At 44.8% G+C, this 288,358-nt stretch overlaps 5 protein-coding genes and 2 long non-coding RNA genes across 10 annotated transcripts; 4 read left to right on the forward strand and 3 right to left on the reverse strand.

Moving 5' to 3' along the window:
• The first annotated feature begins 3,743 nt into the window (after positions 1-3,743).
• Positions 3,744-61,098, forward strand: TRIM62 (tripartite motif containing 62). The gene is made up of 5 exons (XM_020983386.2): positions 3,744-4,410; positions 34,027-34,122; positions 47,635-47,891; positions 49,580-49,695; positions 58,804-61,098. The coding sequence occupies exons 1-5, from the start codon at positions 4,003-4,005 to the stop codon at positions 59,352-59,354; spliced, it is 1,428 nt and encodes a 475-aa protein (XP_020839045.1). The 5' UTR covers positions 3,744-4,002; the 3' UTR covers positions 59,355-61,098.
• Positions 52,630-70,195, reverse strand: LOC110206208 (uncharacterized). Of its 2 annotated transcripts, none has more exons than XR_002323835.2 (4): positions 69,901-70,195; positions 64,116-64,200; positions 56,448-56,530; positions 52,630-54,002 (listed from the first exon to the last, which is right to left on the reverse strand). It is a non-coding gene; the product is annotated as an uncharacterized LOC110206208 (long non-coding RNA). The 2 variants fall into 2 exon arrangements; XR_002323836.2 differs by lacking the exon at positions 69,901-70,195 and adding an exon at positions 64,422-64,721.
• LOC110206207 (uncharacterized) lies at positions 66,540-76,957 on the forward strand. The gene is made up of 4 exons (XR_002323834.2): positions 66,540-66,656; positions 69,092-69,202; positions 71,432-71,571; positions 73,859-76,957. It is a non-coding gene; the product is annotated as an uncharacterized LOC110206207 (long non-coding RNA).
• Positions 76,958-92,953: 15,996 nt separating this feature from the next.
• SERINC2 (serine incorporator 2) lies at positions 92,954-117,820 on the reverse strand. Of its 2 annotated transcripts, none has more exons than XM_020983384.1 (10): positions 117,674-117,820; positions 105,554-105,711; positions 104,763-104,950; positions 101,560-101,639; positions 100,765-100,902; positions 98,457-98,626; positions 98,085-98,175; positions 97,804-97,942; positions 95,016-95,219; positions 92,954-93,839 (listed from the first exon to the last, which is right to left on the reverse strand). In XM_020983384.1, the coding sequence occupies exons 2-10, from the start codon at positions 105,587-105,589 to the stop codon at positions 93,701-93,703; spliced, it is 1,185 nt and encodes a 394-aa protein (XP_020839043.1). In that variant the 5' UTR covers positions 105,590-105,711; positions 117,674-117,820; the 3' UTR covers positions 92,954-93,700. The 2 variants fall into 2 exon arrangements, with proteins under 2 accessions (XP_020839043.1, XP_020839042.1); XM_020983383.1 differs by having other exon boundaries at positions 105,554-105,715.
• A 41,098-nt stretch (positions 117,821-158,918) lies between these two features.
• ZCCHC17 (zinc finger CCHC-type containing 17) lies at positions 158,919-218,800 on the reverse strand. Of its 2 annotated transcripts, none has more exons than XM_020983381.2 (7): positions 218,667-218,800; positions 214,310-214,367; positions 207,327-207,427; positions 205,246-205,337; positions 202,198-202,298; positions 197,014-197,168; positions 158,919-159,991 (listed from the first exon to the last, which is right to left on the reverse strand). In XM_020983381.2, exons 1-7 carry the CDS (start codon positions 218,730-218,732, stop codon positions 159,923-159,925), a joined length of 642 nt encoding a protein of 213 aa, XP_020839040.1. In that variant the 5' UTR covers positions 218,733-218,800; the 3' UTR covers positions 158,919-159,922. The 2 variants fall into 2 exon arrangements, with proteins under 2 accessions (XP_020839040.1, XP_020839038.1); XM_020983379.2 differs by lacking the exon at positions 158,919-159,991 and adding an exon at positions 185,225-185,891.
• FABP3 (fatty acid binding protein 3) lies at positions 173,438-183,747 on the forward strand. The gene is made up of 4 exons (XM_020983382.2): positions 173,438-173,881; positions 179,237-179,409; positions 181,278-181,379; positions 183,445-183,747. Exons 1-4 carry the CDS (start codon positions 173,809-173,811, stop codon positions 183,499-183,501), a joined length of 405 nt encoding a protein of 134 aa, XP_020839041.1. The 5' UTR covers positions 173,438-173,808; the 3' UTR covers positions 183,502-183,747.
• A 14,455-nt stretch (positions 218,801-233,255) lies between the features above and the next one.
• On the forward strand, positions 233,256-279,390 carry SNRNP40 (small nuclear ribonucleoprotein U5 subunit 40). The gene is made up of 10 exons (XM_020983378.2): positions 233,256-233,470; positions 239,620-239,749; positions 243,410-243,503; positions 249,796-249,961; positions 259,760-259,882; positions 267,880-268,000; positions 270,599-270,681; positions 272,766-272,827; positions 277,658-277,761; positions 278,873-279,390. Exons 1-10 carry the CDS (start codon positions 233,318-233,320, stop codon positions 278,920-278,922), a joined length of 1,086 nt encoding a protein of 361 aa, XP_020839037.1. The 5' UTR covers positions 233,256-233,317; the 3' UTR covers positions 278,923-279,390.
• The last annotated feature ends 8,968 nt before the right edge of the window (positions 279,391-288,358 follow it).

Consider the following 288,358-nt stretch of genomic DNA (forward strand, 5'->3'; position numbering starts at 1 on the left):
AGCTCCTTTTGAATTCTAATATTCTGGATCTGGAATTAAATGGCTCTAAACTCTCATCTGAAGCAGCTTATGAAAAGGTATAAAGGAGTTGAAAATTTTCATTTCTTCTTGGTCATTCCCATAACCCACAGTCATCAGGTCCTGCCAATTCTTTCTTCCAAAGATCCTTTCCACCATCCCTTCCTTTTCATTAACCTAGTCCAGGCCCCTTATCTTATAACTGGATTATTTCAATAGCCTCTAGAGTCTCAGATTTGGAAGGGACCTCAGAGGCATCGTGTTAGTCCATCCTTTCCCCAACCTTAATTCCATCTATAATATCCTGGAGAACTGTAACTGGTCATCTACCCCACCCCCCCTTATTGTGAGGATCAAATGAGATACTATTTATAAAGCACTTAGCACAAGTGCCTGGAACAAAGTAGGTGCTTAATAAATCCTTGTTCCTCTCCCTCCCCCCCTTAAAGATCTCCAATGTCAGAGAAAGGAATACCTCCTAAGGCAGCACATATCCCTTGTGCTCTGCTCTTGAAATGGGGAAATGTTACCATACATTATGTTCACCGGACATCCGTTGCTCCTTGATCTGCCCTCGGGGCCAAGCAGAAGACATCTAAATTCTCTTCTTGATCACAGCCCTTCAAATCCTTGGACACGGCTATCATGACCCCACTAAGTCTTCCTTTACTCAGATTAAAAGTGTCCAGTTCCTTCATCGCCCTTCTTAAACTATAGTACCTAAAACTGACCATAAGTTTCCAAATGATCTGACCAAGATAGGGGTACAGTAAGACTCTCTTTTCTCTTGCTCTGGAAGCCATGTTTTTATTAAAGCAACATGTTTGTATTAGGTTTCTGGGAAACCAGATCATTACTGATGGCTTACATTGAGCTTGAAATTCACTCTGACTCCCAGATCTTTTTTGCTTCTCCCTAGTTGACTGGACTGCAAATGTAGCAATTTACATTCATCTCAACTCAAATTTATCTTAGATTCTATATATCATTTGGGATTCTTATTCTGTCATCTAAAGAGTTCTACGTCCCTCCCTGCTGCATCACCTGGATATTTACTGCTATCGATGCCTTTAGGATATTGAATAGATCAGGGTCGAGGAGAGACTCTTAAGAAATTCCATTACAGGCAAACCACCTCCCCCTCCTCCCAGGTTAACACGGCCCACTTTTTATGATTCTTAGAGATCTGTTCATCCGACTAATATTATCATTCAGCCACTGTCAAGGATATGATAGACTTGTCAAACTGCAGAATTAACAGAATGCCCCAATCTGTTAATCTAGTATATTCAAAGGATCTAGGGAATTCTCCATGTGAAAACTCCCTCTAGCAGTGCAGATCTCCACCCATCTATGACTTAGTAGATAAGAGCAGGGGAGTTGCCTGAGACACATAGAAATTAAATAACCTGTCTAGAGTCAAGCAGTTAGTAATTGTCAAGGACAGGTTCTGAACCCAGGTGTTTCTGACTGACTCCATGTCAAGCACTCTTTCGGCTACAAAATGCTGCCTTAGTCTATCCTACAAAAAAGGAAGTGAGACTTCCGGAATGTCTATTTTTTTTTAATTAACCCATGCTGTCTCATGGTGAACACTGTTTCCTTTTTAAGACACCAAAATTGTCAAGAATTCAAATCAAGTAAATGCACTAGTGGGGGCTCATGAACTAGTTCCAGAAATGTAGTATCTTGAACCTGGGATGGTCATCTCTCAGAAGATCTACCTCGTACATCCTAGTAGGGATAAACTGGAGGGGGTGCTACAACAATAAACTTTTCCCCCATCAAGGACAGTAGATTCCCTACATTTCACCTCCAGCATCACGATTCTAGACTTGCTTATAGTAGAGATAGAAAAGGCACTAAAGAAAACAAAGACAGGAAGGAGTAGCTCAATTTAATCAAGAATGCAGAGAGGCCATCCACATTAAGACATGAGAAGTGATGTCATTGTGAGGCCATTGAGAAGATTCCAAAATCATGGGAAAAAATCTAGGATTTTATGAGTACTAAAAAAAAAGTCAGTTGGCCAATCAACAAGCATTTATTAAGCACCTACTAAGTACCAGGCACTGTGCTAAGCACTGGGGGATACAAAGAGAGGCAAAAGACTAGTCCCTGTCTGCAAGGAGCTCATAGTCTAATAAAATAAAGGTTAACCAAAAGAATGACCAGTTAGCGACCTATATGCTTGTTTTCTTATTCACATACAATTTTTATAAGAATAGTCTTCACATGCAGTGAGGACACGATGGGCAAAGTGTCGGTAGGGAACAAGTAGGCATTCACAAGCAACAATTTCCAGAGGTGGGTAACCTTCGTCCTCCAGGCCTCATGTGGCCCTCTGGGTCCTCAAGTGTGGCCCTTTGACTGAATCCAAACTTCACAGAACAAATCCCCTTAATAAAATGATTTGTTTTGTAAAACTTGGACTCAGTCAAAAGACCAAACTCAAGGGCCTAGAAGGCCATATGTGGCCCCACCCTTGTATATCTTTACCGTCATACCACTGACTGAAAGATGTGGAGGATAGAAGTTTCCACCATGTTAATTGTTTGTTGATTTTTTTTAAAGCATTTCATTTAGTAAAGAAAAACCACATCTTAAAGGTTCTCTTCCCCCAAGATGTCTTCCATGCTAACATCAAACTTGCTTGAGATTCCTTGAAAGATATAATAGAAAGAACCTTGCTTAGTGATCCTCCCAGCATTTACATCAGGGGAGCACAAAACAGGCAAATGTGATAGTCAGCAGTGTTTACCATTATGATGGAGGAGACCTAGCACAGAGTCCGAGTTAAAAAGAGAATTTCTATGGAATGTGCTATTCTCTAGATGTTTTGTTGGCAGACGATATCCACCCGTTGCATCAAGTCCCAAATCATTGCAGAGCCTCCTAGAAGAGCTATGTAACCACCCACTTTCAAGACTACCTTCACCATCCATTCATGGAAGACCAACTGGATGAAGAATGCCTATTGTCCAGATTATGATATACAGTTAGATGGGCTGCCTATAGAGCTTGCCCATCAGAAGATGGATGGATGGATAGATGGGTGGGTGAGTAGATAGAAAGACAGGTAGATAGACAGACAGTGTATATGAATGAGATGGGTACAGAATTTAATAGGAAGAGACTGGGCAGGATTGCCACTGGGAAACTGTAAAGGTCTTGGACTTGGAGTCAGAAGACCTAGTTTCAAATTCTGGTTCTCCTCTTTACTACGTGTGACCTTTCAGGACCTCAGTTTCCTCAACTGTAAAATGAGTGGGAGGGAAGTCTTTGGACATGATCCCTAACCATCACTCCAAATCCTACAGCCTTTTGGAACAGGGGGCGCTCTGCGCTAAGAACATCTGGGTAAGGGGCAAGTGGCCAAAGAGCTCTCCCTCGAAAGACTGCAACGTCTGCCTCTGCCATTTGAGTCAGTTCAGTGAAAAAAGGCTGGCAGGGAGGGCACGCGAATCAGGGGCCCCGGGTTCGAATCCTGTTTCTGAGAATAATGTAATCTTGTGGCCTTGGACAAGTTCCTCCCCCTCTCCAGCCCTTAGATCCCCTTGTTGTAAAATGCTCCCTAAGGTCCCTTCAAGGCTACGCTAAGCTTATGAATGGAAGAAGCCAGCGTCTGGCTGGCTGGGGCTTGGAGCAGCTGCCTCGCATCGTCCCTCCCCCGTCGGGGCGGAGCTCGGCTCTCCAGGCTCCGCCCGGGACGGACCAGCCGGCCGCCGCCGTCTCCGCTCCCCCAGCGCCGCCTGTTCCGGGTTGGGCTGCTCCCCTGGGTCCTGAGCGCAGCCGGAGGGAGTCGGGGCCGGGGACGCGGAGCCAGACGGTGGGGAAGGAGACCGGGGCCGGTGGCGGCAGGCTGCACCTGGGCGCGCCCCCTCCTCCCGCGTTCCCTCTTCCGTCCCTTCCCCGGGTGAGTGGGTGCCCCTGGCCGGCCCTGCCGGGGCAGGGGGCGGCCGGCATCCCGGGCGCACTGCAGCCATGGCGTGCAGCCTGAAGGACGAGCTGCTGTGCTCCATCTGCCTGAGCATCTACCAGGACCCGGTGAGCCTGGGCTGCGAGCACTACTTCTGCCGCCGCTGCATCACCGAGCACTGGGTGCGGCAGGAGGCCCAGGGCGCCCGCGACTGCCCCGAGTGCCGGCGCACGTTCGCCGAGCCGGCGCTAGCTCCCAGCCTCAAGCTGGCCAACATCGTGGAGCGCTACAGCGCCTTCCCGCTGGACGCCATCCTGAGCGCCCGGCGCGCCGCGCTGCCCTGCCAGGCCCACGAGAAGGTGAAGCTCTTCTGCCTCACCGACCGCGCGCTCGTCTGCTTCTTCTGCGACGAGCCTGCCCTGCACGAGCAGCACCAGGTCACGGGCATCGACGACGCCTTCGACGAGCTGCAGGTGCGCGGGGGAGGGGGCCGGCGCCAGGGGGTGCCCCCGGAGCCGGGGCGCTTGAGGAAGAAACCTGCGCGGGGGTGGGGAGGCAGTGAAGGCTGGCCCCTTCCTTTTACATAGGGGGAAACTGAGGCTCAGAGTGGAGAGAGGGATGTGCCCAAGGTCACCGGCTGGAGGATGAGGATGAGGAGGAGGTACCAGGTTCGCGAACTTAGAGCGAAAAGGGACCTTAGCAGGATCTAGGCCGGCCCCCTCATTTTACAGATGGGGAAACTGAGGTTCAAAATGGGGAAGGGATTTGCCCAAGATTACTACTTACTTACATAGTAGTTAGAAGTGGACTGGGGGGGCGGGGCAGGGACGGGGATGGTGGTGGACAGGAACCTAGGGGCTGTAACTGAGATCATAGGATTTAGAGCTAGAAGGGATTTTGACAATCATTTAGGCCAGTACACACACCCCTCTGTGCCCCGCTCCCCCATTGTGTGGATGGAAAGCCTGAAGCCCAGAGAGGCTAAGTGACTTAGTCAGCTTGGTCAAAATCACATGAGGTTTGTAAGGAGCAGAACAGCCAGAGATTCATCAACAGATCCTGTGACCCCAAATCCAGGAGGCCCTTTCCACTTACAGCAGACCACCTTCTTTCTAACATGGGCCTTTTGCCCCTCCTTCACCCCCCCACCCCCATCTGGCATCCATACCCAGTTCTCCTCTGACCCTGACCCCAGGGCTCTTTGCACATTACACCAGTCTGTATTCCATCTGAGTCTCTTGCCCCTATCCCCATCTGGCACCTGCACCTTAGCCTGGAGGATGGCAGGAGCTAGCCTTCCTGCCCTACTGAACTTGGGAATGGGCCTGAACGTACTGCAGTCTCTTGCTCAGGGGGACTCTCTGACATGACCCCCTTTCCTCCATTCCTTTCTTCTGCCTGAGAGCCCAGAGCCAAAGCTGTCTGTCAGAGGATGTCACCAGGCTGGCTTCTCACAAAAGGGCTGAGCGATCAGGCCGGAGGGATGGTGACCCAAACACGATGCCATCTTTGGAGCTCACACTCTTGCTCCCCATCAAGGATGGCATCATGCCCCCTACCCTTACCAACTGCAGAGTCCTGTAACAAGAGAATAAAGCCCCATCTGTGCCCAGTGGGGCATGAGCTCCACATTCACAGAATGCTAGCATTGACAGGGACTTGAGAAGCCAGCCATTCCAACCTACCCATTTTACCAATAAAGAAGCTGATGTCCAGAGCAGTAAAAGGGGCTTGCCAAAGTTACAGGGCTCCTTGGTGGCAGTGCCTGGCCTAGACCTGGCCCACCTGGTGGTGGTCCAGTGCCTCTACTGTCCCACCTAATGCTGAGTGACCCTGGACAAAGTCCTGCTTCCAGAGAGTCCATTTCCCTCCCTTTCATGGGACTGTGAGTCATTATCTAAAAGCATTGCTTGCATACTGGTGGTATTTTTCACTCAAAAATAGTTAACAGTTGAGACTTAGAGAGATGGTGTGGTGCAGTGGATAGTATTTTACCTAGAATCCGTGTAATAATGGATGCAAGGCATTTTACAAAGCATAAAGCTCCCTATAAATATCATATTAACAAGTATTGTCCTAGTTGTTTTAAAATCTCCAAAAGATTTTATACCCTATTATCTCATTTGAGCTTCACAGCTGCCCTTTGAGGAAAATACTGTAGGCCTTATTCTCCCCATTTGCAGATGAGGAAACTGAGGCTCAGAAAAATGCAGAGCCTCGTCTGTATTCACACCACTGGGAAGTGTCATTGGTGGGATTTGAACCCAGACCTTCTCTACTTCAAGTCCAAGACTATATACATCATGCTGCTTCTCACAAAATATTAGATATAAAATTATGCATCAAAAATATGAATACGCAATCATTTTCCCTCCTTTCATAATGCCTGGCAGTAGGCACTTTTAGAAAAATTCAATTTGATTTTATTTTCAGTACCAAATTCTCTCCCTCCCCCGTCCCCTTCCTCACCCATTGAGAGGGACTTAGTAGTCCCTTAATAAATGCTGCTTGTTGATTGGCCCCTTCCTCCTTTATTCCAAGGATAGTCCAGACCCCATGGACCAAATGTATTGACAGGACCCATAAAGTCTCCTGTGGCTAAATGAATTGGAGGAAATGCTGGCTTAGAGGGACCTGTGCCCCATTCTCTGATGGGGGGCGGGGAATGTTAGCAAAACGGCTTCAGTGCATCCCTGAAGGCGTTGTTTAATGGCCTTCCTTGAGAACTGGGAGAGAATTGGAACTACCCTGGGCCTCTGGTGCTTGCTGTACCTGCAGACTCCCTTGGCCCTCTGAGAACTCGGCTTCCCAGCCTGCCCGACACCCCAGTTGGCCCTTTCTTCTCCAGATAAAGCTGCCCTGCCCTCTCTCCCTTGCCTGGCGCCTCCAAAGCACCTGGCTTGGCCAAGAGGTGGTGGGAGAAACATCTCCCTCGCCCAAGGCCGATAAAAGTGTGATGGGTGTGAGGCGTGGGCACATCTCCCTCACCTGCCTCTTGTTCCTGACTGGGGTGGAGACCAAAAAGCCACATCCTGCCCTCATTAGCTATTTATGAGAAGAACTGGCTTATTGTTAGGAAGTAAAACTGATCCCTTCCCTGGGCAGGAGGCAGGAGTTGGGCCTCACTCCCACTAGCTCCTCCTTCGCTCCCTCCCTCTCCCCTCCCTTCCTCCCTCCCCAGGCAGCAGCTGCTCTTCTAGACTCCCTTTTAGAGGTGTCTGGGAAATGATCTTTATAATAGCTAGCAGATGCCCCGAGCCAGGCACGGGGTGACGGGGGAGCCGAAGGATCACAGGTTTAGAGAGGGCAGGGCCCTCAGAGGTCATCCAGTCCAAGGGTTCTCAACCCAGGATAAGTGAACTTTTAAAAAATACATATTTTTAACTATTTCAACACAATCGGTTCTTATTATAATCCTATGTATTTTGTCTTATACATTTAAAAACATTATTTTAGGAAGAGATCTACAGTGGATAGAACTCCAGCCCTGGAGTCAGGAGGACCTGAGTTCAAATGTGGCCTTTGACACTTGACACTTAGTAGCTGTGTGACCCTGGGCAAGTTACTTAGCCCCAATTATCTAAGAAAAAGGGGGGACCCGTAGGCTTCACTAGACTGACAAGTGAGGGAGGAGGGGGAGTTATGACACACAGAAAAGAGTCAAGAACCCCCTCAGTCTACAAAAGGGGAAACTGAGACCTAGGATGTGCAGCACCGGGAGTCGGAAAACCTAGACTCCTTCGAAACGCTAGCAGTGCAGCCCTAGACAAGTAACTTTATTCTCTCTGAGCTTCAGTTTCCTCAGCTTTAATGTGAGGCTCATAATATTTGTACTACCTGTATCAGAAGAGATGATCCAGTCACATGAGGAGTCACTAGCCTACATGCCCATCGGGATACTTGGAATGTGGATGGAATGAAAGGAAGACCCCCAGCAAGTTAGATGGACCCCTTGAAGCGCACTTATGGGAAGGCATGGATAAAAGACATACTGAATGGGCAGGTAGGGGTGCACGGCCATCTGCACTGTTGAGGGGACTGCCTACGTGCATGAGTTCCAGGGTCTGACAGAACATGGGAGGATGGGGGCACTCACCTCCCAGGGTGATGGAAAGGAAGGTACCTTAGAGACTTTTAAAGCAAGATGTGAACTGCCTTAACCCAAACTCTCGGAGTCCTGCTACCTGATGGAGGAGAGGGCAAGGAGCTAGCCTTACCACTGGCACATCTGTGGGAACATTTACTTCCAGATCAGCTTACCAGGGAATTCAGCGACAACGTGCAGCCAATTGGGGAAGTGTATCCTAACACGAGAGGCTGTGGTGTGATCTGGGTTTGGTTTTCCTGGTGGATCAGGGCAACAGTGAGCACAGAAAGGGGAGGACATCTTCCCATTCACGTTCAAGAATACCTGACGTGCCCCCATTGGGTGAGCTCCATGAGTTCTCTAGATCAGTTTGGTCTCTTTCAAATGAAGACATGATTGATTTCCCTGACGTCAGTCTCAGAGGTTCAGGATGTGGCCCGGAACGTTATCCTTTCCTTCATTATCCCACTGCCCAATCAGGCTGTTGGCCAGCCCAAGCCCAATAATGAGAGACAAGGTATTGGCTCTGTGCTGGAGTGTATCTGGACCTGGGATTTCATCAGTGTAAAGAACTCTCGATCTGAAAACTCCCTCTGAAGATACAGATCAGAGACCTATCTGGAGCCTGTAGTTTTAGAGCGTTGCCAGAGATAATGAACAAACATTTGTTATGAGCTTAGAATGTACAAAGTGATGTCACGTTAGGTGCTGGGGGAGATAGAAAGGCAAAAGAGAAATGGTTGCTTGTAAGGAGGTTGTAGTTTGAAAAATTGTGATTTGCCTAGAGTCCCAAGGCAGGTATATCGCAAAGGTAGAATTTGAATTCAGGTTCTCCACTCTGAGGCTAGCTCTCTCTCTCTCCACATTGCCTCTCAGACACTGGGGTTACAGACATACTCACACAGGAAAAACAGGCCATTAACCTCAAGGAGCTTCCAATCCACCATGTTATATTCATAGGACCATAGATTTAGTTGGGAAGAACCTTAGAGGTCACCAAGTCTAACCCCCTCATTTTGTACAGGAGGAGATTGAGGTACAGAGAGATCGAGTCACATAGCTAATAAGTATCTGAAGCAGGATTTGAACCCAAGTCTTCCTGATTTCAAGCTCAGGCATGCACTATACCATGCCGCCTCTTAGTTAAGGCTGCCATATTTTTTTTTTGAGTGAGGCAATCAGGGTTAAGTGACTTGCCCAGGGTCACACAGTTAGAACGTGTCAAGTGTCTGAGGGCAGATTTGAACTCAGGTCCTTCTGACACCCGAGGCCAGAGCTCTATCCACTGCGCCACCTAGCTGCCCCAAGGCTGGCCATATTTTAGGAGGGATATTAACAACAACCTCAACACCATCCAGAAGAAGGTGAGGGATCTGGACTCCATATCCCATGAAGAAGCATTAAAGGAACTGAGGATGAAGAAGAGAAGACTGGGTGGGGAGGGGTGTGAAAGGAACCTGAGTACCTCAAATAGCTCAAGAGCTATGATGTGGAAGAGGGATTGGAATTATTCTCTGGCCCCATCATGCAGAACTAAGAGCAAGAAGAGGTGCTACAGGGTGGCAGAGCTGAGGAAGAACTTGCTAATAATCAGAGATGTCCAGCAACGGAGCAAGGGGCTTCATGAGGTAGTCAGGTCCATGTCGTTGGCAGTATTCAAGCAAAGTCTACGCGGCCATCTTTCAGAGCTACGATAGAGAAGATCCAATACCACATGGGAGTTTGAGCTAGATGACCTCTAGTCCCTTCCAACTCTGAAAGCCTCTGGATTTGGTGAACAAGGGTGTACCCCCCGCCTCCACCCTCTTGGTCATTATTCAGTTTTGTGGTGTTTGTTGTTTCCATTATAATTATCGCATCCATTGTGGATGTGGTTTTCCTTCTGCTTCTTTGACTCTTCATTAGCTCCTGCCCTTCTGCCCATTCTTCTCTGAATTCTTCATATACAGTCATGCTCTATTGAATTTTAACCTGATCTCAAAAAGTCATTTCCCACCTCCACCCCACCCGTCTTCATTCAAACTGACCCACTCAGGACCTTCTCCAGCTACAGTGTCCAGATTTATGCAGCATTTCTGAGTGTGGAAATTCGGGCCAGGGATCAGGACTGTGTTCTGGACTCCAGTCCCTTTGTCCCTAGCCTGGCAGAACCTCGCACTCAGAACCAGGGGCCCTTGTAGATCCAGAGGCAGCTAGATGGCAGAATGGATGGAGCACAGGGCCCCACAGTCAGGAAGACCCAAGTTCAAATGTGACTTCAGACACTTACTAGTGGTGTGGCCCTGGGGAAGTCAGTTAATCGCTGTGTGCCTCAGTTTCCTCATCTGTGAAATGGGAATAATAACACCTCTCTCCCAGCATTGTAGTGAGAATAAAATGAAATATTTGTGAAAGTACTTTACAAATCTAAATGTGTTCTATAAATGCTAGTTGTTAATATCATCGTCATCATCATCCGAGTCTAGGGGTAGTGGTAGAGGATAACAGAGGACAGTAAGTAACGGCAGGGTATGTTGTGTCAAGGGAGCAGGCCTGGGAGTGAGGACACTTTAGTCTGATACCAGTTATGCTACCAATTTGCAATGTGACGTTGAGCCACTGACTTTACTCTGGACCTTTCTTCACTTGGAAAATGAAGGGGTTGGACTAAATGCTTTCTTTTATTAAAAATATATTGATATCTTTTGTTTTTACATCACTGGTTCTCTTCCCTCTCAGAGAGCCTTCCCTTATATCAAAGAACAAAAAAGAGAGGGCAAAAAGTTCAGAACTGGAAGTAACTCATCAATAGAGCCTACATCATATGCAGGATTTTACATCCATAGGCCCCTTCCTCTGCAAAGCAGCAGGGAGGGGTGCCTTCTCATAGCTCTTCTTTGGAGCCAAGATTGGTTACTGTGATTTTACAACATTCATTTAGATTGTTTTGTTTTTCTTTTTCTCATTTATGTGGTTGGAGTCATTGTGTGTGTGTGTGTGTGTGTGTGTGTGTGTGTGTGTGTGTGTGTGTGTGTGTGTTTGTTTCCTGGTTCTGTTGACTTCACTTTGCATCAGTTCCTAGAAATCTTCCAAAGTTTCTCTGCATTCCTCATATTTATTGTTTCTTATGGCAGAGTAATGTTTCATTCACATACTACAGTCTGTCTCACCAGTCCCCGTTTGATGAGAGTTGGCCTTGTTTCCTGTCCTTTGCTCCTACAAAAAGGGCTGCTATAAATATTTCGGTTTGTACAGAACCTTTCTTTTCATTGCTGACCTCTTCGAGTGGTCCTCCGAGCAGTGAGATCTCTGGACCAAAGGATTTGGACATACTTTCTGATACTGTCTGAGGTTCCCTTTGGTTCTGACATCCTGCGTTACTTGGTTTTCCTCCTTTGTGACACAGAGGAGAAGGCTGGTGGGTTGCCTGAGGTCATGGTGGCCAGACAGAGGTTTATCCACCCAGTGGGCCCTTGATCTCCAACCTGGGATAGTAATGGGTACTTACCGCCTACTCCTCTCCAGGGACCAAAGCTGCCACTTTGCTTCCTGCCTGAAGACAGTGTCAGAAGCCCGAGGGAGTCCCCAAACACACCCCCAAATCCTGCTGGGCAGTGCCTGGCTCTTGTCGAGGAGACAGACAGACACTGAAGGCAGATTTCGTGCCAGGTGCTTCCGATGTGCCTTTGGTGGGGGCAGGGAGGAATGAAGGCAAGGTTCCTGTGCTAACACTCACATATGGAGGTGGGAAAGGAAGCTGGCTGGTATGAAAGCCAGGGCCCTAATTGGCAGATGACAGGCTGTTGTTCTTTCTGGGCTCCACTCACTCGGGCCACCACCCTAGGTCAGGCCTAATCACCTCTCACCTGGACTATTGCAACAGTCTTGTCCTTGGACTCCCAGCTTCCAGTTTCTTCCCTCTCGAACCTGTCCTCCACGTAGCTGTCAAAATGATCTCTTGCGCCCATAAGTCTGATCACGCCACTCCCTGACTCCAAAACATTCAGTGGCTGTCGCCACTAGAATGAAATACGAACTCTTTAAATAGACATTTTCAAATCTTTCACAATCTGGCTCCAGCCTGCTTTCCAGGCATAATTATTGTATAGTCTTTCCCTTCATACAATCTGTGTGTTCTCCAGACTCAGCACTTCCTCACCAGCCTCTGCACAGGCTGTCTGCCATGCCTAGAATACACTCCCTCCTCATCTCCACCTCTTACGGTCCCTAGCTTCCTTCAAGCCTCAGCTCATGTGGGAAGTCTTTCCTGTTTCTCTGACTTGTTTGGGGTCCCTCTTGCCTCCTCAAATTATTGTATGTATATTTCTCAGTTTACATGCTAATTCCCTGTAGTAGAATGTCAACTCCTCGGGGGTAGGAACTGGTTTTTCATTTTGTCTTTGTACCCATATTACCCAGCCGAGTAGCTTGTATGTGTTATTGTTCAGTCATTTTTCAGTTGTGTCCGACTCTCCATGACCCCGTTTGGGGTTTTCTTGGCAAGGATACTGGACTGGTTCGCCATTTCCTTCTCCAGCTCATTTTACAGATGAGGAAACTGAGGCAAACAGGGTGAAGTGACTCGCCCAGGATCACACAGCTAAAAAGTGTCTGAGGCCAGATTTGAATTCAAGAAGATGAGTCTCCCTGACTCCAAGCCCAGTGTGCTGTTCACCGTGCCACCTAGCTGTCCTGACTTGCATGTAGTTAACTCTTAATAAATGTTTATTGTAATGTATTATTTGTATCTCCTGCACTTAGAGCTGTGGTGGCTCCTTGAGGGCAGAGATTGGTTTGGTTTTTGCCTTCACTTGCCCAGCACAGAGCCCAGTGTCTGGTATACATTGCATTTAATCAATACTTACTGCACTGACTTGGATTCCAGGCCCCAAGAATACGTTGCTTATTCGGGGGCCAGAACAGAAATGACAACAAACCCGTCAGTGCCTCCTGCATGCTCCCTGTGCTTTGCAATGGGAAAAGGGGGAAGGGAACGTGTATTTAGTAAGTGCCTACTATGTGCCAGGCACAGAGGTAAAGACCAGCCTTTCCCCCTTGTCTCTGCCCTCAAGAAGCTTGAAGTGTAGGTATGAGGTGGGGAATGTTGAGGCTGAAAAGGGAGATTTGGAATGAACCTCTGGGAAAATTTGAGGAGAGAAAGATGACTTTGGGGGTGACGGGAAGGATGGGACAGGGCAATGAGGAATGGTTTCAGGAAGAAGATGGCGACTAAGCTGAACATTGAGGGACAAGAAGGATTATGAAAGGGAGGGATGAGGAGGGAGCATATTCCAAGTACATGCAGATACAAAAGAACAGAGATAAGAGATGTGGGTAGCCTATTATGTGTAAAGGGGAACTGTGTGAACCAAGGCTGGCAGAACAGGGAGAGCCAAGCTGAGGGGGCTGTATTTTATCCATGAAGCATAGGGAGTCACTGAAGGTTTGTGCGTATAGCAGGGTTGTGTTCAGCCTATGTCTTAGGTCAGAGGTTGACCTGGGGTCCACAAACTCCCAAGAGAGGCTGTGGAGAAACCTCAGGGGGTCCATGAACTTGTTTTTATAAAATATTTTGATAACTGTATTTCAGTATAATTGGTTTCTTTTTAAACCTATGGGTTTTTATTTTATGCATTTAAAAACCTTGTTCTGAGAAGGGGTCTTTGGGTTCCACCGGGCCTCCAGAGAGGTGCAGGACAAGGAACGGTTAAGCGCTCCTACCTTAGATGATTTTGGCAGACGTAGGAAGGCTGACTAGGTAAGGGGAGCTAAGAAGCCAGGAGGACGGTCACGAGGCTATTGGACTAATCCAGGCCAGAGGCCTCTGGAGCCTGAACTGGGGATCACACTTCTACTCTGCTCCAAAGGACAGAACAAGGAGCCATGCTGGGAAGTCTCAGAGGCAGATTGAGCCTCAATCCAAAGGCCCAAGCGGAAGGGGCTATCCCTTGTGAGCGGCCCTCAAGAGCTGGTTGGATGGCCCCTTGGCAGATGAATTGTGGAAGGGATTCCAGGCCATGTGTGGGGTGGGCCAACAGCTCCTTAGTGATTTCCCCCCTCAGACTCTGTTGAGAGTGAAGAGAAGGGGAAAGATAGAAGAGATAATACTGAGGTGAAATGGCCTGGGCCCTCTCAGGTGTCAGACACAATGAGGCTGAACTCGGTGTCCATTTTAGTCTCGGGTTAGGACAGGAGACGGTCAGTAAGCATTTGTTAAGTGCCCATTATGTGCCAGGCACTGTGTTAAGCACTGGGGTGACAAAGAAAGGCAATAATAGCAACAACAATAATAATAAGACAGCTTCTGTCTTAAGCTCACGCTCTAATGGGAGAGATGACCAGCAAACACTTATGTCCAGACAAGCCACATGCAGGATAAATTGGAGATAAACAACAGAGGGAAGGCATTAGCATTAAGGAAGATCAGGAGACACCAATGAAATCCAGAACAGGGCAGCCAAGATCATAATATCCCTACATTTAGAGCTGAGAGATCTGTGAGGTCAACTAATCCAATTCCCTAGGGTTTGTCTCTAGGACATTGAGGTGGGCAGCTAGGTGGTGCAGTGGATAGAGTGCCGGGCCTGGAGTCAGGAAGACCTGAGTTCAAATCCAGCCTCAGACACTTACTAGCTGTGTAACCCTTTTTGCCTCAGTTTTGTCATCTGTCAAATGAGCTGGTGAAGGAAATGGCAAATCACTCCAGTTTCTTTGCCAAGAAAACCATAAATGGGGTCACAAAGAGTCAGACACAACTGAAAACAACTGAACAGCAGCATCGAGGTGGCACAGTGGACAGAGCCCTGGCATTTTAGCCAAGAAGACTTGAATTCAATCCTGTCTCAGACACTTACTAGCTGTGTGCCTCTGGGCAAGTTGCTTAACTTCAGTTTGCCTCAGTTTCCTCATCTGTAAGATGGAGATAATAACAGTATCTACCTCCCAGGTTCGTTGTAAGGATCAAATGAGATATTTATAAAGCACTTTGCAAACCTCAAAGTAAATGATACCTATTATTAACAGATGAGGCAGTTGAGGTCCAGAGAAGAAGAACAATTTGCCCAAAGTCACATCAGTAGAAAGTGGCAGAGCCTATATTCAATTTCAGGCCCTTTGATTCCAGACCCACCCTCCTTTCGATGCGCCTCGGTGCCTTCCAAGATGACACATTTGCATGTCATTTTATGGCCCTTAATGTCTTATACACATCTTTTTGTTTGGGCCTCACAGCGGTCCCATGAAGCATGTAGAACGAGAATTATTGTCTGTTTTTTAACATTTGAGGAAATTGACCCTCAAGAAAGTTCACTGTCTTACCCAACATCGCCCAGCATGTAAGGGGCATGAACTAATTGTTGAACCCAGTCTGAAAGAGATGAGTTTAGGTAAACACAGGGAACCTACTTGATGGAAGGCTTTAAAAATCTGGCTGAAGCATTAAATTGGGTCTGGTAGGTGATGGGAAATCACAGCATGTTAGTAAGTAGGGATATTTGAGAGAGATTTTTCTAACTGCCATGTATGCAAGATAGACCCAAATAGGAGAGGAACAGGAGATGAGGCAGGCATTTCCAGTATAAGTGGTCATGAGTGGGCTGTATTATAGGGGGAGGAACCCTGGTCTGGGAGTCAGGACACCCGGGTTCTTTGCCACTGTTTCTCTCTGTGTGACTCTCCCTCCTGCTCCCCTTTTCCTCTCCCTCTCCCTCTCTCTCTCCCCCTCCTTTCTCTCTATAAAATGAAGGTTAAGATTTGATTCTCTAAGGTTCCTTCCAACCCTATTCTTTGACCTGAGGATGTGGAACCAACAGACTTGGAAAGAATCAGTGACTACCTGGAGATGGCAAGTATAGGAGCAAGAGGAAAGAGTCAGAGGTTGTGAGCCCTGGGGACAAACAGATGGCAGTACCGTAGACAGTAAGATCAGGAGCTGAGAAAAGGAGCTTGCTTGAGAGAAGGAGAGGAAGAAAAGGAAATTAGTTCAGTTTTGGATGTAGACTATGGCTGGAAGGAACTTTAGAGGTCATTTGGGCCCATCCCCTCATTTTACAGGTGAAGAGACCTAGACAGAGGAAGTGACTTACCCAGGGTTTTGTGTGACCAGAAGAGAGTCAGGAGTTGAACCCATGACCTTTGCCTCACAATCCATCACGACACTGCCTCCCTTTCTTGAGTTTCAGATTTTCATCACCGGAAGGTGGGTCATGAGATGATTTTATTTCAGCTATAGCACATCCTAGAGACAGTGAGAGGCTTCATTTTCAGACAACTGATCTTGGTCTCAGTGTAAGCACAAATTTCCCAATGATTAGAGCTTTATGTCTTAAAGATTACCTGCCTATATTCTAGACTTGGGCAACTTTAGAAGTCTGAGACTTTGAGTTGCCACATGAGGTGAAGAAGTTTTTTTTCCCCCAGGAGCTCCCTAAAGCATTGTCCAGAGCCTTAAAAATATTAAAACCCCAAACAGCAACTCATAAACAGCATCCCTCTCCTGAGGTGCAGGAAGCTAGTGACCATGATGGCGTGGGCCGTGGCGCCAATGAAATCACAGATCTTCAAAGTGCTGGGGTTTCAGATGTCCCTGGGCCAGAGAGGGCTGTCGAGCAGACAGACAGGAAAGGATGATGTTTCAGAAGTCCAATGAGGAAGCTATTTCAAGAAGCTTCGTTCCCTGACTCCCTGCTATAGGCAGCCTCTCTCCTGAGGTCATTCATACACACACACACACACACACACACACACACACACACACACTCACTCACACACTCTGTCTCTGTCTCTGTGTGTGTGTCTCTCTCTCTGTGTGTGTCTCTGTGTGTGTGTGTGTGTGTGTGTGTGTGTGTGTCTCTCTCTCTCTCTCTCTCTCTCTCACTCTCTCTCTCTCTCTGTCTGTCTCTCTCTCTCTTTCTCTCACCCACCCACCACTGTAGCACTGATGACCCTGGATCTTTAGATTGGGAGCCATGACTAGCTGTGAACTATTGAGTTCAGGAATCAGGCTTGGTTTCCCTGGGCAAAGCCACAGCCCTGCCAGAGCAGCAGAGCAGGGGCATAGAGAGGAAGAACCCTTTTGCCTGTCCTCCCTGTATGGGTGTTCCCCTCATTTCTACTTCCTGGACCCCCTAGTTCATTTTAAGACTCAGCTCAATCACCATCTGTTATGTGAGCCCTTTCCTTATATCCCCCTCACCACTGGGAGTGCTCTCCCCCAAATTATTTTTATATTTTCTGTTTGCTTATTTTTGCATATATTATTTTCCTTCAGTAAAATGTAAGCTCCTTGAGGGCAAGGATTGTTCCATTTTTGTCTTTCTATCCCTAGTACCTAGCACATAGTAGGTACTTGGTAAGGTTTTGGTCATAGCATGTTAGATTTTAAGCTGGAAGGGGCCTTGGCATCTAATCTCCTTACTTTATAGCTGATGAAACTGAGACTTAGAAAGCTCAAGTCATTTGTCCAAGGTCACCTAGGTAGCAAGTGACCGAGCTGGGATCTGAAGCCAGGTTCTCTGACTCCAAATCAATCAATCAATCAATCAGTAAACCTGTATTAAACACCTGCTATGTGCCAGCCACTGTGTTAAGCGCTGGGGATACAAAAATAAACAAAACATAATCTTTGCCCTCAAGGAACTTACAATGAAATAGGAGAGACAACATGCAAACAAATAGATGGACAGATGGATGGATAGACAGGCAGAGATATATATATAGATATAGACATATCTATATATATGGTAAATAAACACCTATTAAGTGTCTACTATGTGGCAAGCACCAGGGATACAAAAAGAGGCAAGAGACAATCCTCGGCCTCAAGGAGCTTCCAATGTAATAGAGGACACAAGATGCAAACAAATATATACAAAGCAAGCTACATGCAGAATCAGTTGGAGAGGGAATACACTGGAATTCTTGTATAATGCAAATGAGTGTGACAAATGAATTGTGTGCCTCCACAGAGATAAGGCCTGATGTCTCTCAGAGTATCAGAACTGCCCTCCCTGCATCCTCCTTTCCTTATCTCCTCCTTTCAACCCCCTTGCTCCCTGACCATACCTACAGCTGGTCCAGCCCTGTTTCTGACAGGGATTCCAAGGGTCTGAGATAAACCTTGGTTATTCTCTTTATCAGACTCTAAGGAGAGACTCACTCCAATGTTCCATCCTTATTCTGTAGATTTGTCACCCCAAAATTTATCTGAACTGATTCCTGTTTCTAGTCTGGATTAATTGGATATTATTGGATATAATTTGGTTCCCTAAGTTCAGTCTTCAGATCCTAAAGTACCCCCTTCACTCAGGCATAGCTGGCTGGCTCCCCTTGGAATCCAAGCTGGACGCTTTGTTGAATTGGATTTCTCTGCAACGTGATTTTTCTTCCTCCATTCTTCTTCAGTGTTTGTTTTTTCTCAAGTGTCCGTAAATAAGAGTATCTCTAACTTCTGCCTTGTCTCAGACACAGGTATGTGTCTGAAGCCTAGAGAAAAAAGAAGGCTCAGGGAGGCGTGAGAATATCTCCAAATATCTGAAAAGCTGTCATGGGGAAGAGGGATTAGGCTTGTTTTGCTTGGCCCCAGATGGCAGAATGAGGGCTAGTGGATGGAAGTTACAGAGAGGCAGGTTTGGGCCCAATAAAAGAAAACATTTCCTCCCAGTGAAAGCTGTCCCAAAATGGAAGACGCTGCCTCTAGGGGAGATGCTTTTGGTGTTGCTGGAGGTCTTGTGGCTACTCGTTGAGAATATTTGGAGGACTCCCACATTACACGGGAGCTGATCTCGGCAGTCCCTTTCCATTCTGGGCATCTCTGACTCAGTAGTATGGCCCCAGAGTGCCTGGCAGTTGTAAGAGAATGTCTCCCATCTTATCTTCTTAAAAGAAGGCTGGGATCCACCGTCCTCTGTTTGTCAGTTGCTCTGAGGATAAGACAGCATTCCAGTCTGGGACTGTTTGTCCAAGGCTAACTGACTCGTGGGAAGCTGGTGCCTGGAGAGCGAAGAGCTCTAAAGTGTTCCTAAGCCTTGAGTGGTCTTCTACCCTCCACAGTCTGAGCCTTCCAAGGGTCTCAGAATGGTTCTCCTGCCTGTCTACTAAGTATTCTAGGCCCACTCCTGGCCCTTTGTCTTTAGTTCTGTCCATTTTCAATACAATAGATATTTAATATGCCTAGTGTGTGCAAGACACTGAATTTTGCTGCAGCAAAGAGGCTGCAGGTTTGAGATTAGATCTGTCTCTGCTGTTTACAGTCTGGTTTTCCCTCCTTTCTTAAGAATATCAGTGCCTGTTTACATGTAATTGGGAAAAAATAAAATATTATTTAAAAAAAGAGAATATCCATGCCTGGCTTACAGTCTTACTCTCCCCTCAAGCCCTGCCTGATTCACAGTGATGTTCCCTTGAACACCCTGGCCTCCCACTTCCTTATTCTCTTCAATTCCTGTGATTTTCACCTTCCTTCCACCACAGCCGTACACGGGGGTGGTCACATCCTTAATGTCACCGTTACTAACAAGCAATCTACCTTCATCATCAAGAATTCTGAAGTTCCTTTATTAGACTATAACCTTCTAGCATCCCATCTCTCCCTATGCCTTATTCCTTACAAACCTATTATTTTCATCTTCACATGACCTTGGGTCCCTCTACCCTCTGCGTTTCTTCAGGCCATCATCCCTGTTCCGATTTCACTCTCTTCCCTTCCTAGACTTGATCCTGAAATTAACCAGTTCAATGTTACACTCTTCTTTATTCTCAAATCCCCTTGTCCTACCACCACTCTCATGCCCGGCCAAACCCTAATGCTAGATTACTCCCACCATGTGCCTCTTCTACTCCAACTCATGTGATACGGAACAGAACTAAAGGAAGTCACAGAAGTGTGCTAACGGGGTCTACGACATATATCTAATCTTAACTGGGACCTTACTGCATTGCAGGGATCCTCCCTCATTGAGTCTCTGTCACACTCCCTACAGTGGCTGTTCCAAACCTTCTCTTCCATCCTCAACTTACTACATGACTCCCTGACCCTACCCCTCTCAGGACAACAAAGGCCATTCACCATGATCTTTCTTTTCTCCCCTTCTCTTCATCTCAAAACTCCTGAATATCATCCCCATTCTCCCCTCCTTTCCTCTAGGTTTTGAGAAAGAGGAGACCCTTCTCTTTGCCAAAGCAAACACCTCTACGTGGGCCCTTTGTTCCATTTTGCTGCCTTCTCCATCAGTATGCTCCCCCTGTTGTTATAAAAATAGCTAACATTTATTTTTTGAATTTTTTCCCCAGTTACATGTAAAAACATTTTTAATATTTTTTTTTTTACATTTTGGGTTCCAAATTCTCTCCTTCTCTCCTACCTCCCATCCCCCCTCATTGGAAAAGCAAGCAATTTCATATAGGTTATACATGTGCGGTCATGCAAAATATATTTCTGTTAGTCATGTTGTGAAAGAAAACACAGACCCAAAAAAAAAAACCCAAGAAAAATAAAGTGAAAAATCGTATGCTTTAGTCTGCATTCAGACTCCATCAGTTCTTTCTCTGAAAGTGGATAGCACTTTTTGTCATGAGTCCTTTGGAATTATCTTGGATCATTGCATTGCTGAAAAGTTCATATGTCTTTCCAGGTTATTCTGAAATCATCCTGCTCATCATTTCTTATAGCACAATACTATTCCATCACAATCATATACCATAACTTGTTCAGTCATTCTCCAATGGGTGGGCATCCCCTCAATTTTCAATTCTTTGCTACCACAAAAAAAGCTGAATAGCATTTATATAGCACTAAGCATTTTATATATGCTATCTCATTTGACACTCACAACAACTCTGAGAGGTGAGTACTATTCTTTTCTGTTTTACAGATGAGGAAAATGAGGCAGACAGAGGTTAAGTGATTTACCCAGGGTCACATAGCAGGGAGGTGGCCAAGGCAGGATTTGACCACAGATCTTTCTGACTCTGTGTCCTGCGCCTATCCACTGTGCTGCCTTTTTGTCTAATCTTCCATCTCTCCTATGTACTGGTTCCTTCCCTGTTACCTAAAAACATGCTCAAGTTTTCCTGTCCTTTAAAAAAATCTAGAACCTACCATCCCTCCCCAAGCCATTGTCCTATCTTTTCCCTCTTTATCTCAGCCAAACTAAGAAATAGTCTCTTTATTTTGGGGGGAGGCAATCAGAGTTAAGTGACTTTACCAGGGTCACACAGCTAGTAAGTGTTTGAGGCCAAATTTGAAACAGGTCCTCCTGACCCCAAGGCCAGTGTTCTATCTGCTGCCTGGAAATAGCCTCTTAATTGACCTTCTTGCCTTCCTGACCACATCACTCCCCTGCTCGTTAAACTTCTCTAGCTCCCTATTTACCTCTAGAATCAAATGCAGACTCCTTTGCTGGCATGTAAAGCCTTTTATAAGCCAGCTCCGACCTGCATTCCCAACCTTATGATACATTTTTCCCCCCCTTACAAACTCTAATCTAGCCAAATTGTCCCAGCTGCTGTTCCTTACACCACACTCCATCACCTATCTGCTTGCTATCTGTTATGTTTGTGGTGCACTCTCTCTTCCCCTCTGCCTCTTAGGCTGGCTAGTTTCTTTTGAAGTTAAATTCAGATACCATCTCCTACATGAGACTTTTCCTGATCCTCCCCTAGGTTCTAGTTCCTCCCTCTCCCCCTCCTAAAATGACCTCGTATTGATGTTGTACATACTTGTATTGTTCTCTCCAGCAGAATGCAAGCTTCTTGAGGGCAGGGTTTGTTTCATTTTTTTCCTCGGTATCCTGCAGTGCCTAACTTAATTCCCTGCGCTGTGAGATCTACCCAGATAAATAGAATACAAAGTAATATAGGAAAGGAGCAAGTGTATAGGCTAGGAGCAAACCAAGCGTTATTTTGTTACCACCGTTAAGAAGACAGAATTCTGAGCTGTTAGAGCAGGTAGGTAGGTAGGAGCTGCTGCCAGGAACACTAAGGAGAACACCATTTTTCTCTCCAGTTCTAAGGCTGCCAGCTCGAAGACAGAGGTAGAACTTCTGGGCTGGTCATCCCTAAACTGGCCCATATGCTACAAATGTAAAGCTTCACATGCTGAAAGGGGATAAAGCTGAAGAGTCCAGCAAGCCTCATTATAGTAGACCGTGAGCGCTCTGGGGTCTGGCTTTGCTACTGTGTCATGATTAATGTTCCCCTGTGTCAGCTGTTTTTGGCCAAATTATACCAATAGACTGAGCTGTGATCAGACTGGATCCCAAGGTTCTAGAATCTCAGCATTATTAAGGACTGTTCAGCCCATACCTGAATGGCAATCCTCTTTTCAGCATACTTGACAAATCTTCATCCTGCTTCCACTTGAAGACCTCCAGCAATGTAGATCTGTCTCCCCTCTAAGACTTTCCCCTCTAATATGCCTCTTATCATTAGGAGGTTTTTCTTTATACTGACTCCAGATCTGCTTCTCTGCATCCTCCACTCATTGATCCTCATGATGGACTTTCCAGAATTTGGAGAGCTATCAGGTTCCTCATCCTCCCCCCAAGTCTTTTTTTCCCCATGTGTACCACCCCCAATTTCTTCAACTGACCTGTGAATGGCACTGTCTCTAGCTCCTACTTTTCTGATTATCTTCCTCTACATCTATTAAAGTTTGTCCATCTCCTAAATATGGGGCCCCGAACTGAAGGCACACTTCTGATGTGATTTGACCAGGACAGAAGCTAATGGGACTATCACCTCCCTTATATTGGATATATAAGGGAGTCTTTGTTAACATAAATTAAATTCCAGCTAGAGTGTTATGTGTTGTTGTTTGTTTATTTCTGGGGGTTTTTTTTGGGGGGTGCAATGGGATTAAGTGACTTGCCCAGGGTCACACAGCTAATATGTGTTATGTGTCTGAGGCCGGATTTGAACGCAGGTCCTCCTGAATCCAGGGCTGGTGCCCTATCCACTGCGCCACCTAGCTGCCCCTATTTGTTTACTTTTTGCTGCCATATTATACTGTTGACTCACTGAACTTGTGGTCCATTACAAGCCATACATCTTTTTTATTTGAACTATTGTTGATTCAAGATTCATATATCCTGTACTTGTGCAATTACTTTTTTGAACTCAAATGTAAGTCTTTACATTTATTTCTATTAAACTTCACCTTATATTCATCCTATTCTTCTAGCTTTGTGTCATCTGGAAGTTTGACAAGCATGCCAAAAATTCATCTCTTCATCCAAATGATTAATAAAGTTGTTGAATAGAATGGGGCCAAGGACAGGTCCCCGGGGCATTCCACTAGAAACCTCCCTCCATGTTGACATCACCCTCTTCTTGACTATTCCTCAGGTCTGGTAATTCAACCATTTCTGAATCTACCAAATGGTAGCATTGTCCCACCCACATTTCTCCATCTTGTTCTCAAGAATGGAATGAGAGACTTGGTCATATGCTTAGTTGAAATCCAGGGAAACTGCCTATATCATTCCATTGACCTACTCCCTGCTGACACTCTACTAATGGTGTCAAAAAAAGAAAATGAGATTAGTCTGGCATGATCTGTTCTTGATGAAGCCATGTTGGCTCTTAGTGACCACCACGTCCTTTCCTAAGTGCTTACAAACTAGCTCTTGAATTATATATCCCAGCCTTTGCCAGGAATCAAAATCAGGCTCACTGACTCTACTTGGACTTGTTCTTGTTCTGAAAATTGGAACATTTGTCTTTTTTCAGGCCTCAGGACACGTTTCCCATTCTCCATGATTTATCAAAGATCACTGGCCAATAGTTGGCAAACTTATGTGTGCCTAAGAATTAACGTGTCTGTCCCCCCATTAAAATGGGAGCTCTTTGAGAGCAGAGACTGTTGTCTTTCTTTGTGTCTCTGGAGCTTAGCAAGGTGCATGCACGTAGTAAGTAGTTAATAAATGCTTGTTGACTGACTGACAATGATAATCACATCTGCCATTTTTTTCCTACTGAGAAATGCAGTTTTCTTTGGTGATCTGAACATATAGCTGACGCCTAGGTGCTCTCTTCCTAGCGCCTTGCTCTACTGGGAGTTGAAGTCTAAAGATAATTTCCCCTGTTAAAGAATGCAAAAGTAAGCCAAAAGTTGAATTGCATATATTATCAGACTTGGTTGACATGTTAGTTTTGCTGAACTGGTTTCTTATTTTTCTCTTTTTAATGTTTTGTTACAAGGAATGGCTCCCTGACAGGGGAGGAGAGAAGGATATATTTGGGAAGGAAGGCGATATAAAAACAAAAAAAAATTAAAGAAAAAGAAAAATAAGAGGTGAATAGTTCTACTTCCTTCCCCCTAGTTGTCTTCATCCCCTCTTCTACCCTGAGTGTCAATTTTATCCCTTTTTTTAACTTGATTCTTCCCCTGGCCCCACCCTTCCTAAGCAGCTTTTAAGAAATACTTTTCATTATATCTTGCACTTATCACAGGTCTTAGCTTAGTCGGAGCTTTAGCTCTCCTGATACTCCTTAGAGGACTATGTGTCTCTCTTGTATTCTCTCCCCCACTTTTAGATTTTGCTTTCATCTTCTATCCATGCCTTTAAAAAAAAAATCTGTTGGTGGGTAAGTCCTCTCTGCATCCATGCCACTCTATTTTGATGTCTCCCCTTTCTCTTTTCTTCATTAGAAGAACCTACGTAAGGCTTCAGAGTTTCATTCTTTTTTTTTTTATTAATTTATTTTCATTTATCAAGAATCACTTCCATATGCTTTTGACTTTAAAATTTTTCTCCCCCTTCCTCCCCACCACTTTCCCCAAGATGGCACACAATCTGATATAGGCTATACATATACATTCCTATTGAACATATTTTCACATTAGTGAAGTTGTAAGTAAAAATTAGAACCAACAGCAGGAACCACCAGAAAGAGGAAACAAAACTCAACAGAAGAGAAAAAAATAGCAAATAGTATGCTTCCATCTACATTCAAACTCCATAGTTCTTTCTTTGGATGTGGATAGCATTTTACATCATGAGGCCTTTGGAGATGTCTTAGATCCTTGTATTGCTGAGAAGGGTTAAGTTTATCAATATTAGTCATCGCACAACGTGGCTGTTACTGTGTACAACGTTTTCCTGGTTCTGCTCACTTCACTCAGCATCAGTTCATACAAGTCTTTCCAGGTTTTTCTGAAGTCAGCCTGTCCATCATTTCTCATAGTATTCCATTACATTCATATACCATAACTTGTTTAGCCATTCCCCCATTGATGGGCATCCTCTCAACTTCCAATTCTTTGCCACCACAAAAAGAGCTGTTATAAATATTTTTGTACATGTGGGACCTTTTCTCATTTGTGTGATCTCTTTGGGATACAGCCCTAGAAGTGCTATTGCTGGGTCAAAGGGTGTGTGCAATTTTATAGCCCTTTGGGCATAGTTCCAAATTGCTCTCCAGAATGGTTGGATCATTTCACAACTCGGAGTTTCATTCTTGAGAGCATCCCCTCTCTCTTGGGCTGATGTCCACTATAGGATTTTAGACCATTATCTTCTCTCTCACCTCTGTGTAATATATCCTCCCTAAATCCAGGGTGTGCATCAGACTATAATGTGGAAACTAGCTCACCCTATTGCTTCAGAATCTCTTACAAAATAAACAGTTATCCTTGTCATCCCCCACTTTTTAAAAATGGAAATGATCATTAAGACAAGTTAAGAATTTGTCCTTTGCTCAGCTTTTGGCTCAGGTAGATGTATGAAGAGGTGAAGTCCCTATTACTGCTGTACCATGTCTCCTTGATGGGTCTATGAACTGTTTCCTGAAATTCACATCTACTTCCTCCCTTCTGTTAGGCAGTTGGTATGATACTCCCACCATAATATCATTTCTCCATACCCTCCATTGATAAATTTCTTTTTCTTTTCTTTTTGAAGGCAAGGTCTCTCTATTTTTCCCACATGCAGGGGACATATAGGAGCTACTCACTGGCTCTATTCTACTCTGATTGGCAGAGAAGCTTTGACCTACTCATTTCCTACCTGGGCCATTTCATCTGTCCTTGAACAAGTCCCATGGCCCTTTCTCTCCCAGGGGCGTGGCTTTAGCCCTACTTCAGCTCAGAACTCCCGAGCTCAGGCAGTCCACCAGCCTCAGCCACCCTGGTAGCTGGGATTACAGGACTGTGCCATCAAGCTTTGCCATTGATATTTTCTAAAATGCCTTCCACTGTGTTTCTTCCCACCGATTCCTAGATTTCTCCACATAATTATATGCAGTTTCCCAAAAGTCTTTTGACTAAGACTCTGTGTGTGTATACACATACATGCCTTATTCAACAAAACAGAATAGATTTTAAAAGGGAAGCTGAATTTCACCGTATATAAGAAGCTGTATAGAAACACAGCAGCAATTGGGGTTAAGTGACTTGCCCAGAGTCACACAGCTAGTAACTGTCTGAGGCTGGAATTGAACTCAGGTGCTCCTGACACCGGGCCTAGAGCTCTATCCACTGCACCACCTAGCTATCCCAGCTTTTTTTTTCTTTTCTTCAATAAATTTGTATTGCTATCCTTTGTTCAGGCATCACCTTTACTTGCCACTGTATTTCTCCCTCCCCCCACCCCCACCAAAGAGCCATCCCATATAATAAAGAATTATATTACTGTAAGAGAGACATAGCATGGGGGTTAGAGAGCTGACCAGAAAGTCCTAGGTTCAGGTCCTGTCTCTTACATATACTAGCCTTGCAGCCCTGGGTAAGTCACATAAAATCTCAGTGTCAGGGAGCAGCCAGGTGGCACAGTGGATAGAGCACTGGCCCTGGAGTCAGGAGGACCTGAGTTCAAATCCAACATCAGACAAATAACACTCACTAGCTGTGTGACCCTGGACAAGTCACTTAACCCCAACTGCCACACCAAAAAACCCCAAAAAAACAAAAACAAAAATCTCAGTGTCTCAGAGAAAACTGTCCCAAACTCTGACCTGCATCAGGAGAGGGATTTTCCTCAGCTTGAGGTTCCCTGTACTGAGAAAGTCCCAGGGCTGGTCCCTGTCCTTTTTGCTTCTTATATATAGGGCAATTCTACAGCTTTAAAAAATATATATTGTTTGTTTTGAATAAGGCAAACTTTTCCGAAGTTCTCATCCTGACATCTGCCCATTCCCTTCTAGTTTCAGTAATAACTGTGGAGTCAGTTTTGACCTTCTTGCATTAAGGTCTCTAGTTTACCCAAACTTTGCACATATACAGGGGTTGAGCCAGGTGACTTTTGAGGCCCCTTCCAGCTTGACATCAGGGCAGCTAGGTGGCTCAGTGCACAGAGCACCAGGCCTGGAGTCAAGACAACCTGAGTTCAAATCCAGCCTCAGACACTTACTAGCTATGTGACCCTGGGCAAGTCACTTAACCCTGTTTGCCTCAGTTTCCTCATCTGTAAAATGAACTGGAGAAGGAAATGGGAAACCACTGTAGTATCTCTGCCAGTAAAACCCTCAGTGGAATCACGAAGAGTTGGACACGACTGAAACATCTGAACAACAGCCAGCTCTACATCTCCCATCCCTCAGATCACGAGTTACATTGTTTCCCTCCCTATATATCAGCCCCTCTAAATTAACGGTCTTCACCACAGATAATAGGAGACAGCAAAATATAATTAATAGAGTGCTGGACTTAGAGTCAAGAGGACCTGGGTTCCAACCCTGCCTCCATCCTTACTAGCTGTGTGACCCTGGGCAATTTATGTTACCTCTCTGAGCCTCAGTTTCCTTACCTGTGAAGTGGGTTTAAAATAATAACTAGACTATCTACCTCATTGGTTTATTATGAAAATCAAATGAAAGATTATATGTAAGGTGTTTAATAAGCTTTAAAGCATTTTGTAGATGTTAAATATTGTTATTAGAAAACAGAAAAATCATTCTTATCTTGTTCAACAGAATTCAGTTAGAAAGGCTCCTGGGACAAGTCACCATCTTGCTATAATTTTGTAAAGTTAATATTCTGCAGTCTCTTACACAGGTAGATAAAATAATGCTTTTTCTGAAGTCAAATATTGTTTATTATTATTATTAAATGGTTATGATTAGCCTCCCATTGCATTTACCTAAACCCCAACTTGTTTACTGGCCTAACGACTCTGAGTTACCAACAGACCTGCTCAGCCTCGGGCATTGTGGCCCTCCCCCTCCTCCCCCACCGTGCTCCCCCCAGGAATCAAGGTCCCCACTGGGCATCCAGCGTCCATCCTCTGTGCCATCCCCAATCCCTGGAAGGCCTCAGCTAGCTCTGCTTTTGAAATCCTACCCAGAGTTCAAGCCCAGCTTGGATGTTGTCTTTTCCGAAAGCCTCCCCATGTCTCCTCCCATTACTCCCAGTTAAAAATGGTATTCTTTCTTCTGACCTTCCAAGAACTTTGTCTCATTTTACGTTCTTCTAGCTCAGGAGTTCTTAACCATTTTTGTGTATCCTGGACTCTGTGGATCTAATAAGATGATGTTTTAAAGTGCCCAGTGCAGTGCCTGGCACATGATAGTTCTTGTCTCCTCCCCCCCCACCTGGAAAAGTCTGGTAAAACCCATCTCATCATCAAGTGTTTAAATACACTGAATAAAATACATAGGATTATAAAAGTAACCAATTGCACTGAAATATAGTAATCAAAAAATATATATTTTTAAATGAGTTCATGGACCTCTGGTTAGGAACCCTTGTTCTAGGTCAGCCTAGCATAGTAGAGAAAGCCCTAGACTTGGAATCAGGAAGACCTCAGTTTGAATGCTGCTTCAGACACTTACTGGCTGTGTGACCCTGGGCAAGTCACTTAATCACTGTTTGCCTCAGTTTCCTCATCTGTCAAATGAGGATAATACTAACACCCACCTCCCAGGGTTTTTGTGAGGATTAAAGGAGATGGTATATGTGAAATACTTTGCAAACCTTTGGGTGCCATCTCTCTAAATGCTAACCATTCTTATTCTATTCCTTACTATGTTTCTTCTGCGTTATTGTCAGTTGGTCAGTCGATAAGCATTTATTAAGTACCTACGATGTGCCAGGCACCACGTTAAGTGTCAGGGATACAAAAAGTCAAACAAGAGCTTCTGTCCTCACAGAGTCACATGCTAACAGGAGAAACAAGCCAACAGATATATACAACTAATCTATTTCTAGGATAAAAAGGTAGCAATTAAGAGAGGAAAGGCACTAAAATTAAGAGGGGTTGGGAAAGGCTTCCTGTAGAAGATGAGATTTTAGTTGAGACTTGGAGGAAGCCAGAAGGCAGAGATGAGAAAGGAGAACATTTCAGGCATGGAAAACAGCCAGAAGGGCAGCTAGATGGTGCAGTGGATAGAGAACCGGCTCTGAAGTCAGGAGGACCTGAGTTCAAATGCAGCCTCAGACCAAACACTTGACTGTGTGAACTTGGGCAAGTCATTTAACCCCAATTGCCTAAAAAAAAGAAAAAGAAAAAGGAAGACAGCCAGAGAAAATGCCCAGACCTAAGAGATGGAGGATCTTGTTTGTGGAACAGTCAGGAGGCGAGTGTCACTGGATCAAAAAGTACTTGTCAGGGAGGAAAGCGTAAGAAGACTAAAAAGGTAGGGGGATGCTGGGTTAGGAAGGGCTTTGAACAATAGAGGATTTTGTATTTGATCCTGGAAGGGATAAATAAACTAGAGTTTATTGAGTAGAGGGTGTGTGTGTGTGTGTGTGTGTGTGTGTGTGTGTGTGTGTGTGTGTGTGAAAGAGAAAGAGAGAGAGATGATTGGATCTGTGCTTTAGGAAAATCACTTTAGTGGCTGAATGGACTAGAGTGGGGAAAGAGCTGAGGCAGGTGGATGCCCCCAGAAGGTTATTGTAGTAGTCCAGGTGTGAGGTGATGGGGGCCTGCTCCAGGGTGGTGGCAGGGTCAGAGGAGAGAAGGGGGCATATTTGAGAGATTTTACAAAGATGAAATTGAAAGTCCTTGGCAACATATTGGATATGGGGGGGGGCATTGAGAGATAATGAGAAGTCAAGGATGATACATATAGGCTGCAAACCTGGGAACGTGGGAGGATCATGGTGCTCTCAACAGTGAGAGGAAAATTAGGAACAAGGAAGGCTTAGGGAGAAAGATGAGTTCAGTTTTGGACATGTTGAGTTTAAGATGTCTACTGGACATCTAGTTAGTCTGAAAGGCAGCTGGAGATGGGAGATTGGAGGACAGCAGAGAGGTTAGGGCAAGATAGGTAGACTTGAGAATCATTAGCGTAGAGATAATAGTTAAATCCGTAGGAATTGAGGAGATCACCAAGTGAAATAGTATAGAAGGAGAAAAGGAGAAAGTCCAGGACAGAGCCCCGCAGGACACCTGGATGAGGGTCAAGCAAAGGAGACTGAAGAGCATTCAGGTAGGTCTGAGAAGAGACAGGAGAGACTTATGTCCTAAAAACCTAGAGAGATGAGAGCATAAAAGAGAAGAGGGTAGTAAACAGTGTCCAAGGATGACAAGAAGTCAAGGAGAGTGAGGATTGAGAAAAAGGCCATTGGATTTAGTAATTAGGAGATCATCAGTAATTTTGGAGAGAGCAGTGTTAGTGGAGGTTGGAAGCTGCATCTGTAAGGATTTAAGAAGAGAGTGAGAGGAGAGAAAGTGGAGGCATCTGTTGTAGATGGCCTCTTCAACTAGTTTAGCCACAAAGGGAAGACAAGATAGAGGATGATAGTAAGAATGAAAGGATCAAGTGAGGATTTTTTGAGGATGGAGAAGACATGGGCATATTTGTAGGCTATTGGGAAGGAAGCAGTAGACAGGGAGAGAATGGAGAATGAGCAGTCTGTTGGAAGAGACAGGATGGAATGGGATCACTTGAACAGGTTAAGGGATTTGCCTTGATGTGGAATAGGGCCACCTCTTTATGTAAAACAGGAGTGAAGGAAAATATAGTAGCAAAAAGTATCTGAGTGATATGAGATGAGGAAGAGGGGAGAAAAGAAGTCCATAGCAAATGTGCTAATTATTTTCTGTAAAATAAGAGACAGGGTTCTCGACTGAAAAGGTGGGGGCAGAGGGAGACAGGGAAGGTTTGAGGAGGAATGAAAAGGTTTAGAAAGAGGTACTATGGAGATGAGGACAGTGAGTTGATAAGGGAGGTGTGACAGGATTGCTTAGCAGCAGTGAGGGCCCAGTTGAGGTTATGTAATACAGATCTATAGTGGACCTAATCAGAACAGTTGTATGATTTTCTACACCTTTGTTCAGCAGCACATGTGTAAGAGCTAAGATAATGAATGATGGGAGTGATCAGAGGTTAAGACTTGGCCAGGCACAATCAGCAATAGATTGAGGAGGCTAGGGACTCAGGGTAGACAATGTAGAATTAAATTGGTTCACCAAGGAATCAGGATTGGGAAAATAGGAAAAGAAGTGGCTTGTGTAAGGGAGTGGCCTGGGGGAGAACTGAGGGGTCAAGGGATTAAGGGTCTTGATGTAGACAAAGAGTAGGCTTTGGTAAGAGAAGACAGAAGGAGAAGTAGTCTGGATTGTGGTCAGATAATGGGATTTCAGAATTCTTGAACTTAGAGACGGTGATTTGTGGGTGATGGTAAGATCAAGAGGATCTTTGTGTGTGGCTGAGGTGGGATGGAGGAGTAGGTCCTGGGAAGTGAGTAGGATTAAGTGGTTTGAAGGAGAGTCAATATGTATGTTGAAGTCCTCTAGTATGAGGGCAGGAGTTGGGGAAGAGAGAAAGATTCTGAGTCATGTACTAAATTCGTTGAGGAAAGATGAGGAGTGACCTAGGGGGTCTGTGTCAACAACAGCCACCAGGATTTTGATTGGGTGGAAGATGTGCATAATTTGAACCTCAAAGGTTTTGGAAAAGTTACTGAGTGGTGGAGGCAGGGGCAATGGGGAGCAAAGAATATTCCAGCTCCCCTGTTTCGACCAGTGAGCTGAGGAGAATGACTGATGGTGCAGACAATACTCGAAAGGGGGGCCTAGGACTGCATATTTGCACATTGTACCTACCACTAGATTTTTGTTAGCTTTGTGAGGCATTTTTGCATCTACACCAGCACCTAGAGCAGGACTGTGCATGTAGAATAAACAGTGAATGAATGAATGAAGGGAATACCCCAGGCTAGTTCATCTACTCAGCCCTCCTTCCTGGCCCTGTCCTGTAATACTCATTGGATTGGATTGCAGTGGAAAGGGTCATGGTCTTCTAGTTCTAGAGCTGGAAGGAACTGCAGAGGCTGTCTAGTGCAGCCCCCTTATTTTGCAGTTGAGGAAACTGAGGCCCAGAGAGGTTCAGTGACTTGTTTAAGCTCACCAGACGTGGGATTTGAACTCAAGTCCTCTGACTCCAAAGCTTTTTCCATTATGCTATTTTGCCTGGATACTACTGTATATTGGTACCAGTTCTCTAAGGGAGAGAGTAAAGGAAGTAGGAGAACTGATTGATTGTTAAATTGTTACATTTTCAGGGTGAGCATTTACAAAACCTTGGAAATGGGCAGATGCTACAAATCAGGGCTTGGTTTGTTGTTTTGTTGATTGTCTAGACTTCAAATGATGGGGAAAATTTAATAATGCACAATAAACTTTAAAGTCTGTCATTTTGGGGGAGGGACTGTTTTTTCAGAGAGCCAATTGTTAAGCATCTGCCTGCATGGCACCCTGGAGGAGCCCCCCTGCCATAACCTGGCTCCTTCCTATCTTTCCAGTCTTCTTACACTTCTCTCCCTGTGCTCTGTGATCTGTCGACCCTGGTCGACTTACTGTTCCTCGCACAAGACTCCCCATCTCCTGACTCCAGCATTCTCTCTGGCTGTCCCCCATGCCTGGAATGCTCTTCTTTCTCATCCCTACCTTCCCTGGATTCTTTCAAAGCCCAGCCAAGGTCCAGCCTTCGATAGGAAACCCTTCCCAATCCCCCTTCTGAGATTATCTCCTACTTAACATACATATATGTATATACACCCCTTGTTTATCCATAGTTGTTTGCATGTTCTCTCCCATATTACTCTGGGCACAGACTGTCTTTACCTTTCTTTGTATCCCTGACACTTAGCACAACTCCAGGCACATAAACATTTATTGCTGTTCATTTGCTTCAGTCATGGCTGACTCTTCATGACCCCATTTGGGGTTTTCTTAGTAGAGATACTGGAGTGGTTTGCCGTTTCCTTCTCCAGCTCATTTTACAGATGAGTAACCTGAGGCAATCAGGGTTAAGTGACTTACCCAGGGTCACACAGCTAATAAACATCCCAGGCTGGATTTGAATGCAAGAAGATAAGTCTTCCTGATTCCTAGTCCAGCACTCTATCTGCCATACCACCAAACTACATAATGTAGTAGGAATAAATGCTTGTTGACTTGACTGAAGATGTGTATAACATTCTGTGGCTCCCTACTACCTCTAGGTGGGGAAATATTAACCTTATTGTCATCCTTCCTGGTCAGATCTTGTCTGTATTACCATGTTTGATTTTACCTTCTACTTTTTAGTAAGATGGGAGTAAATTTGAGCATTTTCAGAAGTGGGAGACCAGAATGAGAAAAGGACGAGGGACAATGCTGTATTTGGATCAGTTTATCCTGGAGAAAAGAAGAGTTAGAGACAGGCATCTGTCTTCAGGTATTTGAAGGGCTTTCCCATGGAAGGATTACCCTTTTTCTACTCGGCCCCAGAGGTCAGGATGAGGAACAGTGGTGGGGAAGAGACAGAAAGGCACATTTCTGCTTCCTAACCATGAGGGCTGACCTGCAGTAGGCAGTGGTTTTCTCCTGGGTGGAGGTTTTGTAGCCAAGGCCCTGATGGCCGTTTGTCAGGGATCTCCTAATGTTCAGCTACAGTTTCCATGAGATGATCTCTGAGGTCCCTTCCAGCTCTGAGATGTTAACATTCTGTGAGTCTGTGGAGCCTGAGCTTTGACGGGCCAACAGCTTCCTTCCCAGCTGCTGGGTGCCTGGTAGGCAGCTGAAGCCCCTCAGGCCCTTCCCAGCATGGAATCTGGTCCTTTCTGTCTGAGGCCTCACTCCTGTGCTCTTATCTGTTTTAGAGGGAATTAAAGGAGCAGCTTCAGGCCTTGCAGGACAGTGAACGGGAACACACAGAGGCCCTGCAGCTCCTCAAGCGCCAACTGGCTGAGACAAAGGTGAGCCCCGGGTCTGAGGGGCAGGGGAGGGGGAGGGCTGGTACCTCGGTGCCCTTTACCCGCAGAGCCTGATGAAGCACAGGCAGCCCCAGGGCCAAGGTGACAACTTCACCCGAGCCCCAACTCTTCCATCTGGCTTTGGGGGCAGGAGAGCATGGAGCCCCCTGCACACCTGAGGCCTGAGGCAGTGCTAGGAGGCGTTGGGGGGGTCGGGGTGGGGAGGGCAGGTGTCCCCTCCCAGTGTGCTGAAGCCAGGTCCATCTGTACCTCTGTGTGTCTGGAGCAGACACAGAGGGATTGGACCAGAGACAATAGACACGTCCACCAGCTGCTTCTCTCCCCTCTCCCTTGGGATCAAAGTCGGGGCGGGGGGAGTGGAGTTCAGTGTCTCTTCTGTGGGCCTGCCTTGTCAGCATCTCCCCCCATTACCATGAGCTGCTGTATCAGAGGCGTTCTATGGCAGGAATGTCAGGCCCCAAGCCTGTAAGATGACTCTTGGAACCTGGAGGCTTTGTTACTGACTGACCTGGACCTTGAGACCACCTAGTAGGGTTGGGAAATAAAAAGGCCTGTTCTCCCCTTTCCCCAGCCCCTTTCCTCTGCCCTCCCATTCTCTCTCCCCATGTGTTTCTTTTATCCTTGCCCAGTTTCCTGTTCCCCCACCTCTTCCTCCCTTCCCCCCACTTTTTTGTCCATCTGCCAGGCCTTCTTGTGGGCCCATGGGGTCTCAGAGCCCCTCACCATTTCCCCCAGCCCTACTTCCTGCCTCAGCCTTGGTGTTTATATAAGAAATGCCTCTTTTTTTTCCTGCAGACACTTTGGAGGTCATATTTCACCTAGCAGCCAACTGTGCATTCCTGCGGCAATCACACACACCACACACACACACCACACACACACACACACACACACACACACACACACACGATTCATCACTGTAATAATCTTCCACTATAGTCCCCCTCCAACAGCTCATGGTGCTATAGAGGCCGACCCTAATCTCGCAAAGGCTTTGTCAATGGAGCCCACATTCTGGAGGTGCTAACAGGCCATAAGGGCTAGTGGGGAGGGTCCGGCAGTGGTCTGGGGATCCCTTGCCTAGTGGCCAGCCTGGGGGATTGGGTAATATTTATCAGTAAAAGGTTAACCTTCAGTCTCCCAACTGAATTCCTCCTCATCCCATCAGGGGATGGCTTTTTTCAGTTTTTATTGAATAGCTCTGGTGTCCCTCAGCTCTGGGCTATGAGCTTCTCCCCTGAAGGAGGTTACAGTCTCTTTGAGACAAGACAAGAAAGAAAGAATTCACAAAAGCCGGGCAGAGTAGACCATTTCCACTGAATGGAACCCAAAGGAGTAGTGACCCAGAGTCACGGACAAGCAAGCTGAGCAGTGCACAAGCCTCTTTTTCTGTTCTTCTTCATACACCGAAGTGTTCATCATTGTTAAGTTCATGGGAAGAAAGAAAGCAAAGGAAGGTCTCGGTTTGGAATTAGGAGAGGCCTGGATTCGAATCCCAGCTTTAGTACTTAGTAGCTGTGTGTCTGTGGGCGAGTCACTCTGTGTAAGCCTCAGTTTCTTCTTCGGTGAGAATGGGAATAATCATACCTAGTGATTAGGAGAGGTGACGTTGCAGAATAGATAAAGGGGCCACCTTGGAGTTGAGAAGAGCTGAGTTCAAATTCTATCTAAGCCACCACTTTGTGACATTTCACAAGCAAGGTAATCTCTCAGGGTCCCTGGACAACTCATTCTCCAAGACTCTGTTGCCAGATGAATCGGCAACCTGCATGGGGAAGGGAGTTCCCACACCTGGACTTCCCTACACTGAGGTAAGCACAGGTCTGGGCCTGCTCCCTCCCCTTCCCCCATCCCAGCCGAAAAAAATGATTGTGAGGCTCAGATGAAGCCTTTAAGAGCTATGAAAATGGGTGCCGGTATTGAGTGTTCAGGAGCCCAGGATGGTCCCCCTGGAGCCCCTGCCGCATGAAAGGAGTTGTGCCAGGGTCTGTAGCAGGATGGTGCCCCAGATGATATCCAGACATCTCACTGCCCCGATTCCCCCTTTTGTCTAGCAGTTCTGGGTGACTTCTGTGGCCTGGCTGGGGCTGCGACCGCTGGGCCGGCGCCACCCAGGGAGAAGCAGGCTGGATGGGCCACCGATGCCAAGAGCCGCTAATTACTGTCTGTCTCTCCTGACTCACCAGCCTTCAGGGAGCGGGAGTTTCTTCTCCTCGCCAGTCCCTTCAGTAACGCACACTGGCAGTGCTTAGCGGGGCTGCTTAGCACTCACGCCCCAGTGCTCTTTTGAGAGAGGGCTTTGAAAAGAGCTTCGATTCAGCCTGTCAGTTCTTTACAGGCAGCCGTGTCGGGCCTGGAATAGGCCTTAATTGAGCCTTTGTTCAGCATACAGTAGGCTTCCCCCCAACCCCCCCAGCTTTGCCGGTGGGATGTCAGCACTGAGTGAGGCAGTCTCTGCCCAGAGGAACTCCCGGTCCAGGGCACGCACAACCGGAGGGGAGGAAGCTGCCGGGCCTCGGGGTCCCAGGTCTCATCCAGCGCCCTTCAAGGGTGGCTGGTGAGCAGGGCTAGAGGCTCTGAGCATAGAGGTCGAGGCAGGCTTCTGAAGGAACAGCCGAGAGAGCACGAGGGCCCTTCCTGCCCTGCAGGGGGGTCTCTGCACCACCCCAGGTCCTTAGATTTGCTCTCTGGAAGGAGGCAGAGCATCGACCTTGGTTGCCTGGGTTCTGCTATCTCCTCTAGGGCAGAACAAGTGGAAGGAAGGATGCCTCTGGGAGAGAGACTGCAGAAGCAAAACTGGTGAAACTTGGGAGATTTAGAGATAAGAATGACTTCATAGACCATCTGGTCCATCCCCTTCCTCTGTAAGGGGAGGGGTCAGAGGCTCAGAGGGGGCGTGATTTACCTCAGGTCACACAGCAAATAAGGAATAGCCAGAATTAGAGCCCTTTGGCTCCAAAGCTAGAGCCATTTCTGCCTGTATTACACCCACTTGGCACCAACTGTATAAAAATTGGAGGAGGAGGAGGAAGGAGGAATTAACTTGGAAGTTTGGAGCTTGGGGGGGAAGGCATGAGGGACGGTGGTGCCTACAGTAGAATGTTCAGTAGGAAAGGCAGTTTTCCAGAGGGGAGAAGTTCCATTTTAGACATGTTACATTTGGGGGCAGTTGCAAAAGGGAACTTGGTAGAGTGCTGGGTCTGGAGTCAGGAAGACTCATTTTCCTGAGTTCAAATCTGGCCTCAGGCCTTACTAAAACTGTGTGTCATTTCACCCTGATTGCCTCAGTTTCCTCATCTGGAAAATGAGCTGGAGAAAGAAATGGCAAACCACTCCAGTATATTTGCCAAGAAAACCCCATGTGGGGTCAGGAAGAGTCAGACAGGAGTGAAACAACAAAATCATATGCTCTGAGCTTCTCACGGGGCTTGGCATCTACTAAGTGCTTAATAAATGCTTCTTCACATCCATTCGTTCATCATCCTCTTGGTCCTCTTGAGTCTGCATGGTTGTTGACTGGATATGAGTTCTCTAGTCTTTCAGAGTTGTTTTTCTTTACATAGTTGTAGTCATTATATAAATTGTTCTCTTGGTTCTGCTCATTTTGTTCTGCATCAGTTCATCTAAGTCTTCCCAGGTTTCTCTGAAACTGAAGCTTTCATCATTTCTTACCTAGACAGCTAGGTGGTGCAGTGGGCAAGAGTGCTGAGTGTGGAGCCAGGGAGACCTGAATGCAACTTCTGCCTCAGCCGCTTACTAGCTCTGTGACCCTAGGCAAGTCATTAACTTCTCAGCCTTGGTTTCCTCATTGCTAAAATAGGAAAAACAACAGCACCCACCTGCCGGGGTTGTGGTGAGGAGCAAACCCTGTACAGCACTTTGCAAACCTTAAAGTACTCTATAAATGCTAGCCAGAAGCTATTATTACAGCATAACCCTATTCTGTTCCATTCATGTACCATATTTTGTTCAACCATTCCTAGTTGATGGACACCCCCTGTGTTTCCATTTCATTATCTCAACGAAAAGAGCTGCTATGAATATTTTCATACACCAACTGTCTTGCTACTTCATGGTAGACTGAAATATCCCCCTCTGCTCCCCAAACTCCTCTAATTAACTCCTCAGCTGCTCTACAATAGCAAGAGTGCCATGGGAGCTGGGTGCTTCAGTGCTCCCTACCCCCCAGCTCCTTAGCATCCTCCTCTCCTGAGACCCGAGATACACGTTCCCCCTTGGCTTCCAGGATGTTCCCTCGGCTCTCCTCCTACCTCCCTGACTGCTCCTACTCTGTCTTTGCTGATTCTCAGCAGCCTAGAATTGGAAGGAACTTCAGAGGCCATCTAGTGCAACTGAAACAAGAATCCTTTGGACAATATCCCCAGTGAGTGGTCATCCAGTTTTTGCTCCTCCAGTGAGGATAAGGGACAGCTAGGTGGCACAGTGGACAGAGCACTAGACCTGGAGGCAGGAAGACTCCTCTTCCTGAGTTCAAATCTGACCTCAGACACGTCATAGCTGTGTGACCCTGGGCAAGTCACTAAACCTTATTTGCCTCAGTTTTCTCATCTGTAATAATGAGCTAGAGAAGGAAATGGCAAACTACTCCAGCATCTCTGCCAAGAAAATCCCAAATGGAGTCATGGAGAATCGGACATGACTGAAAACGACTGAACAGTAGCAAACCAGTGAAGCTGCTCCATGGGGCAGTCCATCCCACATTTGGACAGCTTTATTAGGGAGTTGTTCCCCTACATCGAATCTACGTCTGCCTACCTGCAGCTTCCAGCCATGGCTGCTAGTTCGGCCCTCGAGGGCCTGTCAGAACAGACTAATCCCTTTTCCGCAGGGCAGCCCTCCGACTACTTGAAGCCAGCTCTCAGGGTTCCACCAAAGTCTTCATCTTCTTCCTGTCCCCTAATCATGGGTGTCTCCTCTGGCTTTGAATTGACCCTGATCCTCTTCTCTCCCTCCTCTCTCTTTTCTTCCTTGTTGATCTCACCCACTCCCGTGGCTTCAGTAACCATCACTACTTGGGTGGCTTCCAAATTACTGTCTCCAGCCCCAGTGCTCCAGTCTCATGTTGCCAGTTGCCTGCTTGACTTCTCCGTCTGCATGGCCTTCCAGTGCCTAAAACTTATCATGTCCAAAACTGAGCTCCTCATTCTAACCATAACCTCCTTCCACATCTTCAGACCTCACACATCTTATTTACTTTATACAGTGTCATTTTTCAGTATAGATGTATGTGTTATATCCATTATTATACAGAGCTTTATGAATACAGGGATTGTCTTACCTAATTTCTTCCAATGCTTAGCACAATGCTCTGTACACAGTAGGTGCTTACTAACTGCATTGAATTGAATTTGATTAACATGTATTTAGTACCTACTATGTACAAGAGTCTTATGGCATCTCTTTTTCCATTTTCTGCCACACTTCTAGAAATGGTCACATATACTCTCTGCCTCTACTTCCTCTCAGCCCATTCATTCCACTCTGTCCCCCAGTGGCCTCATGCCAGAACCCTGCTTACCTAGAGACCACTAGGGAGTGTCAGAGGGTGGAGCCCACCAGCCTGGTGTGACCCCTTTACCTCCCAACAACTCCACCCTGAACCCTGCCTAGGCAGATCCCACTGGGCTCCTCCCTTCCTAACAGTTTACCCAGGGACTTGGGGCCTGCCCTACAGAAGACTACTGCTGTGTTGACTCCCCCAGTTAGAATGTTACCTCTTTGAAAGCAGGGACCAGAGATTCACTTCTCAATTTGTATCCCCAGTACTTAGCACAATTCTTGGCATGGAGTTTTTAATAAACAGTTTTTCATTCTATTCCATTGAAGAGTACTTCTCAAGAAAGCCTGGGAGCCATGTGGCAAAATTCCCATGCTCCAGGGCCTAAAATACGGCTCTTAGAGGTAATCCAGCCTGCTTTGACCGTGGCCCCAGGAGACATGGAGTCTCAAACCTCATTGGATCAGAAGAGAGCCAGGGGATGGGAGGAGGGAGCAGCCCAGGACAACAGCAGAACTGTGAAGGGCCTTACAGGTAGAGGGCAGGCATTATGGGCCAGGGCAGAACAGCATTAGCTTATTTTGGGGCACCTTCTCTGTGCTGGGTGCCAAGGAGACAAGAGTAGCTGACCTGGGCTCTGCGTTCAATGAGCTCATTGTCTCCTTGGAGAGACAAGCCTGGCACAGGTGAAACATTTAATGAGACAATTAATAGCAGTTTTCATTCATCTCCTGTGGACTCCCTGTCATATTCCCCATAGCAGATGTTCCTTATCTTCTTTCCCCTCCAGTCGTGAACACCTCCCCTCCCTCCTTCCCCACTTCACCCCCCCCAACTCCTACTCCCACCAGATAAAGAATGAGGCAGTCTAAAGTGGCCTGGGGTACAGTAGGATGAGCCCTAAATTCAAAGGCAGGAGAGCTGTATTTAAATCCTGGCTCTGCCACTTACTAGCTGTAGGACACCATGGAGTAAGTGAGGCACTTAGTGCCTCAGTTTCCTCACCTGTAAAATGGGAGTGATAATACAGTACTTACCCCTCCCCACCCCATCCTAAATGAGATAATGTAAGTTTAAAACTTGTTATGTAAGTGTTAACTTATTTATATAGACACTCCCCCCAAGGATTCAAATCCCTCGTCTTCACTTGGCCTTTCATCCTCCCCCCCAATCTCAGAGGATGATGCAGCCTTCCTCTTTACTAAGTCTAAACTCCCTGTAATGAATGGAGACAGTGTCTCTGTGACTTTGGGGATGTTTTCTTACTTTCTAAATCTATTTTTATTTATTTATTTATTTTTAATTTTTTTTGCTAGGCAATGGGGTTAAGTGACTTGCCCAGGGTCACACAGCTAGTAAGTGTTATGTGTCTGAGGCCAGATCTGAACTCAGGTCCTCCTGAATCCAGGGAGGTGCTCTATCCATTGCGCCACCTAGCTGCCCCCTTCTAAATTTATTTGTAACCCCTGAGGACCGTTAGTCAAACTCCTCTTGCCTCTTCCTCCTTGCCCAAAGGAGGTAGCCATAATTAGCTAGTTAGTCCTCACCAAGAATCATCGATTTAGAGCTAGAAGGAATCTTAGACATCATTTAGTCCACCCTCTTCCTCATTTTACAGATAAGGAAACTGAGGACCAGAGTGGTCCATTGACTTGCCCAATGGCCAAGAGGCAGTAAGGAGCAAAACCAGGATTCAAACCCACGTCCTTCTAATTCCCAATCCATTATTATACCATCTCTCATGAGTCTGTAAGTGGAGACCAAGCCTCAACCAGGTTTGGAGGTGATGACTCCTGACTGGCTGAGAACTTGGCATGGATTATAAAGCTACGAATAGGATCCAGAGAGGCAGCCGGGAAGGTGGTAGCATTGGGTGGAGCCAACCCTTGGACAGAGGGGATTCCTAGGTCCCAGACTGGTGGGAGGCCAGAAGGGGGTGTGCATGGTGCCTAGTGTGTCTGTCCCTGAGAAAAAGATCACCTACAGCATGATGCAAGGACTCAACCCCAGGCAGGCTGGGGGCTTGGAAGCTGCCTAATTCATACTGGATTGACTTCTCAGTATGCACTTATCTGGTACTCTCTACTTCTATTTCTCCACTGACTCCTCTTCCAAATTCTGGCAATGGCAAACTCAGTGTCATGAGAGGACATGGCAGAAGGTGGGAAATGGAAAAGAAGGAATAGATACTCAAATCAGGCCATCCAGATATTAGGATGGGGTGGGGCACGGGGCAGAATTTAACTTGCTTGGGGAGGGGAAGTCAGTGCAGGCAATGAGGAGCTCGGAGAGCTAGGTCATAGCTTCTGAGATCAGGAATTATTTAGAATTCTTTGAAAAGAACTCAGTACCTAGGGAAGATTGCTTCCCTTAGGACAGATCTGTTTATCATCTGAGGCCCTGGGGAATGGAGGGGCTGGCCTAAGGATTCTTCAAAACCCTTTACTTGTATCCTTCAAGAAAGATAATGATAATGTTAATAACAGTAGCTAGCATTTATGTGGGGCAACTCGGTAGCACAGTGGTCAGAGCGGCAGACCTGGAGTCAGGAGGACCGGAGTTCAAATCCAGCCTCAGATGCTTACTAGTATGTGACCCTAGTCAAGTTACTTCACACTGTTTGTCTCAGTTTCCCCATCTGTAAAATGAGCTAGAGAAGGAAATGGCACCATGAAAACCCCAAATGGGGTCATGAAAAATCAGATAAGACTGAAAAAAATGACTGAAAGCATTTATGTAATGCTTTAAGGTTTGCAAATGTGTATGTTAACTTATTTGAGCCTCATGAACAACCTGGCGAAGTAGGTACTGTTATCCCCATTTTACAGATGAGAAAACTGAGGTTGATTCATGTTAAATGACTTGCCCAGAGTTGCATCACTATTAAGTGCCTGAGGCAGGATTTGAACTCAGGTATTCCTGACTCCCATATCCAGCACTCTAGCTGCTGAATCACCCAGGTAACTTATGTAGCCTCAATCTATCCTCTTCCATCTTCTCCTTCTTGCATCAGTCATTTCCCCTGCTCCCCTCCATCTTCATCCTTTCCCTTTCTCTCCAGCCTACAAATGGTATTCAGACTCTCCCTAGCCTAAAGAATTTTCCCTTAACCCTGCTACTCCCTTAAACTGTCATTCATTCTCTTTTCCCATTTGCTGCCAAATTTCTAGAAATGGCCATATACCCTCTCTGCCACCACTTCCTGCCAGCCCACTCACTCCTCAGGTTCTTGTAATCTGGCTCCTATCCCCACCACTCTAAAGGAAATGCTTTCTCCAAGGTCATCGGTGAGCTCCTGATTCCCCAGTCAAGTGGCGCTTTCTCCTTAATCTCTTTATCGTGAATAATATTATTAATGACAGCTCCCATTTACATGGGACTTCAAGGTTTACAAAGTTGGTTGACTTGCTTTGTAGAGAGTATCAGTTTCCTTCTCCCCTAATCTTACATTAGAGGAAACTGAGTCAGAGAGATGTTTTGTGAAAGCCCACCGATACCAAGAGGCCAAGCCTGGATCCCACCCCAGGCTTTGATTCCAGGATCAGTACTCTTCTCATCATACCATGCTGCCTTCTGTTGCCAAGCACAGAGAAACAGGGAAGACTCGCCAGAACAGGTGGCATTGGAGTTGGGTTGTTATTGCCAGGATAAACTCCACTCAGCCTGACATTTAAAGCCCTCCATAATCTGGCTCCCACCTACCTTCCCAGGCTTATTGCATGTCATTCCCTTTTCCAGCCAGATTTCCCCACTCGCCATTTCCCATTCAGGACATTCCAACTCCTACTTCCATGACTGTGCAGGATGCCCCTCTGGAAGGCATACCCTCTGCCCCTCAGCCTTTGCAAGATGAATTAGAGAGAGAGATGGCGGAGATGGAATTGGGCACAGGGTTTGGAACTGACTAGATGGGAGAGGTTGTGGAGAAAGAAGAACCGAAGATTAAACCCAGAGTTTGAACATGAGAAACTGAGTAAATGGGGCTGCCAGAGACAGATGTTGAAATCCCTTACAAGCTTCTTGTCCCTTTGGCCCTAGACTGGCTAGAAGGTTAAAGCTGAATATGTCTCTGTTGGCCCTAAGTCTATAGGACAGGATGCCATCGTGTCCCACCAAGAGGGCTGTGAGGCAAAGGGGCAGAGGAGTTATTCATTTCTGGCCTGAAACAAAAAGGGGTCTTCAACGCAGAAGGTAGGCAGGGATTTTTGGGTGCTAGATTATGTTTCCATTGGTGTAGGGAACTCACTCATCAAGCAATTTTTAACCAGCTCTTATGTGCAAAGTACCATGCTGTGCACTACAGATACAAAGACACGAATGAAAATGAAACAATCCTTGCCCACATGGAGCTTACATTCTACTGAGGAGAAACAACTTGTAGAAAGAAAAAGAAATATACATAAGATACTGCAGAGATACAAAGTGACTTTCAGGACAGCCAGTCTTCAAAGCTAGGGGGATCAGGATGGGCTCCTGAAGGGTGTGTGGCTTCAGAAATAAGCAACCCTGACACTTAGGAGTCAAGGTATAGATGATGATTCTTCAAAGGAGGCTGAGGAGCAGACAAGGAGTAATAATAAATAGTAGTAACTAGCATTTGCTATAAGGTGTGAAAAGCACCCTGCATACATTATCCTATGTGAACCTCACAAGACCACGGTGAGATGAGTGTTATTACTATCCCCATTTTGCAGAGGAGGAAACCGAGAGAGATTAAGGGACTCACACAGGCTCACACAGCTATCAGATCTTTCTGATTCCAACTCTATCACTCTCTCCACTGCACCACCTAGCTCCCTCGGGTAAAAAATCAGTAAAGAGGGGGCAGCTAGGTGGCACAGTAGATAGAGCACCAGCCTGGATTCAGAAGGACCTGAGTTCAAATTCGGCCTCAGACACATAATACTTACTAGCTGTGTGACCCATTGCCCAACCAAAAAAACCAAACAAAACAAAAATCAGGAAAGAGCAATATTATAAAATCTCAGGGAGGAGAGAGTATCCCTGTTGTTTAAAGAACTACAGGGAATTCAAGTAGGGTGTAGAATGAGAAAAGACTGTTGGATTTAGCAGTGGAGGCGAGTATTTTGAGTTAAATGATAGGACTTAGGGTCACATGACCACTGAGGGCTCTGGTACTAAAATCCTGGCCTCCTAGTATGGAAATTCTCTCCATTGGTTATAGGTTGGCCACTCATGTATAATGAAGCCTTAGAGAGTTGCATTGGCAGACACTCAGTGGTTAAGTAAGTTGCCCAGGATATCCAGTATGGGTCAGATGTGGACTCCAGCACAGCTCTTCTTGCCTCCAAAGCCAGCCCTCCATCCGTTACCCCATGCTACAGAGATAGCTCCTGACTGAGGAGGTGATGACCCACCTAAAGCCATCACCAGTCCAGCCGGGCGTCCATACTGCCCAGTCTTGGATTAGAGGATGCTCAGGAGAGAGAAAGCATCGGGAACTCTTGAACCAAGCTGGATTCCGTGACCTGAGAACACAGAATGTCTGAGCTAGAAGGAACCTGGGAATGTAGAATGCTAGGTGGGATGGCCTTCCAGCATAAAATGTTAGAGCTGGAAGAAGCCTTCGGTTAGGGAAGCATGGGATTTAGTGCTAGAAGGGACCTTAGAGATCTTTTAATCCATATTTTACAGCTTCATTATATAAATAAGGGAAACAGAAAATGTAGCTGGAAGAGACCTTTGAAGCTAGAATGTTCCAACTGGAGGGGGCCTTAGAGACCATCTAAGCCAGGAGTTCTTAACCTGGGGTCCTTTACCTTTTGAAAAAAAAATTCTGAAAATTGTGTTTCAACATAATTGGCTTCCTTGGTAACGTTATCTATTTTATTTTATGCACTGAAAACTATTATTCTGTCCATGGGCTTCACCAGAGGGGACCATGACATAAAAAGGGTTAAGAACTGCTAACCTAATCCAACTTCTTCTTTTACAATCAATCAAGTATGTATTAAGCATTTTCTATGTGCCAAGCATGGTGCTAGGCACTGGAGACACAAATATAAACAATGAAACAATCCCCGAAAGGTGAATCTCATAAATGAGACTGAGACCCAGGAAAGGTAAAATCGCCTTCTGCCTTGTTGCCTAGCATATAATTAATAAGGGCCAATGGTTTTTTTTAGGTTTTCTAGAGATGTGTTCAGGTTCAGCCATTCCTTTAGAAGCAACCTAATATAGACAGCTAGGTGGCTCAATGAACAGAGCACTAGGCCTGGATAGGAAGACCTGAGTTTAAATACGGCCTCAGACTCTTATTAGCTGAATGACCCTGGGCAAGTCACTTCACCTTGTTTGCCTCAGTTTCTTCAACTGTAAAATGAGCTGGAGAAGGAAATGGCAAACCACCTCAGTATCTTTGCCAAGAAAACCCCAAATGGGCTCACGGAGAGTCAGACACGACTGAAACAACTGAACAATATAAATTTAGAGTAGAAGACTGAGGATTCAAATCCTGACTGTTACTAGCTAATATAATCCTGGACAAGTAAATCATTTCATTGCTCTGAGCCTCAGTTTCCTCATCTGTAAAATGAGGATGATGGCATGACAATACCTACCTTACCAAGTTGTTGGGAGGTTCAGATGAGATAAAAGATGTAAAGTGCTCTACACAAAGTTGAAAGCACTATATATGTTTAATGTTATTATTTATCGTGGATTTATCCATCTCAGCAGATGCCCAAGGGAAAATCAAAATCATTGCCCCCTCTCTGCCACCTCCAGGTAAATGGACTTTCCCAAGTTTGGGGTGACACCACCCTCTAGTGTTGGCTCTTTAGGGAAGAAAAATCTCATCTCCCCTGAGGGAGATTCTTCCTGGCCTTGGGCTGCCAGGGGCCGGGAAGTCAGGCATCAAAAGCAACCCTAGTGGAAGAGGCCCAGTAAGAACTTGCTTCATCTGCTGTCTCCTTCAGCTTCTCATATCTGAAATCTCCAGTGGCTCCCTACTGCTACCAGAACAGAACACATGTTCCTCAGCTCGGCCTTCTCTAATTTGGCTCCAACCTATCGTTCTGGGTTTATTTCACATTATCCACTTTGAAACACTCTTTTGTTGTTGTTCGGTTATTTCAGTGGTCTCCAACTCTTCATGACACCATTCAGGGTTTTCTTGGCAGATGTACTGGAATGGTTTGCCATTTCCTTCTCCAGCTCATTTTACAAATGAGGAAACTAAGGCAATCAGGGTGAAGTGACATAGCTAGTAAGTATCTGAGACTGAATTTGAACTCAGGTCTTCCTAACTCCAGGCCTGGCGCTCTATCCACTGCACCACCTAGCAACCTTTCTACATTCTGGCAAAAAGTAGACTACTTCTTGTTCCTCAGGCTCAACCTGCCATTGCCCACCTCTGTGTATTTGCCGTGCTGCTCTCCTGCCTCAATTGTACTCCTTGCTGTTAGCCTTTCAGACTTCTTCTCTTCCTCCATGGCTCCGCTCAGGGGCCATGAAGCTGCCATGATATCCTCCCTCACCCTCTCTGCTGATAATGTTCTTTCCCTTCTTGTATATCCCTTTGTCTGTTCTTACTTCCCGCCGCCCCCCATCACTCCCCACCCTCTGTGCCAGTCCTTGTACATGGTACATCCAGCAGGGCTATATTGTATCCCTCATGCCTAACAATGTGCAATGCTCATGGTAGGTGCACTAAGTTGAATCGAATTATCCCTTGCATTTATATAACACATTAAACTTTACAAATACCTTTGAATCTCATATTTCACCTGGTCCTCTGTGAGATAGGTCAAATAAGGAAGTATTATCCTCATTTTGCAAAAATGAAAACTCAGGGAGTGGAAGATGATTGCCCAAGGTCATAGAGCTGGTTAGTGAGAGAGCCAGGGCAGCACGCAGGTCCCTGGGTTCCCACCCCTATGCTTTTGTCCACTGGTATCCCAGTGCCGCCACCTTGTACTCCACACCCTGCCTCACACTGTGTGTGTTCTCTGCAGTCTTCCACCAAGAGCCTGCGGGCCACCATTGGGGAGGCCTTTGAGCGCTTGCACCGGCTGCTACGTGAGCGCCAAAAGGCCATGTTGGAGGAGCTGGAGGCAGACACGGCCCGCACCCTGACGGACATCGAGCAGAAGATACAGCGCTATAGTCAGCAACTGCGCAGGGTCCAGGAGGGCAGCCAGATCCTTCAGGAGCGGCTGGCTGAGGCAGACCGGCACGCCTTCCTGGCCGGGGTCTCCTCACTGTCCGAGCGGTATGTGGCGGGGACAGTAGAAGTCTATCCAGGGAGGGGCCATTCCTCCATGCATCCACCCTGGCTGGATCTTCCTCCTTCCCTCCAGTGGCTGCCGGGAGCCGATTCTGACCCTAAACTACAGGTGATAAGGGATTGCTCCTCCTCAGTCTGGGCACACTGAGGGAAGCGGTAGGTGACTGTGATCTTCACTCAGATAAAAGTGCATCGTAAAGCTCTGTACAGATGTAAAGTACAGATGGCATCATTTCTTTTTTAAATTTGTACAGATCCGTTTTATTTTTCCATTCCCTTCACTTTCAAATATATCTCTCCTCCTCCCCTTCTCAAAGGATTAAAAAGAAAGACGGGGAATAGAGCCATCAGGGAAATTAAAGAACGCATCGAGCATCACGTGCCAGGAGGCAGCTAGAGAGTCGAGGACTGACCTCGGAGGCAGGGAGATCTGAGCTCTGCTCCCATCACAGTCATTCATTGGCTGCGTAGCCCAGGGCACCTCACTGCACATCCCAGCCTCAGTGTCCTTAGCTATAAAATGGGGGTGATAATAGCGCCTAGCTGAAGGGAGGGAGGCCATATCCTACGTGGTTAAAGACTGTGAGCGGCAGGATAAATCCATCTGGTGGAGACCCGGGGAGGCGTGAGGGAGGAAGGCAAAGCAGACAGCTAAGAACAGGCCTGCTTCCGCCCTTGGGCTGGGAACAGGGCACACAGCCTACATAAAAGCGGTCCGCTCTCTCTGGACGTATGCCTCAGTTTTATGATAAAGGCCCTCGGTAGGCATTGAGGGCTGACATTCGTTCAGTTCTTCAAGTTTTCCAGAGCAATAGGTAAATAGTACTCGCCCTATTTTATAGATGAGGAAACTGAGGCCCAGAGAAGGTAAGAAAGTTACCCACAGTTTTTAGTGGCAGAGCTGGGACTTGCATGCAGGCCACCCAATTCCCAAACCAGGCTGGCAGTTTAGAATGAGCAATTTGGGTGGGAGGTATGACTGAGTAGGGACAGAAGCCATTTTAGCAAGAACGGGCCACCATACTGGCCTTCCAAGTCCTCTCCTAACAAGGTAGCTCTCCTCCCTGGCTCCATTCTGTCCCTGAGAGTTCCTCAGTGACCTGGTCTTTTGAAAGGACCATTGTCCTTGTTAATCATTAGCCAGTGAGGACCGACATTCATAGTAGGAACTGGTGGCTAAAATACTGTGGCTGGTTGGCCTCCATCTAGGGCCATCTAAGTGACTGAGCCAGGGAAGGGAGGGCAAGGTAAAGATAGAGCTTAGGTTGACAGGAAGAATCAGGGCAGTGGCCTGAAGCCTGCCACCGTGCCAGGAATTCCACCATTCTATCACCGTTCCATCTAGGAGAGTAAAAATGCCCTCTGAGAAGAAGGTACACATGAAACCGATATGAGCTATTAACACCTCCATGTCAGTTAATCAATCTAGTTAGCCAATCACCAAACAAAACCCAAAGGGGATGGGACAAGAGACAAATGCATTTTTGATAGAGATGGGGGAGAACAAGATCTACACCATGGCAGTGAGGTTAGGCCCCATGAAAGCTTAGCCTCTTCCTTCTTCCTCTCCTCCATCTCTGTTCTGTATCCGTTCCATCTTGAGTGGGGCAGTGCTGCAAATGCCTGGGAATAAATGGGAAGCTAGCCCCTAATCCAGAACACTCTCCTTCCAGGCTCAAAGGCAAGATTCATGAAACAAACCTGACCTATGAAGACTTCCCCACCTCCAAGTACACAGGCCCCTTGCAGTATACCATCTGGAAGTCTCTCTTTCAGGATATCCACCCTGGTAAGGTGCTGTTCAGCTCTCTTGGGGATCTAAGGGTACAGCCTCTCCTGGGGAGACAGTATTGTTTCCTGGCTCCCTGCATGGGCCAGGGGGATTTGGGGCACAGTTTAGATGGAGAGGTGGGAATGGCACAGCAGCATCATCGTTAGTGGTGAAATTACTCTCCAAGGAGCGTCATCAACTTAGGCCTATAAGGAGATGGGCAGATACAGACCTTCAGTCATAGACTTTCAGTGCTATAAGGGGCCTTGGAACCTAGAATATCAGAACCAGGAAGAACCTTAGAACTCAGAATGTCAGAGCCAGGAGGGACCTTAGAACATGGAATGTCAGAGCTGAGACGGCTCTTAGAACCCAGAATGTAAGAGCCTGCAGGGCCCCTAGAACCCAGAACATCAAGACTGGAAGGGACCTTAGAACATGGAATGTCAGAGCTGAGAGGGGTCTTAGAACCCAGAATGTAAGAGCCTGCAGGGCCCTTGGAACCCAGAATATCCAGACTGGAAGGGACCTTAGAACATAGAATGTCAGAACATTGAATTTCAAAGATGGAAGGGACCTAAGAACACTGCATGTCAGAAATGGTGAGAATCTTAGAATCCAGAATGTCACAAATGGTAGGGACCTTAGCACACAGCATGACACAGCTAAAAGAAACTTTATAAACTATATTCCAAGCCCCTTGTTTTCCAGAGAAACAAACTAAGGTTCATTCATCCAAGAGACACTCACTGAAGATTATGGCATGACTGCCATGTGCAGAAATGAACATTATTGTAAAATACAACTGGAAAGAGGGGCGCCCTGGGAGCTCAGGGTTTCTGTGGCTCCCCTCAGAAAGCTCTCCTGGGCTGCCTAGACTCACCACCTTCCTTTCTTTCTCTTCTGCCGCCGGCTTTGTCCAGACCTTCCCCCTCCTTGCCTACCACAGTAGGATCCCAGAAGGTCTCAGATCTCTCCCGAGCTCCCATCCGCTTTATGATTGTAGACGTGTCAGGTGCAATGATCTTCCTCGGGCTCCTTGCTCAAGGCAGTTATCCTCCCTGGAGTCAAGAAGAGGCCGGGTTTGAGTCTTGCTTTTGTGTGACTCACAAGTTAGTCGCTCCCTGTCTCCTCGGTTTCCCTGTCTGTAAAATGAAGACAGTAATACCTCACTGGGTCATTACGAGGCTTCAGTGAGTGATACACAGAAAAGGGCTTTGTAATCTTTGAGGTTCTATATAAATGTCACGTCAACAAGCAAATCTTCATCAAGCACTTGCTATATACCAGTCAGCTCTTACCGGCTCTCACCTACTTGCTCAGGAGCCAACGGTGGCACCCTAATCCAGACCCCTCTGCCCACCATTCCAGGCCTTCTCTTACTTGTTGGGCTCAGCTCTCTTAAATCTTCTTGCTATGGCCAGTCTAGGCCTCTGGTCACAGAAGCCTCCTTTCCACACCATTTCTTTGCAGGTATTCCTCGGAAAAGACCCAAGAGATGCCCTTCCCTCTCCTTCCTGTGAATTCCTGTTCCCCCCTCCCTTCTTCAGACTCATCTATTCTAGGAAGCCTTCCCTGATTATCCCCATCTCACACTGATTCCTCATTTACCCTCCAGTCCCTTGGCACTACTTGAATTATTTTAATTGGCTTTTGTTTGCATGTTGCTTTGCAAGTGTTTACTTATGTGTGAGAGACATTTCCCCAAGTAGCATGTAAGCTATCCAGGAACTGAGCCTTGTGTTTCTAGAGTGAGACTGGAGAGGAAGCCTGGATGCCGGAGCTGCTGCAGAGGAAGGTTCCGTCTCCTCCCCTTTCTTGGGCCCCTGAGGGAGGGGTCCCAGTGTGTCTGAGAGAATAAGCTAGCAGCCCCTTCTCTGGCCCACATGCGCCCCTTCTGAGTCTTTTGCTTCCATTCCCTGTTGCAGCCGCCAGTCACCTAAATCTCCTTAGTCTCGCTGCTGAAACTGTTGGACTCCAGTCCAATCCAGTGAGCATCTACTGATCACCTGGTATTTGCGTGCCAGCCACTGGGGATTAAAAGGCAAAAATGAAGCTTTTCTGGCATTTAATGAGTTTCTGTCCTATTAGGGCTGGGGGAGAAAGGGCACACAGGGAACATACTGCATTTAACCAGATAAGTATAGATGTGATAATTTCAGGAGAGGGCATCAAGGAAATCGGAAAGCCCTTCCCTTCTCAGAAGGCATCACACAAGCCAAACTTTGAAGGAAGCTAAGGATTCTAAGAGATGTACACGAGGAGGGAAGAACAGTTCTAGGCACCGGAGCAGGGCCAGCTTTGCAAAGGCTTGTCTGCCATGCCGAGTCTGGGGATGGATTTCAGCTGGTCAATTACTGCTGCTGAGCTCCTTTTAGGGGATTGAATAGTGAAAGGCTACAGTGAACAAAAAACCAAGGTTCGATTCCTCATTCAACTAGCTTCATTTCTATGTGATCTTGAACAAGTTCCTTCTGGTTCTCGTTTTCCTCCTTCGTAAAATGGCAGGGTTGATCTAGATCAGAGTCTCTTAACTGGGGCTCTCCAGATGCCCCACGGGTCTGTGGATAGATTTCAATTCTGTGGACTTGGGGGAGAAATCACATCTTTATTTTCACTATCCTTTGGCTTTCTTTGTAATGTTATGCATTTTATTCTGTGCATTTAAAAACATGATTCTGAGAAGGGAGGGGTCTGCAGGCATCACCTAACACTGCCCCAGGGGCCTGGGACACAGAAGAGTGAAGGACCCCTAGACTATATTGTCTCTTCCAGCTTCAGTAGTCTGTGCCTCTAAGCCATAAGGGAGGTAATGAAGTAGCAGAAATGGCCCAGGTTCAGAGTCCAAGGATCAGGATTATGGCTTAAAGCTGGAATCATCTAGACCAACCCCCACATTTTCTGGATGAAGATTCTGAGGGCTCAGAGAAGTTAAATGAGTTGCCCGAGATCTCACCAGGCAGTCAATAAACATTTATTAAATGCCTGCCGTGTGCCAAGGACTGTATTAAGTGCTAGGGATACAAAAAGAAGCAAAAGATAGTCCCTGCCCTCAAGGAGCTTACAATCTAATGGAGCCATGGATTGTAAGTGACAGAGCCAGGATTTATAAGCAGATCACAGGATCATAGATTTAGAGGTAAAAGGGATCTTAGCACCCATGTAGTCCAACCTCTCCCTCATTTTACAGATGAGGAAACTGAGGCTCAGAGATCATAAGTGATTTGCCCAGGGTCACACAGCTATTAACTATTGGAACTCAGATCTTCTTGACTCCAATTCCAGTACTCTATCCACCATGTTTCATTGCCTCCCATTGGTGGGGAGGACAAAAATGAAGTTCATTATAAGTGAGAGTCCAGAAAGGATGGCAAAGAAGTAGAAAATGATACCACAGATTCAGGTGAGATCTGGGAACAAACAATAATAACAGCCAACATTTCCACAGCACTTACAACGTGCCAGGCACTGTGCTGTGTATCCAGCACTTGGGAAAAAATACCGGAACCCATAACCACAGGAATAGGGTTTCTTTCTAAAGCCTGACTATTATATACCCAATAGAGACAGCTAATAAATAGAATGTTCACCCTGTGAAGCCTTTTCAGGATCCTCCCCTCCCAAGTGGGAAATTATCTTTTGACAGTCCAACAGTAAGCATGAAAGTCTGCAGAATTGAAGTGTTCACAGAATCCTGGAATCTCAGAGTTGGAAGGACCTTAGAGGTTGTCAGATGAAACCCACAGTTGGGCTTGAATGCTGAGAAGCTAGTTGGACATTGAGAAGTTGGATGGACTTTGAGCTTACTGGGGATGATAGCAGGAGACTGGATGGAGAGGAAACATGAGCCAGGATCTGAAGCCATCAGGGACAGTGGAAGGGTCATAGAGAGTGGTCAATGACAGTGGAGAAGGGGGGCCTAAGTTACTTGGTGGGAACCTTGAAAGAGGAGCATTTTAGGGTCTTTGGTGATTGTCTTTCATGCTCAGAGAGAACCAAAATGACATCACAACATTGGGGTCGAGGTATAGTGTGTCTGACTGACCAGACCAACATGAGCTCAGAATGTTCTACCATGGGTCAGACACAAACAGTCCACATGAACATTTGCACATCTAAATTTGCACATCTCACATGGTTTTTTTTTTGAGCTACTGCAATTCTGCTTTGCTCATAGAGCACAGCACCTTCTTTCATGTGGGCATGCCATGCTGGGTGGTCCTGTGCCAGTGTCTCCCATGTCTCACAAGAGGAGCTTGAGAGTGTCCTTATATCGCTTCTTCTTATCTCCATGTTGGTGTCATAAGAATGGTTTGGAAGTAGCCCTGGGAAGGAAGAAGTAGGCTGAGCTTAGCACCTCCAGCAATCAGCACAGTGCCTGGTGATTAATAAATGTCTGTCTCCTTGACTTGATTGAACTCTCCTCCTGCTGAGCCAGCAATGTGGGAGGTGGCAGAGGATGTGTTATCATCCAGTAAGCCCCTATATTTCCTAACCTAATACTCACTCTCTCTCTCTCTCTCTCTCTCTCTCTCTCTCTCTCTCTCTCTCTCTCTCTCTCTCTCTCTCTCTCTCTCTCTCTCTCTTCCCCCTCGTCATTCCTCTCTGCTGCCCCACTTTGCCTATTAAAATGCTGACATGCCAGGGAATCTCGGGGTCAGACAAAGTTCCATCCACTTCAAGGGATGCTTCCGTTTCCCATCCTGCCTCCAACTCAGCAAGCCCGGGAACAAAGAGCATTTAGTCCCTTTCTGAACTGTCTCTGGGGGCCCGGCCTTCATCGGCTCCGGGCAAGCATTCCTCAGCAGCTTGGAATGCTGCAGAAAAGTCCGATTTTGTCCCACAGGATGTGGGGAGCCTGGAAAGCATTTTCTGGTGACTAGAAGCTTTTCCAACTGCAAACAATCTCTGAGCCCATGGCCCTCTGGAGAGGCCACATCCAGGGCCCCTGAAGACTATCCCGAGGAGTGCTGACATATTAAAGGCACATCGCAGGTGCCTAATAAATGCCTGTCAACTTGTAATTCTTTTTTAGAAATCATATAGTCATCTCAGGAACAGACATGTTACTGAGGCAGATTTTTTTTTTTAGTTAAGGGGGCTGGTAAACAGTGAAGGCATGTAAGCATCAGCCTAGCTACTGTGGAATACTGCACTGATCTGGGGAAATGTGGGCCACAGGGCACAGTTGTCAACTCTGGTCTGTCACCTCTGACACAGAAACAGCCCTTTTCTTACGTGGGGGGGGGTGACTCCTAATGGCAGTGATAACACTGCCACCTTACCTTTGTATATAGTCAGTCTCCAAGAAACACAAAAACATATTGCAGCTTCTAACCCATGAATCTTCACCTTAACTCATGGAAAAAAAAGAGCTGAAGCAAGGATTCTTCTAAAAATAAAAAGCTGAGGCCCAGGAAAACTGGGGACTGTGTCTTTTTTGTTAGGCTTCACTCTCCCTGATGTGCTGGGGGTGGTATAGCAAGGAGGATATTATTACAAACGTGTTCGTCTGATGGGTTTTGTCCTTCACTGAACTACAGCACACGTCCACAGCATGAGAAGAGAAAACGGCAGATTAGAGAATTGTGTTTCTGCTTATACTTTTGTTGATTAGGCTAACCATTTTAATGCTGCCTTTGCCCTTGATGAGTATTCTCAGACCAAGAAAGAATGTTCACCAAAGCTACTTTTTGGTGTGAAATGCAAAACTCATGAAAATCAAATTTACTTTGTAATATAAGCACTTTAATTTAGTAAATCGGTCATGGTCAAAGGAATGAATGACTGAAAGCATTCATTAAGTATTTACTGTGTGCCAGGAAGAAACTTATTTAAACCAATGGCTACCTGTGGTAAGTAGACATGCAAGTGGAGATCTATCTAATTCTAGTAAGGACTATTATAGACGTTAGTTGCAATTTGGTACTTAGCCATGACATATACCTTGTGTTTTAGGATGCAGCAATCAGTTCTTGACTATCTGTGTCAATGAAGAGCGGTGTAATTATTAATAATAATAATTGTGTTTATATAAAGCTTTAAGGTTTGCAAAGCACTTCACATATGTTATTTCATTTCATCCTCACAGCACCTCTGTGTAGTAGATGCTATTATCATCATCCCTATTTTACAGATGAGGAAACTGAGGCAGACAGAAGTTAGGTGACTTGCCCAAGGTCACACTGCTAGTAAGTGTCAGGGGCCAGATTTGAACTCATGAAGATGAGTCTTCCTGACTCCAGGCCCAGTGCTACTATGCACCACAGCCACCAAATCTGACCCTTTTGAAATGGAAGCTGAGTCCAGGCTTTTTGTTGTGGTTTGTTTTTTAAGAAGCAGAGCCATGGCTCCAACCCAAGTGAGTGAAATTCCATCATGCCCCAGGGAGCACCCCACAGTTTGGCAGCAGGGCCTCTGGTGCCAGCCCCGCTGGCTTTCCCATCAAAGCCTTGCCCTCCCCCCCCCATCTCACTCACTGCTCTTTCCCCATGTGTACTGAGAATGGAATGCATCCCCTCTGAGATCCATGTCAAGCCCTGGTCTGAACAAAGCTCACTAACAACCCGGGTCACCTTGAACAAGTCACTCCCCTTCCCTGGGCCTCAGATTCATCTGTAAACTACAGGGGGTTGGATTGGATGACTTCTGCATTCCCTTCCATTTCCAATCTATGGATCTGTCTCTCCTTATTTGATTAAAAAAAATTGTGTCATTGGAAGTTTTCATTTTTACATCCCATTAATTTATACACATGCTCTCTTTATTACCATCTCATTCTTCTTGTAATGAAGAATCCAGCAAAACCAACAACAGCATATGCAACATTCCATATCCATAGGCCGCCACTTCTCTGCCAAAAGAAGGGAGAGGCATCTTTATCTCTTCTCCAGAGCCAAGATTGGTCATCAAAATGACCATTTGCCTTCATTCAAGTTTCATTTCTTTACATTATTATAGTCATTGTCAAATTAACTCAATAAGCATTTATTAAGCACCCATTATGGCACCATGCTAAGTGCTGGGGATACAAAGAAAGGCAAAAAAGCAATCCCTGCCCTCAGGGAGCTCACAGTTTAATGAGGGAGAGACAACATGTAAACAACTATGTATTATGAGATATGTTCAGGATAAATTGGAGATAATCTCAGAGAGAAGGCATTAGCATGAAGGGGGATCAGGAAAGACTTTTCCTAGAAGGTGGGATTTTAGCTGGGGACTTGAAGGAAGCCAGGAGGAGGGAGAGCATTCCAGGCCCAGAGGACGGCCAGAGAGAATGCAGAGTGAAGGAATGAAACGTCTTCTGTGAGAAACAGCAAGGAACATCACTAGATCAAATTGTCCGTTGGAGGGGAATAAAGTATAAGAGGACTGGAAAGGTAGGAGGGGGCCAGGTTATAAATTGCTTTAAAAGCCAAACACAGGAGTTTGCATTTGATCCCGGAAGTGACAGGGGACCACTGGAGTGTATTGAAAAAGGGGATGACATGGCCAGACCTGTGTTTTAGGAAAATCAATTTGACAGCTGAATGGAAAATGGACTAGAGTGGGGAGATTGACCAGGCTGTCAGACTAGTCCAGACATGAGGGGAAAAGGGACCCTTTCCTGGGTGGTGGCCATGTCAGAGGAAAGAGGAGGGCATACAAGAGTGATAGGTAAAATTGATAGGACTTGGCAATGGATTGTGTAGGAGGGTAAGAGATAATGAGGAGTCAGGTATAACACCTAGGTTGTTAGTCTGGGTGACTGAGAGGATGGTGGTACCCTCTGCAATGACAGCATGTTAAGACGAGGAGAATTAGGGTGGGGAGAAATAATGAGTTCAGTTTTAGGTGAGTTGAGTTTAAGATCAAACAGTCAACGTTTATTAAAGCTTACTGTGTTCCAGGCACTGGGGATACAAAAAGAATCCCAAGATAGCCTCTGTCCTCAAAGAGCTTATAATCTGTGGGACATGCAGTTTGAGATTCCCAATAGGCAGTTGGAGATGCAAGACTGGAGAGAGGTTAAGGCTGGATAAGTAGATGGAAGAATCATCAGCATAGAGATGATAATTGAATCTACAGGAGCTGATAAGATCATTAAGCAAAATAGTATGAAGGGAGAAGAGAGCCCAGGACAGAGCTTGGTCTGAATGGAAATCTAGCAAAGGGGACTGAGAAGGAGTAGCCAGAGAAGAAGAAGGAGAAAGAACCAGGAGAGAGCTGTATTTCAAAAACCTAGAGAAGAGAGCATCAAAGGAAGAAGGTGATACCATCTACAGGGTCAGAATCTACAGAGAGGTCAAGGAGAACGTGGATAGAGGAAAAGTCATTAGATCTGGGCATGAAGAGATCTTTGGTCTTTGTAAAGAGGGGTTTCAGGTGGATGATGAGGTTGGAAGCCAGACTGTTGAGTTAAGAGAGAAGGGGGAGAGGAAGAGGAAGTGGAGGTACCCTCTCCAGGAATTTAGCCACAAAAAGGAAAGATGTAAGACAGTGTGGGGGAGGCGAATGGGTGGGCCAAGTGAGGGATGCATGTGTTGCTCTTCCGGTTTCGCTTGTGTTGCTTGTACCCTCAATCCGTATTTTCTCACATTTCTCTGAATTCTTCACATTTATTATCTCTTGTGGCACAATAATATTCTACTGCATTCACATGCCATAGTTTGAGTTTGTTCAGCCATTCCCTATTTAATGGACGCCAACTTTGTTCCCGATTTTTTTTCTGGCTACCACAAAAAAAAAAAATTGTTGCCATTAATATTTTGGTCTATATGTCTCTTTTGCTTTCTGTCTTTGAACTCCTTGGGGTATATGCTCGGTAGTAAGACCTCTAGCCTAGAACACTCTTTATTCCTCTTGCTGCCTTAAAGAGGTAATTAAGCATTTTGATTTTCAAATAACCTTTCCTCCCAACCTTGGAACCTTGCTGGGTTCCAGGTTCCATACAATGGAAAAAGTATATAGTGGAGTTAATAAATTTCCACAAGGTGATGAAAGCAAACTACCAACCTAGCTACAGTGTTACCCAGTCTGTTCTGCGTAGACATTAAGAATGACTGTTGTCTGCAGTGAGTGGCTGTGTGGTCACGGATCTGTCACGATGGATCCCTTCCCTCACGTCCTTTCTCCTTCCTTCCACAGTCCCGGCTGCTCTCACCCTGGATCCTGTCACGGCCCATCAGCGACTCATCCTGTCTGATGACTGCACAATTGTAGCCTATGGGAACCTCCACCCCCAGCCCCTGCAGGACTCACCCAAGCGCTTCGACGTGGAGGTGTCTGTATTGGGCTCGGAGGCGTTTGGCAGCGGCGTCCATTATTGGGAGGTAGTGGTGTCAGAAAAGACACAGTGGATGATTGGGCTAGCTCATGAGGCTGTCAGCCGCAAGGGCAGCATCCAAATCCAGCCCAGCCGCGGCTTTTACTGCATCGTCATGCATGACGGCAACCAGTACAGCGCCTGTACGGAGCCCTGGACCCGGCTCAATGTCAAGAACAAATTGGAGAAGGTGGGCGTCTTCTTGGACTATGACAAGGGACTCCTCATCTTCTACAATGCAGATGATATGTCATGGCTATACACCTTCCGGGAGAAGTTTCCAGGGAAGCTCTGCTCCTACTTCAGTCCGGGTCAGAGCCACGCCAATGGCAAGAACGTGCAGCCGCTGCGCATTAACACAGTGCGCATTTAGTGCCGGCTCCCTGAAGCAGAACTCGCGGCTGGGAAGGAGGAACGGAACGCTGTCTCCTCCCCTGGTCTCTGGGATCAGCTACCGCGCTTCCTTTGCCATCCACTCGGGCTGGCACGTCTGCTGCTGGGGCCTTGCTGGCTGGTGGCTGCCCCAGTGGTCTGCAGCCTCAGGGAGCTAGAGAAGGCACTTCTCCCTGGACAGCTTGAGGCTTGCCCATCACCTGGGCAGGGATCACACATTTCCCCCTCAACCAGAGGGGTTGTGACCTGACCCTGATCCCCATTTGGCCAGCAGCCATTACTGACTCCTAGGTGGAGAAGGGAATTTCTCAAGGCCTGAGAGCTCCAAACCCCCCCACCTACTCCAGATTCCTCAGCAGTGTTTTTCTTATTTTTCCATGGACTATGCACATTGTAGTTCTCACAGCCCCTCAGAACAGCAGCCTCTCGTGATCACGTAGGCTGCAGGTTCCCTCCATGCTAGCATATTTCTCAAGCATGAGGGTGAAACAACACAGTGCCTCACAGGAATGAGAGCCCCTCGGGAGCCCTCTCAATGCCAGCCCCTTGGAGGTTTAGTCTTGGTAGGTGAGACAGTACATGGACCCCCTGTCCCAGGCTCAGAGATTTTAGAGAAAGATGTGGGGCTTGGGAAAGAAGACTGCCAAAGGGCAGGATGTGGGGCCATTATGGGAAGAGACAGGATTGGAGGAATAAGGACATTAGCTCTGAGTATAGGATTGTTTCTTTGGTGAGAAGATATCATGGCAGTCAACCTGACCCTCAGCTTGGCTTTTCAAATGGAGCTTAAAGATGAGGACAAAGTATACTTTAAGGAGGCTTTGGAGGAGCAGATCTCTTTATATTTAACTCTTGGTCCCCAGATCAAGGACTCCAAGTATCTAGCAAGAAGAAAAGAAGCCTTGGGATAGGCCCCAGGCCCAGTCCTGGTGAAATCAATGACTTGTAGCCTAGTCTAGGCTGTGCCTCACTTATCCCTACAAAACCACAGAGCTTTTGGCTTTGTGTGGGAGGGACGGGCCAAAGGACTTCCAGGGGCTGATCTTCGGTAGCTGACTTTGCATGGCAGGCCTGCCCAGCAGCCTGGGCTCCAAGGAGGTCCGCTCCAGGAAAAGAAGGATCCTCCGTCCATATCTAAGCCCTGCTGCTGTCAGAATCGGGCCAAGCCTTCCTCATTCCCCCCAGCTCAAATCACTCTACCCACGGCAGCTCTGAATTCTCAGGGAGAAAGGGGGACTGCTTTACCCCCCTAAGTCAAAACTGAGATTTCCTTCTTCTCCCTGACACCTGAAACTGTTTCTAGCTGTGACCACAGCCCCTGGTTGCCCAGTTAGTCATTTCAGGGCCAGATCCTTTCAGGCAAATTTGAGATCCATTCTCAAATCACCAGTATTCACAAAGTGAGACCAGGAGTTGAAACATCTTAGCTCATGGGAAAACAACATTATGGCATGGCTCAGAGCCCCCATATCCTCACCCCAGTGTGCCTAATAATCAGCAGTCCCACTTGGTCTCCTCGGGACCCTAGGGCAGCAATGGAACATGCAGTAGAATGGGAATGCTTAGGGGGTTCCCCAAGGGAAGGAGCTGCTCTGGAGGGACGTGGTTGGGAAAGCTGGGCCCAGTGCCTGTACAACCTCTCTCTCCTTCCCCTCATTCTTTGATCCTCCTCACTCCCCAGAATGCAATATTTATAATAAAGAAAAAAAAGAAAGAAAAAAAAAGGTTACTTTATCCGTTTTGTGACCAATGGCGCGTTTGTACAATATTAAAGTCATGGGATGTTATGGTTTGTTTTTCTCAATGAGGAGGGACCTCTGACCATAGGCAAAGTCTCCAAGCCTCAGTTGGACTCATTCTCCTAACCTCCTCCCCTCTTCTTGCTTTGTCCAATTTCTCTTTTGAGAGGGGCTCCCTCCCTCTCACTTTCTGTCTGAGGTTAGACTCCCTTACCCTACTCAGCATCTAACCCTAGTTGGGGCTGGGTTACCTTCATAAATGCCTGTTGGACTAAACTGGATTTCATCCCTGTCGATCAAGATTCAGAAATTCACCATCTGTGACCAGGCTGCCAAAGCATAACCAGGAAGTCTTTAGATTATCAGCCACCCTTGGGGGACATAGCTGCCCAAAAAAGAAGCTTCTCACTTAAGGTTGTTAGGCGGTTAGGAATCACCATAGAGCCTGTCATCTGGTGGCCCTTTAGAATAAAATAGAGTTGGATCTCAAGGGCTTGGGAAGATCTCCCACAGAATCTCTCCTCCTCACATCTTAGCATGATGGAACTGTTCAAATCCTTTCCTGAAAGCAGGTTTCAAACAGCAGAGAAAGCATGAGAACTCAGAAGAGTAAGGGGAGGTATCACTAAGAGGGCAAAGGGCACAGACTGGAGGAAGGGCCTAAGGGTGTCATCGTAAGAGCTCGACATCTGGAGAACATCTTACAACTGCAGACCCCTTCTCACAGAATGCCCACCTGCAGAGAGAGCCAGAGAGCTCATGGGGCCAGAGCTAGGAAGAGGTGGAGAATGGAGGAAATGCAGTAGAAACCAGATTGGCAAGGGAAGAAGTAAGCTTGAGTTTAAAAACAACACAAAATTCCAGAGATGCTGAATGATGGAGTTACCTCAGAGAGAGGCAAGAGAACTGTAGTCAGAAACACCAAGTAAGGAGAGTCCAGGCTGAGGACAGGAGCCAAGAGCTCTGGGCAGGCAGAGCAATGCAGGCAGGGCATGGGGTAGGCCAGCAGACCAGTATGGGTACAGGTGATCAGGTGCAAGTCTAGACAATGAGCAGAGCAAGCAATGGGAACATGGACACAGGTCAGTGGTTGCTTTGTTCAGTGAATGTTTTCCTTCCCAATACTTGCTTATTAAAGGCCTATTCCCAGGGAGAACCTGACAGGGCAGGATTTAGCCCCAATTTTACAGATGAGAAAATCCAGGCTTAGATTAGCTGACAACTAATGAATGGTAGACTCACGTGACTCCTGGCCCAGCCCTCTCCCCATTGCCTCTCCCCATGAATCCTGACCACCACTGTTTCCACAGCTGCCAAGGTGAGTAGGGAGGCAGGCTCATCCACAAGCAGCTCAGCCCCAGGCACTATGTGTGAGAGTGGAAAATGGGGAGGGAGGAGTGGAAAAGAAACAAGACCAGGGTGGGTTGGGGGGGGAGGTTCTGACTGTTTAGGCACAGAGGGAGAGGGGAAAAAAGGATAATTAAGTGAAATGACTTGAAAACAATTATGAAGTACTCAGTAGCAAAGAATATTGAAAGGCCCAGTTGGATAAGAATAGCTCACATTTGTCTAGCATCTCAAGGTAAATAAAGCACTTTCTGTGCATTATTATCTCATTTGATCCTTACAGTGACCCTGAGATGCCAGTGCTATTAGCATCCCCATTTTACAGATGAGGAAGCTAAGGCTCAGAGAGGATGATCTGCCTTGGGTTACACAGCTCCTAAGTGTCTGAGCTGGGATTTGAACTTAGATCTTCACGCCTCCAAGTCCAAAATTGGGTCTGGCTGCCTTGGACTTGGAGTCAGGGGAAATTTAAGTGGATTCAAATCCTGGCTCCAATATTTACCAGTTGTGTGTAGTCAGGGAAACTGTTCCATCTCTCTACATCCCAGTTTCTTGATCTGTAAAATGAGGATGATGGTCCTCAAGCCATCTAACTTAGAGGAAGATGCTAAGTAAATCTTAAAGCAGTATGTTAATGTGGTATTATTATAATCTAACCAGAATCTGAAGGGGAAGGCTTTCGAGTGCAAGATAGTTGGGGGGAGGCTTCTTGGAGGAGCTGACTGTCAAATGGACACATAGATTAGCGGGAAGGTCGTTCCCAAAGGCAGGGAATGTGGCTGGGACAAATTACACTGTGTCTCCAACATGGCTAAGTGACAGGTTACAAGAAAAACCTGAGGCAGCCTTGAAAGGTAAAAAGTCACGAAGGTGACCAGGCGAAAAGGTCTGCCAAACAGAGATAGGAGTTGATCATTGGTACAAAAGCCTCAGATGGTTTTAAGCAGCAGCCGAAAGAGTTACCAGGTAATCTCAAAAGGTAAGGTCCCTTCTAGCTCAGTCTATGGAACTATAATGTTTATATCTGATGATAAGGAGATAAGTCATTGTAATACCAGGTAAGTCCTCTGTGTGTGTGTGTGTGTGTGTGTGTGTGTGTGTGTGCGCGCACACGCACTGGGGGTGGAGGGAGGGAGTGGAGAAGTGACAAGAATAAATCTAAGAGGGAAGAATGTCTTTGCTCTTGGCCTTGAGGTCCTGCCTCAGCAAAATGAGTGGAGCCACAGTGATGAGGGTGGCCAGAGATAAGAGGACCAATCAGAAAGAGCAGAGAGGCCTTGGTTGTCTGCAGGTATTGGTTACAGGGCACTGAATTCTATTTGGGATCCACTGACCCAGGGAGGAGGCGTGGCTGTATAAGGAAACCCACCAGTGCAGTTCCCCACAGGCCCACCCGATGTCTGACTCCCCCCCATGGGGCTTGGAGAAACTCCAGCCCACCCACAAACACTTTGTCAAAGGAATTCTCTCCCCAGGCAAAGATGGAGCTGTTTTATCTCCCAGCCCCCACTTAGTAGGGTCAGGGAAGTAACTAACTAGGCCGGTTTCATCCAATCCTCCTCCTCCAGAAGAGGGGGGCCAGCTTTGCTCCTCACTTCTGATTCCATCTCACATATTGCATGACAGATTTGAAAACAAATGGAGTCATTTAATACCTTGCCAAAAGTGTTGAAGTTCTAGGATCCATAGATTTAGAGCCGGACAGGCCCATATTACTTTGGGACCTTCTCTCTGGAGGTTCTGCAAGGACAGAAAACAACCATATAAACCACCTGGCAAAACAAAAACAGGCTCTAGGGATAGAGCTCCATGCCCCCTGGGGAGAACTTGACTACCCTGGAGCTGACTGCTCCTGCTCCAAAGGCCCCTTCCCCTGCTCCCTCAGCTCTGTCCTAGACTCTTGACTCTGTGCTTCCCCCCCCCACCCCGACTTCTCACCCTTACTTCTGTGAGTTAAGAACCTGGGATCAGAAGGCTCAGGTTTGATGTTCAGGGGGCTCATTGAGGCAGGAAAAGGGCTTTCTGAAACTTCTCCAGTGGTCTCTGAAGTCAGGGCAAATGTGAATGTGGTGGGCTTCTTCCTGATCCTGCCCCCAGACTGCTCTGAGGATTGGGGAAGCAATTCCAAGCTAGGCCAGACTGGGAGGCAAAATCATGAAGCCAAAGAGCCAGAAAGGTCCTTAGAATGGAAAATGTCAGAGCCAAGGGGGACCTTAGACCACAAAATGTCAGAGCTGGGAGGGCCCTTAGCACACAGGACATCAGAGCTGGGAGGGGCCTTAGCACACAGGACGTCAGAGCTGGGAGGGCCCTTAGAACACAGGATGTGAGAGCTGCGAGGAGTCTTAGAACATAGAATGTTAGAGCTGGGAGGGCCCTTAGAATAGAGAATATCAAAAAGTCACAGGAACTTTGGACATAGAATGTTAAAGCTGGAAGAAGCCTTAGAATACAGAGTTAGAGAGAGAAGGGACTTTAGCACAATACAAACCCTCTCATTTTCTAGGTAGACAGACTAAGGCTTGGGAAAGGGCACTGAATAACTGAAGGTCCCAGACCCAGGTCTGCCCATTCTCAGCCCAATGATCTTCCCATCACACCTGTCACTGGTGGACATTCTTGCTCTTCCTTCTCCCCTTCAGCAGCCGAGGAACCCCAGCTCTCAGGACAGGCTGGGAGATTAAGAAGCAGTGTGATATGTGAAAAGAACACTAGACCATAGTCCTAGGTTCAAATTCCAGCTCAGTGTGATTTTAGACAACATACTTAAGCTTCAATAAGATGACATTTCATAAGTGTAAATGTAAAATTTACACTTAGATCAAACAAACATACAAACCAAGTCAAGGAAATAGCTAGCTATTCATGAATGAAAAAGACCTAAGGGTTTTAGTAGACTGCAAATTCAACATGAGTCAAATATGGCCTGGTAACCCCCAAAACCAGTATAATGCTTCTATGACTAGAGGAATATTTCCATATTGCAATGGTTTTGCGATCTCACTGACGCAAGCCCTCTCTCCAGTGGGTACAGATGGTAACCCTTCCATGCCTTCTCCTCCCATAAATTCTCTACAACAGTCATGGATCTTCTTCAGGCCTTCTGACATCTCGTGAATGTCAGTAGACTATGGTTAGGTTGTCTGTCAGTCACCCTTCGCTCTAATCAAGAGTGAGATAGCCTGTCATTGTATTCTGTCATAATCAGACCACATCCAGAGGGAGACGTGTGCATTGTCACCATGTTTTAGAAAGAACATTGGCAAGGTAGAACACATCTCCAGAGAGTAAAGAAGGCAAGGTACCTCAAAACCAGGCCACCTGTGAATCATCCAAAGGAACTAGAGATGTTTAGCAAGGCAGATATTTCAGGAATATGAATAGCCCAGATCAATATAAGAAAAAACTTCTTAACATAGCTAACAAGAAATAGTGGGTTCCTCATCAATGGAGGTTTCCAAGAATAGGCAAGATACTGCTTGCCTTCAAATTCATAGAGAAAATTTCCTGCCCAGGCATAGGGTGTAATACAGGACCTCTTTTTGGTTCTGTCCAGTTCAGAGACCATCCAGCTCCATGATTCTCCGAATCTCTGTTTCCTAACTATACATGGGGCTGTAATCTCTACACTATCTACCTCAGAGGATTGCTGTTTGTAACCAGAGATGGTCATATAAATGTGCCCTCTTATTACTTTAAGTCATTTGCTCTAATTCCTAGTTAGGAATTGTCAGCATCCCCTCTCCTAGTGACCGTGCTAAAGCCTTAGTTGATTTGACAGCTAGTGCTAGGGGCACCTGACTCTGCTTTCACACTCCAGGGAAATCTTGAAAGATCTCTGATGTGTGAGAGCCCTGAGAAGAAGCAAGAGGTTCATGGTCCAGGCTCAACAGAAGGACCCTACCACACAGGTCAAGCCATCCCTTCCTTCTCTGGTGCAGTGGGTTGCTTGAAGGGCTGACTGGTCCTCACACGAGGTCCTTCCAAGCCCTCTCCTCTAGGGGGCAGGCTTGACTCTTAGAGAGGCCCCGCCCCTCAAGGACAGAGTCAGCACCTGCCCTCACCTGGTACATTGGTAACCAAGCCCAGAGCCGGAGCAGAAGCAGGAGTAAGCTGAGGCAGCAGCCACAGAAGGGGACTACACCCCCATCCCTGGCCTAGCCTGAGCCTATCACTGGAGCTTCAGGGATTCCCAGGTGGGTGTTGGGAAGACTTGGGAATAGGGATGGCTGGGGTGATGGAGGGGAAGTAGTGGATTTGGACCCTGGAGGCTTTTTGTGCCCATAGCACTGTAGTAGGGAAGCCGTGGGATCTCAAGGCTGATCTGGAAGCTCTGGGATTTTTTTTTTCTCAGAGAAAAAGCCAGTAGCGTAGATCCTTCTCTAATTTCAGAAAGGCCTGGGACTCCCAAGACCCTACCCCTTATAGGGTCGAAGGAGCTCCCTCTCTAACCAGGGACACAGTGTAGAACAGCTGTCTCTTTAAGCAGAGGGGATATGGGGAGAGGCACTAGAAGGGTCTCTGGAATCTTCAGGGCCACTTCCCCTTCCATTTCCTTCTTCGTTTTCTGCTCAGGTCCCTAGGGTTTCCCCAGAGCCCCCAGTACAGTGCCCCACCTGGATCTGTCCTCCCTGTCTAGCCTGTAAACCAGAGCTATCTCACCTCAGCCCCCGCCCCCCAGTCACAACTTACTGATCCAGTGTCCCAACTGGACTCAACTGGACTCGAGAGCAGCGTTCAGCAATCCTCCCTTTAACACGCCCAGCGATGGGGGACTTCACTGCCTCCCAAAGTCCCCATTTCACTTTCTGACAGCTGAAATTTTCCTTCCATTGAGTTCAAATCTGCTTCTCAAGCAAGTTAGTCCCAGTGCTCCTCATTCTGCTTTTTGGGGCCAAATCAAACAAGCCTAATCCGTGTTCCACATGGTTGCCCTTCCAATTTTTGAAGTCAGCTAGCATATTCCCCTAAGTCCAAGCCAAACAGTCCCAGTTCCTTTCATTGTGTGAGTCCCCCAAACATCCTGTTCACCTTCCCCTGGATGTCCTTCTTAGAAGGTAGCAGCCAGAACTGGCCATAATACTTTCAAGTTGGTCTGCCTAGGACAGAAGACGGTGTGGCTTTTCACCTCTCTTATTCTGGAGACTGTTTTTGAATAACAGAGTCTGTTGGCATCAATGTTTCTGGCTGCCACGTTAACACTATCAACTCAGTAAACTTGCAGGCTGCTGAAGCCCCTAAGTCTTTTCATGTGAACTATTGCCCATATGTGTCTCCTCAACCTTCTACTTGTACAGTGGGCTTTGTGAACCTAAAACACAGGGCTTCACATTTATCCCTATTAAATTTATCTTATTAGTGGTGACAGGGAAACAGTTATGGAATCAGAGAACCTGGGTTCAAATCCCAGCTACTTTGGAAAAGTTCCATCCTCACTGTGAATAAAGGGTTGGATCAGATCATCTCAAAGGTCCCTCTAGATCCAGGCCCTATGAAGAGATTCAGTCCACCATTCCAGTCATTGTAATGTGGACCTGTATTGTCCTAACCTAACGAAGTAGTTATTGACGTTATATTAGAGGCCTCACACAGGCTGGTCAGGGAGAGACTGAAGGGGACCCAAGTCACAGAATATCAAAATTGTAAAGGACATCAGCAATCCAAACCATACTTTCTGGATAGGGCTCTTATGTTTGGTATGAGTGGGAACAGAGAACAAAGTAAGACAGTCTCTGCTTTCAAGGAGTTCAAAGTCTAGTAAAGAAGTTAAGACGCACACATGAAAACCCCCATTGACCTTGTACCTTGGAGGTATAAGGATGAAGGGAATCACGTAGAAAGTTAGAACTGGAAAGGACCTTCAAATAGACACTGTCAGGGCTAGAGGAGACTTTAACGACCATCTCATCAAACTCTCTAATTTTACGGATAAGGAAAATACCTAGAAGATCATCAGTCTTAGAGTTAGCCCTAATAACCCTACAGTTCTGAATTCAGTCATAAGGGAAAAGTTTGGGGAAGCCAGCATGGCCCTCCCTCATGTCACTCTTGAGAAGATAGACAATCCTATGGTTTCTATTAAGGATAACACTTCACCATCCAGGGATTTATCTAAACTTCTTTTGAAGCTATTTCTAATTCCAGAAACTCAGGAGCCCCTATCTTAACACACCACTGTATACACAGTGACAAAGACAAAATGTACATGGTTTGTCTTAAAAACACCAATCAAGATTCATTGATAGGCTTTAGTCGGAGGATCAACTTTCCAACAGGACTGTCCCACAATGGAATGAGCTGCCATATAAGGTAATGAGCTCCCCATCACTGGGTGTGTTGTAACAGAGCCTGGATAACCACCATCAAGATGCTGTAAAGAGGATTCTTGAATGTGGTGGAGGGTTGAAGTGAATGATCCCTAAGGTCCCCTTCCATTGCTGAGATTGGGGAAATCAGGCCCAGCAGGGAGGAGAAGATCCAGATTCTGGAAGCCAGATTCTTAGTCGGGGCTAGGAAGAAGTGAGAGGACGGTCAACTTCTGATGCCAAGGGTACTTTATGGAATAGAATGAGGTGAGGCCAGAGCTGGGAAAGTCCTGGGCTCATGGCTCTGGCTAATGGATCATTCACAGGTTTTGGAGAGGCCTCATCCCTGCCTTGTACCTGACAACTCTGTTGAGGAGCACCTCTACTAATGAGCATTGATCACCCATGCAACTTTTCCAGTGCCGACTATCGATGCAGTAAGTAGGGATCCTTACCTTGCCCAGGCTTCCTGGGAGTCTTCTACCCTACCTCAGTCTGTGCCTGTGGGACCAGTGGCCAGTGATCATTTCTGGCCAACACTGCTATATGCTCTCAGCCTACCACCAGCTCTAGTCAATAGGAGGTGAGGTCCTCCCCTCCTCTGCTGTCACCCCAGCCAGCCACTTGGGGTCAGGAATAAGTCAAGTGAGTTCTCTGGCTTCTAGGGGTTCTCCCAGACAAGCACCCCAGCTGGTAGAAGAGATCCAGGAGCTGGCATAGAGCGGCTGCAACAGTCTAATAACCCTAAGTCTGTGTTCTATAAAGCATCCCTAGGGTTCCTTCCCCTCCTTTCACAGGCCCCCTTCCTCTCAGCTCTACCAACAAGCAGCAATGGTGTGTTCTAAACACCAAAAAGAATTAAATAATATCATTTAGTGATTCTGAAGCTTTCTACAAGAGGGATACCCAGGCTTTCTCTCCCTCTCAACACCCACCCCCAGACATCAGATGACTACAAAATTCTCTTCCTTGTGAAAGTTATCATCATTATAGCTCACATTTGTATAAATGTTCATTTTTTCCCCAAGGCACTTTTACCCACATTATCAAAATTTATCTCCTCAAAAGGAAGTACAGGCATTATGTGCATTTTATAGAAGAGAAGGGTGAGGCTGAGCTATGTTAGGAAACTTACCTAAATTTGCAGAGCAGGTTAGTAGCCAAGTGGGTACTAGAACTCTGGTCTCCTGATTCCCCACTTGGGCTTCTTTTTACCAGACCAAACCAATTCTTGAAAGAGGAGAAAGTAAGAGATTCCCAAGAGCCATGGAGCAGAGGAACCAGAAAAGGCCCCTTGGGATCATGCAGGCCATAGTTACTTTTTCCTGAACTGATGCCAAGCTCTTGGGCAGAGTGAGGAACAAAACAGGGGCTCCCAGGAGCTCCTATTTGCTCTGTTCAAGCCCAGGCCAGGGAAGCTGAGGGTTCAGCAGGCAGGTGTGTCCTCCCTCCTCTGCAACAAGACCTGTATTGACTTTGGAGGAGTCCTCCATAGGTAATCATTAGCTACTGTGTATATGGAGCAAGCCTTGGCACCCAGAGTAAGAACTATTGATAGTCCCTGGCACAGCTGGCCTTGGCCACTATGGCAAAATGCACTGACCTTACACTAGGCTATGGACACAAACCAGAACCCAGCTAGCAGCCACTCCTATCCCTGTAGTCTTTGTCTTTCCAAAGACATTGTCTGCTCTTCAGCTGAACAAATGAAGGGGTGTGTTGAACTTCTTCGAACGCACACTGAGTTCCTTCGCCTGTCGTGTTTTCCTCCTATTTCTTTATCCAAATCCTATGTCAATGTCAAGGTTGATCAGGCTCATGTCCACCCTGGTCTGTGAAGTTTGCCCTAATAATCCCAGTGTGGACAGATCCCTCTCTCCCTCCTTTCCTCCTTTAACTCCTTTGGCACTTAACATCGACCCTCGCCCACTGTTTGGATGCCACTGTAACCTCATCTGTGTGGCTCCTTTTTCCAGTGGTGCGAACCATTGTCATGCCATGATGTACCATCATGGGCCATTCCTGTCTGTCTTTCCATAAAACCTCCACAAGAGAAAGAAAGATGACCGCATCTAAAGGTAGAGGGCCTGAGCTCCTACCTAGGTGACCCTGGGCACATCCATTCCCTTGTTTAGGCCTACGTGTCCTCACGTGATGATCTTCAAAGCCCCATCAAGGTCTAAGTCCTAGGCTCCTACCTGACATAACAAGCCTTTCTCTGGTTCCTTTATTACTCTGTGGATGCTGGGGCAGCACTCAGACTCCCCAGGAAGCAATACAACAGCCCCACACCCCAATGCTTTGTTTACTAGAACATTCGGCATTCTGTGTGGGGCATGATTTGGTTTTCTACCACATCAGCACACTGTGGCATTACACATAATACCATCTCACCATTCATATTGTTTACTAGAGAATCCTACCTCTTTAACAAGACTAGACCTGAAGACTAAGTCCTAGGGGGGACCTGGGGAAGAGAAGGTGAAGCATGTATCTTCTGCGTCCCCTTCTTCTTGGAGTCCCCCCGTGTGGAGTCAGACCCAGGACTGGATGCCGTGAGAATGGGCACCAAGTCTTTGCTGACTGACAGAAGAAGGCTCCTCTCTCCTTGGAGAAGCTGTCCAGCCTATCTCTAATGGGCCTCTCCCCTCCTCCTGCGTCCCCAGATGTGCTCAGCCTGCAGGCCCCAGTGATCGTCATTCCGGTGTTGCTCTCCTCCTCCACACTGCTTGTGATTGGCTGCATTGTCTGGAAGACATGCCGGAGGTTGAGGACTGCCAGACAGGGCTCCCCATCCCAGTGACAGGTAAGCCTAGGCCTGCCCTGGAAATAACAGTAACAGTAATGGTAACTCACATCAATCTCTCACATGTGTATAGTGATCTACAATAAAGCAATTCCATGTCTTTTATCCTACATAATCCATACAACCACACTTTGAGGTAAATAGGACAGAGATTATTATTCCCTCTTCCTCATCCTCACAGATGGAGAAACTGAGGCTTAGAAAGATTAACCTGAAGCATGATATAGTGTGAAAAAAAAACACAACAAAAACAACTGCTCACTAGGGTTTGAGTCAAAAGGCCTACATCTAACTTATTTGCTATGTGACTTGAACCATATGACCTTACTGGAGTCTCAGTTTTCCCATCTGCAAAATGGGGACATCATCTCATCATGGCATAGAGGGGACCTTGAATCCTGGGAAACTCTGCCAGGGTAGCATAAGTTCCTACAAAGTTAGGAAGACTACAAGCACAGCCCCCAAATGGCATGTCACCTGAGCCTCAACTGAGCTAAGTCTGATCATGTTCATAACCAGAAGCATGGCATCCAAGTGTCCATTTACACTGGACACAGTAAATGATGAAACCATCTACAGGGAAGCATTGAATGCCATCTGCACTTTTGGTGAAGGTGAAAGATAAAACTGTGTGGAAGAAAACACTTTGCAAACCAAAACACACAAGAAATGTAACCTGTTTTATTGCTCTTTGTTGTTTAATCATCCCCTAACCCCAACTATCTAATGACAAAGCCAGGACTGGCTTCCAGCTCTCTCCTGGATTTCAAGCCCAGGCCTTTTTCTGCTATAGCATTTTGCCTCCAGAACCTGCCTCCAGTCCCAAGATGCACCCATCCCTTCACAGAGACATCCAGTGACACCCACTCAGTCTTCCTATCTTTGCCCTTTTTAATCTTGTTCCAATCCTACCTGCCCCCAGTCAAAGCCCTAGGTGGAAATAGAGCAATAATGCCCATCCCCACTCCATGCCTGATAGAAATCCAAAATGCTGGCTCAATTGGCTGTTTAGGGAAGAAATCCAAAATGCTGGCTCAATTGGCTGTTTAGGGAGATAGCTCCCTTGCTGGTGCTGGAATGTAACTCAAGTCTCAGAGTCCATTGATTTGTGACTTTTCCTCATCAATGGTGATCTATGCCTCAATCCCACTTCAGGTTGCTGAAGGAAAAGACTTTGAGAAGATGTCTGCCATCTTCTCTCTCAAAGCCCGAAGAGACTGAAGACACAGGAGCTAGAAGAAAGCTAGCCTCTTCATTCTTCCTTCCCTCTCTCTTGCCCCTCATGTGGGGGCAGGCTACTGATCTCCACCAAAGAGGAGAGAGTCCCATGCCAGTGGGCTTTGGGACTCGGTAGTAAATAAGTAAACCTATAAGTAAATAATATAAAGTGAGATAAAATAAGTAAATAAATAAAAGAGCTATGGTTTCTACGCATACAATCAACTCAAATAATCCCTCTAATCCCAAAGTACTGCTCCCTAATTCAGGCCCTCCCTACAACGTATTTTGAGATCTTTTTATCCCTTCAAGGCTATCTTTTGACTTTAACTTGATTTCTGAGTATTCAAATCATGGTCATCATAGCATTTAGGATTTCAAGAGACCTTAATGACCACCAAATGCAACCCTTTCTTTTTACAAAAAAGGAAACTGAGGCTCATGGGGAGAAGAGACTTAACCAAGGTCAAAGAGCTGTTTAGTCACAGAATTGGACATGGAACCCAAGTCTGCAGACTTCCACTACAGCTTCCTTGACCGGGGGGAGGGAAAGCCCTGGTCAGTCCCTTCACACCTAGCTCCACCTCTTCCACTGCTAGCCCCTCATTTGTGCTTATTTGTGCCCTATCGTGACTGGCTAACTAATATGGTCCCGTTGGATGGAGGAGACTATAAAAGAAGCTTTTGCTGAAGGAAAAAAAGGCCTCGAAAAGAGCATTTCCGAAAGTTATTGGCTAAGAGCAAGAGAGGCTGGGGAAAGTCCTGGCTAGGCAACAGAAGAAATAGAGACCCTTGAATTTCCTCTGGCTTCCTCCCTCCCTCCCAGTTTCCCTCTCTCTCTGCACTTGGCTGAGCCACAAATCCAATAGCGCACAAGATAAAGAGACAGTTCCAGCCTCAGGGAATGGTTGCTTTGATCTCAGCCTTGGAGCAAAGACTCTCGACTTAAGCAAGAAGCCTGAGAGAGCCAGGCTTCAGGCTGCTGAGAAAGGGGGGAGGGAAAGTGGCCACAGGAACTCGGTGCAATTCTGAATGTTTTACTATTCTACCTGCCTGCCCTTTGCTGCAGGTGCCTGAGATGAGAGCTCGGTGCTTCCTTGGGACCATCTTCCTGCTTCCTGCTTAGCTTGGGCCTGTCTACCACCCATCACTACATGAGGGGAGCAGGAACCATAGCAGCAGCACCTCCTTCTACTGGGACTAATAGCCCAAACATGAACCAGCAGGTAGAGACACAGTCCTGAAGAGTCAGCAGCTGCCACCATCTTCGTTTTCTGCCTGGGGTGGGCAAGGCAAGAAGTTGTAAACAGCAGCCTAAAGACTGTTTTCCATTCATTCATTCATTCATTCATTCATTCATTCATTTGACAAATATTTACTGAACAAGATGGTCCATAGACATATATATATACACACATATATATATATCAGGCTTTCAACAAATATTTGTTGAGTTAATGAAGGATGCTAAACCAGCTTCTGAGTCTTTTCTATTACCATCTAACACTCACATACTTCTCCATCCTCTCTGCAATTTTCCCCTAGAGTGATGAGGGTCTCAAGCCAAGGACATGTACCTTATAGCCAAGAGGTGCTCTATAAATGAATTCATTTTCTCAGCAAAAATGGATTTAGTGCCAACCATGTAAGGAGAGGCAATGTGGCATAGCATAAGGTGGCCTAGTCTTGAAGTCTCTGTTTCCAATCGCCATTAATCATTTCTATTCTGTGCTTCCTAGTTAGAAGAGTTGAGTAGTTCTGATTCTACCTGGGTGCATGGAGGTCCTGTCCTTTCCTTGGTTGTCTCTTGTTCCCAACACAACCCCTTTTGATTACTGTCATCAGCTAATGATTGGATTCAACATTTTGTCAGGAAGGTGTCACTCTTGTGTTTTCAACCTGTTATTGGTCTTTGCTTTCCTTTTACATACGCCTTATTTGTAAATTTAAATTGATCAATAAATTTCTAGTGCACCCCCCTCTGTCTTTTTAAACACTTCTCCCTTTCCTTCCTCATCAGAACCATGTGTTTCATTAGAATGTTATTTTTAACAAAGGGTCTTCCAACCAAGTCTCCCTTGGGCTGACTTCCCTTGTAACATTTTAGGCCTTGAGAGCCTTTCTCTGAACTTTTAACAATTAACCATCCTAAAGCCTAAGGTTCATAGTCCCCTATCCTCCTTCCAAAATAAGCTTCCTAAGGCACAAGTCTGATCACATCATTCCCCTGCTCCTAAGTATTCATTCAGTGGATCCCTAGAATTAAATATGAACTTCCCCAGCTTTCCCGTCTTACGTCCCTACCCCATTGCCAGTACCCTAGCCCACTTCAAACTGCTTTGTAATACTTATCTGTGTATGCATTGTATTCCTCCATAGACTGTAAGCTTCCATGTTTCATGTTTGTCTTTATCTCACCAACACCTAACAGAGGGATTTGCTGCAGCTTAAGAATTCACTGACCCATAAGTTTTCATTCTCAGAAGACCTCAGGACTTCACCCTTTAACTTGCATTCTTTATAAAACTTCCCTTGCTCTGTGAACCCCAACTTGAAGGACCAAGCTTCCTGGACTTTCCCAGCACCTCAGCAGGTTTGTCTTCCTAAGATCCCAGACCTACATCATGTAGACCTCAATTACCTCTCCCCGGCTTCTGCCACAGACACCCTTCAGGTTCCCTTTCCCAGCATCCAGTCTTTGCTTTCCCTTCAATGCACACCTGAACATTCCAAACCACGAGTGCATTTTACAGAGTTTATTAACCAAAGAATATATACAAATTCAGAAATCCTACATCTGGATAGGAGAACTAGAAGTGAGCATACAAGAAATCTCCCCATTGCTATACTAGGTGGTCCTGTGTTTGAACAACCTGGGTTCTCTGGACTGACCTCATAAACCTTAGCTAAGAGCCACCTGAACCTAACCCCACCAAGGGACTAACAATAAAAAAACAGATAAGTGGATCATTTCCACAATTCTTAAAATCAAGATTCAACCCAACTGGTCACCCCCAAAAAAAATTCACAAAAGATGCCCATACTGTACAGGCATATTCTTTGTTCCCTACTAACAACCAGAACATACAGTCTCTTGCCTCTCTGATCAAAATTTCCCGTCCTTCAACCTCTTCTGCTATCTCATTCCATTTAAACCTGTCCTTTACCTTCATTATAACGTCTAATTTCTCAATTCCTTCCTTAGCTACTAGTCAAATCCCCTGCTCTAGCTTGACTTCCCTCCTTTCACTGTTTTGAACTGCAATTAGCCATTTCCACAAGGCACTACCCATCTTATATCAAGCAGTAGTTCCCACCTAAGCCTCAGCCTTGGGACAGCTAGGTGGCAAAGCGGACCAAGTGCTGGGCCTGGAGTCAGAAAGACTTGAGTTCAAATCTGGCCTCAGACACTTAGTAGCTGTGTGACCCTGAGCAAATCACTCAGTTTCCTCATCTGTAAAATGAGAAGGAAATGGCAAACCACTCCAGTATCTTTGCTAAGAAAACACCAAATGGGGTTACAAAGACTCTGAAACGACTGAACAACAAGCAGCCTAGCCCTGGGTCACCCCACGATCTGCCTTCTCCTTTCCTAATCCAGAGCAGCAGAATGCTGCTGGGGGAAGTTATGAAACCACAGGCACTGAGCTGATAGAATTTGGATTGCACTGGTAAATGTTTAAAAACCAACTTGGGGTGGGGGGAATGTACCATGGCATACTTTTAATATTCATCATTAACATTTTCTCCAGCACTGTCTTATGTCTAGACCATCAACAAAACAACAAATTCAGCTCTGATTTGTAACCTTTGCCCACTTCTGAGGTGGAAATGATCACGCTGAAAATAAGGAACAATCAGCTCTGGTATACCCCTGGATATAACCTGCCTGGGCTCTCACCACTTGTTGGGATTTTGTGTGTGTGCGATTGTTGTGCAATTGTATTCATTTCTGATTGATTCTCTGTCACTCTTCCCCCAGATACTATTTCAAATATGCTCATCCTTAAGCTACCTCCAAACCCCAGTTCTCACAGACATGCTCACCTGTCCAGTATACCAGAATGGAAAAGGTATTGGTTTAGGAATTGGTGGGATGGCATCCAAACCTCACTTCGGAAGGAAGGAAGGAAGGAAGGAAGGAAGGAAGGAAGGAAGGAAGGAAGGAAGGAAGGAAGGAAGGAAGGAAGGAAGGAAGGAAGGAAGGGAGGGAAGAAGGAAGGGAGGGAGGGAGGGAGGGAAGAAGGAAGGGAGGAAGGAAGGAAGGAAGGAAGGAGGGAAGGAGGGAAGGAGGGAAGGAGGGAAGGAGGGAAGGAGGGAAGGAAGGAAGGAAGGAAGGAAGGAAGGAAGGAAGGAAGGAAGGAAGGAAGGAAGGAAGGAAAGAAGGAAGGAGGGAAGGAGGGAAGGAGGGAAGGAGGGAAGGAGGGAAGGAGGGAAGGAGGGAAGGAGGAAGGAAGGAGGGAAGGAGGGAAGGAGGGAGGGAAGGAGGGAAGGAGGGAGGGAGGGAAGAAGGGAGGGAGGGAAGGAGGGAAGGAGGGAAGGAGGGAGGGAAGGAAGGAGGGAAGGAAGGAAGGAAGGAAGGAAGGAAGGAAGGAAGGAAGGAAGGAAGGAAGGAAGGAAAGAAGGAAGGAGGGAAGGAGGGAAGGAGGGAAGGAGGGAAGGAGGGAGGGAGGGAGGGAGGGAGGGAAGGAGGGAGGGAGGGAAGGAGGGAAGGAAGGAAGGAAGGAAGGAAGGAAGGAAGGAAGGAAGGAAGGAAGGAAGGAAGGACTGTTTACTATGTGCCAGGCACTGTGTAACAGACACTGGAGATACAAAGAAAAAGCAAGACAGTCTCTGAACTTACATTCTAGTAGGAAAAGACAATACTGTATGTGGAAATACTGTTGTTTTGGACCGAGGAACCACAGGTGCAGTGAGTGGGGCCATAGGTCAATTTACTGATATGTCCTTTCCAGAAACGATGTTGATTTGATTATTGTTCCCAAAACCAGAAGTCGAGGTGGTGACATGACAGGAAGATGACTGAACAGGAGCAGGCTGTGTGGTGGGTCTGGGTTGGGCTTGTCATAAACTCTCACTGATCAGGAGCTCCGAGGGGGTTGCACTAAGTGGCTTTTGAGGTCCCTTCCAATTCTATAATCCTCAAACCTTTTTATGACTTTACACATCCTTTGTTCTTTCCCTTCAATAAATAACTGATTTGTATATAGCACTCAATTATTCTCAGGGAAGCTAGGTGGCATAGTGGATAGTGTGTTGGGCCTAGAGTTAGGAAAACCTGAGTTCAAATCCATCTTCAGACACTTATTAGCTGTATGACCCTGGGCAAGTCACTTAACCCTGGTTGCCTCAGTTTTCTCATCTTTAAAATGAGCTGGAGAAGGAAATAGCAAACCACTCCAGGATCTTTGCCATGAAAATCCCAAATGGGGTCACAAATAGTCAGACATGGCTGAAATAACTGAACAATTTTTCTCTATTTCTCTCTTTTACTAAAGAAACTGTCCTCCACTGGTTCCTTCTTCTTTGTTCACAAGTGTGCGCAAGTCTAATCCCATGCTAAAAACAAAACAAGGTTATCATCCTACATCTCTTTTTCCTTTTCACTGGTAATTCTCCAGAACAGAAGTGTTCCACAGTGGCCCATGGACAGCATGTGGCCCAAAATTGTGCACAACACTCCAGACCCCAAACCAAATTAAAATGTAATTGGGAAGTGTGTGGGACAAGTGAAAGTTTCTCATGTGAGATGTAAGCTATGCTCCAGAAATGTAGGAAGGCTTCAGCAGGAGCTGGACCTAAGTTTCACTTTCGTTTTGGGGGAATGGGGTTGTACACCAGCTGCCCACCCCCTCCCTTGTTTTGTAACCACCCCTCTTTTGTTTTGCACCTTATTTTTACCACATAAGGCAATCTAGCTCCCAAGCTTGTTTGAGTAAAATGTATCTCTTGGGTTCTAAATATAGACTGTGAAGTCTCTTGCCTCAACCAATGAGGATAAAGAGATTGAGACAAACAAGTGGGGAGGGGGGTTTCTTGGAGTGATTTGTCTAAGAGGATATAACTGCTTGCTGCTGTTTGTGCTTGGCCTCGCTACTCCAGTCCGCCCTGGGTAGGTGACGCCCAACTCCCACGCAAGACTTGCTAAAATAAAACCTTCTGTTTTCTACCTGGAGAAACCTCTGAGTTTTTATTTGGGTAAGTGGTCTCAATCCCACTCAGGAAGTATTTAGGAAAATTTTAAAAAATAAAATCTAAAGGCTTTTTTTCTGTCTCACATCCCTTGACTTATTTGCATCATCTGACAATTGTCCTACCCCCACCCCCCACTCTTTGGCTTCATGACATCAGGGTACAGTGGAAAGAACACTGTCTCCACTTTCTTCAAATCCCACCTCATGCTCCTATGTGATCTGGGGCAAGTCATTTCACTTCCCTGAGCCTGTTTCGTATCTGTTAAATGAAGGAGATGGCCTGAGATCCCTTCCTGTTCTAGCACTGATTTCTGTTATGATCTCTTGGTCCTCTGAAAACGCCATCATTTTGAATAGATGTTCTCACTTGTTCTGAGCAAGTGTGAGTGGCCCCCTGTTACCTTAGCTGCTATGAGATTTGTTATTCTCCTCTTTATGCTTCAAATGCCCAAATATACATATACATGTATACATAATATATAATATATATTATATATATGTATGTATGTGTATATATACATAATATACAATATATATTATATATGTATGTATGTGTGTGTATATATATACATAATATATAATATATATTATATATATGTATATATGTATGTATGTGTATATATATATATATGTATATATATATGTGTGTGTGTGTGTGTATATATATATATATAATCTCCATCTCTATTTTCTCTCCTGAAATCCACTTGAGTGTCTTTCTCACTGGCACCTCAAACTCAACACATACAAAACTAAAATAATCATTTTCTCTTCTAAACTTATCCCCCCTCCTTTGGCCACCCCCACATCATCTAATCAGTTACCTTATATACACTGTCACGTGCATTTCTTCCCTCCCCCCTTTCCCATTTCTCTCACCCTATTTCTAGCCCTCATAACCTCCTCTGGAATCCTGTCATAAATTTAATGTGATAGAGTTGACTTGAAGCTAAGAAGATCTGTGTTCAAAACCTGCTTCAGACACTTAATTCATTAAACCTATTAGCCTCAGTTTCCTTATCTGTAAAAATAGGGCTGATAATAGCACTTCTCCCCCAGGGTTGCTCGGCAAATCTTAAACTACTACATGAATGCTGTTATTATTATTTACTTCTGGTCTCTTCCTTTTCACTTCACCCTTCACAAAGCTATCAAAGTATTTGTTTCTAATACACAAATCTAACTGTATCACTGCCTTAGTCAAAGACTGTTGTTACCAGTAGGATAAAATATTTAAAAATTCCTTGGCTTTACATTTAAGGACTTCCAGGGCATAGTCCTTTTTTCAGAGTTATCATTCATGACCCCTGCTCTATGTACACTGTTTAAGTGACGGTTAAGTTGTTCTGTTAGCTGTTCCCCAATCTCACCTTGCCCTCTCTCTCCTCTATAGACTGTCCCCCAGACCTAGAAGTCATTTCCCCATGATATGTCCAAAACAGCATCAGTTCATCTTTCCCCCAAAACTCCCCTCTTCCCAACTTATCCTCCTTCTTTGTCAAGGGTAAGTTCCTTGTAGACCAGGAACGTCCATTTTTGCTGGTATCCCCAGAGTCTTGTACATAATAAATGTTTATTGTTGTTTCTGAGAACTCAGCTTCAGAAATATGCCTACATCAGGCAATGTTCCTTCTTGGTCATTTAGAAAACTAGAAGTCAGTGAAATGTTCAAAGATAGGTAACCACAGTTGGGATACTTGACAAGAATTTAGAGTTTTCATGTTTTCAATTAACAAAAGTTTATTTTCCTTGCCTCTCACTTCTTCCCCCACCCCACGGAAAGAAAAACAAAACCCTTTTAATAAACATGTAGTCAAGAAAAACAAATTCCCTCATTGGCCATTTCCTTCAGCTTAAGTATGAAATCTTTTATTGGAATTCACCATCTAGTGGCAGCTTTTAAATGCATCTATATCTTAACTGCACTATGTTTGATTCTCATATTTTCTGGAAAATCTGTTATTTTTCATTTTTGTATCCCAGCATCCAGCCTTGCACACACCAAATACTCAAGCATAAAATACTTTTGTTCCTAAAGTTCTCTTCTTCACAAGCCCCCTGGCATAGGGCATTTATACTGTGCTTTAAGGTTTGCAAAGCCTTTTACAAACTATGTCAGTTTCTCTTCACAAAGGGGGGGGGAGGAAGATGAGAAGTGGTCTTGATGCTATTATCATTTCACAGATGAAGAAACTGAGGCAGGCAGTGGCTAAGTGATTTGCCCAAAGCCACACAGCTGGCATCTGAAGCCGAGTCTGAACGCAGGTCTTCCTGACCTATATCTAGCGCTCTATCCACTGCCCCATCACGTGAGGTAGCCAGGGATTACTTGTCCAAGGTCACCTGGCTACTAAAATTTCTAAAGCCGGAACTCAAGCCCGGGTCCTCCAAGTACAAGCTCTCGACATCTCTCACTGGTCAAACCAGGGGCTTAATAAACGTTCCGTGGACTTCTGAGAGCGGAACAGGGACGGCTGTTAGCTCCATCTGCCAGATAAAAACACTGAAGCTACGGCTGGGTGAGGACACGAGACTGCGCAGGCGTGAGGAGCTGAGGAAGGGGAGGGGCCACCAACCTCCTCCCGCCCCTCCCTCAGGAGCTCATACACTAAGACGCAAGTGCGAGGCTTTCCCGAACACGGCTCTTTGGCAGTGAACGGGCCAATAGCGCCACAGCGAGAGCCGAGGCCCCGTCTAATTAAAACCGCAAACGTCATCAAACGTCCGGCGTCGCACCCTCCGTCGCCGAGGTGACGGGAAGTGACGTACACAGCAGTGCTCAACTTCCGTTGACGTTCTTCCTGCCTTCAGAGTGAAAGCCCTTGAGCACCCTGTTGTCACCGTGGTCCTACTTTCCGTTTACTGTCCTCCATCCTATTCTTTCTTTCCTTCTTTCTTACTTTCTTTTTTCTTTATTCTTTATCCTCCAGTCAATCCACACAGCATATCATCCCCTCTGCCCCCGACCTCAATTCCAAAGCCAGGCCCTCGGATCCAATCTTTATTCGAAAGGGCCCGCCCCATTCCGAATGCAAGCATGCTCATTGGCTCGGACCGGCAGGAGGGCGGGACAACCTATAATATCAACAGTAATCCTGGGAGCTCATTGGCTTAGAATGCAGAGGCAACCGCGAAGGTCGAGCTTTGATTCCACAAAGAGCCGCGCCTCCTTCAAAAATTCAATGCTCATTGGTTCAGCGTGACTATTTTTCTTCGTACGTCACAAAGAAGCCCCTCCGCCCCCGCAGCCCAATCTCGCGTGCTCAGCTTCTTAGACAGGGTGTAGCGGGAACAGAGATCACAAAGAGCCCCGCCCCTTTGCCTTTCAATCAGAGGAGAATGCTGTTGTAGAGAGTCTCTGAGGTCAGGAGAGTTACGTGTTCGAAACTCTCCTCCGGAATTTTACTAAATATAGGGAATAAAAGCATGAGCATACCAGTTAATTCACATCTGTAAAATTTGGATACTAATACCGGTACAATTTCGTGAAGGGCGCAGTAACAAAAATGAAAGAAAAAAAGCATTTGAGTGAAACTAGCCAATATACTTACCAGACCTGTGAGCATCTGCAAAATTCCATGCTAATAGTTACCCTATCCTGCAAATAAATAATGAATTTTCCCAACTGCTTTTTGGACCGTTAAGTTCCCTGCTCCCCTTCAACTCCCCCATTTACATCCTCCTCATTGTGTTTACTATTTTCCTGGTTGTACTAATTTCATTTTGCATAGTTCGATTATGTTTTCCTCCTATCTTCTGTATTCTTATATATTTATCGTTTCTTACAGTACAAGTTATATTCTATTGTGTACCACAATTTGCTTAACCCTTCCCCAGTGGAAGATCTCGGCTCATCCAATTTCTTTCTGACACCATTCCCCTCACCCTAACCCCCAGAGTCTGCAGAGCCAGGATAGTTTGGGGGTGGGGGGCTGGATGCGGCTAATATGGGATCCATGTCCAGGGTGGAGCACTATTCAGTCAGTCAATCAATAAACTTTTATTAAGTGCCTACCGTGCTGGGGCTACATTTTCTGCTCTCAAGGAGACAACATAACAATTATGTACAGACAAATTATATACAGGATAAAATGGAAAGAATCAATATAGGGAAAATTAAGGGAGATTGGAAGAGCTTCCTACAGAAGGTGGGATTTCAGCTGAAACTTGAAGAGATGTCCAAGCCTGGGGGACAGCTCGAAAATTCCCGGAGTCAGGATATGGAGGGGATTGTCTGTGGAACACCAGCATTACTGGACTGAAGAGAATGTAGGACGACAATGGAAAGAGTAAGAAGAGTGGAAATGGGGTAGCTAGGTGGTGCAGATCTTCTGACTCCAGGCCCAGAGCTCTGTCCACCACTCCATCTAGCTACCTCTAGGCAAGCTGATTAGTACAGGCTATAAGATCTGGAAGTCATCTGCACAGTGATGACAAATCCTTGGAAGATTATGAGGAAATTGGAGGAAAGAGTATAGGGAGAGAAGAGGGTCCAGGACAAAGCCTTTGGGGAAGGGGTAAGGGGGAGTACTCATGCTTAGATACTGTTGATATGGATGATGAACCAGGCAAAGGAGATTGAGGAGAGGTCCCATAGACAGGAGGAGAACCAGAAGAGAACAGTGTCATGAAAATATAGAAAAATAAGAGAATCCAGTAGATAAATCAGGGTTTGCTTTAGTTATGTTTCTCCTGTTAAATAAAGTCTTCTTTTCTTTTTTTTTTTTTGACTAGGCAATGGGGTTAAATGACTTGCCTAAGGTCACACAGCTAGCAAGTGTTATGTGTCTGAGGCCGGATTTGAACTCAGGTCCTCCTGAATCCAGGGCCAGTGCTCTATGCACTGCACCACCTAGCTGCCCCTGAAGTCTTCTAATTTAAAAATGCAACTGTGCCTAAAATAATGCTAAAGGCCTGACATTTATATTTCACTTGAGCCTCATGAAAACCCTGCAAAATGGAGAGGTTGAATGAAAAGACCTCTATTCTCAATCTATAATCCTAAAATGGTCTATTACCATGAATTCTCAGAGTTGGAAGTAGCTTTTCCAAATATAACTTCAATTTGGGGGGAAAAATAGTTGTGTTATAAAATGAAATGTAAGTATTTGTTTCTCTGGGGCAGGTTAATTGTAAATATAACAGGGGAGACTGGCGATTAAAGGCCCATTGTTCACCATTAGAAATTTTGCAGCATTTATCTTAAATTTTTTTTAACAATCTTTCTTTTTTTTTTTTAAGGCAATTGGGGTTAAGTGACTTGCCCAGGTTCACACAGCTAATAAGTGTCAAGTGTTTGGTCTGAGGTCAGATTTGAACTCAGGTACTCCTGACTTCAGGACTGGTACTCTAATCCACTGCGCCACCTAGCTGCCCAAGAAATCTTTAAAAAAAAAAAACCAAACTCTTGCGTCTTCTCTTCCCTGGTTCCTTCAATACAAATTAAAGCTCTTCAACATGTAATACAGTCATCCTCATCTGGATTAGTTCCAGGTTTTCAATATTCTGCCTAAAATATGACTCTCAGACACTGAACACAATTCTTTACTGGAGAATAATATGGTAGGATGATCACCCATGTCCCTCAATGTGGTTCCTATGCCTCTCAACACAGCCTAAAGATTGCAACAGCTTCTTGGTGGCCATATGACCCTACTGGATCCTATTTAGATCTTCCTATCTGCTCAGATCCCAAGATTTATCCCCATAAATAAAATGGGAATGTGAAATAGGGATGATAATAATAATAATAATACCTACCTCTCAGGATTATCATGAGGCTCAAATGACATAATATTTGTAAAAGCACTTAGCACAGTGCCTGGCACACAGTAGGCACTTAAATGCTTGTTTCCTCCCATTTTACAGATGAGGAAACTGAGGCAATCAGAGATTAAGTGACTTGGCCTGGATCACACAGCTTAGGAAGAGTCTGAGGCTGGATTCGAATTTGAGTCTTCCAGATTCTAGGCACACTGCTCTATCTACTGCACAGCCTAACTGTCTCACCAATAGTACAGAATATTGCCAGGAATAAAAGTCAAACTCCCCAAACTATAGTTTGAAGAAATTGACTTTTTCCCTCCTTTTAGAACATTGGGACATTTGCCCATCTCCAGGCTCCTACTCTGACTTTTTCAAAGATCACTGAAAGCAACCTAGCTATCCTATTCCTAAATTGTTTCAGCACCTTGGGATGGTGTTCACCCAGACCTAATAACAGCCCAGGGCAGCTAGGTGGCAAGGTAGTGAATAGAGCGCTGAGCCTGGAGCTTCAAATCTAACCTTAGCCACTTACTAGCTGTGTGACTCTAGGAGTCAAGTAATTATGTTTGCCTCAGTTTCCTCATCTGTAAAATGAGCAGGAGAAGGAAATGGCAAACCACTCCAGTATCTTTGCCAAGAAAACCCCAAATGGGGTCATGAAAAGGCGGACATGATTGAATAACAAACAATCACAGCTCATCCAGGACAACTAGCTGATCTTTGCCATCCACTCACTCTTCTCAGATTTAAATTCCTTGTAATCGTCTTCTGTTGCTTCTAGTCCCAAGATGATTGTCCTCTGGCAGAGAAAACCGAAGGCAAATAAGAGTCCCCTTGGTCCACCTTTTTCATTGCATTATCAATCTATCCCCCAGCAGTAATCTGGTTTTCATCTTCTGTCTTTCCCTTTTTTGTTGTCCTTTTATTCATCGATGGATTGAGCTCATCTTGAGATTTAGTGATCCCGACGCTATTTTTACAGAAATCTACCACTGATTGATATTCATCCCTTGACTCCATGCTCTATGTGGAGGCCTAGGAGGTGGACCTCTTGATTTCATCAATGTAGGGAACTCCCAGAGGAGGAAACTCCCTCCATCAATGTACCTTGGCCTCTGCTCTGCAACAGCAAACCTTGGAGATCCGTGGTCTCTGCAGATCTGTGGTCCTAAAGTCAAATAGAAAGGGCAGGGAGGAGGCAGATGCTGCCAAACAGCAACTAAGGATCTCTGTGGACTGCATATTGACTTAGAAAATCACACGTTGTCTGTGGTTTATTTTATTTTTATTTATTTTGTTAAGTATTTCCCAATTTTACTCTGGTTCAGGCTGTACTACAGAGGGTTGTGGACCACATGCAGCCCACCAGCTGCATATTTGACACCTCTGGCTTCCATCACTCAGAGATGAAATGACTTAACAGTCACTATGTGTCAGAGGTGGGACTTGAACCCAGACCTTCCTGGCCTCAAAGGTGGTTCTCTGTCTCTTATGCCATGTTGCTTCTTTTGTAAAATTTATTTTTAAAATTAATTGTTATTGATATCTTTTTTTGTTACATCATCATAATTTCCACCAGAGAGCCATCCTAGAGAGCCATCTCATATAACAAGTAATATTTTTAAAGACAAAAAGAGGAAAAATATCAGCAAAACTGATCAGTATATTGTAAAAAAAAAAAAAAGAAAACACATTGGTTGGTGAGCTTATTCATGTATTCTTTCTCTTTAGACAAGCTCCCCCTTTAACCCTGGGAATTATTTCTCTTCATCTGTGGAATTTCAGGGGCAGCTAGGTGTCACAGTGGATTCAGGAGGACCTGAGTTCAAATCCAGCCTGAGACACATAACACTTACCAGCTGTGTGACCCTGGGCAAGTCATTTAAGCCCATTGCCTAACCAAATTTAAAAAAAACAAACCTTCATCTTTGGAATTTCGTTTTTAAATCTTTCCTTTTTCTTTTCATCTAGCCTCCCCTAGAAAATTTTAGGCAATGAGATTCTATTTATCCTTTCTTTGAACCCTCTGAAATCCATTCTTTGCAAATATATGATGCACAGCAGACTATTTTTAACTTTCTTCTTCTCTCTTGAAAATTCTAAGATCTTCAAGGATCAAATATATACTTTTCTGTTTGGCTTTTAAAGCCCTTCATAACATGGCCCCAACCTATCTTTCCAGCTTCACTGTATGTAACTCCATGGTCTAGTCCAGGCCCTCTCTTTGCTCATCACATGTGATATTGTAGGTCCCATCTTCACGCCTTTGCACTGGCTGTCATCCATGCCTGCTTGGAATGCATGGTCTTTTCATCTCCACCTCTGTTGTCACTTCCTGGGACTCCTCTAATTAAATACTGTGTCCTCATCCTTCCCTCCTCCCCAGAGGTCCCCTGAGATCTCTGTCCTTGTCCCCTGAAGCCTTCCCAAGTACTCCAGCCTCACCTGCTGGGGCTTTATGAGAGCTCTGCTCTCTCCCCAGTGGCAGATTACTGAAATGGATAGATAAGGTTATCCATCTGTGGCAGCCACCTGCTGCTATCGGCTCCTGGAATTCCCAGGACCGGACCTGCCTGTTTTTTATCTCAGTAGGAGTGGGCTAGTCTCAGGGGTGAGTGAGCATTGCTAGGAGCCTGCCAGTGTCGACAGTGTGGCTGCTGGATCCTCACGGGGACAGAGGAGTGGTGTCAGGCTGACCAGCAGGCTCCAGGCAGAAGCAATCTGGAGGCCAAGTGCCCTAACAGCCAAAGCGGCAGGCGCTCCCAGGTCAAAGGGAGCCTTTAGCAACCTCCTATATCCAGAGACCTCCCTCTTTTTAATCCTGGCCCTCCCCTCCGATGCCTTTCCTGATAGTGTGGTATTGCTGCTGGCAGCCAATTCCCTTCTGTCCCGGTTTTGTTAAAATCCTCCCCAGGGGTGGGGGCAGAGGGCATGAGCATCAGCTTCCCTTCTGGACAGAGCTTCTCTGACCTGGTATCGTGGCTGGAAGGAGATGGTAGAGAAAGCAACAGAAAGACAGAGATGAGGCTGAGGGTGGGGATCCTGATAGGCCAGGGGTCTGAGATGGGTTAGATTCTATCACTGTGGACCACCAGTGGGGACATTTTCTGTAGTGGGTGTGGTCTGGTCTTCCTTCTTTTCCATCAGTCTTTCCAGAAAAAAAAAAAAGATTCAACTTTTATTTGGTTAGCAATGGAAGGATCGCTTCTGACAGAAGCAGGACTGTGTTGTGTGAATACCCAAGACCTGGGGTTCAGTCCCTTAATGTGCTTCAAATCTGCTGGGTGAGCTTGGGAAAATGAGTTCCCCTCTCTGAACCTCAGTTTCCCCCTCTGGTCTGTCTCTAAGATTCCCTCCAGTTTGACTCTTCTAAGCTTCCTCCTAGCTCTGTCATTCTATGGTGTAAGGCTCTTCCTAGGTCAGACATTCTGTGTTTGAAGGTTCCTTCCAGCTCTGCCACTGTGTTCTAAGGTTCCCTCCCGGTGCTGACAGTCTATGTTCTCAGGCCTTTCCAGCTCTGATACAGCTAGATCTAAGTGACAGTGAGTGGGGCAGTCTGCCTTCCTGTCCCATCCAGTACTAGCCTGCCGAGCAGAAATGGTTCAGTAGAATTATATTCTCAGAGAGACAGAGACAACGAAACAGAGGGAGATATAAGGGACAATGGGATAAGAGGAGAAAGGAGAGGGAGGGAGACAGGGGGAGAGTGGAGCTGGAGAAAGAAGAGATGGAGGGTCAGAGAGAGATGGAGGAAGGAGGGATGGAGGGAAGGAGACAGAGAGGAGAGGAGAGGGGAGGGGAAAGAGAACGAGAGGACATCAGGTTCAGAGTTAAATATAACTCCCTCTATGCTCCAGCCAAACTGGAGTCAACATAGAATTTCCCACCTCCACATACTTGCATCTATTTCTCATCCCTAGAATGCATTCCTTAATCTCCACCTTCCAGAAACCTTTCTCTGGGGGGCAGCTAGGTGGCATAGTGGATAAAGCACTGGCCCTGGAGTCAGGAGGACTGGAATTCAAATCCTGCCTCAGACACATAACACTTGACACTAGCTGTGTGACCCTGGGCAAGTCACTTAACCCCAATTGCTTAAAAAAAGAAAGAAACCCTTTCCTTCAAAGCTGAGTTGAGGTGCCTGCCCCCCTCTCCATGAAGCCTTTCCTGATCTGCCCAGCTGAAAGGAAACTCTCTTCCTCAAATATTCCTTGCCTAGATTTCTTTTTTACCCCAATAATCTTTATCCTGATTATACTTTTCTGTAGACATGTCGCTGCTCACCCAGCAGATTGTAAGCTCCTCGAGGGCAGAGACTGTCTCCTTTTTCTTTGTACATCTAGTGCCTAGTAAAAAGCACTGCGTACATTGTAGGAATTTAACAAACATTTGCTGGATTTTGATTTGATTTAAATTGATTTATAGAGCGCTTTAAGGATTAAAAAATTGCTTTTCCTCAAGAGCCTATGAAGTATATAGTACAAGTCTTCCTTTTACAGAGGAGGAAACTGAGCCTTAGCGAGCTAAGTGGCAGAACCATCCCTACCCCCACCCCAGTCACCCACCCAATACTGTCTCTTCTCAAATGGCTCAAATTCAGGGCATTTCCCTTAAAAAATCCACTGTCTCCCTATGACTCCTAGCTCTTTTTCTTTCTTTTTCTTTTTTCACTAGGCAATGGGGTTAAGTGACTTTGCCCAGTGTCACACAGCTAGTAAGTGTTATGTGTGTCTGAGGCTGGATTTGAACTCAGATCCCCCCTGAATCCAGGGCCAGCACTCCATCCACTTCACCACCTCGCTGTCCCGCTCGCTCTTTTTCTTAAGAGAGTAAATGGCTGAGGCAAGTCCCCAGCAAAGAAATCCTGGGACACAAAAGACTTTTGTAGTGGATAGAGCCCTGGACTTGCAAAGGGGATCTGGGTTCAAAACTCATCCTTGAAATTTCTTAGCTATGTGACCTTGAGCAAGTCTTTTGACCTCTCTAAGCCTCAGTTTCCCCACCTGTAAAATGCAGATGATAATAGCATCTGCCTCACAAGCTTGTGTACGGATAAGATTTTTAGAAGTATATAGTATTTTCCAACCTTAAAATATTATATACTATTATTGTTCTTCTATTTTCCCCACCTCCAAATTTCTATCAGAAAGTTTTTTAGTAATTGGACCGACATATGTCAGTTCTCTGCTGAAGAAATTCCAATGATTCCCTCTCGTCCAGACTCGCCCTATGGCCAGGAACAAGTCCACACGTCCTGGCCTGACAACAAAGGCACTTTATGATCTCACTTCAAACTATCTTTTCAGTTTTTCCACTTACATGAAGCCTTCCTCCCTCGACAAACCTGTTTTCCAGAGCACACTGTGTGTTCTCACCTCTATTTACCTACATCGCAGCCACCCTTCAAAACCTGGCTCAAGTTGCTAAGATTTAGAAATAAAAGGTACCTTAGAGATCAAATTCAACACTATTTTTACAGATAAGGAAACTGAGGCCCAGAGAGGTTAATTGACTTGCATTCATTCATTCAACAAGCATTTATTAGGTGTTTTCTAAATGCCAGGCACTGTGCTAAACTCTGAGGTTAAAAAAAAAAACTCTCACCAGAACCTGCCCTCAACGAGCTTACAATCTCATGGAAGAAACAATATGAACGATACATAAATACAAAAAAATACTACATAAATTTAAAATTAATGGTGGAGATAGAGGAACTAAAGTAATTGGCAGGATGAGGGCAGGCCCCCCCTATGAAGGAAGTGGTATTTGAGCTGAGCCTGGAAGGAAGTATGGGATCCTACCAGGGGAAGGTGAGGAGGGCACCTGTTCCAGCTACGGAGGGTCACCTTTACAAAGGCACAGAGATGGTAAATGTAACTTCATGTTTAAGGAGCAGCTAATAGACCCGGATGGCTGGAGCAAGCTATAATAAACGTGGAAGCCTGATTCTGAAGGGCTCCAAATGACAGAAAAGTGTGTATTCTGGCTTAGAGAGGAGTGGGAGCCACTGAAGCTTCTTGAGCAGAGGAGTAACATGGTCAGACCTGGGTTTTAGGGATGTCACTTTGGCAGCTGAAAAGAGGATGGAAACTCTGGAGGTAAGAAAACAATTGGGAAGATAGGGCAATAGCCCAGGGGAGAAGTGATGAAGGCTTTGGACTAAGGTTGTGATTCGGGTGCGGTGTTGTGGAGATGCAATCAACAAGAATTGGAGAATATTTGAATTGTGTGGGGTAAGGGAGGGGGAAGTCAAAGACAGTTGGTTAGTTGGGGTTGGAAGGATGGTGGGAACTTCTCCAAAGATGGGCACTTTGGACAAGGGAAGAATTTTGGAGAAAGGTAATGAGTAGTTTGGGACAGGTGGTTTGTGATGTCTACAGGATCCCAACTAGGAAATGTCCAATAGGCAGTTGGTGACGCTGGGCTGGATCTTCGAAGACAAGGGCTGGATATAGAGGTCTGGGAATCATCTAATCATAGAAATGATAGTTAAACCCACAGGAACTGATGAGATCACTGAGAGAGTAGAGAAGGAAAGGGGTCTAGGAATGAACCAACCCATGGGGGGAAGCAAAGGAGACTGAGAAATAGCCAACAGCCAATCGGATTTATAGGATCACAGCTTTAGAGCTCAAATGGACCTATGGATGAATGAATGAAAAAAATTAAATGCTTATCACAGCCTTCATTATACAGGTGAGGACTGGGGCTCAGAGTGCTGAAAGAACTCGGCGAGAGGCAGGAGAAAGTGCTCTGAAAACCCAGGCAAAAGAGGATGCTGGCAGAGTCAAATGTAGAATCAGTAAGCCCAGGGTCCAAAGAGAGACTCATGTATGATCCTACAGGAAGTAGCAGAACCAGGATTCAAACCTGTTTACAGACTAAACCCAGAGTGCTCTCCAATACATGACCCTGCACCTTCCCACCCCAAACCACACAAGCCATCCCTCCGCCTCCCTCCCTCACAGGACATTCATACGCACAGCTTGGCGGCCATCTCCTACACCAGGATCTTTCTGATGTTTCGTTGTCTCCCCAGTGGTCAGGACTCGATCCCAATGGAAATTACATTGCATTTACTTCTCTGTACACATATTATTTCCCTCCAGTAGAATGTAAGCTTCTTGAGGGCAGGTACTTAATAAATGTTTAATTCAACACACATGGTTTATGGTAAACTTTGTCTCAACTGGATTGTATATTGGCCCCAGTGTCTTGCACGGGACCCTAAAGTAGGTATCCTCAGTCATCATGTTAAAAATAATTCATTTTTACAGTACTTTAGTTGACAGAGGGCCTTCATATGCATTATCTCACACTTGAAGATCACAATAGTCCTGTGAGGTATTATCCTTTTTTACAGGTGAGTAAACTGAGGCCCAGGGTGAAGTGACTTGCCCAGGGTCACACAGCAAGTTAGTGATGATTTTTTTTAAGGCCACAGTAACAATGGAATTGAACAGAGCTAGTTATTAAATATCTGGGTGCATCCCTCCTTGGGCCAGAAGAGTGATGCTGACCCAGGCCCATCTTACAGAAGATAAAACTGAGATCCCAAGTGGACATGACTCATTGGGAGAGTCAGCAGAGAAGCCAAGAATCTTCTTATGGGTTGTTTCAAAAGGGTCCTACTTTCCCCATCACACCCAGGGTTCCCTGTTGGTGGGGGTTCCTTTCCACATCTCCCTAGTGGCACCTGACTGTCTGCTTACGGCATTTAGCTATTTTCTCATTCCGGGCTCTCTCTTTCTCCTGTGGAACATGGAGAGTGTCTAACCCAGGGATGGGAATGAGAAGCTATGTTTGGTTGGATCTCTCTGCTTCCCACCCTGAGAGCCCTAGGAAAAACGGCAGAGATGTTTAGGTGTAGTATTCCCCTTTCCGAGCCCACCCCCTGAGCTCTAGCAGGCTGCCCAGGTGCCAATGCTGGCAGGGAGGGATTGACCCAGGACCAGGAATCCCTGATTATCGGGGCGGATTCTCAGCTCAGTTGCAGCTATCCTCAGGAAGCTGAGGGCCTCTCCTTCCCTTTTATCAGGGGCAGAGCTTGAAAGGACTGTAGGGAGGACAGCTCCAGTTCCCTGAGGCTTCAGGCTGGTTGGGAAGTGAGGCAGGCAGAGAGCTGGGGAGCCAGCTAGACATGGCCTCATTGGGCAAAAAAGGCACAAGCCCAGGAGACCAAAGAGATGGGCAGAGGCAGGGACCTCAGGAAGGCAAACCCGCTGGATGTTTATTATTGTATTGTTCTTAGACATTTTTAAATGGAAGGGTTTCTAAAAGACACAGAACCCAGGAACAGAGAAAAGGAAGAGAGGAATGTGGGGTGCAGAACATTCCTGGCCACAGTGCTGCGAACTGTTCCTCCCTGCTGGGCAGTGAAGCTGAGAAGACTCAAACTTGTCCTGTTCTGTCCCCGCTCTGAGGAAGGACACCCATACTGGAGTAGAGTTGAAAATTATGTCATCGAGGGATGTGGGGGGAGTTAGAGGTGTGGGGGTAGGAGGAGGAGCAAGCAGGAGGTGGCAGGAGGAACAGTCGTGTGTGGCTCCAGGCAGTGGCATGCCCCCATAACCCACACCCTGGCCCCTCCAAGTCCCACCCAAGCCCCAAAGGCACCAAGAAGAAGGGGCCGAGTTCCAACCTCAACCACAGATAGGGATGCTCACAGGCTCACTCACAGAGGGTTACAGATGAAGGGGTACTTAGAAGTCATCTAGTCCAATGGCCTCTGGCCTTCAGGATGCTTTCCCTGCCTCCCTCCTCGCACACTGGCTTTCGGGAAGAGTGGGGAGAAGGGCAGGATGAGTAGTTCCATCACAGAAGGTCTAGGGGAGGTGAGGGGCAGGGGAGGATTGTGGGAGCCAGACTCGAATAGGGACTGATGTCATCTGTCCCTTGGCAACAAGGCATCTTTGGTCAGGCAGTAGCGGTGCCGGAGACCTCAACTGGTCTCAGCTGAAGTCTCGATTGGGCAAGAGAAGTGGGGCAACCAGGGTCCATAGGTAGAGGAGTAGCCCTGCCCAGCTGGCACAGATCTTCACCCAGACTGCGGTCCAGGTGCTGACCATCTTCCTGGTGACATCATCTGGTCTGGAAAAAGAGGCACCCTTTTGAGCACAAATCTTAACTCTCTACCCCTTGACCCCAAAATCCTAACCCCAAGGGTCCTGAAACTCCATCAGGCCCCAGCCTGGTCTCTAAAATCCCTCTAATGAAGGAATAGACTGTGGACTGCAACACCTGACAGAATTCTAAGAGTGGAAGATGGAGGCCCTAAGACGCAACCCAGAGGAGGGGGAGACTATAGCGAAATGGATGGCCAGGTAGTCATGGACAGTGGAAAAGAGCTCTTGCCTCAAAGGTGCAGAAAACTTGCCAGACCCTCATCTTGGGGCTGAAAGCACCAGAAGTGGCAGGTGGGCAGAGTAGGTGTGGCTCCCCCTTCCCCCCACCCCCGCCTCCAACTAAGGGCTTCCCAAAATCTCACTGCAGTTGAATCACCTCTAGAGCACTTTAAAGTCTGCAAAGAGCTTTACAAATATTATTTCTATTGATTCTCATAACAGCCCTGGGAGTATACCCAGACCCTTGTCCCACTAGCCTTCATTCTGCCCTCTCAGCCTAGGATGGACACAACCAGATCTAGTAGCCTGAGGCTGTGTAAACTACCTTCCCTCCCGGGTGCCCAGTTAGATGCCATAGTGCCATGCTGGGCTGGACCTAGAATCAGGAAGATCTGAGTTCAAATTCTGCCCCAGACATTCACTAGCTGTGAGACCCTGGATAAGTCACTTAACTTCAGTCAGCCTTTGCTTTCTCTTTTGTAAAATGGGGATAAAAATAGCACCTCCCTCAGAGGGCTGCTGTAAGGATCAGATCAGATAATGTGTGTGGGATGCTTCCCAAACTTTCAGGCACTATATGATGTAGGCTATCCTTCTTCTTCTTCCTACCACCCAGGGTATAGTGCCCCCTGAGCTGGACGAGGAGGAGGGCTTTCCTTCTTTCCTGTCTCTACAGGGCGCCATGTCCAGTTGTCCTGATCCATATCCAGCCATTGGACCCAGATGGCTCCAGAGGAGGCAGTGAGACTGGTGACTCTGCACAGCCCTGCCTCACTTCAATCCGATTCACTTGCACGTCATTCACCTGCCTGACATCACGGTCCTCTTTGAGAATGATGGTCAGATAACAACTTTGCTCTACAGCCCCTGAGGGGATGGGGCAGGGGAAAGCCAGACCACCGGCTTCCAGGGAAGCACTCACCTGTACCAGTTGGTCAGTGTCATCATGATGTAGAGGGAGGCGAGGAGGAGGCAGAAGTGGAAGAAGGAGTAGTTGTAGGAGACGCCGTCCTGCTCATTGTCATAGGCCTGGCCCTCAGTCACCTGCTGCTGGCCCTCCAGTATCGGGGGGGTCTCCTCTGTCTGCATCAGGCTGTTCACCTGCTTGTTGTCAGAAGAGCGGACGCTGCAGAGGAGGCAGAGGGGAATGGGTTGAGACACAGGACCTTGAAGACAGCCCTGAAATTGGGCAGGTAATCAGCGTTGTGGTCTCATCTCTGAGAAACTTTGACCAAGTGCTGATTTCCTCGAGCGTCCTCCCTTGTCTTGGGAGCACCAGCTGAGCAGGGAGGAAGACAAGGACAAAGGTAATCAAGGACCCCAGCGCATTTACTATAGGAACTATAGATGGCCAAAGAACAGCGTCGGACAACTCAGAAAAGCAAAGATGTGAGATATAAATATGTATTTTAAAAAGCATTCAGTCACACTAATATAAAAGAAAGGCAAATTTAAAACCAACTTGAGGTGCCACACTTTGCATACATCAAGTTAGCTTTAAAAAACAGGAGTAAGGGGCAGCTAGGTGGCGCAGTGGATAGAGCACTGGCCCTGGATTGAGGAGGACCTGAGTTCAAATCCAGCCTCAGACACATAACACTTACTAGCTGTGTGACCCTGGGCAAGTCACTTAATCCCATTGCCTAGCCCAAACCAAAAATAAATAAATAAATAAATGATAGGAGTAAAAAACAAAAAAAAAATAGGAGTAAAATTTGGGGTGAGAAGAAAAAAGGTACACTCATATATCACTGGTACAACTGAAAGCTGGAATCACTTCTCTACAAATTGAATTCAATTCAACAAATATCTGTTAAGGAAATGGCGACTCCCTACAAGGCACCATTCTCTCTCAGAAGTACATGAGTACAGTCTTATAAAGCCAACCATGTCCTCTGATGCTATAACACATCCTCAGAAATAAATATTCACGATATAATTGAAAAGGGGAAAAAGAGTTCATGTGTTCCTGTGGAATAAAACAACTATTGCAAATTACAAAGAGAAGAGCTAAAAAGATAAGTGAAATGTCCCACAGTTGTAAAGAGTCAGGGATGTTTTGGAGGCAGCAAGAACAGGCTCACAAGAGTCAATTGCTAAGTATTCAGGGTGAGCCTCTGGACTTGAATAACATTACCACAGCTCTCCACATCCTCTGCAGAGGAGGGTGGTTGGTTAAGAGCTGCACCACCTGGGTTCAAGCTCTACCCCCACCCTGCACTGGCTGGGTGACGTGGGACCAGTCACTTCACCTCTGGGTGCTCTGAGAAGGTGCCAGAACCCACCAAAAGAGGAAGCTCCTCCCTGAGAGCTCCCTAGGCCAGTGAAATCAGAGGTCCATTCTCTGTCCCTATACTTCATCTACTTGGTTTACCAAAGGGTGAATATATACTCTAATAAGAAAAGGGCTCTAGGCTTGGAATCAGGAAGACTCATCTTCCTAAGTTCAAATCTGGCCTCAAACACAAAGCACTTACTAGCTGTGTGACTCTGGGCAAGTCACTTAACCCTGTTTGCCTCAGTTTCCTTGTCTATAAAATGAGCTGGAGAAGGAAAAGGCAAACCACTCCTGCCAAGAAAAACCCCAAATGGGTCATGAAGAGTCAGACATGACGGAAATGACTCAACAACAGAATAGCATGATGGATGAGTAAACTTTGAATTGTACTAATACTTTTGGGACACCCTATATAATAATTAATAGCAATAATGGGTCAATTCATATTCCCTACAGGAAAAGCCAAGTGAATAAAGAATGCTCCTCTGTTCAGACAATAATCTATAATCCATCCTCCATTCAGCCATTAAAGGGATTTTTTAAAAGAACAGGTTTGATCTCATCTGCCCCTCTCTCTCTCTGTCTCTCTCTCTCCCCCTCTCCTCAACAAACTTCAGTAATTCCCTATCACCTCCAGGAACAAATACAACATCCTCTGCTTGGTGTTCAAAGCCCTTCACAACCAAGACCCCTCCTGGCTTTCCAGTCTTCTTACTTCCCAACACTTACTCTTCCATCCAGTGACACTAGCCTCCTGGCTTCCTTTAAGTCCCAACCAAAATTCCACATTCTATAAGAAGCCTTCCCCAACTTCTCTCTCTCTCTCTCTTTTTTTTTTTGGCTAGGCAATGGGGTTAAGTGACTTGCCCAGGGTCACACAGCTAGTAAGTGTTATGTGTTTGAGGCTGAATTTGAACTCAAGTCCTCCTGAATCCAGGGCCGGTGCTCTATCCACTGCGCCACCTAGCTGCCCTTCCCCAACTTCTCTTAATTCCAGTGCTTTCCCTCTGTTCATTATCTCCTACTTATCCTGCATATAGCTTCCTGTAAATCTAGATCAGCATATAAACTATTTGTTAAAAATAATACTGTTTAAAAAGAGGTAGGAATTTGGTCCACAGGAGAGGTTGGTGGGAGTTTAGGAATAGTCTTTGAAGACTGTGAAATCGAAGGAATGAGACATGAATGCTTTTTGTTGAGGTCTGAATGAGGGAGTGAGCTCAAAGAGCAGCTGGAGGAATCAGGGTTAGATGAGGAAAAAGACTTCCCCCAAAAAAAGGGCTGACAGCAAAGCTTAATGCTCAGGGCAGCTAACAGTGTGCCCAGGGACGAATCAGGTGAGCCTGGAAAGTCCCCCAAGGAGGAAGTGTCAGTACAGATCCAGCATCTGGGGAGGGCAGGGTGACCAGGGCCCTGAGCCCAGAGACCCTACCTGATGAAGATGGTGCAGAGGAGGAAGATGACCAGGCCGATGATGCTGGGTGCATCCCACCACTGTGTAGTGTAGACGTCTGAAGGATCCAAGCTCGTTGTGTTGGTGATTGCTGGAAGGTTAGGGTTGCATTTCTGGTCTGCGGACAGAAGGCCTGGTTACTCAGAGGCAGGCAGTGGAGAGGGGAAGCCAGCGGAAGTGGCAACGATGCTCGTTGGGTGCCACCTCCCTATGGCCTCCTGCCACCTGGGGGAGGGGTCAGGAGGAGCTCCTTTACTCACCAGGGATGTTGGTCAGAGCTAGCCAGGTGACAAACATGGTGTAGGCACTGATGACAGAGGCTTGGAGCAGGCCTGAGTTTGGCTGGGCTTCCTGTTAAACAACCACACAGGTGATGCCCCATTCACTCATCAAGAAGACTTTTCCCAAATCCCAATATACAGATGGTCTCAATTGTGCTGCCAGCCCGTGTTCTAAGACCCTCCCAGCTCTGACATTCTGTGTTCTGGCCCTCCCAGCTCTGACATCTTATTCCAAATTCTTCGAGTCTTTTTACCTCTACTCCTCTTACGGTCCTCACCAGCTCTCACATTCTTTGTTCTAAGGCCCCTCCTTCCTAGCCTTGGATCCAGCAAGGGTCAGGCAGGGCTCACCTGGACCTTGGGTAGAACTGCCACGATGGAGACACAGACACAGAAGATGAGGTTGAGGCTGATGAAGACCTTGCCTTCATAACAGGCTCCCGAATGGGTATAGTAGATGTACATGAGAACTATGGCAGCAACGGCGATTCCATAGAAGAGGAAGGTGATGAAGAAGAGGCCTGAAGAGGGAGGGGTAAAAGGAAGTTTGGGCTGGGAGTCCAGAGACCGGAGGCCCAGGCCTGGCTCTGCCCCTAACAAAGGCATGGACTTCAAAGGAACCTGAACAGTCATCGAAGCCCACCCCGAGGTGCCAGGCACGACTCGCCCAGGGTCAGTGGTGACCGAGCCACAGTTGGAACCCAGCTCCTGACTCCAATGCCAGTGGCCTTTCCACTATAGCATGCTGCCTCATCTAGGCCCTGCCTCTCCTCGGCCCTCAGACTCCTCATCGTAACAGCAGGAGCTCCCAAACATTTTCTAGTTCTGCTCCACAGAACGCCAATAGGAGTTCTCTGTAGGAGGATTTCAGTATTAGGGACATTTTCCACTTTGAAATATTAGATACTGAATTAGGAATGCATGGAAAATGCTTATAGCTCTTGGCATCTAAGATTTCCTAGTTCTACTTTATTTGGGGGATGAGATAATCCCCAAACCCACACCTCATTTCACTACACGAGCACTGTTTCTATCACTCATTGTTTTGACATATAATTATAATCACATTTAACATTTTTCAGGTTTTCAAAGCAGTTTACAAATGTTATCTCACTTGATCCTCACAACAACCCTGTCAGGCAGGCACTCTCGTTATCTCCATGTAAGGGATTTTCCCACAGTTGCAGAGCTGCAGAGTATCTCAGGAAGGATTTGAACTCAGTGGTTACTTTGAGAATCAATGATCTCAAGGGGCAGCTGGGTGGGGCAGTGGGTAGAGCACCAGCCCTGCAGTCAGGAAGACCCAAGTTCAAATGTGACCTCGGACAGTTACTAGCTGTGTGACTCTGGGCCTAACACTGATCGCCTCAGGGAAAAAAAAAGCAATTGGGTAATATTTAATAAGATAAAGAAAATATAACAAGACATAGATAATGTTAATAATTTTGATTGAGGCAACATAGGAATGGCTGGCATACCTGACTCAAAGTCCACCAAGAGCAGAATTCAAATTGTATCTCTGATACTTAAAAGCTACGTGACCACTGTGAACTGATCCAACCATTCTGGAGAGCAATTTGGACCTATGCCCAAAGAGCAACCAAATTGTGCATACCCTTTGACCCAGCAATAGCACTTCGAGGGCTGTATCCCAGAGAGATCATACAAATGGGAAAAAGACCCACATGTACAAAAACACTTCTAGCAGCTCTTTCGGTGGTGGCAAAGAATTGGAAATTGAGGGGATGCCCATCAATTGAGGAATGGCTGAGCAAGCTGTGGTATATGAATGTAATGGAATACTATTGTGCTATAAGAAATGATGAACAGGCTGACTTCAAAAGACTTGTATGGACTGATGCTGAGTACCAGCAACAGCAACACTGTGAGATGATCAAGCATGATTGACTTAACTCTTCTCAGCAATGCAATAATACAAGATAATTCCAAAAGACTCATGATGGAAAATGCTATCTACCTCCAGAGAAAGAACTATGTAGCCTGAATGCAAATGGAAGCATACTATTTGCTCTTTTTTTTTTTGGTGGCTTTTCCCTTTTGTTCTGTTTCTTCTTTCACAACATGACTTAGGTGGAAATATGTTTAACATTTTTGCACATGTATAACCTATATCAGATTGCTTACTGTCTTGGGGAGGGGGGATGGGAGAGAGAAAAATTTGGAACTCAAAATGTTATAAAACTGAATGTTGAAAACCACCTTTACATGTAATTGGAAAAAAGAAAATACTATTTATTTTTAAAAAAAAGTTATATGACCTTGGGCAAGTCATTTAACCCTGATTGCCCTCCCCTCCCCCTAACAAAAAAAGAACCACTGATCCCTAGGGTTTCTTCTGACTCTAACATGCTGTGATTCTTTGAAGAGAAGAAGAAATAGAAGAGAGACACAAAAGACATATTCCTAATTCTTCTGAAAGAATTGGTAGCCCTTGATGGACTTGAAATCAGGAGACCTGGATTCGAGTCATATCAGCACTTCTCAGGTAAGAGACACTATGTGTGTATGTGTGTGTGTGTGTGTGTGTGCGCGTGCGCGCGCTCACACTACATGCACAGAGAACCTTTTGCATCTGTGTGGCCCACTGGAATACTGAGCACGTGGTGAGGTGGGAGAGAGGGAAGTGGTAACCACCAACCTGCATACCAGCACCGGGAGTCACGCTCTTCAGCCTTCCACAGCCAGCTTTGGTTCCAAGAGTGTGCAAAGTCGATCAGCAGGATGAGCTGGACGAGGATGAAGAGAAAGGAGCCGACGACCCCAAAGTAGAACCAGACTGGGGGGCCGGGGAAGGGGGAAGGAAGAATGAGGGCCCAGTGTTCCTGGCTCAAACTCTCCCCCAACCCTCCACCAGAAGCCCTGACCCAGTCCCACCCCCAGGAGACAGTGTGTTCTCATTAGTGCCTCAAGAAGGTTGGAGAGCTTTAAGTCAGGGGAGGCTGACCCTCCTTATCTTATAAGATCTCCTTATCTCCTCTCCTCTCCTCTTATCTCATGTCTCTCTCTCTCTCTTTCTCTCTCTCTCATATACACACACACACACACACACACACACACACACACACACACACACACACACACACACACGTCTCAGACAGGCACACTATGCTACGTGTAGGTATGAGTGTGCCCTCCACCCCAGTTGAGTCAGCTGGTTCACTACTTCAGGGTTAGTGCCACAATCAGGAGACACTTGGGCCTCTGGAGTATCACCAGCAGGTGAGAGGTCTGGGATGAGCCAAGTGGATATAGGTATTTGGGGCTCAGTGAGCACAGATCAGAAGAGCTCTCCCCAAACCGGTATTCAGGGCTGCGTCCTTCCTTGGCACCCACCATCAGGAGGTGGGGAGGAAAGAGTACAGAAGACAAATGGACCTGGTCTGAAGATGACTGACAAGCAGCAGAGCCAGACTTGCCACTCCCTGCCACCTACCATTGGTGAAGGAGCCATCCGGGATATAGAAGGCACCCACAGTGATGCCCAGAAGAATCAGGAACTTAAAAAACCAAAACCTGGGGAAGGGAAAGAAGATGTCAGCTTAATGGGCTCATCCACAGTAAGAAAGCTAGCATCCAGACCTCATGATATCTTTGTGCATAAGATGGAAAGATGAGGGTTGGATGACCGTAACAAGTGGATTCAGAGCTGGCTGAATGTCTACACAAAAGGAGGGATAATTCATGAACAGATATCAACCTAAGGGGAAGCCTCTGGTGTAGGACCCCAAGCATCTGTCCTTGGCCCTTTTCTCTTTGACATTTTTAGAAATCACTTGGATGAAGGCAAAAATGGCATATTTATCAAATCCAAAGATAAGAAAGAGGGATGGTTAGCATGGGGGAGGAATAAAGATCCCAAACTATGAACAGGCTAAAGCAATGGGCTGAATGTACCAAGATGAAACCTAATAGAAATAAAAGCAAATTCCTACCTACCCTTGGATTCAAAAACATCAGCTGCAGAAGTAGAGGGTGAGGGTGGGGGTGGCAGCAAGGTAAGTGAAAAAGACCTGGGGGAGGCTGATCATGAGGCTCAGTGGCGCCTCAGTCACCTTCTCTGGAAAAAGTAGCCCTCCCCAGCTGCTCCTGCAGCTGCCTGGCTGATTGGCCTCCCTGTTTAACGTAGCCCGGCCTCATCCCTGGGGAAGGCAATCCTTTCTCGATTGAAATTAGCTTGATTGAACAAGATCTTTGTAAAGCACTTAGTATAGTGCCTGGAGGCATGCAGTGTTTAATAAATGCTTCTTCCCCTCCTCTCCCCTCTCCTCCCTTCCCTTCCTCTCCCCAGCATCCTGGGCAAGCCCCTTTGTTGGGCATCACCCCGAGTTGGAGAATCACTCCATCTTGGCCTGATTTTCCATCGCAGAGAATTCTGGACTTGGAGGGTGGAGGGAGGAACCTGCTTTTCATATCAATTTGAATCAATAAAATGTTCAATACCACGGAGTGAGGAAAGAAGGAAGAGAGGAAAGGATGGAGGGAGGAAAGAAGGGAGCAAGAAAAGAAGGCAGAAAAGAGAAACAGAAGAGAAAAAGGAATAGAGTGGAGGGAGGAATGGATGGAGGGAAAGAGGAAGGAATGGACAGAGAGGAGAGAAGAACGAACAGAGGGAGAGAGGGTGGGAGGAAAACCCGGAGGTTTTAGTGGACTTGGATGACGAAGTCAATGACCGTCAACCATGTGACATGCTGGCCAAAAAAGGCAGCGCAATCTTAGGCTACTTTCTATGAAGTAAAGAGTCTGTGAGGTGGGAGGCATATTCCGGGTGCCCGCTAACCTGAGCAGGTCCCATCTGGAGGTCTGCACTCCCTTCTGGTGCCACATTTTGGGGAGGACGTTGACAATCTATGGTGTATCCAGAAGAGGGAAGCCAGGATGGGGAAATGAACTGGAAGCCATGCCACAGAGGACTGGTTGATGGAACCGGGGATGTTTAACCTGAAGCTGAGATGATAATGGCGGGAGAACATCGAAGCTAAAGGGCTTTCGAGTACAAGGGGTGGGACTTGCTTGGACTGGTTTTGGGAGGTGTGTGAAATGGTGGGGGTCAATTTTGGTTCCCTGAGGAACAGCTTCCTAACAATGAGAATTTTCCAAAATGGCCTGTCTCAGGAGGTACTGGTGAGTTCCCCATCACATGACACTTGCCATTATGCTGGGCTGCAATTATGTGCATCTCCTTATTAGAATGTGAGGCCCCAAGTGGGTAGCTGCCCCCCAAACACAAAGCCTTGTGTATAGTGGGCCTCAGGTTATATATATATATATTTTTTTCATCTTTATAGACTTTATTTTTAAAAAATATTTTCTTTTTTAACATTCTTTTTTTTATAAAATTTTGAGTTCCAAATTTTCTCCCTCCCTCCCTTTCCTCCCCCTTCCCTAAGATGGTAAGCAATTTGATATAAGTTATATAAGCACAATCAGATAATATTTATTAAATGAATTAATGGCCAGAAGGGAGAAGAAATGGCGAGGCCTTGACTGGTTGATGGGGATGGGCACTTTATCCCTACAATCAATCTTGAGCTCAAGGTTAGAAGGAAAAACTCTACTCACACAGAGACCCCCTTAGTTCAGGGCCTCAGCATGGGATCATAAATCTTGAACTATATAAAGACCCTAGAACACATCTTTTCTAATTCCCCCATTTGACAGAGGAAGAAACTGAGACAGCCAGGTGGCACAGTGAATAAAGCACCGGCCCCGAAGTCAGGAGTACCTGAGTTCAAATCTGGCCTCAGAGCAAACACTTGACACTTACTAGCTGTGTGACCCTGGGAAAGTCACTTAACCCCAATTGCCCTAAAAAAAAAAAGAAAAAAAAGAAACTGAGGCCCAAGGAAACTCATGTAATAAACATCAGAGGTGGGATTAGAACTCCCATCTTTTGACTTTGGAGCCAGAGTTCTTTCCTCTCTATACATGCCTCTCATTATCCCACTCTGCCATTGCAATCCTTTGATTTCCTCTCCCAGGTCCCGTCTTCCTCATGACCATTCCAACCTCCACATACTTTCCTAAAGTACAGGTCTGACCACTTGATTCCCCTACTCAATCAGCTCCAGTGGCTCCCCAACCTTCCTTTCTGGCCTTATTATACACATTATTCCCCTTCGTACACTCTGCAGTCTAACAACACTAGCCTTCTAGCTCTTCTTTTTTGGGGGGCAATCAGGGTTAAGTGACTTGCCCAGGGTCACACAGCTAGTAAGTGTCTGAGGCTAGATTTGAACTCAGGTCCTCCTGACTCCAGGGCACCACCTAGCTGTCCCCTTCTAGTTATTTCTTACACAGGACACTCCATCTTCTGTCTCGGCACCTTGGTATTGCCCCCCCCCCCATACCTGGGATGCCCTCCCTCCCCACCTCAGCCTCTGAGAAGCCCTGGAGTCCTTTGAAGCTTAGTTCAAGAGGCACCTTCTCCATCGGGCTTGTCCAAATGCCATCCCCCTGCTGCTAAAGTCTCTTGCTGAAACAACCACAGGTTAATTTTGTCCCTGTTTAGATGTGCACGTGACAGAAGCTCCTTGTTTCATTATCTGTCTCTGTTACTCCGGTGCTTAGCGAAAAGCCCTGCACATAGCAGGTGTTTATTGATTGGTGTGGGCAGCGGGGAGGGCTGCACTCTCTCACCCATTCTGGATGGCAGCTCGGGGGTCCTTGCTGGTCTTCACGCAGATCATCAGCATGGCGAAGAGAAAGAAGAAAGCGGCCAGGGCAAAGCACATGCGGTAGACGGCGCGATGACCCAGCAGGGATCCACAGTCTACTTGGCCTGGGATGCCCAAGGTGGAGGGGACCCCCTCACACACCCAGGGTAGCTGTGAGGACAAGGTAGTGATGACTCCTCTCTCCTAGCCCAGCCCCACTTCCTTGGCATGCTCTGAGAAGGGGGAGGGGTACCACCTGTTGCCCATCCTCATCGTCTCAGAACAGGTGGAACAGCCCTCATCCATCCACAAATTCTTGGGATAGGTCTGACTCTTCTCTACCCATCCAAGCCCCTCATGGCCCCAGAACAGCTGTGATTCCCCACATTCACTAAGCAGATTATTCCATGATCATGGCTCACAGCTGCACTCTTCCTGAAATTCCTTTATGTCCCTCTCTTCCCCTTCTTACATTCCCAAGCTTCAGCTATGTCCCACCCTGTTTCAGCAGAGCCCAACACTCTCGGGTTTTACCTTCTCTTGACCCCACACCCCAGAAGTCTCTCCAGCTTCCTCACATCTCCCCCCCTACCCCTGAAGCCCCTCCTTTATTGGGGGACCACAAAAGGGAAGGAAGAGCCCTATTTTTGCTCCCAAAGGGGGATTTCAATGGAAGCTTTCCCAGCTCCCCACTGGAACTGCTTAAGGTCCCTCCAGCTTTACCATCCTCCTCCAAGCTGGCCCACTCCATCCACTGCCCTCCCCACCAATGACCTTGTATAGTTGGCTCTCCACTCCAGGGCTGAGCATAATAATGCACACCAGGACTCCTAGGAACAGTAAGAAGGTGAAGGCAAGGCGGCTGACGGTGGAATTGCGGCTGGAGGGGCAGCAGGCACACAAGATGCAGGGGGCTGAGCCACAGAGACAGCCTGCCTGGAAGGACAGAGACACCCAGATACTCATTATTTATTTGGTTGAATTTTGCTCATAGCTTTTGTTTCTCTACTAAAGCTATTTCCCAATATACCACCTCCTGACTGAACCTTCCTTGGGAACAAGAAGAAACAGGAAGAAACAAACCAATACTCTAACTTATCTAGCTGCAAATACCACATTTCATCCATAGCACCCCTTCCCCACCTTCCTAATGGGGGGGGTTCCTGTGTTTCATCTGCTGCTCTGTAGCACGTACCTATTGTTCTCCAGCTCAGGGAAGCCTCCCCCAAAATACAAGTGACCCCCCCCAAAAAAACTTCTCAAGGAAGACTGGAATCCTCCCCTCCCTTTTTTTTTTCACTCTTATGGAAGAAAAGTGAATGGGGCTGACTTTCCTTAGAGAAAGCAGAGGCAAAATAAAATTGTGTATTTCTGCTTTCTATCACCCATTATTATCACCCAATGACCCAAGTGTGGTTTGAGTCCTTATCCCCAAGCCTCTTTCCCTGTGAGCTCCTGGACAGATGGGATTGGGTTGATTTTGTTTACCGTTCTTTGTATTCTCAGCACCTAGCACAATGCCCGGCACATAGTAGGCAGTTAATAAATACTTGTGGACTGACTGACGCATGACCCTTGGCTCTTCTTGGCAACCTCAGTGCTTTCTGGACTTTAGGTCTCCTGACACCATTCTAATGGAACCTTCCCAATCTTGTGCATTCGTCCATATTTACCTGCTCATACTTTCATCCTATACACACTCCTTTTACACACCTGAAAGACTGAAATTTAAGAATACCTTGAACAAACAAGCTTTGACAACCGACACAATGCATTTTTTAATCCATGAGACAAATAAAAGAGATAAGATGAAAGTTTTTATTTCTATGCAAAAGTATAATTGTTGTGTTAAAATTGGCAGGCCAAGTCCTTCTCGCGGTAACATCTGAATTGGTCCAGGGGTTTCCTCTGTATCCGCATGAAACCCTGTAGAGCTCCCCATCTTCTTCTTCATTTGTCTTTGGGACAACAAAATTTTGTTCTTGAAACTCTATCCCTCTTGGGCTGACTGCCCTTGTGGAATTTTTGGCCACTGGACTTGGAATCAAGAAAACATAGATTTTAACTCAGACACTTTCTATCTGAACTGGTTAAGCCACTTAGCTCCTCTGAGCCTCAGTTTCCCTCCTCTATGAAATGGGAAAAATAACAGCGCCTCATAGGGTTGTTATGGAGGTCAAACTGACTTCATGGCCAGCACTCTATCCACTTCACCACCAGCTGTCTCTGGAGAGAAAAGAAAGGCAGGACCAAGGACAGAGTTGTGAGTAGGAGCTACTCTGCTCCAGAGGAGCGGGAAGAGGAGAGTCAATGGGAGCTGAGGGGAAGCAGGAAGACAGGTCGGGAAATCAGTAGAAAGGAATATGCTGGGAGCCAAGGGAGAACTGATTAAGGAAGAACTGGTGTAGGAAATGACTGATAGAGAGTAGTGCAAGCAGCAGCTACAATGACTACAATAATGAAAATGGAAAGATTGAAAAAAGGAAGCCAAACTCCGAGCAACTGAAAAACCAAGGATGAGCACAGAGAACAGATGATAAAATATCTCTTTTTGTGTCATGGCAAAGAGGTGGGGGACTACTGAAGCAGAACAGTGCATACATTGTCAGAGGTAGTCACAGTATTAGGTGTTTTTCTTAGTTAAAAAAAGTGTTCATAGGGGAAGGGATATTCAGAATGCATGCCATCTTGGGGTGGGGGGAGGGGTGAGATGGGGTGAAAATTTGGAACTCAAAATCTTGTGGAAGTAAATATTGAAAACTGAAAATCAATAAATTTATATTTTAAAAAAAAGAAGTGTTCAATGGGGGAGGATTATCATTAGCAACAATAATAGTGAGCAGTTAAATTGCACTTTAAGGTTTTCAAAGCACTTACAGCAGGTGCTGTGATTATACCCATTTTACAGTTAAGGAAACTGAGGCTGGGAGAAGTTTTAAATGACTTGCCCAGGCTCACAGAGCTAGTAAGTCTCTGAGGCAGGATCTGAACTCAGTTCTTCCTGATTCCAAGTCTTGCATTCTATGCCCTGTGCTACCTAGCTGCCTCTAGGATCAGAAGAAGGCTGTTTCTGAAATGACTGTTAATCTAAAAATAGAAGGCTTCAATAAATCAAGAAAGGAGAGGACCTCTGAGTTTCTTTCCAACTGAGATTCTATGGCCAAAGTCATCTAAGAAGCTGGAGAGGGATCTGGTCTCCTGACTCCTGAATTCAGCGCTCCTTCCACCCCAGCTCGTGATCAGAGGGACTAAACCAGACCCTCAGCAAAGACAGGACAAGGCTTCCCAGGGAGGGAAGGGCCTGGCTTTGGCACAGAGGCTGGGAAGACGCCCCAGTCCCACTTAGCTTTGGCCCAGAAATGCCTTCTCACTGAGGTTGGCTGGCGATGCCTGCTCTGGCCGGACACAAGCGGGAGAGACGCCAGTGACCTTTTCTCCACCTGCGAAGTATCCTCTTTCCTTTTCTCCTGCCTCCATGTGCCTACTTCTCAGAGGTCCACAGATTTTATTAAACTTTAATTTATTTACTTTTCAGACTAGACTTGTGATTGTCATCAATCAGAGGTCACAACACAGCTGCTCAGAGTGGCCTGAACCAGATCACAATGAAATTATAAAATATTCAACAAAACAAATAAAAATACAATAGAACATGGACAATGTGAACTTGTAGTTTTCTAGGTCAGTATACATCTAGCAGGTTTTATGGTTTAATGGCCTCCATTTCTATTTGAGCTCTCATACCACTGACGGAGGAAACTCCCCATGAAGAAAATTCCTCTCCCAAAGCAGAATGATAACTGCTTGGCAAATGGCCTTAAGACAGTTGCCCAGAGTACTGGGCAGTAATGGATTTGCCCAGGGTCACCGGCGCCTGGGAATCAGAGGCAAGATTTGACTCTAGAATTTCCTGCCCCAAACCAGCTGTTCTCTACATCCTCTCTCATAAGTTCTATTACAAACTTATTAATGAGTTAATTGATGACTTAATTTATTAATTATTCATTCTGAAGCCATCATCTCCTAAAATGGCAGAGCTGGAAGAAACCTTGGTGATTATGTCCTGTTTCTTTCACTTACTAAATCATTCATTCCTTCATTCTTCCACTCATTCATTCATTCACACCTATAGCTCTGAAGGACTTTGAAATCAATTGCGTGACATGGGAGACATTAGCACAGGACTGCGCAGCATGGTGTGCCCACCTTAAAGAAGGCGCTGTGCTCTGTGAGCAAAGCAGAATTGAAGTGGTTCAAAAGAAACGTGAGATGCACATATTTAGAGCTATCTCCACCCCAAATGTTCACAAGGATTATTTGTGCCCAACCAGTGGTAGAGCCTTCTGAGCTTGTATTGGTCTGATCATCCAGAGTCAGACACACTGTACCTTGACCCCAACATAGCGATGTCATTCTGGTCCTCTTTGAGAAGGAAGGTCAACAACCAATGGTGTGCAGAGACTCTGTATTTCACATAGGAAGATAACGATAACAGGATTCCTGTTCTCTGGAGGCAGTCTAATCCCATATGTTCATTTTACAAATGGGGAAACTGAGGCCCAGGGAATAGAAGTAGCTAGCCCACAAAGCAAATTAGGAGGCAAGTTGGGACAAAAGTAAGTCAAGAAGAGTTCTTCATTGCCTCTAAGAGGAAATACAAGTTTCCCAGCCTGATGTTCAAGGCCTTCCACAATCCAGATCCAATTGGCCTTTCCAGACTTATCTCGTGGTATCCCTTTTTATATTCTCTAAGTCCAGCCAATTAAGACTATGAGCTGTTCCTATAACCTGGCATTCCATCTCCTACCTCCACACACTTGCACAAGCTGTGTTCCATACTCAGGATGAATTCCCTTCTCATCTCTGCCACTGAATCTTGACCTTCCTTCAAAGCTTGGCTAAGCTGTTATTGCCTCTGGAAAGCCTTCCCTAATCTCTCCAGTCATTAGTGTTCTTCCCCTCCTCAAATGACCTTCTATTCACTTCTCTGACTGAGCAGACAAGGGTCCAAGTGGATAGGCAAGGGTCAACTCTTAATGAGCCTGGGGCCAAGGATGATGCAGCGAGGGACCACATGTAAGGGTTTTGAGTGGAAGAGTAAGAGAGAAAGAAGGAACTCATGATGGATAACCTCAATATTGCAAGTGAAATAGGGAAGATCCTTTGCCAAGACAGGAAACAGAGGGTAGGATGTAGGGGGCTTGGGCAGAGAAGATTTGGAATTACTTCCTGCTGTGGAGAGTTCCACTGAACAATACAGAGCAGTGCTGTCTAACAATGAAGCTTCCACTGAGATTGTTGCTACCGAGTCATTTCAGTCATATCTGACTTTCCATGACCCCATTTGGGGGTTTCTTGGCAAAGATACTGGAGTGGTTTGCCATTTACTTCTCCAGCCCATTTTACAGATGAGGAAACTGAGGCAAACAATAAGTGACTTACTCGCCCAGGGTCACCCACCTAGTAAGTGTCTGAGGCTGTGTTTGAACTCGAGTCTTCCCGACTCCAAGCCTGGCTACCTAGCTGCTCCACTATCTGAGTTTAGACATATAGATATGCAGTGGACCCAGTTGATGCACTGGGAGAGTCTTTCCAATGCCATCCAGCAGCTCAGGAGTAGGGGGCAGAGAAGACAGACAGTGGGGGTAACCCAGGACGGGTACCTTGAAAGTCATGAATGATGAGAGGACCAGGGGATAAGTGAACATTAGGGAACAGTATACAGCTTAACTAGCTCATTTATAGTCAAAACTGAGGCGGAAAAAGGGAAGCCAGAAGGAGAGGAGGAACTAGAGATTAGAATAAGACCAAAGATCATTGCTGGAGGCAGCACAGCCCATCAGACTGGGTCTACTACATATTTATGCTATCTGATCTCAACTACTCAACTACAGAGCCTTTTAGATAGTGAGATTGAGTTCAAATCACTGGGTATGTTTGGCCTAGAGAAGGGGGGATTGAACAGCTGTCTTTACATTTATAGAAGGCTGTCACAGGGAAGAAGTGTTAGACACGTTCCTTTTGGCCCCAGAGGGCTGAACTAGAAGATGCAGAGACAGAAATTTAGCCTTGATGACAGGGAAAACTTCCTGTCCCACTGGAGAGATCCCAAAGTGGCATGGGCTGCCACAGGAAGCTGGGGTTCCCCCTTAACAAGAAGTCCTCAAGAAAATTCTGCATCATCATTTGAGTATATTGTGGGGAGATGGGCTCTCTTTTTTGAAAATTTAATTTACTTTTATTTTCACTTCCAATTCTCTCCCTTTCTTCCACCCCTCTCCTTCTCCATTGTGAAGGCAAGAAATAGAAATATGTTACCCATTATACACATGAAGTCATGCGAAACATATTTCCACGGAGAGGATAAATTCTCATCAAAGTACAGGTTAGCCTACCTGATCTCTGCAATGACCTTCAACTCTGAGCTTCTGTAAAACATGTTGTATCCCCAAGGAGAATGGAAGCTCCTTGAGGGCAGGGACTGCATCATTTTGAACTTTGCACCCCCAGCCCCTAGAATGGTGCTTTATATATACTATGTGCTTAATGTCCATTGAATGGAGCTGAATTATTGTTAAAGATGTCAGACTTCCAATTCAATTCTGAGCTGAAACCCAAGTTGCAGCCCAAGAGGCCTTGGTCTCTTGGACCTCAGCAACTCGAGGTCATCAAAAATCCTCTTCAAGTTCAACTATATCACTAACGAAGGTCCGCCTCGTTACAGTAACTGGATTCTCTGTGGGACGCTGGGTGAGTTGCTTAACCTCTCTGTGTCTCAATTTTCTCCTTTGTAAATTGAGGCCTTTAAAGTTCCTCCCAGTTCAAAATACAGGACTCTGTGGAGCTCTTGGACAGACAGCTGGGCCCTAGGGCCATACAGCAGAAAGAGCCCTAGAATGAGATCTAGTTTCAAATCTCACCTCAAATGCTGACTGACAGTGGGTAAGTCATTTAACCTCTTAGGCCTCTAAATTCTGGTCCAGTTCTAAAGCTATGATCCTACCATGCATTCTGTGCCTCAGTTTCCTCATCTATAAAACAAGAAGTTTGGAATAGATGACCACTAAGATTCCCTTCTAGCTATCCAGGTGCTTCTAGCTATGATCCTACAATCGACCTCGTAAAAGCCTTAGCTCAGAAGCCTTTTGCTTGACTGTCATTGTATAATCATATTGAGCTTGTGGTCCACTAAAACCCCCAGATCCTTTCCACAAAGGGTTTAGCTATACCTCCCCCAATCTTGTATTTGTGCGGGAGATTTTTTTAAAAAGCCAAACATAGAATTTTATATATGTCACTATTAAATTTCGTCTTACTAGATTCAACCCAGCCTTCATTTTGGGTTTGTCATTTGGTCTTTCCTGAGCGGCATCATATTTTTTATTCTTAAAGTGTCAGGAAGGCTGTATGTGTTCATCTGTTTTCATGGCTTTGTCTCCTCTTTCCCTCGGTAGGGAAAATGAAGAGAATCAGTCATAGGACTATGCAGAGAACACTTAAGGGTACTATACAATCAGAAATCTTCAGGAGTAGTTATAAAAAACCATGAAACGCATGGACCCATGAGTTTGACCCAGCACTCTCAGCACTCAAATCGGGGTAAGGGTATTGTAAGGGTATTCCGGGGTGTTAGAAGCAAAGCTGTGTTGAAGACAGCTCCATCTGTCTGATATTCACTATGAACAATTCTATCTCAGAAACAGGCGAAGCTACAAACCAAGGGTTGATTTATTGTTGTTTATCCAGATTTAAGAAAGTAATGGAGAAAATGTAAGGAGGATTAAACTTTCTCCGAGAGCCACAGCCCTGGTTCAAAGGTGCCACTCAGCAGTAACCCATGAAGATCCTGCCCTAGAGAGACCCATGAGGGCGGAGGAGCTCGGGCTGGAAAACTGTAGTGAAACTTGAAATTTGAGGATGCTTTTCACTGGCTGCCTGTTCCCCTGCCTCCCCCCTCCCCCCACCCCCTATAGGGAATGCTCCAAGGCTCAGCTCAGCTCAAATGCCACCATTTCCAGCAGGAGGGCTTTCCTGGTACTCCTTAGCTACTAGTACCCTCCCCACCCCCACCTCCAGGTTATCTTGTATCTCTTCCACACACGTCATGGTCCTCTTCAAGAACCAAGGTCGAACAACACCAAAAACAGCAATCTATACATGTGTAGTCTCCTACATGTATACAGGCAGCTGGCTAAGCGGGTAGGATGTGAAAAATAAAACAGTTAAATTTCCACACACAGAAGTAGATAAGAAATTAGCACAAACAGGCTAACTTCTCCGTGGGGGGGGGGGAGTGATAACACAATTCTAGGCACATAATGGATGTTAAGGGTTGGGGCATATAAGGAAGATTGTAACCCAAAAGGATTAGGACCAATCCTGAGTTAGGCAATTACTAACTATAAAGCCTGCTCTGCCTTCTTTTATGCGCATTTCTCCCCTTCCAAGAACTCTTGGATAAATAACTGATTAAAGGGATAGTTAGAATCCTGGTTTGGCAAATGGAAAGGAATGGCTGTATCCATTCAGGAGTATTAACTGGGGTAGGGTGTTGTATAGGTCCATGCACTAGGGGACTGGTACAACAACTGATACACATCCCTCACTAAAGATTATCCCAGTAGGACCGACCCACAGTGGGAGTTCAGAGGGCAGACTCCGGCAATATAATGATGATGATACCTTATGTGTCATCGAGACTTTCCCCAGTGATGGAGAATGCGAAATCATGTTAAGGAGATTAGAGGATAAGGAAATTGGGATGGTGTGGAAACCAAATCTTTACTTTAAAAAAAAAAGGTAGAAATTGTGAGAAAAGAAAGAGTTAAGTTTCCACATAAGTAGATAAGAAATCAGCACAGACAGGCTATCTTCTCTGTAGGGAGTGGGGGGGAGTGATAACACAGTTCTAGGCACATAATGTATGTTAAAGTGGGGCATATAAGGAAGATTGTAACCCAGAAGGATTAGGACCAATCCTGATTCAGAAAGGAGGAGTTAGGCAATTACTAACTATAAAGCTTGCTTCTTTTACATGAGCATTTCTCCCCTTCCAAGGAGGTGTGCCTGCTTCTCCAGAGAATGGAAAGGATTCACTTCAACCTCTTTAATAAAAAGTCTTTGAGACCCCAGTCTTCGGAACTGAGTCTGGGGTCATCTTTATAAAATAGAATCGAACTCATCTTCCTGAGTTCAAATCCAGCTTCAGACATTTACTAGCTGTGTGACCCTGGGCAAGTCACTTAACCCTGTTTGCCTCAGTTTCCTCATCTGCAAAATGAGCTGGAGAAGGAAATGGCAAACTACTCTTTGCCAAGAAAAATCCCAAATGGGGGAGGGAGAGTCAGTCATGAAGGAACAAGGACTCCTCCTTACACCTTGAGAATGTAAACTCCTAGAGGGCTGAGGTTTTCACTTTTGTCTTTGTATTCCCAGCATTTAAAAGCGGTTCCTGGAACAAAGTAAACAACAGCAGCAACATTTACATAGAGCTTTAAGAGTAGGAAAGCACTTTACAGACATAAAACCTTGGGAGGCAGGAACTATTATTATATCCATTTTATAGAAGAGGAAACCGATAGATGTTAAGTGAGTTACCTAGGGTCACATAGCTAAAAGTGTTTGAGGCAGGATTTGAATTCAGGTCTTCCTAACTCTAAACCCAGCACTCTATCTACTGAGCCATCTAGCTGCTTAAACATTTAATAAATACTTGGTGATTGACTAGGTATTTTCCCTTCATCAACACCTTATTACCTTTCCCTGGTGTATTCCTTCTGAATTTGTATATTATTTCTTCCTTCATAAATAAACTCTGGCCAACTCAACCTAGGGATCTGGAGGGGATTCCAGATAGGTCGAATAGCTTGGATATAGATGACAGAAGAAGGGTAAGGTAATTTTTAAAAGGGTGTGGCAGATCTCTGAGCTTTGGGAACTAAGTAGGCTCCAAAACTCTAGAGATGGGATTAGTGAGCAAAAAAGGTTTGGAAAGTGAAAGCCCTGAGTCCCAAAGGAAGGTCCCTAGGATGACTGATGGAGTATGGGCCCTGGAGTTCAGGGGAAGTGTGTGTGTGGGAGGGGGGGGTTCCAAGGCCCATACCTTATCAACTCCAAGGAGGTGCTGACCTCCCCAAGAAACTGATCAGATCAGCCAGTGCTGCCTAAGGTTCTCCCATGATGGATCAAACAGCAGGATCCCAAAGAGTATATCAGGCTGAAGAAAAGGGAGCTTAGAAAAGTCGAGATGGCTGTTAGCCTTCCCAGCTTTGTGTCAGATGCGTGAACCAAAACACATTTATTCAATGCCTCATAAACACCAGGCACTATGCCAGGTTCTGGGGGATAGAAATTCAAAAGTATCTGTTCCTGTCCTCAAAGAGCTTACAATTTCTATAAACATGAGCTTATACAAAATAAATCCAGAAGAATTTAGGAAGGGGGAGGAGGAAGAGGACAAGGAAGGGGAGAGAGGGAAGAGAAGGAGGAGAGGAAGGACAGGGAAGAGAAGGAGGAAGGAGAGGAGGGAAAGAGAAGGAGGAGGAGGGATAAGGAAGGTTTTCACTTTAGCAGAGGTGAGGAGGAAATACATTCCAGGCATGGGGGGCAGCACAAAGATCTCATGGGAGTTAGGAGATGGAAAGTCGTGTGTGAGGACAAGGAAAAGTAACCAATTCCACCATCAATGATTTCTATTTCTGCCTTTAGAATGAGGATGCCGAACAGGAGGTGAAAGGCAGGTACCAAAACATGAGGTGAAAAAGAGGACAAAATTCTGCCTCACAATTATACAAGACTCATTCCTACAGCAAACATTTCCACTCTCCTTTGTTGACTGGCACTGGCTCCCTTCTCTGGACCAGCCCTCCATGATTCACCAGATTTCTTCACACACACACAACCCCTTACCCCCTTTACTACCACCACCACCACCCTGAGGGTATTATTTCCTGGTAGTCTCTCTCACCCCAGGAAACAAAGGTCTTACACACCCTGGCCTGTCAGGGATCAGCCCATTCTCAGCCTTCCCACAACCCCTAGAAAATGGCCATGTAGCTGGGGAGACTGACTCCTCCCCCCACACTATGGGATAGAGGGGATGAGGCTGAGCAGGGAAAGAAAGAGGAAAAATCCCCCCCCCATTTCCATTCAACAGGAAGAACTCCCTGAGCACTCTTCTTTGTGGAGGAAAGGGTGGGCTGGACTTGGAAAGAATGAACCCCAGAAAGACTTAATGAGGCCCGGCTGGGAAGGGGAAGAAACTCAGAAACAGCCTTGCCCTCTGGGCCTGGGACTAACAAGAGGGGGATTTATTTCACTCAGCCCGAGTGCAGGGGCTGGTTTTTCCCAGACACATTTTCCAAGACATTTGGCTTAGAGCCAAAGCCTACCCTGGCTGGATCTGAATGAATGGTCCCCCTCTCCTCTCCACAAATTGAGCCCCCCATTTCTAGGCATGATGGGACTTTCCTTAAAAAATTGGGCCCCCAATGTTCCTGCATTCCCCTCCCCCCACCTACAGAAAGCTTGGACCCTAACACAATAGCAACAGGTCTTTACAAGCCCAACCCCGGTCCCAACCACCTACTCTGAGAGACTTACAGTCCAAGTGGCCTTCTGACTGTCTCAGAACCACCAACCCGGTTGCTTGACTTCTCTGCCCCCAGCAGCTCTGGGGCCAGGTTTCCCCTAGGGCTCAGCCGAGTCTCTGAGGTTGAGAGGAATAGTCCAAGGGGGAAGAGTGGCCCACTGATGACTGAGAGTGGGACTTAATTAGGTTTGGTAGCAGGTTCAGGGGTAGGTCCCAATCTGCACTCCTTCCCACACCAAAGCCTCACTCCCAATATCCTTCAAAGGCATAATTTAGGTCGAAGAGCCAGAGCTGAGAGGTACTCTGAAAATCATCCAGTCCAATCCCCCCATTTTACACTGGAAGAAACTGAGGCGGGGAAGAGTTAATAGGCTTAACCAAAACAGTCAGTCTGAATTTGAACGCAGCTCCTGGGCCTCGAAATGGAGAGCTGTTTTTCCTGCTTCTCAAAATCCATAAAGTACCTAAAGGTCTGACATTCCATGGAGAACTGAAAAGTCGTTCTAGTCCCAACTCTCCCGGTCTAGGATCAGCCCCAATACACTCTCAGACCCCGCCCCATTATATTCCCTCCCCCCAGTAAAATAATGGCCTCAAGACGGAACATTCCCTTCCACTCCGACTTTCTATGAATAACAAGTCAATCTTCCATCTCGCTCAAGGACCCTCCTCCCAGACCACCCCCAATCTTGTTCCTGGACCTCCCTCCTCCTAGACCACCCTGAATCTCACTCCCGGATCCCCCCTTCCTCCCAGACCACTCTAGGACTCTCCTCCTCCCGAACCACCCCCAAAACCACTACCAGAGCAACCCCAACAGCCAAATCCCACCATAGCTGTGTATGAGGTTGTCAGGGAGGAAAACACCCTCTCTGTTCTGTAACCCGAGAGCCAACCACTCCTCCCCCAATCTCAGTCCTGCCTCTCATCCTCTCAACCCAAATACCACGGTGTAGGGGGGGGCCGGGCGCGGAAAGCACTCCCCTCTCCCAAGCTATTCGGGGCTTCACCCCACCCCAGGGCGGGGAACGCACGGTCTTCATTCACCCTGTAACACGAGAACCTGCAGCCGGCTTCTCAGGGCACCAGCTCACCCAGGGTAAACAAGGACTCTATGTCGAGCGAGGAAGCCGGAGCCCGGCCGGCAGGAGTCGGGGGACTCCAAGAAGGGAGCCGGGATCAAGGGAAGGGGCACCGGGCAGGGAGCTGTTGTCGCGCAAAATCCAGGTAAAGGAACCGGGCAGAGAAGAAAGGAGCCCAGGACTGGGGATGAGGCTGGGGAAGAACAGAAGAAAGTCACTTACACAGCTGAGCAGGGAACAGACCCCCAAACAGGCGCCCATGGTGGCGGCTTCAAACTCAGCTTTCCGGGCGGACTCGGCCGTGCGCTCTCTCTGCGCCCGCAGGGCGCGCAGCGCACAGTCCCCGGCTCCGCTCCGCGAAGAACCCCGCCCTCCCCCGCCGTCCTACCTGCGAAGCCCTTTGGGCTCCTCCTCCTCAAGTTCCGCGGTCCGCCCTCCCACGCCCCCTCCCACACTCGGCCCTTTCCGGTGAAGCCTCCGAGGCGCTTGAGAGCCGGGCACTCCGGAGCTCACCTGGCAATAGGTGGGCGGCTCCCCTAAACCCCGGGCCGGGCCAGGCGGAGATGGGGAAAAGGAGTGGGGAATTTGAGGGTCCTCGGTCTCTAAGGGAGCGGTCACTGGGCTAGTCTTGCCACACTGGGTAGTCCTCTCTTTCCTAATATTCCAAGAGCACTTGCCCTGCCGCTCATCTCGTTTGACCGCACCACTACCTATCTAATACTACACAATTACATGTATTTACATATCTGCCCCCTCTTCTCCCGAGAACTACTATGGCGGCAAAGGAAAGTAAGCTCCCTGAGGACCCGGATCAAGCCCTTTGTTTGGTCTTTTGAATCCTCAGTACCAATGACTGGGCGCTTAAGGAACTTGGGTTTTTAAGTGACAGAAAATAAAGTCTAGGGGTCCAGCCTCTGCCACTGTTGAACTAGGTTCCCCTTAGCAAATCTCTTTCACCTCTCTGGGCCCTAGCTTTCCTTTTGGTAAAATGAGAGGGCTTGGACTAGAATGACATCTAGAATCTGATCCAACTCTGACATTCTGTGTTCTGTGCCCAGTGCTGAGCAACAGGAGAGAGACAGAGACAGGGACAGGCACACTGAGAGACAGAGAGAGACAGGGATAGACTGACAGAGAGAGGGACGAGAGTGGGGGAGAGAGATTTGCAGATTTGACCCACTGCTTCCACATCCCCCAGATTCTGAAGCTGTTCCTGGATCAGAAAGCGGAGAGGAGGAATGGAAATGCCACTTTCTCTTTCACCTCCCTTCTCCCCAGGATCTCACATATCTCAAAGTGGAGGTGGGGGGGGGAGGTGAACGGGCACCTGCCAGGTAATCAGAAGAACCTGGCTCCAGTCCTCACCCTGTCACTAAATAAATGTGCAGAGTGGACAAGTAAGTCACTTCCCTTTCTGAGCTTCGATTTCCTCACCTATAAAATGGTGATAATAATATTTGTCCCTGTTTGCCTTCCAGGGTTGTTAGAAGGATTAAATGAGATAATGAATGTACAGCTAAACGTCTAGTGTTATATTAAGGTTAAGACGTCATTATCACTCTGAGAAAGCCAGAGCTGGAAGGGACTTCAGACATCATTTAAAGCGACCCCCTCATTTTGTAAAGGAGGAAACTGAGAACCAGAGAGGGGAAGTAATTTGCCCAGTGTCACACAGGAAATATGTAGCAGAGGCAAGACTCAACTCGAGGTCTTCTTACTTCAGGGCTTTTTCCTGGAGGTGGGGGCACTGGTAACTAGTCACTTCCCCTTTAGTGTCTTATAAATTAATTGTCTGAACTGAGGGCTTTCCAAGAAAGACAAGAATGTCCTAGACTCCCTAATAGACTATTAACTCCTTGAGGGTAGGAACTAGATCTTACCCATCTCCTTCCCCTCTCAGCGATCCTACCTGGGGTGGGTTCTTAATAAAAGTTTATAATCTGTGTGAATGAAAAGTATCAGCTGCTTCATAACCTGAATAATAATAATAGCTATTATAAGTATTTAAACTAGTATTAGAAGTACTTATATGGGTTTTAAGATTTGTAAAGTGCTTTACATATATATATTATCTCATTTGATCTACATAGAATGGCTAGCAAGTGAGACATTAATACTTGACATACCAGTTGTCAATTAACACAAAATTTTTTTTGTAATTTTCATTTGAAATAATTTTCATCCTATCTCAATTTCTTTTTTTTTACCTTAGAGATTAAAAAATTGCATGGCATCAGTTGACAAAGCCTGGCCCTTCAAGGTATTCTTAAATACCAGACCTTCTAGCTTAAACTGACAAAGGTGATAAGGAATAGAAAACAGTCAGTGTTGGAGGGTCTGTGGGAAGCCAGGCACATTAAGGCATTGTTGGTGAAGCTGTCCAGCCATTTAGGATAACAATTTGAAATCTATTTTTGGGGGAGAGGGGAGTCACTTAACTATTCATCCACGTTGACCCAGACATCTCATTACTGACCAGCTATGTCAAAGAGACCACTGACAAAAAGAAGGGTCTGATATGTAACATAATATTCATAGCAGCATTCTTCATGGTAGCAAAAAGCTGGAAACACAGAGAGGACCCATTGACTGGGAAGTGACTGAATAATGGCAAATAAATGTAATGGAATATTAATGTACCATTAAAAAATAAAGCATAATGATAGACTTGGCCCTTCTCAACAATGCAAAGATCTAAGACATCCCAAAGGTCTCATGATGGAAAATGCTATCCACATCCAAAGAAAGAACTAAGGAGTTTGAATGCAGACCGAAGCATACTATTTGCTCTTTTTTTCTTCTGTTTTGTTTTGCTTCTGCTTTCCGATGGTTCCTCCTATTGGTTCTAATTCTTCCTTACAACATCACTAATGTGAAAATATGTTTAATAGGAATATATATGTAGAGCCTATATCAGATTGCAAGCCGTGTTGGGGAGGGAAGGGGAGAGGGAGAGGAAGAGGGAGAAAAATTTGAAACTCAAAAGCTTATGAAAGTGATTGTTGATAAATCAAAAGAAATTAATAAAAAAAGAAATAAGGCATATGCAGAATTCAGAGAAACATAGAAAGGTATTTTCAAATGACACAGAACCAAGAAAATGATATATTATACACAACTACAATAATATGAATGAAAACAGCACAAAAATGCTGCCAAACTCAGATTAATGGTAATGAGCCATTTTGGTCAGAGAGAAAAGAGAAGGAAACATACCTCCCTCCTCTAAGTAGAGAGGTAGAGAACTATCGTCGGGATTCTGGAATGAGAAAGACTCTTCTTCCTGAGTTCAAATCTGGCCTTGTACACTTACTTTCTGTATGACCCTGAGCAAGTCACTCAACCCTGTTTGCCTCAGTTTCCTCATCTGTAAAATGAACTGACAAAGGAAATGACAGACCACTGTAGTATCTTTGCCAAAAAAAAAAAAACCCAAATGGGGTCATGAAGAGTTGGACAGGACTGAGAAATGTTATATGGGGTGGAGGGACTTACAAGTGTGGAATGAGGCATATATTTTTAGATATGGTTGACACATGGTTAGATTTTGCTTAGGTTTTACATTGTTGCAAGAGTCAGTGTATAGGGGCCCTAGGTATGTTGGCAAATGACTCTGGTTTTTAAGTTGTTAATTGAAGGAAAAAAGAAAGTGAGTAGGAGTAGAAAGGGTAGGACTGCCCAGTGACCCACCCTACCTCGTGTGTAGAGTTGTTCCAAGAGCTCCCTAAGTGAACTTGGGTATCAATGGGAGAGGTGTTAGTTGGGAGTTCAGTGGTGAAAGAAAGAGGCAGTGAGGGGTCATGAATTTACAAGAGTCTTGGGTTCAAAGGCCACTTCCGTTTCTTAAAAGCTATGGATTATTGGCAAGTCACTTAAATCTCTCTGAGTCTGTTTCTTTCTAAGTAAAAGCTAAGTACCTCCTTCAGGATTTTTGTGAGGAGATAATACATGTTAACCATTACATAAATGCCAGTTATCATCCTGTTATTATTACTAATACTAATAATTATAATTTTAAAAGATGCTCATAAGGAAATGCTAAATAGGCTCTTGAGGCCAACCTAAAGAGAGATCAAAAGAAGGATAACCCAAGGCACTTATTTCGGATGAGAGGAAGAGGACAATTCCTAGGTGCTTGGGACCAGGAGAGTCTTGCCTGGAAACAGGTTAGGGGTGGGGCACCTAGACCTCAGGCAGGAATAAGGACATGGGCACAAGAAAAAGGTGCCAGATTTCTTAGTGGACCTAGCAAGGTCTGGGGACACTCAATTTTCAGTGGAAGGAGGACAATACAGAGATTCTAAGAAGCTACAGGCAACTCGATGTAATACAGAGAGGATGTGGGAGAAGGTCTAGATACTGTTTTTTAACTTACCTGATTGACTTTGCTAAATATATGACCCTAACCAGGTCCTTTCCCCTTTCTAAGCCCCAGTTTTCTCCTCTATATAATAAGGAGACAACACTCCCCCATTGGATTATAAGCTCCTTGAGGGCAGGGCTGCTGTCTTTTGTCTCTTTTTGTATCTCCAGCATTTAGTACAGTGTATGGTATATACTAGGTACTTAATAAATGTTTATTGACTGACTGGGGTCCATCTTTTTTCTTTCTCTTAAAATGGTAACTGATAAGAATGGTGGAGGTCACCAGAGCCCTGGTTCAATTCCCAGCACCCCCACTTATCATTTGGGTGACCATGGGCAAACCATTTCACTTCTCTAGCCTAATTTTCCTCTTCCATCATCACTGGAATTAATGTGTTAACAAGGTATCGGTGACATTCTGTGATCCCTTTATCGAGGGCAGAGGAAACTTTCTGGGACTGACTCCTAAAATGATCCCAAAAGGACTTCCTCTATTATATGTAAAGTGGGGGCAACCACCCTTGAACCTCCTATGTCTCAGGGCTGTTGAATGAAAATCATTTGAGAACCATAAAGTGCCACAGAAATGTTCCTTTTCTTTAGGTTAACTGTCATATTGCTGCTCCCACCAAACCCACATACCATACTGTAGTCCATCTCCCATTTTCCATGCCTTTGGACCGGCTTTGCTCCATATCTGGAATGTTCTGGCCGCTAAGTGGTGCCAGAGTACACAGAGCACCGGACCTGGAGTCAGGAAGACCTGAGTTCAAATTTGACCTCATTCCCCTTAATAGCTGTATTAAGGGCAAGACACTTAACCTCAGTTTCCTCATTTGTAAAATGGGGATAATAATTTCCCCTACTTCTCAGCATTGTTGTGAGGATCAAATAACATAATGATTGTAAAGCATTTAAAACAGTCCCCGGTGAATAGTAGGTACTATAAAAATGTGATGATGGTGAAGATGTTCTTCTTCCTCCCCTGGCCTCTTAGTCTCCCCAGCTTCCTTCAAGGCATCACTCAAATGACACCTTCAGCAGGAAGCCTCTTTCCTGTTACCCGAAGCTGCTAGTACCTTCACCTTTGAGGCTGTCTTTCATCTACTTCACATGTATCTTATAGATCCCTTTTTCTAACGTATTACCTCACCCATTAGACTATAAGCTCCTTGAGGTCAGGCATTGTTTTTGCCTTTCTTTGTATCTGCAGAGTTTAGCATGGTGCTTGGCACACAGTAAGTGCTTTCCAAATGTTTGTTGATGTACTGACTGGTGATCTCTAGCTCTGGTCTCCATGGCTGTCTTTACATCCCATTTGGAAAACCTTCGCTATAATTCTTATTACCTGCTCCCAGCAGCCCATAGTCACAGAAGACAAAAGATCCTGAAGATCTGCAATGGGGGTCCCTCTTGATTTTCCATAAGCTAAGACCTTCACATGGGAGTCGAACTCAGAACTCACCTCCACACCCCTGGCAGACACACTCTTACACACACACACACACACACACACACACACACACACACACACACACACTTCTGTTTTGTAACTACCAGCTATTCACACTTAAAGTCTTTCCCAATCATACAACATTGCAGAGCCCCAAGCAAGAACCCTAGAGATGGAGGACAGAATGGAAAGGCAGGAGCTTTACCCATCATGGAGAATAAAGAAAAAGGCTCTTTGGAGCCAGAGATGATTCAAGCAGAGCCTGGGATTGGGGGCATGTGGGTGGGAGGAAGAGAAGGGGAGGGACAGTTCTGCTGGGACCAACAGAGGACCTTGCCCTACCAGCCCCCAGGACTGGCACACACCCTTCACCAAGTCACTGTGAAGTGATAGCCCTGAAGGGGCTGGACAATGCTAGAAAGTCTACCATTACAGCTTCATTCCTTTGGCTCACAACTATCTCCTACTAAATGAAAATATCCCTAGAGGGACTGATGAATTAAATCTTAACAATCATTTATACCTTAATATGAACCGATTTATCAGGAATGAGGTGGAGAGGACAAATCTTCTTTTTTTCCACGACTGAACCCCAGTCCCTCCAGCCAGTCCCTTATGACATGTTCTTCATTCCCTTCACCAACTTGTCATATCCTTCCTCTCCAGTTTGTCAATATCCTTGCTAAAATGCAAGTTCCAGAACGGAAGAGATGTGGTCTGGGCAGGGCTTCCCCGGGGTGGGAACAGACATCCCTTCTGTCTTCTCTGGTTTCAGAAAGGTAACTCCATTCTAAACCCACCCACCCCTTAAGGGAAAGGATCATTCCATCCCCCAACCCAAGAGGGAGAGGAGAAAGAAGACCAGGAAAATAACAACTTACATTTCTATAGCATTTTAAAATCTGCAAAGGGCTTTACATCCATTATCTCATTTAATCCCCACAAAAGTCCTGTCAAGTAGGTTAGTTCACCGTGAATCAGGCTTAATTCCTCAATCCTTCCAGGGAAATTTGCATGGAGCAAGGAAAAGAGTATTAAACCAAAAGAAGGAAGTTCTAATAGTAAAGATTCAGGTATTAGCCAGCCCCTAGGTAAGGGTGTCTGCAATAGAAAGCTAGAGATCAGGGATTCAATCCCTACTCTGCCATTGACCTTGGGCAAATAACTTTAGCTATTTGCTCCTGTTTCTTCATGGGATAATATATACATATACATATACATACACATATACATATACATATACATATACATATACATATACATATACATATACATATACATATACATATACATATACATATACATATACATATACATATACACATACACATACACATACACATACACATACACATACACATACACATACACATACACACACATACATACCAAAAGTATACGTATACGTATACATATACATATACATATACACACACATACATACGTATACGTATACATATACATATACATATACATATACATATACACACACATACATACGTATACGTATACATATACATATACATATACATATACATATACATATACATATACATATACATATACATATACATATACATATACATATACATATACATATACATATACATATACATATACATATACATATACATATACATATACATATACATATACATATACATATACATATACATATACATATACATATACATATACATACATATATATATATCACCTACCTTACTGGGCTCTTGAGGGAATGAAGTGAGATAGTGAATATGAAAGAGTGTGTGAGAAGTTTTAGGCGCTCCCTACATGCTTAGTGGGGCAAACTGTTACCTTGGTCCCCAGCTGGCCACTCTGAGCTTCCCCCACTGCCAGAGCTGCCTGGTGGTACACATACATTGAAGGTGCACCTGCCCTGGTGCCAGTAGTGGAAAATCTCAGTCTAGCCTCTCCCCTCCAACCCCTTCCTCAGCTTGTCCCAGGGCCCACAGACAGTGGCCCTCCCCCAGTGGAGGAACGCTGCCCAGTTCTGGGTATCTTCTCCTTTGATCCTTGAACCCAGCGCAGGGAAGATGGAGACTGGAGAAATCACAGCCTCCAGGAGGCTGATTCCATGATTCGACTGCCTCAAAGCCCTGAGTTAAAAATCCATCTCTCCAGGTGTAAAAGGCCAGTTCTGATCCACCTGGGGCTTAACTTTTAGAAGTAGCCTTCTGACACATCGCCTTGCCATCACCTGACTTAGATCAGGGTCTCTTTCTATTTCCCCCATAGGTGGGGGGACAAAACAACAACCACCCTCATCAACTAATACTTATAAAATACCTACTGTGTGCAGAGCACAAATATCCAGAACTGAGGTCCTGCCTTCCATGAGCTTACAGTGTAGTAAATAGACCATGCCTTTCTTGTGGAGGATTTCTTTACATTCACATTTTGAGCTCAGACCAAGTACCAAGTCTAATATGAGGTTTTTCCTGATCCCCCAGCTACTAATATCTCCCCCACGCCCATTTCAACATATATTTCTTTAGTATGTGTATGTGTGTGTGTGTGTGTGTGTGTGTGTGTGTGTGCATGAGAGAAAGACAGACAGAGAGCCATGTTATCTTCTCCAGTGGAATATAAGCTCCTTGAGGGCAAGGACTATTTCATTTTTGTCTTTGTATTAATCAGTGAACTGAGAAGCATTTATTAAGTGCCTACTGTGTGCCAGGCTCTCTTCTTGGCTTGGAAGAAACAAGAAAAACAAAGCAATCCCTGTCTTTAAGGAGCAGGGGAACACACACACACACACACACACACACTCCCCCATAGAATTACAATCAATAACCAGCAGTCTTGGCACTGTACTTATTTAAAGATGGTCGGTTATTGATTGTAACCCAAGCCTTGCTCACCTCATACATGAGAATACTCAACATTTACCTAGAACTTTATGGTTTATGAAGTATTTCCTATAAATGAGTCCTTTATGTTAAGTGCTTAGCCCAGTACCTGGCTCATAATAGATGTTTAAGAAATGTTTATTGGCTGACTGACTGATCTCATTGAATCCCTTTAGTACATAGCACAAGGATTAGTCCCATTTTTCCAGAGGAGGAAACTGAGGCAGGATCCACCAACATGCCCAACATTACGAGCCCTGGTCTTCTGAGCTCAAGTCCAGTGTTCTTTCTATGCTACTTCACTGTGGGGAGCTGTGAGCATGAAGTAAGATTTAGCCTGGGACAGTTACAGGAGCACAGAAATTGGATTCTCTCCCCTTCCCATCCCAGCTGCTGCAGTTCTCCCCATGGTCCGACCCTCCTCCCCTGCTCACCATCCTTTCATCCATGGCGTGGATGTCCTCTAGGGGTCTTCTGGTCCACTCTCCTCTCCCTCCTGTCTTCTGTTTGGCCTCACTTCCTATTCTGGTCCATTTACAGTCCTTGGGGAAGGCCCCTCCCCAGGGCATTGTATGAATATGCATATGTGATAATTAATGCTTTCTTGGCATCTTTGGCCTTAAAGAGAGCAAAGCATTCCCCAGCTGCCCTTGGGCCAGCCTCCATTTCCCCCACCCCTATGTTGCTCCTTTAATGGAGAGAGAGCATTGATAGACATTACCAGGATGGGTGGAAATTAAGTCCCAAGCAAAGGCTGGCATCCAGGTGTACCTGAACAAAGCCCAGGCCAAGTCTGAAGCTGTGGTCCACAAGGGTAATGATGATGGAGGCAAGGATGCTTATAGAGCTATAGCTGACCATAGGAAGTATGGGGCCAGAGAGGAAGTACTGTATCTCACTTTGCTCCTTCCCCAAATCTAAGGGCTGGACTAGATGACCCCTAAAAGTTGTCAGCTAATCTGCCATTCTCTCATATCTCCTTCCCCACCATAATCCCCTTTCCCTGGAGACCTTTAGAATCATTCCAACTCAACATAAATTAAGCTTGTCCTGACCTCTGAGAATCCATCGCAGCCCCAAGCATCCCTGGGTACCTTGAAGTCCAGAGGCTGCTGGTGTGATCACTGTGGTTAGCCAGCCACTCTGCTCCCTTCCTCCAGCCTCTGGGCCCAACCCCAGAACCTGCCCTGGGCTTACAGGTCTAAGAACTCCCAACCCTGGAGGGCTGAGCTTCTCCTTACTTTGGTTTTCAGCCCAAGGCCACGAAATGGCCCTCAAACTCCTTCCCTGTGAACAGCAACTCAGCTGGAATGTCAAAGGCCATGATAGGAAATAGAAATGTGTGTGGACCTGTATGTCCATTCGTGCTTGTGGACACAGTATACATATGTATTACGTGTATATATCCTTTGCTAAAGCCCTACTTGGACATGGTGGTCACCTTGGGCTCTCCAAGGCCTTGTCAGTGGAAGGCAAACCCTGACAGGCCAGGTAAGATTGGAAAGGCTTCCAGGGAGAGCTTGACGGCAGAGTATGTCTTCCATGGCCGGGTAATGGAGTTTTTGGCCACAGCTCAAGAACCATCCATGACTGACAAAAGCTGACACCAGAATGTTTAGATTTCCAAAGCACTTTTATAAAATTAAACTTGGAGCCTGGGGTAGAGTGAGAGAGAAAGGTAGGTGCTGCAGCTATTAGCTCTACTTTACAGATGAGGAAACTGAGTCTCAGAGAGATAAAGTGATTTGTACATGATCACAGAGAAGGTAGTACTAGTATGTATGGGAGGCATAATTCAAATCCAGGTTTTCTAATCAATCAATCAGTCAATAAGTATTTATTAAGCATATGCTATGTGCCAGACACTGTGCTAAGTGCTGGAAATACAAAGATAGGCAGAAACATGGTCCAAACCCAGATCCCAAGGCCATATTCTATGTATTGCACCAGGCTTTTGTGACTAAGGAAGAGAGGGGTTGCCATCTGCACGTGCGGATGGGGGAAGGATATATAGACATCAGTGAAAACAGTGACCCTCGGGGCAGCTAGGTGGTGCAGTGGATAGAGCACTGGCCCTGAAGTCAGGAGGACCTGAGTGCAAATCTGGCCTTAGACCAAACACTTGACACTTACTAGCTGTGTGACCCTGGGCAAGTCACTTAACCCCAATTTGCCTAAAAATTGAAAACAAAAACAGTGACCCTTGAAACATACACACACACACCACACACACACACACACACACACACACACGTGTGTGTCAGTTTTTATATATGTATATTAATGATATATGTGCATTATGAATTGGTATATGTAGGTCTGTACTTATGTGAATAATGAGTGGATATGAATATTCTGACAGCATATCATAGCGGTTAGATTTTATAGATCAACACAAATTAAGTATCTACTGACCTACTGGCTAAGCAGGGACCTTGGAAGTTATCAGATCCAACCTGCTTTTTAATTTTTTTTTTATACATGAGGAAACTGAGTCTCAGAGAGGTTCAGTGACATGCTTAAGTCACACAGGAATTAAATGGAAGAGGTAGGATTTGAACCCAGGACCTCTGTCTCCAAATCTAAAGCTCTTTCCACTGTAGCAGAGAGCTGACTGTAAAGTCAGGTTGACCTTGGTTGGAGTCTCACCTTTGAGACATCCTGACCTCTTAGTGCCCTGGTCAGCACCCTTTAGACTTAGAATCTAAGCCCAGGCCTTTGAAGAACAGGACATTTCCCTGTTAGACGCTCCCTATACTAATGAAATCAAAGGTCCAACTAGAGAAAAGTTGGTGAATGTTGGCATGCTGGGCATTATGGGTCTGTTGGATGAGCATGGGGGCACATTTACCAAAAGTATAGAGAGCCTAGAAGAAAGAAACCCCCCCACACTCACACACACGTCTGGAGTCAGAGAACCAGGATTCATATCCTGGCTCTGATACTCACTACCCACGTCACCTTGGGCAAGTCAGTGAATCTCTGAGCCTCAGTTTCCTCATCTGTAAAATGAGTGCGCTACACGTAATGGCTCTGAGGTGCCATCTAGCTCTAAATCTGTGATTCTGCATATCATGTACGTGTATGTGTGAGCATATGTATGTTGCATATGTATGAGTGCTTCTCTCTATACGCCATATGCTTGAGTTTGTGTGTATATTTGTGACTGTGTGCATTAGTATCTGTGTGCATGTCATATATCTATATGGAGATGTTACATTTGTGAATGAGTGTGATCAAATCATTCTTTTTCTTTTCTTTTTTTTTTCAAATTAATGAGCATTTATTTTGTCTCTCTCCCACTCTATCCCACCCCCAGTTTAAAATTAAAAAAGAAAAGCAAAACTCTTGGGTGAATAGTCAAGAGAAATGAATTCTTACATTCTTACGTTGGCCACACCCAAAGATATATGTCTCCTTCTGCATCATGAGTTTCTCACCTGAGAGACCGTTCACTGAGAAGGTCATTCTAACATCCACTGGGGATTCATCCCAGGAATCATCACAAATGCCTCCCCATTCTCCCAGAAGTCTTCCTTGCCAATGTGGCCTTTCCTGCCCATGTGGGAGCCTCCCAAAGCAGAGGGCAGGGCAAGAATGTTGGCACCTGGCCCACTCCTTTGTAGCTGCCTTAGAGAAGGTGTAAATGGAGGTGGACAGGAGCAGGAACTCTATTATTTAGGGCTTGGGAACGCTTATGACAAATACAAGCCGGGTCACTAGGTCACAGATGGTCTCCTCCTAGGATTGGATTTGCTTTCTGAGAAGGGGCTGGGGTCCTCTCCTCCCTCTCACCTCTCAGAGCGCTTTCTCTGTACATCTCTGATGGTCTTTATCCCGGTCTGGTGTTTTCTGTGTTCGTGGGTTATCTAGAGACTTGTTCAAAGTCACAAGAGTAGCAGGTAACCTCTACCCCATGACCTCAGTTAGACAAGTCAATTTACCACTCTGGGCCTTAGTTTCCTCACCTGTAAAAAGAGGGAGATGAATGTGTTGATTTGTTGTGCTTGACTCTATTTGTTACAGGGCAGCTAGGTAGCACAGTGGACAGAGTATTGGGCCTGAAATCAGAAGGACCTGAGTTTGAATATAGCCTCCAACACTAGCTGTGTAACTCTGGGCAAGTCACTTCACCCTGTTTGCCTCAGCTTCCTCATCTGTAAAATGAGCTGAGAAGGAAATGGCCAACCACTCCAGTATCTCTGCCAAAAAAACCCCAAGTGGAGTCACGAAGAGTTGGACATGACCAAATAACAACAATTTGTTTCAAAGCAGGGCTTCTGTAGCAGGGGTAACAGGGATGTGAGTTAATGGGCAGTGATGGAGACACAAAAAATAAAGAAAAGGCATCAACCAAACATTTAAAAACCACATTAAATAAACAGAAACTCAGAAGGGGAAACAAAGAGGGCAATTTTGTTACTGTCTAGTTAAATTTAATATACATTTGAAAAACAAACTGTACATAACAGAGATTCATAGCTTCCTATACAATGCTCTTTTTTATTTCTTAATATATTAAAATGTTAGTGATGGTTGATGATTGTTACATCACAATTTTAAAATAAAAAATTTTTAAAGAATAAAATGAAGAGGTTGGACCCTTCCACCTCTAAATCCTCATTTCTTGTTCCTTCTACTTCCTCTCTTCCTATGCTTGTTTGTTCCCCCCTGCTAGACCACAAGAAGGCCCTGGGAGAAGGCAGCCCACATGTCTCTAGGCCTCCTGTTGCCTCTTACTAAACAAGCAAGGACATTGAAGGCCAGAGAGAGGAAGTCCATATCACATCGATGGTTATTGATAGAAAGGACTAGAACTCAGGTCTCCCAACCAGAACTGCTGGCTATGGGCTAACTAGATGTAGTAGACAATCACCCAGCAGCATGACCCAAGACAGGAGCTGGAGATCCAGATACATGGGAGGGGACATGGCAGTTAAAATGTCATGAATGTAATGGAACATTAATAATAATAATTTGTTGTTGTTCAGTTATGTCCAACTCTTCATGGCCTCATTTGAGGCCAGTCACTTAACCCTAATTGCCTCAGGGGAAAAAAAGCTTTCCAGAGAACCCAGGAGAAGGGGTGAAATGTAACATACCAGGCCTTCAGGCAGTGGCAGGGAACAAAGATGGACAGTGTTATACTAAGAAGCTATATTGGTTATAACAGTACTTAACCAATACAACCCCCTCTCCCAAACTAGAGCTGCAGAGTCAACTGGCCCATACAAGGTCCCGAGGAGAGTGGTCTCACACTTTATGTATAAAGGTGGTCACACACAGGTATAGAAAACATACGGGGCCAAGGTTCCTGGGCCTGGGGGTCCTTTTCTCCCTAAGTGGGATACTAATGGTATTCCCTCTGTGATCTCCAAGGATCAGTGCCTTTCTAGAGTCCACAGCCTCTATTTCTCTCCATCAGGAGGGATCCTGATCTCTGAAGCTGCCCCTGTCTATAGGAAACTGTCTTTCTACCTCTGTCTATAGATACTTCCATTGTCAGCCACCACCACCACGTTGAACTCTGCAACTGAAGGTCACCAGCAGGAGCTCAGAGAGTTTCCATGGATCTACGCTCTTGGGCATTCTGTTCTCGGGATAGTCATTCACCTAAAATCAGGAAAGAGGAAACACACACACACACACACACACACACACACACACACACACACACACCCCAGAGGTGACATGTGCCCCATATCTATCTTGTTTGTACCTAGCTATTTACATGTGGTCTCCCTCATTAGACTACGAACTCCTCAAGGCCAGAACCTGCCTTTTGCCTTTCTTTGTAGCCTAAGCATTTAGCCCACATAGTAAATGATTAATAAATGCTTGTTAGCTTGACATGGGCTTACAGACACATAGAGAACGTGTAAGATGACAAGTATCTCATCTCCAGAGGTATGCTGAGAAATCTTTAAAAATCGGTTCTTTAGGGGCAGCTAGGTGGCGCTCTAGCCTTGGAGTCAGGAGGACTGGAGTTCAAATCTGGCCTCAGACACTTGACACTCACTAGCTGTGTGACCCTGGACAACCCCAATTGCCTCACCAAAAAAAAAAATCAGTTCTCTAATATATTGAAAACATGTTTGTTTTCAAGTTTAATCTGCATCACTAACATTTTCTCCATTACTTTCTTAAGTCTAGAAATCAACAAAAACAAAACAATCCTGATTTACAGAGTTTGGCTTCTGGGGTGTAAATGTTCACACTGAAAATTTAGCAATCTGTTCTCGGGAGCCACTGTGAAAGGTTGTCGTTGTTGTCGTCTTCGAGGCTGTGTTTTCGAAGAGGACCAATGACGTCAGGAAGGTGATGTCTTGACTTGTGTGTGACGTGGATTTAAGTGAGGCAGAGCTGTGCAAAGTCATCAGCCTCACTCTCTCTCTCTTCCAGAGTCCAGTAGCAAGACAAAAGTCAAGATGACTGGTGATGGCTTGGCATGCGATAGATGACCTTGGTGTCTTCAACGTTTGACCAAGCCCCAAGTGCTCCCCAGTGCCTGCTTCAGCCCCCTCATGACCATTGGAACAACTTGTTCTCATCTACCCATTCCGCCATGGGTTCTAGCACACCCCTGCCTCTCTCTCATCTGGAAACTCACAGTAGTTCTATGTCACTTCTTGCTAAGAAGGAAAAGAGAGGGAGGGACTGGAGTCACGTCTTTTGTATGCAAACTCAGTTCAGGCTCAGCGTCTCTTGAGTCATCAGAACTTCCCTCTCCTGAACCAATTAGGAGACTTTTTGTCAATATACAACACCAGCCCTTCAGTTGCCCAAGGCTGAGATCCTGAAAGTTTCACATTTCCATTGCCTGCCTGGCAATATCTGCATGTGCTCCATGTTACCCACCGGGAAGAACAAACCTGAGCACGTTTAAGGACTAGGCCCCCACTGGCCATGCCGCTATTACAAATACATGTGCTGACATTCCAATGGTTCTCAACCATGTGGTTACTCCTTCCAGCAAAACAGATCACAATACATCCCTGCCTGACCATTCAGCTCTTAGCCATGTCTTTCCACAAATTCAGTACAAGGAATCTACCCAATCTGCTGGGAAACTGTCTTAAGTTGTTTTGATATTTCACAGATAGCAATGGGCAGCTAGGTGACCCAGTGGATAGAGCACTAGGCTTGGAATCAGAAACAGTCATCTTCCTGAGTCCAAATCCAGCCTGAGACACTTACTAGCTGTGAGATCCTGGATAAGTCACTTAATTCCATTTGCTTCAGTCTGTAAAATGAGCTGAAAAAGGAAATGGAAAACCACTCCAGTGTCTTTGCCGAGAAAACCCCAAATGGGGTCATGAAGAATTGGACACAACTGGTCAATAACAACGATGGAGCATATAATCTATCTTTTGGTTTTCCCTCACCAGACCATCTTTTTTCCTTATAGTCATACCTTTATCTGATGATATCATTTACTCCCTTTCTCTTGCATGATTCCTTATTTGCAATGTATTACTGTAGAACATGTGGAGAAAAGTGCTATGAAATAAGGCTGGAAAAATGGCAGCATACTACCAGATGATGGAGGGACCTGAAAACCAGGCTGAGCTATTTGAAGTTTCTTTAGTTAGGAGCTGGGAGTTATTACAGAATTAGAGCAGGAGAGGTCAGGAATGAGTAGTACTGTGAAGGATAGATCCAAGCAGCAAAGACAACATAAATTACTTGAAGAAGAACTCGCTATGACAAAAACTTCTGGGAAGAATGGAAAGCCATTTGGCAGAAATTAGGTTTAGGCCAACATCTTATATCAAACACTACAATGAGCTCGAAATAGGTACCCTACCTAAATATCAAAAGCCACCATATAAAAATTTAGGGCAAAAAAAAGAGAGCAAGTACCTTTTACATCTATGAGTGAAGGGAGAGCTCTTAACCAAAAAAGGCATATATAGATGATCACAAAAGATAAAAACAATTTGATTACAAAGAATTGAAAAGTATTTACACTAACAAAATCAATGCAACTAGAATAAGAAGGGATGTTGTTAACTGAGAAAAATAGTCCTTACTTCAACTATCTCGAATAAATCTGTGATATCTAAGATATGTGTAGAATTAACGCTGGACCGAGAGTCCAGTGGATAATGGTCAAAGGAGATGAACAAACAGTTCATAAAAGAAGAATTGCCAACTATTAACAACCATAGGAAATGTAGCTCCAAATGACTAATTATAAGAAAAAACTTTAAAAATCCAAATCAAAACGACTCTGAGGTTTCACCTCATGAAGGATGGTGGTAACAGTCAATGTTGGAGGGGTTGTGGAAAGATAGGTATACCAACACGTGTTGATGGAGCTGTGAATTGATCCAACCATTCTGAAAAGCAATTTAGATTTATGCTACAAAAGTGACTACAACATCCATACCCTTTGACCCAGGGATGACTACTAGGCATATACCTCAAGGAAGTCAAGGAGGAAAGATCCCATACATGACAAAATATTTATAACAGCATTTTTTTTTATTACTGAGGAACTGGGAGCAAAGTAGATGTCATCCATCAATTGGAGAATGACTAAAATTGGGATACGTGAATGTGAAATACTACTACTTTATAAGAAATGTTAAATATGAAAAATTCAGAGAAGCACAGGAAGATTTGTATGAACTGTTGCAAATTGATGTAAGACCAGGAGAATTATTCACAATGACAACAACGTGAATGAAAATAGCAGAAAACAAGACCAAACACACAAACTTGAAACTGAATAGCATTAAAATGACCAAGCTTGGCCCTGAAGAAGAAATGAGAAAAAATATACCTCCCTAATTGCCCTTTGATTGGGGAATGGCTAAACAAGCTGTGTGCATCAATGTAATGGAATATTGCTGTGCTATAAGAAACGATGACTATCATACTGAACATAAATAAACATAGGAAGACACACAAACTAATGCAAAATAAAGTAAACAAAACTAGCGAAACATTCGGGATGGCTATATCAATGTTTATGGAATGATAACAAAACAAAATTGAAATTGTAATGACCAAGCGTGGCCCCCAAAAATATATTAGAAGGCACCTTCCCCCATTTCTTTATAGAGGTGGGAGAACTATGGGTGTGGAACACTACATGCAATGTCAGAGTTTTGATGCTAGCTTTGCTGAACTATTTTCTCTCTCTCTCTCTCTCTCTCTCTCTCTCTCTCTCTCTCTCTCTCTCTCTCTCTCTCTCTCTCTCTCTCTCTCTCTCTTTTTGTCGTAAAGGGAAGAGGAGGGATACACTGGGAAATGGAGATGATATCACATCTGGGCCAAGAGGAAGAGAGAGGAGCTCAGCAACGTCCTAGCTGCCGTGAGGAAGCCTGCTGCCAGAAGGACTAATCTGGACCCTGCCAACCTTCCCCACTTACGGATAAAGATTTGACAAATTTAAAAAAAAAAAAGTAAAGCATTTTTTTTTTAACATTTAAGGGCAAGAGAGCGGAGTTGGAAAGACCTGTTTGTAGACTATCACAATAGGCCCAATAGGTACTAATGAGGGCCTGGAATAGGGTAATATCCCTGAACACTCAAAACAGCACACCTGAGTATTACCTGAGTGACCCTGGTAACCACATCCGCGTGGCATCCTTAAGACAGGGGCTCTGGGCTGTAGAGTGGTTGATCCTGCCTTGGCCAACTCCCTGTAATCATGGCCCAGACACAGGACACTCCTCATTTAGGGCCCCAAAGCGAGGGGCCCCTTTCATCAGGATCTCAAAGCACTCAGCTGATAGTTATTAGCTCCCAAGCCCCCACCCTCTCTCTCTGCCCCGGCTGCCCTGACCTTGTTGAGATGAAGCCCCAGTAATGATGCTTGCTGCATCCTAGGAGCCTGTCAGGCAATTGGGGTTAGCCTCTTCCCCTTTCAAGAGCAGAGATTCAGAATGAGAATCAGTGCCAAGGTTAAAGCTACCCCCTACCCCACTCCCAACCCCCAGGGTCTGCTCAGCTGTTGTTCCCCCGTTTTTAAGGCAGGAGAAAGGCATCTGATAGCACCTGAATTAGCAAAAAACTAAGATTTAGCAATAACTTTCTCAGAAGTGCATACCTTAAATATATATGTATAAATATACATACATACATATATATGTATATGTGTGTGTATATACATATATATATGGGTGGTATGTTTCACCATAATCTCTATCCCTACGAAATCTATTCCCTAACACTATGTGCCATGATTAGACACTGAAACAGTTACTATTTCACTAAAATAGGTGAAAGCATTGAAGTGAACAACAACACATTATAGGATGGTGAAAGGGGCCCTGACTCCATAGTCAGAGGACTTGGGTTCACATCCTGCCTCTGATTATTACAATCTGTATGATCTTGGGAAACTCTCTGGGCTTAAGCTTCTTCATCTGTAAAATGAGAGGACTTCATTGAATGGCTTCTGGGGTGCCTTCCCAGCTCCAAGCCTATGATTCTACACTAATCTCTTGTTTACTGAGGTCTGAGAGTCTGAATGTGCTCCCCATCTCAGAGGAATTTGCAATTTGAAAGGGGAAAGTGTTACTCTCTTGGGATAAACCCCCGAAAAACAGACTGTTAATGATAGAATTTCCATGCCTGAGAAGTTGGCATTTGGAGGGAAGTCCTAGAGGTCCCAGAAGTCATAGGGCAGGGGCTACTACTCTCCCTCCCCAGTTCCTGCTGGAATTGGAACGTCTGAGGTTGGCAGTCTGGGGGTAGCTTTTCCTGAAGGTGGCTATCGGGCAAAGAACCAGAGCTAGACTCCTGGGCTTGGCGTGGGCCTGTGCAACCCAAAGGATGACACCCTCCTCAAAGGAGAGGTTGGATGGGGAGGCCCTTCAGTCTTTTGGGGTCCTCTGTATCATATACTAGTTTTCCTGCCCTGGTTGGGCTCTGACTCTTGTGGTTGGGCACGTAGAAGGATGGGTCTGAGGTTTGCTTAATTGTAACTAGACCTGGCTTCCGCCCCGTAACCAGCTGGCCTAGGGAAAAGAAAGCTGCTGGGGCTAATTATTGTCCACAAAGGCCTCCCCTCCCTGTCATTAGGGAGAATAGGAGATTTTAGGACAGGAAATAAACCTAGAAGGAGAGGGATAGAAAGTTCAGGAAATCTGAGACCAGGTCAGCAGTCCCCAAGGCAATAGGGCTTGGAGATCTCTCATAACCTTTGGTCAAAGTCTCCGTCCCACCAATCCTGACTAGGGCCCTGTCCATTGATTCAGGGTCAGCCCCTCTTGTTCCCTTGTGGTTTCTCTACCTGTGCTGGGGCTGTGATGTCCAGAAGGGTTCAGCCCTGAGTTCCCAGCTGAAGGGGTCACCCTCTCCTAAAAGCCACCCTACCCCAGAAGTAGAGGGTGCACAAACTGAGGCCCAGGAAAACTCTGGCAAGGGAAGAACAGAGCTGAAGTTATGCCTCTGATAGGTCATAGGAATAATAATACATTTGGATTTACTGGGCACAAGGCGTTGACCTCAGAGCTACTTCCCAATGTTCAGGATGGAAGGGTCAAAGAAAGGTCAAGGGGTGGTAGAACAAGGAGGAAAAGGAAAAGAAGAAGGCCCAGATGGCCCCAGCCACCTCACCATTGTTGTTTTGGTTAGTGAGAGTGGAATTGTAAGGTAGGGATAGTTAGGATGGGGACAGGGAAGATGGAGACAATGGGGCAGGAGAGAGGTTACAGACTGTGGAATAATGAGAGATTAGGCAAGGTGGGGACAATGAGGTAGGAGACAGTAACATTGGAACCAGTGAGTAAGAGAAAAGTGAGGGTGGGGATATGTAGACTGGGGACAGTGAAGGAGTGGACTGAGAGGGGAGGAAGAGGGAGGGTGAGAACCGAGAGTGGGCATAGTGAGGGTGGGGAAATGGGATTAAGAACAATGGTGGGGTGGTGGTGGTGGGCTACAATCTCAGGATTGGGAAGGGGCCTCAGATGTGATTTAGTCTGAACTCTATCTGGTCAAAAATCACCTCTACACCAACCCCAATAAGAGGTCATCTGGTCTCTGCTTGAAGACCTCCAGGGAGAGGGGAAGCAGTACTATCCCATTCCTAGCAGTCTAAATACAGTGAAGCAATGTGTGTGCCATTGGTAGCAGAAGAGCCTTCACTGGAAGTCAGGAATTTCCAAAGAAATCACAGGTGGGGCTAACCATGTATACATATACACATACGTATATCTATAATCAGAACTTTGCTTTTATTTTTATTATGAACTTAACCAACTTTTCAACATACACAGAACAGAAGAGGAATGTATATGAAACTATGAATCTCTATTCTTGTTTTATGTATACATTCAATTTCCCATGACTAAGTATATGTTACATTTAAAACAATAGTACCAACGAGCCGTTGCTTATCTGTGTTCTTTTCTGAAATTCCTTTAGCTCCCTTCTGCACATTTTTTAAGATTTCGTGGACACCTCTTCATTTTTCTTATTTTTTTCAGCGTTATTGTCGCCTACCTACATATAAGTGTGCACACACAAGCACACACATGCAAGCCTTTTTTGGTAAAAAAAAAATAGTCAAAACAAATTTACATATTGGCCTGAAGATATATATCTCATTCTGAACCTCCTGTCTAGTCCATTACCTCTTGTCCATGACACGGAAGACAGGCTTCATCATCACTGTTCTAGAGTCATGATTGGTATAGAACTGATCAGAGTTCTTAAGTCTTTCAAAGTTGTTTTCCTTTGTGTTATTGCAGCCATTGTATAAATTATCCTCCTGATTCTGATCCCTTAATTTTGTATCAGTTCATATGAGCTTCTAAAGATCACCTGAGGTCACACCCATCCTTTTTGTCCCAGACCTCTGGGACCACATCTCTCCAAAGTTTGGTGGAGCCATATAGTACATGAATCCTGGACATTTGTCCAGCCCGTGGAAAACATGTGGCTGCTTCTGAGCCAGGGACTTTCAAGGTGAAGCTTGGAGGCAGCTGTGGGGAGAATCTCTTCTGATGTCTTGAATTTTTTCTGGGGATGCTTAAAGAAGTTTCCCATTTCATGGGCAGAAAAGCCAGCAGGCTCTGCCTTTGGGAGTTAGGGGGTACATTTTAGACCGCCAGACTTTCTGTTTATTTCACTGTGCAGCAGGAGCCCATGAGAGCCCCCCAGTGGAAGTGGAGAAAATTGAAATGATGGTCACTTCTGAGATTGATGTGTCAATTTTGTTTTTGCTACTCTTTTAGTTAATTTGATTAAAATGCTTATTAAAATAATCAGCCTTTGAGAGGTAGAGGCTATCAACCGACAGTTTGACAGGAGGAAGAGGAGTGGAGGACAAGCCAAGTGATTTTGCTGGTAGAGATATGCACGAGCCCACACACCTAAACTGACACCAAAACTTTGTGTAACCAAATTCAAGAGAGTAGAGCCAGTAAAGGCTCTCCATCACCCTGAGAATCTTGAGAAAAACAGGCAGATTAGCTAACGCCCACAGTGCCCTCTGGTGGCAACCTGTATATAGGTTTACTGTAAAACAAAGAGGTAGGGAATTGCTACAAAGAGCACCAGAGTGAATATAGAAAAGAATCGCACACGTCATTAAGATATGCACCCAGGGAATTACATTTCCTTTTTTAAAGGTGAATATTTATTGAATACTAAGACATTATTAGCCACATGATTTTCCTTCTTCAAACTAAAGAAACTAAACTAAATTTTCTAAAAATTAACAACTAAATTTTTCTTTGAAAATATAAACAAATAGAGCACTAGGCCTGGAGTCAGGAAGACCTGAGTTCAAATGTGGCCTCAGATAATTACTAACTGTGTGACCATGGAAAAGTCACTTAACCCCATTGACTCGAAAGAAAGAAAGAAAGAAAGAAAGAAAGAAAGAAAGAAAGAAAGAAAGAAAGAAAAGAAAAGAAAAGAAAAGAAAAAGAAAAAACAAGACACAAAATACTAAGGTTTTTTTGAGGGTGAACCTGGGCACACACCCAGTTTACCCAGCATACAAACCAATGATGGTATAGTCATTGTGATATGGAAAAGCAATCAATACAAAGACAGCTGCAGTAAATTAAGTGTATAGCTCCCATGACATTGAAAGGAAGCTGCCATGGAGGTAGGTGCTCAGATGAGCCTTAGCTGAAGAGGTCTTCCTTGGCCATCTCAGACTCAAGCTTAGGCCTGAATCTAGATATTTGGGCAGCTTGGGGAGGTCAGGGTTACAAGCCAGGCCACACAAGCCAGTGAAAAGGCTTTATTGGGCTGCTGTCCAGCTAAGTTTGATCATTTTTCTAGAGGTTATAGTGGCATCCAGTTGGTCTCTTCAAACATTGAGGTTTACCCATTGGCTGACAAAATTCATTGTAGTGGAAGGTTTGTAAGGGGGCAGATCTATCTGTTCTGCCCTCTACACCAAATGTAAGGGGGCAGGTTATTCTGCCTTAATTATGCCAATTGTAGAGTGGTATACCCTCTGAGAGGATACTGAGAGAAATAGAGGCTTGTACCAGTCTGGTATAGATTTTATAGGGTTAATTAAGTTGATTGGGTTGTTTAAGGCCATAAGAGGCCAGTCATCCTGGGCCATAGCAGGACAAAGTAAAATGGTGGATGACTGCACTAACCCCAAACTAGATCAGATACTATATGGAAATAGAACAAAGAAGCCATATTGTCAGGGATGGCAAGTTTTCTCATGGGATAGTTGGACCTTCTTTTGCTGTTTACATTTACTCAAGGTAGTTTACATTTTTCTGTAGAATCACAGGTCACATTCCCATTCTGGCCTAGCCCCGTACAAGATTCTAAGGCAATACCTGCGTTCAGCTGAGGGAGACCCCTTCCCCCAGCACCTAGTCAACCTACCAAGGATGTGCTTAGATGGAATTCCAGTCACTGGACAAATTGAATATTTAAATGTCACAAGACTTGCAGCAATGGAATGGATGTTTGATAAGTACTATGCTTATCAGTAGATACAATTATTTTACCTACTAAATACAGCTTATCTTTCCTAAATATTGGACCCAGAATTAAATCAAATACTCCAGATGTGATCTGATAAGGACAGGGTTGGGGATGTGGCAACGCTATTGCCTCCCTAGCCCCGAATGCTATGCTTCTCTTAATGCCTGTAAGTAAACTCATCTAGAGTAGGAGTTATTTCATTCTTTGTACTTGTATTCTCCAGCCCCAACACAGTGCCTTGCACATAGCAGGTTACTCGTTTGATTGATTGATCAATGCTGTTTTAGATGGCATTCGCTCTTTGGGCTAATTTTACAATGTTAAACTTAAGCTTGCAATCCACTAAGATGCCTTGATCTTTTTCATAGGCTGCTATCTCATTCTGTCTCTACGCCTTGTATTTGTGAAGTTGATCTTCTTTATACAGGTATGGTGTGGCTCCAAAATCTTAGTAGCTTAAAAGCTGCTAAGCTTTAGTAACTTAAAGCTGCACTAAGAATTTGGGGACAACCTGTATAAAACGTGACATTTATCTCTATTAAATTTCATCTTATTTGATTTGATTCCATGCAGTATTCTGTCCCACCGAGACCTTTTCATGTCCTTTCATCCTATGTGTTAGTCATCCGTCTCAACTTTGTGTGATATGATCATTTGATAATATGCTGGTCTACCTTCTGTTCCTCAACGATGACACTGCACTTCCTACCTCCAAGTCTTTGCCCTGGCTGTCCCCACACCAGGAATACTGTCCCTCCTCACCTCTGCCTCTTAGAATCCTGGCTTCTTTCAGGACGTAGCTCAAACACCTCCTTCTACAGGAAGCCTTTTCCCATAAAATCTTTGTTGTTGTTCAGTCATGTCCAACTCTTCATGACCCGGTTTTGGGGTTTTCTTAGCAGAGATATTGGAGCGGTTTGTCATTTCCTTCTCCAGCTCATTTCATAGATGAGGAAACTGAGGCAAACAAGGTTAAGTGACTTACACAAATTTGAACTCATGAAGATGAGTCTTCCTGACTGCAGGCCCAGCTCTCTATCCACTGCTCCACCTAGCTACCCCTCCCCTAAAACTACATTTTACCTACTCTGTATGTATCTTGTGCGTATCTATTTATTTACATGTTGTCTCTCTGACCAGAACACAAGTTTCTTAAGGTCAAGGAGAGACTTTACATCCCCAAAGCTTGGCATAGTGCCCAGCACATGGGAAGCACTCAATAGTAAGCTTATTGCTTGACCAGTTTATAGATAAGCACACCATCTACACCTTCACCCAAGTGATACAATGTTATCCATTGATAAAACTGTCACACAAGGCCAAGCAAAAATCCTGTGGCACTCCACTGGAGATGCCTTTCTGTCACTGCCCAGATAGCCACACTTGATGTGACTTGTTACCACATCTAGGTGTTCTGACTTTACTGGAGAGAACAGTGGTACAGTAGGAAGAATTTCAGATTTGGAGTCAGAGGATCTGGGTTCAAATGCTGCCCATGCTACTTGTATAGTGGTAGGCAAGCCATTTAACCTCTCCTGGCCTCAATTTCTTCATTTGTAAAATGAAGATGTTTGAACCAAGTCATCTTTCTAAGGTAGCTTCCACTTTTAAATCTATGATCCTGTGATCTGTAAAAGAGAGGCTCTTTGGGGGTGCACTGGTTAGTAGTCTAAGTTCTGGGCAAACAACTATATGCAAACAAGTTACAGCATGAATTGTAAACAATCAGTAGAGGAAAGGCACAGAATTTTTTTTGGAGGCAGTTAAGGTTAAGTGACTTGCCTATGCTCACACAGCTAGTAAGTGTCTGAGGTCAAATTTGAACTCAGGTCTTTCTGACTTCAGGGCCGGTCCTCTAGCCACTGTGCTGCTTACCTGCCCCAGAAGGCACCAGAACTAAGGGATTGGGAAAGGTTTCCTTTAGAAGGTGGGATTTTAGCTGGGACTTGAACAGAGCCAGGGAAGCCAAGAAACTGTGTAAGGAGGAGGAGCATTCCAGGCATGGGGGACAGTCAAAAAATGTCCAGGGCTAAGAGACAGAGTGTTTTCTTTGCAGAACAATAAAGAAGCCAGTGTCATTAGGTTGAAAAGTATAGCAAAAGCAGTAATCAGAGGAAATTTTATATCTCTGAATGCTTAGATGAATAAAATAGAGAAAGAGCAGACCAATGAATTGGGTATGCAGTTAAAAAAAACTAGAAAAAGAACAAATGAAAAGGGCAACTAGGTGGTGCAGTGGAGAGAGCACCAGCCCTGAAGTCAGGAGGACCTGAGTTCAAATCTAGCCTCAGACCAAACACTTGACACATACTAGCTGTGTGACCCTGGGTAAGTCATTTAACCCTAATTGCCTAAAAAAAATCCCATATAAACACTAGACTGGAAATCCTGAAAATCAAAGGTGAGATTAACAAGACTGAGTGTAAAAATACTCATTGAACTAATAAATAAAATTAGAGTTGGTTTTATGAAAAAAACCCAATAAAATAGATAAACCATTTATTAATTTGATTAAAAAAGAGAAGTAAACCAAATCACTAGTATTAAAAATAAAAAGGGTTAATATACCACTAATGAAGTTGAAATTGAAGAATAATGGAGAGGAGCAGGGACAATAGTGTAAGGTGTAAAAAGAGTGGGAAGGTGGGAGGAGGGGGTTGATTATGAAGGGCTTTGAATGCCAAACAGAGGATTTTGTATTTGATCCCAGAAGCGATAGGTAATCACTGGAGTTTATTGAGTATGCAGGTGATCTGGCTGAGCTATGCTTCAGGAAAATCACTTTGTCCGCTAAAAGGAGGAAGGACTGGAGTGGGGACAGACATGTTATGGCAGGCAGACCAACCAATAGACTATTGCAAAAGTTTAAGCATGAGGTGATGAATGTCTGTGTCAGGGAGGTGGCAGTATGAGAGGAGAGAAAGGGAGCATATTGAAGGGGTATTACAAAGTTAAAATCAACAGATTTGGCAAGAGATTGGAGTCCAGGATGATGTTGGATTGGAAGCCTGGGGGGACTGGAAAGATGGTGATGCCCTTGACCATAACAAGGGAAATTGAGAAAGAGGTGGGGTTTATGGGGGAAGAAAATGAGTTCAGTTTTGTACAGGTTGAGTTTAATACGCCTACTGGACATCCATTTGGAGATAGAATGGGAGATGTGAGACCATGGTCAGCGGAGAGTTTAGGGCACTAACCTAAGCAGGGATAATCTCAGAAAGAGAGGTTATTCGCTCTTCCTGGACAGGCAAGTGTCATATCCTGTATGCTGGGTCCTGGATTTAGCTTGTCTCTTCCAAGGCACTTATTTACTAAGAGTTGAGGTAGCCCAGGCAGTATTCTATAATCGATCAAGAAGCGTTTATTAAGCATCTGTTCTGTGCTAAACACTGTGCTAGGCACTAGGGATACAAAAATTTAAAAAAAAAGAAACAATCCCTGCCCTCAAGAAGTTAACATTCTAATGGAACACAGCATGCACCTATCTAAGTATATACAACATATATACGAGATAAAACCAAAATAACCACTGAATCCAGATTCAGTGTCATTATCATCAGAACCTGACCCAGGCCGCCCAGACGACACAGGACCCAGGTACAGTGAAGAAAGCCATCTGGCTACACTCTGCACCTGTGCTGGGCTTTGTGGATCCAAGGGTTCCCTGACTGTGCTGTATCCTCATCCCCTGGTGATTCACCCCGTTCTTCTATGAGTAGCAAATGATTGTGATTGGGACACATCACCCCATCACCCCAGCAAGTGTTGCTCACAAACTGGCAGGCCTCCCAGTCTCTGTTACCTGATAGGGTGTCCTATCCATCTCTCAGCTACCTCATCCTTTCCAGATTATCTAGGAGGACTTTGTCACCTGGCTGCCATTCCCAAAAGGGAACACAAACATCATATGATGTTCTTTGTTCCTCCCAGCTCCTTTTGTGTTTGACATTATCTCAAGGTGATGGGCATCGCTTGGCCTCTCCCTCAGTCTTGTGACACATTGGTCATTCATCCCTCTATTCTCCTTTGAATAAGTCTGTTACAATGGCAAGTGGGTCAGATTTGGAGTCAGAGGAACTAAGTTGAAATCACATCTCTGTCACTTAGCCCCCTGTGTGATCGTGGGCTTCAGAAGCCTTGCCTTTCTAGAACTCAGTTTCCTCATCTGGAAAATGGAAGTTAAACTAGATGGTCTGTGAGATCCTTTCTAGCTCTGTAGCTATGCTCCCAAGACTCCAAAACACCAGTCAATGGACAACTGGGATTCTCCCATGATCATGATGATGATGATGATGATGATGATGATGATAAGGAGATAGGGCCTGGGCCGATGATTTTATTGATATAGGGAACTCAAAGATAAGGAAACTGCCTCTACCAATTCAGGTCTGCACCTTCTCTGAAATTTCTAGCTTTAGGCAATTTTCTAGAGCATCGAATTCATTGTTGATAGCCAACAAGCATAAAAATACAATACAACATAGATAATGTTCATTTGTGGTTTTCTAAGTCAATATGCAGTCATCAGGGATCCATTTCTATTTGAGTTTGACACTGAGCACTGAAAAGTTAAATACATTTGCCTGCATTACACAGGTAGTAAGAGTCAGAGACAGGACTTGAACCCAGGTCTTTCTATCTCTAAGCCCAGCTCTCTAGCCACTATGTCAACTCTGCCTCTTCCATAATAAAAATAGCTGATGTGTGTATGTGTGTGTGCGAGTGTGTGCACATGTGTGTGCATCTGTTTGTATGTGTGCATGTGTAGAAAGAGAGAGAGGGAGGAGAGAGATCACTTTAAGGTTTTCAAAGTACTTTACATATGTATTATCTCATTTAAAAAAAAAATTTTATGTCTACACTTGTGATTTCCTTGGTATAGTGAATCTTGATGAGGAATTTCCCTCTATCAAAGCAAATTGGCACTTGTTCTGCAATTTCCAACCTTAAAAAGTTATGTAGGGCATTGAAGCATTAAAAAATCTGTCCAAGGTACTAGGGCTATGTACATCACACCAGTTTGGACTCCAGGCATGTGCACTGGCTGTCTCCTATGCCTGAGGTGCTCTCCTTCCTCAGCTTCACCCCTTGGTTTCACTACCTTCCTTCAGGTCTCAGCTAAGATCTCACCTACTGGAAGAAACCTTTTCTGATCCCCCTTAATGCTAGCGCCATCCCTCTGAGATTGCCCCCAATTTATTTTGTCTCTGTTTTGTTTGTAGGTGGCACAGTGGATAGACTGCCAACCCTGGAGTCAGAAGGACCTAAGTTCAAATCCAGTCTCAGACACTTACTAGCTGTGTGACCCTGAGCAAGTCACTTAACCCTGATTGCCTCAGTTTCCTCATCTATAAAATGGCAAACCACTCCAGCAACTCTGCCAAGAAAACCTCAAATGGGGTCATTAAGAGTCAGATACGACTGAAAAACAACTGAATAACCACAACAAATGTATACATGTACATATGTGTGTGTATATACATATATATCTGTTGTTTTTATGCCACCTACATTTCCCAATATCTCTTATAACAACAATTTAAATGAGAAAAAGGAAACAATTCGGCAAAACTAACAAATGTATCAACTGAATCTGATATTGCATATAGTAGTCCACCCTTTTCAGAGAAGAGAGGGAAGTAAATTCTCTTCTTTGAAGCTGACTTTTGTCATTATAATTTCACTATATTAAGGTTCACTTTAAAAAAAATTTGTACTGCTGTAGTCATCATGTGCAGTTTTCCTGGTTCTGCTTTGTATCAGTCCTCCCCATGCTCTTCTGCATTTTTCATATTCACCATTTTTTCATGTTGTTGTTTGGTCATTTCCAACTCTTCATGACCCCATATGAGGTTTTCTTGGCAAAGATGCTAGAGTGGTTTGCCGTTTCCTTTTCCAGCTCATTTTACAGATGAGGAAACTGAGATAAACAGGGTTAAATGACTTGCCCAGGGTCACACAGCTAGTAAGTGTCTGAGACCAGATTTGAACTCAGGGAAGATGAATCTTCCTGCCTCCAGGCCTGGAATTCTAGCCACCATGCCACCTAGATGCCCACACCATTTCTTATAGCACAGCAATATTCCATTATATTCACATCTTATTTAGCCATTCCTCAATCCACAGGCATTTACTTTATTTCCAGTTCTTTACTAATATAAAAGGTGCTGTTATAAATATTGATGTCCTAGTGGTGGAATCTCTAAAATCTCAAAAACTAGGAACTCTTTAATCACTTTCTTACTATAATTATAAATTGATTTCCAGAATGGTTAGACTAGATAACAGGTCCTCCAACATTGGCTCTTTCTATATTTAAACCATCTTTGCTAATTTGCTGGGTGTGAGATGAAACCTCAGCATTGTTCTGATTTACATTCCCCTTATTATTAGTGATTTGGATCAATCTTTCATATGGTTGTTAATAGTTAGCAATTACTTTGCAAACTGTTTACTCATATCCCTCCACCATTTATCTACTGGGCAATGGATTTTGTTCTTTTATACATGGAGCAACTCAATTATTAAGAAGTTTTTCCTTAAATAAGGCTGAAATTTTTATTTCTGCAATGACCAGTCTTTGCTTTTAGTCTATCCCTAAGCCTGCTGTGTTTGAAAGGAAGGCAGCCGTCAGAGCTGAGGAGCCTGGCTTCTCCATCCTTCCCAACAAATTTCTAACCATTTTGGTCAGATACGCTGTGAGGCAAGTCCTCAGAGAGGAACCTTGAGGAAGATGTGGTCAGACACCATTTCCCATGTGGGAAAATTTGCTGAGGCTACAGTAGGGGAATTTAGGCTGTGTAACTAGAAAATCTTTCAATTTAGAAGAATGTTGAAGCATCAAAATGGATGGCAACATCTATCTAAAACCATCAGCAAGCATCATACGTAATGGGGGTAAGCTAGAAACATTTCCAATAAGATCAAGGGTGAAACAAGGATATCCATTATCACCACTGTTGGTCAATATGGTACTAGAAATGTTAGCTTTTCAATAAGACAAGAAAAAGAAATTGAAGGTATTAGAATAGGCAAAGAAGAAACAAAGCTATCACTCTTTGTAGCTGATATGATGATATAGAGAATCCTAGAAAATCAAGTAAAAAAATTACTTGAAATAATAAACAAATTTAGCAAAGTTGCAGAATATAAAATAAGCCCACATAAATCATCAGTGTTTCCATATATTACTAATAAAGCCCAACAGCAAGAGATAGAAAGAGAAATTCCATTTAAACTTACTGTAGACATTATAAAATATTTGAGAGTCTACCTGCGAAAACAAACTCAGGAACTACATGAACACAATTACAAAACACTTTTCACATAAATAAAGTCAGATCTAAATAATTGGGAAAATATCAGTTGCTCATGGGTAGGCCAAACTGATATAATAAAAATGACAATTCTATCTAAGCTAATTTAGTTATTCAGTGATATACCAATCAAATTACCAAAAAAAAATTTGTATAGAGCTAGAAAAAATAAAAACAATAAAATGAATGGCAAGGAGAGTTGTAGAGTGTCCTACCTTAGAGAACCTAGATGGGGTAGATTCTTCCTGACATCAAAGATCTGGATAAGATTGCCTCTCCAGAGCCCATTAGGTTAAGGATCCTATCTCTTTTTAAAAAAATGTTTTTCCAATTAAATATAAAACAAATTTTAATATTCATTTGTTAGTTCCAAATTTTTTCCCTCCATCCTCTCCCTCCTCACTGAGAAAACCAGCAATTTGACATAGGTTATACATGGGCAGTCATGTAAAATATATTTCCATATTAGTCATGTTCTGAAAGAAAACATAGAGCACAGACAACAAGTAACAACAACAACAGTAACAACAACCACAAAACCCAATCTAAGAAAAACAAGAACAACAAAAAGAATCTGCTCCGATCCGCACTCAGATGCCATCAGTTCTTTCTCTGGAGGTGGACATTATTTTTCATCATAAATCTTTAGAATTGTCTGAAGTCGTTGCGTTGCTGAGAATAGCTAAGTCATTCATCAGACAGTATTGCTGTTTCTGTATACAATGTTCTCCTGGTTCTGCTCACTTCACTTTGCATCAGTTCATATATGTCTTCCCAGGTTTTTCTGAAAGCATCTTGGCCATCATTTCTTATAGCACAATAGTATTCCACCACAATCATGTACCACAACTTGTTCAGCCATTCTCCAATTGATGGGCAGAGGATGCTGTCTCTCTCTTTTGTAAGTTTTTTTTAATTCATTTTAAGCTTAAATACAAAACAAGAAAAAAAAAAGAACATTTCCGTGTACACAGCAGAACATAGGAGAGGATTCAATATAAAACAAATTTCCATTTCAAGAAAACCTATATAATAAATACTATAATAAATAAATATAATAAATACATTGTTTTCAAAACTACCTAGCTTGGAGGGGCAGGTAGGTGGCACAGTGGATAGAGCACTGACCCTGAAGTTAGGAAGACCTGAGTTCAAATCTGACCTCAGATTAAACATTTGGTACTTACTAGCTGTGTGACCCTGGGCAAGTCACTTAACCCTAATTGCCTTTAAAACACAAAGAACAAAAAATACTATCTAGTTTGGGTGGCTATGTGGTGCAATGGATAGAGCATCAGCCCTGGAATCAGGAGGACCTGAGTTCAAATCCAGATTCAGACACTTGATACTTCCTAGCTTTTTTTTTAATGGGCATATTTGTCATTTTAATTAGAATCACTATGAAAAATAAATCTGAACTAGCCATCCTGAACTTCCCTTTCCAATTCCCCAAGACATGGGAAGCACAGCCGGGCAAAAAGAAAGCAAGAATCCAAAGGGTATACTCCCCCATCAGCATCATTATAGGAGGAAATGGCATTATCTCCCCCTACCCTTAACTCCTTTTGCATCAGGAAGAATAAAAACATTTTTAGTGTTTCATGGTACATTATCTCAGGAGATAGGAGCAGGGTGTATGCTGAGAGGACTGGGGATCTCTTAGAGATCAAACTATCTAGGATGAGGGACACACAGCCCTTAGTTCAAGCAGGGGACCAGTGCAGAAGTGTGTGGGTTTCTATGTTTTCCTACCCCTTTATACCCTCTCTGTAAGGTAGGGTGAGTGGTGAGCTTCATAAAGGGGATCAGAGCCTCTAGTGTTCCATCCAACTGATCAGAGATATGGTCCATTCTATGCATTCCTCCCAACTCAGCTCACGGCTTCACTCCACCTGACCTCTTAGCTGTGTGACCCTGGGATAAGTCACTTAATTCTGATTGCCTCACAAAACAAACAAACTTATTTATCTTGCCATCTAGCTCCCCTAGAAGGGCCAAGCTACCAACCACCTCTTAAGGCAGTGTATCTCACTTTTGGACAGTTCTAATTGTTATTAGTTTTCCCCCCAACATCAAGTCTGAAGTTGCTGCTTTGCAACATCCAGTCATTATTTCTGTTTCTGCCCTCTAGGGCCAAATATCCTCCTTCACATGACAGCCTTTAAAACACTTGAATATAGCTATCATGTACCTCCTGAAGCTTCTCTTCTCTAGGCTAAACTTGGCCAATTTCTTCAATCAAACCTCAACGAAGTGACAGAACATTAGATCTGGACTCAGGAAGAGCTGAGTTCAAATTCAGCCTCAGATACTTACTGGCTGTGTAACCCTGGGCAAGTTAATTACCTTCTGCCTCAGTTTCCTCATTTGTAAAAAGGGGATAATGATAGCATCCACCTTCCAGGGTTGTAAGTGAGGATAAAAGATAATATAAAGTACTTTGCAAACCTTCATAAATGCTAGTTATTATTACCATTATTATTTGATGTGGATGCAAGACCCTTCGTCATCGTGGTTGCTTTCTAGTGGATACTCTCCATTTTATCGGTGTCCTTAAACTATGGTGGCCAGAAGTGAACACAACACTCCAGAGGAGGACTGATGAGGGCAGAGTCCAATGGGATCATCATGTCTCTATTTCCTCTTTTCTATGCCCCTCTTAATGCAGCCCAAGATTCTATTAGCATTTTGGGCTACTATTGACATGGCCATTGACACTATTGATCCATATTGCCCTTTCAGCCCACTAAAACACCTATGTATTTCTCAGAACAACTATTGTCTAGCCACACCTCCCACATCTTACACTTTTGAAGTTGATATTTTGTTCCTAAGTGCAAGAATTTACATCTACCCAATGCCGACTCCTTTTAGATTGGGACTTTCATCCAGGGTGTTATCTATCCCTCCTAGATTCGTGATGTCAGTGAATTTGATGAACATGCTATCTGTGCCTCTATCCAAGTCACCAATAAAAAAACATTAAAGAGCATAGGGCCAAGCACAGAGTCCTAGAGCATTCCACTTTTAAGTCCCTTCAACCAACCATTCTCCATCTGTCTGATTTTATTACTGTCCAATCCATATCTCACCATCTTCTCCACAAAAACCCTAAATGTGCACTTTCTCCAAAGCTTTACTAATACACTTTGATCCAGCAATACCACTACTATATCTGTATCTCAAAGAGATAAAAAGGGAGAATTTTTTGCACAAGAATATTTACAGCAGCTTTTTTTGTGGCAGCCAAGAACTGGAAATTGAGGAGATGTCTAGCAATTGGGGAATGGCTAAATAAGTTGTGGTGTGTGATTGTGATGGAATACTATTGTGCTATAAGAAATAATGAAGGGGCAGCTAGGTGGCACAGTGGATAGAGCACCGGCCCTGGAGTCAGGAGGACCTGAGTTCAAATCTAGCCTCAGACACTTGACATTTATGAGCTATGTGACCCTGGGCAAGTCACTTAACACGCCCTGCCTAGACCAAAAAAAAAAAGAAAAGAAAAAAGAAAAAGAAATGATGAGCAGGACAGCTTCAGAAAACCTAGAAAAATTTAAATGAACTGATGCAAAGTGAAGTGAGCAGAACCAGGAGAACATTATGCACAGTAACAACAATAATGTAATGATGATTAATTGTGAATGACTTAGCCATTCTCAGCAATACAATGCTCCAAGATCCAAAGGACTCATGGTGAAAAATGCTATCCACCTCCAGAAAAAGAACTGATGGAGTCTGAATGCAGATTGAAACATATTATTTTTTACTTTCTTTCCTTCTTCTTTTTTATTTGAGTTTTCTTTCACAAAATGACTAATATGGAAATGTGTTTTACATGATTGCACATGTATAACCTATATCATATTGCTTACCACCTCAAGGAGGAGAAATGGGAAGGAAGGAAGGATAGAATTTGGAACTCAAAACTTTAAAAAACCTCAAATGTTAGAAATTGGTTTTACATGTAATTCAGGAAAAAATAAAATAAATAAGAAGCTTTGCTAAAAATTGAGATAAATTATAGCCACAGCCTGATCTTCAACTACTAGTTTAGCAACCCTGCCCAAAAAGGAATTGGTCTTAGTATGGTATGATCTATTTTTTAAAAAAATAATATTTTATCCCCCCTCCCATTACATGTAAAAACAATTTTTAACTTTTTTTAAAAAAAAATTTGAGTTCCAAATTCTCTCTCTCTCTCCCTCTCCTCCCCCTTTCCTGAGATGGTAAGCAATCTGATATAGGTTATACATGTACAATCATGTAAAACATTTTTCCTTATTAGTTTGTTTGTGCTAGAAGACAAGAAGGAAAGAAAGAAAGAAAGAAAGAAAGAAAGAAAGAAAGAAAGAAAGAAAGAAAGAAAGAAAGAAAGAAAGAAAGAAAGAAAGAAAGAAAGAAAGAAAGAAAGAAAGAAGGAAGGAGGAAGGAAGGAAGGAAGGAAGGAAGGAAGGAAGGAAGGAAGGAAGGAAGGAAGGAAGGAAGGAAGGAAGATAGTATGGCATGACCTGTTTTTTATGAAGCCATGCTGGATCTTTCTATTCACTGTTTCTGAGATGTTCATCAACCATATCTTTACATATCTGCTCTAGAATTTCCCCAGGCATTAAAGTCAAGCTCTCCAGTCTGTAGTTTGCAGACTCTGTTCTCTTGCCCTTTTTATAAGCCAGGGCACATGATCTTCTTCAGTATTGTGGGACCCTGCCCATTTTCCATGATCTTCCAAATATCACTGGCCATGGCTCAGCAATCCCATCTGCCAGTTCTTTCAGGAGCTGAGAATGCAGATAATTTTAGCCAAATGACTTGAAGTCATCAAGGGCAACTAAGTGCTTTCTAACTGTCTCCTTACTTATCCTGAGTATCAATTCCCTGTTTCAGATTCATCATTTCCTTTGCAGAGAAAGGCAAAGCAAAATCCTAATTGAAACTGTTGTCAGTTATCATTGTCCCATCCAGCCCAAGCAAAAGTCCTCTTCCTTCTGTGTTCTTCCCCTTTCCTCCCACTATATAGCATTCCCAACAGGAGTTTGATTTGTCAAGCTCTTATTTTCACCATCTTTTGTATATTTCTTTTTAAAAACCTACGTTGATTGGTAAGTTCTCAGTGTATCAACACTGATCTATTTGGAGAGCTCCTTTTCCCTCCTCATTAGAACTGTTTCTCTTTGTGTTTTCAGAATGTCATTTTTGAGCCTCTCCCATCCTTTCATTCCATGGGATTCTGCCCATGTTCCCTCTGAACTCTTTGAAATCTGTTTTTTCCTAAAATCTAAGGTGTGTGTTAGACTACACTCAGATTTTTTTCAGGCCTCCATTTCCCCATATGTAAAATGAAGGTGTTGGACTGGAGTAGATTCCTTTCCACAGAAGTTATGATGCTCCCTAAGATTCTTGTTATAGTGCAAGATGACAATGGCATGGTGGGGGGAAAAAATCACTAGCTCTGGAGGTAAAGGATTTTAGTCATATCCTGCCTGTGCCCTTCACTGAGACAGCCAGGTGACACAGTAGATAGAGTGCTGGGTCTGGTGACTTCAAATCTGTCTCAGACATTTACTTAGCTGTGTGATCTTGGACAAGTCACTTAACCTCTATTTGCCTCAGTTTCCTCATCTGTAAAATGGGGATAATAAGGGTACTACCTCACAGGGTTGTTACGAAGATTAAATGAGATAATATTTGTAAAGTGTCTGGAGCTATGTAAGCATTAGCTATAATAATGATGAGGATGAGTGGCCCAATGGCTACAATGCTGGGCCTGGTGTCAGAAAGACCTGACTTGAAAACCAGCCTGAGACACTTACCAATTGTATAACCTTGGGCAAATTACTTTAGCCTCAGTTTCCTCAACTGTAAAATGAGAGGATTGAACTTGATGCCCCCAGAAATCCCTTCCAGCTCTAAATCTATAATCCTACGATAACAATTTAGTGATTAAGCGGAGAAGAAAGGAAGGAGGAACTTGGGAGTGTGCTACTGATAATGTACAGGGTTTGGAGTGAGCAAAGTCCAGGTTCCCCAGCTTCGGATCGATTGATTACCTAACAGCCCCACCCTGGTATCCTCCACCTGGGGCTTTCCCTCCCTCCCTCCTTCCCAGGCACTCACATCAACTCCTAGACCTCACAAGCTGGAGGTAACAGGCCCTGCCCCTTCCTCTGCCGGACCGCTATTCAGATTTTGTAGTGCTGCCTGTGGCCAGCAGGGGCCGCCCTGCTCCCGGAAGCCTTAAGATATGTTAAGATGTACAGATGGTGTCCTGAGCCCATCAATCTGTGCCTTCGTTGGGGATCGGGTTGATGGCGGACACCACTCTACCCTGAAGCTTTCTGGGTTCTGAGGGGCAGAGTTAAGACCAATGCTCCCAACCCCCAAAGGTCCAAGGCCTTGGAGAAAAATAACCTTGTGTCAAGTCAAAGGACTTGGGTTCAGAACTTGCTTTGGCCCATACCACCTGTGTGTCCTAGAGCAAATCACAAAACCTCTCTGGCCCTCAGTTTCCTCATTTATAAAATGAAGGCATTGGACTAGATGGCCTTTGTAGTTAGAGGCAATTCCAGAGAAGGCAGCTGGTGGCACAGTGGATGGAGCGCCAGGCCTGGAGTCAGGAAGACTCCTCTTCCTCAGCTCAAATTTAGTCTCAGATACTTATTAGCTGTATGACTCTGGGCAAGTCACTTAACCCTGTTGGTGTCAGTTTCCTCATCTGTCAAATGAACTGGAGAAGGAAATGGCAAACCACTCCAGTATCTTTGCCAAGAAAACCCCAAATGGGGTCACAAAGAGTCAGACTCGACTGAACTAGTTCTAAGATCTGGGAGCCTATTAGCCTCAGTTTCCCCATTTGGTCTAGATGGCCTCTGAGGTCTCTCCTGTCTCTAAAATCTATGATCCTCTCATCCTGTCTTCAGTTCTGGGAAGAGGAAAAGGAAGAAAGCATCCTTGTCTCTTTGGGAGGGGGACAGAAAGGAAAGAGGAGAAACTGGAAAGAGACGCAATCACAGATCATAGGATTTGGGACTTCAAGGTCATGTGGTCTAATTCTCCCATTTTACAGAGAAGGAAAAAGAATCTGAGAGAGTAAGCCACTTGCCTAACATCCGGCTAGTAAGTGACAGGGCAAGGATTTGAACATAAGGCCTCTGGAATCCAGGCCCAGGGCTCTTTCCAGTATTCCACTCTAGAGCTCCACCAGAAATGGAAGAATCCACCTGACTCTACCCCAGGTCCTCTCCTCTTCCCTCCCTTTCCCACTGACACACACAAGCTTTGCTCCAACCTCCTACCCTGAAGAGTCTAGCTTGAGAGAAACTTTGGCCCAGCTAGGAATCTTTTCCTTAGTTTCCCAGTGAAAGCCTCAGTGCAGAGGTTCACCCCTTGCCCCAAACCAACTCAGTTTCTCCCTCAGCATTCAGAGTTCTGGGCCTAAGGGGACAGGAAATGGAGCCAATCTGGGAAGGATACCTAGAAAAACTGACCTCTAGTCCCTAGTCCCTCCCCTCCACCCCCTAAACTTCAGCCCCTCCCTTATCATCTTGCCTGGTAAATCCCTGGCTAGCCAGCTTGTTCCATCACGTTTCCTGACAAACGAGCTGTGATTCTTGTCTACAAGCCCAGTGGACTGTGCTCCCTCCTCCCCACCCCACCCTCACACACTTTCCCCAGCCCAATTGGTTGGAGCAGAGGGGCTGGCCCAGGGTGGCATCCAGGATGGATGATGACTGTCTTCATTAGAATGCCCTTCTCACCCTCCCCCCAAAGCCCTGACCTGAGTTCTGGACTGAGTCAGAGTAGCTGGAAGCCCAGGGCCTAGGGCTAGGAGAAGAGGATGGACAGGATGGAAATAGACCCTAAGCAACGGTCCTCATGCAGAATAGATGCCCAACAAAGCAACCTAATTAATCCCTTTTTGTGGGGTGGGGGTGGCGGCTGGGGAGGGCTGAGAGGGAGACAGTGGGTAGTTGGGACATCAGGAGTCTGTGTCCAGAGGCCTTGGTCCTAAGGCAGTGGTGTTAGCTGCCTAGGCCTCTGGGTATCTCAAAACGCTCTAGAATCAGGAGACAGGGCTATGACCCCTTCTACCAGGAAGCTGGTGCAGCCTGTGGGCCCGTGCGACCTTGGAGAAAATTTCCTGGCTCCACAGAGAGGCCTTGCCGGGAGTGACCCACCAGCTCTCTGAAATGTGACCCTTTTGGAATACATCCCCACCCCTTCTCCTCCCCTGCCCCATAGACAAGAGTGGCTTTAGCTTGGGGTATTTCTGTCTGGGTCTCTGGGCTATCAGTCACCTGATCTCTTGGCCCCAGGCTCTATATAGGTGAAAGGGCTAGCCAACTGCCTTTCAGGACACTGTCTCCTTCCCTTGTGGTGGGAAACATATTAGGGAAAGGGCTGGCCAAGTGCCTTTCAGGACGCTGCGTCCTTCCCAGGTGGAGGAGGGGACCCAGCCAGTCAGAAGGAGCTGGGGCCAGGCAGGCTAGGCTGCTTTCCAGGCAAAGACTGTTCCTGTCATTCCCCCTCCCTGTCTGTGTTGTGTCCTTCGCGACCTCCTTCCCCTCAGGGACCCTTTGCTGAAGCAGCTCATTTCCCCTGAGAAGCTTCATCCCTCCCAAGGGAATGTGAATCCCTCATAGCACCCTAGATTGTTACAAAAGCAAGGTACTACGACCCATCACCTCCTCTTTTAAGACACAGGTAACTTGGACTCGGGCAGCTATGTGGCATGGTGGATAGAGCACCGGGCCTGGAGTCAGGAACAGCTGGGTTTAAATCCAGCCTCAGACACTCACTAGCTGTGCTACCTTGGGCAAGTCACTTCAGCCTGTGTGTCTCAGTTTCCTCATCTGTAAAATGAGCTGGAGAAGGAAATGGCAAACCACTCCAGTGTCTTTGCCAAGAAAACCCCAGATGGGGTCACAGAGAATGAGACAGGACTGAAATGACCGAACGACAACAACTTGGGCTTAAAAGATGAAAACATGGGCTTCACCCTCTCTTCGGTGCCACACGGCTGAGGGAGATTACCCAAGCAAGCCCAGGGCCTTTCTCAGCTTCTTCAAGGGGAATTCCATTTTATCCGACTTTTCTCCACCGTCATTTTAGAATGTTACAGAGTGTCCTAGAATATTTCTCCTGTGACCAACTCCTGTTGCATGACACCCTATGACCTACTACTACAACACGGCACGACATAGTCCCTGGCCCCGAGGCTTGCATTCTATCTCCACAGAAGAGACCTCAGAGTTCGCCATCCATTGCAGTGGCTACCAACCTTTTGGCATACATGGATCCCTTTTAAAAATTATTTTCTCATATCTTTTGGGGGGTTTTGCATTATCTTCATTTCCAGATAGATTTCTTCTCCCTCCCTTACCTAGAAAACCATTCCTTGGAACAAAGATTTTAAAAGAAAAAAACTATTTCAGCAAAATTAACAAACATATCAGTGGCATCTGACAATGTACGTAGTATTCCCCAGCCATAGTCCTCCACCTCTGTAAAGAAGACAAAAAGCTGTGTTCTCTCAACTCTCCTTTGGGGCCAACCTTGGTCGTGATGATTGTGCAGCAACCCATTTCATTTGGTTTTGTTCTTTCCATTTACACTGTTGTAATCATCCCATATGTTGTTTTCCTGGTTCTGTTTATTTCGCTCTGCATTCATTCATAGGAGCATCCCCATTCTTCTTTGAATTATTCATATCATCTTTTCTTATGTCCCTACTCATATTGCATTATTACAATCATGTACGACAATGTATTTAGCCACTTGTCTGTCAATGGGACCTCCTTTGTTTCTGTTTTTTTCCTACGACTGGAAGTGCTGCCATGAATATTTGGATGCTTCTATGGTCTTCTCTGCTTTTGGCTTCCTGGAGATACATGTCTATCAATGGGATTATGGGGTTAAAGGATATGGACATTTCAGTGACTTTTTTCCTAAGCATAATTATTGCACTCCAGAATGGTTGGACCAATTCATAGCCCTACCGACAGTGTGTCAGTGTGCCTTTCTTTCTTTAGCCTCGTCACCAATGACTATTCTCATCTTTTGTCATCTTTGTCAATTTGCCGGGCATGAAGTAAAACCTCAGACTTGATTTAATTTGCATTTCTCTTATTTTTAATGACTAGGAGCATTCTTTATGTGGTTGTTAATAGTTTGCAATTCTTTTGAGAAATGTTTATATTAGGGGCAGTTAGGTGGCACAGTGGATGGAGCACCAGCCCTGGATTCAGGAGGACCTGAGTTCAAATCTAGCCTCAGACACATAACACTTACTAGTTGTGTGACCCCAGGCAAGTCGCTTAACACCATTTCCTAGTCCCCTACCCCCCCCCAAAAAAAAAGAGAAATGTTTGTACTGACCATTGGGGAGTGGCTTTTGTTCTTACCTATTTCTGATATTTATCTATGCAGCTTGGATATTGGATGTTATCAGACATACTTGATGGAAAGACAAGGACTCTTTTTAACGTCAGAACCTTTTAAATAACCCCACATGCTAATAATTAGGATGACAGCAGGTGGATTAAATAATGCTTTAATGTTTGCAAAGTGATTTGTTTACATTTTCTTATTTACACCATACTGTTGAGAGTTAAGAGAGTGAAAGGGAAGGAAATGGAAGCACCAATCATAGAAGGTCTTCTCAAAAAGTATAGCCACCAAACAGAAGAGAGCTATGGGGTGATAACCGGCAGGAGGCAGGGGAGTGGAAGGATAGAGTGAGGATTTTTTTCAGGATGGGGAGCCGTAGACATGTTGCTAGACAGCAGGGAAGCAGCTAGCCGAGAGGGAGCGTCTAGCACAATGGTTGACATAAAGCAGACACTTGGATGTTCATTATATCTACTATATAATTTTAAATCATATCACGTTCTATTCTATTTTATTCTGTGCTGTTCCATTCCCTTGTTCTTTTATGTTCAGTTCAGTTCCATGTTCGTTGTGTTGTATTCTATACTGTTCTAGGGGCTCTTGGCTTCTTACCATAAGCATATTTCTTCTGGAGGCTATGGATGATCTAGAAGCTGAAAAGGGGGCTAAAAATTACTTGCACAGCTATGAGATGGAGAGGCATAGCCAGACAACAGTTCATGTTTGTTTGTTTGTTTGCTTTTTTTAAGTCAAAGGGATTTTTAGTGGACATGGACTGCCAACTCAGTGTGAGTCAAGAAAATGACATGGCTGGTAAGAAAGCTAATTTGACGTTAGACTGCACTAGAAGAGGGGTCTAGTATCCCAAACCAGAGAAGTGATAGTCCTGTTACACTGCCCCTGCTAGACCATAGGTAATTGATTGTGCTCATTTCTGGCCACTACATTTTTTACAAGGACATTCTTAACCTCGAACAAGTCCAAAACAATGTCCAAAGGACCAGGATGGCGAGAGCATTAGAGGTCATGGGAGAATTAGTCCAAGAAACACTTGGGGATGTTGAACCTGAAGAACAGAAGGATGGGAGTGGACATGATAGCTGTCTTCAGGCATTGAAAGGGTTAAGATGGGGAAGGCTAGTCCACTTGCTCAGCTTGGCCCCACTTGGAAGAAATTGGAACAATGGACTGGAGTGGCAAAGAGGCTGATTTCTTCTCCCTGTAAGAAGAAACTTTCTGATAATCAAAGCTATTCAAACATGGATTGGCCTGCTCCTTACTCAGCAGAACCAGCTAGTTGGGCTCATTTCCTCAAATCTCTCCCCACTCCAGCTCATCCTCAAAGGATGAGCTGTCAAAGGAATTTTCCTAAATTTAGCAGAGGTCTGACCATGTCACGCTGCCACTCTACAAACTCTCATGGCTTCCTATCGACTTCAGCATCGAATATAAAACACTCTGTTCTATATTAAACAACAACAGCAAACCCTTTGTAACACACACACACATGCACACACGCTGGCACACCTTTCCACTCTCTGTGTACATTACACTCTACCATGTACTCTTCAATGCAGTGGCACTGACCTACTTGCCGTTCCTCAAACAAGACATTCCACCTCCAGGCATTTTCACTGGCTATGCCCACATCTGGATTACTTTCCCTTTTCATTGATGCCTCCTGGCTTCCTTACAGTCCCTGATAAAATCCCACCTTCTATAGGGAACTTTTCCCAATCCCTCTTAATTCCAGTGTCTTCCTTCTGTTGATTATTTCCACTTTATCCTAGATACAGCTTAATTGCACATAATTGTTTGCATGCTGTCTTCTCCATCAGAACATGAGCTCCTTAAGAGCAGCAACTGTCTTTTATAATTTTTTGCAACCTCACCGCTTGGCACAGTGCCTGGCACGTAGTGGGCACTTAATGAGTGTTTGCTGACTAATCACTTGTTAGGGATTTTGTAGAATAGATTGTTGCTCACATATAGCCTCCTGGTTGGGTAGTCAAACTGGGATGAGTTCTGAGATCCCACCCCAAGATGAGATTTTGTGATTATATTGGATTTCTGAAATATTGAAGAGGAAGGTAAGATGCATTTGGTAAGAGGAAGATAAGAAGCAGATGGAGACGGAGAGATATGAAGACAAGAGACAGAGAGACAGAGAGAGAGAAGAAGGAGGAGGAAGAGGAGGAGGAGGAGGAGGAAGAGGAGGAAAGAGAAAGGAAAGGAGAGGGAGAGAAGAGAGAGGAGACAGACAGAAAGACTCTGAGGTTAAACCCAGTCATTTGTCAGAGGTCTTGGTCTGACACATGGGTTATATGTGCATTTCTGAACAAATAACAGGACAGGTTCTATTTCTTTTCTTTTTCTTTTGTATTTTTATCTCTAGTGCATATTGTAGTGCCCAACAATGTTGCTATCATAGTTGATGTTGTAAATGCCTTGTTAATTGACTGATTGAAAAAGGGGTGATGGTGCAGCACAGGCCAAGGGGCAAGATGAAATCAAGACTTTCTGGAGATGGTAGAGCACTTAGAGATTATAAAATCTAACTTCCTAGGCAGCTAGGTGGCCTAGTGGATAGAACATTAGACCTGGAGTCAGGAAGACCTGAGTTCAAATTTGATTGCAAATACATTAGCTAAGTGACCCTGGGCAAATAATTTAGCCTCTCTGAACCTCAGTTTTCTCCTCAGTAAAAATGGGGATAATAAGAGCATCTTGTGCTATTATCATTGTTGTAAGGATTAAATGAGATAACATTCATAAAACACTTAGCAAAGTACATGGCAAATAGTAGGCACTTAATAAATGCTTGTTCTCTTCCTCCCTTTATAGAGAAGAAAACTGAGGCCAGAGAAGATTGCTTTGCTCTCGCCATCCTGGTCCTTTGGACATTGTTTTGGACTTGTTCGAGGTTGAGAATGTGCTTATAAAAAATGTAATGGCCAGAAATGACCCGGATTAGAACCCAGATGTCTTGACTCAAGGGCTCTCTCCAACCACACTGGACTATATTTTTGCTGTTGTTCAGTCATGTCCGACTCTTCCTGACCCCATTTGGGGTTTTCTTGGCAAAGATACTGGAGTGGTTTACTATTTCCTTCTCCAGCTCATTTCACAGATGAGGAAACTGAGGCAAACAAGGTTAAAGTGACTTACCCAGGGTCACACAGCTAAGTAAGTGTCTGAGGCCAGATTTGAACCCATGAACATGAGTCTTCCTGATTCCAACCCCAGTGCTCTGTCCAGTTTTCCACCTAGACTATAACCTTACCAGAAAAGGGGAGGGGGAGGGGAGGGAGAGAGACACAGAGAGCCAGAGACATAACCTAATTAGCATTAAAAAAACCATTTCCATCTTTCAAAAATCTCTTCAAAGCTACATCAATACACAGAACATACGTAACTTTTTACATAGTCGTGAAGACCTTTTTGAACGATAAATTTTTTTTGAAGGTTAAATATTTTAAGGTTAATGGCCATACAAAGATCCTGCCTCTCCTGTCTGTGATTTCCTAAAATTTCACCATTTGTTTCATTCTCCTGGATTAAGTGTTACACTCTCCAACATTCTGTTCTCCTTTTAAATGCTTCTCCCCAACTTTCCCCAACTCCACTCCAGTCCCACCCCCAGGAACCACACACTCAGTGTCTTATCCTCAAAGTGGATGAGGCATCAGAAAATGAAGGGCAGGTGAGGACACTGACTTCTAGGAGGTTAGGTTGGGACTTGGGAGAGAAAGACCGAAGGGAAAAGAAGAGAAAACCCACAGTGGGAGTGTGGATGCCCAAGCCAGAGTCAGAGTCAGCAAATGAGAACAGGAAGCTTAGTGGGAGGAAACCAAAGTCATCCATGCTTCCTGTCATCATCATTCATCTGATGGGGCAAAATCCAAGGGCCACACCCTACAGACACTTGAGACCTTCTGGCCCAGGCTCTTCACCTCCATGCATCATCAAGCTCAGTGCTGGCCCAGGAAGCCTATTGTTCCCTGTCTTTGCTCAGCAGCCAGAGATCATTCTCATAGAAAGGGCCTTATTCTAGGAAAAGGACATCAGCTGATGTTACATAAGAGTCTAATGTCCTCTCAGATTGATAATGTAGTCAAACCCAGAGAAGCGAGAACACTAAGGGGGCATAGATTTAGATCTGGAAGGCATCCCAGAGACCATCAAGTCTAATCTCCTCACTTGACCGATGAGGAAACTGAGGCCCTCCAGAAAGGTTAAGTAACTTGCTCAGGGCCACACAGGAAATAAGTGATCATAGAAGGCATGGAACCTACAGTAAGTCCTTTGACTTTGAATCCAGTGTTCTTTCCGTTATACCACCCACCTTTCCAGGGGGAGTAATGGCGGGGTTTATTTTTTAGTTGATGGAAGATTTATCCATGTTTCATTTCATCTGTTCAACGAATATTTATTGAGTAACTCCTATTTTGATCATTTTGGTTTAAAAATCTTTCTAAAATGTCTATAATACCTTTGTGGCTCAATATGACTTAAGTTCACCTTAGCCAACTTAAGTTTAAGATAATAAGCCTGGTAAGGATCTGGAGGAAAATAAAAATATTGTAGTGAAGGTATTCTAGAGGCCACCCAGGCAGGAGGAAGCAATGGATGTTGAGTTCTGGAAACAGGTCACAAAACTGACACGTGGTATAGAGTCATTGTAGAATGCTGATGGGGGACGTCAATGATCTGAATATCTGATCTTTATCCTCTTTGCTGAAGGCAGAACTGCTGATAAATTCCTGACTTACTTCAATGACAATTTCATTCTTCAAAACAGAGGCAGTGATGAGAAAAGCTGCAATTCTGCAATTTAGAATATTTTGTTCAGTGTTAGCCAACATATTTTAAGGAGGAAATTGACAAAAGAATATGTTCAGAGAAGGGTCACCAGAATGGTTAATAGCCTTCAGCTTATACTGTATGAGGATCTCTCAAAGGAACTCATTTTGTTTAGCATGGAGAAGTGTTAAGAGAGACATAATCAGAGTGGCCTTCAAGTGTTTGAAGGGATGTTATTTAGACAAGAGATTAGACGACTCCAGGAGGTAAGACTAGGAGGACCAGGAAGATTCCATGGAATAATAATTATTGACTTTTGTATAGCCTTTTAAGTTTGCTGAGTGTTTTGCATACATTATCTTATTCAGTCCTTACAACAACTTTATGAAGGAGAGACTGAATATATTATAATCTCTATTTTACAGGTAAAGAAGAAATTGAGGTTTAGAGATCACAGGCAGAGGTGAGATTTGAACTCAGATCTGTCCTGGTTTCAAGGGCAATGGTCTTTCCACTATACCATAATTCAATTAGAGGGAGATACAAGAATAAAATTAGTTCATAAGTCAGGGAAACCCCATCACTGGAGGAGTTCCATTAAAGGAAAAATGACCACTCATTAAGGTTATTGTAAAAGGAATTTCTGTTTAGGTATGAGCTGAATTAGATGAACTTTGAGGTCCCTCCCTACACTGAAATTCTGTGATTTGAACATTCAGACTAGTAAGATGGTTTGGTTTTAGAAGCAGAAATGACAGAAATTAAGAGAACACAGACCACTCCATCTTAGAGCTCACTGTAGATAAGCAGGGTGTCATGGTGTCAGGCTGTCATGTACCTGGGATTTGGGAAAAGCTGATTCCAAAGAATTCAGGTAAAGGATAGGTAGGATCGTGTGGCTTAAAATTCTCCAGGGGAGGATGACCCAAGAGGGATGGGAAGCCCTTAAGGACAAAATTCTGGTAAGACAAATATAAATGATTCCAATAATAAGGAAAAGGGAGGTCCTCTAAAGAAGGATGTTTTCCACTGACGTACACACACGGAGAACTCACTGATCAGCCTTAATTTTAAAAAAAGATGTATATGGAAGTATAACCTCTGACCCTAGAACCAAGACTTTGGATTCACATGGACAACATTAAATCCTGGAGGCTTCTTTTTAATTATTGTTAACAAACTACAGTGTGTCAAGAAGACAATGATTAGGCTCAAGACTTCACCCAGGGTTTCCCCAGGAAACATTAAAATTTGCTTTATGTCTAAGACTCCACAAAAAAAAAAAGGAAAGGAAAAGGTCCAAAGTACTCATGTGAGCATTCAGGCTAATAAGACACAAAATATAGGACAGGCTTTCTTTAAATCAACAGAAAAATGTAAAGGACTCATTCCTGAGTCCATAAACAGCTGTCCACTGGCAGCTAAGTGCTATAATGGGTGGAGCATTGGGCATCTACCTCAGCCATCTTCATGGCTGTTGGAACAAATGGCTCTTTTTTTTTTTTTGGTTGGGCAATGGGGGTTAAGCGACTTGCTCAGGGTCACAGGAACAGATAGTTCTCATCCATCCATTCTGCTGGGGAAAGTCTCCACATACTTGAAGTAGATACTCCCCTAACTCACTGCCTGGTTTGAGGCCCCTCAGCTACCGTCAACCTGGTTTAGCCCATCTGCTGAGATGATTTGCTGGGGTGTGAGCTCATGCTACAGCTTCTTGGACCACAGGTGAGAGTAGGTGAATCAGATGGATAGCAAAGGTGGATGAGCAACCCTGAAAAGGGCTTGAAGCCCTCACACCAGAGTTTCTGTCCTCCCTAAACACCACGCATACCCTACAAACAACTATAGACAGGATAAAATGAAGATAATGAACAGAGGGAAGACTCTGGCACAGAATACCAGAACAAAGGGCTCCTTCAAAGAATCGATGAGAATGAGTCACGTCTTGTCAGTTAAAGAAAGAATATCTGTTCTTAACTGCTTTTGTCTGGGACAGGCCAGTTGCATCAAGCTAGATATAAGGAAAAGGTTTCTTTACTTCAATTTTTTTTTGTCCTAAAGTGGAATGGACTGATTAGAAGGTAGTCCCCTTTAGTGGATGTCTTCAGATAGAAGTTCAGGTATGGTTGGGACTAGATGACCTCTTAGGTCACACGAACTCAGAGAATCAGGGACATTTGCCACAGAAGGAAGATAAATTCAAAAAAGTGGCATGATCCTGTAAGAATGTCAGGAAAGCTAAAAGAACAAGTCATTCTAGACTAGCTTCATTTACATTTTTGAAAAGGCTCTGAGACTGGGAGAGGTAGGTATGGTGTACCTGGATTTCAGTAAGCTATTCCTGATATCTTTTGGGGACCACATGGAGAGATGTCAGCTAGACAGCCTTACCAAATGAGTGGGCAGAGAAAAAAAAATAGTTTAGTATTGCGGAATTTCAGAGGTGGAAAGGACCTTGGTGACAATCTGGTCATACTCATACATGAAAGGAATCTCTACTATAACACACCAATAATCTATCATCCAGCCTCAAATGTCAACCTGGAGGAAGGTCGTTAGTGGTAGACTCCACAAACCTGTCCTTGACTCTGTGGCATTTAACATTTTTGTCAGTGGTTTGAATGAAATTCCATGCTTATCAAATTTGAGGATAAAATTAAGCTGGGAGAGAAGGCTAACATGATGGATGACAGAATTGGGATCCAATGAAATCATATTAGGCCAAAAAGATTAATCAAAACTTATAATATATAGTTTTATTTCTTGAAGGTTTTGTTTTGCTTTGCTTTATGGTTCAGATCTGCGTAGGGAACTCTTGGCATGAATCCTTCAACCATGTAGATTGGCAATTTGTTATCTGGAGGTAATTAAGATGTTAAGTGACTGGTTAAGGAGCTGGTTACTCTCATTCCCATGGTCATACAACCAATATTTGATCCCAGGTCTTTCTGGTTCCAAGTCTGGCTCTCTAAAGGTCAGATGTAAATCCCTACACTTGGGCTCAAAAAATCAACTGCATAGCTATAGGATTCTGTTGTTTGGTCATTTCCAACTCTTTGTGACACCATTTGGGGTTTTCTTGCCAAAGATACTAGAGTGGTTTGCTATTTCCTTCTCTAGCTCATTTTATAGATGAGGAAACTCATGCAAATAGGGTTGAGTGACCTGCCCAGGGTCATGCAGCTAAGTAAGTATCTGAGGCTGGATTTGAACTCAGGTCCTCCATCTCAGACGTCCAGGAAAACTGATGGTCCTCAGGCTCCTTCCTCACTAACTGTCCTCCCAGACAAGCTTCAGCAAAGGTTATAGTGAAAGGACTCCAAGGAGGACAGTGGAGAAAAGATCTCAGATCATCAAACCCAAGCCACTGCAATCTCCTTCGAGTTTTTCCTGTCTTCTACTTCCCCTCTGTCTCATGTACCACATGGAAACCCTCAAGTGGGTTGAGTTTGTGTGACCAGGGTACACCAGCCCTGAAGACAGTGTGGTGCTGCCTTAATGTGTAATTAGATACAATTGGAGACCTTCCTGGAGGCTCATAGCTAGTACACAGACCCATCTGGGCTCTCCATCCAAACTTGATTATCATTATTTTAGATTTTAGACTTATTAAATTTGTTCCTTCATATTACATACAGAGAATAAAAGGAGCAGAGAATAATTTTCCATGGATGATACTTCCACATTTAAGGTTTTCCCTCTGATGCTCACTGAAAATAACAGTGTAATGTTCTTTGAAAGAGATAGCCGTACTAGACTGGATTTTGTACTCCAAAATTATGCTACTCATTCTAAAAACAAACCAAAAAAAAGATATTTTAAAAATTAATAGTTTCTTGGGTTTCACATTTATTTTTGTGTTTTTGCTAGCTTTAAAAATCTCTTTAAAAAATGACACACTACATCCCGAATGCAGCTAGGTGGTACAGTGACTAGAGTGTTAGGCTTGGTTGGAGTCAGGAAGATCTGAGTTTGAATCCTGCCTTAAAGTTATTAGCTGTGTGACCCTGGGGAAGTCATTTGACCTCTCCGAGCCTCAGCTTCCTCACCTGTAAAATGAAGACAATATTAGCATTTACCTCAAAAAGTCATTGTAAAGATCAAATGAGATAACATATGGAAACTCTGCAAACCTTAAATACCTCCATAAATGCAAGCTATTATCAGTAAATGGTGACATTTTTAACCAGTGTGGCAATTTCATATTTATGTCAACAATGGAAATTTAAAAGGCATAAATAGCACATAATTTTGACACAGCAATAGCAAATAAACAAGAAGGGCATCCATTTTGTTTTTCTTTTCCATACAATCAGAACATAACTTTATTCACATAAAATGTCTTCTCCAAAGGCATGTTCTCCTAGATCTCATCCTCTCAGAGCCTTTCCATCTTTGGACATTCATGGAAACCAGGCTCTTTCTTTCTCTCTCTCTCCCTCTCTCTCTCTTTTTTTTTTTTTGGTGAGGGCAATTGGGGTTAAGTGACTTGCCCAGGGTCACACAGCTAATGAGTGTTATGTGTTTGAGGTCAGATTTGAACTCAGATCCTTCTGACTCCAGGGCTGATGCTCTATCCACTGCACCACCTAGCTGCCCCAACAAGTACTTATTGAAAGCCTACTATATGCCAGGCATTGAGCTAAGCAATGGGGACACAGAAGAAGGCAAAAATCCCCAAAACTGTCTTCAAGGAACTCACAATCTAATGGGAGAGACAACTATGTATAGACAAGATATAAAGAGAATAAATTGGAAATAATCTTGGAAGGAAGGCACTAAGATTAAAAAGGACTGGGAAAGGTTCTTGAAGAAGGTGAGACTTTTACCTGAGACTTGAAAGAAGTCAAAGAAGTTACAAGATTGAGATGTCATGAAGGCAGAATCAATAGGGCTTGGCTACTGATTGGTTATTCAAATGGTGGTGGGGAGGGAGAATAAGGTATCTAGGTTTTGAGCTTGGGTGACTGGGAAGATGGTGGTACCCTAGACAGTAAGAGGAAAATTAAGAATTAGGGAGCGTTTGGGAGAGAGATGTAATGAGTTCAGTTTTGGACATGTTGAGCTTAAGATGCCTATGGGACATACAGTTGGAGATGTCCGATAGGCAACTGGAGATAAGAAACTAGAGATCAGCAGAGAGGTTACAGCTGAAGTAGTAGATTTGAGAATCATTAGCATAGAGATATGATCGTTGAATTCTTGGGAGCTGATGAGATCACCAAGTGAAATAGTATAAATGGAAAAGAAAAGAGAGCCCTGGACAGAGCCGTACAGGACAGCTATAGTTAACAGGTGTGACCTGGATGAAGATCTAGCAAAGACTACTTAGAAGGAGTGGTCAGGCAATTAGGAGGACTAGGAAAGAACATTGTCATTAAACTAAAGAAAGAAGAGAGTTCCCTACTCTTCTTGAACTCCCTTTAGCTTTTGGCAATATTGACTACCCCTTCCTTCTAGATATCTTCTCCCTTGGCTCTCACCTTTTTCTTCACCTTGTCTTCCTACTTTTCTTGGCCTGCTTTTCTGGATCACTATCCATCACCAGCCCTCTAAGAGTGGGTATCTCCCAAAGCTCTGTCCTGGATTTTCTCTTTTTTTCTTTCCATTTTCTGACTTGGTGACCTCATCTAGACCCTTGGGATTCCCCCCCCCCACTTTTTTTAAGACCTTCAGTCCTTTCTTTTTTTTGTCCAAGACTACTCTTGTTTTGTGCAGGGGAACCACCCTAGTGGAGATGTATTCTGGCAATTGCCTCTACAGACATAGTAGTCTCTGCCTCCCTGGCAGTCACAGCTACTGGATAATGAATGAATAAACAAATGAATTAAAAAGCATTGATAAGTTTTTGCTCTGTGCCAGGGACTAAGGATGCAAATACAAAAACAGAGATAGTAGCTGCATTCAGGGAATTGGGAAAGATAACCCACGGAGGGAGATGGTAGCCAGGAATGGGCTTTTCAGGCTAAGAAGTCACAGAGATAGTGAATGGAGCCAAAGGTCATTTGATTGGCAGGTTCTTTCCAGGAATGGTAATGATGATATGATTATTGCTTCCAGAGCTAGGTGGTGTTGAAGAAATGCATTTGGCAACACAGCACAAAGATGCAGAGGACTTTGTGCAAGGTCTGGGTCTCCTTTCTTGGAGAATTCTCCCCAGTCAGAAGCTCAGGGGCCTAGGTCAAGAATGGGAAAGCCAGGTTGGAGGCTCCAGGTAGCATGGCATAACAATGGCCCCAACAGATCTAGAAAAGAAAGTTCTCACCAAAGTCCTTGGTCTCATCAAGTCATTTAACATCAGAAACATATACGTTTAAAAACTTTTTTTCTATTTCATTTTCACTTCAGAATTTTCTCCCTTCCCCCCCCACCCACTGAGAAGGCAAGAAAATAAAACTTGTTACAAACATGTATAGTTAAGCAAAATAAACTTCCACATGAGCCACATCCAAAAAGAACAGATTGCTTAATTTACACTCTGAATTTGTGAGTTCTCTATGTGGAGGTGGGTCACATGCTTCATCATGAATCTTTTGGACTTGTGGTTGGTCATTATTTATGCGGATCAGAGTTTTTAAGTCTTTCAAAGTTGAAAAATGTCTGTTTTTATCTATAAAAATGACTCTGAAGAAGAGAGATTACCATCTGCTGCTTGCAAATGCAAGTGAGCTTTTGCTTTATCGTGCAGTGAATGGCCCAGATCTCCTAAAATGATCTTCTAAGCACGAGGTCTCTCTCCCATTCTCCTTTTCCCTTTCCAGCTCCCCTACAGGTGTTGTCTTTTCACATTAGAAAGTAAGTTTCTTGAGGGCAAAAACCATCTGGCTTGTATTTTGGTTTCCCGAATTTAGCACAATGCCGGATGTGGTAAATTCTTAATAAATACTTTGCCTTTCTGTCTCTCTCTCCCTTTATCTGTCTGTCTTTCTGTCTGTGAACCACTGGACCCTTCCGTCTGACTTGCTGCTGAAACCTCTGATTATTTCCTTCTGTTAGGAGTGGAGCAGCTAGGTGGCTCAGTGGATAGAGTTCATGACTTCAAATCTGGCCTCAGATACTTATAAGCTGTGTGACAGTCACTTAACCCTGTTTGCCTCAGTTTCCTCATCTGTAAAATGAACTGGAGAAGGAAATGGCAAGCCACTCCAGCATCTTGGTCAAGAAAATCCTGAATGGAGTCATACAGAGTCAGACACTGAAACCAATAAACAACAAATTAGAGGATTATCCCCACCTATTAGAATGGGAGCTGCTTGAGGGCAAGGCCTAACTTCTCTTTGTGTCCCTAGTGTTTAGCAAGGCACTTTGCACAAAGAAAGTGCTTAATAAATGCTTTTCACTCATTCACTCAGAATTGCTCAATGTAGTCCTGACTTTGTCATTCATTTACTTAGAACTTTCTTTTACCCGTAGACTTTCCGGTTTCTGGGTTTGTCCCCTCTACAAAAAAAAGGAAGGGGCTGAATTTGAATCCGGGCTCAGTCACTTATCACCTGTGTGACCTTGGTCGGGTCACAACCTCTTTGGGCCTTTGTTTCCTCATCAGTGAAATGATGACATCTAAAGTCCTGTCCAGCTATAATTCTATGATCCAATCAGTGATCAAGTATTGATTAAGCCCTACTATGGGATGACTTAAGTGCTCTGTAAATGCTGGCTATTATTTGATGATGGTACTTTTAATACTAACAATATATGTAGCCAGCCAGAAATATAGGCAGAGTCGGGGGAAAGCCAGCAGGCCAGGGTCAGGCAGGGGCACGAATGCCCAGACTTTCTGGTCGAGAGGGTAGGATATACCCAGAAATTTTCCTTTCCAGCTGAATGGAGCCATGTGGTTGAATGTCCAAGGACTCTGACCATTACTTCTCCCTTTCTCCAGAGAAGTATTTCCTTCCCCCCCCTCCCCCGCTAGAGGATAGTCAACCTAGCTGGATTCAGTGGAACCCAGTCATATGACTGGGTGGGGTTGAGCGGACTGAGCCTTGGGTGAGGGAAATACTGAATTTCTTATCATTTCAACTCCCCCTCCCTCCTAGGGAAATTAGACTCCTCCCCATGGTCTTATGGATCACCCCTAGCTGAGTCTGGTCTCTGGTTCTCTCCTTTAGCTAAGGCCACTCCCCCACCCAGTTACATGGAAACATGGAGAATGATGTCACCTTATGGGAAGGGCTCAGGGAGATGGGAGTCTGGGCAGAGTCTGACTGCTGCCTTGCCAGATGTTGAATTCACATCTGGCAATGATTGAGGGTAGTAAGCAGACAGAGCTCAAGCTCAAGACGCTTTGATTTCCACCCTCTGAAAATATCCACTTGCTATGAAAACCCAAGAAGAGGAAGGGAAAAGGGAGGGAAAGAGCAGAGTGAAGGAGATTGGGAGCAGGGGGAATGGACTTGAGCCTGGGAGTGGTAGTGAAGAGGACGTGGAGACAAGTGAATATAGGGTAGAAAAGAGGGAGGACATAGAAATAGGAGACAGGAAAGGATGAAACTTGGGGGAAGATAAAGAAGGAATAGAGGAAATAGAGAGCAGAGGGTTGGGGATACAGGGGCACATGGGATGAGGTGTGGTCTGCCAGGAGGCACAAGCTTGATTCCCTAGCCCAGACCTTCCCCCCCCCCCCCCGAGGGAAGAAGCAGAAAGAGTCTGTCGATTTAACAAATATGGAAACATGCTTCAGGAAGTAGAAAGTCACTCAGCATGGTAGAGCTAGAATTAGAACCAATTCCTTGGACAAATTTTCCGCCTTGGTAAGGCCAGAACTTGAGTCAGGAGAAACGTAGGTACCATGGAGAGTTCAGTGATCCCTTTTGCCCCCTGAAATACTCAGCTCAGCTTTCCATTGGAAAAATCAGAACTCTAGAGCTGGAAAGGACTTTTGAGGTCATCTAGACCCCCCCCACCTTCATTTACAGATGAAGAAACTGAGCTCCAGAGAGGTTCCAGCTAACATCTATCTATCAAGCATATAGTTTGTCCTTATAGATTCAAAGACAAGGAAGCCAAAAGAGGACAGAACGATATCACTAAAGAGGGCATGGTCAACAATGACAAATATGGCAGAAAACGTCCAGGAGAAGAAAGACTATTGTGGAGAGGCTGCTGGATTTGGCTATTAGAAATCCACTGGTAACCTTGGACAGAACAGTTTCAGTGGAGGGGTGGGAAAGGAAGGCAGCCTTAGAGGGCCTGAGGAGAACGAGTGGTGAGGAGGAAGCACCCTCGTCTTCCCAGTTTGTTGATGATGGAATGGGAGGTTGGAGGGGGGTAGGTACAATGGAATAAGACAGAAGAGGTGGGGTCTGAGGAAGAAAGGTGAGCGGGGAGCCAACTGCAGAAGGGACTGGGTCTACGGGATCTACACCACCCCCAAGTTACCCTTCTCCTTCAGAGGGAAGGATGTAGAAATGGGAAAGGAACAGGCCAAGGCATTTCTATACAGAGGGTGGGCAAAGTGGGGAAGGAGCGTGGGTCTCCATCCCCATCACTGCAGCCCGAGATCTCTCGCTGTGGGGTTCAGGAGCTCTGGGTCCCCATGAGTTCTTAACCCCCCCCCAACCCATTCCCCAGTGGCGAGATGGGCCCAGCCCATTTCCTCATGCTGCCGGGAGCCAGGAGAGAGGGCGGACAAGAGAAAGCAACCCTGGGGCTGGCCAGGTAGTGGAAGAGAGCCGGTTCTGCCTGCCCTGGGGCAGGGGGTGGGGCCGAGGCACAAGGTACTGATTGAGGGGGCCTGACGCAAGTGTGCTGGGGGGGGGTGGCAGACGAAGCAGTCGCTCCCGCTCCCTTTTCTACAGCCTGGGGCGATAGCCTGAGGGTCTGGGGGGAAGGGGGAGGGGTGAGGAACCAGAGGAGCCCTCTCCCTTACCCTCCCCCAGCCTGGCCGCTTTCTCCCCAGCCGGCCCTCTCCCTCCAGCTTGCTGCCCGCAGTCTCCGCCCGCTTGCCAGGGTCTTCCTATTTCGGGAGCCTGTCTCCCGGGCTTTCTTTCCATCATGTGATTAGGAGGGCTATTTAAAGAGACAGCATTGGCAGGCGACTCAGAGCCGGGAACCTTTCTGCATCCCCTCTCTTCTCCCCCGCCTGCCTGCCTACGGCTTAACCCAGACCAGACCAGCCCCTCTCAGCTCCGTGCAGCTCGGCACAGCGCAGCCCAGAGGATCCGGACCTAGCGCTTCGCAGCGCATCCCCAGCCCAGTCCAGCCCAGCCTTGCCTCCTCTAGCCTAGCACCATGGCAGATGCTTTCGTTGGCACCTGGAAGCTGGTTGACAGCAAGAACTTCGATGACTACATGAAGTCCATTGGTGAGCAGGGAGGGGGCGGCTGTGGGGCTGCTCTGCTGAGGGGAGGCCCCCGGCTCCATCCTCTGGGGCTGTCTGGGACGTGGGATGGGGCCGAGAGAGGAGCGACTGGGGCAGGCTGAAGAAGCAGTCCCCGCAGCAGAGCTTCCCAGTTCCCCTGGGCGGCCGGGATTTCTTGGAGAATAGGAGGATTCACCAAGGAATGGGGTGGAGGAATCTGGGGCTGCAGGGCTGGGAGAGGGGAGATATGGGCCGCTGCAACATGGGTGTCTGGATTGACGGGAGGTTCCCCAGCTTTCTCCTATTGAGCCCTGGGGCAGAAATATGTCTTGGTATATTGTGTGAGAGACATACTTAGGGGGAAGGATGTGAGTGCCCAAGGGTATATAGGGGATATGCTTAGAGTCTGGGTGGGGGGAGGATATCTGGGGGAGAAGGAAGAGAAGGTGGGGTGTATTCTAGGGTGGGGATGCAGAGGGAATGTGGCCAATGGCTGGCGTGTGTATGTGTGTGCGCGCGGGCGTGTGTGTATGACAGGCGTGCCTGAGCGTATGGATCTGTCCAGCTCTGCGGTCATTTTTACCCACCCATGCCTTGCTCTACAAGCTGGATTAAGTCCTTAAGAGTCCCAGGCTTGTCTCCAAATCCAGACACCCTCATAGGTTACCCAGAAGGGTTCTCCTTGAACACTGCTTCCAGGCCTGACCTTGTCCGGTGGACTGCATGTGCCTGGGTTAATCATTGGCATTGAGTGCCTACCTAAGAGAGGCATAGCCGTACAGACTTGCCAGCTATATATGTCTGGGCCACTGCCTGGAACCTGTCCCAATAGGGGGTGGGGGGAGGTGGGGAAGGGGTTCCCAGCCCTCCTTGTCTGTAGGGACAGTGCCTGGGATAATAAGGTCAAGGCTGGTTGCCCACTGGGGAGAAGAGAGATGGGGAAGTGGGGAGCTGGGAAGAAGGAAGGATTCATGGGCTATGTATTTGTTTCAGTACTTCTCAGCTGTCTCCTAACCCACCTCTGAACTCCTCATGGTGTTTTCCCCAGGCTATGGAAGGCAGAGAATTCCATATTATTCCAACTATATTTAAGGCTAATTTCCCTAGTTCTCAGTTGTAGTTCTCAGCTCAGGAGCCTGGCCTGGGGACGTCAGATGTCAAAGCCTAGAATGACCTTGGTTAGGGCCCTGGACTATTCAGAGCCTAAGTCTGGAGTCTGGAATTTTCTGGAAGGAGAGTGACCAATTCTAGCACCTTCTGACTCTGCCCTAAACCCCTCCTGAGCTGGGAGCTCAGGGATGGGGATTAAGGGCGGGGCTCCTTACTACACAAGAGCCCTTACCTAACTCTGTCTGCCCTGTCTTTGGCCAAATGGTCTTAGCCACTGACCCATGCTTGTCAGTCTTTTTCTTCTCTGCTGGGGGTACCTGGCCCAGTGACCCAGAGATTCCCTCGCCCAGCTCTTTCCCCCCTCTATGGACACATCAGGCCCTTTCTAGCACCAGAGAATCATTCTTTGGCATTTAGGATAGTGGGGCTGAAGGGAGACAAAAATGAGGGGCAAAAAATCCAGTCACTTCAGTTCAAATATTGGGGTTTACCATCTCTTATTAGTCCTGATCGCCCCTTTGGAGAGTATAGTTAGAGCAGATTTCCCTACATTCCTCCTGTATTTTGCCAGGCTTTCCCAGTTGGTGGGAAGGGGGGCATTCTTAAGGTTCCTCAGCCCCCACCTGTGGGCAGCTCCCTGTGCTCTCTCTGCTTTGGTACAGATGAAGGAGGCCCTCTGAGCCTCACTCTTCAAATCAATTGCTTTAGTCTCCAGGTAGTTAGGGCTTTGGGGCTCTTCCTCCTGGTCACTGTATTTTGCCCAATCCAATCCCAGTCTGTGGCTGCTCAGACACCTCACTGCACAGGGCCTCAACAAAGCCGTACTGGGAAGACAGGCATGGTCCTGCACTGCCAAAAGCAATTGTCATTAGCCAGCCCACAATTAAGCTCTGTGGTCTCAGACCGAGTTGTTCCATGGAGCTGGGCAGTGGACCAGAAGGAATAGATTAGGGAAGAGTGTCGATTCTCTGGGAATTTCCCAGAAGTTGGATTGCAGCTTTAAAAAAGTACCTTACAACTGAGATCTTCCTTTTCACAGGGAGCAATAGTCTCAAAGATGCCTTTTTGTATGTGTGTGTGGGGGGGTGGAGTGGGGTTGGGGGGGAGGTTCAGGTCTGGGATTTCATCAGTATTGGGAAATTCCTTTGTGGAAACGTCCTCATCATCAGACAGCTAGTGTGTGCCACAGGCAGGACATGAACCCACATCTTCCTGATTCTAAGGCCAGCCCTCTACTTACAAGACTATCTTAGAGTGGGGGAATTTTTTTGTTTTTGTTGAGGCAATCAGAGTTAAGTGACTTGCCCAGGGTCACACAGCTAATACGTGTCTGAGACTGCATTTGAACTCAGTTCCTCCTGACTCCAGGGCTAGTGTTCTATCTACTGTACCACCTAGCTGCCCCAGGGAGTGGGGAATTAAGGTTTGGAGAAAAGCATTTTGGGGCCTTGGATCCTCCAGTCCAGCACTCTCTGGCAGACACATGCTTTTTTTCCCCTTTAATTTTCATTTATTTATTTATTTATTTTAAGGGACATGCTTATTTCAGAAGGCTCACTAGGTCTCTAGGGTTCTTGCCTCAGGTTCACAATGGAGCTTCCTTTCCTCTGCCTACCCAGTGGCTCTGAGACCCACCCCTGAGATCCTTAGCCCAAGTGCTTAGGACTAAACCCTTCCTTCTCCCCAGACTCCAGTGTTAGTCACACTAAATCTTTCCAAGCCTTAGGCCCACATTCAGAGAGGCCCTCACTCTACACCTGCTTTGTAGCTTATCAGTGTAGGATAGGGAAAAGAACGTTGAACTAAGATTTAGGACACCAGGGTTCTATTTGCAAAGATCTGCCATGGTTTCATTGGGGGTGTGACTTTTCCTACTAGACCTTAGTGCCCCACTCCTCTTTTCTGGATAAACCTTGAGTCAGGAAGACCATGAATTCCAATCTGGCCTCAGGTACTCATTAGCTGTGTGACCCTGAACAAGTCATTTAACCCGGCTGCCTCAGTTTCTACACCTGTAAAATAGTGATAATAATCACAGAGTTGCTCTGAGAATGAAATGAGACATCAGTAAAGTGTTTAGCACATTGCCTGGCATAGTGCATGCTACCTACATAAATGCTAGCTGTCATTATTGTTATTGTTAATAGTAATAATAAAATAAAGGGGGGTTTGGCCAAGCTGCTTTCTCATGTTCCTTCTGGATCCTCAGTTCAGTTTTCCAAGCCGAATCATATCGATAGGGGAAATAAATCACTATAAACTTGAAATCAGAAGCCCACTGAAACCCTGGCACATTGGGGGATGGTAGGACAGACTCGAGGTAGGGACTGCTATCCCTGGAGTAACACAACTCACCTTGATGTATTAGTGCTTTAGGGTTTGCAAATCACTTTTCTCATAACAGCCCCAGGAGGTGTAGGTAGCACCAGAATCCTTAACCCCCTTTTACAGATAAGGAAAGGGAGGCCCTGGGAAGTTGTGACTTTGCTCAGTCACACTGCTCTTCAATGCCAGGGAGGAGGTGTCAGGAGTATGTGTGTGTGTGTGTAGAAAAAGTTTGTGTATCAGGAAGCTTTTCCATCACGTGGTCAGCTCTGGGTGAGACCTGGGCCTAGAGACCCCTTGTTAGCTCTGATGCTAAACTGGGTGAGCTTGAGTGAGGCACTGACCACATCATCGATCACATGGGGGGTCATAATGCCTGCTCCACCTGTCTCACAAAGCTGTTACAACACCAATTGAGGCAGTGTGGTCGAATGGCTAATGCTAAATTTGGAGTCAGGAAGACCTGGGTTCACACGTCACTGATGATGCTAGCTGGCTATGTGACTTGGAGCAGTCATTTAATTTCTCCCTCAGTTTCCTCATCTGTAAAATGAAGATGATACTTCTAGTACCTACCTCACAGGGTTGTCATGTGAGGCACAGATGATGGATATAAAACATGTTATGTAAATGTCACATCTTATTATTATGAAAACCCTGCTTTGAAAAATTTAAAATCCTATGCTACTATTCCGACTCATCGGAAAGCAAAATGACCCTCATCCTGCTCTCCCAGATCTGGCTGGAGGCTCCTGCCTCCACTCCCATCTGGTCCCCTGTGGTCCACACGTAAAGGCAGGGAATACTGTAGGGGTGGTGAGGTAGCCCCCATCATATGGTAATTAGAATGGGTTCCTTCTCTAGATTGCACCTCTGAGGGGCTCCTGGGAGTGATCTTCAGAAATAAGTAGTAGCAGGAGGGCAACTGCTCAGGGAACTAGGATGTTTCTGGTTGGGGGAGTTACAGATACAGAACATTAGGGAAGCTGTGCACAGCACCCCCAGCTGGAAAGAGTGGATGCTTCGTATGGAAAAGAACATCTATAGCTTTTTGTCCTAGCTTTGACCCTAATTGGGGTGTGTACTCTTAGGTAAGCTGCTTAGCATTCCTGGACCTCTGGGATTTCATCTTTGAAATGGGGATAACCCACCCTTCTGATCTTAACTGATATTGTAGGGATTAAAAAGAAAAAAAAGAGGGGACCTGAGTTTAAATGCCGCCTCAGACACTTGACACTCACTAGCTATGTGACCCTGGGTGAGTCACTTAACCTTGATTGCTTCACCAAAAAAAAGAAAGAAAAGAAAAGAAAAGATATTAAAGTGCCTTCACAGACTTATAAAGAAATAAAAGAAGAGATTAAAGGGTCACAGACTGAGAGCTGGAAGAGGCTTCAGCGGATATCTACTCCAATTCCCTCAATTTATGGCTAAGGAATTTAGAACCAGGGTGGTGATACAAGTAGTCTGTAGTCACAGGGCCAGGATTTGAACCCAAGTTCTCTGACTCCAAAGCCAACTCTTGTTCTGCTGAGTATTCCTGTTATTAGTGTGGGGTTAGTGTTATGAGTGCATACCCCCCACTATCTTCTCAATTTGGTTTTTGGTGAAGATTCAGAGAAGGTTGACCGCCTCTATCTAAGGAGTTTTGCACTCTTACCACCATGATTAGCGTTGGTCTTGGGTCCAAATATTTTAAGTCCAGAGTCACCGAGACTAGTGTCTGCTACCAACTTGCTGCATAACCCAAGGCTGGGGGAGGGAGGGTTGCAATCCTGTTTAGTCCCTCATTCTTTAGACCCCTTACCTTTCCCCCAGGGCTAGAAAAGCTACAGGCTCTTCCTGGCCCATGCCTTGAGTGTCCTTCAGTAAGGCTGGAGCCCTTTCCTTCCCTCACCAGTCACCCCCCCCCCACTCCTGCAGGTGTTGGCTTTGCCACGAGGCAGGTGGCCAGCATGACCAAGCCCACCACCATCATCGAGGTCAGTGGGGACACCATCACTGTCAAGACTCAGAGCACTTTCAAGAACACCGAGATCTCCTTCAAGCTGGGAGTAGAGTTCGATGAGACAACAGCTGATGACAGGAAGGTCAAGGTAAGCCAGGCAGACAGGACATGGCCAGGCATCTCTATCCAGCCTGGCTCTCAAATGCTCACTCTCTGGCCTCAAGCAGCTCCCCTTCCCAAGAAGGGATCAATCCTTGGTTCCAGGGATTTATTTGGGAAAAGGTGATGTTGTGGAGGAAGAGTGTCAGACATGAATCAGAGCAGGAGACCTGGCTTTAACCCTGCTTCAGTCCACTTACCAGCTGTGTGACCTTGAATAAATCACTTGCGCCTTCTAAGCTTGTTCCCTCATCTGTAAAATGGGCACAAATAAACCTGCCCTGCCTACCTTACAGGGTTACAGGGATTACATGAATAACATATGGAAAGGAATTGTGACCATAACATGCTACAGAAATGTGAGGAGGCCCAGCCCAGGAAATGACTTTCATGGAGGACCAGGAAAAAGCTGTGGGTCCCATGGTTAGCAGGAAGCCAGGGTCCTTTTCAGTTTGCTCCCATTCCCCTGGTACTTGCTATAGAAGGCAGCTTAGGTGATTTCAGTCAATTCATTAAACCTCTTTGAGTCAAGAGTTGGGAGGGGGAGTTTGGAATGCTGCGGAAGAGAACTCAGGACCCTTAGTTAGCCAGGCACCCAGTCCAGACTTCTAAGGTGGATACCTTTCTGTGGTCTAGCCAAGCCCAGCTGTTCTCCCCTTTCTCTACTCCAAGCCTGGCCACTGACCTTGAGAAACTATTTCCAACCATGTCAGCTGATGGGCAGGAACTCCAAGGTCCCAGACAGGGTGCCCTTCATGTCTCTCTGGTTGACCTTGGCATGCCTACCCTCTACTCCCCTCTAGGTCTTTCCCAACCTGCTGCAGCTGGCTGTAAAGTAGGGGCTCACTCAAGCACTTTGGAGGTTGGGGGGGGTGGTTGGGCCTCCTACTTCTGGGGGCTATCCAGCGATGGCTGTCTTTCATCACTCCCCTTTTGACCATCCAGCCCCGAGCCCTCCCTCTCTTCCTCTCAGCTGCTTCTACAAAAGGAAGAAACAGAAACTGGTCCCCTCTTGTACAGAAAGGGAAACCAATGGCCAGATGGGAAAAGGGGCCTTGTCCAAGGCCCCAAGATGTACGTGGCAGCATTAGGGAGTGAACAAGCTGTTTCTATAGAGCTTTGTGGCTTACTGAGCACTTTCCCCACAACACCCTGGGAAGCACATATTACCCCCATTTTACAGATTAGGAAACAGATTCACAGAGACCAAATGATAGGCTCCAGGTTACTCAAGAGCCTGAACTTGGACTCAGTCTCTAAACTCCTAGTCTAACATTTCCCCCTCCTAACAGGATTGCAGTTCCAGTGTATACATCCATACCCAGGAATAGGTTTGGAACTGGAATCTCCCCACCCTTGTGGGCAACATCCTTGGAAAGTCCTAGAATGCACAGAACTCACAATTGTTGGGGGTGGTTCTGGCTTTGCTCTCCTCGAGCCTGTTCAGCCCCTGGTCCAGTGCTGTGAACTCAAATAAAACAGACCCAAGACATCCAGGTCCCTACGGAGAGTAACAGTGGGGGACATCAACCCCAAGACCACTTCACCATCTAGGTGGAAGCAAGTCATTTAACTGCCTGTAAAATGAGGATCATGATAGCATCTACCTCCCAGGGTTGTTGTGAAGCTCAAATGAGGTATCTATAAAGTACTTAGCACATAGTAGGTACTTATAAAGGCTTCGCCCCCTCTCCAGTTGGCTGCCTCCCAAGGATACCTGGGTTGGAATCCCAGATCTGTCACCTGTGCAACCATTTCTTCAGAGGCTGTACAAACACAAATGAGGCTAGATTATTGCTCATATCTCTGCCAGCCCTAAATCTCATCCTGTGACTGTTCTCTCTCTTCTCTCCACAGTCTATTGTCACACTGGATGGAGGCAAACTTGTTCACATCCAGAAGTGGGATGGGCAGGAGACCACACTCACTCGGGAGCTCCAGGGTGGAAAGCTCATTCTGGTAAGCCACAAGGGGAAAAGGGACCACCTTCCCTAGCAATAGAAGCAGCTTTTTTGCAGGCCAGTTCTCTAGTGAGCTCTTTCTCCATCATCCCAGCTGCTTCTGAATCTGCAGTTTGAATGAGGTTTTAGGCTTCACTGAGACATAATGCCCAGGAAGAAGGGCGGTCTGGTCCTCTCGTACATCTCCCTGGGTCAGACATCTAATGGGTGGGAAAGAGTACTGGAGGTAGAAGGCCCAGGTTCAAACATGGCCCCCCCACTCAACTATTTGTGACCTTGGGCAAGGCATTTACTTGCTTCTTGGCCTCAGTTTCACCACCTGTAAAATGAGCAAATTTGGACTCAACAGTCTAGCTGGCCTCTGAAGTCCCATAAAGAGCTAAGTCTATGGTCCTCTGTATCGAATTCTGGGTACAAAATGCTTGATGTTTCCTTCGTTCATGACTTTAACTGGGGGCACAACAGGTTTTTACCAATTTTACAAATGAGGAAACTGAGGCTGAGAGAAGGGCAACCAGGAAGGTGGGAGACTTAAAACCCTTTTCATAAGGAATGATCAGAGAAATTAGGAAAGTTAGCCTGAAGAAAACCCAAGGAGACATTTCAGTCTTGAAATATGGAAAGGGCTCCCAAGCCAGAGGATTGACTTTACTCTACTTGGCCCCAGAAGGTCCAACCCAGAGTGTAGGGTCAAGACAAGTTGTTGAAAGCCAGAGGCAGATTTCTGCTCCACAGGTGTAGGGATTTTTTTTTTTAGCTAGGCAATGGGGTTAAGTGACTTGCCCAGGGTCACACAGCTAGTAAGTGTTATGTGTCTGAGGCTGGATTTGAACTCAGGTCCTCCTGACTTCAGAGCCGGTGCTCTATCCACTGTGCCACCTAGTTGCCCTCCAGGTGTAGGGATTTAATCTGTGATGTCCCTGACACAGGAAACTCAGACAAGCCAAGCTCTCCCAATGCAAGTAGGAAGGGTGGCATCTTTGTCTTAGAGCTGCCTAGCGCTCTGGGAAAATACATGACTTGCTCAAGATCTCAGCCACTGGCAAAGGAGAGACTTGAACCCAGCTCTTCCTGGTTACACCACAGCTGTTTCTTTCCATTCAATTTAATCAATAAAGGATGGAATTTCTCAACAACAGAGCTATCCTAAAATGGAATGGGCTATTCCAGAAGCTGTGGTCATTTAGACAGGAATGTTGTAGAGGGAGCCATGCTTCAGGGAGGGGTGAGACTCAATGAGTGCTAAGGTTTCTTCCATTTACTGAGTCTATGAAAGAGGGCCTGGTTAGAGTCCAGACCTGGGGTTCGCTCTGCTGGAGTGGACACTCAGCTTGTTACAAATGAACCAGGTGAAATTCTCAGGGATTCCATAAATACCAAAAAAACTAGGCAAATATCCCCTCCTCCTTGTGCCAGGAAGGAAGGCAGGCCAATGCCTGAATCCTACCTACCCATCCCTGCTGGGAATACCCACTGATCAGAGTAATTATGGTCTGCTCAATCTTATCTACATCTCCCCAGACTGGGGCAGAGTTCTCTGATCCTGGTGGCTTGGCAGGACCAGCCCAGTGTTGCAGGTTGGGTACCGGTAGGTAACTTAGGACTTTCCCACTGTGTGCTCCTCTGCATCACAGTGGTTGTACTCTAGGGCACAGGTGGGTAGAGGTGCTGTTTGCTGAGGTAGACAATCTCCAGGTGCTCCAAGGTTTGCCCAGAAACAGTCCCTTCTTTGCACAGTGTGCCTGGCTGATTGTATTCCTACCATGGGAGGTGAGGAATGCTGTCTCTACTCTAAGAAGGGGGGAAGAGATCTTCCACATTTTACAAGGGACTGGGGACTTTCAAAGCTGGGGCTCTGGCCTTGGCTCCACTCCCTCACGGAAGGGGATAGGGAGGAGGGAGGAAGAGAGCGCAGAGAGAACAGGTGGATAGAATAGGGTCAGTCCCTCCATTGCTCAGCCCCACCCCAAGAGGACAGATGCTCCCTTCCTTGAACTAGAGAGGAAGCCCAGCATTCCATCCCCTTCCCCCAACATTCTTAACAATGCTGTCTTTCCTTCTAGACACTAACCCATGGCAGCGCAGTGTGTGTTAGGACCTATGAGAAGGAAACAGCTTGAAGCCAGCCCACCTGTTCACTGTCAACTCCTCTGCCGACGGCTACCACTGAACTCACCACCAGATTGCCTCATTTCTGTCCCCCTCCCCACCCCAGTGTTTTGTACCAATTGACTCTGGTCAAGGAACCCTCCAGAAATGGAAAACATATGGTGCTGTCCTGGTCCTGGTTGAAGCCCATTCTGTATTTTTTTTTTAAACTGCATCTGATGGCTGGTCCCAAGCCAATAAAGCAGATCCCACTCAGATGCAGCTGCTGCATTATTGCCTTTGTTGGGGGTTTCCCATAAGTGTGGCCTGGAGTGGCCCAGAGAGTCTGCTGGGGCCTGAGTCAGGCCTTGGCCAAGCTGGTCAGAAGCCAAGCCCAAAAGGCAGTGATTCCAAGCCTGATGCAGCTGGAGCAGGACCACTGTCTAACGGACAGACCAAGGAGTAAAGCAGTCTTCTACTCGGTACACCTCCCCAAGCCTTCCCTTTCCCTCACTGCTTACCCCTTCTACACCTCATCAATCCTTTGGGGTCTCTAATCTCACCAAATCACAAGGGGAGGGGCCTCCACACTGGAGCAAGTTTCCACCCAACATGGGAGGGTGTCTGGAGACAGGACCTGCCCAAGCAGCCCACTGCACTCTGGGATAGCCAGGAAGCTTTCCTTACCTTAAGCTGTAGTCTGCTGGCCATTGGTCCAGAAAAGCATCATCTCCCCTAAGGCTTCTCTGTCATACTGGCTTATGGCAGGATAAAAAAACTAGTAGTTTCCTAGGCTTAGCTACAACCTTTCTGTCAGATCCCTAATCCTCAGTGCAGGATGCTCATGGCTGGGCCTGGCTTTCCTGAGCCCCTTAGCCTTTTATTTCACTGGTGGGCGCTTGTGATTCTCCCTGCCCAGACTTCATAGGGATGTGTTAACAGAAGGCTCCAAGCTCAGCCACTTCTGCTGGGCAATGGCTTATCCAGGCTGGGGAGGGGATGAGGGAGTCAGAACTTAGAAGTTCCGACTTTGGTTTCCGTCAAACCATTTCAATGCATTGAAAGGCTCACTCCTGTCATCTTCCCCATCCCACCGCATACTTCCAGAGAATGGAAGTTGTTCGTTAATTAAAAGGGAAATGTGTTATACTCAAAGGTTGGCTGTGGGACAGGGACCCGCTAAAACTGACTCCCTCTCTGAGAGAAGCCTCCACAATAAACACAGGGAAGGACCAGCATCTAGCAGGGCAGACCCTGTAAATTACCCAGATATGGAGGTTAAAGCTATGAAATTTCAGAAGAGGGTAAGTTTTTAGAAAACTTTCCACCTTCATAAATTGTTTTTTGTTTTTCTGGAGATTAGGTCTCATGATCTTGCCTAGGCTGGGAGTGCAGCAGCCACTCATGGGCCCAATCCAACTACTGATAAGCAGCCCAGGAGTTGTGACCTGCTCATCCCAGCCCGGGTGGGGTCCCTGTTCCTCAGGCAGCCTGATAGCCCAGGGCTTCCTCACACTGGTACCTGACTCAGTGGCTGTGGCCCTCCTGCAGCTCAGACCTCCAGACATCATCAGTCTCAGCCTCCCTAAAAGCATGGGGGTGGGCAGGGGAGAGGCCACAATACCCAGGCCACCAAGTGTTAAAACAGCAAGCCAAAGGTTCCAGTGCTGGCAGTGGAGGGAGAAAAAACGAAGAAACCACAGCCCTCAGCCAACTGCCCCACCATCAGTGTTGGTGCTGAACAATAGCCCTGTGTGTGACAGCATCATTTCTCTCATTTAATGACCTAAGGGGATGAGACCACAAGCTCTGAATCCTTGCAACAGTCTCTTCCCAGAATCTGGCAAGCTGGTGCCGTCTGTCCTGCTGCTGAGGGAACATGAGGGGACTGCCCTGCCTGGTGCCAGGGAAGAGGTCCTCTGGCTCTGGCTTGGGGGCAGAGGCTCACTGAGCAGCTCGGGCTGAAGGCCGGCCATCTATGCTCCTGCCTTGCGTTTAAAAGCACAAATATAGCCAGGGATCTGTAGCTAGTCTCAAACCTTGAGGCTGGGCCAGAGCAACTTGGACATACCACTAGACAAAAAAAGTTTTAGCTCCAGGGGTTAACAAGGCTTGCTGGCCCCAGTGGCCTGCTTGGAGGCAGCAAGACAACAGACTGGTCTGTGTGGCGTGCCTTGGGGGCAGGCACGGGAGGACGCCTTGGCCAGAGTCCAGAGCCAGGGCGTCGGTGAAGGAGGCTCTGGTGCGAGGGGAGTGAGTCCACCTTTCACTCCTGGCCCTTTTTCCTGTGCTTTTTCTTCTTCTTGCTGTCCTTTCTCACATGTCTCGACTTCTTGCTGGACGGCTGACCCTCGCTGCTGTCCGAGTCAGAGCTGCTGGACGACGCCTTCTTGCTCTTGTGTTTCTTTTTCTTTTTCTTTTCCTGATTAGAGGGGATGGACAATAAAGTTTACTGCAGCTCCCGGCCATACCTTTAAAGATCATTCGTGCAAATAACAAGAGTGTTACATACAAGAGTATGTTGTGTGTGTTACTTCATCTGTTAAGTATGTTGTGTGTGTTACTTCATCTAATCTTAACAGCCCTAGGAGGTTGGCAAGGCAGGTTTTATCCCCAATTTATAGAAGGCTCAGAGAGGTTATGTCACACAGCTTGAAAATGATGAAGCCACAGCTTAAATCTAGGGCTACTGATTTCACACCAGTGTATTGTCTACTATTTCACACAACGCTTGGTTTCCCAGCACCAAAGTCAAGACTCAGGAGGCAAGGTGTGCAGCTAGCTAGCTAAGACATGCCACCTGGCAGGAGAAAGGACACAGGGACTTTGCATAAATGCAGTTTTAACACCAGAAAATTCAGCTGTTTGTGGCCTGCAGAGATCTATTATGGGATAAGTGAAGTTGAAAGGACTGTCCTAGCAGCTCAGAGCCTGAGGGGATAGCAGTAACAGCTGAGTTGGCAGGTGATAGGAAGAGGAAGAGGAGGAGGAGGAAGAGGAAGAGGAGGAAGAGGAAGATGGGAGTTTTCAAACCCTGCCGAGAATAGGACGAATGTCCTGCCCTGGCTGTGACCAGGACATCCACAGGCCCCAGGGTTAGCCCTGTGTTCTTGCCCTCCCCTCCTTCTCTTCCTCCCTCTCTCTTTTGCTTCTCTGGGTGTGGGACACAGCAGACTGTCAGATGAGGCTAACACCTAGATTGCTCTGGCTGAGCTGCTTTCTTTCCCTTTTTTAATCTTCATTACAATGCAGCTATGTATTTAACCAGGAGCTTTCAGCCAGTTTATCCCCCAAACCCTCAGGATCCTGAGTGGGAAGAGGGGCCTCAGGACTAAAGCAGCTCCCCTGTGCCTAGAAAGGTATTGGCTAACTCTCTTTTCTCGCTGGCATCTCATTACTGAGGAAAGCTGGGCTGCTGTGGGTATGAGGGTGATAAATCATACTGATCAAAACCTGGGAAGGGGGTTAAATGGAAATGTTTACTGTGCAGTGAATAGGTCCCCATGGGGCTGGGGTGAAGGAGCCAGAGGGGTGGCCCTTGACAATCTGGCAGCACATATCTGGGATGGTACAAAGGGGTCACAGAAGGAGAAAGTGAGCACAGCCAACTCTGATACCTGGACTTCCTAGATAACGTCTTCCTGGAACACTGGCAGGCAAACACCCTGGTGAAGTGGGGCTCAGTGAGGTTCTGGGGCTCAGCCCCTTTGGTGGGTCCCTCAGAACAAATAAGCAAGGCAAAGTGTAGGGTCTGGTGACATCCACTGGGATGGATGAGAAAGAGGTCATTTTTCCAACCAGGGAATCATCTTCCATGGAGCAGAGGCTGCCACATGGCAAGAGGGTGGGAGAAGAGGCAAAGTGCACAGGAAATGGGAACAATTTTGGTGGCCTGGAACAAACGAAGAAGCAGCACGTGAAAGGCAGCCCCCGAAAGGCAGCCAGTCCCCTGTGGGCTCCCACTCCGCAGCAGGTACCCGATCGAACAAAGACAAGGTAGCCATCCACTAGGAGGAGGTGTTTTCACACGGTCTGGCAGAGATGGAGAACAAAGAACGGCGACTTCAAATACTCTAGTGCAGTAGGAAGTGGAAAGAAACTATGAACTCTAGAAAGGGAATCCAGAAGGAGTGCTGGCTGTCTGGCTACCCTACCATAAGACTTTAAAGTGGAATGCAGCAGGAGACAAAGAGTTAAAAGGACTCCCCAGGGTGGGAGGGAGGAGGAAGGAGGAAGCAGAGGAGGAAGGGAGGAAGGAAGAGACAAGGCCATTGTCCAAATGGCATTCCGGGAAAAGAAGCAAGTCAGGGTAGGGGAAGTACTGGGAAGTCCAAGGTCTGACTTGCTGGCTGACCCCTGCTACTTATTCCTGTACAATTTCTGAGAAAGGCCACAGTGATGTGAAAAGGCCTACACTCCGCTTACCGGCAAACCTCTGATTCTGAGTCGGAAAAGGGACCTTGGCCACCTTAACCCTAGAAAGGTAGCGGCTAAATACCTCAACAATGACTTGAGGGTTCAGGAAAAAAGAGTAGGCTTAGCTTCTAGCTAGGGTCTGCCTGTAAGTCAACAGCTCCTCACCATGTGAACCCCAGGGCTGGAATACAAGGGAAAGGCCCATCAAAGAGCTATTTACTGAGGTTCCAGGGGAAGACAAAGAAGTTCATAAACCAGTTGGAGATTAATAGACAAGACAGCTAATAAGTGCCAGATAAATGGTACCCATTATATGCTTCCATCCCTCTCCTCTGCTCACATACACCTCTTCTACCCACTGGGAGGATAAGGCTCACCGCTCCTATGTAGGTCCCTCTATCTCAGTTCTCCTGCATCTTCCCCAACCTTGAGCCCAAAGCCCTGGATGGCTGATGGCAGATTCGATTATGGGGCAAACTCAGCTTTGATGAGAGGCTGATCTAGGAAAGGCTGGCTTCAGTGTAATCTGCTTTGGAAGCTAGTCTCCAAGAAAGCTGCCTTTCTGCCCATCAGGTAGCTAGGTGGTTCACTGGATAGAGCCCTGAAGTTAGGAAAACATGAGTTCAAATCCAGCTTCAAGCACTTCCTGGCTACGTGACCCTGGGCAAATTATTTAGCCTCTGTTTGCCTCAGTCTCCTCAACTACAAAAATGAGGATAGTGAGATATTGTGAGATCAAGTGAGATAACATTTGTAAAGCGCTTTGCCCAGTACCTGGTACATAGTAGGTGCTTAATAATTGCTTGTTCCTTCCCTCTCCATCCACAGGATAATTAGGGAGAGAGAACAATGCCATCATGTGCTTGTATGGGAAAGACCCCTATGACATAACCTAGGCCAGCCCGTCTCTAAATAATAATCCTTTCTAAAGCACTCCCACAAGAGATCATAAGGAGAGACAGCATAATGGAGACTTTCTTGCCTAAGACCACTGGAAGACAGAGCTCAGCCTGGAGGCCAAAGTAATGGGGATCTGGTTCTTGTCACCTCTGAATGGCAGGGTGGCCCTGGACCAGTCACATAAATCTTTGTGAATTCCTAGGTATGGCTATTCCTGGATGCAGAACACAAGGTTCTCTGTTTCAGAGTTGAGGAATTCACCACTTGGCGAGAATAACTTCCTAGTACCATGTCTCCCCTAAGCTGACAGACACACAGTATGAGTCTGGGCCCATCCTCAAATCCTTCTTGGCTTGAATTCTACTAACATGTGTTCTGAAGGGCCCCTCCAGCCAAAATGAAGCAATGGGAGTAGGGCCTACTGCCACCAGCTCCATGATCATGAAATTTGCAGAGATGGAGAGAGCGAGTGTGCATTCTTCCTTGTTAAGGAATGAAAAAGGAAGTGGCAAGACCAGAGATCCATGTACAGTATCTCTCCAGAGATCACAGGATCACGGATTTAGAGCTCAGTGATCTGATTCTAGTCTAATGCCTTCATTTTACAGACGAGGAAATTAAGGCCCATGTGATTTATTCCAGGTCAGAAGCATCCCAGAACAGGAACGTGAATCTTGGTCCTCTGACGCCAAACTTAGTGCTCTTTGCATTAGGTCACAGGACCCTAGGAGGGGCCCTTTGGTCCAATCCCTCATTCACAATGAGAAAACTGAGGCTCAGAGAGATGAAAGGACTTGCCCAAGGTCACCCAGGTATGTGTCAGAGGGAGGATTTTAACCCAGGCCCTCATCCTACCACACCTCATTGCCTCTCTTACTGCTTGTCAACATTTATTGACTTGCACTTCACACTGTTTTTCTCTGACCAGGTTTCAGGCTGAACAGGGACGAAGGGCCGTTACGGGGCTGGTAATCATTTACTCTCCCCATGATTAGGCCTAGGTAGTTCTGGCATCATAGGTAAAGTATTGCTTGTACTGCTAGTATTAAACTGTGATGACCCTTTGGGTTCTAAAGCTCTCTTACAATCTGTCCTGAGATACCGGGATAACTCCTTCAGTGCTTTGTGCCTCAGTTCCCCCATCTGCAAAACAGAATCATAGCCCCGGCCCCCCAACCCTCAGTCACAATCTTCTAAAGCGGATGCTAGGACAGAGGAGATCATGGAGGGCAGAAGTGTTTTCTTCTGGTATTTGCACTCCTTGTACCTCCCAGAGTGCAGTGCCCACTGGAGGCTCCCCATAGCAGGTGAAAGGCATGCATGACTGACTGCTGGTGGTGTGACTCGGGTCAGCTCCCAGAGCCAGACAGGGATCGTAGAGAAGTCCTCCCCTGCTAACAACCATGACAGACAGTGAGCGGCTGCTCACCCGAAGGCAGAGGCTAAGCTGCAAACGGAAGTGGGAGGCTTCTAGGATGAGCTTCTCATGCACCCCATGCAGCTGGCTTCTGGGCCTGGCCAGGACTCCACAGGCATCCTACCAGAACAAGAGATCTGAGGGGACCCTGGGAGGAACTCACAGCCCCCTATCCAGCAGCCAGCTCCTGCTGGGCAGGAGTCTGAAAGGACGGTGCAGCTTTGGTCATCCTTCTGACTTAGGACACAAGCCCCCTCCAAACCACGTTCACTTCAGGACTGAAACGAGCTAGCCCATGCCTGATGTGTCTTAAGTCTACTGGAGACATCCTGAGCTTCGAAGCCCAAACTCTTCTGGCCATTTAAGCCCCTCCCCCACCCCAGTGCCTTCAACAACACAAACTCCTATCCCCCTTCCCTGCCCACATGCTGACTTGTCACTGCCTCCTGTGACCCTTCCACCTCCTAAAATCAGACCTACATTCACCTCGGCAAACCCTACACTAAATGGGGAGCTGAATGCGAGCGGAGCCGACCCTGACCAAAGGTGCTGGACCTGGTCTCAGTAGCCTGTGTGACAAATTCAGACACGGTTGTTTTTCTGGAGCGACAAGAATAATTTTCTTTAAACATCCTGTTGGCTTCCTTCTGGCTCTTTTAGGAGCCCTGCCTGAAGAAGCTCTCAGCTGGCTCAGCTACCAAGACGGGCCTCTCTCGTGGATGGGCTCCACCTGGCACCAACTTCTCTACATTCTACGTCCTAGTAAGGAATTAATTCAATCACCATTTATTAGTACCCAGAGCACTGTGCTAGGTAATGGGGAGGGGGAGAGGAGGGCATAACATTTAGATAAGATATTGGGGGAGGGCGGTACCGCTAAGAGTTTCCTGGAGAAGATAACATTTGATTTGGGCTTTAAAGGATGGACAGGAATTCAACAACGCCATTCCAACCATTCCCAACAGGTGTCATGATCATCTCCAGGAAGACGATTCCAAGAGTTACTGATACTGCCCTCAACTTTCTCCAGGCCCACTGCCTCCTCAACACCTCCACCTGGAAGTCTCATAGGCCTCTTCTCTGTCATCTCCCCCAAAGCTCCCTGAGAGCAGGCAGCGTCTCTGCTTTTCTCTTTGTATCCCCAGAACTTATCATGGTGATTAGCTGAGAGTAAGCACTTAACAGATGATTTTTCTTTCATTTATTCAGCTCAAATTCAACATGTCCAAAACAGAACACACTGTCTTCCCCCTAGAATCCAGCCCCTTCCTAACTTCCTTATTTCTGTCAAGGACACCACCATCCTTCCTTATGGACTTACTGGGCCAGTAACCTCGAGGTGGAGCTGCGTCTGGGCTACAACTGCTCCATGGCAGCCTTAGTTACAGGAAACTGGCAGCCACCCCGTGCATGGCCAGTAATGGGGCTGGTACAGCACAGCCAGCCTGTCCACAGCTGGATGACCACAGGGAAGGGGAGCTTAGCCTTCCTCTTCCACAATGAGATGCGGATCCATCACACTTTTCTATGGGCAAAAGGAGGAGATCACAGCCTTGTTCTGGACTTTGCTACCATACCCTTCCCTCCAGACCACTGGGCCTTACCATCTGGCTTGCCACCATACCTTCCTCAATGTGCTGTCTCTTCCCTATTAGAAGGTGAGCTTCTTCCGTAACAGCAACATTATGTGATGACCAGCTCTGATAGACTTAGCTCTTCTCAGCAATACAATGATCTAAGACAATTCCAAAAGACTCATGATGGAAAATGCTATCCACATCCAGAGAAAGAACTATGGAGTCTGAATGTAGATTGAAGCATACCATTTTCTCTTTTTTTTCTTTCTTGTGGTTTTTCTCTTTTATTCTGATTCTTCTTTACAACATAACTAATGTGGAAATATGTTTAATATGATGGTACATGTATAGCCTATATCAGATTGCATGCTGTCTTGGGTAGGGGGAGGGGAGAGAAGAAAAAATCTGGAACTCAAAATCTTATAAAAGTAAATGTTGAAAACTATCTTTACATGTAATTGGAAAAAATAAAATATTATTAAGTGGGGGAAAAAAGGTGAGCTTCCTAAGAGCGGAGGCCATCTATATGTATTTTCTATATGTATCCCCAGGGCTTAGCATGCTTGGCAAATAGTAAGTACTTCATAAATGCTTCATTCATTCATTCGCTTTCTTTTTAAAAGTTCCATACTGAACTTCCAAAGCTGATTAAAGTCGATCTGATTATCTGACTTTTCATCTCTCCAAGAGACGTCCAGCTTCTCTAACAGAACACTGGGGAGCCAGGCACTCTCTGTTCTGTCCTTGTATCCACAGCCCCTTGCACAGGGCCTGGAACACAGTAAGCACTTAATCAGTGCTCCGTCTGCCTGCCTGATAGGACAGCACTCTGACGCACTCTGTGCAGAGCATGGCTCCTTGTCACTAAAAATGAGGGCTTTTTGCTTTTTACCATCCTTTACTCTCCACTTTCCCTTTTCTGCCAGAGGCAGGACCTCTAGGTGCCCAGTCACACAGGCTCATCCCTGATGCCACCCTTCAAATCTTGGCCAGTCTATTCTAGCCCCGTGGTCTGCACCCCAGCTGCCCCTGCCCTAGCTCAGATCCTCATCCCCATGACTGGTCTTTAAGTACCCTCTTTTGGTCTTTCCCACACAACTCTCTGATCATGAAGCTCTCTTGCAAAAAACTCCTGATGTTTCCCCAATGACAAGCCAATTCACCAACCATCTCCAGCCTCTGAGCCTTTGCCCTGGCTGTTTCCCATGCCTGGAATGCTCTCAGGTCTCACCTCTGCCTTTTGGAAACTTCTGCTCCCTTCAAAGCCCAAATCAAGTGCCATTTTCTTCAGGAACCTTTTGTTGATTCCTCCAGTGATTAAAACACCTCCCCTCACCCCCAATCACTTATATTTCTTTTGTAAATAACCTGTACTTACTCATCTGTGAATATCCTGTAAATCTCCCACCCAAAGAGAATGTAAATTCCATGACGGCAGGGACTATCTCACTTTTCTATAGTGCATGGGGAACAAGAAGTCAGCCAGTTTGGGGAAAAAGAGGAGTGACGTGTGGAGTGCAGCCTGGAAATGTAGGCTGCAGCCAGGTGGTAAAGAGTTCTAAATACATCTCCCTCTACCAAAAAAAGGGGGGGAGTTTGTATGTTTTCCTAAGGGCAAAAAGAGTGTCTCGAGCTTCTTGAGCAGGGGAGAGAGGGAATGATTGAAAGGGCATTTCCCTGGGAGGAGACTGGAAGGGATGGAGACAAGGGAACACGTTGTAATTCCAAGGGGTTGGAGTTGCCAAGGAGAAGGCCCACTCCTTCCTCAGAGACTGGAAAAAAGGCAGAAGAGAGTTGAGAAAAATAGAAAGGTAACTTGGGAAGGAAAGTGAGTGTTAAATGAATGGCCTTCATTTTCCTGTTTAAATATAAAGTATGGTCCTCTACTGGGAGGGATGGAGAGGTGGTAGTTCAGGTGGCTTAAAAAGAGAAGGCTTAGAACAGATGTTCTGGGGACTTTAATAGAAAGTCAGTCAGCAAAAAGACTGCTTTGCACTGGGGAGAGCCCAGTTGATATCAGGCAGCTAGTAGCACAGCAGATAGACTTCCTAGAAAAACATAAGTTCAGATCCAGCTTCAGACATTTACCAGCTGTATGACCGTAGGCAAATCACCACAGCTATGTGAAACTCAGTTGTTTCCACTCTAAGCACACGAACATGAGGACAGACTAACACCAAGAACATCACTCATGGCTCATCAAACTACAGCCCTAGGTTACCCCAGCATCTGCCTTCTCTGATCCCACACTCAACTGTGCTGCCTGGGCCCACTACAGATTTATGTTACATATAATCTGAACTGGGCCCTCACCACTGCACGGCAGCCCTTTTACTTGTCAGATTGCCTCTCTGGGGGACTTTCCCAAGTGACTGTTCCAAACCTTTTCTATGGTCTCCAAGCCTCCTCCATGACTTCTTCCTCACTTTCACACAGTAGACCATCTTGATGCTATCCCACTCCTGCTCACAAAGGTTCAGTGGCTCACTGCTGCCTCTAAGATAAAACGCTACCTACCTTGCTTGGTTTTTAAAGCTCGTCATAGCCTGCCTCCAACCTCTCCATCCAGACTAATTTCACAATTGTCCCCTTCCCTGTTCTATTCCAGCCAGAGTAGACAACTCGCCATTGAGGCACCGTTCTTCCCCCTTCTCCTCTCACCTGTCCACGGCTCTTCTGGATCCATCATCTGTGACTAAACTCCTGTTTAGAGGTGTCCCTCTGAGAGGGCTCTGGCCTGGCTCCTCTTCCCTTCTCTTTGGGTGACAGAACCAGCTCCCATGGCTTTGACTATTATCTCTAGACAGATGAATCCCAAAACTGTGTGTCAGCCCTAATATCTCTCTGGCACTCCAGTGTCACATCACCAACTGCCTAATGCACATCCCCCCCCAGAAAATCTCACAGGCATATCAAACTCAACACATGAAAATGAGAACTTGTTATCCTCTCCCTCTTAAAACTGTCCCTTCTCCCAACTTCTCTATTTTTCTTCAGGGAATCGCCACCAATCCAGTTATCTGGGTGCACAACTTCAGGGTTATCCTATACTTCCCCCTGTCCTTCACTCCCAATTTTCGATCAGTGGCCAAGGCCCATGGATTCAACCTCCATGACCTCTCTTACTTGGGGGCCCCCTACTCTTGATAATCACAACAGCTTGCCTGGCTTCCTTAAAGTCCCAATTAAAATCCTATTTTCTACAGGAAGCATTTCCCAATCTCTTTTAATTCTAATGCCTTCCATCTGTTGATTATTGAACATACTTGTTTCTATGTTATCTCCTCCATTGGATTATAAAATCCTTGAAGGCAGAGACTCTTTTGCCTCTTGTTGTATTGTGCTTAGCACAAACCCTGACACTTAGTAGGTGCTTAATAAATGTTTATTGACAGATAAATCACAATAGTAATGGTGCACTGTAAAGTTAATGTGGAATCACATAAATTTTGTTCAAATTTCAGCTCTGCTACTTACTGCCAGTGTGACCTTGGGCAAGTCACTAACCTTTTTGGGCCTCGGTTTCCTCACCTATACAATAAGAAGGCTGGACTAGATGTTCTCTAAGGTCCTTCTGAGCCCTGGAACTATGATCCTGTGATCCCTAGTTAAGGTCCTCACCACTTATCTGGATTATTGCAAAAGCTTCCTAATTGATCCCTTTGCTAATCCAAGAAACTCCTGAGGCTCCCTTCTGCCTCCAGGACAAACCACAAACCCACCTGTTTGTCGTATGCCCTCTTGCTGTTCCCTGGTGGGGATGTTCTCTGGGCCATTTCTACCTTTTTGTCCAGGCTGTGCCCCGCTCAGGACACTTACCGTCTCTTAACATTCTTAGATGACTTCAAGACTCTGCCTGACTGCCAAGTGCTATGCAAACCCCTTTTGGACCTTCTGAGTCCTCTTCCTCCTCCAGTTATTTTACTTATCTCTGAATGGGCTATTCCAGAAAAATAGAAGCTCTTTAAGGGGAGGGACAGATTTTTGCCGTTATCTTTGTATTCCTAAAGCCTGGCACATAGTAGGTACTTGATACTCTTCTACTGATTTGAATTGTTGACAATAAAATGCCTATTAAGCCAACCTTCCACCTCCTCACATCCTGCTATCAATTCAGAGTAGATATCTGTTATATAATCTGGAGATTTCTATGAACAGGCTTAGATAAAGCACATCCAAATGATAAGTATTATCAGGCTCCTAACAGGTTCCCCAGAAAGATGTAGAGCATTTCTGAAAACCTCCTACAGCTCCTGGTGGTTCTGCTGGCAGGAATAAAGACTGTAGGGTAGGGGGAAGGCTCCTGAGGGCCATCCAAGGCTGGCTCCGTGTCCTAGTTCTTATGAAGAAATGGCAGTGTGGACCAGGAGTCCCAGAAAAGGTGGTCATCAGATGTTGCATCCTCACTGACAAGAGGATAACGCCAGCTGGGACGTCGGTCCTGCCTCCATCTTGCAGGGAGCGCTTTCTTTGAGCGTCCAAAGAGTCAGCCCACAAAGCTGCAGCAAAGTTATCGAGGACAATGCCCAGACCTTAGGACATCAGGTTCCATGCTAGGGGAACGGATGGAGGCCATGTGAAAGAGAATAGAGGTGGGAGGGAATTTGGAAATTATATAAATCCAGTCTCCCGGTTTTATAAATGGGCAGTTAGGTGGCACAGTGGATAGAGTGCTAGGCCTGGAGTCAGAAAGACTCATCTTCCTGAATTCAAATCCAGCCTCAGACACTTACTAGCAGTGTGATCCTGGACAAGTCACGTAACCCTGTTTGCCTCAGTTTCCTCATCTGTAAAATGAGCTGGAGAAGGAAATGGCAAACCAGTCCACTATCTTTGCCAAGAAAACCCTAAAATGGAGTCACAAAGAGTCAGACACAACTGAAATGCCTAAACAACAATAACAACAATTTTACAGAAGTAGAAAACAGGACCCAGAGAGGGTCATTAATTTGTCCAAGATCCACCCAATTCATCAATGGTAGAGCTAAAGCCAGAACTCAAATCTTCTAATTTCTAGTCCACTGTTTTCACTGCTTTTATGAAACCTAAACTCCCAGGGATGGGTTATTATTTTTTTTAAATACCCTTCAGTAGGACAGTATCAACCTTTCTATTCCATAAGTGAGAATGCCCATTTACTCTGTGCTGCATGGGAAGGGCCTCCTGCTGGACTCCAGTGTGTCCTGCCAGACCTGTCTGGCAGTAACTGATGGGCAGAGGAAGGCAGCACTCACCTTCTTTCTCTTCCGGGAAGTAGTTTCTGTTTGTACAGACTTCTCTCCTCCATCAGTTTCTGCTGCAGCTGCTTCTTCCTCCTCCTCCTCCTCCTCAGGTACCAGGCTGTATTTGGTGCCCCCTGGTTGCATGAAACAGTCCTTGGCAAAATGACCTATGGGAAAGATGGGAAAGGCAGGAGATGAAGCTGGCTCATCCCTCCCCACTTTGGTCAGCAAGTGAGTCTTTCCTAGGAGCTCTGGAGAAGGACATATCCAATGAACAGACAGTTCTCAGATGAAGAAATTAAAGCCATCTATAGTCATATGAAAAAATGCTCTAAATCATTATTGATTAGAGAAATGCAAATCAAAGCAACTCTGAGGTACCACATCACACCTATCAGAATGGCCAACATGACAAAACAGGAAAATGATAAATGCTGGAGAAGATGTGGGAAAATTGGAACACTAATGCATTGTTGGTGGAGTTGTGAAATTATCCAACTATTTTGGAGAACAATTTGGAACTATGCCCAAATGGCTATAAAAACGTGCATACTCTTTGATCCAGCAACAGCGCTTCTAGGTCTGTATCCCAAAGAGATCATACAAATGGGAAAAGGACCCACATGTACAAAAATATTCATAGCAGCTCTTTTTGTGGTGGCAAAGAGCTGGAAATTGAGAGGATGCCCATCAATTGGGGAATGGCTGAGCAAGTTGTGGTATATGAATATAATGGAATACTATTGTGCTGTAAGAGATGATGAACAGGCTGACTTCAGAAAAACCTGGAAAGACTTGTATGGTCTGATGCTGAGTGAAATGAGCAGAACCAAGAGAACTTTGTACACAGTGACAGCCATGCTGTGCGATGACTAATATTGATAAACTTGACCCTTCTCAGCATTACAAGAATATAAGACATCTCCAGAGGCCTCGTGATGGAAAATGCTATTCACATCCAAAGAAAGAACTATGGAAGTTGAATCGCTATCATTTTTTTTCTCTTCTGTTGAGTTTTGTTTCCTCTTTCTGATGGTTCCTCCTATTGGTTTTAATTTTTACTTACAACTTCACTAATGTGAAAATATGTTTAATAGGAATGTAAATGTATAGCCTGTTATCAGATTGTGTGCCATCTTGGGGAAGGTGGTGGGGAGGAGGGGGAGAAAAAATTTAAGCTCAAAAGCATATGGAAGTGATTGTTGATAAATCAAAATAAATTAATAAAATTTAAAAAATAAATGAATGAATGAAAGAAAAAAAAAGAGGACATCCAGGAGAGGGAGTCAGAAGCAATGGTCTGGTCCATGGACTAGCTCCTACACTTCCTGTAATTCTTGAGGCCTGAGCAAACTGGGCAGGGAGGCCAAGTTGCTTTGACTTTGGAAAAGGCAAGTGCCATTTGGATGGAGGCATCTCTATCCCTCCATTATCACTGAGGCTTATTAATTTTTAAAGTAGTCCTTTCGAACTTATTCCCTGGCTACAAAAGGCTACAAGGAAGATGTTTCTGCTGAGGAAGCTGGGGGCAGGAAGGGCTCCCTTGGAAGTCAGGTCATAGCCATGTTTTACCCACCATGCCAGGGAGAAAAGATCCCAAACCTATCACTGGGGGACAAAAAACGGGTCAATAAACAGCCAGGTTTTCTTCTCTGTTATGGCACGGCTGGGCCTTGTTCCACCTTGCCTACTTGGCATGTCTGCTTTCCCTCTTGTCCTAAGTCTATAAATACCGGCACTTTGCTACATGACAGCCACTGTGTCCCAGACCTGGGATAGCCATGTGCACCAAATGAAAGGGTTTCTGCATGCCCTCTACCACTCTCCTGGGGAGCTATATTAGCCAAGTCTCAAAGCCACATGGAAACTACTCAGAGCAAGTCAGACTTCTCAACTGAAACAACAGGGACAGTCATGGGGTAATGCAGGGATTTAGTAGATTCCCAAGGGAACCAGGGACAGATTTTAGGGGGTCCCTGAAGCTAGATGGAAAAAAGATTGTCTTTGTATTTGCCCAACCTCTAACTGAAATGCAGCACTTCCTTTAATAATAAAATCCCACCCACCCCCCTAACCCAAACAAGCAGAAAATAAACTATTCTTCTGATGAGGGGGTCCATAGGCTTTTCCAGACTCTCAAAGAGCTCCATGTCACACAAAAGGACAGAGATATAGAGAAAGGAGAACTAGATTTGGAGTCAGAGGACCCAGCTCGGCCCCTGGCTTGCTACGTGAATTTGGTCAAGTCACTGAATCTCTAGGACTAGGAGTTTACTCATCTGCACAACAGGGAAACAATAGTTGGGCTACCTCCCTCCCAAGATCGTTACAGGCTCAAATCAGAGTGCACACATGCGTGTGCGCACGCACACACGCGCGCGCGCACACACACACACACACGTGTATTTTTACCAGACCAAGGAGGTCATCACTATAGAGAATGGCCAGTGAAGAGCTCCCTCCTTCAGACGAAGAAGGCCTCTTCCCTGCACCTTCGAGGCCACCTGGGGCACTGAGAGGTAAGTGACGGCCAGGGTCACCCAGCCAGTTTGTAGCACAGGTGGGTTTGGACCTACAGGTCTTCCTGATTCCAAGGCTAATTCTCCATGTCAGTTATTATTAGTATTATTATTATTATCACTTAGAATGAAAATGTAACATAAGATTTCTTCTGATCTAAGTCATGTTCACACTCCCTCTGAAGAGAACAAAGGATCTGCTCGCATAGGTCAGTTTTCCCTTCTTAGAGCTGACATAGTATAAGCAGGGCCATAAATTTGCCATCAGTCACCAGAAAAGTCAAAGGCAGGAGAAAAGGACAAATAGCTGAGAGGTATGAGTTCTTGAAGCAGAAATGCAGGAGGGGTGGCAAATTCAATTAACTCTGAAGGCTAGAAATTGGCAGAGTATCTTATTATAAAGCCAACATAGACCCTGAGGTGCTAATTCACAGTCATCACATTGGCTAATGTGAAAGAAAAGGAAAAGGACAAATGCTGGAGGGACTGTGGGAAAACAGGAACACTAATGCACTGTTGGTGAAGTTGTGAACTGATCCAACCATTCTGGAGAGCAACATGGAACTATGCCCAAAGGGCTATAAAACCATGCACACCCTTTGACCCTGCAATACCACTACTACTTGTATCCCAAAAAGATCAAAGAAAAAGGAAAAGGACCTATATGTACAAAAATACTTATAGCAGATTTTTTGTGGTGGCAAAGAATTGGAAATTGAGGGGATGCCCATCAATTAGAGAATAGCTGAATAAGTTGTGGCATATGATTGTAATGGAATACTATTGTGCTACAAGAAATGGTGAGCAGGATGCTCTCAGAAAAACCTGGAAAGACTTACATGAACTGATGCAAAGTGAAATGAACAGAACCAGAAGAACGTCATATACAGGAGCAGCAATATTGTGTGATTATCAACTGTGAAAGACAATCCCTAAGGACCAATGATGAAAACTGCCACCCACCTCCAGAGAGAGAACTGAGTGCAGAGAACTTTCACACTTCATTTTTCTTGCCATCTTTTTGGTAACATGGCTCATATGGAAATGTTTCGTATGACTTCATATGTATTGAAGTCATATTGTTTGACTTGTAGTGAGTGGGGGAGGAGTTGCAGGGAGGGAGAGAATTTGGAACTCAAAATTTTAAAAAAATGAATGTTAAAAAAAATAAAGCCAACAAGGGAAGACAGGATAAGAACATAGCTCTTAAATACGTGTGTAAAACTAGAAGGAAACTGAGAAAAGGAGTTAGATGGAAATAATGGCATTCTTGATGTGAGAAACTGTGTTTAGAGTTTGGAATTTCAGGAGTTTAAGAAAACAGTGAAGAATAAAGGGTATTTTCTTGGCTCCTGGAGAAGACTTACAAACACAACTCTGTTAAAGTCTCTTGGTTTCTACAGCAGGACAATAACAGCCCTTTGGGAAACAAATAAGGTCATAGATCACAACGTGATCCAGCAGGGACTTTTTAACCCCCCTGCCTTCAAGAGGTAACAGATGATTCTGGAGGACACCAGGGCTTATTCATCCTGGGAAGGACATGAGCAGCCTGTTAGGAGGGGAAGCCAGCCAACAGACAACAACGGCAGCTAAGGGTTAGCAGCACTTACTTCACAGCGTCCCTGTCCAATAAGGAGTGAAAAAGCATGTTATGGCTTTACAAAGGAGGAAACTGAAACTCAAGAGAAATGACCTGACAAGGACTCTGAGGAAAGTGAGAGGCTGGTAGGGGTGACAGTGAAGGCCAGAGAGGGTAGATGAGAGAGAGAGAGAGAGAGAGAGAGAGAGAGAGAGAGAGAGAGAGAGAGAGAGAGAGAGAAAGGAGAAGAAGGAGAAGGAGAGAGAGAGACAGAGAAGAAACAGAGACAGAGAGGGAGGGAATGAGAGAGAAAGTGAGGAAAGGGAGGAGGAGACAGAGAGAGAGAGGGAGGGAGGGAGGGAGGAAGCAGGGAGAGACAGAGACAGAGACAGGAGAGAAGGAGGAGAGAAAGACAGAAGAGAGAGAGACAGAGGGAGATGGAAGGAGAGGGAGAGAGACAGAGAGAGACACACAGAGAGACAGGAGAACAGAAAGAGACAAAGAAGAGCCAGAGAGGAGAGACAGGGGCAGGGAAGGAGGGGCGAGAGAAGGAAGGAGAGAGACACACACAAAAAGACAGGAGAGAGGAAAGAAACAGAGACAGAGAAGAGGCAGAGAGAAGAGACAGAGACAGAGACAGGAGAGAAGGAGGAGAGAAAGACAGAAGAGAGAGAGACAGAGGGAGATGGAAGGAGAGGGAGAGAGAGGGAGGGAGGGAGAGAGACAGAGAGAGACACACAGAGAGACAGGAGAACAGAAAGAGACAAAGAAGAGCCAGAGAGGAGAGACAGGGGCAGGGAAGGAGGGGCGAGAGAAGGAAGGAGAGAGACACACACAAAAAGACAGGAGAGAGGAAAGAAACAGAGACAGAGAAGAGGCAGAGAGAAGAGACAGAGGCAGAGACAGAGAAAGGGAGGGAGAAAGAGGGGGAAGAGAGAGAGGAGAGACAGAGAGGAAAGGGAGGAGAGAGAACATATAAAGAACAGAGAGAAAAGATACACAGAGGAATAGAGAGACACAGAGAGGGAGGAAGGGAGAGAAGAGGAGGGGGTTGGGGGGGTGGAAGAGAGCAGGTGGAGCGTCAGCCCTCCCTACCTCTGCAACCACACTTCTTGCAAGTGGTGTTCAGGACAGCCTCGAGGGTGATCTTCTGCCCTGTGTAATCCTTGAAGGACCTCTTCCGCCTCTCTTCTTGGCTGAAATGAAGCAGGATCAACATTTACTGTGGTTCTCTCAAGAGAATGAGTTGGAAACAGCTTTTGTGGATTTGAGTCTCTCTTTGCTCCTGGTTTTATGGTAAAAGACGGAGGCGGGATGCCCCAGTCTGCCAAGGCCTAAAAGCCAGCACATGTCAAACAGAACAATATAGCAAAAGGGGAGGGAACAGGCCAGAGGTGGCCTGGTGGAGGTGCAGGTGATGAGTTTCACAACAGGGAAGCTCTTTACTTGCCTCCCAAAGACAGAATGGCAGTGGCACCAGTGGCCTCAGCTGACCTCTCCTTTCCTGTGAGCTGTGGCCTTAACGTGTGATATCTAAGCCACTGAGAGCTCCCAGCACGCTCAGGCCCAGTGCATCTTACCAGTAGGAGGTATGTACCCTAGTGAAATGTAGGTAAAAATCATTAGCTGTGATACAAAGCTATTTGTTTCATGGGTCTCAGTCAAGCGTTTGAATACAGAAGAAAGTTTTTTTGTCGTTTGTTTTTTTGGTAAAGAAACCCGAAGCTCTAAACAACAATGAAAGAGGATTTTGGCAAGGCCTCTTATCTAACTGTGCCCTCCAACCCTCTGCTCAGCCTTCTGCTTCAGACGCCCTCAGATTCTTGTCTTCTGCTCTGGGAGGTGGACTGATATAGGAATGAGGTCAGATGTCTGGTATGGACCTACAGGAAATAATTCTCTCAAAACGACAGGCACAGCCTAGCTTACTCTCTGAATACAAGCTTGCGGATCAAGCACGATTCCCAGGCCTCTACTTGGGTAACTCACTTACATTTCTCTGGCCTCTGCCTCAGCGAATCAATCAATCAACAAATACTTATGGGGCACTTACGATGTGCAAGGTACTGGGGATACAAGTACAAAGAATGAAACAAATCCTCTTCACTTGCTTAGCCAAATTTAGCTAGAATCATTTGCTAATCATAGGCCAAAAAATATTCAGTATAACCAAAGTCAAGACTGTGGATTCTGACAGATGACAGGCCAAATAACTCCCCCCACATAATACTCAATTTAATCTAGCAAATACGTCATCTGCTCTTCCCTACACAAACTGGACGACTTGCCATTTTCCAAACGGACCAGCTGATTTCCTGCCTCCACACCCGTGAGGCCGAACCACCAGAATGTAGCCCTCTCCTTATCTCATGAACTTAAACCCCCAAACATTTCAAAACCCAACTAACTGCCCCAGCTGGACATCTGCTTAGTCCCTTATTCACCACACACCTTTCTTAGAGCACTAGGTCACAAACTCCAAGAGCAGGGACTGCATGCTTGCCAGAGAGGGTAGCTGCTCACTACGTGTTTGCTGAAATGTTGCTGTTTATGGCAGGCTGTGGGAGAGAGAAGCCCCCTGCCTGAACCCTGGGAGCCCTTCCCACTTTCTGGCATTGTGCCAGGAAATCGAGGTGGTCCTTTATCTTCCTTGGTTGGCCCTTCTAAGGGCATCTCTGCTTCGTGGGGCTGCCTCAACTGCAGCTCTAGGAAGGGAAGGTGACTGATGAGAATGCAGTTAACCAGTGGCCTTGGTGTAAATCATGTCCCCAGAGCCCTGACTTCTAATGGGTTTCTACTCTAACTGGCATGTGATCTGCCAATACCCAGTCCTACCAAAAAATGGAGAAGCAGGAAAACCATCAGGAGGCACATGAAAATCCCCAAACACAAAGCAATTTAGTCAAAGTGTTCTCACAGTAACTAAGGCAACCAAATGGCTCCCCCGAGGCAGGCAGGAGTCAGTGGGGCCACTCAGTAAAGGAGCAAGTGACTGGTGCAGTCCTGCCTATGTCTGGGATAGCACTTGACTAGGGCTTAATGGGGCAGGAGGGAATAATTCCAGTTGCCAATGTATTCAGCCTCACAGGATTTGGAACTGGAAAGCCCCCTGCAGATCTTCTAGTCCAACTACTTTATTTTATACATGAAAGAACTGAGGTCCAGAGAGGGAAAGTAATTAAGCTGAGATGACACAGGTAATAAGTAGGAGAGCAGAGACTGGAATCCATGCCCTCTGACCCCAAATCAGTCGAATCAGTACACTGCTCCAGAACTGGCCAGAAGGCACTGCTGCTTCAGAGCATCTCCAAAGAAGATTCAGGGAAGACCCAGCGCAAAGTACAAACCATGATGGCAGGAGTCTGGGTGACCCTGGGCCTTTACTTTCACTCTGCTAAGAATGGGGGAGAGGGCAGGTATTCTGAGTCTGCCTATCCCCTTCCTCCCTTAAGAGGTTTGTGGCTTAATCATGTACAGTGATGACACAGAAATTCAGAAGGAGCCACAGACCTCGAATCAGAGTAAGCCCTGAGCCACCGCCCCACTCCCCAGGGAAGGTGCTCTCAGCTTCGGGTCTATGTACAGATTTCAGCGTGGCTGTTATCTTTGATGGGAAAAATATTACATCTTTATTTCAATAGAATTGGTTTCCTGTGTAATTCTGTGTATTATATTTCATGTATTAAAAAAGATTATTCTGAGAAGGGTCTACAGATTTCACCAAAAAAGGGTTAAGGATCCCTAGTCCAGACAGATGTCTGAGAGTTACATTAAACACTCAATTCCCTAAGCAGACCTAAGGCAGGGCCCAAAACACAGAAGGTAATATCATATAAGTGTGCTAACCCATCTGGGTGAAAAAATGTCTTTCACTCCTAGACCAAGGTCAGAGAGGTTGAGTGACTGAGATGCTGTATTCGGCTGCAGTACCCTTGACATGCGGGTCTCAATTCCCTTCCTGTCTTAAGACTATCAGGTCCTCAAATCACAGTCACAGACATGGTTAATGTACCTAAGCTAGAGTTACAGAGCAGGGTCATAAAGACAAATATTTGTCAACCACCTGCTTCAAAAGACAGAAAAAGGCTCAAAAAGGTTGTTGGGGAGGCAAGACTTTTTGATCTAACAAACCATTTGACTTACTCAGTAATGATGTTGTTGGGGTCAAGGTCTTTGCCTGTCCCTTGGTTGACAACTTTCATGGAAAGGGACAGCTTAACTTTGTCATCTTTTATCTGCAGGAAGCAAAAGCAGAGTCATCAAAAAGAGCTCGGCCACATCCGAGAGATTTACTAGTGATGGCAACAGCCTGCAAATCGCTTGGCAGAGGACACTCACCCAAACAATCAGCATCAAAAGCATCTGCTGAGTGTCCATGTGGGGGCACTGCTGGCAGGGGTGGGGGCTGGGGGGCCAGGCTACCAGGAGACACAAGAAACCACCTCTGCCTCCCAAGAAGCTACCATCTAGTTGAAGAGAACAGACTCATAAAATAACATCGGGCATCCTACATTAAGAGTCAAGTGAACAGTAAAGAGAATAAAGGCTACGAGGGCTTGGGGGAGGGAGCCATTACTGAGAGCTGGGGGCTTGAACTAGGCCTTGAAGGCAGGGTAGGACTTAGACATACGGAGAGGAAGAAAGAGGGCATGCAAGAATGGAAGGGTGACATGAGCAAATGCATAAAGGTGGGATTACCTATGGCATGTTCAGAAACAAGGAAGAGACTAACCTAGCTAAAGAGGCAGGGTTCTGAGAGGAGGAGAGAAGGAGGGGAAGGAGGGGAGAAGAAGGCTGGAAAGTAGGCAGGCAAGCAGACACATATCCTGATTTCTTTTGTTTGACTATATATATTTGTTACAAGGGAGGTTTTCTATTGATGGGGAGGTGAGTTAGCAGCTAGCGATAGAAATGGAAGAAAAGCAGCAATAAAACATTTTTTAAATGTATAGAAGAAAAAAGGGAGCATAGATGGGGACACAGCAATTTTGTTACTACCTTGTTTTATTCATATATTTATATATGTATATATACAAATTATATGGAATAGAAATTTGCGTTTCTTATACAATCTTCTTCCCTGTCCTTGGTATCTTCAGATGTTTGCTGATGACTAAGTTTACATTAAAAAAATTAATTTTTAAGAAAAAAGTAGAATCAGAGGTCTAGAGCTACCAGGGACCCCAGAAACCAACTAAACCACCTCCTCCTCATTTTATAGGTAATGAAATCGAGCTTCAGGGAGGTTGAGTGATTTGTCTAAGGTTATGAAATCAGAGGCAGGATTTGAACCCAGGTCCTCAGACGATTAAGCCAGTACTCTTTCCACTGTCCACGATGCCTCTCAAGGAAAGAGCAAGTACTTTAGATATTTTTCTGCAGGTAGTTAACAATCCAGACTCTGCTGACCCCTACCTATGTAACCTTCAGCAGCCTCTCTGGGTCTGAGTTTATCATCTGCAAAATGAAGTGGCTGGATTACATGGCCTTCTAAGGTCCTTTTCAGCTCCAAATCTAGGATTCCAGGATCTTGATTGATGTCAGTTTAGCCCGAGGTGACTAGATTTATTGTCTGTATTCTACAAAGGTCACGCTGATCCCATTGCCTTGCGATCTAATTGTTCCTTTGTGTATATGTCTGGTTTCTTTAGCTAGTATATAAGCTTGTCTTAAATTCCCTGGGCAACTAGCCTTTCCAAGAAGGACCGCCATGAATATTTGACTATTGACTTACATCACTCAAACCTAGTCAGAGTCAGCTGTGAAATGGGTTAGCCTGATAATGCTCAGGTCCATAGCATGAGCTGGGGGTGGGGTGGGGATGGTGGCAGTAAATACTTATTTATTTACTTCCTGGGGGAAGGACAGACTAGCAATGTTGGTGAGGTTTTTTTTTTCCCAGCTAATAATTCACTATTTATTTGCAAAACTTTGGGAATCTTGTCTGGATAAAGAGGAAATGGATCAAAGAACTTTCTAAGATTCCTTCAAACCTAGTCAGTAACCTCCAAGATACGTAAATATACCCCAGTCCTTCTGGGATGGAAATGGAAGCAGCTTTGGTGAGGTTGGAAAGGAGAAGATACCAGAGTGGCATAGCTCAAAAACAAAACCACCCACTCTGGGAAGATGACTAGTCTGCCAGCTTCAGCTAAGAATCGAGTCATCATTCTTTCTACTCCTTTACATTCCTGCTCACTTGCAAACAAGGCACAGAATTTTACCTCCCGGCCGATAAGCTTCACCCACACTTTGTCACCGACATCCACTATCTCAGAGGGTTTGTCCACTCGACAGGATGACATGTGGGTTCGATGGACCAGGCCTTGAAACAGAAAAGGAAAACATTTAATGTAGGCCTGATACACGATCACTAGTCAATGGAGAAAGCACAAAGGAAAACCAATGTGATCTTATACCACAAGGGCATCTAATTATGTGCTGCCCATGACCACGGAGGAATCCAGAGAAAAGTATCAGCTCCCAAAGCCAAACACAGACAGGAAAGGAATAAAACAAAATATTTGACTTATTATATTATGTGGAACAGAATTCTTTTTTAAAAAAATTTTATTAATTTATTTTGATTTATCAATAATCACTTCCATATGCTTTTGAGTTTAAAATTTTTCTCCCCCTTCCTCCCCACCACCCTCCCCAAGATGGCGCACAATCTGATATAGGCTATACATTTACATTCCTATTAAACATATTTTCACATTAGTGGTGTTGTAAGTACAAATTAAAACCAATAGAAGGAACCATCAGAAAAAGGAAACAAAACTCAACAGAAGAGGAAAAAAATAGCAATTCAAATTCCATAGTTCTTTCTTTGGATGTGGATAGCATTTTCCATCACTAGGCCTCTAGAGATGTCTTAGATCCTTATAATGCTGGGAAGGGTAACACGGCTGTTATTGTGTACAACGTTCTCTTGGTTCTGCTCATTTCACTCAGCATCAGACCATACAAGTCTTTCCAGGTTTTTCTGAAGTCAGCCTGTTCATCATCTCTTACAGCACAATAGTATTCCATTACATTCATATACCAGAACTTGCTTGGCCATTCCCCAATTGATGGGCATCCTCTCAATTTCCAACTCTTTGCCACCACAGAAAGAGCTGCTATGAATATTTTTGTACATGTGGGTCCTTTTCCCATTTGTATGATCTCTTTGGGATATAGCTCTAGAAGTGCTATTGCTGAGTCAAAGGGTATAACTTATATTTGTTTTTACAGCACCTACATTTCCTAATGTATCCCTCTTTTCTCTCCTTCCCAGAAAGCCACCTTTTATAGCAAAGAAAAAAAAACCCAACAGTTCAACAAAATTAACCAACATACTGGTCAAGTCTGACATCATATGCAGAGTTCTATAACCAATGTCTCCTACCTTTGAAAACAAGTAAAGGAGGCATCTTCTTACATCTTTTCTTATGTTTTTTTGATTGAGTTTGCTCATTGTAATTTCACATTATCCAATTTTGATGATTTTGCTTTAGTTCTTTCTTTTAAAATTTCATTTTTTTGGGTTACATTTTAAGTTGTGAACTGTCTGTCTCCCTCCCTCCTCATCCCAAGAAGGCTCCATTTTACACACACATACACATACACACACACACACACACCACATACACGTGTAAAACATCCTGTGTGTATTCCTATTTGTCAGCACTTTCTCTGACGTGGACAGTATCTTCCTTCATCGGTCTTTTGTAGTTGATCTGAATATTTAGAATACTCAGAATAGCTTAGTTGTTCAGTTTCTTTTCAAATTTATTTATTTGTGTTACATTTTAAGTTCCAACATGTCACACTGGCTCTTTGCATTCACACTGCTGTTATCGTTTCGTGCATTATGTCCTTGGTTCTGCTTACTTCCCTGTGTATCAGTTCACCGATGTCTTTTCAGTGCTCACTGCTTCTTTCAACACAGTAATATTCCACTGCAGTCCCGCCCTACCATCTTTCTAACTAGTCCCCAGTTGATGAGCATCTACTTTGTTTCCAGAAGAGAAGAATGATGCTGTATCTTGTTCACATCTGAGGAGCAGGCTCAGGCCACTTGTGGGTGTAATAAACCCATGTTGGTACAAGGTGCCCTACCTGAGCGCCTGCTAAGATGCATTCAGACAACGTGGAGAAATTCTTGCAGTTTTTCAATCCAGACACAAAAGAATCTGCTACACTGATATGAAGCATTTCCTGACTGTACAAAATTCAGTTGAGGTTATTTTCCTTCACAACTTTATCCGCAATGGGACAGAAGAGGACCAATCTAAACTGTTAAACCATGGTTTCAGTCAGAAAGCTGTCCAGGTGAGAGGCCACCCTTGTCTACTGTTGTTCTTCATGTTTTCAGCCGCGTCCGACTCTTCATGACCCCATTTGCGAATTTCTCAGCAGAGATCTTGGAGTGGTTTGCCATTTCCTTTTCCAGCTCATTTTACAGATGAGGAAACTGAGGTAAACAGGGGTAAGTGATTTGCTCAGGGTCACACAGCTAGTAAGTGTCTGAGGCCAGATCTGAACTAGGCAAAGATGAATCTTCCTGACTCCAAGCCCAGTACTCTATGCCCCATGGCTCCACCTAGCGGTCCACTCTTACCTTTAGGGCTCAATTTTCTCTTCTGCCACTGACTGCATATTAAATGCAGTATTACTGGAGAAAGATGGCTACTTTTATCCCAGTGGTTCTAACCCAACATCCAATAAAGTAGGAAGTCCTTGGAATCTAGAGCCCTATCTATTTGAGGTCTGGCATCCCCAGAGTGACATATACCCAACAACAGAGGAAAAAAGGCTATGGGATGGAAAAAATGCTGGGAAACATGACTTGGTTTGGGCTTTGCCACAGGATTAGCTAAAGAGTGATTTCTTAGTCCAGTCCTGTGAACGTGGCACTTAGTTTCTCTGTCTATAAAGGGGGAGAATCATAAGGGACAAAGTGAGGAGGTCATTACTCAGAGTGACAAAAAGGATTAGGACTCACTGAGCTTCTAGTTAATTGCTCATCTCCTGGAGTCCAGCTGTCTTGTCCTGCAGAGATTCACCCCCAGGCAGCCAGATTTGGATGCATGACAAAGGCACCCTGCTGCAAATCTGTGCTGTAAATTAACTCCCTGGAAGCTGGCTCCTCTCCACCATGTTCCCCCTCCCCTAACCAAACCAAAATGTATCAGGACCAGCTCATCCTAAGAGTCACTTACATATCGGCACGGTGCAAGGCAGGTAAGATGGGGCAGCAGCAGCAGGTGAATTAACAGAATCAAATTTAAGAAGCCTTTGGCCTAGAGTTTTACCTCATTCAGTCTTACTGAAGAAGAAAAAAACCAAACCAAACAAAAAAAACCCTGAGAAACTTCATTCTTGCTCTCTGGCTGCCTACCCTCAGAAAGCTGCTGGGAAATGGTCTCTGACCAGAGCTGATGTGTTCTGCATAGAAGCCCTCAGTTCAGAGCTGAGCAACGCCATTCAATCAATTAAAAGGAAAGAGCGAAGTTTGTAGGGAAGGAGTCCTGTGGAAGCATCACAGCCGTATTCATTTCCCCCCAAAGCTTGTGCTGCAGAACCTGTGTCTTCTGACCAAAAGGCCTCATGGCAAAGAGCCACATCTAATGGGTAGAGAGCTTGAGTTTTTACACCAGTTTGGCTCTGAATTACACTCTGTTGTTTCCAAAGTGCTTTCCTGCCCATCATCTCAACTGATTCATACAGTCCTGAGAAATAAACAGGAAGAGACAATGTAGCCTTGTGATAAAGAGCAGCGCGGATTAATCATGGCTTTGCCACCAGCTAGTGGGGCGAATGACCTGTCCCGCTTCAGTCATCTTAGGTTGGTTTTCTTGCTGGCTCATAATAATAGTTCACATATATAAAGTCCTTTAAAGGGTGATTTACTCACAAACAATTCAGTGACAAAAGAAATATAAATGTTATCATCCCCATTTCACAGGAAATTAAGCAATCAGTCAACAAGAATTGAACCAGGGATTACAATCTATGTGGTACTGTGATGAATGCATCGAAGTTAAGAGGCACAACATGGTTGAGTGAGACAAGGCAGGTGAGCCCCACTTACTAGCACAACTACCACCGTGAAGATGGAGGAAGACCAAGTAGTTATGGGCATGTTAAGGAGAAAAGACTGTGAGGGGAAGCCCAGGGAGACAGCCAGAGTCCTGCTGGCACCGGGCATGGGGCCAGCCAAGAAGATCTGCTGGAGACCTGGGCAGGGAGCACAGACAAGGGAAGAGCCTGCTGCTGGTCTGCTCTGGCCCAGAACCTGGGCTGCGGAGCTTTCCAGGCCACAGGGAGAGCTGGGGTCAATAACTATATATCTGCTGTTCATCCTTTGTTTTGAAGACCAGTGACATCATAGGGGGATATCTTGACTTGCTTGAGAACTGGATTTAAGTGAGGCAGAGCTGCACAAAATCGTCAGCCTCTTCTCTCTTCCCGAGTCACTGAAGTCAGTGACAGGACAAGAGTCAGGACGACTGGTGATGGCCCTGGGTTGCAGTGATGACCTTGGTGTCTTTGAGGTCTGACCAAGCTCTAAATGCACCACAGAGCCTACTTCAGCTGCCTTCATGTCCGTTGGAACAGACCGTTTTCATATGCCTATTCTGTTGGGGGAAGTCTTCACATGCTTGGGGTAGGTATCCCCCCCCCCGCTCACTAATTCAGACTGGCTGCAGAGATGGTTTTACTGGAGTATGGCCACTGTGCACACTACAGCTTCTTGGAGCCACAGGTGAGAGCTGAGTGCCAGGTGGACACCAATGGTGAATGAACAGTCCTGAAAAGGACCCAGCAAACCCTGACACCAGAGGAGCTAGTCTACCGTGAATACCCCATAACCCTTGTGTAGTAGCAGTCTACTAGCACAGGGAGGAAGGATCGGGGCAAGATAGCATTTCTGTAACTCTGATCCACGTAGCCTTCAATGCATTGACAAGGAATGTCTCCTCAAGTTATGACCAGGGACAAGACTACAGCTGGGTCACCTGGACCCCTAGCTGGCACTGGGAGGCTGCAAAGTTCAGCCTGGACGGCAGCAATCAGACTAAACCCTAGAACAGCCATCTTAGAAGGCTAAAAGATTGGTGAGCTGCCCCTGGGATCCTTGAAAAACAAAGCACTCAATACCCAGATGAAATAGCAGCAGGACCCCAGATAATATAGCTCAGACCCAAATATGGCTCCACCATTCCCTCCAGAAGAGCACAGAACCCAGACCTTACACAAAGTTTCAATTCAGGAAGGAAAGCTGGAAAAAAGAGTAAACAAAAGAAGACATTGACGATAAAGAAATATTATGAATCCAGGGATGCCGAAGACATAAATTCAGAAAAAAAGAATAATTCTACAATATCTATAGGAAAAGTCTCAAACAAAAACACAACTTAGCTAAAAGGAATTCCTGGAAGAAATGAAGTAAGAGGACAGAATGGAAGGAAATACATAATTAAATTATAACCATGAGTATGAATGGGATGTACATGCATAAAGCAGAAGAAGACAGCAAAACAAAGAAAGTAGAATCCAAAAATATGCTGTTTATAAGGAACACACTTAAAACATAAAGATTCACAAATTGTTAAAAAAAGGAACTCGAACAAAGTAGGGTTACAATCACAATTTCAGACAAAGCCACAGTAAAACAGACAACTAAAAAAGATAAATAAGGAAACTACAATATGCTTAAAGGCATCACAGATAATGAATTAATATAAATATTATATGTGTATGTATGTAAGTATACACACACACACACACACACACACACACACACACACACACACACACACACACACACCCCCAAATGGCAAAAGTAGTTAAAGGAAGAGCCAATTGAGTTTTAGGGAGAAATAGACAATAAAACTATAATAGTTGGGGAATTCAACCTTCTCAAACCGATACAAATCTAACAAAAAGGCAAATAAGAAAGGAACTGAAGGCTTGAGTTGAAATTTTAGGAAATTAGATATGATAGTTCTCAACAGTGCGAGGTACCACTACAAAAACTGATCATGTACAGGACATAGCCTCACAAACAAATGCAGAAAAGCAGAAATATTAGATCTTTTACTGAGTGCAGCACAATATAAATTGTATTCAATAACTGGCCTTTGAGGAGAGAACAGAAAGCTAACTGGGAGACTAAATAACTTAATCCTAAAGAACTGGTGGGTAAAAGAACAAATCTTAGAAATAAGAGTTAATTTCATAAAAAAAAAAAAGACAACAATGAGCCAAAATACCAACATTTTGTAGATGCAGCTAAAGTAGTTCTAGAGGAAAACTGTCTATCTCTAAACACTTTCATCAACAAAAGAGAGAAAGAACAGCTTAATGAATCATATATGAAATAAAAAAAAAACAAATGGAGAAGTGAAACGATTTGCCCACAGTCAAAGAACTAGTAAGTAGCAATGTTAGGACTCAAACCTAAGAATTTGGACTCCGGATCTGGGGGCTCTTCTCACTATAACTACAATGCCCTCTGCCTCAGTGCCTTCATTTTTTAAACACAGATAATACCTGCTCCACCTACCTCACAGGGTTGCTGTGAGAAACAAATGGGGTCAAGTATGTACAATACCTGACAAAGGCAGGGTGTTACTGGTATTCTCAATGACTTTGCCCAGGCTGTCCCCCTCTGGGATGCCCTCCTTTGGCCTTGAAGCCTCTTGGCATCCCAGTTTCCTCCAAAGCTCAGCTCACTCTCTCTCCTACACAAGGCCCTTCCTGATCATCCCCAGAAGAACTTCTCCCCACTTCTTTGACCCAGGACTTTGAGTTTATTTTGAATATGCTCACACATACACATTGTTCTCCCAACACAGTGTAAGCTCTATGAGAGTAAGAACAGTCCAACTCTTGTGCTGCAGGGCCAGTGCCTAGTACACAGCAGGAATGTAATAAGTGCTGGCTGATGATTTATTTCTACACGTGTACCATATTCCACAGGTAAGATGACTCAGCATTGCAGCTGCCTCACATAGGCAGCTTGCCCTCCTGAGATGGCCACAATCATTCAATCTTATTCCAGACTTGTCACTGTTTGAATGTCCTAAGATAGCCAACCATGAAAACCGGAGGCCTCTGGGATACCTGTCAGCTGTTGGAAAATTCAGAACCCACAGCTAACGCAGAATGGGATAAAAGGTGGTGGGGTGAATTTCTCTTTTCAGAAACATACCTTGCTTTCTGTAGCCTGGAATTTTGACAAAGGCTCCATATTCTGTCACTGCAACAACCTGAAAAGAAAAAGAAACATGTCCAAAACTAAACTCATTATCTTTCCCCCAATTCTTCCCTGTTTCTGAACTTCCCTATTGCTGTTGTCCAGGGCACCACTCTCCCCAGGCACCCAGGCCTGCAATCCAGGGGCCACGCTCGACTCCTCTCTCTCCTAGTCACCCAAGCCTGGACTACTGCAATAGCCTGCTGGTGGCTCTGCCTGCCTCCAGTCTCTCCTCATTCTAGTCTGCCCTCCACTCAGCTGTCAAATTAATCTTCCTCAAGCGTAAACCTGAACACATTGCTCTCTTATTCAGTCATCTCTGGCGGCTCCTCATTCTTCTAATATTAAACCCTCTGCTTGGCATTCAAAGCTTTCACCCCCCTGGTCCTTTCCAGGTTCATTGTGTCTCACTCCCCACCAGCGTTCTGTGACTCAGTGACGTGGGCTTCCTTGCTGCTCCTCCAACGAGACACTTCCCGCTCCGTGCATTTTCACTAGCCATTTCCCATACCTGGAACGTTCTCCCGCCTCACCTCTGCCTTCTGACCTTCCTCAAATCCCAAATAAAATCCCATTTTCTGCGAGAAGCCTGTCCTCCAATGAGGCAATGGATGTCAGAGCGCTCTGTAACTGTAAAGCACTACAGAAATGCCAGCTAAGAGAATACTTGCTATGATGCTTCAGGGACCTGATTTCATCAGAGTACTTCTTCCACCAAGACACTACGCTGTGTCTACACCTTAGGCAGTTCTCCTGGCCAAAAACATCATCATCCTATAGCCAAACTGGTGATGAGCTTCTCATGGTTTAGCTAGACTGGACCTCAGGCCAAAGAGATCAAGTCTATGCCTGGACCCATACTCAAAGCCTTTCCAGCTTAGTAGCCATACCAGAGACTGTGCTCTGCAAGTTCAGTCTTCAAGAACCCAGGGCCATTTCTGCACCATGAACTGTTATTAAATCACAGTAAAATATGCCATCAAAAAAAGCCCCACCAGGTGTAGGAAATAATCCTCAGTTACAGCCTTGCTCTTCTCAGATAGATGCCCACAAAATAACACAGAGTCTGAAAGCTGGTAGGGTTTAGGAACCAGGAACTAAGAAACATTCTATTAAAAAGCAAAACAAAAAACCCCACGAGACAAATGCACATTAAATGAATGAATGAATGAACAAATGTCATACTTTCCAAAGCATCTTCCCATCAATATTTTTATTTGCCCACAAATGCCCCATGAGTTAGGTACGGTAAGGCCTAATTTCATAGCTCAATCAATAGGCAGTCATTTATGAAATGCATACTATGTATCAAGAATGCAGGTACAAGACAAAAATGAAACAGCCATTCCTCTCAAGAAGCTTATATTCTATGGCAGAGATAACATTAAGTGTATACAAATATTTACTAAATAAATGCAAGGTGTTTTTTGGTGGAAAGTGGGAGAAGATACTAATACCCAGGAGATCAGCCACGGCTTCACGTAGAAGTTGGAAGGAAAGGAGAGTCAGTCTTTAAGGTAGAGGAGAGAAAGGAGAACATTCTAGGAATGTAGGTCAACTAAGGCAAAGGCGGTATGGAGGTGGAAAATGGAGCATCCTATGAGGAACAGAAAGGAGTCCAGAGGAAGACACTGTAGCACAGAGATGCCATGTGGTTTGTCCAAAGTCACAAAACCAACTGGCCTGATCCCAGGCCCTGACTGCTCGCCTGGAGCTTCTCCCATTCCCAGTTTACTATTACTCTTAAGTCTAACATGGTTAAAATGGCACATTGTTAAGTGCAATGGATTTAGAGTCAGAAAACCTGGGTTCAAATTTCCTGTCACTTTCAGCTTTTTAGGCCTTAGTTTCTTCACCTGTAAAATGAGTGTAGGATGAGATGGCCTGAAAGATGCCTTCCATTTATCAATCTGTGATCCGCCAATGAAAATTTTCATTGTTTCCATTTCCTAGTAGATCTTCTACTGATCAAGAATACTTGGGCAATGTTAGAATTCAGGACTTCAAGCTCCCAAGCCTAGGTTTTACACGGGAGCCCTATGTATACTTTCAAAGAAAATCATATAATACAGAGTGGTTGGGCAGAGTGGTACTACTTATATCAAACTTTGGGGCTTTCACTAGTGTAGATATTCCCTCCAGGGAAGCCGACTGGAGTTTCTACAATGCTCCCTGGATAACAACCAGAAGGGCCATGTGCTCCCAGCTTTTTCCAACCCAGTAGGATCAGCCAAAGCTTGGGCCCTATTGTGGCTTTCACGGTCACCTCCATGCCACCATGAAGCATCAGAGGACCTCAGTGGAGGTTTCACTGTTAGTATTTTTTTTTTTTTGCAAACTAGGTATCTTGTGAAAGACAAAGATAACATTTGCCATTTTATTACAAGAATGCCAAACATTGGCCCTCCCTTTTCTTTTTTTTTTATCTTGAAAAAAGAGAGGAAATTTCAATACACCAAATATAACAGGAAAAAGGATTATATGTGAAACACAAAGCTCTGTGTACAGCTCGCTTCTGAAAAAGTACATAATAATTCAGCATTTTACTTTCATATCTAACAGAGCTGCTATCCTTATATATCTGAATCCGTTCTCTATACCTTAGCTATCAGACTTTTGTCAGAGAAATTTGCTGCAAAGATGTTTTTCTGAGTTAACTGTTTCCCTTTCAACTCTAACTGCCTTGATTTTGTTGGTGCAAAAACCGTCCAGCTGTACATGATCAAGACTGTCCATTTTACCTTCTGTGATCCTCTCCGTCCCCCTGTCTTGCCATAAACTCTTCCTCTAGCCATAGCTCAGAAAGGCATTTTTGTCCTGGATCCTCTAATTTGTTTATGATGTGATCTTTTATATAGCTAGTCATGCAACCATTTGGCGTGCCTTTGGCCTATGGCGTGAGATCTTAGTTTACCTAATTTCTCACAGACTGCTTTCCAGTTTTTCTAGCAATTTTGCTGTGTTCATTAGCTTCTTTACGTTATGTACCTAATCTGTCCCACTGATCTTTTCTATTTTTTTAACCACTACTAAATAGTTTTCACAATTATTGCTTGGAAGTACAGTTTCAGATCTGGTACTGATGGACCCTCTTCCTTTCTACTTTTTTTCATTACTTTCCTTGAGAATCTGGACCTTTTGTTCCTCCAGATGAATTTTCTTATTGGTTTTTCTAGATCTCTAAAGCAATCCCTTAGTAGTTTGGTATGGCACTGAATTAGTAAATTAATATAGGTAGAATTGTTTCAATTACAGTGACAAGACCCAACCATGTGCAATTAATATAATACCACTTTATTGCTATAAAGAGTGTTTTGTAGTTCCACTCAGCCCCTACCCTGGGAAATACCACATTCTTTCTAACAACTTCTAAAAGGTTACAATTATTTGAAGCTTCTGTTAAAGTACTGCTCCAAAACATTACTTTAAAAGCCTCATCATGACCCACAGGCAACCTTAAAGTCTGCAAGGTAATGCTAGCAGAGTGTCATCTTGGGTCAGTTAGATCAAGATAGAAAGGCTTCAAGCACAGGCTCAGCCATCTACTCTATTGTCTATTGTCCAATGACTAGCCTAGCTAAATTTGGAGAGGCCAAGCCAGGCTGACTGACACTAACAGGGGTTGACCAGCAATAAATCAGGATTTTTGGCCAAGAGAAAGCTCACAGAACACGGTTGATGACCTGTCTTTTGGCTTTAGTCTTAACATTCTATATACATCCCCAAGAGACCCAACCACTTCCTGGTTCTCAAGCTGTTTGGTCTTTGGGCACTGTGCCGGGCCTGCCAACCTCACAGCTGCTGGGACTCAGGAATTAGCCACACAGATTTCTTCAAGGACAATTGATCTCAGTGGGCGAGAACAAGCCGAAAATTGAAAATTTTTACTGTTGCCTTTTCTTCTGCTTCTTCTCCTGTTTCCTTCATTTCAATTAAAACAGATTCCCCCATGAGTCTTTTCTGTTGCCTCTACATCTCCAGCACCACTCGCTGATTACAGCATACGTGCACAATGATAAAAGGGATCTCAGAAGTCACCTCGCCCATCACAGACTGAGAGCTGGAAGGGACCTTAGAGGCCACTGTGTCCAACTCACCCTCCTCATTTTACAGAGGAGGAAACTGAGGCATAGAGAGCTGAAGCGACTCATCAGGGTCACAGAACTAGCAAGTGTCTGAGGCAGGATTTGGATTCAGATCTCCCTCTGTCCAAGTCCAGCATTCTAGCCACATATAATGCAGAAAGAGGTACCCACAAAGAGACACGGCAAGAAATCAGCTTCCCCAGGAAAGGACAGAGGTTTAGGCACACCTCTCCTCTGAAGATAGTGTAGAGGTCAGGCAGGTCATCCAGACTGTCACGTCTTCCTGGGTTCATCCTAAATGCTTCATGGACTTCTCAATTCCCCTTGTAAGCAATTAAGCCTCTGCTTTACTGAAACAAGAACAGAAAACAATTAGAAATATTTAACTTAATGATAGGTGAATGAGCTGATGCTAACATAACAAGCTGGTCTCGATGGAACTGCCCAATTAGGTTTAACCCCCACCCCGACACCCCCACTCAGTGACTCAAGCTTTGATCTTGGTGGGAACGAATCTAAGCTGGCAGTAGGAACCTTGGTGACTTAGGACTTCCTTTTCAATTTGTAAGGGATCCAAGGGGAAGTCTCCTCGTTGGGGAACTGTTGGGGATTTAAAAAATTAATTGTCAAGTAAATAAAAGGTGTGCTAATTATTTCTAGTCCAAGGAGACTAGAGGTGGTTGGAGATTTTCAAGAGGGAAAAACAAAACCAAGGGGCTTAGCGGAATTAAAAAGGCCAGTACTTAATTGGACTAGTTAAAGGCAGCAAAGATCATAGGCTATAGACCTGAATGGGACCTTGAAGATTATCTAGACCGGCTTACAAATGACTTCACTGAAGCCCAAGTTTAAGTGACTGCAAAACAGCTTTTATTTCAAGAAATCAACAGATATCAAGTACTTGCTACATACATGGCTCTGATACATACACAGTCTCTCCCTGCTCTACAGACTAAGGAAAGAAAGAACAGATAGGAAACTAAGTGTTAAAACTGTTTGGTGCTAAGAGCAATCAGAGTGGATTCAGGGACCAGAGAGATCAACATGGTCCAGATTAGTGAGAGGAGGTTTCCTGAAAGGGATAGGACTTGAACTCGGCCTTCGAGGACATGTAGCAGAATAAGATCATAGATGTACAGACAGAAGGGACTCCGGAGGTCACCTAACTCCCTCACTTTACTGAGGCCCAGAGAAGTCAAGTTACTTGCCCATGGCCACAAAGCCAGTAGTGGCAGAGCCAGAATACGAATCCAAATTTTCTGACGCCAGCCCTTCCACTGGACCACACTGGCTCTCGACAAGCATTCACTGCATGTTTGGTATGTGCCAGGCACCTCACCATGCTAAGTGGTGAGGCTACAAAGAAAGGCAAAAACAGGGCTTTGGCCCTCAAGACGCTTACTTTCTAATAGGGGAGACAACATGTACATGACTGGGTGACACAAGACATATACAGGGTAGACGAAACGTAATGTCAGAGGGGAAAGGTACCAGCAGGTGGGGGGGCTGGGAAAGCCCCTTCAGGAGGTGGGATCAGAGCTGAGTCCTGAAGAAAGCCGGGGTGAGGCAGAGAGTCCAGGCACATCCAGAGCCTTCGCAGTCATGGAGATGGGGGATGGAGTGTCCTGTCTGCAGAAGAGCAAGGAAGCCAGTGTGACCAGATTGCAGCGGATGGAAGGGAGTGAAGTGTAAGAAGCAAGCACAGACAGAAAGGGGGCTGGTTAAGGAGATTTTTAAATTCCAAAGAGAAGACTTTATAATTTACCCTGGAAGTCACAGAGAGCCACCAAGTTCTCTCCAGTGACCTGGAGCAGGGAAGGAGTGTGGTGACACTTGGCAGCTAAATGAAGGGTGCAAAGACCTGAGGCAGGGAGACCAGGCAGAAGGGACTGCACTGCCAACACCAGAGAGGCCTGCTGAGGCCCCGAACTACCCCAAGGTTTACAAAGTGTTTTAAATACATTATCACACTTCATCACGGGTCACCAATACCCCTGTGTGGTAGGTACTATTCTCATATCCATTTTACAGATGAAGAAACTGAGGTGCAGGGGTTAGGTGACTTGCCTAGAGTCATACAGCTAATGTTGGACACGGGTCCAGGTTGGAGTCCAGGCTGTTCCAACTCCAAGTCCAGTGTTCTAATCCATTCCATCCGGCCATGTCACAGCCCAAGTAGCTGATGTACTATTAGCCTGCATTAATCAGGCAAAGTGTCCAGAACAGGGTAGGTGACTTAACCCTCTTCTGGATGCCCTGATTAGATCTCATGTGAAGGCTCATTCATGGGCCTCCGAGTTTAAGAACAAACTGACAAACTCAAGCCCCTCTCCCCAGTGTACTTACTGCTCTAGTAAACAATGCTAAAGTCACCAATAACCTCCTAATTACCCAATTCAATGGCCTTTTTTCATTCTGCAAAAACCTGCAGCAACTCCCTTTTGCTTCTAGGATGAAATACAAACTTCTCAGCCTGGCATTTAAGGCCTTCCTGACTTCCTTCAGATTAACCTATCCTCCCTCCATTCCATCAACACCCTGTTTTCTGGCCAAGTCCTAGACTAGATTGTTCCCTGACCCTGACATTCTATCTCCTGACTCCAATCTTTTTTTTCATGGGTATCTCTCATGCCTAGAATTCCCTCCACCCCGTCTTCTATTTCCTATCACACCTAGCTCCCTTAAAGACTTAGCTCAGGCGCCATCTCTAACCAAAGCCTTTCTGATGTCGCCAAGCTGTTACTGTTCTGTTCTCCTCAAACTGTCTTGGTCTGACTTATAGCAGGGGATTACAAATACTTCCTTGTGTGACCGTAGAATTGAGATATGTGGAAACTTTATATTGCATCTCCCCCATAGAATGTAAGCTCTCTGAGGGTCAGGGCTGCTTTATTTTTATCTTTATTTTCCCAGGTCTGGAACACGGCATGCACTTAACATATGTTTATCGAATTGAATTGAAATGGAATTTGTGGACACAGGTGGTCAGAAACAATGTAAAAGTACCTTATCCCAGTCAGATGCACGTGCAGATGAGCATAATCATGAGGGGAGAAATCACTGCACAATGTTCTATTAATCATTTATTAAGTGAATAGATCTCTTTGGCATCACTTTAGATTAAAGAGATTATAGCTATATATATTCCAGTTGGCTAAACTGTAAGGCAGCTTAGGACAACAATGAGTTGTATCGATCATAGGGTTATAGACTCAGAGTTAGGAAGAACTGTCTTATAGTCACCTTCACAAACAAGCTCTCCATCCCCATTGCCTCCACCTTCTCCCTTCTCACCTAGCTTTCTTCAGGCCAACTCAGCCCCCCTCCCCACCCACCCCCTACAGAAAGCCTGATCTAATCTGCTACAAAGGCCCTACCCCAGAAATTACTTTGGATATAATTGTACATATTTGGCTTTAAAAACTTTTTTATTGATTCCTTTTGTTTTTATGATACATTCATTTCCTAATAAATCTCTTTCCCCACCCCTCGCAACAAAGGTAATTTTTAAAAAGCTAAGCAAAACCAAACAACATGTCACTTGTGTCCACCGGTGGGTACAATATTCTATATCACGCCCCACCTCCTCTGAAATGAAAAGAAATGCATTTTCTAAACTCTTCTCCAGATTCAAGCTTGGTCATTAAAATTACACAATGTTTAGCTTTTGACCGGTTTTTTCTGCCCTTCATTGTTTATTTTGTTTTCCTAGTTCTGCTCATTTCATTTGGCATTATCAGTTCACATGAATCTTCCTAAATTTCTCTGAATTCTGATATTCATCATTTATTACAATGTAACAGTAATATCTCATTACATTAACATTCTACAATTTGTCCAGTCTTTCCCCAATAGAAGGGCACTTACTTTGTTTCTAAGTCTTTGCCACAATGCAAAGGACTGTTATGAGTATTGAGATATACATGGAAACTTTCTGTCCAAGACCTAATTTGCACATATGTATAATACGTATAATATAAAATATGTATAATAGTGGGATCTTAAATATTTTAGTCACATTTTTTGCACAATTTCAAATAGTTTTTCCAGCATGTTGAATCAATATGCAGCTCCACCAACAATGTATTAGTGTTCTGTATTTCCACAGCCTCTCCATCATTGACTATTTCCATCTTTTGTCATCTTTGTCAATTTGCTGTGTGAGGGGAAACCTAAGAGTTGTTCCTTGTTTCTCTTGTTGTTAGTGATTTAAAACAATCTTTCTTTGGCTGTTAATAGCTTGTAGTTGGTCTTTTGAAAGCTGTATTCTCTGCCCATTTACCCACTGGGAATGACTCTTGGTCCTATATATTTTTATTAATTCCTTATATATTTTGGATATAAAACCCTGAGATGACTGACGCAGTTTCCTCAAACAAGTTTCCTTTCTACAGAAGATGCAATGTCATTCATGGGGAAGAGCAAATAAAACACATAGAAAAAGTTCAGAAGTTATGAAGAAGAGTAATGTGAAATCAATCTACAAAGAGAGGTGACAGCCAGACTCTGAACAATTTTAAATGCCAGGCTGAAGATTTTACATTTTATCCTTGTGGTGAGGCAGCTGTAGTATTGCCAGCCTGCGAACCAAGAAGCCCTGGATTCAGGTCCCGCTTCTAGACGCCCTGGCTGGGTGACCCTAGAGAAGTCTCTCAGTGCTCCAGGTAACTTGCATTGGTGGTGGGAGTGTCCCTGAAGTCACATGTCCAGTCTCTCTCCCCCTATCTTAGAGGTAACAAGAAGTCACTGAAGCTTTTTGAGCAGGATAATAACTTGGTTAGACCTATACCTTAGGAATATTAAATCTGTCAGTTTGTGGGAGAATTGGAGAGGAAAGGTACTAAAGAGAGACCGGGTAGTTAACTACTGTAACAGTCCAGGCCACAAGTGATCGAGAGCAGAACTAAGAAAGTAGCCATGGGGGCAGCTAGATGGTACAGTGGATAGAACTCTGGCTTTGGAGTCTGGAGGACCTGAGTTCAAATTTGACCTCAGACACTTGACACTCACTAGTTGTGTGACCCCAGGCAAGTCACTTAACCCTGACTGCCTCACCAAAAAGCAAAAAGACAAAAACAAAAAAGGCGGTAGCCATGCCTTACAAGCAGAGAGAAGGGAACATAAGTGAGAGATGTCATGGAGGGAGAATCAACAAGACTTGTCAACTTAGTGATATGGAAAGGAAAGAGAAGGCAGCTCTCTGAGTCTCAGTTCCTCCTCTATAAAATGCGATAAAGAAGCCTGCCATACCTTCCTCACAGGGATGTTGTTAAGCTCAACTGAGACAATAATGTAAAACATTTTTTATACCTTAAAGCACTATATAAATGTAAAGAACAAAACAGTTTCCTTCTTAATCTAGCTCTGTTGATTTTGTTTGTGCAAAACTTTTCAATTTCATGTGATTAAAACTGCCTATTTTATCTTGTGATCACTTCTATCCCTAGTTCAATAAAGACTTCTCCCCCTAGGACACACAACATTGCTGGAGCATCGGATTTGACTGACATGTTGATTAGTTTTGCTGAACTGCTTTCCGCCACCCTCCCCACCCCCTTTCTTTCTTTCTTTCTTTCTTTTTAATTCCTTATAAGGGAGAGCTCTTTGGCTGTAGGAGGGAAGAAGGATAAATTAGGCAGCAAAGGTGATGTACAAACAAAATATATCAATGGTTTTTTTTTAATTCTCTTTCCAGCCACTGCTGTGAAAGATACATTCAACATTCATTCATTTTCCTCCAATTTTTTGGTGACGATTTACTTTGTGTATATATATAGTTTATGTTGATTTTTCTGCATAAGTATTGTTATCTCACAACAAAATGTGAGTCCTTTATGGGAAAAGAACTGTTTTCTCTTTGTAACCCTAAAATCTAGCACCGTGCCAGACACATGCCAGGTGTTTAATAAATGCTTGTTGAAAGAATGGAGAGCAATCCTAGCTACAACATATGCAGAAGTGGCTCTCCAACCTTTGCCTGAAGAGCTCCAGGGAGGGTGGACCACCGTCTCCCAAGGAGTGACGGTATCCTCCTGGACAACGTTAACGCTTGGGAGGTTTGCCCTTATGTTAAGCCTAACCCTGCCTACTGCAGCTTGTACTCACTGCTCTTAGTTCTGACCTTTGGGAACATATATGTAGCACGGCCCTCTTAGGACACTTACGGAGGCTCTCACATCCCCCCCAAGTCTTCTCTCTCCAAGCTAACCGTCTCCAGGTCCTCCAGTTGATCGAGACTTTTCAACATCCTGGCTGCCCTCCTCTGGACACTCTCCAGCTGACCCACATCCCTACCACAGCCATCATCCAGGGAAGCCCCGCCCCGTGGGGCAGGGGTCTGCTCTCCCTGCCGCCACCACCACCAACAGCCAACCAACTCTGACCAACGGGAGGGTGAGCCAGCCTGAGTGAAGCAGGAAGGCATTCGGAGGGAGACACAGCGAGAGGCGTACACCAGGAGGGTTGAGCCACTGCCATCATCTGGAGCAGCGCCCTGTGCCCCAAAGCCCCCGAGAAGAGCACAGCTCCCCAGTCCTCTGGCCCCGCTTCCAGAGTGGCCCCTGCAGTCAGCCTCTGGTGCGGCATCACCCCCGCTCCCCAAAATTAACCGCCACCTACGGGCATGTAATCGCAGCATCTCTTGAACCACAGGCCCCGTGGTCCTCTCACAATGGAGCCACCCTTGTGAAGGTGAGACCTGGAAACCAACCGTGCAGGTGCTGCTGCCTTGGCTCCACAGAAAGAGTAGCTACCAAAGAGTCAGAAAACAAAGCTTCCATCATCAAACTATCAAACGGTCTGATTTTATCAGTGGAAACAGACAGGTAGCATCTGCTTTGCCCTTTAAAGACCACTGGGTCTTTCCATCTGACTTACAGCCGCTGTCTCTTATATGGGCTGTTTCCCCACATTAGACCATGAATGTCGTGAGAGAGAGGGGCTGTCTTCCTCTTCTTTTTGTGTCCTCAGCACTTACCCCAGTCCTTTGCACACAGTAAGTACTTAATAAATGCTCATTCATTCATTCCTAAAACTCGCCAACTGGAACTACAGAATACCACAAACTTGAACTATCACCTCTTTAGCTTGGACTTTACATTCATCCCTATTAAATTTCATTCTAATAGATCTGGCCCAGTCTTTTTGACCCTAGGCCATCTAACATGTTGGCTATCCCTTGGAAGGCTTGTCTTATTTAAAAATTTGTGGAGTGTGCCACCTATGGTTTATCCAAGTCCTTGGTAAAAATATTAAATAGCCCAGGACCAAACACGTAGGTAGGGAGGCCCTCATCAGATAAGGTTCAAGATTAGGGGTAGGTCTGATGGGAAATGGGAGCTAGGCGGTAGGAGGGGGTATGGCTGGCACATAGACAGCTCCTTGGACTGAGAAAGGCTAGTCCTAGAGTTAAGATGACAAATTCAAATCCTGTTGCAGATACTTAGTATCACTTAGCTTCTCTCAGATTCTTTCCTCATCTGTAAAATAGGAAAATAATAGCATCTACTTCACAAGGTTGCTGTGAGGAACAAATGAAATAATGCATGTAAAACATTTTGCAAACCTTAAAACACTATATAAATGTTAGCTATTATTATTATTATTATTATTATTAATGATGATGATGGTAACATAATAATAACAATCCTGAAAAAACAAAAGATTTTCCAGACTACAATGCAGGGTAACGAAAGATAACCACATTAAGGAAAATAAAAGTCAGTTTCAGAAGAATGTCACTGCTTCAGGATTTCTATTATTTAACACATCTGACAAAAACTATATGTTCTACCTATAGAAATGGAAGGAAAGCTGTCACCCTCCAATTTTCTTTTATACAGGATTTGGGGTTTACATTTTACAATTAGCACCAACGTTTTTATTCCACTGATTGTTCGAGGAGAAGGATTCTGAGGGAGATTATACAAATACTCCTATTTACAGATGACACTGTACCCGTTTCACTGAAGCCTTGAGTACTGTAACACCTCTGGAGGGAAAGGCACTGAAATACCTAAGAGATTCGGCGACACTCGCACGAAGGCTAACCAAGTGACTACTACAACACACATGACCAACACCATGACACAGAAGTGGACTAGCGTCTCATGATTACTCCCACTGATACAACTTTGATAGCGTGCCTCACAAAGTCAATGAGCCGTGTCCAGAAGACGGGAGAAAGAGAAGCTAGAACTATCCTGTATTTGGGGAAATGGTCTAGCTTTTCAATTATACACAACTGTGTGCTGCTGTACAAGCCCATCCTCTCAAGATCAGCATTCCTCCAGTGCCCTCACGTTCTTTGGAGAATCAGACAACAATCATATCAGACTTGCTCGGTCACTGGCATGATTGGCTCTCTTTGTTGGTATGACTGATTGCTGCCTTGTAGGCAGTTGGGCTTTTTCTTGATTTTCTTTTCATGGAAAAAAAAAGTCTATTTTTCCTCTTATTTCCTCTTCTCCTTTTTTCATGTGTTCCTCTTTTGGGATCATTTTCTAGAGAAAAATTTTTCTGTCCTTTATAAGTGCTCTCCAGTCTATATCCACTCTCAAAGCCCTTCCTCCTCAACACACACTCCAGTCTAGCCCAAGAGGCCTGATTGGTGACATGCCACATGCATTGCTCATGCTCATGTTCAGGCTATGCCCATGATCTGGAATAGTCTCACTCTTTTTCTTTTTCCTTTTTTTTTTTGGCTAGGCAATGGGGTTAAGTGACTTGCCCAGGGTCACACAGCTAGTGTTATGTGTCTGAGGCTGGATTTGAACTCAAGTACTCCTGAATCCAGAGCCAGTGCTGTATTCACTGTGCCACCTAGCTGCCCCTCACCCTCTGTTTTTCAAAAAAAACTTTTTACTAATGAATAAGCAAAGTCAAGTAAAACAAATCCACAGATTTGCCATGTCCAAAAATGTCTCTCATTCTGCACTCTGTCAGGATGACTTCACCTCTTCCTTCCAACTCTCCACAAATCAAAGGTCCATTTAAGCCCCATCTCGTCCATGAATCTTTCTCTTACTCCTGTCCTATTTGATCTGTCACTTCTTTGAATACAATTTAACAACTGATTTTTATCTTTGTATTATTTTCAAGTTGTTCCTCATCTGAAATTCTTGTCTTCCTAACTAGGAACAGGCTTTTCTTGAGGGTGGGGACATCCACATGGTGGAGATGGAAGAATACTCTAGGAAAGAGAGACCTGGCCCTGAATCCCATTTGGAAGACTTGCTGTCTGGGTGACCACTGACCTCAAGCTGGTTTCTTCATTTGTTAAATAGGACAACAAAACTGTTAGCATTTGCCCCACATAGTAGATGTGAGCGTCCAATAATAAAATGGACAGAAAGTATTTTGGAAACCTTCCAACGTTATATAAATGTCCTCTTCCCCACCCCCAGCTCGTACAGGGCTGAGCACAGAGCAGGCTTATGGGAGTAATGCTTCAACACTTTAAGAAGTGGTGGTTTTCTCTATGTCAGCACACTCTCCCCCAATGCAGATTACAACCCCTATGTGAATTAGCTACCTTTGATCAATTGTGCTGCCTCAAAATGATCATCACCTAGAGGTGAGCCTCCTCTTAATGAGCTGCTAAAGTACACAGTACACTCACAGTGAAAATCTGAAGCCTCCCCAGCTTGTTAGGACCCGAGTCAGAATTTTTGCTGCTGCCACTGTTAGAACCTCAGGATTACAAGGAGTCACCAGAGGAAAATGGAGTGCAATGATAATTTCACTTGTACAAGTCTCTACAACTTACGCAGCTCTTCACAATTTGAGAGGCAGAGCAGCACCTGTACTTGCCAGCTGTCTGACCCTGGGGAAGTCACTTCACTGCTGGTTTGCCTCAGCGTCCTCTCCTCTAAAGTGAGTACATAAAATACTGACCTTACGGAGTTGTTGTGACTAAAGCGTCACATAAACATGACTTACTATTTTGATAAAAATACTTTTCCCAAGAGAGGCAGCTTTAATGAGCAGAATGCCGAACCTGGAGTAGGGAATCACTCAAGTGCAAATTCCACATTGAATGTTTATTAGCTATGTGACACAGCACACCAGAAAAAATTAAAAAAAAAAAAAGGAAAAAAAGCCTCAGGAGACGAAAGCACTGGATTCAAATTCCAGTACTGCCACGCACTGACTGTGTGGCCCTGGAGAAATCACCTGACTTCTCCAGGACTTGATTTTCCTCAGCTATAAAATGAAGGGCTTGGACTCAGTGCCCTCTTAAGGTAAGGTCTAAATCTACAGTAGTACAAATAAGTACAAATAACATACACAAAAGATAAATAGAAAATAATCAAGAGACATAAGGCACTAGGGATTGGAGAAGGCTTCCTGTAGAAAGCTGGATTTTACCTGGGACTTGAAGGAAGATGGGGAAGTAAGGAGTGAGATGAGGAAAGAGAGCAATCCAGACATGGTAGACGGCCAGATAAATCAATCAATCAATCAACCAATCAATTTATTAAGCTCCTACTATGTGCCAGTGTAAGGGACAAGGTATCATGTTCCCACAATTTAAAACAACCTCTGACATCTTACAACATCAGCAAAGAAGTTACATTATTTTAACAAGCTTGCAAAACCTTGAAAGGGCAAGCCAATGAGAAGGGCCCTAATCTTTTAATAGACCCCAAAGTTCTAGAGGGCAGAGCCGGTTTTAACTAGCCCTAAGTAGGACAAAGGCTTTTGGATAACTAGGGAAGGGGTGGGGCATGTCAAGGGGACATGGGATGGGTGGACGTGTAAGACTGTAACCTGGAAAGGAACAGACCAATCCGGGTCAGGAAGGGAGGAGTCGCAGTATTCTAACAGTATAAAACTTTTTCTCCCTTCTGTAATCGGTGCAATCTCTTCCGAGAGATATGCCCGGTTCTCTTGCAAGAACCATAAATAAACGACTCTTCACTCACTCCGACTTAGTTTCATTTTTAACTAGAAGGCCTCATTTCTGTGAGGCCTTGTTTCTAACACCAGGCACTGGGCTAAGCACTAGGGATATAAGAAGATGCAAAAGACACTCCCTGCCTGTATCAGGGGAGGCACCTGCACTGATAAAATCACAGGGTGGCTGCTGGGCATTGGAGACACAAAGACAGTAACAACCTGTCTCCACTGTCAGAGTTCTCTCATTTTACTATAGGGCGAGCAGGGTACAAGACGGACACAGATCGATAAATATAGAGGAACTGGGAACTGGGAAGGCCTGACGTCAGGGAAAGGGAAAAGATTGCGTGGACGAGGTAGTTCCTGAGCTGCTCGTCGAAGGAATCTAAGGAGTCTGAGAGGTAAAGACGGGGACGAAGTACATTCGTGCTAGGGGCACAGCACAGTCTGCACAAAGGTCAGGGATGGAGGGCTACACCAAGGAACCTCCAAGAATCCAGTTTGGTTATAACAGAAATTTCCGGAATGGGGGTGGGGGGGTGTTCTATGATTGCATATGTTTACTTGCATGCTGTCTCCTCATGTAGATTGTAAGTTTCTTGAGGGCAGGACTGCCTTTCTTTCTTTGTACCCCCACTGAATAGCCCAGTATCTGGCATACAGTAGGTATTTAATAAATGCTTATCAAATGAATGACTGTCTGCCTCAAAGGAAACCAAAGGCACTGAAATAAAGTTTACCGGACTATTAAAAACAAAAAACAAGTTCATGGATCTCAGGTTAAGAACTTCTCTTCTAGAATAAAATATGAACTTTTTTGAGGAAACAGAATTGTAACTTGCCCTGGGTCACATAACTAGTAGTAGTAGCAGTAGTAGCAGCAGCAGCAGCAGCAGCAGTAGTAGTAGTAGTAGTAGTAGTAGTAGTAGTAGTAGTAGTAGTAGTAGTAATAGTAGTAATAGCAGTAGCTAGCATTTATCTATCACTTAAAAGTTTGCAAAGCGTTTTCCAAATATCTCATTTTCCAAATTCTTGTTTTCCAAATATCTCATTTTATCCTCCCAATCCTGGGAGGAGAGTTATTATCCTCATCTTATGGTGGCAAACAGAGATGAAATAACTTGCCTAAGGTCACACAGCTAATAAGTATCACAGGCAGGATTCAAACTCAGGTTGTCTCTCTGACTCTAAGTCCTGTGCTCCATGCATTCTGCCACGTAGCTAGCCCAGTAAGGCAGGATCCTGACTCCAAGTCCTGGGCTGTACCAACCACTTTTATTGAAGGAAACACCACGTACACAAATAAGAGAATGTGTGATATTTACAAAATAAATGTAATTGCTTACAACAGGGGAGTTTTACCAAGAAGGAAGGGGGTGGTCAGGAAAGACATGGGGCGGGGGAGCTTGAGGTTTTAAACAGAGAATTGAGGAGGAAGTATATTTCAGGTATGTGGGGTGAACCTGTGCAAAGGAATAACAAGAAATGGAAATGCCACATATACAAGAGAGCAAACAGATCAGTTTAGCTGGATTATTACAGAGTACAAAATGAAGAATAACTATATAATCAGCCTGAAAAGATAGGCTGGCCATTAGGAAGAACTTTCAACGGCAAAAAAAGAAGTCTGAATTTTATTCTAGAACAAGAGTTCTTAACCTGAGATCCATGAACCATTTTTTTGAATAGTTTGGTAAACTGTATTTCAATAGAATAGGTTTTCTTTCTGGCAGACAGCCATTTAGTTGACAAGTATTTATCGAGCAACTATTCTGTACCAGGCACTGGGCTAAGTGATATAGATACAAATAAAGGCAAAAAAAATATTTCCTGTCCTTGAGGAGCTCACAGGCTAATGGTGGAGACAACCTGCAAACAACTACGTACAAACAAGATGCATGAGGGATAGAAAATAATCAACAATCTGGAGGCACTAGATTTAAAAGAAAATAGGAAAGGCTTTCTGTAGAGGGCAGGATTTTAGCTCGGACTTGAAGGAAGCCAGGAGGTTGAGATGGGAAGGCAGAGCATTCCAGGCATGGGAGACAAAGGGATAATGTATGGGGCCCAAGACAGAATCCCTCGTTGGAGGAACAGCAAAGAGGCCAGTGTCACTGGACAGAAGTGTATATGGAGGGTGTGGGGTGTGTAATGTGTAAAATGACTGGAAAGTGAAGGAGATGCCCCGAGGGAGATAAGTTATGAAGGGCTTTGAATGCCAAACAGAGGATATTTGTTACTGAAAGTGACATAGAGAGTGACTTGGTAGAACCTGCACCTTAGGACAGCTGAATAGAGGGATGCATTGGAGTGGGCTGAGACATGAAGCAGGCCGACCCACCAACAGCTACTGCAGAAGTCCAGGCGTTAGGTGATAAAGGTCTCTACCAGGGTGGTGGCAGCGTCAGGGGCCAGAAGGGGCATATCCCAGAGATGCTGCAAAGGTGAAGGCAACAGCTTGGATAATGTGGGAGGGGTGAGAGGTAGTGAGCAGTCCAGCATGATTCCTAGGTTGTGAGCCTGAGGACTGGGAGGATGGTGTCCTTGTCTTCTACAGTAATAGGGATGTCGGGTGAAGGGAGGGTAGTTTAGGGAGAAAGACAACGAGTTCAGTGACAAAGTCAGGAAGACCCAAATTCAATCCACTTTCTAGCTGTGACTCTTGACTTGACCTCTGTCCACCTCACTTTTCTCAAGCGCCAAATAACAGCACCGACCTGGCAGGGTTGTTGTGTGAAGACCAAATGAAATGATACTTGTAAAGGGCTTAGCACAGTGCCTGTATAGTAACTATAATACATAATAAACGCTTCTTTCTCCCTTTTGTGATTTCATATATTTTATTTTTGCATTTAAAAAGATGATTTGGAGGAGTCCACAGGCTTCACAAGACTGACTGCCAAAGTGGTCCAGGACACAAACAAGGGTCGGAACTCCTGTGTTCGAGAGGCAACAGTCCCAGAAGATTATTTTAGGGGGTGAGGGGAGTACTCAGGGTCCGACCTGTGTTTTGGGGATGTCACTCTTGCAGCTGGGTGCAGGATGGACTGGAGAGGGGGGAGGGTCTGGGGGAAGAGAGACCAACTAGGAAGCAATTGTAATACAGGAGAGGGAGATCTGAACCCAGGACCCTTGGCTGCAGGCCTACGGTTCTGTGCATTGAACCTCGCAGGTATCCGCTTCTCCGAAGCCGGAGAATGGACAGGGACGTGGATTCTCAGAGCATGGCACTCAGCAGGCGCTTAATAAATGCTTGTTGACTTAATAAATGCTTAATAAAAGCAGGTTGCTTAATAAATGACAATAAATGAATGATCCCCCTGCCAAAGGACAGGACCACGAGCCTCCCAGGGCGGGAAGGAAGGCAAGCCGGTCTAGCCACGGCGGCAAACACACAGTCCTGGGCTCCGGATCCCCGAAAGGCCGCCCGCCCACAGCCCCCGACAGTCCCCAAGCCAGCCCCCGACACTCACTCAGCAGCCCGCTGGGTACAGGATCTAACAGGAAGCCGCCATGAAACGCTCTGAGCGCAGCCAATCCCAGGCCGCCGTTCCCCACAGCCAATCCGTTAGCCGCCGCCCATCAGGCACCGCGCGCTCAGGCACCGTCTCCCCGGACGCAATGACCAACCGTAGATTGATTCTCGCGGAGACAGCCCGGCTTCCGACCCAATAAGAGGAAGCGAGGAAAAGTTAACCAAAGTAGTCCTCACAGGAAGTTTATTCGTGCCCCTCCCCCACACACTAGCAGCCAATCACAGTCCAATATTCTCCGAGACGGCCGTGGCCTCTGTCCAATAAAAAGGGGTGAAAAAGAATTAACTACTCTTCCCTTGCTCTGGAGCACACTCAGGAAATTGATTGGTCCGGCCTAGGACGGAAGTTCCTAGGTGGGAGGGGACAATCTTAGCCAATGGGAGCCGGGCCGTAAACCCCGGCGCGGTCCGTGGACGGAGCGGCGCGGACGGCTTGAGGCGGCCATGATCGAGCAACACAAGCGGAAGGGTCCGGAGCTGCCGCTGGTTCCCCTCAAGCGGCCCCGTCATGAACTGCTGTTGGGAGCGGCGGGACCGGGGGCCGGGGCCGGGCCTGCCGCGGGGCAGCAGCCGCCGCCGGGGGCCCTGCTACAAGCGGTAAGTGACCTAGCTAGCGGGCCCGGCTGCCGGCCCGGTCCCAACGAGTCCTGTCAGGTCTCGTCTCCTCCTCCTCCCTCTCCCCTTCCTCTCCCCTTCCTCTCTCCTTCCTCTCCTCTTCCTCTCCCTCTCCTTTCTCTCTCCTTTCCCTCTCCTCTCCCTCTCCTTCCTCTCCCCTTCCTCTTCTCTTCTTCCTTTCTTGTCCTCCCCCTCCTCCCTCCTCTTCCCTTTCCTCCCTTTCCCCTCCACCTCTTCTCCCCATTCTTCTCCTTCCTCCCGCTCTTCCTCTTCTCCATCCTCTTCCTCCTCGACTGTCAGAACTAAAAGGGGCCTCAGAGACAGACCTTCAAAGCCCAGCCTCCTCACCTTAAAGAGAGGGAAACTGAGGCCCAGAGAGGTTGTCAGCTGAAAGTGACCCTGGACATTTGCCAAGCCAGAACCCTCTCTTTACAGATGTGAACCCGAGGCCCAGAGGTCAGAGACTCGCAGGTGCTGACAAATGACTGTCCAGCATCCCCTTCATGGGGGCACATTGACCCCGAGGGAGGTCTCAGTATCTTTCCAGTGCTGCCCATTCTCAAACACTTAGTTCTCAAAGTTAGGGTTTTTGTTGTCGTTGTTCTTTTGAGATGAGATCTGTAATCTTTCCAATTGATTCTAGTTTGGGGTGGGGAGGAACAAGCAGAAAAATCTTTTTTATATGGTAGCCTATTCAGTATTTGAAAATATCATCTGGTTCCTCCTTGCTTGCTGCTGAAGGAAGCTGGAAAAAAGATCATGAAATCATGCTCACTGGGTCCACTACAATGTTATATAACCTCAGTTGGCCTTTAGTGCTACAGCTTTTACACCTCCCTAATTGACTTATCATCCTACTCTCCATGGGTGCTGTTCCAAACCTTTTCATCCCTCCTCAGACCCTCTCATGGCTTCCCCTTCCCCTGTTCTCTCAGCTAAGAACATTGCTTCATGTTTTGCAGGAAAAAAAAAATTGAGAATATTCACTGTGAGCTCTCTCTATTCCCTTCCTCATTTTGTATCACTCATATGTCTTCTGCCACTTTCTCCTCCTTCACCCCTGTCTTACTAGATGAAGTGGTCCTTTTCCTTGCCAAGACTAAGCCCTCTGCTTGCACCTATGATCCCATTCTATCCTGTCTTCTCCAGGTGGTTACTCCTATCATCCCCTTTCACTTATCTCTCAGGATCTTTAACCTCTTCCTCTCTATTGGCTGTTTCCTTGCTGCCTGCAAACTTACTTTCCCATCTTCAAAAAACTGTCACTTGATCCAGTTATCCCTTTTAGCTGTTTTTGTCTCTTTCCCTCTCTTTGTGGTTAAACTCTTTGAAAAGGTTGTCTACAATAGGTGCTTCCACTTCTTTCCTCTCACTTTCTTAACTTTCTAGTTTGTTTTCAGAGCTCATCATTCAACTGAAACCTTTGTCTCCAAAATTACTAATGATCTTTCAGTTGCCAAATCCAGTGGCCTTTTCTCAGTTCTCATCCTTCCTGACCTCCCTTCAGCCCTTGACACTGTTGATTTCATACTCTCTTCTCTCTTGGTTTTTGGAACAACACTGTCTCCTACTTCTCCTCTACCTTCTCTCCTAGTTCTCCTACCTTTTGACTGCTCCTTCTCAGTCTCCTTTCTTGGATTCTCTTCCAGGTCAAACTCACTAACGGAGTGTCTCATGGGATTTTGTCTTGAGCCCTCTTCACTTCTCCCTTTATACTACTTCACTTGCTGTTCTCATTAGCTTCCATGGATTTATTTGTCATCCCTTTGCTGACAATTCTCAAATCCACCTATTCTGCCCCAACCTCTCTGTCCAGTCTCAAATCTCCAACTGTCAGGTCTCTTGTAACATCTCGCGATATACCCCTGTCTCTCCTCTGACATTGCTAATATACTGGTACAGGTCTCCATCATCTCAAGGCTGGACTATTGTAGTAATCTACTGGTCGGTCTTCCCTTCTCTCCCCACTCCAGTCCATCCTCCACTCAGCTGTCCAAATGCTCTTCCTGAAATGCAGGTCTGACCATAACATTCCCATTCAGAAACCACAGTGGCTCCCTATCATCTCCAGGATCAAATAAAATCCTGTTTCCAATTCAAAGCCCTTCATAACTGGGGGGGGGGTGTCCATTTTTAGTCTTATGTTTTATACAACCCTCCAGTGACAATTTCACTGCCTATCCTCCCCTGCCTGGAATGATCTCCTTCCTAATCTCTACCTCCTCGCTTTAAGGCTCAGCTAAAATCCCACTTTCTACAGGAAGCCTTTCCCAATTTTCCTTAATTCTAGAGCTTTCCCATTGTTGCTTATTTCCTTCTTACCCTGTACATAGCTTGTTTTTACATAATTGTTTGCATGTAGTCTCTCTCATTAGACTGGAATGTCCTTGAAAGCAGGACTGTCTTTATTCTTTGAATCCCCTTCAATTAGCACAGTACCTGGCACCTAGTAGGCATTTAATAAATGTTTATGGACTGACTGAAAAAGATCTCATGATCGTAAGTTTTAGCAGTTAAAAGGACCTCAGATACTATGTGGTCCTCTAATTTTTAAAGAGACAAGCTGAGGCCCAGAGTGCAGAATTGACTTGTTCAAGGTAATATGAAGTGTGAAGGACGCTCACATCTCTGGCTTCAGTCCTACTCTGTTGTCTGTGGACAAAAGGAGCAGACCTGTCCTGGAAGCCTGATGTCCCCACAGCCCTCTTACCTTATGAGCCTATGATTTAGAACTAGGAAGAACCTGAGCCTGCCTCTTCAATTTACAGATTAGGTGGTTCTTCAGGAGCAGAGACGGAATTTGAACCCATGTCTCCTAATTCCAGTTCCAGGTCTCTTTCCCCTTTATAAACCAGTTCCAGTGATCTTCCTGCTTATTTTCATTCTTTTTCTTCGCACCTCGGATAAGCTTATTTATACTCCAGTCTATTTGTCATGTAACATTGTATATCCTAGTGTTCTGTGTTGGTGTTTTGTCACCCTAGTAGACTGTTAGATCTTTGAGGGTAGTGACGGATATCCAGTGAAAGGCGCACAGCATAGGACAAAGAGCATTAGTTTGGATATCAAGTGATTTGGATTCAAGTTGTGGCCTGTTATTAACTGCATGGCCTTGGGCAAGCCATTTCAACTCTGAGCCTCAGTTTCCTTGTCTATAAAATGGGGATAATGTCATTTCCCCTACTTTGTGGAGTTAATGTGAGGAAAGAGCTTTGCAGCCTTGAAGGCTATATGAATGAGTTGCCTGTTACCTAAACTTTTTTATCTCAACTATGATAAAGCATAGTCACAAGATAGATACTTCATGCTTATTGATTGACTTTTTCATAGTGGAACATATAAGACTATTTTCAGTCGGTAATATTTTGGTTATACCATAGATATTCTTTTAATGCTTCAATTATATGACTTCATCTCTGTGGGCAATAATGAAGCTCACTTTTGTGTAGTGCTATAGGATTATTTACAAAGAGTAACCTGAGCCTCAGAGAAGTTAAGTGACTTGTCCATGGCCCATGCAGTTAGTAAGTGTCAGAAGCAGAACCTTGAACACAGGCCTTCCTGGCTCCAAGTCTAGGAGTCTCTCCATTGGACCATGCTTCTTTTCCAATGATTACTCCTTAATTGATGCAGGTGTATAATCCCATCCATGCCTTCTCTGTCTTAGTTGCTCCTTCGTCAATCTGCTCCTTTTTAAATTCTGGTGTTCCCCCAAAGCTTGGTCTTTGACCCTCTTCTCACTAGACTAGATTATCACTCTTTTAGTGATCTTATCCACCAGCATAGATTCAATTATCATTTCCCTGCAGCTGACTCTCTCATCAATATACTGAACCCTGATCTCTCACCTGGATGCCAGTCCCAGCTCAGCAGGTATCTGCCAGATACCTTATATGTCCCCTTAGTATCTCAAATTCAGTGCACCCAAAGTGGAACTCATCATCTCCTAAATACAGCCCTCCTCAAAATTTCCTCTTTTTGTTTCCTTTTAATCATCCAGGTTTGTAACCTTGGAGCCATCCTTGACTTCTTCCTTTTCTGTATATTATTCAGTTGCTAAGTCCTGTCACAGCTAAGTCCTCCACAATACCTCTCACATCTGGGCCTTCTTTTCATTTTTTTGTGGTTAGCATCCTCTTTCAGGTCCTTGTCACTTTGGTGTTATAGACTATTATGATAGCTTTCTAACTTGCCTCCTTGCTTGTGTGCTTTTTAACCATTTCAACCCATTTTCCATATAGCTGCCAAAATCCTTGAAATTTTTGTATTTCTGACCATGTCATTACCTTGCACAAAACTCTTCAGTGGCTCCCGGTTGCCTCATAGATAAAATATAAACTCAACCCTCCACAATATGATTCCCACTGCCCTTATTTTTAAAAAAATAATTATTGATACCTTTTAGAAACACTTGTCTCTTCCTAATAATCTATCCCTCCCTCATATAATAAAGAAATAATTTCAGAAAATAGATTGCTATATCACCTATGTCTGCCAAAGTGCAGCATTCCACATTCTACATGTATAGTCCATTGCTTCTCTACAGGGAGCTCACCAATCTATACTGCCATAGTTTACCTTATTAACTAAAGGCAGTATGGCATAATGGAAAGTGTGCTGGACTAGAGCCAGCTGGAATGTGAGATATAATCCCAGGCCCACCTCTTGCAAGCTCTGGGACTATGGGCTAGTCACTGGACCTCTTTCTGGCCCTCAGTTTTCTCACCTAAAAAAATGGGAATAATATCTAGAGTACTTTCCTTACAAAGTTGTTGAGATAATATAGGTGGGATATGATTATACATGTCAGTGATTGTTGTGATTCTCCCACTTTGGATAGGTTATAGTCCAGCTATGCTGGATTACCAGATGCGGCCTGTCCTGTCTCCTACTTCTGTCATCCCCATTCCTAGAGTGTACACCTTCCTTCTTTCTGCCTTTCATAATCTATATTTTCCTTCATCTTGAGTGCATCTGCCATGAAGTCTTCCCTGCTTCCCCAGGATCTCATCACCTCCAGCTGTTAGTGCCCCCTCCCCCATATTATATTGAATTGACTTATCTGTGAGCAAGTTATGTGCCCCTGTCTCCAAGAAAATGCAAGTCCCAGGTTTCATTTCTGTCTGTATCTCTAGCTCCTAGCACTACATCTCACCCATGGTAGAAGCTCAATAAATAAATGATGAATTGAATTAGTAAGCAGTTGAATAAGTTACTGTAGCCAAACTTTTCAAAACAGTTTGACATATTTTATCTCATTTTATTGGCACAGCAGCCCTATGAGGTTGCCAGGACAGTTGTTACTCTCTGCATCTGACCATTTAACAGATTATTTAAATTGGGTTAGTGGTAGAGTCTGTTCTATCTCTCTCTGTCACACATGCATGCACGCACACCCACACCCCTGTTCAATAAACTCCAGTAGCTCCAGGGTCAAGTAGAAGATACTCTATTTAAGCATTTAAAGCCCTTCATGACCTACCCCCTTTCTGTCTTCCCAGTCTTATACTTTACTCTGGTCCAGTGACACCAGCTTCCTTGCTGTCCAGTCCATCACCTGACTGTGCTTTTTCCTTGCTCGTTCTCTGGGCCCAACCTACTCCCCTTCCTCACCTGTGCCTCTTGGGTTTTTCAAGACTCAGCTCAGGGCCCACCTTCTGAGCAAGAGGCCTTTCCATGTGTCCTCTCCCATCGCTACTGTCTTTCCTATGAAATTATGTCCCGCATACTCTGAATTTGACCTGTAGATAGAAGGTAATTTGCATATTGAGGACAGGGACCATGATTTTTGCCTTGCATTTCCTGACACTTACTAAGTTCTTGTTGATTGACTCGCTGTTTTCCAAGAGACAATTACGACTGGAGATAAAGTAAGAAAGACATAATAATTTTGATACTCAGAGTTAGTTGTGATTTAATCCTCTGTTAATTTGGGGGAAAAAATTTTGTTTTTATTTATTTGATCTTTAAAAAGGAAAAAATTGCTTTTTTTGTGTCCTTTTTTCCTTGATTTGTCCCCTCTTTCCTTTCTAATCCTTCCTCCCTTTCCCCCCCAAAATACAAATAACCACTCATCTTCTCTTTAAATCCGTGGATATGGTGGCCAGCCTGTCTTTCTTTTGTGTGTTTAGGGTCCTCCCAGATGTTCTTCCCTTCAGGCTCCCATCATGCTGCTGTCAGGACATGAAGGGGAAGTGTACTGTAGCAAGTTCCACCCCAATGGATCCACCTTAGCATCTGCAGGATTTGACCGGCTCATCTGTAAGTTGTTGTTTATGTATCTTCTTTAGTACTTCACCATTAAGCAGTTAATGTCTTGAAAATACCTCGAAGACTACAAGAATATACATATATATATATGAGCAAAGGGGGATGAGGAGAAGGAGAGAGGTGAAGAAAGAGAGAAGGGAGAGACAGAGAAAGTGGGGGGGGCAGGATGGAGGATGGGTAGGTTACTGATCCTTGAAGCTGGAAAGGAAGAGTGCATAGGGCATTACTTTACAGGTCCTGGCTCAGTTACAAAAGCATGTTTTCATAACCATTATCTCTATTGCCTGCCTCTTTAGGAGACATACAAACTGTTAAATTTCAACCATAATCTAAATGTATTCCAAGTAATTTCTCACAGAAATTATTCAGTATGTAAGAAGGTGAGATTATCAAGGAGGAATGGTATGAATTTCAGCTACTGTAGAAGAGAAGAATTAAAGGAAAAGTAGAAAGAATACTGGCGTGTGTTAGGGTCACCGTGCTTAGATTACTACTTAGGGTCAGCTCTTATCAAGGAAGTATTTATTTACATCAGCCCCAGGGCTACCTGTCTGCAGTACCCATTGCTCATAATTTTTTCCTCTAGGGCCAGGCAGAACATGTCTTATTCCTTTTCTACATGTCTGTGAAGGCTTTTCTTCTCTAAACTAGGCATCCCCAGTTCTTTCCCCTGACCTTTTATAATATGGGCTTCATTCCTATCACTGTTCTATTCAGTCTTCTGAATGTGTTCTAGATTTTAACCCATGTTCTTTCCCGAATGTGCCACCCCAGGCTGAGCCTATCACGTGGGCTCTGACCAGAGCAGTGTATTGTGAACTTCTTATATCCTTATTATGGATACCATGATCCTCGGTGCATCCTGGGACAACATAAGCTTTTTTGACTGCTGTGTCATACCTTGGACTTGGCTTGAGCCTGGCAGTGCGCTGACATCGCCAGATCTTTTTCATAGGATGCCTGATTAAGCTGGACAGGAAGCTTGCTGGAATTTTGTCTGCTTCCAGCTCATGTTTTACTAAGGGAAGTGGCAGAGAACAATATATAATCAAAAGAAAGGTACCTTCTGCCATTCTCTTCTCCTTCACCCCTGTCTCACATGAGGAAGCGGCTTTACTCCTTATCAAAGCCAACCCCTCTACTTGTTCAAGCCATCCCATTCTCTCCTGTCTCCTCTAACAGATTGTTCCCTCTGTCATCTCCACTCTTTCACTTGTTTTCAATCTCTCCTTGTCTACCGGCTCATTCCCTACTACCTGCAAACATGCATGGCCATGTCTCCTCATTTGATCCTTCCATCCCTGTTAATTGTCATCATCCTATATCTCTTCTACCCTTTGTAGCAAAGCTCCTCGGAAAGACTGAATAAAATGGATGCTTCCACTTTTCTCTTGCTCTTAACCCCTTACAGTCTGGCTGCTGACCTTCTCATTCCACTGAAACTGCTGTCTCCAAAGTTACCGGTGATTTCTTAGTTGCCAGATCCAATGGCCTCCTCTCAGTCGTCATTCTCTTTGATCTCTCTGCAGCCTTCGACACTGTTGATCCCTCCTTTCTCTCTGGGTTTTCTGCTCTCTCCTGGTTCTCCTCCTACTTATCTCACCATTCCTTCTCTGTCTTCTTTGCTGGATCCTCTTCCAGATCATGCCCTCTAACTAGAGGTGTCCCACAGGGTTCTGTCCCAGGGCCTCTTCTCTTCACCCGCTGTACTACTTCACATGGTGATCTCATCAGCTCTTATGGATTTAAGTATGCTACCTCTCCTGCGTCAGCCTCCCTGCTCACCTGTAGTCTTGCATCTCCAGCTGCTTTTCAGACATCTTGAACTGGATGTCCAGTTGACATCTTAAACTCAACTAAAATAGCACTCGTTATCTTTCCCCCTAAACCCTGCTCCCCCTCCTACCTTCCCTGTTACTGTAAAGGGCAACATCATGCTCCCAGTTCCTCAGGTGTGCAACTGAGAAGTCATCCTGGATTCCTCACCATCTGACCCCCCCCCCTCCCCGCCCCATCCAAGCTGTTTCCAAAGCCTGCCTATTTCATCTTTGCAACATCTCTCAAACATGCCCCCTCCTGTTCTCTGACACTGCTACCCCTCATCACCTCATACCATGACTATTGCAATAGCTGCTGATAGGTCTGCCTGCCTGAAGTCTCTCCCCACTCCAGCCCATCCTCCATTCAGCCAGTAAAGTGATTTTCCTAAAGCATAAGTCCAGTCATGACAACCCCCTACCTCCCCCCAACACTCAGTAAACTCCATTGCCTTCTTATTGCCTTCAGGAGCAAATACAAAATGCTCTCTTTAACATTCAAAGCCCTTCATAACCTAGCCTTCTACCTTTCAGTCTTCTTATTCCTTACTTCCTGATAAGTATTCTTCAGTCCAGTGACACTGGCCTCCTAACTGTTCCAGGAACAAGACACTCCCTATCTCTCAGCTCCAGGCATTTTCTCTGTCTTTCCTCCATGCCTGGAACCTCTCTCCTTCTCCAGCTGCTGACCTCAGGCTTCCTTTAAGTCCCAGCTAAAATTCTACCTTCTACAGGAAGCCTTCCCTTCCCTTTCTTAATTCTAGTGCTTCTTTCTGTTAATTATCTACTATTTGTCATGTATATAGCTTGCTTTGTATATATTTGTTTGCATGTTATTAGATTGTAAGCTTCTTGAGGGTAAGGACTGTCTTTTGCCTGTTTTTATATTCTCCATACTTGACACAGTGCCTGCCACATAGTAGGCCGTTAATAAATGTTTATTGATTGAGTGAGCAGTGCATCCATGTCCTTCTCTCCTGCATCCTACTTGCTTTGGAGGAGTGTTTGCTCTGAACTGTGTGACCAGAACTAATGAAGCTATTCTTTTCTTTCAGACATAGTGCTGGGTATACTCTTAAAACCTTAAAGGCAATTTATATTTTGAAAAAGAAGAGCTATAAAATGACTGAATCATATGCTGTTTTCTTTTAAAAAATAATAAAAAATAATTTGAAGGGAGTTTTTGTGGGCAGGGAATGTTTTGTGTAGTGAGAGAGGTTAGGTGTGATGATGAGTGGAGAGTATGAGAATTAGACAGGATGAACACAGAGGAAGTGGGGAAAGGAACAAAGAATTGTCTGAAGGTGATGTTGATAAAGGTATCCTTAACTGTTTTATGGGGAGTAGCAGCTACTTTTTGGTTTGCTGAAGGCTTGAGATGACTCTATAGGTAAGGGAAAGGTCACTAGCACCAGAGTTTCAGAATATACTGAAGAGAAAGTATATCTGCTGACTTCATTCCCCTAAAGCAGTGGGAATTCTCAAAAATGAGAGGTAGAACATGATAGCAACCATTGCTTGTGAGGTCCTGTCTCCTGGTGGGGACGTCCGTGCTAGAAAAAAGCATCGTCAAAAGAACATGAGGTGCCACTGGAAGACAGGAAGTAGAGAATTAAAATCTACCTGACTTCCATTTCCTCTAGCCACAGGTGCCCAAGGTGAGGGGAGAAATGGCTCTCCTGACTCTCTGTCTAATGTAGACTTTGTTTTCTGTGTTCATCCATAATCTAGGTTCTAGAGAGGCAACAAATTCCAATAACTGAGAGTCCTCAGGCCACACTGGAAGTGCTAGTGCCCAGTAGGGTTTACATACATTCTTTTGTTTACTTCACAGTGTTGTGGAATGTATATGGGGATTGTGATAACTATGCCACCCTGAAAGGACACAGTGGGGCAGTCATGGAGTTGCATTATAACACAGACGGGAGGTGAGTACCAGTATTCTAAGAATGATTGCTCTTTTAATACTAGCTCTTCTCCATGCTCTCTTGTTAGCTCCTCGTGAGTCTCTAGTGTATAGAGACCCTACTGTCCAAAGCCATTGCTTTCTTGTTTATCACTCTGTTGTCTTGCATGTCACAATAAGCTAAAACGTGAAGTGACGCTCTGTGGAACACAACTTTAAAGATGTCATCCCAACTGCCCGATCAGAGAGCTCTGATGTAAGAAACTGTATACCCATTTTTAATCTTTTAGACCCTTTTTAAGCCTCAAGATATCCTGGGTCACTTGCTTAGTCTCTGCCATTATTTTTCCTACTGATACTTAATTCTCACAAAAGTCCTTCTTCTGAGTGTTCTGTGTCTGAGGCTGGATTTGAACTCAGGTCCTCCTGACTCCAGGGCCAGTACTCTATCCACTGCACCACGTAGTTGCCCCTATATTTATCCTTTGGTGGGGGGATGACCTTCCCAAGGTCACAGAGCTAGTGTCAAGTATCTGAGGCTGGATTTGAGGCTCCCTATTATATCCTCTTTTTTTTTTTTTAATGAATTTTACTTAATTTTGGGGGCAGCTAAGTGGCGCGATGGATTAAGCACCAGCCTTGGAGTCAGAAGGACTTGAGTTCAAATTTGGCTTCAGGCACTTGACACTTTACGTGTGACCCTGGGCAAGTCACTTAACCCCAATTGCCTTACCAAAAAAAGAGGAAAAAAAGGGGTGGGGGGCAAAATTTTTCTTATTTTTAGTTTTCAGCAGTCACTTTTATAAGATTTTGAGTCCTAAATTTCCCCCCCCCCCATCCCTTTCCTCCCCCTTCTCCAAGACAGCATGCAATCTGATATAGGCTATGCATGTACAATCATATTAAACATATTTCCATATTAGTCATGTTGTGAAAGAAAAATCAGAACAAAAAGTGAAAAGCACGGGAAAGAAAAAACAGAACCCACAAAAAAAGAGAAAACAGTGTGCTTCAGTCTGCATTCAGACTCCATAGTTCTTTTGCTTGATGAGATGGCATTTTCCATCACGAGTCTTTTGGAATTGACTTAGATCATTGCATTGCTGAGAAGAGCTAAGTCTGTCAAAGTTAGTCATCGCACAATGTTGCTATTAATGTGTACAGTGTTCTTCTGGTTCTACTCATTCACTCAGCATCAGTTCATGCCACTCCAGGTTTTTCTGAAGTCTGGCTGCTCATCATTTCTTATAGCACAATAGTATTCCATTACATTCATATACCACAACTTGCTCAGCCATTCCCCAGTTGATGGGCATCCCCTCAGTTTCCAATTCTTGGCCACCACAAAAAGAAATATTTTTGTATGTATTGTTGAGTCCTTTTCCCTTTTTTATCATCTCTTTGGGATACAGACTTAGTAGTGGTATTGCTGGATCAAAGTGTACACGCAGTTTTATAGTCCTTTGGGCATAGTTCCAAATTGCTCTCCAGAAAGGTTGGATCAGTTCACAACTCCACCAGCGATGCATTAGTGTTCCAATTTTCCCACATCTTCTCCAACATTTATCATTTTCCTGTCATGTTAGCCAATCTATAGGTGTGAAGGGGGTACCTCAGAGTTGTTTTAATTTGCATTTCTCTAATCAGCAGTGATTTAGAGCGTTTTTTCATGTGATTATAGATAGCTTTAATTTCTTCATCGAAAACTGCTTGTTCATATCTTTTGACCACTTATCAGTTGGGGAATGACTTTTATTCTTACACGTTTGACTCAGTTCTCCCTATATTTTAGAGATGAGACCTTCATCAGAAACACTGGCTGTAAATATTGTTTCCCAGCTTTCTGCTTCCCTTCTAATCTTGGGTGAAATGGCTTTGTTTGTGCAAAAACTTTTGAATTTAATGTAATCAAAATTACCCATTTTCCATTTCATAATGTTCTCTGTCTCTTGTTTGGTCATAAATTCCTCCATTCACCATAAATCTGGCAGCTAAACTATTCCTTGCTCTCCTAATTTGCTTATAGTATCACTCCTTATGTCTAAATCTTGTACCCATTTTGACCTTATCTTGGTATATGGTGTAAGATGCTGGTCTATGCCTAATTTCTGCCATACTATTTTCCAGTTTTCCCAGCAGTTTTTGTCAGATAGTGAGGTTTTGTTTTGTTTTGTTTTTTGGCTAGGTAATGGGGTTAAGGGACTTGCCCAGGGTCACACAGCTAATAAGTGTTATGTGTTTGACTCCGGATTTGAACTCAGGTCCTCCTGGATCTAGGACCAGTGCTCTATCCACTGCGCCACCTAGCTGCCCGAAATAGTGAGTTCTTATCCCAGAAGCTGGAGTCTTCCGGGCTCATCAAACAGTAGATTACTATAGTCATTGTTCTGTGCCCCATCTTGATGTGCAGAGCATCCTGGGGTTTTGAGGAATGTGCCCGTGGAATATAAGCGCTGGCAGATTCTCCAGGTGGAAAGGCCTCCAGCATGATACTGACTCGAGGCTACATGCCTGTGATCCAAGGGTCAGCCTAATTAATAGAGGCACTCATCAATAGACTGTTGGCCACAAGATGATAGATTTATACTTTTTTGGCCAATAGCTGTCCATGAAACAAAAATTAAAAATAGACTTGGACCATACAGCCCCTTTCCACATCTGTAATGATTGTAACAGATTGGCAGAAAGTAGTTGAGAAAATGCTAAGAATCACATCCTTTTCAGACCTTTCATAAGCTTTAATTTAACTTTTGCTCTCTCAGTGATCCCCAAGTTGACACACATGATAAGCTGATCTAAATCCATATTGACACTCTCATTTTAAGTGAAATTAGAAAACATAAAGAAGGTACGGCCAAGTGGGACCACTGTGGCTTACAGATTCTCCTACATAATTTGATAAAGGTTGATCAGAACTGGTGTCTTTGTATTCCCAAGGCGGAGAAGAAACATCACTTCATAGGACACTGGTTATTTCAGTTTGCTTGCTGTGAGCTTAAACAGACAGACTAGAAGATAATTGTATCTTATTGCATTTCCAACCTCATTTGCAAAGGATATAATAGTATGGAAGAGCTTGTCTTGTTTTTCATTTAATTTCTCTTTAAATTGTAGGCATGGAGGTAGATGGTACAAATTTTGTTGGAAAGGTGGTTTGAGATGAGAGAATTCGAGTAGCTAAAGTCTTATTCAAGAACAAATAAAGTGCTGAATGTGGCAAGGGCTAGTTAATATTGTTAATAAAACAGACTGTATTTTAGTAGACAGGAAAAGACTGGATATAAGCTTCATTATTTCAGAATCTGTTATTGGTGATTGTCCACTTAGGTCATCAACTGATTTGAGGAACAGTTAAAATGAATTTCAGATGAGGAGAAATCAAGCTCAAGAAAAAAAGACTCACTTTGTGCGTTGACTGATATTAATAGACTTAACCCTTCTCAGCAATACAAAGATCTAAGACATCGTCAAAGGCCTCATGATGGAAAATTCTATCCAGATCCAAAGAAAGAACTATGGAGTTTGAATGCAGATCGAAGCATACTAATTTTTTTTCTTCTGTTGTGTTTTGTTTCCTCTTTCTGGTGATTCCTCCTATTGGTTCTAATTCTTACTTATAACATCACTAAGGTGAAAATATGTTTAATAGGAATGTATATGTATAGCCTATATCAGATTGCTTGCCATCTTGAGGGAGGTAGGAGGGAGGGGGAGAAAAATTTAAAACTCAAAAGCTTATGGAAGTGATTGTTGATAATTCAAAATCAATTTAAAAAAAAAGACACTGTTAGGGTTACAGTGACTCCAGCTCAACCTTTATAGTAAACAAATGGCCCCTTCTGAGAAGTGGGAATGAATAAAGGTCAAGTCTGGGGGTGGGGAACCTGTGGCCTCGAGGGCACTTGTGGCCCTCTAGGTCCTCAAGTACGGCCCTTTGACTGAATCCAAACTTCACAGGACAAATCCTTTTATTAAGGATTTGTCTTAATCCCTCTTCCTCTCTCTCTTTAGAGAAGGTTAACGGATAATAAATAGGTGCTGCAAGGAAAAGAGTAAAGGAGCCCAGAAACGACCTTGACTGGCCGCAGACTTGACAACCAAAAGCAACTTAGACCTAAAGCTTTTTTGTAAAATATTATGAAGAAGAGTCATGGAGTACTATGAACCATGTCACATCACACAGCATTGAAGAGGGTTTAAGAAAACATCCCCGTCGAGATCCCGCTATCAGATGGTCTCAAGGGCATTGTTTTTACAACAGTCTCTTTCTCAAGGACCACGATGGAGTCGCCACATTTAGACGCTTAACACCTCATTCGATTCCTGTAGTTAACTCACTGTATGGAGAGGTAGTGAAGGCATTTAAAAAGATGACGCTGAAGAGTGCTTGGGCCAGACCAAGGACACAGCACTCTGGGCTGTAGACGCTGCAGTTTGAAAGGCATTCAGGGAGAGTCATTCCAGCATATCTCAAAAGAGGTTAAAAAAAAAAAAAGAAAAGAATCACAAACAATGCTTGCACCTAAAGCAGCAGATGAGAAGATGTCAGCTACTAACTCATGTATCTGCTCTCTGTCTTGCCTTTAGGATCTGTGAGGGTGCTGTCTATGCACATAAAGGCAATCCTTCATGAAAATCAAGGTTTTAGCATCACAGAACTTAATTATTTTGTAAAAGTATTTGACATAGTTAAAAAAAAAAAGACTACCTTAAGAATTCTGTAGGGGGTCTTACACACACACACATACATACATACACACACACACACACACACACACACACACACTTTAACATCATATGATTATATGACAGATATGGTCATTTGCAAATAATTTTGTTTAATGACCTGCCAAATATTGGCATCAGTTGACCAGGATACATGCTCATTTGAAACATTTGCCAGGATAATGAAGGATATCTTGTGCAGTGTCCAAAAGACTTTTCTTTTAATGTACGAGTTCTCTAAATGATCCTATTCAAAGTAGGCATTGTATTAATTATATCAAGCTCTGCAACATTATAAAACTTAATCCGTAGTAGTGTGAAAGGATGATAGGATTTAGAGCTGGAAGGAATCTTGGAGAACTTGTCCAACCCTTGCATTGCAGATGTGGAGACTGAGATCAGCTGAAGGGAATTAACTTGCCTGAGGTCATAGATGTGGTGAGAAATAGAATTAAACCTTGAACCTGCATCCTCTGATTCCAAATCTAGCTCTTTTCTTGCCATACCAGGAATTAATGTAACCAAATACTCTGCAGAAACAAAGTAAATGAAAAACAGTCATGATATTTAGATTGTGACATGCACGTGGACAATGTTTTGCTGCCAAAATTTATTAGGAGAAGGAGATGGCATTTGGAAAGTTGTGCAATGTTTTAATGATCCCAAGCCATTTGCTGCCACAAAAGCTCATCTCTCTAGCACCACTAGTGTTCTGGTAATATTATATGGATACAAATCAAGGAACCGTCATGAGCTCAGAAGGATGAAAATGACAAGCAACCCAAAGCAGAGTGGAAAGTTGCATTTTGTACATAAGATATAGCATAATTGCCATGATGATATACATAGAAGTGATGGAAAAGATGTCATGGGGTACCTGTCATATAGGGAAGATGACAAACATTTTAACAGTTGGTGGAAGGCATCTAGCCTATTGGAATGAATTCTTAGGAGGCGTGATGGGAAGCCATGGAAGATGTATCTGTAATAAGGAAGCCTCAGAGCTAACCTTATAAATATTTCAATCTGGAAAGCATTTTAAGGGCACAAACTTCCAGCATTAGCAGCAACATCTGAAACCATTTAGTCCAAAGTACTTAAACAGGAATCTTCTCTACAGGAGCTCCAACAAGTGGTCATTCAGTCTTTGCTTAGAGGACTGTAGTGAAGGGGAGCCCCCAGAGAGACCATTCTGATTTGGGATAGCACTGAGTGTTGGGGAGTTCTTACTTACATGAAACTGAAATCTCCCTCCTGCACTTTCTAACCACTGTTCCTAATTCTGTCCCTTGGGGCCAAGAAAAGCAAGTCTAGTCCTTTTTCTCCATGATAGCTCTAGAAGTTTTGCTGTCATGTCCTCCCATCTCATCCCTTCTAAGTTTTATACTAAATAAGTAACCCCTGGCCCTTCAGTCATGATCTCAAGGATCATAAGACTGTAGATGCAGAGTGAGAAGGGTCCTCAGAGGCCATCTGGTCCATCTACCTCTTACACAGGGCTGGCAAACGGACAGAATAAAATCAGTGTCTTTTTTAACCTAAACCTTTCTCTTTCTTTGTTTTCTTCTCTCTCGTCCTCTACTGTTCAGCATGCTCTTCTCAGCTTCCACAGATAAGACTGTTGCTGTGTGGGATAGTGAGACTGGAGAGAGAATTAAGAGGCTGAAGGGGCATACTTCCTTTGTGAACTCCTGTTACCCTGCCAGGAGGGGTCCCCAGCTAGTCTGCACTGGCAGTGATGATGGCACAGTGAAGGTGGGTGTTTTATGTGACTGTCGCCAGTTTCTGAGGTGGCATAGTAGCATTCAGATGTGACCCTTTCCTTGGAGTTCACCAGCTCCTGACTGATCTTTTCCAAGTAGGGTGGATACTCCCTATAGCCTGTCCCTTCTAAACTTGGTTATAGTGCCATTTTCCCCCCTGAAACAAAGATGTAGGAAAATTTCCATTTGAGGACAGAAGGTTTTTAAACATCTTTGAAATAACAGGTGATGAATGTGCAACTGTATTAGAATCTTAGAATATTAAATATGTTAAATACATATAAATAAACATTAAATAAAGCATAAAGTGTTAAACATGAGGGGACTCTAAAAATCATTCAATCTAACCCTCTTTTACAGGTAGGGAAATGGGCATCGTAGAGAGAATTAGAGATGGCCCAAGGTTACGTAGAGTTATTGTCATCATAACTGCCTGAGAGTATGTTTATGCTATCATAATAATGAAATTTAAACCGTCGTAGTGTTTCCTGTGTCAACCACATTTCAGACTCTGGGTGGTTTTGTCAGTCATTGGGCCAAAGGGGACTAAAAGACAGACTGCATGTAGAAACCCCACAGTTCCTTTGGTGGTCAGAGTTTCGAATGAATGCACTGATTTCACATACAAAGATTATGTTAACTACCCAATAGGATATTTGCATTGAGTTGTTTTTCCTGTAAAATTGGTAATTGTTTTCCACTGAAGAAAATCTGATGGCTTTTTGCCTGACCCTGTTGTGGCCAGTGTTAAACATGCTAGGGAGCTGGATTTAGAATGTGTGGAATTGGTCAACAAATGCAAACCCATATAGAGCTGAAACCACAGGCTGATCTAGGCCAGGGCAGGGAGTCAGACAGGCCAGGTTCAGATCCCATCGATGCCATTCACTAGATGTGTGACCTTCAGCGAATGTTCATATTGCTGAGTCTCTATTTCCTCATTTGTAAAAGGGGCATGGTACGACTTTATCTTCCTACCTCAAGTAAGGATTGTCGAGAAGTGCACGTAAGGACATGTGCAGAGCACTTTGTGACCCATACAGGCCTCTGTGAGTCTAAGCTACCAATGGCAAATCTACTTCCTCTGCCCCAGGGAGTAAATAATACTCCACTAGCCCCCAAGGAATAATTTAGCCCCTGAAGACTCATGTCCTTTCCCATTTCTGTTTCTGTAAAGCCTCCAAACCAAGTTGTAGTGTTCTCACAAAGTTTGACATTCTGCACATTTGTTTGTCCTGTAAATACTGAGGCCCAGTGCTTCATGATCCTTCCTTACATAAATTCCATTCATATTCTGACTCTAAAAAAAGGTTTGCTCAGTTGTCTCCTGGGTAGGTGGTATGATTGTCTTAGTGATTTAAAGAATTCCTTCTGGTATGCATTTTCAGTTATTGATAATGGGATTCCAGGAGACTATTTATTGCTCTTTCGAGAGCTTGGTCAGTTTTTTCTGGCTCATCAGCCACCAGCTCATCTGCAGATGAAGCCCTGTTTTGTGTGTACAGTTAGTTAGATTTACTTACATGAGGATGTTCATTTGTAATGACGCAAAGGCCGTGCTATGAGGCCTTCTGGGAACTTGTACTGCATTGTTAAGAGGCCAGACTTTCAGGAAGGAGGCAGCCTGACTCAGTGCAAGGAGCCCTAGGGTGGGAGCTGGAGGGCCTGGCTGCCATTCCTCGTTCTACCCCTCACTAGTTGGGTGAGGTCTGGGGCAAGTTAAGGAACTCCTTTGAGTCCCAGGCTGCTCATGTTTCTTTTTCCTTTTTTCCCCTCTTTGAGATGGCCTGACTCTGCGATTCAGCAGCATAGAGAGCTAGCTCCTAGTAACATTTCCCTATACCAAAGTCAGTGAGCACTTTCTCTGCAGCTTAGGAGTCTCCTGGGACTCTAGGAGGTTATGGGACTTAGGTTCTACAGTCTGTAAGAGGTAGGAATTGACCCATGGTCTTCCTGACTCCTATCTATCTGCTCTACCATATAGTCTCTCAACTCATCGATAGAATGGGGAAAATATTACCTGGCCTACCAACCTACAAGGCTGTTGTGATGATTAAATGAGAGAATGTATGTAGGCGAAAGTGTTTTGGAAACTATAAGGTGCTGTAGGAAGACAGGGAGCATGCTGGTGTTGACAGGGCTTTGTGATTACCAGGGCTTCGTTGTCTGAGCTGACTTCAATAGATTTACATAGAAATCTTTCTGTTCCAGAGCTTATAGAAAACTTTTGAGCAAGCCAAGCACCAACGCATGAACAGTGTTTCCGTTGTTTTTTTTTCAATCCAGAATTTTTCCAAATGGAGGTAGGAGGTTCAGAGGAGGATATAGAATCCCCTAGGGAAAATTGGCAGGGATTAGGGAGACTTACTTTGTTTATTTTATGTGTCTTCCCCCTAGGAAAGTCTAGAAGGACATTAGTAATCTTTTTTTGTTTGTTCGTTTTTAGGCAGTTGGAGTTAAATGACTTGCCCAGGGTCATACAGCTAGTAAGTGTCAAGTGTTTGGTCTGCGGCTGGATTTGAACTCGGGTCCTCCTGACTTCAAGGCTGGTGCTCTATCCACTGTGCCACCTAGCTGCCCCAAGGACATTAGTAATCTTTACATATCCAGGGATGCCTAAGAAACAATTTATTTTGAGTGAGGGGCTTTTCCTCATCCCTGATGCCACTGTTTGGTGAATTGCTCACTCTTCCTGTGTGTAAGACTTGCCCTCTGGGTGGCTAGAAATAGAGACCTAACACTCGGATGAGAAGTACAGTTTGGAGATTCAGAAAGCAGTACTTTTAGAACTGGAAGGGCTCTTCACAATCACCTAGTCTGTCTCACATGTTTTCTTTTTGAGGAAACTGAGACTCAGAGAAAGGACTTGGAGGATGGCCATCTGTCTTTCTTCTTTCCTCTGACTCCCTGCCTCCCTAGCTTTTGGAACCATCAATCAGAGTTCTCTCCATCTAATCAGGAAGCATCTTGAAGGGCAAGTCAGTAACAAGAGTAAAAAGATAAGTTCATTTGCAGTATCAAGGATTGAGTATCTCGTGGGTGGAATGAGATTGCCTCTTGTGCATAATTCATGTACTCCAATGGCCAGGCAGAAGATTCACTGGCCTTCTTTGAAGTATATGGATAAAATGAGATTGTTTAGCTAGGCAGCTCATTTTGTTCATCTGATTTTATACTTTTACTCTTCCCACTAGTTTGATTAGTCAGCAGGTTTGATCCAGTTCAAAGGAGTAATCAATCACGTGTATAGTCCTACATGCTGAGCAGTAACTTTTACATTTATCATTATCATTTACATTAATCTCAATTAATTAAGAAACTCTTTATCCTCACCTATGAAATTTCACTGATTCTTGCTCATGGAGCCTTGTACCTGGCGGTCTTTTGCTTAGCCCTCCTGTCTTCTCTCCACCACCATGCCTGGCTCCCATGTTCTTGCACAAAGAAAGCCAGGCTGCAGCATCCAACCTTGCCATATGTTCCCTGGTGTTGCCCATGTTACCCCTGCTTTCCGTTCTAAAGCAGAAGCATATGGGTCTCTTCTTACCTCCTCCATTCAAGCCTTAAAACCAAAATGTTTCCAGAGCACAACGTAGATTAGGTATAGAGATTTAGATAGAGAATGTGATAGAGAATTCAGCATAGGCTGATGAGGTCTCCAAGAATTACGTGGAGGGGGAGGAACATGGCTTTCTGGGTAGAATCTTCACTGTCCCTTCTGAAAACTTTGTATTGTATGATTGTTGCATATGTAGTTTCCAGGAAGCTAGATGTGATTCTCTGCAGCCCTTAGACCAGTACTTGGGTATGTTGTATGCTAATCCTCTCCCAGAGGATTTTCTTTTCTGCTGGCATGGGTTAGGCCCCACATTATCGTTGGTGCTTCCCTTTTCACAGTTAGCCATCAGAGGTGAGTCCTAGAAGATCTCTGCTCCAAAGTTACTTGTCCAGATCTCCCTGTTGTGAATTTTATCATGTCCATTGTTGTCCTTGGGTGGTCAAGATCAATCAATCCTGACTCTGCTTCTGGATTGTTTCTCTGATTTCCCTCTCTTCCTGAGCATTATCTTCCTAAAGGAGTCTAATATTATTATTTCATTATGTCTCTATTTCCCTCTTATGTGTGGGCATGTGTCCTCTTAGAGTAAATTCACTGTGAGAACTTTTCTTTTTTTTGGTTCAAACCTCTGATTTTATTGGTGTAGGGGAACTCCTGTTGAGGAACGTTCTCTACCAATGCAGATTGACGCCTGTTCTGCAACTTCTAGTCTTAGAGAGTTGCCTGGGGCCTGGAGAGGGTAAGTGACTTACCCAGGGTCACACAACCCATACATGTCAGATATGGAACTTGAGCCCACATCTTCCTGGCTAAGTAAGGGTGGTTCTGTCCATTATTCCACACCCTTTCTTTTAGAATGAGATTTCCTCATCACCATGGTATTCCTCAGTTGGCTGGGTGGTCCAGTCAGAGGGGATGGATTGAGACAATTCTAGAATAAATATTAGATCTAGAATAAATGCTAAAATTTTGCATGATAAGGAGAGCAGGGTAGTGTAATAGCATAAAATTGTAGCAGGAGAGAGTGAGGATGATTGCTGTTGACATTCCCACAGCACGTTAAGGTTTCCCCGCTATTTCACCTACGTTGTCTTATTTGATCCACATGGCAGCCTGTGAGGTGGCCCATTTGACAGCTGAGGAAACCAAGATTTGAAGTTTGGAGAGGCTGAGTGACAGCCACCGTCACACAGCTAGTAAGCACCAGGGGTACCGTGGGAGCTGGGTACCTGGGTCTCTCCTGGGGATGAGTCCAGTCCTCTCTGTACCACCCAGTGCTGTCTCTCAAACATTCCAAGAGGTCTGTGTAGCCAGGGTGCTCTATCTCACTGACCCCTTGTTTCACATTCTTCATTTGCTTTCTCAAGCTTCCAGCCCCCATTTCTCATTCATGTGACACATATATATGGGATTTCAGGTCTGCACATGTGACCTTAGAGGTTCTTTAGTCTCACCCAAGCTGAAGCAGAATGGGTTTCTGTGTATATACTGTGATATACTGTATCCCATAACTACTCCTACAGCTAAGTGGATGTTGCTTTAAACAATTGAAATAGTCACCAGTAGATTCTAAAAGCATACAAGTAACTGAGTAGCAGAAGTTAGGATGTGAAAGGATGGTATTAAATGCCTCTTTGATATTTTAAAACCTCGTGATTCCATCTGTGAAGATTGCAGCCTATCCCTGTTTTAGTCTTCGTCATTTAGTGGCCAACTTTCTGGTGATGAGCTTCTGAACTTAGCTTGGCTGGTCCTTAAACAGCCATCATATAGGCCATTGTCATGTCCATCCTCACACAAGATAGATAAAAATGATCTTGTGTAGCCTTCTCAGTGTTATTGGAGTCTCTGAGAAACAGATTTCACAATCTGCAAGTAGAATCTTTTGAGCTGTAAACTCCATCCTTCCTCACCTCAGATGAGCTATAGTTTATTTTCGGTTTTGATGCAGACTTTCCACGTATGGCAAAAAGCCCAAAGTTTACATTTTCATGACATTTGTATAATCCTTTGGAAAGTGCCGATTTTAACATTCAGACTACTTATAATATCTCAAATCTAAAGGTGATGTCTCAGTTTACAGGTTGTCAATAATAAGACATTTCCCTGTCAACGTAATTGTATTCTAGGTGTGGATGGCCACACTATGTGCGCAGATTAAATACCTTAAATCTCTTCTCACGTGTATTGTGTAGCTTCTGACGCTCCCATGATGAATGTTATGTGACAGATATACCTCCATTTCTATTCATAATGGCACCACGGTATCTGATAATAGTCACCCACTTTATCTGTTGAGTTATAAACTATATCATTGATTATGCCAAGTAAATGAATTTCAGAATATTAGATTGCTTCCATTTGGAATTACTTTCCCATTATTCACATTCAGACTTTTCAAGCATAATGTGTAATAGAATTTTACAGATAAGCGATTCCAAGTAGGATCATAGATTTAAAAATAGAAGGGAAGTTAGAGAACATTTAATTCAACGCCTCATTTTATGAATGAGAAAACTGAGACCAATAAGAGGTTAAATGACTTGTCCACAGTCACACATGTGGTCAGTGTCAGAGCCAGGTTTTGAATGCAGGTGTTCAGACTCCACATCCGATGCATTATGCTGCTTCTAACAAACTTTCTGTTTAGAAAGTAGCTGTCCATGTTTGTGTGGACTAGTCCCAGAAAAGGCCTGTAGCTAAATCCCCCACCTTGAAAAGGCTCAAATATGGGATCTTCTCATATCTCTACCTCCTCGTGGCATTAGGAGTAGAATCCAATAGGTTTTATTTTTATTAGGTCAGCTAGAGTTTCACAATCTGAATTCACTAAACAGATGAGAACTTGTGCAGTGTTCTTTTTTGATAACATCTTCCTGTTCCCCTGCCCCACCATTACTGCATGTTAACAGCAGCAGCTTGTGGATAAGCGTCGGCTTTGGCAGCCTATTGTTAAATGTGTGCACATTTGCTTGGGATGGGAAGATCTTGGTTTGCATCTCCGTTGTGCTACCAGCCATGTGACCAGATTAGGCAGCCTCAGTTTCCTCGTCTTTGAAGCAGAAATCATAGTATTGTCACTGCCCGCTTCACAAGATTGTTTTGAGACAAATGCTTTGTGAACTGCTATGTAAATATGAGCTAAACAGTACACACCTATGTACACATATTGACAAAATCCCCATCTCTGTCTTGGAATTTCCAGCATGTTAAGTTCTTGCTTTGGATTAAATAGCAATTGAATTCAACCAATATATTAAGTGCCTACCGAGTGTTCAAGGCATTATGCTGTGGGGCTGGGCATACAAAGGTCAGAAATAGTTCAGACTCCAAGGAGCTGACAGTCTTATAAACACTAAGTGTTATGAATCAGTACACTTACATAGGTAGTTGGATATTCTCAAACTTTCAAAAACAGTATGTGTACATTCTACGTAATCATATTTAAGGAATTACTGAATTCCAAAACAAATTTTGTTTCCAAATTGTGCAGGCTGAGGTTAGACAAAATCTTTCCGAAAGGCAAGAGATACAGTCTTACAACTAAGAATAACCTATTCTGCAAGTCTAAATAGAATCGTACAGACGAGAAAGAGAGCTTTAATGGAATAGAGAGTGTTTCCAACTATTTCTGATGAAAACACCAGGAATATTGAAATGCAAGCCTAAGAGTAAAGAGAAACCTAGAAAAGGAAATGTATTTGAACAGTCGGAAGAGGCCGTAGGATAATGTGGTGTTAACATTTTGAAGGGAAAAGAAACAAGTCTCCCTTCAGAACCTTAATGTCTTCAAAGGGAGTTGAGGGAGGAAAAAGAGCCTTAGGGGTGTGTTGATTCCATCCTGAGGACTTGAAGAAGGAAAATAGAATGGAAGGTAAAAGAAGGAAGAAGCAAGTAGAACTTACCATTTCTCAATTTTTCATCATTAGAGCACACGAAAAGAAGACCATGTAAGTATAAAGAAGGGGTGGGAAGAATAGGCATCAGATAAAGCTCTTTCTCAACAGGAGCAGACAAAGGAAAGTTGGGCACACATGTATGCACACACAGAATTTGATGTAGAAATACATTGAAACCAGTAGGAAGACATTGGGATGGAGGGGAGAGAAAGGTTTAAAAGGGAGCAAAACAAGCCTCCTAATCTCTAAAGGGAAATTAAAAGGAGTGGGCAGGTTGGGGAGGCGTGACTAGAACCCAGCTAAGGAGGTGCCTGAGATTGCCTTTTAAACAGTTGGAGAAATGGCTGAACGAATTGTGGCATAGAAGTGCAATGGAATATTAACAGTCTGAAAGGAATGATAAAAGATATACTGTAATAGAATCCCAAGCAGTGAGAACTAATACAATGAGCAGAACCTAGAGAGCAATTTGTAAAAACACAAAAACATTGTAAAGAAAAAGAGCTTAGAAAAATTTGAGAACTGAGTAGAGCATGACTTTTCCATGTGTCCAGAAAACATGATGAAACATGTTACCCACTTCCTGACAGAGAGGTATCGACTTAGTTTTGGACATTGTTGCTGTATCAGTTTGTTGTGTTTGATTATGCTAATTTGTTACAAGATTTGGGTTCTCCTCCCCCTTTTTAAGTAATGTGGGATAGGGGTGGGGGTGGGGAGTTAGCGGTAGCGATGCTCAAAAGAATTCCATTGAAATTTTTTTTGATTCTCCAAGCGCAGACAATCAGGACAGTTTTGAAAGTGTGTGGAATTTATAATTTGCTTTTAAAAGACAGGTAGTAAGAAGTAGATCCATGGATTCATTTACAATTCTCTTTTTGTGTTTTGCTATATAAAATGTTTGTGTTTTAAGTTCAAAACAAAAAATTAAATTAAATTAAAATCATTAGGAAACCTGCCTCCTGTTCAAGACTCAGGACTCTAGAATAGCCCTCAGTCAAGGCCTTGTAAAATTCCCAGTCACTGGCATCCCTGAGACTCATCTGCTGGTTATAATTGTGATCCTTACTTTTTCAGTCTCCTCAACATGATCTCTGTGTCATGTGGGGCGTGGGCATTACAGTGCGTATCTCCAAATATATAAAACCATTTATCTATTTAATTGCCTATATATCTTGAATTTTGAATCCTTAACGGAGCTGTTTGATACAAAGATTTTTTCCCATTAGAACATTAATCTTTTCTTATTCCTAGGTAGGTTAATTTTGGGGTACAAAAGCATTCATATAAATAAAATAAATTTCATAGAATAGAAATCGTTTTATCTTTTGTAATAGCTTTTACCTTGTTTGATAAGAATGTATCTCCATACTCTTAGCCATGAAATGCAAATAGTCTCTTTTTATTCTGAGTTTTTGTTAGCATGATCTTTAATATTCCGTTCACTTACCCATTTCGAATTTTTTGTGGAGTATGGTGTTGAATGTTGCTCTGACTCTAATTGCTGCCAGACTGCTTTACAGTTTTTCCAGCAGTTCTTTCACAATTCCCATCCTTCCCAAATACCTTGTGTATCTGGAATAGGGCTTTGTTTTCATTGATGTAAGGGTCTCCTGGGGAGGGGAACATCTTGCAGCAGTACAAGTTGGCACCTTCTCTGCATCTTCGACTCTTAGAGAGCTGCCTGGAGCAGCGAGAGATGAGGGGATGTGTCCAGGTCACACAGCCAGGATACATCAGAGGCAGGTTGAACCCCTGGGCTTTGCTGACTTCAAGGCCAGCTCTCAATCCCCTATGCCACACTGCCTCTCTGCTACCTTGGAGGGAGGGAGGGAGGGACAGAGAGAGTGAGAGAGTGTGTGTTGTGTCTATGTTGTCTCCCGCAATAGAAGGTAAGCTTTTTTTTTTAAAATTTTTTTATTTAGGCAATTGGGGTAAAGTGGGGTAAAGCCCAGACTCACACAGCTAGTAAGTGTCAAGTGTTTGTTCTGAGGCCAGATTTGAACTCAGGTCCTCCTGACTTCAGGGCCAGTGCTCTATCCACTGCGCCACCTAGCTGCCCCAAAGGTAAGCTTCTTGAGGGCAGGAATTGTTTCATTTTTGTCATCATATGTTCAGTGCCTAGCAGGATACCTGGTATGCTGTAGGTGCTTAATAAATGCTTGTTGCATTTGACATGAATCCTCAGGAGCACTGGGGAGTTCAGGGTCTATGAGCAGCCATTGTTTTAATTACTTTGTGCTGTAATTACACTTGAGCCTTTAAACTGGAAAGATTTTGCAGTGGGAGTAAGTTGCATTGTTAATTGAACATCTGGATTCTGTCATTTCAGCTTTGGGATATCCGGAAAAAAGCAGCTGTCCAGACATTTCAGAATACCTACCAGGTATTGACTGTGACCTTCAATGACACCAGTGATCAGATTATCTCCGGTGGCATTGACAACGACATCAAGGTGTGTCTCCTGTTGAATCATTCCCCTTTTCCTACCTCCTGTTCACAGAAGTTGATCTTTTAAACATACAAGTTTTATGATGTATCTGCACATGATACCAGTGAAGCCTTTTATGACTTTTAATGGAAGTCAAGCATTTTCCAAAGTGATTTCTCCAGTTCTCTTTTGTAAGTTATATGCTTATCATTGTAATGATCGTCATTGGGGCTGACATTCATATGGTGCGTTCAGGTTTTACAGAGTTGGTTTGATGCAGCAAGTCTACCATTCCGCATTTATTAACATTTTTCAGATGAGGGAGCTGAGGCTCAGAGAAGTTTAAGGCCTTGCTTGGGTTGTGAAGTTAGTTAGTGTCTGAGGCACTCAGATTGAGGTCTGCCTTGAATCCAAGCTGAGAGTTTTTTCCAGTATACCACAGCAGGGTATTTTATTTGGTTACTTTTATTATATCGTCCTGTGAAATTGGTTTATTTAAGTTATTAATTTCACATTTTGTCCATTTGGGTAATTTATATTTTAGTATGTAATCAACTACTTTGCTTGGATTCTCTAATTTGTTAGAATATTTTTGCACAGCATTCTCTAATGATATTCTTAATTTTTTTGTGTGCTTATTGTGGTCTTTTCTTTTTCCTTTGTAATTTTGTTGATTTGTGTCTTTCTCCTTTTTTTGTGTGCTAATGGCTTATCCATTTTTATTAGCCTTTTTAAAAAAAACAGCTTAGTGCTATTTATTAATTAAATTGTTCTCTCATGTTCTATTTATTTCTGCTCTTTTCATTGTCTCTTTGGACTACTTCTTCCTTTTCTAATGTCTTTTATTGTAGATTTTTGTTTTTCTCCCGTTCTTTCTTATTAATGTTGGCACTAAGTACTGTAAATTTACTTCTAAAAGCTATTTTGCCTATACACTGTAGATTGTTATATCGTATTAGTGCTATCATTGTTTTATAAACACTCTCTTATCGTTTTTGTGATTTTTGTCAGACCTGTAGTTTAGTAGATTAATTTTCATTGTTGCTGTATAGCTTTTAATCATGCTATTATTTAATTTTATTGCATTGTCATCTTGAAAATACAACATACAAGATTTGTGCTTTTTTGGATTTGCCAAACATAGCTTTTTAAAACCAAGCCAGGGATCAGTTTTTCTGAGAGTTTTATATGTACTTGAAAAGAACATGTAAGAATCCTTTGTTTCAGTCACTTAATTTTTCTTTATGTCTTATTTTCAGCTCATTCAGTAACAAGTTTATGATTTCTTTTTCTTCTCTTAAATAGTCTGGTAATGAAATATTGAAGTCCCTTACTATCATGGTTTTATTTTTTCTTACACAAGACTGTACTACTTTTAATAAGTGTAATTGCTGAATGTTTGTTGTATAAAAATGTAAAATTAAGTATTTTATTCATTATTCCTTTCATTGTCATAATGCCCATGGTTAAATTTTTTAGTTTGCATTCAGCTTTGTCTGACATTATCATTATTGCCATATTTGCTTTTTTTGAGCTTGGAGTTGCATGATGTAATTAGACCACCTCTTAATTTTAATCTATATGTATCTTTTTGTGTCATACATGTTACCTGTAAACAAAACATTTACAGATTTTGTCTCTTGGTCTGCTCTAGGGTTTTAATCCCCATTAAAAGAGATTGATGTTTATTGTCATATATGTTAAATTTGATTTGTCTTCTCACCTTTCCAACCCTCTCCTCCCATCTTCTTATTGTTCTTGATGTGTCTAGCGGGAGTAAGATCTATTTTAATTTTCTATAACTTTTTCTACTGTTAAAAACCAATTAGCAAACCAAATTAAATTTTCTAATTTAAATTATGGAAACGAATTCTTCTTATTCCCTGAGGCTTGGCCTCTTTTTGTTATAGATAGCTTTTAGGAGTGTCAATTCACCTTTCTCTTCATTTTTTGTGGTTTCTTACTGTTTTAAATGGCTTTAGTAATAACTATGTGTATATTTTAGCCCTCTTCCTTTTTGTGCTAGTCTTAATAGGCAGTTTTTTATTCAAACTCCAACTTAAATGTTTCTGTTACGGTTGCAAAAGCTTTTTGAAAAAAATATTAACTGTGTAATAACATTTAAAGTATAGTATTGTTTCTATTAATTCAATTTGAAATTCCTATAATGCTGATAACTATTTTATTTTCAAATGCTAATTACTCATAATTATAATATCTATAGTCTGTACTCCAACATCTAATTCTGTGTTTTTAAAGCTTTCATGTAGTCTTGTCCAGCTTCATTAATTGTCTCCTTGTTTCTGAAAAGTTAGACGATAGTCTAACTGGCATTTTAACATTTTTTTCCCTTGACATTCAGAGGTCTTTGTAATTCTGAAACTTAACAATTACATGCTTTGGAGATTTGTAATTAGGATTTTTTGATGCTGAAGTCTAGTGTCTTCACTCTACTTGCAAAGTATCACCTTTTCTTATCTATTCTGGAAACTTCTCCACATCCTCAAGCATAGTACCTGGTGATTTTCTTTTTTTTTTTCTTTTCTGATATCTTCAAGAATTCTGATCTAAAGTTCACAGTTCTACCTGGCTCCTCTATTACTTTGTTCTTCACATGCATTGGTTGTGATTTGAGTTCTTATATTTAGAGATAATTCAATTTTATTTTCCCTACTAGTTGTCTTTCATGTGGCTTCATTCCACTGTTTGCTGCTGCCATTTCTTCAGTGTTACTGTGCATTTTTATAAGTTGTACCTATGTCTCTTTCTGTTCTTATTCTCCCCCCCCCCATTGGAGTCTTCTTTTAATATATTTATTATACAGTTTAATTCCAAAGAGGTTTTATCATCTGGTTCTCTCATGTTATAGAATTTCTGCATTGTACTAGAATCTGTCTTTGATTTTTCTTATTATCTCTGTTCGGGGGTGACATTGATAACAGGGGTGGGCCTCAGAAAGGTGTTCTGGGTAAGAAATTGAATTGTGGGGCCTTTACCTTGTCAGTAAGGGAGATGAGTGAAAATGTTGGCTTCCTTGTGGCCTATTAACTACATCTGATGTTGAAGGTGGAGCTAGGGGCGACAGTTTTGGTCTCCAAGCTTGAGGTGGTGCTGGGGGGGCAGTGGGACCTCCTTTTAGGCTGTGGAGGTAGACAGCCAGTCCGGTGGCTCTTGAAAGTAAAGCTAGGGGGGAGAGCAGGGACTGCCTGACAGCAGTGTCCTCTGGGGAGCAGGCAGTGACAGTAGAGAAATAGACTGCCTGTGGAACTGGGAAATTAGCCTTAATGTGGTTGTTCAGGATTTTTGCGGCTCAGCCTGGGAGGTGGGAGGTGAAGATGTCCTAGTTTAGACAGCAGAGGGGAGTGAACAGGATGGTAGCAGAAAGCAGCCATAGGGTTTCCTCAGCCCCTTTTCTCTTGATTTGGTTGTCAAAAAAGACACCTTTTCCCCTTTGAGGGGAGGGTTTAGAGAAAGGAAGAGATAGCTTTTGTGTTTTCGAATTGTTCAGAACTGGCTTCTCGAGTGCCTTTTGGGGAGGGCATTCTTCATACTTTCCTTTTGTGTGTCATAAGTTGATTGTGTGGGATGGTCTGTCACCATCCCTCCCATACTCTTAATTATACCCAAACTCTATAGGCTACTCTTAACCTGGAGAAGGGTGTTTTGAGGGTGGTGGATTAGGAAGAGGCAGTTTTGTAAGAGAGGAAGGAGGACTTGCCGCTTCAGGACTGTCTCCTGTGTCTGTTTCCCTCCACGATTCTTCTCTCTTCACCTCCACAGCTGCAGTGAGTGCCCAAGGACCAGGTGCACAAATAGGTAGATAAATGTTAGGCTGATATTGCCTTCAATAGATAGGCCTCAAGATCCTTGGTGACCCATTCAGCCTCTGCCTGACTGAGCTCTATGAGCAGGTAGAGAACCTCCTTAGCACCCTTAGGTTTAAGAAGAGTGAGTAGAATGAGCCAGCTCCAGCCTGGACCAGCTAGTGGTCCATCTGCTTCCTGCATACCACCTAGGGTTCTGCAGCACTGACAGAGGCACCAAGGAAATGAATCTGTGCCCTTATTTTTATATTTACATATTTCAGCCTGGAGTACCTATTGTTATTTTTAGTAAAAATAGTCTTATGTGCCCCCTGGAATCCCTCTTCTAGTGTTGATAAATTGCCCCTCCTATTAGATCTATGCCATCTCCTTAATCAGTTTCACATTTGACCAGTCTTTTCATCTAGCCTGTATGCCATTTTGTAAATGCATCTTTGTTCATCCTATGATGTCACAAATTTTTATCACATTTGAACCCAATTTCTCTGGCTCCTGGAAGATATGACTTTGAGTCCTGACTATGACATTTATAGGCAAGTTATTTAACATCTTTGAGACTAGGTTTCCGCATTTGTAAGATGGTGTTTTGTTTGTTTTTTGGGGGGGAGGAGGTGAGGCAGTCGGGGTCAAGTGACTTGCCCAGGGTCACACAGCTCATAAATGTCAAAAGTCTGAGGCTGGATTTGAACTCAGGTTCTCCTGACTCCAGGGCCAGTGCTCTATCTGCTTCACCACCTAGCTACCTCTCGGTTTTTAAACATGTATACTACCTACCACAACAAATTTTGGTCATATATTCCTTCTTAAGTATTCTTTTTTTCCAGACTGAAGAGACTTAATTTTTTTCTCTTGCACTCACTCTCCATGATAATTTTCTGTTCCTCTTCTCTGGACCCTTTTTAGACTAATATTTTCCATTTCCTGAGAGGTAGGAACCAGAACTGTGGATAATGGTCCAAGTACAGAAGTTTCCGTTTTTGTAGCCACCTTCTGTTCCCACTTTGGACACTTTTATTATCTGGTTTCATTTCCCTCTTTTAGGACCTCATTAGAATCCCTGTTTTCTCCCCCACTTTAAAGACACATAGAGGTGAGTAACTGCAGCTGATCAGAGGGAAGCTGGCCCTCATTTTTAATGAGCTCTTCATGACACCATTGAGCTGTTCTTTAAAAACCCGCCACCAGAGGAAGAAATGAAAATCCCTGTTCAGCAGCGGATCATAGAAAATTAACCTTAAGAATCAGTTAACCCAGGGATGCCTAACCTTTTTTGTATCATAAACCTAATCTTTTTTTTTTATTTCATAATTGAAAGAAATGCCAGGTTTCAGGCAGAGGCTAGTGAAAATAAAAACTTTTTTTCCCCTATCCAAGTTCATGGATCCCCTGAAAATCCGAGACCAGAGAACTTTCCTAAATCACACATATGGTGAGAGTCAGGACTGAAAACCAGTTCTTTGTGATGCTGAGTGTAGTGCTCTTTCTGCTGTACCACACTGCCCTCGGGGAATCCCTGAGTATTAATTGAGTATTGAGGAAATATAGAAAGTATCAGCAGGGCCTTCTGGGGACACCTGCTGCTCTGTGGCTCACATGGCCTCTTCAGAGAACGGAGTAAATCAAGCCAGCATTATCTTTGCTTCTGTGCAGGGCATGAGAGTATGCCTTGCAGGCAGGGGCCCTGTTATTTTTGTCGTCATGTGTACCATACGTGGCATATACTCGGTCAAGGGTGGAGAACCTTCTGCCTCGAGGCCACCTGTAGCCCTCCAGGTCCTCAAGTACAACTCTTTGACTGGATCCAAACTTCACAGAACAAATTCACTTAATAAAATGATTTGTTAAGGGGCAGTGAGATGGATAGAGCTCTGTCAGGAGGACCTGAGTTCAAATCCAGCCTCAGACACTTGATACTTACTAGCTGTGTAACCCTGGGCAAGTCACTTAACCCTGATTGCCTCACCAAAAAGCAAAAAAAAATAAAATAAAAGGATTTGTTCTGTAAAACTTAAACTAAGTCAGAAGGCCGCACCCAAAGACCTAGAAGGCCACAGATTCCCCACCCCTGTGCTAGGTGCTTTGTCAGTACTTGCTGAGTTGAATTGAATCTCGGTCATCTGTAGGTAGTGGTGGCTATCCAAGGAACCCAGGGGCGGGGGGGGGGGGAATATGGGACTGGAGTCAGGAAGCCTTGGGTTAGGATCGCACCTCTGGAACTTATTCACTGTGTAACTTTTCTGAGCCTCAGTTTCCCTACCTTTAAAATGAGAGTAAGGTGTCTAGAGTACCTGCCTCAGGGTTATTATGAGGCTCAAATGAGATAGTGTGATACATCACTTTTTAAACCTTGAAGTGGCATATAGATGTCAGTTATTAGGAAAGCAAGAAGTGGGGTTAGAAGAATCTTTCCACCAGCCTACAAATTCTCTACACGATACTTAAATAAAATACAACCCTGCTGATTTGTTACAGTTCCTTTGTTCCAAAAGCTGAGGATTAAGGGCAAACCAGTTCCCTCTGCAGCCCTTTGGGGCTCTTCTGCCAGGCAGTATAAGGAGAGACTAAAGGCGAGAAAAGCTGAGAAAGAAAGATTTGGCTTGCTGGGTGGCCGGCCAAGCAGGGCTTTGCCTTTTCTGTAGACCTGGTCTGAGCAGCAGTCGTGATGGGAAATTGATTTGGGGTGAGAAGCAACAGAATGGAATTTTTGCAGAAATTTGGTGGAAATAAGTGCCTGGCTCTTACCTCACTTTTTGGTGAGATCTCAGAACTGTTTTGACTCTAATGGAAGCATCTTTCTGCCTTTACCAGTCCCTTACTAAGAAGTAAGGAGGGAAAATTTGGAAATGTGGAAATGGAGAAGCACCCACGGTTTGGATTCTGGTGAATTTAATTCTTTCCATGTTGCTACTGAGCAGATTTCAGTGAAACTGCTAGTGAAGAGTGGCAATGACAGTTTTAACAAATTGTTCACCATTCTCAGCACTCCTGAGTCCTGAGGCAGCAAACAGCCCAACAGATAAATTCTTAATAAAATGTGTTAGGCTCTGCAGAGCAAGGTGCTGTTGATGGGGGAAGGGGAGTTGCTTGCCTTCTGGATGGGCTTGATTGCTGGCACTTAATTCAGTCCCCGGGCCAGTGAAACTGCTGCTCTGCGTTTCCCTATTCAAGCAGAAGAGCAGTGTTTCAATCTTGCATTTAAGAAAAATGTTAGCCCTCAATCCAGATTAAAAAGTGGCACTCCCTAGCCACCAAGAGAGCATTTAAAAAAAAAAAACTGATTCCCTAGGAGAGTATGCATCTATCCATGCATTTCTCTTTCAGCTTGAGTTCTGGAAAATATTTTTAGATGTAATTTAATGTTGTTGATAGTAATCTTCATAAATAAAAAGGAATAAGCAAATGAAATTGGGCAAAAATTCCAAATAAAAACAAAACTCAAACTATTTGCTTTTGAGCAAAGGAAAAAATAAAAACTGGTACTAACAATCATTCAGTACTTTGATGAATCTGTGATCTCTTCAACGTGGTACTCTATCAAGTCCTTCAGTAGTTCCACGGGCTCTGCTGCCATTGTCTGTGGCCTCCTGTCAGTCCTCCACCGCAAGTCCACCCAGTATGGTGGGGCTCTTACTAGATCTCTTGATACTGCACGGTAAACATTGGAACGTGGGGGCAGTCTCTCAGTAATTCTTCCTCTTACCACTGACTGATCTGTTGCCCCCCCACTTGCTGTCATTAGTCCATGTGTGTCTGTGTGTACGCATGCATACACGCACGCACCCCTACATATGGAAATATATGTATTTAACAAAAGTCTATTCACACTTACTAGGCCCTTTGGAAATAATCATGACTTATTTATCTGTGAAGTCTTTTTCATCTATTTGCTAGTAAAGTTTTGTTGCCTTTTTCAGATAGTCATGGTCAATGTATGTGTTCTGATTCTATTTTCTTTTCTCTGGCATTTCATATGCATATTTGAAGATATGTCTGTACTACTAAAAAGTGTATAAATATAATTTTTACAGTATTAATATTTTCCATAGTTGTAATTTTGGGGGGCCTAATAGTATTCTATTCATAATCAGTATACCCCAGTTTATCAGGTTGTTCTTTCACTGCTGGCCCTACAGGCTGATTTCTCATGTTACAAAGTCTCTGTAAGTACACTTTGGTAATACTTTTGTCACCCCCCAGGTCTGGGACTTGCGCCAGAACAAGTTGACATACACCATGAGGGGCCATGCCGATTCTGTGACCGGCTTGAGTCTGAGTTCTGAAGGGTCTTACCTGCTCTCCAACGCAATGGACAACACAGGTACCCCTGTGGAGGAAGGCACACTGCCAATCTCACCATCCTAGAAGTACCATTGAGGAGTGATCTAATGGCAATTAGGTCATAGAAACAGGGTCAGAAGACCCCACCTTCCCCCAGGGTATGCTCAGAGACAGCCTTCTGAAACCTCTTTAGAGAGTCATTTTCAAGTGATGAGGAATGGACCAGATTTCTCAACTTGTGTAAGCTTCCCTTTGGTCCTTTGAAAAAGTTAGATTGGTAAATGAAGAGGTCCTGGGTTTTCTTAATTCCCTTAGCCAGCCTCTCACTTGGAAGGGTAGAAATGTGGTTACCATGTTAGAGGAGGGAGATGGGAGTATATAGAATGTAGAGATGGGGGTGGGGGGGCCACAGGTTTCCCCCTTTCATGTGTACTCCCTTGCTTGGGTGTTCTAGACTAAAAGATGTTCTGAATTTCAGTGACTTGACATTGAACATTATCATCCTAAATGTCAGATATTCCTAATCGGCTTTGATTCGCAATCCTAGTTGTCTTCGTTTTATTTTATGCTGATTTTTTTTTTCTAGAATAAGCTAGGATCTCCTTAGATTTGGGGCTTTTGAGTTATCTGGAACTTTGGAGTCTGGGGATATAGTCATTTGGTCCTTGCCTTGGGTAGATTTTCTACTAGGCAAATGCAGCATTGCCGAGAGTAAAGAAACAGTATACAGCCCAGTCATTCCTGCAGCTGGTATGAGACCATTCTGTAACAAGACATCCCTTGCTTTTGTTTGTAAGTTTTCAAACTGCTTTTACAAAGGTTGGCTCATGTGATCATCACCAATTCTTGTCTCTTTTTTCTCCCCATCAGCCTATAAGTGTATTGAGGGCAGAGATTGGATTGTTTTTCATCTTTGTAGCCTCAGCGTGTGCTATGCATTTAATAAACGTTTGTGGAATTGTATGTCTTTGTAGGGGCAGCCGAGGGCAGGTATTATTTTCCCCACTCTACAGATATGGAAATTGAGTTAAAGAGAAGTTAACCCTTGCTCAAGGTTTCACAGCTCATTCTTGACATCATCAGCACTAGGACCAAGGTCTGCTGGCTCTCCTTAGGGCAGTAACTTTTTTGTATCTTTCGAGGGTTTTCTGGACCAGGTGGCTAAAACCAGTTTGCAAGTTGCCTAGGAACATTCATGGATTCTGCAGAGAAATCGATTAAAATCGCCCCCTTCGCTTTTGAGTCTTTATGTCCTTTTGCCTTCCTCACTCTGGCATCCCTGCTCTGCAGCTCTGTACTTGGGTTTTCTTCTGAAGAGCAGGGACACTGGAGCTACACTCATAACTTTGTGCAGTTCAGTAGGTGGCAATGTTTGGGTGATGTTTTTTATCCTGAGTGTTTGCCTCCAGTTTATATGAAGAACAGACCAGTATTGCTATTGGAAATCAATGGTTTGAAGCCACGGAAACTAAGCCACACATATGGACTAAAAAAAACCAAAAAGTTAGTTAGTACCATATAGGGGGGAAAAAAAGGAGAAGCAAGGGAGGAAGCAGAGAATGGGAATAATTTGGAGATTGCGTCTAATTTAGACTGAACTGATGAGCTATAATCATCCTTGTTTGAAATGTGGTTCCAGGAGTCACAGAGGGAGATGAAGTTATTAGAAAGATAAGCAGGTCCTTGTGGGTCTGCCTGTGGGAGTGAGGCCTGATTACAGATACACTCTAGAGGAAGGCAGTGCCATAACTGGAGACAACCAGTAAGAGGGTAGTGTCAGTGCGCAGGACAATGGACTAGTCAGTGGGAGACCTGGCCTATGGTCCTGGCTCAGCCACTGACTGAGTCACTCTCATCGTAGGCAGGCATCTTTTCTGAGCCTCAGTTTTCGAATCTACAAAATAAAAAAGGTTAGGCTTAATGACTTTTATGGTCTCTTCTAACTCAAAGATAGATATACACATATACATATATAGATGCACACTTATACCTTTAAATACACACACACACACACACACACACACACAAACACATTATCGGGGTGGAGGGGAGTCTGGGTAGGACTGGTAGAGGTAAAATGACAGGAGTACCCAAACCATTAGGGAATAGGGCCCCATTAGAGGGGATGCTTGTGGTTACTCCGTGTGGGATGATCCATTTGGGCCTTTTCATTGTAGTAGCCCTGAGCTCTATTAAATTACTTCAGAGAGAAGAGGGGAATAAGCTGGCTTAGGTGGTGTAGATCTCGGGGAATCCTTGTCAGGTGACTGCTGCGGATCCTGAAGTCCTCAGGTGTGCTCTGCCTGTGCACAATGCCGGTGACTAGTGACTTGAGAACAGTTGGTCTGGTTTGTGTTCTTCTTTTGGTCATACTGGGGAAGAGCATTACAGACCAAGATTTGGAGCAGCCTGTTGGATGCTGAATTGTCCGTGGCTCCCCTGGGCCATTTAATGAGAGCCAAACGCATTCTCTTCCCTTTTGGAGCGTCAGAAGAACCTGGGCAGGTGTGAGGAGATGTTCTCTGCTGCTGCTCTTTTGTTACGCAGAGAAGGCTGCGTCTTTGTTCCGGTGGCAGGAAGTTGGCTCTCATCTTCTGCCCAGACGAGGTCTTTGACGGCCGTGCTTGTTTCTTTGCAGTTCGGATCTGGGATGTCCGGCCTTTTGCCCCAAAAGAGAGGTGTGTGAAGATATTTCAGGGAAATGTACATAACTTTGAGAAGGTAAGTTTAGTATGACCATGAACTTTTACTTTATCATAATGCCTCTGTTAATGTTAATAGCAGTCCATTGCTGTTATTATCAGAAACTTCATTGTCAGAGAGGTCCTCTAGGAAGCATAGCAGTGCATTCTGGGAAGTGGCTTCTCTCCCTGCCTTACCTCATGAGGTGAAGGTCAGGAAGAAGGAATCAGGGGTATTTGGCTTGGAAAAGGCTTAGGTGAGACAGATGCATAACCAGCTCCCTATTTTTGAAGGGCTGTCACGTGGAACAGAGATGAGACTCGTTCTGTTTCGTCCTAGAGAACGAGGAGTAGTGAATGGAAGTCTCAGAGAAGCAGCTTTAGATTTGAAGCAGAGAAGAACTTTGCTATAAATAGAGCTGTCTGCAATGGCGTGGGCCACCTGGGGAGACAGCAGAGGCAGAATGGCCAGTGAGGGATGTTGTCCAACATAAGCTTCTCCAGGGCAGGCGTGGCTTTGTATTTTGTCTTTGTAGCCCTACCACTTAGCACCTAGCAAGTGCTTTTAATAAAAGTTAATTAGAGGCAGGTAGGTGGCTTGGTAGATAGAGCTCTGACCCTGGAGTCAGGAGGACCTGAGTTCAAATCAGGTCTCAGACACATAACACTCACTAGCTGTGTGACCCTGGGCAAGTCACTTAACCCCAAATTGCCTCACAAAAAAAAAATTAAATTAATTTATAAAGGGGATTCTTGTTCAGGTATTGATCAGAACTCAGTATCTCTGGATAGCTCTTCCAGCTGAGATTCTTTGATCCTGTGACTTCTTCCTTTCTTCCTCTTAAGGAGAAATGATGGCCCTTTAGGGAGTCTCTCTTGCCTCTTCTCAGATGGTTCCCCAGATATGGTACTGCTTGCATTCCAAGACCAGAATGCAGGTGGCCTGATGGACAGGCCAGGCTGGCTCTGCCTAGGGCTGGGATGCTGCCTGTCCTCGGCAGAGATCTCAGCCCTAGCCCACTTAAGCCTTTCCTTCCCCAGCTTCTGTTACCATATACTTAGTGATGGGGAAACAGGAAGAGCCCCTAATTAGTTCAGAGGAGTCGGGTTCCTAGAGTCTTCAAGAATAATCTACTTGCTGTGGGAGTTCACTTGGACTCAGGTTGGTTCTGTAAAACAGCTCACAGATTTTTGTTTCTTAAAGAGAAAGAAAAAGAGTTTTAATAAGGACCAAGATGAATAGAGCAAAGGGAGCTTCTATTTGCAGGCACAGCGACGGGATTTCTGTGCCAGGTATAACTCCAATTAGTTATGTGTGAATTAGCCTTTGTTCATATTTTATCATCTATGAGTTGTGAAATAGTTAACACATTGGTGTTTTAGGTCATAAAATACAAGCCATAATTGCTGGTCATCTTCCTGGGGAAGACAATTAAAATGTAAGTTATGGTATTTAAAGGCTCTCAGTGATCTCATTTTCAAGCCATGGATGCTTATGCTGGGAGTTAGTTATTTTTTCAGCTACATACATTTTACTTCTCTCTCCACTAGACTATGAACGCTCTAAGTACAGGGACCTTGTTTTACTCTTTCTTGCCCCCGTGCCCCGAGATGCTCAGGAAATATGGGTTGTTTAATTGACGAAGGCCTCGGGCACAGAAAAGAGATAGGAGGAGTTAGGGAAAGAAAGCAAGCGATGCCAAAGAGATTGTGATGCCTTACGATGTGCCTGGGTCAGTCCTGCCTGCCAAACCCAGCTCTCCGCACCAGGGTGGGGCTGACCACCGGGCAGAGGGTACAACCGCCGAGGAGCTGCCGTACCGACTGGCCGGCCAGGCCTGGGTGTGGGGAGCCAGGAAGGGTCTGATTTACTTAGAGCCTGCCAGTGAAGAGGAAGCGTGGGATGGGAAGAAGAACGTGGAAAGTGAGAAGCCTTGGCTTTGAGGTTAGAGTCTGCATCCTGAGCCCATCCCCTTGTCTTCCACGGATCTCAGCTTCTTTCTTTGTAAGATGAGGGTGTTAGATTAGATGACCCCTAAGATACCTTCCAGTTCTGCCATCTTTTGCTCTGCTGAGCATTTGAAAACGCTGCTCTTTTCAGTGGACCTCTGCTCATTGTTGCAGAATCTCCTGAGGTGTTCCTGGTCACCTGATGGAAGCAAAATTGCAGCTGGTTCAGCCGACAGGTAAGAATTATTGCAACATGAGATAAAAAGAATGATGCAGCCGGCAAGGGGTTGTCTCATGTTTAATACGTGGAGTGCAGGGACAGAGCCCGAGCAGATGCAGAATGATCACTGTGGTCAGGAAGTGAGAGACTGACTACACAGCTTGGAAGCTCTAAGTACCGATTCACAAAGGCCCCTTTTCTTTACCCTTGTGACAGAATTTTGACCTAGTGGATGCCAGGCCTCCTCCAAATGGGCTGAGGCTGAGAGGGCAGTTGGAAGCTTTCCTTGATGAGTGAATGACAGTTGACATGGGTGCCCTCAGCTGTACAGGTCAAGCTCTTCCATAGGAAGGTAGGAAAGGTGAGACTGTGTTAGATGTACTTTTAGAGTCTTTCACAATGATATGCATCTGACATTCTGCTGTGGACTGATGAGGCGGCCAAGCTCCATGTAGGGGAGAGAAAGGAACAGAGCAGCCCCCAGTGACCTGTGCTGCTGGTGCTCCCCAGACCCCCTTCAAAGTGGGGTGGCAGATTAGGTATGAGCTGAGGCAGACGATCCTGGCCTCCTTTGAGGCCCTTCTCCCATAGTTGCTGCAACAAAGGTGTCATCCCGTCCTGTTAGACCTTGGTGCAGACCCCCAGAGCCATCCTCCTGGCTGCAGGAGAGGAGGAGGTAGCTCAGGCCCCCAGCCCTGCACCTCTTCCACTGCTCTCAGAGACCCCAAGGGTCATTAAATTAACACAGTGCTGCAGGGAAGCCAGAGTGCCTGCTGGCCTTGCATGATGGCTTCTGTCAGTGAATGACCCATCTCAGAGGAGCCCAGCAGCTTGTTCCTAGGTGAGTGGAGAGTCAAGGACCAGCCTGGCAGACCCTGTTTGCTGTGGATCCTTGAGGCTCCCATGGCCCAGGCAGTCCACCTCCTTAGGCCTTTGGGAAGTAAGAGGCTGTCTTCTAGCCTGGACAGTGTACGAATTTGAAATTACAAAAGATCGTTTTTCTTCCTTGACAACTCCCCTGAGATGTAAGGAACAAGTGTCCCAGAATCTTAGTGCTAGCAGGGACTCTAGCAGCCGTCTGTCTGATCCAGCCTGGGCCAGACTGAGAATTGCCTGCATAATGTCCCTACTGTGGGCTTATCTGGCCTGTGCTTAGAGACCTGTAATGGTTGGGTGGTCCCAAAGTGGTGTGTTCTGTGCTTTCTTCTACCAAGCTCCAGTCTGCCTCTCTCCATCTGTTGCTCCAGCACATTGCTCCTACTTCTGTCCCTTGACAACAGCTAGCCTAACCCTCCTCCCTTCCTACACCTGGTCCTCATGATATGGTCTGCCAGGCCTTTCCTATGCTGGTGTCCCTCCCCCCGCTTGTCCATCCTTGCCCTTCCTGAATGTGGGACCCAAAACTAAACACAGTTCCTCAAACCATTCGCTCCCTCTGTCCTGGATGCAGCATTCCTGCTTAATGCCCCCTCCTAGACAGTGCCTCGGGATTATCGAGCTAATTACTCAAGGTTTTTCTGAGCACTGGGTTCCAGGTAGTTACTAAATATCTGGAGACGATGCCCACAAACTGAAGCCACATCTGATTCTTACTGAATGAAAACAGCTTTGATTGTTCTTGTAAGGATCATATCTCAAGTTCTTATTCAGCAGATTACCATCCTTTTTAATTAGGTACTTAAGCTTTCCTTCAAATCACAGTGTCCTCTGACCTCCCATTTTTTTCCCTCCTTCAGTTGCTTTGAATTGTCCCGTTGTTGCCAAGCAGTGGTCTCAGGATAGCCTGAGATTTTCCTGGACACCGTAACAGCACCAAATACACTTGGCTGCTTTGTCACCAAATCTGAAGGATGACGAAAGGAGCACTGTTCCTGCCACAGGTTTCCATGTCAAAGCAAGGAGTCGACAAGGAAGCTGTCTAAATTTAGCACCTCATTGACAGCCACCTTTCGAGAATCCTTCATGTAAATCCTACAAGGGCTGAGGCTCCTGTTGGCTTTCTTGTGCCCTAAAAATGGAGCCCTTCCAGAAAGCAACATTACTAGGGCTGGCCTATGTTTGGTCTTTTATTCAGAAAGTCTCCCGTCCCCAAATGATTCCTCTCATTCTCTTAGAGTTGATCACTGGATTTACAGCCAGAAAGGACCTTTGAGATCATCTTACAGAGGCGCAAAAGGGAAGTGAAATTATAGGGCCCTATGAGCTAAGAGCAGAGAAGAGGTGATGTCCCAGGGCCCTGCTCCTCTTCCATCCTGCTCGGGGCTCCCCATGTACATAATTAAGCACAGTATCTTATACAGTATACCCATCCACCTCCACTGAGTTAGTGGTGTTTAGGTTGGACTGAAGCCTAGAATTTTTTTAAGCAAAATGCTGACTAGGCCATATTGAGGCAGCTAGGTGTCCACATAGTGCACTGGATGCTAGGCCTGGAGTCAGGAAGATCTGAGTTCAAATTTGGCCCCAAACACTAGCTGTGAGATCTTGGGCAAGTCATTTGACTTTTGCCTCAGTTTCCTCAACCTTAAAATGGGAATAATAATAGCACCTACCTCTAAGGATCAAGTGAGATAATGTTTATAAAAGCTCTTAGCACAGCAACTCGCACATAGTAAGTGCTGTATAAAAGCTAGCTTGTTATACTTTTGTCAGGTATTGACTAGATGTCTAGTCAGTTTTGTTTTGGAGGGGGAGGAACCTAATAATACACATTTGTATATTGTAATTAAAATTTAATTTATTAGTATTATCATTGGGTTGTTTTTGCACTGCCCTATGAATATGATGCCTCTTTATTCTTTCCTTCATGTAACATAATTCATTTGGGGGGAGGAGACCTGTAATACAGGAAGGAAGGGACTTCCAGAAGGTAATGGTGGCATCCTGAGGGATGCAGTCAGGTACTGGAAAGTCAGCTTTGGGGAGGTGCAGATGTCCTGTCACTGATAAACTCTGGCATAAAGACATATCACTGAGTTCTGCTGAGTTAGCTCCAGATAGAAAGTTGCCTCCTGGAGTGGCCCAGGATCCCTGGCACCTCCAAGCAGCTCCAGAATCACTCCCAGAAAAGACAGGACACCAGGGGTACTTTCACCCTTACTATTCCTGGGTATCCTCTAAGTCAGTGCGCAGGCAGCATTCAGAAATCAGAACTCTTCCTCCTGTTGGTTTTAATTTTTACTTACAACTTCACTAATGCGAAAATATGTTTAATGGATACGTAAATGCAAAGCCTATGTCAGATTGTGCGCCGTCTTGGGGAGGGTGGGGGGAGAAAAAGGGAGAAAAATTTTCAACTCAAAAGCATATGGGAAAAAAAATTTTTAAAAAAAAAAAAAAAAAAAGAAATCAGAACTCCTCGAAGGTAATTAAGGCGAGGGCATCAAGAGTGCTAGCATGACCCCTCTGTACCAGGGGACGTAAACTTGGAAGCCCATAAGCTTTTTTTGTTTTTTAAATAATTAGATCACTGCAATTGAATATAACTGGTTTCCTCTGTAATCCCATATATTTTATGTTGTGCATTTAAAAACATTTAAGGGGGCCATAGGCTTCACCAGATTGCCCCAGGGGTTCAGGACTCCAGAATGGTTAAGAAGCAAGAGTCTTTAATCAGTAGAGCATGAAGCCTGATCCTGCTGGTTGCATGTGGCCACTGTCATACCTACCACCTCATCCCACAGCTCATTAGCATCCCACACCCAAATTAGTCAAGTGGCTTCATCAGATAAGTGCCCAGATTACAGGAGAAATGGTCAGCCTCGTCCTAGTTATTCCTTTGATTCATGAATGAAAGGGCAGAGATACTGTTTTTTACCTCTTGATTGATGCAGTTGGAGTTGCCTGGACTTCATTAAATGTGTTCAGATACTCACTGCTCAGGGGCTTGATGACTCCCCAGCAAATTATCAGTGGCTGTTTAAAATTATAGTAGCAGCGCCCACGGGCCTGGCCATTGAGATCCTGTCCTTTGCCCGCAAAGGTGACTCCCCATCAGTAGGGCTTGCATTCTGAATTATTTCTTCAGTAGGAGGGATTGAGTTGTTATAACCTGGCCGTGTGCTTTCACTCCCTTACCTTTGTGACAGGTGATGTCCATTGGTATCTAGCTGACAGGATCCGGGTGGCTATGGAACAAAGCAAAACCAACATGCCTGTGACCTCTAATTTACCTTTGACTTTTATTTACCACTGGAACTTTGCACACTATCCGCCTGAAGGGGTTGTGTGTCCTTGGGAAAGAATGCATGTATATATTGGCGGCAGGGGTAGTTCAGGGACAGAAAGTTGGGGAACAGAGTATTAGTGTGGAAAGAGAGGGGCCCAAGATCTCGTCTTGGCTGTTGTTACTTAACCGTGTGACCATGGGCAAGACTTACTTTCTCTGAGCCCTAATTTCATAAAATTAGGCGGTCAGACTATCTGTCAGGCTCATTCTATTTCTAACATTCTAGTTACTATAGAACCTAGTAACATTTGGCTCAAACAAATATTTGCAAAGAACAGATGTCCTGCCTCTTTCTTGGATCCAGGGATGGAATTCTATCTGAGCATGTTTTATCTGAGTGCAATTTAGCTTTCCATCAAGCAGCTAAGTTTACTTCCAAGACTTGTTCCTACCTAATTGGAGGTTAGCAATAGCCAGGTTACGTTGACTTGCTTTCTTTAGGGGGGGTGGCTTGGTGTCGTCTCCTCTGTCACCACATTTTGTCGTTTGGGAGCACATTCATTGAAAATTGCTGCTTTTGTTTGTGGTAAAAGCTTTGTGGCACAGCTGTTTCCAGTTTGCCCCTTTCCCTACCTCACCTTTCTGGGCCTAACACTTACTTGCTGTGATGTCTTGTAGGTTTGTATACGTGTGGGATACTACAAGCAGGAGGATCCTTTACAAGCTGCCTGGCCATGCTGGCTCAGTCAATGAAGTGGCCTTCCACCCAGATGAGCCCATCAGTAAGTGTCTACAGTCTTTAGCAGAGAGGGGAGCAGCTCCCATCTCCATTGAGAGTGACTGGGCCATGTTCACCTCAGCTTTGTGTGGGGAGAGGCACTGTGGACCAAGTGTACCAAGAGTAGTCTCTGAGATGTACGATACTGCTGCATCTGTTTCCTTGGAAACACTCCTTGTAGGTACCACTGAAAGTCACACTACTGTATTGAATGGGGTTGGGGAGCAAGGGAATAGGAGAGGGAGGGAGGTGGGAGTTGCTCCCTCTTTGTCCTATTCAGCCCACATTGTGACCATAAAGAACTTGGAGCTTCAAGAGATTTAGTGGCCTTGGTCAACCAGCAAACCTTTAAGTGCCTGCCTCCATGCCAGGTGTGGTGCTGGGGGCCAGGCACAATCGGGTTCTGAGTCCAGAGTAGCTTGAGTTCATTGGATTCAATCCATATTACATAGATTTATTTTACTATGGGGGAATCTTCTAATATCTAATTGAATGAAAGTTACATTTTAACTTTTGCTGGGTAGTTTGCTTATATAAAGGACCTTATATTGAATTAAGAAAATATCTCATTTTTTCCACTGATTAACACATGGATTTGCATCTGTTTGGTTTTTAGCCATGCATTGCTGCTCATATGATAGAAACCCTTCTCTTCCCTTCCTCCTGGAGTGCTGGCCCCCCAGGAAAGGGGTAGAAGCAATTGTAACTTGATAACTGTTCACAGCTTGCTCCAGCACATTAGTCCTCAGAATTGTGGGGCTGGAAAATTAGGCAGAACCCAGCTATTCTATGACTGAACAGTCATAGAGGTCACTTTGAAGAAGCTAGGTTAGTGTGGGGAGAGTTTTATTCTCCCTTTCACAAATTGTTACTTCACTGATTTTGTCTGTCAGCCAGCCAGCCTACAACTCGGAATATGAAATAACATTACAGATGCAGTTTTTTTTTTTAAGTTAGGCAAAATTTCCTGTGAATCCCTTACATGAAGGGGAGGAAAATTGAAGCAAAGTCTAAATTACTTTTAGATGAGAATTGGCCCTTGTTGCCAAAGCCCCTACATTCTTCCTTACTCTGATCCTCCTGCCATCTTGTCCCTTGTTCACTCTCCCCCACAGTTCTGTCTGCATCCAGTGACAAAAGACTTTATATGGGGGAGATCCAGTGAAGATCTGAAGTGGAAGACTCGGGAGTTATTTGACCTGGAGACGTTGGTTTGCAAAAGCGGGATTTAATTAAATGGCATTGGGCCCTGTGTTCTCCCTGCCAATAAAGACCTTTACTAGCCAAAGGTGGAGGGTGAATTTGCTTTCTAAGATGGCTGTATTTCCAAGGTGACATTTATTCCGTCCTGACCAGGGTGACAGAGGCAGCCTCCACTTACCTCCAGAAACCATGCACCGAATTTCCCGGGTTTATTTCTCAAAGAAACAAGACTTCTTCCAAGGGACCGGCATTGTGTTAGTGTGTATTTCTCAACGCAGGCAGAAGGTTGGGATGGGAAATTTGAACGAAATGTGTTATCTTTTTGTTTTGTTTTGTTTTTTGATTCAGTAACTGGCTTGTATGATATTTTCTGTCACTGTTTCTCTGAGTCATTTTCTATGAAAAGCTGAATAGATACCTTTTGACAAGAGCTGTGTAGATGGAATTTATTGCTGTCTTTTCTTGGGAGCATGAGCACCATAAATCAAAGCTAAAGCGATGTGGACAGGGCTGCAATCCGTATCGGCTTCTGAGAAGCTGGTGACTTAGGTTCTGTTTCTCTTCTCTGTGTTTTGGGGAGGTTTACTCTACACCATGGAAATGACAAACCAGGAATTTGTCAGTGACCAAATCCCTTTCTTCTGTTGGGAACCGTGCAGCCAGGAGGCGATAAATAAAAGCGTGGAAGGCCCTGGGCTCCTGGCCCAGGGTCTGTAACGGACAAGGCCTGGGCTTGCTCGGGCCTGCCACTGCCCCTTTTTATTGGCCACTCTCCCCATGATCGGCAAACTTACGGCAGCGACTCGTTAGGGAGGTGTCTTTTGGCTTGGAAACCAAAACTCATTGAGATGGAATCTGCTGACGTCATTATTCCAGTGCCGTGTATGACTGCAGTTCATTAATGCTCCTCTTTCCTGAGGAGACATTAAGAAGCGCCTGTAAGTGTCTCAGTGGCCACTCCTTACACGTGCTGGCGCCTGGCTTAGTTGCAAGGGGGATCAGCCATCCACATTTCTGGAGTGCTTCAAGGGCTTTGTGGTGCCTTCCTCACAGCCCTTAGAGGTAGAGAAGTCTGTCCCAAGGACATTTAGACAAGTGTCTTCACTTGCATGGCGCTGGCAGTAAGGGGCGTTCACAGCACAAACCCATATCAAGAGTGTTTAATTTTGCCTGTCTTTATATGGAAGTCTGGGAAATCCAGATCCCTGAGAGCTCTGGAGCTAAAGGAAGGGTTGTTACCCTGGGCTGGGGGTTGCCAACTTGTGGAATGCACGACCCAAACAAAGTGGTCACCAGGCCTTCCCTCTCCCAGACCATTTCAGCTGTTTCCATAAGTGACTCTCCTGACTCTCCACTTGGCTTTGTGAGAGTCTGGTTCACACACTGCACCCCCAGTGTGGCCCAGCCATTGTCACCTTTCATCCCAGCTTCCTCTACACCCCTCCCCCAAGTTGTCAAACGTTTTCATTGACACAAGAGAAGATGAAGGAGCAGAATCATAACACTGATTTTGTCAACAAGAGGAGGAGAGGCCCTGGAAGCAGCAAAGATCCCTGCACGTGTTCCTGGCTCGTTCCTCAGGCTTGACCTCCCCAGGCCTTGGGGGAACCCTCTGTCATGGAGAGTAGGGAATAGTGACAGCGATGAGAATGTAATCCCAGGGCGTGGGGAATAAAGATTTTAGCACAAGCTTCCCCAGAGGATGTAAATTGTGTCTCTCACTTTAGGGGAGATAGATGGCCTCCAAATGAGTAAAGGCGTTTCTGGATTGCAGTTAATTTCCCTTTATGACTTTCACAGCCTCCAGCAGTTAATACTGTTGGTGCTTAAAAAACCAGCTTCCTTTTTCAGATGGTTGTTGGGTGGGTGGTTGTTTCAGGGTTTTTCCTGCTTAATAACCTGAAGATGTGTCTGAAGGCCATTTCTTTGTATGTAGATCCTGCTTCCCTGGCAATAAGGTTTGAAGCCCTGTTCCAGTAAAGGCTCAGAGCAGTCAGCTGTGTGCAGGGTAGTGCTGACTCCTGTCTTTTTTTTTTTTCCTCGTAGAGGCAATTGGGGTTAAGTTACTTGCCCAGGGTCACACAGCTATTAAGTGTTAAGTGTCTGAGGCCGGATTTGAACTCAGGTTCTCCTGAGCCAGTGCTCTATCCTCTGCACCACCTGGCTGCCCCAATTCCTGTCTTCTTTTACCCGTATAGTGAGTGAAGCTCACCAGATCACACTTCAGAGTTCCAGAAGTTCAGATCTCCCAACAGCCGATTTCAGGGGCTCCAAAGTGACCTACTTCCAATGGCTGTACATTAGTGAATCCCCCATTCACTGGGAGAAAGAGGCCTTCATTCATTTCAGATGCCTTCTTTTACAAGGTTGACTCTCCTTAGGGGTTCCTCCCAACCAGTGCCTGGCTGTAGAAGAGCCTTGGCTCTTTCCTGTCATCTGGCTGTCCAGAGAGGAATGTGGGCAGTGGTGGTCATAGCAGGAGGAGTAAAGCTGTCTCAAGTCAGTCTGAGGCTTGATCGTGGTGGGGCGGTCTCCCTTACTAGAGTTTGTCCAGATGGCCTCCTTCCAAATGAACTCAGGATTTAACAACCCAGAATACAGAGAGTCGAGTTCTCCAGGGCAAATGGGAAGAACTACTGGCCAGGTGAGTCCTTAGTACTTTTCTGTTACTGCCTGATCAGTCAGAATGAGAGCTAGGTCAGATAATACTCTCCATTTTAAAGATGAGAAAACACTAAGTAGATAGGTCTGGTTTGTGCTCTATTGTTCTTTCCTCAGTGGTACTGTTGTGCTACTCTTATATCTCTGAGTTTAGGGCATGAATTGGAGGCCAGAGCTGAGGTGCAGCTAACCTTCCATGTCCGTCATCCCTTTTCTTCTCTCTGACTTCTATCGGCCTTCCTTGCCAGCACTCTCTGATCATCACTTAAAAAGTCGGTGTTACCTTTTCTCCAGGACGTGAACAGTTGAAAGACACAGAGCAATTTCCTTTAAACAAGGACACCCGCCTTGTAATAATCACTTGAAAACGTGTTGACCTGACCAGTTTCAGTCCTGGAAAACACGAAGAAACACCTGTCTTTGGTAAAAAGGGGGTGGGGTGGGGGATAAAAATGTAGACTGTTATATATGCTATTTACTTTTTTCTTTGTTATAAGAAAGACTTCATTGGGAGGTGGGAGTGGAGTTATCAGGAAATGACTTTTAAAATAAATGGCATCAATAAAATTTGGAAGTGTTAACCTCTCAAATAGAGGAAACTTTAATTGAAACAACTTTGGTAAAATGAACAAATATAAACAAAAAAGAAAGGACAGTACTGATGACATTGTGGAGATACGGTATACTCACACATTGCTGGTAGAATTGCAAATTGGAATCGCTTTAGAGAGCACTCTGTCAGTATACCTACAATAGTTCCTAAAATAATTACATGTTTAACCAGTAATCCCATTGCTATTAATATGTCCTATGGGAGTTTCTTTAAAGTACTCTCTGTCTGAAGATATTTACAGCAGCATTTATTATAAATACAAAAAAACCCAAAAAACTGGAAGCAACCTAAATGGTTAATAGCTAGGGAAAGGCTAAACAAACTCATACATAAATGTGAAAGAATATTATAATGGAGTTATGTTACAAATATGGGAATTATAAAGTGAGACAATTTTACAGGAAAAGCAACGGAAATCAGGTTGGGTCAGAAGAGAGACTTCATGGTAAGGTAGAAAGGGCAGTGGATTAGGGATGAGAGGGCCTGGGCTCAAGCCCCATTTCTCTTCCTTAATCCCTATGTGATGTCGGGCAAATCGCTTAACCTCTCTCAGCCTCAGTTTCCCCCTCATGTGAAATGAGGGGATTGGACTAGACTTCTGAACTCATTTCCAGCTCGTGACTGTGTGATGTCATTGACTGTGCCTTTGTTTTTTTTAAAAAAATCTGTTTATACAAAGATCAAACATCAAACAGATTGGAGAAGACAAAGGAAAGGTTTAGGTGAGAGCTGGAGATTTGTAGGTTTCCCCTCACCTCCCTTGCCCCCCCCAAAAAAGACAGTTGTTTGACTCATAGGCAAGTCTGAGTCTCTGAGCCTCAGTTTCTGCCTTTGTAAAATAGGGATAATACCTTGAGAGAGTGCTTGGTACATAGTACGTGCTTAATCGATGCTTACTGTTTCTGTGGGCCAAGTGTTATCATTCTTCTCCAGTGACATTTTGGATCAAGGATCCTGAGGTGGTATCACAGTGAGTCTCCTACAGTTGGCCACAGGAGACTAGTGCTGAAGAGGTAACAGAGCTAGATACCTAGATCTAGGAGTCTTCTGCATATAGGTGATGACTGAACCCCTAAGAGGTGATGAGATCACCTAGGGAGAAGGTGTAAGTAGAGAAAAGGAGAGGGCCCAGCACAGAGCCTTGGGGAATACTCAGGATGACTTGGGAGCAAACTATAGGTAATGATTCAGCAAAGGCCACCGAGGAAGGGCAGTCACAAGAGCTAAGAAAAAGTACCCAGGAGGAGGGATAGTTAACTGTGGGAAAGAAGCTATGAATGATCAGGACTGAGAAAAGGCTGTCTGGTTTAGCAAGTCCTGACTCCATATCTGATGCTTTTATCCACTGCTGTGCAGGCTTCAAAAAGTGCCAGGATTGCCCGTGGTTCACCTAATGCTTTTAGGAACTTAATTCTGGGGGGTGATAAGGTAGCCTGGAATGCTAGGCAGCTGTGGGCTAACAAGGTTGGGATGGGGGAGTGAAGGCTGCCCTCAAAATTAGGGTTGTCAGGGGCAGCTAGGTGGCACAGTGCATAGCACACTGGACCGGGAGTCAAGAAGACCTGAGTTCAAATGTGACTTCAGACACTCACTAGCTGTGTGACCCTGGGCAAGTCACTTAACCCCAATTACTCTAAAAACTAAAAAAGAAAAATGAAGGCTCTGATCAGTTTTTTAAACCTACTAGAGGCAACATAGTAGAGTAGAAAGAGCTATGGACTTGGGAGTCTGAAGATGAGTTCAAATCTCCCCTCTGCCATTTAACTACCAGTGTGATGACAGGTAAGCCACTGAAATGCTCTGAGCCTGTCCTCCATCTGTAAAATTAGGGAGCTAGATTAGATGGCCTCTGAGTTCCCTTTGAGCTTAAAATCTAGAATCCAAGTATAGATAGTCAGTCATGGAAGGGACTTATGAGGTCATCTAGCCCCATTCCTTCATTATACAGATGAGAAAATGGAAGCTCAGGTAGATGACATGAGTTACCCGAGGTGACTCAGCTAGTTGACTACAAAGCTATGACTAAAAGCTAGGTCTAAATTCCAATAGACTCATGATGGAAAATGCCATCTACATCCAGAGAACGAACTGTGGAGTCTGAATGCATGCAGGTCGAAGCATCCTGTTTTCACTTTGTTTTTGTTTTTTCTTTCTCATGGCCTTTCCCTTTTGTTCAGATTCTCCTTTCACCATATGACTAATGTGGGAATATGTTTGACATGATTGTACATGTATAACATCAAATTGCTTGCAGTCTTGGGGAGGGGGAGGGAAGGCAGAGAGGGAGAAAAAAATTAGAGCTCAAAATCTTACAAAGATGAATGTTGAAAACTTTACATGTAATTGGAAAAAATATGTATGGGGCGGGGCAGGGGGGGAGGTAGTTCTATTGACTCTCTTCTTGTGCTCTTTCTACTTTTCCACAGATCATTTTACCTTGAGAAAATCTCTAGTCATAAAAGGCGGCTGCTAACCATGTAGCATCACAATGATTTGCCTAAATTCCCACAGCAAGTGGATGGTGGATAGGTGAAGGTCCAGGGGAAGGAACCAGGGATATTTAGTTGATTATTGTTCAGTCATTTCAATCGTTTCTGACTCTCCATGACCCCATCTGGGGTTTTCTTGGCAAAGATACTGGAGTGGTCTGCCATTTCCTTCTCCAGCTCATTTTACAGGTGAGGAAACTGAGGCAAATAGGGTGAAGTGACTTGCCCAAGGTCACCCAGCTAGTAAGTGTCTGAGGCTGGATTTGAACTCAGGAAGACGAGTCTTCCCCGTGCTCTGTGCACTATTGCACTACCTAGCTGCCCCATGTTTAGTTTAGGGAAGGCTTAAGCAGGATGAGAGGTGTCTACAAACATCTGAAAGACTATCCCCACATCTTCACCCTTCTCCCATCCTTTCCCTGTCTCCCCCCTTTCCATCTCTGTTTCTGTCTCTCTGTCTCTCTCCCTTCTTCCCTTTTCTCTTCCATCCTCCACTGAGATGATGCCATGATAGAGACAACCAAGGAGGCTGCCTATGGAGGAAGCCTAGGGAGACTGGTATCACAAGACTGCCAGGGCACGTTCTCCAACATGGCAAGCCGGCAGCTACTAGTGAAGACGACAAACTTGTGGAGAATAAGAACGGACAGACCCGTGTGAAGTATCTAGAAATGGAAGCTATTGCTGCCATCACCCGCCGAAAGCCGCAAGACACGAACCAGGAATGTTTGCAGTGCTTCCATCCTGTCTGGATCCGATCACTGTAACTGAGGAGCAGGGAGCTGACAAGTTGGAGGAATATTTGAAGTAACTGGATGCAAAATATAAGAAGCTAGACAAGTGATGAAAGAATTCATTTTTTTTTTAGCACAAAGATGTTCTTCGCCCACAAGAAATGTTTTGCACAAGCCAAAGTATGTTGGATGAAACATCTCACCCGTACGCTTGAAGTCCGTAAAAAGAAGGCCATGCCACTGGTCTGAAGAGGGTCCCAGCCCATGAGCTTTGGTTGGCCATCGTGACTATGGTTGGCCTTTGGTATGCCTCTAAAACTCCATCCCTCTGATCTTTACTTACTGTTCCCTGACTTGTCCTTATGGGCCCAGGACAAAAGCTCAGAATGCAGGATCAAACCCCGTCTCTGGAGCAGGTCCAGGTCAGAGGATCTGGTCTTCCTGTCCTCCTTCAACAGTAGAATACTCCTTTCTCCCCCTGCCTTTCTTTATGAATTTGTCAACCTTTGACAGTCTTTGTTGATAACATATTATGGAATTAAAATAAATGATCAATTTATAACCCTTTTTATAATTTATAATTTATAACCCTTTTAAAATGACAGAAAGACTTGTCAGATGGTGGGTAGACTTCTAGACTTGGAATTAAGAAAAAATATGAGTTCACATACTTTTGCCGAAACTCTTTAGCTCTGTGACCCTGGGCAAGTCTGTTAACCCCAATTGCCTAAGCAAGGGGGGGAAAAAAGAGTAGTTCTCTAGCCTGTGGCTGACAGTTTCCATTGATGGGGAAATCACCATGTATACAGAGGCAACCTGTTCCAATTTTAGGCAGCTCTAATTGCTAAGGAAGTTTTTCCTTTATTAGAGCCAAAATTGCTTCCCTGTAACCCAGACCTCATGTTCTTCATTCTTCCCTCTGGGACTGAGCAATAAAAATCCAATCCTTACTTCCAAATTATGGTTCTCTGCCCACGTGACCACCCTTCAGACGGTACTTGAAGATTGTTTTCCTATCTTCCCAAGTCTTTGCTCCAAACTGAATATCTGTAGTTTCTTTGATCAGTCTTCACATGGCATGGCTTTGAGTCCTTGGACCATCTGAGTTACCCTTCTGTACGTTTCAGTTTGTCAAATGTCCTTCCTAAAATGTGCTAGCCATAACTGAACACAGCACTGCAGATGTAATCTGTTCAGGGCTTTGTCTTGGGCCCTCTTTTCTTCTCCCCATATACCATTTCCTTTGGTGATCTCATCAGTTCCCATGGATTCAATTATCATCTCTATGCTGATGATTCCCAGATCTGCTTATCCAGCCCTAACCTCCCCGCTGACCTCCAGTCTTGCATCTCCAACCGCCTTTCAGATATCTCAAACTGGATATCCTGTAGACATTTAAAATATTCATCATGTCCAATGAACTTTCTTATTATTGTCAAGGGCACCATGATCTTCTCAGTCCCCCAGGCTCACAACCCAAGTGTCATCCTCAACTCTTCTTTCTCACCCCCCACCACCATGTCCAATCAATTGCTAAGTCCTGTCATTTCTACCTTGGTAACATCTCTCATATTCTTCTCCTCCATATTTCTCCTCTGGTTCTGCTACCACCCTCTTCCAGGCCCTCATCACCTCAAGCCTGGACTACTGCAATAGCCTACTGATTGGTTTCCATTCTTTGAGCCTCTCTACACTCCAATCCATCGTCCACTCAATGGTCAATGTCAAAGTGATCTTCCTAAAGCACAGGTGTGACCAGGACAGTCTCACCTTCCCCCCCACCATTCAGCATATTTCAGAATCAAGTATAAAAATCCTCTGTTTGCCCTTGAAAGACCTTTATACCCTCTCTCCTCACTCCTCACTCCCCACATACTCTGCCTTGCAGTGACACTGGCCTCCCTGCTGCTTCTTAAACAAGATGCTCCATCTCCTGCCAACTAGTGTTTTCGGTGGCCGTCCTCCATGCTTGAAATCCTCTCCCTCTTCCTCGCCTCCCTGGTGTCTTTCAAGTCCCAGATAAAATCGCACCTTCTACAAGAAGCCTTTCCTGACTCCTTCCCCCTTAATGCTAGTGCCTAACCTCTTGATTATCAGCAATTTATCCTTTACGTGTCTTGTTTGGGCATTGTTGTTTACATGTCTCTGAGTTAGGTGATGAGCTCCTTGAGGGCAAGAACTGGGTTTGTGTGTGGTGGGGTTTTTTTCCCTTTTGTTGTACCCTCAGGGCTTAGCACAGTGCCTCGCACATAATAGGTTCTTAATAAATTCTTCTTGACTGACTCTTAACTATCCTGCTCTGTACACTATTTTGTTAAGGCTGCCCAATATTACATTAGCTGATTTGACTGACACATCACACTGCTGACCATTGGGCCCTTAGACCTTTTTCATATGAGCTGCTTTTTAGCTACCTTCTCCTATTCTATACATTTGCTATTGATTTTTTGAACCCAAATTTGGGACTTGCCATTTATACCTATTAAATTTTGCCTTATTAGCATTGGTTCCTGATTCTAGCCTTGTCAAGATCTTTTTAAAATTTCTAATGTGTTAAGTATCCCTCTCAGCTTCATAATAGCCACAGCTTAATAAGCATGCCACCTCCATCTTCATCCAAGGCATTGGATTGGAGAAGGGAGAATGATCCCTATCTGTAGGCAGAGGAGAACTGAATCGGAAGCTAAGGAAGTGTAAGCCTTTTGAAAGGGTGGGATAAATCAATGCTAGTGGGAAAATTCATTGCTTGAACAGAGACCTACCCCCCCTCTTCCCTCAACCTGCCCACTTCTTACTCAGCCTTCCCCCCCCTTCTCACTCTGCCTGTCCCTTCATTCAGCCTACTTCTCCTTCTACCAGCAAGGCCTTTGGCTCAGACCAGGGGTGGGGAACCTGTGGTCT

The sequence above is a fragment of the Phascolarctos cinereus genome, unplaced genomic scaffold (assembly GCF_003287225.1).
Source record: "Phascolarctos cinereus isolate Bilbo 61053 unplaced genomic scaffold, phaCin_HiC Scaffold_726;HRSCAF=1367, whole genome shotgun sequence".
Lineage (NCBI taxonomy): Eukaryota > Metazoa > Chordata > Mammalia > Diprotodontia > Phascolarctidae > Phascolarctos > Phascolarctos cinereus.

Excerpts from the sequence above, each read along its gene's own strand:
- TRIM62 (XM_020983386.2), top strand. The coding sequence starts at position 4,003 with ATGGCGTGCAGCCTGAAGGACGAGCTGCTGTGCTCCATCTGCCTGAGC. Across the intron at positions 34,123-47,634 it reads GCCAACTGGCTGAGACAAAG|TCTTCCACCAAGAGCCTGCG; the intron begins GTGAGCCCCGGG and ends TGTTCTCTGCAG. Across the intron at positions 47,892-49,579 it reads GTCTCCTCACTGTCCGAGCG|GCTCAAAGGCAAGATTCATG; the intron begins GTATGTGGCGGG and ends CTCTCCTTCCAG.
- SERINC2 (XM_020983383.1), bottom strand. The coding sequence starts at position 117,712 with ATGGGCGCCTGTTTGGGGGTCTGTTCCCTGCTCAGCTGT. Across the intron at positions 105,716-117,673 it reads TCTGTTCCCTGCTCAGCTGT|GCAGGCTGTCTCTGTGGCTC; the intron begins GTAAGTGACTTT and ends CTGTCCTTCCAG. Across the intron at positions 98,176-98,456 it reads CAGTTCTACCCAAGGTCCAG|GAAGCCCAGCCAAACTCAGG; the intron begins GTGAGCCCTGCC and ends GTTGTTTAACAG.
- FABP3 (XM_020983382.2), top strand. The coding sequence starts at position 173,809 with ATGGCAGATGCTTTCGTTGGCACCTGGAAGCTGGTTGACAGCAAGAAC. Across the intron at positions 173,882-179,236 it reads TGACTACATGAAGTCCATTG|GTGTTGGCTTTGCCACGAGG; the intron begins GTGAGCAGGGAG and ends CCACTCCTGCAG. Across the intron at positions 179,410-181,277 it reads CTGATGACAGGAAGGTCAAG|TCTATTGTCACACTGGATGG; the intron begins GTAAGCCAGGCA and ends TTCTCTCCACAG.
- ZCCHC17 (XM_020983379.2), bottom strand. The coding sequence starts at position 218,732 with ATGAACCCAGGAAGACGTGACAGTCTGGATGACCTGCCTGACCTCTAC. Across the intron at positions 214,368-218,666 it reads ACACTATCTTCAGAGGAGAG|GTTGTTGCAGTGACAGAATA; the intron begins GTGTGCCTAAAC and ends TTTTCTTTTCAG. Across the intron at positions 202,299-205,245 it reads CCCAACAACATCATTACTGA|CCAAGAAGAGAGGCGGAAGA; the intron begins GTAAGTCAAATG and ends GCTTCATTTCAG.
- SNRNP40 (XM_020983378.2), top strand. The coding sequence starts at position 233,318 with ATGATCGAGCAACACAAGCGGAAGGGTCCGGAGCTGCCGCTGGTTCCC. Across the intron at positions 233,471-239,619 it reads CGGGGGCCCTGCTACAAGCG|GGTCCTCCCAGATGTTCTTC; the intron begins GTAAGTGACCTA and ends TTGTGTGTTTAG. Across the intron at positions 268,001-270,598 it reads CAACGCAATGGACAACACAG|TTCGGATCTGGGATGTCCGG; the intron begins GTACCCCTGTGG and ends GTTTCTTTGCAG.